Consider the following 242,397-nt stretch of genomic DNA (forward strand, 5'->3'; position numbering starts at 1 on the left):
GCTGTGCGTCCTGGAGCAAGAGATGACTTAAGTGGGAAATAGTCTGAGTCCCCTTTACTCCTTTTGTTGGAGGAGGGGGGTTCTCCGACGACCTTTTCATATGTCACAGGAGGAAAAGCACAAGTGCAAATAACGAAATGAATGCAGACAAATTCCATTCAGCTGCTGCAGTTTGTGGCACGAAATTGAACCGGATTTTCAAAAATAACAAATGTAATTTCCATTTAGTGGTAGAATATTGCAAGAGCCACAAGGTGACAGGATTAAAAAGAGTGGCAGTTAAACCTTGAAGTAATGAAAATAGCGTATTTTACATAATGTTGAAATGAGATTTGTTTTTGAAGGTTATAGTCTCCTCACGGCTCCACATACATCTGTGTTTGTTGTGTAGCGAGATGTGACGTTATTCATTTGATGTTAAAGTCGCATGCTTTAATGAATTTTGATTAATTTGCAGGGTCTGTTTGAAATAAATCTTTTAAAATAACAGTTTTGTAAATACACCAACTCCTCCACATTGAAATGTAAAAACTTCTCTGTTTACTCCATATTGTGGGTATTTTCAATTTGATCTTTTGAGCGAAAATCGAAAATATACCATGTAAATGTTGGATATAAATTAATCTAATTAATTTATGTCTTATGACATGTTAATATGTCTGCGCATATAATGTGGAAACAACCCTTTTTTTCATGAGCTTTCAGTTCTATTGCGTGACCTTGATCAAAACATTTCCAATAAATGAACATTATGCAAAGATTTTTTTGTCAATCTTCCAAGGTCATTGCATCCATAATGAACCTTCAAGCTAAAACGGAGTCGATCCTCTCTAACCTAGAAAAATGTGCATGTAAAGTGAAAATAATGTGAGTGCACTTTGAGCATGATTACTATTTTTCTCAAAAGTCTTGACTCAATTAGGTCTCTGATAGACACCAACCTACCCAGGATTACTGCTGAATGTTACTGTATGTATAAATAGGTTTCTCTTGCCTTATTCACGAATGACGCATAAGGACAGATTGCCACATGAAACAGTTCATGGTTAATTTAACTTAAAAATCACTTGCAATGAAATTGTGGAGCAACGATATAGCCAAAGACGGTTTTATTTCTGCATCAAAGTAGTACACTGTAATTTAGGTACACGGACAGCCATCAACAATTAACAGTTAACAATTTGCTTGAACTGCATGAGTTTTTTGTTTTTTGTCTTTGTTTCTTACGCTGCCTTAAAGGGTTTGGGCTATGTTGGAAACGTTTGATGTTTTAGGCCCTTATTAGGAAGAACCAAATAGTATTATACCATCAGCCATGAGTAACTTAAAGTTAATGTGACGTATTTTGACAGTACACTGCGTCTCTGTCTCAGTGGACTGTGCCCACGCCACCTCTCATTAGGCTGCAAACAGAAGCTGGCGTGGGATGTTTTTCGTTCAATAGACTGACACACGGCTGCCGTCCTAAGCTTCAGAAGAAGTCGATTAGTCTGGACTTTGAAGACTTAGAGGAGCAGTAAAGTGCTCACCTGAGTAGAGCGGGGCACTGCTCACTCGACCGGACGGAGTCAACAAAGATGCTGACAGCACGAGGGGGTTCAAGGAGGTCAGCCGTGAGGAATACGACGCAACATGCTGAAAACAAACTGGGGCAACTGTGGCGCCCCAGACTATTTCTAATATACAGCTAAATAGGAACTTAAAAACATTAAAAATTTAAATCTGCTTAAATTTAGGTATTTTATGAAGCGGGAAAGACGAATGTAATGTGCAGAAAATGAACATCGGGGCTTTTCTGTTATTTAAAACAGCTCTTTTGTGGTTGCCAGTTAGTTACTTCTGGCTGACTGGAAGCAGAAAAAACCTTCAGGACATTAAGGGAACCTAAATTCATCTCATGCTCATGTGTCCAAAAAAGGCTGCTATTTTTTGACTCAGTGTTGCATCCAAATTGAATAATGAAATTCATGCGATGGCAAAAGTGGCAAGATGTGGCTGCCATTAGCTTCCACTAAGTTGCCACATTTTCGTTTCACGATCATTAGTGGATGCACGATAGGCACATGGCGGCGTTCGGATGAAGTGCAGCAGACCTCGAGACAATCGCCGTTCACAGCATCCCAAACCAGCCAGACCAACGCTCCAAGATCGAAACTAAGGTAACCCCAGCCAGGGTCTAAGACTTCTCCACGACCTAGCCTTGACCTGTCCAAGGTCCGGTCAGGGCAAAAAAAGTAGGACTTCCGGATCTTTACTGGGACCTGGCTGAATAGAGAGATCCCGGATCCAGCTGCTCTTGATGGTTGCCCTGCAGGACAGAGCGCAGGTCGGGACGGAATCATGTCAAGTGTGATTTTTAATGTCAAGATGTCGGCCATATTGTCTGTGTTATCTGTACAACATGTCTTTGCACATTGACAATAATACATAGTGCATATACCGCAGTATTTTTAAAATGTTCTGACCTTAAAATTCACATTGAAAGTCATAGTTAGATTTGGATCCCAGTAAGACTCTTTGGGAAGCCTTTAAACTTAATTTGATGGGACAGCAAAGAATAATCCATAAGATTTTAGTAGCCTTTTTGTATCCAATCATCAGAACATCAACAAAACCACCAGCAGCGCAGTCTGTCACCTCCGTTTGACGGGGACGCCATTCAGATGACTCTCCCGATTAATCAGACGAAGTACGAAAGACACAGCTTTCATTAACGGAAGGAGAAACTGTTAAGACACACACACACACGCTCACACCGATGCATGTACACCAGCCTCCCCTCTCTCTTCCATAGACACACACACATACACACACACGGTGAAAGGGAGCGAGTATGGGAACCAGTAGCGGTGTGTCAGGGGGGGAAACGTTGAGACAGCAGTGGGTCAGTGGACGTGCTGCAGTCTGAAGCCCGCTGCATGCAGCACTTTGATTTCACATTGCCCCCCACCCCCCCCACAGTGCATCTGGGTGGTAATGGCTAGGAGCAGCCTGCCCCATCATTACCCTTCTCACATGAGAACCCACTGCTGACATCTCTCATTGTACGCCGCACACAACCGCAGGAGAGATCCATTATTGGCACACGTGTGCGCTAACAACACACCAAGGCACTTTTTTTCCTTCTCTCCAGGCAACTAAATAGGACGGACAGGGCTGCCCTGGTTACTTGTGTCCTCCGACTCTCTTCTTGTCTTTATTCTGTACAGCAAAATCAAAGCTGGTTTGTAGGACCCAGATGCTGCTCCCTCAGGAGGCAAACCTGGACGGACGCCCTAACAACCGCTGCCGTGATTTATTACTTTTGCAAACCAAACGGAGAGGAGAAGTTCACAGAGAAAGTCCTCTTCACACGAATGCACTGCACCAAGAAGAACAAGAGTAATGAAAGACACGCACTCACGCGCACACACAGTCGCACCTCAGTGCTGTCGCAGTGCTTTCTCTCAACGTGCTGCGAGGTGAGTCATCAGCACAGAGAAGCACAACCTCACAGCTTCAGCTAATCTCTCCTCTCCTCCTCCTCCTCCTCCTCGACCTGCCAGCATCTCATTTTCTCCACTTATGGATGTAGGCACGGTGACTTACATCATCTCTGCAGCCTCACGTATACATATAAGGCCTCAGATCCAAACACATGGCCAGCATATCCTGGTGAATCATACTCAAAACCTCTGTAGGGATGTCGCTTGCAGCTATGAAACAAGAAAATAGAGCCAGCTACCCAAATCAATAATTCTGCGCAATCAAACGTTTAATGCACTTATATCAGCTCTTTGTATTTTATGTGCTAGTTTGAAGAACACCACAACGGAGAAGAGCTTCAGCCGGCTTCGCCTCGGTTCCCGAGCTGCTCTCACAGTGGCACACGGCTCCTTTGTGCCCTTTAAGACAGGAGCCCAGAGATGTGATTAAAGGCTGCATGTTCGCTCTCAGTGAGCAGGAGTCTGACCAGAGGGGGGACACGAAAAAGCCAAAGCAATAAACACAATGTCTCTTTAAACCCACACAGCTGACAATCAATCTGCGCTCCTGCTGTGGATGAGGGGAGTGTGGAAAGCAAGTAACCTGCATGTAGCTCTGTGTGGGGAAGCAGTTCGCCACCAGTAACATGTTGCCAGGATGTTTCCACATTGGTAACAAGCACGGCAGCGGACTCTGTCTCACGGGGACACATTGCTGAAGCCGAGCATTAATTACTTGAGGCAGTTTATGTCCTGCTTCTCCTGAGAGTGAATAAACAAAAGATGATGCTGTTTTTCGTTTTTTATCACATACATGTAGTCAACCGTGACCCTTACCAGAGGACCAGCTCCTATTAACAGCTAGCACGTAAAAGACAAAACAAGCTGCAAAAATCATCCCCCCTTTGCACCAACAGATGTTGCATCATCGCTCACAGCTGTACTCAAAAGTCTTTGGCAAATGTACAAAAAAAGAATCAAACTCTGAGATTTTAATTTTAGGAGGACTTACATTGCTTTGTTAGCGTACTGCATCTCCTGTCCAGGCTCGGTGGATATTCAGACTGTGTGTTCAGCTATGCTGTGTTGTGTGTGTTGTTCTGTTTCTGTCAGCCTGTCTGTGTGTGTGTGTGTGTGTCTGCGTGTGTGCATGTGTGTGTGTTTGTCTGTCAGTGCTCAGGGCCACACCACTGGGATAGCTGTCTCCACGCTGACTTAGCTGTCATATATTAAAGGAGACTTCTTAACGGTCTGGGGAGCATATCAGCGCGTCTGCTCCGTCACTTCGGGCCTCACGTCCAAGCAGGCGCTCACACACACGCGTATACACATAAATATATATATATACATATATATATATATATATATACATAAATATATATATATATATACACCCTCCCTCCCTCCCTGCTGCTCGCCTCCCCCTGCTTGTGTTGGTCGGGCCAAGGGTACGCTCGGAGGGTCCTCGCACACCCAGAAAGACACCAACACTTAGTCATGATGCATTCACAGGGTTTGACCCACGGGGGTAAAATCCGCCTCACAGGACTCTGCACAGAGCGCTGCACTGCTGCTGCCATCATACACAGAAGGATTGCCCAGCAGATGTCATTTTAGTCTCTTCTTTATGGTGAATCACCATTTTAAAATTTTGCATATGATGGTGCAAAGGTTTTCACTTGTAAAAGACCATTTCTGCCAAATTAGTCCAACGACAAATGGAGTGAAATTGAAGGAGAAAACGACACATTGTGGATCTGCACGCTGCGTTTACTTTTTATTCCTCCTAAATATCAAAGATATCTTTTCATCACCCAATTTATTCCTTTTTTTGATGTATGTATAAGGGCAACACACAGTAATCCACATTACTATAAATTCAGCCTATGAGAATCAGGTAGCTAATAATTTGACCTGCAGTCCTGCAGGCAAAATGTTGTTTAACCAAAAAGTGACGGAGAAAGGGATATAAGGCAATAAGCAGCGTAGTGACAGAAGCAACAACATCAGCATGCAGAGGACAGAGCAGAAATCATGCAGCAAAGCATTGTTGCAACGCTTCAACAACATCCATCATTCTGGACAGAGCAGCATAACGCAACACAGAAACCACATTTTGCACACAAGCCATGTAAAGCGATAAGACAGGATGGACTCTACATTTAGAAAATAAGAGAGACAGAGAAAATGCAGGACAGAGCTTGTTGCCTAAATAAATCCAATAATAAAAAAATAAAATTGAGTTGATGACAATAAAAACAAACAATTTTCTGATGGCTGTTTTTTTTTTTTTTAGGCAAAAACTCTCCTTGATTTAACGTCATCGATAAGATTTACTTTTCTATTTGAGACACAGGGATATCACAGCATTCTATTTGTAACCAGGGGAAAGCTTCCCTCACCTGGAGTCAAACACGGGGTCGGTGTACTTGGGAGGGGAGCACAGGGGTTGCTCTCCTGGACCGTAGGTGGACACTGGGAGTCCCCCGTTCCTTCCCTCTCCTGGGCCACCATCTGTAGGAACGGAGGAGTATATTAGACCCTTTTAGTGGCTCTGCTCATTCACACAAACTCCCCTCTGACTGCGTGAACACGTAAGAAGATTCGCAAGATTATAATTGGGGGATATTATCCACAAATAACACCGAGCTGTGAATGCGGGTCGTTTTCTCAAATGCATTTGAAGCCTGTTGCCGTTGGAGTAGTGCGGCACAGACAGGGCCACGTTGAGGCCATATGTTGTCAGAGGCTCGTTGGCGGCTCCATAATCCCCTCAGCCATCCAGATTTAAGAAGCTATTTTTCGCTGACTCTTAAGTCTGTGGCGGCTCTTACTGCAAAGTAGTATTCTTCCCTTTGTTTTGCTTCTGGCTTGTTTCATTTCCCCACAGTGAATGTCCCACAGTGTAACTAGTGGTCAATCAACGGTCGTACCTTTCTCATCCAGCAGAAAGGAAGTTAGCAGGTGAGGACACACTTCCTCCAAAATGGAGCAGAATGAACAGAACGCAGCAGGCCCCTTGGAGGACAGACGGTCCAAGAATATCTCCGTTTGTTTCTTGCTGGACTCCTGTCCCAGTATTTCCTTGTACTCCACCAGTGAGAAAACCTTGTCGTACACCAGGTAGGGAAGCACCGCGCTGACGTCCAGCTCGCGCAGGATCTTCTGGCGGTGCTGCTTGAGGATCCTCGAGGCCCACCTCTTCTTGTTCCTGGCGCATGGCCCGCGGCCAGGCGTCTGCTTCTGCCTCTTCTGCTTCTTCACGAACCACTTCTTTGTGCCGCTGCCGAACATCTTGAGGTTGAAGAGTCCCGCCAGAGCGTCCTCAGCGGCTCTGTCAACGCGGTTCCCAAAGTAGAGGAGGTGCATACTTTGCGCCAGTGAAGCGACAATGCCACATATTTCCTCGAGCCTCGCTTTGTTATTGTCTGAGTCGTTTATCTGGGACAGGAAGAGACAATCTGGGCCGTGGCTGATTTCTAGCTAGGTACTTACGGGAACTAAGAAGATTAGCAGACTCTTAATCTACCCATGCAAACTGCTCACCACTGCGCAGACAACACACTACATTATTTTGGCCTGTCCTGTTGGAAGATTTAAGCTACTTAAGTTGTGATTTAATCACCATATGTTCTATTCAATTAAAAATGTGTCAAACTAGTTTCTCTTTTCTTTTAGTTTTTTTTAGAGATGATTTAGAACAACCATGTCACATGCTGCGTGGTTATTTCGGGTACCGCTGAGCCTAAAGTCAACAGGGAAGTCCTAAAGGAGGCTTGTGAGGTTCAAAGCTGCCTTTGAGCAAGGCACTGAACCGCTGCACAAACCAGCCCACCGACAAGAACTTGTCATGGTCACTGCTGTGAACAGGACACTCAATAAAAGCAAGATTAAAGCCTTCTGTCATGGTCACTGATCCAGTACATCGAGATGTCGGCTTTGCTTTAAGGAAAAGCATCAACACGTCATAGAATGGAACAGGGGCATCTAAAAGGGAGTTTAGGGCATTGAGTAGAAAATCTAAAAGAAAATGCGGCACAAATCAGGCTGACATTGAATCACATTTCAACCAGCTGCTGTGTAAAAGCACAAAGGATAGTCTTTACCAGAAGAGGGTGCCATTTGATCAGTGAGGATTACCTGTACAGTAAATCATGCAGTGACAGTTTTACACGTTTAACGATTAACTGACCAGTACAAGTTGGCCTCAGAGCCACAGACCAGTGTCATCCCAGTGTACTTTAAAAAGTCCTCCAATAAAAGAGTATTGTGAATAATGGAGGAGACTAAATAAAATGCTTGCAAACTTTACCGCATAAAACATAAACATAAAACAAGTCTTTTTAAAATTACATTTTTATTATCATTCGTGGTTCCCCAGATTTCATTCCCCTACTGAGCTGCAGTGGAGGGAGTAATGTAATGAGGATATTTTAACTCAAATTCTTTGGAAATTTTCGGGAAATACCTGCTTGATTTGACTAACAGATAAATATAATTATTGTTATCATTAATAATTAAATCAAACTCGAAACAAGGTAGTGTTTGTCTTTTGTCAATGATTAACCACTGCTTTTTATGTTATTGCCAAACCATTCCCTGAAAATACATATGATAACGGTTGAATGCCGGGTTGCATATCAGTGGCTGCATGTCATCCTCGCTGCCCGATAGAGGGGCAACACCAAATTACTTCCGCGTCACGCACAAGCAGGTTGAGTCTTGATTTCAACATTCATCCGTGACCTTGAGTGACTTTGAAACCTGGCAGTGTCCCCTTTTCATCTTTTTTTTGCAGGCTAACTACTATGCTGGCATTGAGGAACATTTTCTATGTGTAAGCATGTATAAGTATATTGGTATTGTGTATATTTACTTCTTTAACTCAACCTGAGGGCGTTCCAATAACAACCGCTACACTGTGATGGCGAAGAGACTCCAGGTGCCTCCTTCCTGCTCTTCCCAGGTTCCGGGATCTTGGGCCGTCCTCCCTCTGAAGATTGTCTCGAGGAGTTGCACACGTGCACAATCTTGTTATCTTTTTACTCTTTTCTTTCTTATCAGCAGTTTTTATGTTGTGTTTTATGAGTTGTACGATTATGTCAGTAGCTCACTGTTCTGGGAATTATCCTACTGTTTGTTCAGTTATAATCACTACACAAGACCAATTGTGTGGAAGCTGTACAAGGGTTGCCAATAGAAAATAAAACTAGGTCACGAAAGAAACTTGTCAGGGTATGAATATCTGCTTTTTATATGCATCCAAGGCCATTTCTTTTTTTTACTTTTTTTTTTATCTCAATCCTATTCACTAAACTGCAAAAACGTATCTTCTAGAGAACTAGAAATCTGATTAGACTTGATTTATTGAAATCATAATAAGGGCAGTTGGAAAATGACAGCATGAGCAAATGCAAATAGATAAAAATGAAAGATAATATTAGTTTGAATTAAAGTAAGATAAAGATTTTGTGATTAAGAAAAGTAGTGTTTGGGAGATTCAGCAACTAAATATGTGGATGCCATTTACTGTCAGTACTGTTTTAGAGGAAGTCAAGCTGTATATTGGACTGTATCAAAATCACACCTTTTATCAAGAAAGACCTCATACCTCATAAAATCTTATGATGTGACCTTTACGATGTTATATGGATGCTATGCTGAATTTGTGCAGCACTCTTTTCGGATTCCTTTAAATCATCTGGCTTGTGATAAGAGGGCCACCACATTAGACTAAGGTTGAACTGGACTGCCAGGTGTGACTGTACGTGACTGGAGCAGGGCGTTCCTCAAAAAGCTCACATTGCTCCAACTCAAACTACTTTGAGTAAATAGAATTAAAAAAAACTTCCTGGTGCCTCTGGGACAATCACCGCTTCAATGCCCCAGTGGATGTCTGATAAAACAGACAGGGAAGTACAGGTCTTCTTCCTCATGTGTCTGAGATTGAGTGATTAAGTCATTAAACTTGGGAGTTATGGGCTTCCATTGAAATCATCTCGGTTTATTAGATGTCTGCATTTACCCTTCTTGCATTTATGTGGAGTTGTCAGCATCACTCTGTCCTCCTCTCTCGACTCTCTCTGTCCTTTTATGACACAAAGGGCCAGGAAAATACCCTCCAGCTCCGTGGCTGTCGGGAATCACTGCGTGCCGTGAGAGCCACTATGCGAGCATCGGAAAGGAAATGGCGTAAATACAAACTTCCTGATGATCTGCATGCGGTTCAGTCTCTTCTCTCCTCTTTTTCTGCATCTCTGCTGACCAAAGCTCTTTCTACCAATCCAGAATTGAGTCTTCTAACCCCCCAACAATTTTTTCTATCTTTTCAAAGCTCCTCTCCTGCCATTCGACCTCTGCAGCTCATCCAGTATGCAGCAGCTCGACTGGTCTTTAACCTTCCGAAATTCTCCCACATTACTCTACTACTCCGCTCTCTTCACTGGCTACCAGTTTCTGGCATCCAGTTCAAAGTTGTTCTTCTGAGTTTGTATCCCTATTGTAGGAATGCACTTATGGTAAGTTGCCTTGGATAAAAGCGTCAGCTAAATGACATGTAATATAATGTTGGGTGTGTTTGATAAGCAAACAAATGTCGGACTGGGAAGTAGTAGCACATTAGTTATGTGTCCAATGTCCAAAAGATAAATTCCTAAATTCTCTACATCTTTAACTGGTGAATAACTACTGAATTTATGTGGCACCCAGGAAAAATTTGCCCCCCTGATTTTGTGTTAATAAAGCATAATTCTGTCAAAAAGCTGCTCTGTAAGAAGCCAACAGAAGAACAAAGAGAAACGCAACTGCACAAAATCCCACAGGTCCTTACATAATCTGATATACTACAAAGACAGGACATTTACAGCTGCTGCTGTGCACACAGATGGTTTCTGAGTCCTTCAGACATGACAGTGTTGCAACTGTGATTTTATTTGTTCCACATATTTCAAACAAGAAACACAAGAAAGAAATGAATGACATAGAACTGAACATGACATAACAGGTATGAAGCAGTTACATATCTGTGTCAAACAACAAATAAAACTGGCATGAAGATCAAAATGTATTTCACTTATCTTATGAATCTTTTCTTTTTATTGTATGAAATAAAAAATAACATCTGTCATCTGTAATTGAAATAAATGTCTAACAATAATATTCATGAATACAGAAAATAGAAGGAAAGAAGACACATCTAATAGATAGACATACATAATCAAAACTTCCTACATTGCGCTCTGTGATAGTAACAATGTTTTCCATTGCACAAGTGTCTCGTCTTTTTTTCTGCGATCATGTCATCCAAAACAAAGAGGAAAGTCAGAAGTTCTCATAGTGATGGAGGAATTGGGCTTGATCCATCTTGTTCATCTGCTGGCAAGCTTTCTCCACGTTTTTGGTGAGTCCAGGTGGCCCACAGCTGAATACACCAAATTTACCCACCTACAGACAATAACACAAGTAGGATGTTGTATTGGGCGACATTTCAGACAAACATGAGGTGGGTGACGGTAGAGGAAGGACTGACCTCGGGGTGAACCTCCTGCAGTGAGTTGAGGAAGGACGCCAGCGGCGGCCGGCCGAAATGAGTGACGGAGCGCAGGCCGGTGAAGAGGCTTCGGCTCCACACCTTCTGAAAGTGGCGCTCACACACATACTGTGGAAAGACGAGGGAACGTTGGGAAAAAATGTTATTTGCCCTCTTTAATATGGCGTTACAGCCAACAGCAGGTAGGCTCATTTTGTTATCTTTGGAAGGAGCCAGTAAAGCTGTTTTCCACTGTTTCCAGTCTATACGCTATGCTAAGCTAACCACCCGCCGCACCTTAATATTCAGACAATAATTGTGGGATATTATCAAACAGTATTAAAAAAAAATTGGTATACATTATCTCACTAACTCTCAACTAAAAAGTGAGATTATTGATACTGAAATAATACACTTATTCGGAAGTATGTGTAATTGTTAAATATTTAGTGTTTCAGTCAACCTTTTCTTCCCTGACCAGTAACTCACCAGCATGGTGGTGCGGAGGTCAAACTTTTCGGCCACCTGCGTGATGTAGGTGTGGACTGATACCAGCTCCTTGGTGTCCATCTCCTCCACCTCCCTGATGATGTCTGACACCCACTCAAACTGACGCTGCGTTCGTGTCACCCAGATGAAGTAAACCTTCAAACCACAGGTGAATGTTTGAGTGAGACGGGAGATGAAGAGTGAGCTTTTTGCCCAAATCAATAATGCCTCATGGACGGGAATCATGACTAAATGCATTGCAGGTTTTTAAGTGGTACCTTTTTACACAGAATCTTGGACTTGAGGGAGGACTTGTACACCAGGTCTTTAAGGATGGAAGTGAATGGGGTGACTCCTATTCCTCCTCCCACCAGAACAGACACCTCAAAGTCAATCCATTCCTGATGGCCCTCCCCGAACGGGCCATCCAAGTACAGCTGAGGATGATGCAAAGTAGGGAGGAAATTAAAAGCGAAAAAGAACGCAACACGAGAAAAAATGATTCACACGCACAAAATAATGCTTTAACCTGCCTTTGGATAGTCTCCAAGTTCGAGCAGACTTTCGTCGGTGTAGAGGTCCCGGAGCTGGCTGGTCCAGGGCCCCACGGCTCTGATGTGCAGGCTCAGTGTCTCTTCGTGCGGGGCTGACGTCAGTGTGAATGGGTGGTACTCGTCTGTGCCCAACATCAGGCATGCAATGCGAACCCACTGGCCTGAGCGATACACAAAGCCCTGTGGTCGCTTAAACTCCAGATGTGTCACACCTGCAGGAAGAAAGCCGGGGGACGTGTGAGCTCGAATGCTGGGTGCACGCAATCATTACGTCATTTTAGTGAAGACAATGGGAAATAGAAACCTAGTTAAGCAGGAAGATGAAGTAAAATCAAGAGACACAAAAGAGTCACCTGAAGGCAGCAGCTCAACTCTGAGCACGGGGATCTCCACCTTCTTCCTGCTCAAGCTGATAAGTTTGTCCAGCAGGAAGAGCAGTGCAGGTGGAATTAAGAATATGTGGAAACGGGGCTTTTGGAGTAAGGCAAAACTGCCGTGAATAACCGTCTGTTGACAAAGCCGACATCAGCATCATTTGTAGAAAGGACTTCTCATCATTCAAGCCATCTGACGGCAGAGTGCATTTTCAATACATTGAAGTCCAATGAGTACTTACTAGAATGTACACAATACTGTAGAGGTAGTGTGTGAGCCAAAATCCACGAAAGCTGATGCGACGGAAAAAGTGTGAGGCAAAAACATACATAATTGCCAAAGTGAGAAGAAGCAATACACCAGTCATTCCTAGGAAAAGGACAAAGAAGACCAAAAGAAATGTGATTAAATCAGAATATAACAATCAATCTATGTAGTTAAAACAGTATCCTACAATACCTGGAACAGTTTCAAAGAACCACCACGACCACTTCATAGGAAGTTCAGACCTAACATGAAAAACACCAAGAATCAGCGACATAATTCTCCATAAAGTGCAAATATAGCTGATAAAATCAGGCTGAGTTTGGTAAAAAAAAATTACCCGTTGTCAAAAAAGACTTTTGGGAACAGACAAGACAGGATGCTGAGGTCGCTGACCGAGAAGACGTAGACGTTTACCACGTGGCCCAAACTATGAACAACTACAGTTGGAACAGAAATGAGAGTGAGCACAAGTGAACGGGTGATCTTCCCTCCACCTGCCTTCATCTCCTCCGGGGGGGGGGCCACAGACCTGCAAGAAGCACGGCGGTCATTGCCATGAAGCGATGGAAATCAATGGCCGCGTCGAAGGGGATGTAGCGATTCAGGAATGTCTCTCGGCAAAGGGTGATGAGGTTGCGGCACACAGTGAGAAGCATGTAGGGAAACAGGAAGGAGACGGCGGCGGCCGAGCCGCGGGACACGATGATGCCCACTATGGAAGTCCCAGGAAATCCTGTCGAGTCGGCCTGCAAACCGTAGTCTGAAAAGCGATGTGTGGAGGTCAAGAGGCGAGATGGCGAGAGGACCCAGGACTGCGACGTAGCGACAAGAGGGAGGATTTCTACTCACAGTAACATCTTTCAAGCGCACAGCCAACCGTGATGCCGTACACGACGGCGAAGACCACGATGTGACGCCGATAATTCTCAATGAAGCGTTTGAATTGCTGGATCTTTTGTTGGACTGGGTTTCTGATGTACGCCTCACGCTTGGGCTTCACATAGACGTTTGGGGTGTTGACACCCAACCTGAAAGCATTTCACGATTATCATCCATTTTTACTCAGAGGATACTCTTGTTTTTACTTTTTACTGTAGCAAGAGAGGACTCATATGCAAAACTTGTGATTGAATTCTTAACATTTTGGTAAAACACAAGTTGGTTGTCCACATGGTTGTCCACAAAACCGCAAATTGTGGTTGTCCACAAAACCGCAATTTCCACAATTAAAAATCCAAACTAAAGTAATTTCGTTATTTTTTATATATACTTGGGTGGGGGTAGTTTTCAGTAAATTCTTTGAGACAACAATCTCGACTTCTTCATTTCATCTTTCCCTTTAGTCATCAAAATAATCAAATATAGGACCAACTTTTTCCGTCTGCGTATCTCCTGTCCATCCGCCTTGCTGCAAACAAAAACAAAAAAGGGGGATATATAAATGAAATGAGTAAGGGACAAAACTACAGCGGGCTCATTGTTTTCTAACGGCAGTGACCAGAAGCTCTGGATGAGTGATCACCGCAGTGTCCTGTCCTCTGACCTGTTTCCTGGACAGATGAAGGACACTCTCTGGTCTCGGCTCATCCGCTTCTCCCTCCGATTCTCCATCCCTGGAGACACAGCAGACACATTCTTTGCATTAGGTAAGGTCAGAGAATTGAGGACTCTTCTGACATAAGAATTTCTCCAACCTTTGACGTTGAGTTGGGCAAACTGCAGCTCTTTTTCGTGGTCCCGCAGGAGGAAATGGAAGTCCTCCCATGTGATATACTCCTTTTCATCAAAGCCCGCTGCAACCATCATGGCCTTGATGCCGTCCTCCGCCTGGCTCTTAGACAGAGCACCATTGGAGATTTCAATGAAAGACCTGCGGCACATCAAAAGGGCAGAGTTGTCAGACTGAAAAAAAAATACTTGTGGCAGGAATGAAAAGAAAGGTAAGATTGATGAAACCTGAGCATCCGGGCAAATTCCTCCTTTGATAAGAAACCAGTTCCATCAATGTCGTTCATGGAGAACATGAGCTTAGATTTCTCCTCAGGAGACCCTAATTAAATACAAACATCACCAATGACATAACGCAGGATTAGTGTACAAATATCCTGTATAGATCTACGGTCTGTACAAGCTGTATTGACTGTTTAGTTGAATGACTTGTTCTTAAAACATGTCTGCACAAATTCTCCCCTGATAGTTACAATATATAGTCTTTGCAAATATATTGGGATCGGTTTTCTTTGTGCTTAAAAATAATTCCCTCCACGCACCTGCAATCGAGGTCCAATATAGACAACATCATGTACTATTTACATTGCATCACACCTGGATACACTGAACATCCATTTTACCTTTCATAAAGATAACCATCACATCGAGAAACTCTTGGAAGGAGAGGTAACCGTTTCCATCTTTATCGGCGAGTGTGAACATGGAGTCAACGAATAGGCAGTCGCGCTTGAGGCCTAAAGCGTCAGCGAACTCGGACGCCGTCAGCTCGCAGTCCAGAACCTTCCTGGCTTTCTTGTGGGAAACGCCACTCATGTCACCAGCGTCACTCTTCTCTATCTCCAAGACCTGTGCAGCAGAGGGCACGTCATTAGTAAGATCTCCAACGTTGACTGAGGTTAGCGACCTGTCCATCACACATGAGGTCACCATCAAAACCGACAATTAGTTCTTCTGGTTAGAGGTCAGACCTAATTCGACCTCAGACAAGGATTGACGACATTTTGTGGCCGAGCTTAAATCCGCCGTCGCCGTAAACCCGAGCCGGAGGATGAGGTAAACGCCCGGAGGCCGGCGGTACCTGAGAGAAAGCGTGTCGAATGAAAGTTTCCACAATCTGAGCCCTCTGCTCTTTGGTTAGAGCCTCCTTCAGCAGTTCCCTCTCTCTCATCTCCACCGCTCTGATCTCCTGCGCGGGATCCGTCACCCCCGGGCGCAGGTGCTCGACAAACGCAGCGCGTTTGCTCTCGTCGTCAAAAAACAGCACCTGGATTTGACGTAGCGTGAGAGATCAAATTGATTTAGAGCAGGGATATCTGCAGAATCATGCTTGCATCGGCGATTGAAAGAGGTGCCAAATGACTTTAAAAAAAAAAAGCATTTGATGTTTAAACTCGACATAAAATGCAACAGCAGCAGCATAAACGATTTTACTCCTGTGGGTGTAAATCTCTCTCCCCTCGCTCCCACCCTGCTCACCAGGTCGTACTCCTTTGACACTTTGAGCAGCAGAGCTCTCTGCTGCCGGTCGTTGGAGAGAAGGACGTCGAGGTGGCCCTGGTGGCGCAGCTTGAGGGAGCGGTGGGCCGACCCGGATCGGTCAAAGACCTGCAGCCTCCTCTTCTCGTCCAGCGCCACGCTGACGGGGAGCAGAGGCTTTCTGTGGCCCTGCCATTCGTGGGCTGGAGAGCAAAAGCGAAATGGAGCAAGACAGGATGCTGGGTGGTGACAGGGACTACTGGTGGGAAATTACATGACTACCTATTGGGTTTCACTGTCGCTTTTGATAGTTGTATAGTTGATTTGTTCATAAGTTATGTTCTGTACAGGATATAAGTATAGTTTATCATAAAAGCTCATGCTTATAGTCAGCTCAGTTTTGCAATTGCTCTAATATCAGGTGATAGAAGTACTGGCCGCTGTCCCGAAGAATATGTCACCTGTAATTTCCACAGCCGGCTCCTCTGTTCTGTCCCCAGCTTTTCCTTTTCTCTGGAACTTCCTGTACCTGTATTTGCGGAAATACGCGACCATGCAGGCAACCAGAAAACTAACTGTGGAAGTGGAATAATCAAATTGAATTGCGTAAATCATAGGCATCGCAGTGCAAAAGGAGATGGATTTGAAATTCGTGGGCGTGAGACTGACCAACGGGGAAGAGGAACAAAACCACGATGACTATCCCAAAGCCAGCTTGGCTCCCGTCAAAGTAGTTCAGCTTGGTGGCGTTAGTGCAGGGAGGGAGCATCGACGCGTTCAGTTGTGCAGGCTGAGGACAAGGGTCACCTATGGCAACAGATGGTTTGTTTATTCATCCTTTAAATATGACATCGCCGATTCAAAATCCATCCTGGTTTTCGTCTTTTTATCAAACACGCATGTTTACCGTCCTTCCAGAAGAACACATTGCTCTGTATGTCAGTTTCTTCTGCACTCGTGACTGCGATAAGAACGTCGTGGTAGGTCACATTGCGGATCATCTGGATCTCCGCATCTGTGAACAAACTGGAAAACGCCCCGAAGATCACAGCTGTGATAAGATGATCGGGCATGCGAGGTTTCTATTTCAGGTCAGAGGGTGAGAGGAGCTTACCCATTCTGCTTGTTCTCGAACCAGAAGCGGTCTCCGTTTCTGATGCGTTCAAACTGGTCCAAGATGATCGCAGAGAAAACTGGACCAGGACCATCAACAGACTCCAGCAGTCCTCCGGGGAACAGCTCCAGCTTGGAGATGTCTCTGCTGTACAGTTCTGCAATATCGTCGAGTAACTGTTGGACAACGAGAAGACAATTTAATACACTATTTGTACGCAGGTGGATCGACCTTTGTTTTCGGATTTTTTACCTGTGGGTTGGTGCTGTTGAGCTTGTGGTTGATATCTTGGAATGTCTCGACAGGAGGCAGATCCAGAGCTTTTCTGACCTCAGTGTAACTACGTAGGCCGAAGTCTCTCCCTCTTTGGATGGTGATGGCCACCAGATCCGTCCGGCTGAACCTCATGGGTCCGTACATAAAGTCTGTCACGGTGCAAACAGATCACAGCTGTGAATGTTTTCTTATAGATTCCCGTTTTTTATTAAGGACCGCTTGACTGCTTTGTACTTATGTTGAAAGTTTGAACGCCTGGCGTTTGAAGGACGTTTTTTTCTGATTTCGGGAGAACGATTAAGATGATTTATCACCTCTTAGGTCCTCCACAACAACATGGTCTTCCTTCTCTGCAATCTGCGAAGCCATGCCCATGAGAAGGCCATCTATGTCCTGGCTTGTTGTCTTAACATCGTCTTTCTGGAAACAGAATGATAAAGCACATGCATGTGTGTATATGTGTGCGTGTGTGTGTTTGTGGCATCAAGGGACTTCAAAATACACAAGCATACAAGTCTTATATGTATGTCTATGTACTTATTGTTTTCAATATTGATTTAAAAGATCAGAGATATTGCCAATATTCTTATGGCAAAAACTGACTATCGAATGAAAAACATAATTGAGAATTTAGAGACGCGTACACACAGCCTCATTTGAGTTCAGAGACCTTAACTAATTCCCTCAAATAATTCTACTAATGTTGCTTCCAGTTCTCTTTCTCAAAAAAATGACCAGATGCCTTTCAAGAACCACTTAATTTCCAAAGTAATAGTATCAGAGAGTAGTTTGCATTTGATGTTTATATGGGCACAGAAGTCAATTTGCTGTATACATATGCTTTACACTAATATGAAAGTGCAGAAGTCTGATCACAGTTTACCTGGCGTTTCCAAAAGCTGTTACAAAGACGCATTGCTGGTGACGAGCTGCCATCAGTGTTGACAACCTTTCTAAAATGGCATGTTCTGTTTCTGTAGAAGAAAGAAGAGCCAACACAGTGGGTTTAATTTAAAATAGTTGGCTAATAATGTTTTTTAGATTTAGATCATTCTCTGACAGTGATCACAGAAGTCTGTTTGTTAACCTCATGTAGTACCTCATGTAAACACCAGGTGGGGCCATAGTGATGCCAAACCGTATGGCAGCGGCCAGAAACTCAGGAGAGATCCCTGGATCAACAAACTTCTGGTAACCTTTATACAGAGAGGTGAAAAAAAATACAGACAAATACAAAGAGAACAAAATAAGAGTGAATGGTCAGTGACCATTGCTCCTTTAACTTTCTGCAGCTGCGGGTGCTTGTTCAGCAGAAGAAGGAGACTCGGGGTGATGCTCTGCTGACGGCGCACATATTTGTCAAACACCCACGAAAGCTCACCTGACCACGGCTTGTGGTCAGCAGTGCATTACCTGTTCCCCTCCACTTGTACGTACACGCACTCGGGCTGAGTCTTACCTGGGTAATGAGGGAGCTTTTTGTCTCCAAGATATCCAGGCAGCCACTCGTACACAGCAATATTCTTTGTGGAAAAGAAGGAGAAGAAAAAAGGCAGAATTTATTGCAGTTTTTCTGAATCAACAACAGCTGAACATGAATGTATTGAGTTTGATGGTAATAGATTTATTTGCCTTAATTGTCTATAATTTGTTTATATATGACAAAACTGTAGGTTGTACACGTTGTTTTCAATAGGAGAAGAAAAGGTAACTATGGGTGCAAAAATGTGTTTTTTTTTATGTGAGTGCAATGCTAAAAAACGAGTGAATGTTAATGAAACCTTGCTCTCTCTCCAGAGTGCAAAGAAAATCATTACAATGGAGACTTTTCACCATACCTGGAATGTGGCAACAACGGTCTTTCTGGCGTTTTGAAACAGCTTTTCGTCTGACCACTCAGGGTTTTTCTTATGCAGTCTGGAAGCTAAATAATTGTGGTAGCGAAACCAGATAATCCCCTCTGCTGCTGTGAACATGTTCTCATTGGCCCAGGCATTTCCCAACTCTGGACACAGAAGATGGCACAAATTATAGGGAATTCTGCTCCTCCGTCATGCGAATCGACGAGCGACAGCACAATCGGAGAAAAAGAATCAAACAAAAGTCCGTCACAACCACTTCAGTGTCATCGCACGCTCCTGTCACATTTATTGATTAGGATCTTTGACCACAAAAGGAAGGGTCATTTGGCTGTTTGCTTTTAAGGACGCAGCGGCCGAGTGGTGACAACATCAGAAGATCCTCCGCCCCCACACCACATAATAACTACACACCTCTTAAAAACACAAGCAACAAAACACTGCTTTCATGACTCCTGTACAGCATCTTCTGTTGCTATAGAGAGGCGGATTTACTGCGGTGAGTGTGACAAGCCATTAACGCAATAATTAAAGAGTCATAACTGGCAGGGCCTCTTTCGACTAAAGCCTCACATGCTACAACCCTGATTGGTGAAAGAATGTCGGCAAGAAATTGTTTATAGTTCAGCCAAACACGCTCTAAAACATTTCATCTTATCTTGAGTGACGTGCCCGCAGATTGCTTTTTGGACTCAATTTGAACTAGTGCGTGTGTGCAGTAATGACCTTATCGCACCGAAAGATTTACCATTTTGTAGAGAGCCGTTTGACCTTTTGGGCTTTAAAGGCCAGGTATTAAAAGATCACCGAGCTCCATTGTTTGGGATTGAGCTCCCACCAGAAAATATCAATAAAACCGCTTTAACCTAAGGTTTGGGTATACTGCGCCAGGGAGATACGTACGATACGTACGAACGGCGTAGAGACGCGAGTGTACTCGAAATACCAGCTGAAGTGAAAAGACAAATGTCTCACCGTAGAGCCCGTCGGGTCCGTGTTTCCCTGTAGTGGGGTCGGCAGCGCTCCACATGAGGCCGCTTCCGGTTGCCTGATTTGGCATGTTCCACTCGGGGCCCGAAGTCAAGTGCCCTCCAGAGAAGCTTCTCAGGTAGTCAGACCAGGACGTAGAGGGGCCATAGATGGAGCTGCCGTCTATCCACGCTGTCACGTGGTTGACCTGCATGTGATACATTTTTTTGTTTTTCCTAGTTGAGTAAACGTGGACATGTTGGGATAATGCAAAGTGGCGTTCGGTGATGCTACAGATCTAAATTTACTGTTCACATGCAGTTTTTATTTCAGTAAGACTGATACCGGTGTGCGAGGGTTACTGGGGCTCTGGCCGGAGTTTTTGTCCCACGGTCCTCTCTGGAAGGGCAGAAGGACTTTTCCAGTGGAGCTGGGGTCAAAGACAGGGTCGCCTTTCGGTACTGGGATGTTCATGAACTCAGGTGGACACCCAGGAGTTCTTGAGTCGAACATTTCAAAAGAAACATGATAACCTGGGAAGTATAAAATACATTTTTTTTTAAACTTTCTACAAAACATCAATTAAAGAGGTTTTGTTTGTTTGATTTTTTGCTCCGATCCTACGGACAGATCACATTCATATTAACATATAGTTGGTAAAATATGTAAAACAAGTTTTCATTTTGTAATAATTTTTTGTAAAAAATGTTGTTTTCACTTATCGCAAACTCATTGCTGCAGCCTCACAAACAAACAAAAACCTTCAGTTTGGGTCATTTCTGCGTTGTGATTTAATTTTTTCACAGTGCACTTCCTGGTATATTTACCAAAGACCACCGAGAGCACGGTCTGGTTGCGCGTCGAGGGCAGACCGGAGGGGCCCCCGGCCAGCAGGCTGCTCAGTCTGCGGGGGTTCGGCGGCTCGTGGTCGGGTTGGTAGACTCCGTCCCAGTAATGCGCGGGCACGAGGCGCACAAGGCGAGAACCTGCATGCGCGAGCACAGAGCACGGAGAGCGAGTGAGTGGGTGAGTGGGTGGGTGAGTGGGCCGAGGGGTGCTTCAAACTGGAGGGAAACCTACCCACGGCCCCGCGTCTCGGGTATCCCAGGCTGTTGTACCAGCCGTCGAAGCGAGGAACCTCCCAGGCTTTTTCACATCGCGACTCTGTTGAAGACAAGCCGAGTTTTTTTTTTTTTTTTACAGGTTGTCCGGCTCGCTGGCGGTGATGTGACTCCAATCGCTGCGCACTTACCTTCACTGACTATGAGCACCAAGCCGAGCGCCGCGCAGATACTCCAAACCCGGTTACGCAAATCCATCGAAGCGCGAGATGCTCCTCTGCAGCCGAGGGGAGCGAAGGGCTTTGGAGGAAAGTGAAGACAGGCCGAAGGTAACAGACGTTTATTATAATAATTGTATAAGATCTCTGCATAATACACCTTGTTGGTTTAACAAGACATGTTTGCTGGATCAGCTTGTGTTAGGAAGGAGGAGATGCAGTAGTTGAGTCTTACCTGGCGGAGAGGCTGGCGGGTAGTAGTACAGTAGTAGGTGCGGTGCAGAGAGATAAGAGCAGGCGAAGGCTGGTGTGATACCTAAAGCTGACCAGTGTCGCACATCTAATCACAAACTGCAAGAGACATGCCTCGCCAAAGGTGGGAATGGGCATGACTTCTTGATCACACCTCTTTGAATTCCGGTCAACGCATCCTCCTCCTCGGGGAAACAAAAGGGGCAGTCGGTATAAAAGAAGTGTGAGTTCCCCTAGATGTTCACTCTCCTCCTGCTGTACTCGCCTTGCATCCTTCAGGTAAGAAAGAACATTTGGATTTTCTTCAAGTGGGTTTTGCTTGAAACTTTAGTTTTCATTTAGGATTTAAATCCAGACCAGTATTTACGCTGTGAATTTGGAAAAACCCCAATAATGGCCACCCTTTGATTATTTTAGAGACGGGTTCATTTATTTGCAGCAATCAGCGAACCCTTCGTTGACAGGGCATGAGTCAGACGTGGCTGTGCCTCACCGTGTGCCGCGTTACACGCCGCGGGGAACAAGTGCCACGATGTCTGCATAAAGAAGAAACTGAGAGCCGTGCCACTAACACTGTCTTCTCTGTTACACTGTCTAGTCTCAGTCGGGAGCTAAGATGACTTTCTACGATGACATTTACCCATTCTACCCGCTACAAAGGACCTCCTTTATCTTCAGTGGCTGCTTGCTCACCGTTATCCTGGTTTTTCTCGTGCTGGCAGCGAGTCTTCTTCTTATCCTGCCAGGGATACGAGGGAAGTCGGTGAGTGCAAACAACGTCACAAAAACCATTGCTCGCCGCTTCCAATGTTTTTTTTTTCTTCTCCTTTTTGTTTCAATCCACCCTAAACAACGTGGCTCTTTTATGTTCCCACCAGAGGCTGTTCTGGATGTGTCGAATAATTATTAGCTTGTTCATCGGAGGGGTGATAGTCGGTGAGTTTTATATTCTGTTGAATTGATCCCAGACTTTTCCCCCTTTTCCTGCAAACGTCACTCATCACTCTGTGTCCCCTCTCTGCAGCGCTCAACTTCACCAGCGACTGGGCCGAGGCCAGGATGACCACTAATGCCACCTACAAGTCATTCAGCAACGCTGTGGTTAATGCTGACATCGGCCTGCATGTCGGACTCTACGGCATTAATGTGACACTCAAGGGTGAGTCACTGCTGCCGCTGCTACGTGCAGATACGCTCACAATACCGCTCCATTTACATCCGTGAGATGATTGCTCGAGCACGTCCGGGTCAGAAACTCTACCGTTATCCTTATCTGTCATGAATCTGTGAGCGTTTTCTCTCCCAGGGAACCCCGTGGTTCAGTTCAACGAGACCATTGACTACAACGAGATGTTCAGCTGGCACGACACGATGGAGGAAGAGTACGGGGAAGCCCTGGAGAGAGGCTTGCCCAACCCCATCCTGTACATCGCGGAGAAATTCACCCTGAGCAGCCCGTGTGGACTCATCTTTCAGTACAGATACTCTGGACGATACGCCTCTGCGACCCTCTGGTAATGACTGCGGCCAACCGCTTCGACTTATAGCATCGATACAGCCTCAGCTCGAGGAGATGAATGATGAATCGGCCTGCACACTTTCACAGGACGGCGTTTTGCTGCTGGTTGCTAGCGAATATCCTCTTCACCATGCCGGTCATTCTGTACGCCGGGTACATGATGATGGCCACCGCGGCCTTCATCTTCTTCTCCATGGCGTCCTTCTCCACCATCATGAATGCACCGCAGTGTGTTTTCTGCATAGGAACGGACTCGTTTGAAATCAATTACAGCCATTCGTTCTGGCTGGCTCTGGCTACAGGTAAAGATGGGTGTGGTGGAAATGAGTAGATAATGTCCTTGTGTGTCCTTAAGTATTTGTTACTAATTACAAACTAACATAAGGGAAAATCACGAAGAATACACAAATCAGTAAACACCATACACGAGCACAAACAGGAGTTCCATGACTCACTTCTGCTAAAAAGGGAAAGTTTCCTGCTCCTGTGAAGAGCAATAAAGTCTAACCAAGCCGCTAGTGTAAAGAGAATCTTTAATATACACCAGAAAGGTGTGTGTTGTCCAATCAGAAGGACACTTACCGCCAAAAGGAACTTCAGCTGGGAAACGGGTGTGGAGGAAACCGTTGTATGACATCAAAGATAATGATAGGACAATAAAACGTCGTGCCTTTGTAATTCAGCACGGCACTCAGGTTGCTGAGTTGATAAGACACCCGCAGCGTGCGTGAGATCACCTCAAACCGAGCGACGAGAAGCTGCACATTTCATGCGTTTTCGCACTGTAGAAGATTTCGACTAACTGAAATGTTTCCCAGGTTTGCTGTGCGCCGTCATCGGGATTCTGGTGTCGACGTTGGACTTTCTAATGCCAGAGAGAATGAAAGAGGCCTTCAGTGTTGGCGTCGACACTTATGAGGACGAGGATGTGTGTTATGGGGAGGGCTACTTGAATACGCTCTTTCTTGACGGAGTGACAGTTTTACCACTCACATCGAATGTCACAGCGGTAAGTGGCGACACGGAGAGCGTACTTCCAATCCGTTATCTTTATAATAACATGCATAGGAGTAATAGACCCATTCCAATCCAAAGTAATTACTGTAGAAGTAGATCTTTAAACTCTATACACACTATCAAAATGACTGAATAAATTTACAGATTTATCTCTTCATAAGAAAATAATCATGACCGTAAAGCTACTTTTTGACGCGTCTAGCAAAGGGTTTGTGATTTATTCACAAGCAGCATCAGCATTTTATTAATTGTACTTGTTTGTGAATCTGTTGAACATTTTCCTTTCATATGCATTCATTGTTTTAAAATGTGTATTCAGTTCTGTGACCAATGCTGTAATAAGAAGGGATTTAAATGAGATGGATTACAGTTATTATGGCAATCCCACCCTATTTGTCATGAATCCTGCACAATAATATCCACCTTTTTTGCTTGTTGACTGACATGTCTTGTTTCTGTTTCTGTTGTAGGAGCACACATGAAGCCGTCGTGGTTTCCCTCTCGGAATTAAGTTAATACTTGAAGATATTTCTGCTGAATGTGTTTGAATGCTCTATGAGTTACAAGATTCTACTGTAAATAGTTGTGTAGGTCAAGTTCATTATCATGGTGCAGTGACTGTGAAGGATGTAATTTTGTATGGGATCCATGCACTGTGTATGTACGAATCAATTCAGATTATACGTCTAATTCTTTTTCCATTGTGAGGTTGAAAACATGGTCTAATTTGTACATAGTTTGTGGTTGAAGCATCTGATATCCGCATATGGGAAAAAAAGAGTATATAACAAGAGTATGAATGAAAACTGTTTGGATTGGTATCACTGATTCATTTCAAATGTATGGCCACCATAATAAAATGAAAACAACAACAATTATTGTGTAAGATTGTATTCTTAGTGTGTTATAACATTACATTCATTCAGTAATGTATATCGTGATACATTCTTGTACTGTACGCTCTGCTAAAGGTAATGATGACCAATACTGCATGTGAAAAGTAGGTGTGTCTTTGGCCTTCAGCATCACCATATTACACATAGTTTAGTGCCTTTGTACAGCATAATATTACAATCTTTGAATACTTACTGTAATAGATTATCATATCAGATCGAGAATCAATCCGGTGTCAGTAAATCTTTATAACATGCATATACTGTACGCGTAATATGGCCCTTCCAACCAAATCCTTGAGTAATCCAAAGTATTTACAGTAGAGGTACATTTTTAAACTCCATACACATTATAAAAATGACTAAATAAAAATAAATGTACTAATTTATCTCTTCATAAGAAAATAATCATGACCTTAAAGCTACTTCTCTTCAACACCAGAAACTCACGCACAGTACCACAGACAAAGTATTCACATCGTAAGGCCAGTGTGACAATGTCATTCAAGGTAAAACCTGAAAATGAGAACCGGATGTTCTTTACAGCATTGCAACAAGAGGCAGAGAAAATCAAATGATAGAAAAATAAATTTCCCTCGTCCCAGTGTGTCACCTCTCCATCATCTGCCCATCGGCTCCACCCGGCCAGCCATACAGTGTCCCTATATGTAGATAGGCGTCTCCTGACCTGTCAGCAGTCTGAACATCACAGCAGGCATCGTCTTCATGTTGATCTGGGCCGAGACGAGAAGAAGAACAAGCACACTGTCAATCTCAGAGGCGCGGTCCAAACATGTCCCTTGAATCCAGGTGGAATTCACTCCTTTCTGTGCCACCAGAGAGTCAGAGGAGACCTTGAAATCCGTTAGTGAAAAAGAAAATGCTTCTCTGGCCTTATAGGAGGCAGACGGGGGGGAAATCAGGGTAAAACACACACAAAAACAATGGCACTGTGTGTTAACAGCTGTTAAAGATGTAAATAATAGTGTAGGAGAGACACCTTGAAATAACACGTATTGCCACGTGTCTTACTTATTTAATCCTTGTTAAAAAAAACGTTATAATGGTACTGGTTGTGACCTGGTTCTGGGTTGTTTGGGCCCCAATTGGGGTCCTCTTATCTGAGATTTAAAGGTGCTAGATTTTATTCTCTGTTTTAAGTTTGTATGCTAAGCCAAGCAGCTGCTAGTGGTAGTTTGACATTCAACATACAGGCAGCATTTACACCCAACAAAATGAAGCTTTTCTCTCTTATTGTTTTTATTTACTCATTAAATGCATGCAAGATTGCAATGATGCAGGTAACCAAAAGTCTGTGCCTAAAACCTTAAAAGGCCTGTACGGTACAGTGATTTTTGTGGTGCAGTAATCAGTGAAAATTGCCGTCTTGTGGCATGATGTTTTCTTACCTCACCCACTGAGACAGACAGGGTTTGAACAATCTTCTCGTGTGCCATAGCCACAACACTCTGACCATTTATCTCAATGATTCTGTGTCCAACACGAACGCCTCCTCGCTCAGCTATGCCACCTCGCATCAGACTGCAGATCTGAGGATGTGAAAAAAAAGCATGTTTGCGTGTAACTGCGTAGTATAAAACACAGCCGGGTCTTTCCCCATTTCGCCACAAGCTAAAGTTCACTATAATGATACACACTAACAAGGGGCTTACTCACGATGCCATTCTGCACACTGAAACCAAGCTGGAACTTGAGATCGGGTCTCTTGATGAGGACGGTGGTGACGGGAGGGCAGCTCACAATACTCAGCTTCACTTTCAACTGATTCTTCAGACCCTGTATCAAAAATCATATGACAGTTCATCTTCAATCAGTCATTTTCATGGACAAGCCTGATGGTTACCGGAGGCAAAACGCTACTCTACAATTTATTCATCCAGGTGTGTGGAGCAAATACTTAAAACATGGAAGCGGCATCTGCCACCAATATTTTAGAAGAAGACCGAACGAACACTGCATATGTGAAATCCCGAGTTGCCTGATGCTGCGTACTTTGATGATGCCCTGACAGGTGGAAAGTGGCAGCCCCACCAGGCTGGTGTCATTGATGGACATAATCTGGTCCCCGACACTGAGTTTCCCAGAGCGAGCTGCGGGGCCGCTGTTCAGCACGCTGGCCAGGATGACAGTGGGCAGAATGGAGCCCCAACCGGACTCCACGATGACCACGCCGAGGATCTCGCCTTTCTGCTTCTCCACGCTCAGCTTGAACACAGAGGAAGACCTTTCTCAATCGTTTTCAAGCACATTTTGATTGTGAAGATTCTAGTGGATTTGTGAGGTTCTGGTGCAGTGATTCACGTTTGGGGAAATCCTACAGTTCACCTGCAGCCAAATATAAAATGTCACACCTCTTTGCAGTTGTCGGAGTTTGAGAAATGGACAAGGTCATCGTGGTACATTTCCTGGGAGTTGATGATGTCACTGTACTGTTTCTGGCTCAGGTCGGTGGGGTTGATGCCGTTGGCTCGCAGGAACTCTCTGTAGGCCACGCTGAAAGCCTGACCGATGGACTGTGCGATGAGCTGTGCCTGTGGGGAAGGAGAGGAGAGTTTGGGAGAAACTACTCAGGAGAGAGGCTATCCCAAATGACAACGGCATCGCAACGTGTTAGTGGCAAATATCTAAAAAACAAAACAAAAGGGAACAAAAAGTGTTTCAGCAGTTAAGCACTCACATCCTCCGACTCAAAAACATAGCAGATCATCCGGTACTGATTCTTCGCCTCGCTGGCAGAGTCCGGAGAGTCTGAGAAGTCCTCTGACGAGGCCGGAGACAAGCGCCTCCGTGCCATCAGAACAACAATACTGCCAATGTCGGCTATATAGGAGATGGTCCTCAAAGCGCTGTCCATCATTGTCTCCTACAGGACAAAAGCGTAACAATACTTAATCATCAATTCTGAAAATGACTGCAACACAGATGGGAATCTGAATCAGCACACAGCGAGCTACTGACCTGTGTGTCAGCATTCAACACCTTCACAGCTTTAGTGGAGATGAACAGATCCACTTCCGTCATCATATGAGATTCTTCGTCTTGGCTCTTTGAAAGAAATTACGTATCGTTTTGATCACACATTTTATATTGCGTTTCTTTGATCTCACTGTGCACTTTTAGCTGATTACCACAGCGATAACTTGTGCAGGTGAGAACAAAAGGAGGGCAGCGGCTCCACCGTGTGGTCGAGAAACGAGTCTGCTGCGTCTTAAAGAAATCGGCGGGCAATACACGTATACGGGTATGTATACACTTAGAATTCCAATTAAATCCATAGTAAACACCAATTTAGGATCACAAGCATCTGCAGGTGCACATTAGAAAACCACTTGGCAAGTGTAAAAACCTGCAAACACACACTCACAGGATAGGGATGGAGTCTCAAAGTAACTTTTCTAATGGCTCAAAATCCCAGATTACCACCAACTTTGAATCCGTTCTTCACGACACAAAGCCATCTGCTCAGTGGTTCCTTACATTCTTGAGACACACACACACACACACACACACAGGAAGACAGGATGTAGCAGCGTCTTTGGCAGACTTGTGTATGGTTTAAGATTACCTTGATGCGACTCACAGCTTCGTGCGCCTGGGACATACGGACGGACTTGGATGGGTTTTTATCAGACAGCACCTGAGTGCAGCCAAGGTAGTTAGCGGCAAAGATGATCCCATCAATGAGATCCTCTGGCTCACAGGGACCTGGGACTACGCAGCAAAACAAAAGGCTCCCGTTGTGATGCACAGTAATGTGCTGCAATACATTTGTAGATTAGTCAGAATATTGTGAGATAATTACCATCCTCGAAGCTTGGGAAAGAAGCAGCTTCCTGTGTGTTCTTTAAAACAACAACATTTTCATGTCAAAAAATTAGACTTTAGTGGCTAACTCTGTTATGGCAATAATACTTGAAAAGACATTTCAGCCCTATCAATTGCCAAAGGAAATATTGAAAAAACAAAAACAAGCAAAAGATAGAAAAGAAACAGGCTAGTTAGCAAAACCTACAATAATAATAATAATAGTGGTCCCATCTATGACATCTCCTTTTGTGCAATAAGTCTTAACCTTGGGTGTGTTGCTGTCCTTCTCAGGGACCAGCTCTGCACACGGAGGCCTCCTCGGCTGCTCTGGCATCACCTCGGGTGTCACGGCTGTGCTTGGCTTCTCACCCTGTTGTATACAAACATCTGCTTTAACTTCAGCCATGATTTCATTCAAACGTTTGTATAGTCCTGTGTCGATGACAACCCAAAGGGGTGAAATGGAAAAGGATCATATGTCAAAAATAATGCAATTAAAATTGTACTTAAGATGGTCGATGTTACAGAACACAAGACACAGGGAATGCTAAAAAGATTATTTGCTTTGACTACCTGCGGGGCCTTCTCTGGCCATCTCTCCCTCTCCTCAAGATGCCCCCTCTGTTGTTCCGGTGAGTGATGAGCAGCCGGCGATGGTTTAATAACCCTGGGATCCCTCTCCCTGCTGGCAGCAGAGGGGGGACTGGGTCTGGGAACAGGGGGGGTCTCTTTGATAGGGGGGGCCTTCTGGGTGTGAGCAGGGGGCTGAGCGTGGGAGTGACGAGGTGGTGGAGGAGGGTGTGGCTTACTGGAAGCAGACCTAGCTTTGGTCCGCACGGCAGACTTTTTGGAGTCCTTTGACAAGGTCTTTGGACGCTGCTCAACGCTGCTGGTCGCGCCTCCTTTGACCCCGGAAACCACATGCTCCACGTCGTCTACGGTTGCCTTCCTCCCTTGTCCTTTGCCCTGCCTCTCCTTCTCTTTTGCACCCATGCGGGAGGACTCACTCTTCTTTCTGGCTCCTGGGATGTTATGGTTTCTCGTGCCCCGAGTGTCATCTTCTCTTTCCCTTTCATCACCTGCCTTCCGAATTATTTCATTTCCATTGTCCTGGTATAGGCTATTACTCCTTGGAGCACTGTTATCCGTTTCCTCTAAATCCTCTATAAATTTGGCCCCGTCCAGCACCTCTTCTATTTCATCTCCATCAGCAAAGAAAAATCTGTTCTCTTGGCCTTTTCCCACCTCCCTATCAGCTTCATCCACTACAATCGGAGCACAATGGGATCTAAAGCGATGGCCTGTTTTGTGAGGCTTAGAGTCAGATATTTCTTTGCCGTGACAAGGCCGGGGAGCAAACTGGTCACCAGCACTGCTGTTCTCATTAATATTATCCCCTGCCGCAGGCTTTATAAAGCCACCGTCCTCAGGAGAGTACTGCTTGAAGTACCTTTTGTCCACAACGCCCTCCTTGTTTAAATGCAGCATCTCATCACAGTCCTGCTCAACATCAGAGCCCACGTTGTCGTACTCAGAGCAGGTGTCCTCCATGTCCCCAGGACCAGGGTCACAACTCATGTAATAGTGGCTTGCAGGGACAGGATGAATCAGCTGATCCTTGTCATCATCCTTCAACGTCTTCCGTAGTATCTCAGACGCCTCCCTCACCAAACCTTGGTGCTCTGCTCGGATAGTTTAGTGAGTCCTGAACTGGGGCACAGGGGGTCAAGAGTCAATATTTTCGTTAATATTCCTGGCTTTGATTTTGAATCACCTCTTTCATGCTATTACACTGAAACCCAATTGCACATTTCCAAAGGATCTCTCAAGTACTCCACAAAGAACAGAGACATTTAAACAAACATTTGCCTTCACGCTTACACAACCATATAGAAGAGATTTATGTCACAGTAAATCACTCTTTTAAACACTTTAAAGCGACCTAATACCTAGAAAGAGTGAGCTTATTGAAGTCATAACAATGTGTATCATTTTATTACTTCATTAATTTAACAACCAGCCACCGCCTCTGCTGTTTTTTCTGTGACTTCTGTTGTTATTTGTTATCTTGGTTTGATGGATCTGCTCCATTTTTCGTCTTAATGCACATGCAGCTAAATTATTTTACGAGCCAGGCCAGCAGGATGGGACGATTATTCCTTGTGTGAAATAATTATTACTCTACAAAAACATATCCACAAACTCATCCCTGGAGCATTAACATCTTGTGGTTAGTGCGAGTGTCTGATTTATGATCCATGAGGTTTCTTTGAGGAAACGCTTGTGAGATAGTACATCAATATTTCGACATCCCAGCAGCATTTCTGAGTTCATTAAAAAATAATGAGGGGCATCAGGGTTTTTTAGTTGATTGACTGACGGTAAATCTGCAACAATTTGAATGACCATTTGAAAAAAACACTGTTTGGATTTCTCTTCATTGTGTTTCGGGACTGTTGGTCAGACAGAAAAAGCCTTTTAAAGCCATAATTTTGTTCTGGACAAACTGCAATGGGTGTTTCTCACTGGCTTTCAGACAATAGGGCTGGGCCCTATGCATGTCAACACCCTCATTTAAACCTGAATCATCTAAAGCTGGACCGGACACAAAAAACAAAACGCGCGATTGCTCTGTTACACAATCACCTGGATACGAATTAGGTTTAACAAACGAAACAAAAAAGCTCATCCAGAGCTAATCAGCTAATACTGTAAATGAGATTATGATATTATGAATAGGGTAAAAATCCTAATTCGGACCCCCTCCGATACAGTAGCTGCAACACGCGGACCTAAGCATGACCTCTCCATGGTGCTGAAGTGCTCATTAAAACCAGGGCTCGGTCCTGATGATTTCACGCACTTCGCCCTGCCCTTAACGTATTTTTGGTGGTATTTTATTAAACCATTACGCAGAACTTTTGCCGTACATGCAAAAGTGGTTGTTGTGGTTTCTCCGGTTACACAAGTGGACACCGCATTCCCATCTGCCAAAATATCGATAACACAATTGGATATATGGTTTTCCTGCGTAGGCTAAATAGCACGCAGGGATGGACCCGACTCCCCGCACACACACACTCAGAGAGAGAGAGAGAGACACACACACACACACACACACACACACACACACACTATCGGCTGGTTTGGAAGCAAATATTATCCTCCTTCTCCGATTCACATCGACCTTGATTTGAAGCCTTGAGACTGCACCATGTGGGCTGATGTTGAACCACAGGAGAACATCCAGCATTGTCTTCAGCTCTGTTAATGCAACACGACCGGGCCCACATGCATTACTATTACATTCCCACCCCTCCATCCACGCGCAGACAATCCCACGAGCCACTTACCGACATCAGTCCCGTCGGCGGCTTTCTAAATGCCCGTGTGCTGATCAAATGAGATTGCTCTCCGGAATGGTGATTTTTGAATAAAAGCCGCACAGCAGCCCAGGAACCTGTGTAGAAAATACACCCCCCATCATGTGCTCCCTGCTCTGTCCCCCAACAAATCACACAGTTGCAGGCGTAATAAGCACATATAGTCAAATAAACAGGGTGAAAATTTACCTACATGATTTGAGTATTTATGTTGTGGTAATAATAATTTCTTAAACATTTAACACTGTACTAAAGGTGCCATTTATATAAAAGGGGTGAGTTGTAATTCACTTTCATATTAACTTTCATTAAAAAAAATGTTGTATACAAATAAACATCCTACATGAAGAACAGTGTTTTTCTTACCTGTATAGTACCTTGATTTTTTGCGTTACGGTAGAGAAGAAAATATCGATGTCGTTGGGATCGATTAGTTCACCCTGAGAATCATTCTACGCTCCGCTGATCGAGCCTGAAAAAGCGGGATTGTTGTCATCGAGCACTGCAGCTCTTCTTCTGGTATGTTATCTTTTTTTTCTTCTTAAAACAGTACTTAAATGAATCATTGGAGCTTTTTCCCCACCAAAGCATGTGTTAGGGACCAAAACCAGCAGCGGTGTGACAGTAAGTTAGCTCAATAGAGCCGAAGCATTAACCCTCCGCATTGTCCACACCACAGGTCGTCCTCCTCGAAGCATGCGGCAAAGAAAAGCTCCCCCAAAACACCTAAAGGTCGTCATCGAACAGCGCCGCCACCGCCTGCATCATGACCGAGAGAACCAACAAGGACAAACTCACACGCAGTGGGCCGTTGTCCAGGAGCAAGAAGAAAGACCGCGTCCAAGCCACCTCGTCTCCGATCACCTCGTTCTTCAACAGCCGGCCTCCGCCTAAGGTGGCTTGCCCCCTCTGTGGCCACTTTGTACCGAGGTTCAAGATCAATGAGCACATTGATTTGCAATGTCAGAACTTTGAGAGGGGAGACAGTAGTGCCGCCTCAGCGGGTAATAGTGTTGCACCAAGCAGCCAGCTGTCACCCAGCAGGAATCCCCCAAAACCCACAAAGAATCAAGAGGCGCTCAAAGAGACGAAGACCAGCCCGTATTTCAAAAAGAATAACTCTGAGCAGGCACCACGGGAGGCTGAGAGTACAAGTGGGGTCAGGAAGAACTTGGGAAGTCTTTCCTCCAAGTTATCTTCAAAATGTCCTACGGTACCTGAGAGGACACCTACAGAAGACAAACATTCCCTGTCGAGTCCTGAAATGAAGACATATTCTTCTGAGGCGCTCGGGAGCTCACAGAAGGAAAATCTTCAGAGTTTAGAAGACAACAAAGATTGTGTGACAGTTATTGACCTTACAGAAACTGCCGTGGAAGATTCGTCATGTTCAGTTGAAGGACCTGACCTCAAAAGGAAAGCATCTAAATTAGAGACCGTCACGAAATTGCCCTCGTCTTCTTCCAAACTCTCAAAGAGAAAGAAGGAAACTTCCGCTGGCAAGAAGGAAAAGAAAGCAAAGTATGAGCACAGCAGCGGGGAGTCGCATGAGGTGTTATCGGGTGAAAGCGTAGCAGAGACGCCTGATGCGGACCGGCTAAAGGCGGAGGCGCCTTCTCGCACCGCCTGGGACGGACATTTGAGTTCAGAGGACACGTGCAAGAGAGGTGCAGCAGCAGCAGCAGCAGCAGCAGCAGCAGCTATTAATCGTGATTCGCAGGCCGAGTCCGGTCACGAGAACGCCGCTGGTGGCGAAACGGAGAGCTCTCGGCCGCCCCAGCTTCCCTACTACCTCCGTAACTTCAAGAGCGTACTGCAAGCGGTGCTGGAGAATGACGACGACAGGTCACTGTTCAACCAGGAGGATCTGTCACTCGTGCAGGCATTTGAGAAGCTCTCAGGTCTGTGTTCATGCGTTATTACATATAAGTAAGGTCTTATAATAATATTTAGGGAACGCTTTCCTCAAAAGTTCTCAAAGACGCTCTGCAGACATTTGTCATTATCACTCACGTGCATTTTTCCTCTCAAAGTCATGGGGCAGAAGCTGTATGTGAGACTATTTCAGCGGAAACTGAAGTGGCTCCAAGTAAATAAACTGGATTATGAACAGATATCCAGTGATCTGGCGCCTGTTGCTGAGGAGCTGGTCCAAGGCGGTTTCCTGCAGGCAGGTAATAGTTTTTCATCTTGGAGCTTTGAAACATTTTGCATTTGTATAATTATTCTTTTATTGCGTCGCTATCCACCAGAATATCTCAATGTTTGTTTTCGTTTTTATCAAAGAGAGTGACCTTCAGGATTTGGGGGAGGCTCTGGATCTCCTGCCGGCTCCTGAGCTCAAAACTCTGGCTAAGACTTTCCATTTGGGCAATTCTGGGACTCAGAAGCAGCAGCTGGTGGACGGACTCCTCCGTCTGAGCAGGCAAAAGTGCCTCTTCTCTCTGACCCCCAACATCGGGCCTGTCATCCTCAAACGGTGAGCCGATCGCTTACGTCGCGCCCGTTTTGCGCCACTCCGGTCGCAGTAATGATCTCACCCCTGTTTTCTGTAACCTCACAGAGCAAAGCAGCTCGCCAGTTCCTGTGTGCGCCTGTGTCGCGGCCCTCGAGCCGTCTTTTCTCGAATCCTGCTCCTCTTCTCCCTGACGGACACCATGGATGAAGAGGAGATGGCGGCCGGTGGGCAGAGCCAGCTCTTCACCATCCTGCTGGTCAACTCGGGACGCCTGGCCTTCCCGGACTACACGGTGCAGCGTGAAGCCAAGGTGTTCCAGGACAGAGACGATCTCATCAGGTCTGCCAAAATAGCTCGGGGGGGTTAAATCTACGCAGGACAGAATAAATACTCACATCTCCATCCGCCACAGGTACGAAGCATCGATGCGAGCTCTGCAAGAAGTAGTCTCAGCTATGCAGGGAGGTCAGTGGGAAGAAGCCATGGAGCTTTACGCCGCTGCGAAAAAGATCTGGCAGGAGTTGAGGAGAAACCACGACCTCAGGTGACATAAATATGTATTTGTTTCCGTCTAAAACAGCGATACGGATTCCTTGTATTTGGTTTTGACGGTACCACTGCGTTGGACAGTCCCCAGGAGGAGCTGCCTGTGTTCCTGCGCAGCTTCACGACCGGCTGGGCTTACACCCGGATCTTATCTAGAGTGGTGGAGATCTTGCAAAGGCTACGTCATTACGAGGTTTTCTGACCCTCTCCACTCACACGCTGACAGATATTCGAGTATTTATGAAGGTCACGTCATAGAAATAATGACATATATGATGGGTTACTTCTGTGTCACAGGAAGCAGTGGAGGAGCTGCGGGGTTTACTGTCGCAGTCTGTTTACTGTCCTGACAGCCGAGGGCGATGGTGGGACAGACTGGCACTAAACCTTCACCAGCACCTAAAAAAACCTGAGCAAGTGAGCACCAGCATCTGTGGTTACTTTCGCCTCGAACGTTTCGTCATGTTTTACTCTTTGTGTTTTCATTCATGTAATAAGGTCTGTTTTCCTGTTGCTCATAGGCTATTTGTGCTATCAGAGAAGGGCTGTCGGACCCTCTCGTGCGAACTGGACATAAACTTTCTCTACACCAGAGAGCTGTTAGGATGAACGAGTCCGCGAGCATGAAGAAGTATCGCCTTCAACTTAAAGACCTGCCCGCTATCCAAGTCCAAGATGTCACGCATGTGAGTTCAGCGTAATATTTCAGTATTTTGGAGTACCAGGAAAAAGTGGTACATGAATTAATGTTGGTACTGTTGTCTACAGGTGACCATCCGGGGACAGCTGTTCCCCCATGAGGGGGGCACGGGGAAATCCAAGTTTCTTTTACCAGCAAATGAAGGGGACGAGAGTGCCGAGGCCACCGTAATATGCTCCGTGGAGGAGCTGTCTTTAGCACATTACCACCAACAAGGCTTTGACCAAGGTAAGCACTTCTGATTCAACATGTGTTTTGCTATCCCTTTGACATACTTACATTGCTAACATCAATGTCCTAGGGATCCATGGAGAGGGCTCAACGTTCTCAACATTGTTTGGTCTTCTGCTTTGGGACATCATTTTTATGGAGGGCATTCCAGATGTTTTCAGGAATTCTTACCAGGTGAGGTTAACTCGTCCTTTCTAATATTCGCACGATATCTACTTAACACAATTCAAACTCACTTTCCGTCCTTCCCACAGACATGTCCTCTGGATCTTTACACTGACCGTTTCTATGAGAACAGAAAAGAAGCAATTGACACTCGTGTGCGGCTGCTTAGTGAGTCCTCAGTGGAGACTCTGCATGACATGTTGGAAGATGTTTGGACCTCCCAGGAGGGCAAAGTGTGTTCCCTGGTCAGCTGGGAGCGTTTCGCATCACTTCAACAGGCAAAGGTACTTACTGTCACTCATGTAAATGAACACTTTATTTGTTATACCTGTATTCTCAGTAATGAACATGACTTTATTTGCAGTCTCTCGTGTCCTGCCTGGGTGGAGCTTTCTTAGGAGGGATAATAAGACGAATGTCCAAAGACTACAGACACTGCCGCGGGGGTTTGCCTGATCTGGTGGTGTGGAACGCCTCAAACAACAGCTACAAGGTGAGGTCACATCTCACTCGGGCTATTTGATTTAGACATTTTCCTGTGTCCATGGATTCATAAACTCTGTGGTGAAGGATTCTCTTAAGTCTGGACACATGGGGCGTACTGCATTGTGCGATGTGACAGGGGGTGTCTTGTTGTTTTAGCTGGTAGAGGTGAAGGGGCCCACTGACCGGCTTTCACAGAAACAGCAAATATGGCTGGATGAGCTGAAGAAGCTGGGGGCGGACGTGGAGGTGTGTCACGTGACGGCAACTGGAGCCAGAGGAGCTCGTCTGGAATGAACGGACACGGACAGATCTGGGAACCTTGGGATTCAGTGTTATTTTGAACATTTGTTGATTTTTACATCAACAACTCTATTTATATTCCATCTATCATACATTTAATCCTACTTAAATATAGGCAGTCTCGTGGCAGGGATTCTGCCTTGCGATGCGTGGGATTAACATCAGGAAAAACATTGCCTTCAACAGGGAGAAATGCATTCTTAGATGAAGATCAAAAATAACTTGCCTACAGGTAATTCAGAGCTGATGCATGACAGGATGTACTACTAACATCAACACCAAAGGCATGGTGTTTCTCTTTTCTTTAGCAACGCTATAATCTCAGGATCTCAGGTTGCCAAGCAACCAATATTCACATTTTGCTTATACATTTTGCTTATAAATTTTATGACAGCTCTACAAGTGTGGTAATTACTGTGATATTATGGCGATAAAAAAAATCCTTCTTTGCCTCTGCTCTACCAGAAAGTTAAAAATAACTGGGTTGTAATCAATGAAAACTGTCATAATGCACACACTTGCTGGTTGTTCTTGCCTCTAGCGTTAATTGATTAATTGCTGGGTACATAAATGTCAGAAAATGTTGAGGATTGCAGTGTTCCATAGCTAAAGTTGTTATTATCCCATTTGTGCTTCTTTTGGTGCAAAAAAACGGTGCAAAATAACGGTCCAAAACCCAAATTATTCAGCTTAACACAACAGCCACCACATTGGACAAAGAGAGGGAGCACATCCTCACCGAAAGGGAGCCAAAACCTTGGACTGTTTTGGCTTTTTAAGACCCAAAAAATAAAATGAGAAACAACCGGTTTACCAACTGTTATCTTAAAAAATGTAAAATGCAATGTTTTAACTGTCTTTAAATGTAAAATAATAAAATAAAACGGATGTCCTTTTATCTCTTTTGTTATGATCCTCTGTTGTTGTGGTGCACGATGTGGACATTGCAGACATTTACACTTACACCCAAGCACAGGCGACGCTGCCGCTGGGCGTGTTGGGATGAATGCAGTCCTGGATCATGGATACATTTGGGGGGGAAGGGATGCCGAAGCTGCCGTGCGTCTGACGTCATGACGCTGGAGAGCGAGCGAGAGAGAGGGAGAGGGGAGGCGATGAGAGGAAGGTGCAATAAACACACAGGGCGTCTGCGCCTATCTAAGTAGGACAATAAAGTGATAACGGTATCAATGTGCTAACAATGGATTTGTCAGACATGCTTCTTTTGAAAGTTTTCGTTTTTGTGTTTTTACTGAACGACGCCCAAGGTGAGTGAGAGGTTTTACAGAGAAAGCGTTACGTTAAGTTGCGCTGATCCATGAAAGCTAAGGAGCAGAAAGGCTGTTAGCCGCTTAGCTAACGGAAGGATCAGCAGGGCCTGCTTGTTATGAAGAGGACTGCACCCTTTTTGCCCTATTACTTCGCGCAAAAAATGCCCTATAGTGTAAAGCTGACCTGGATTCGTGCTGTTGATAGAAATACACCGACACAGACGAGTTGCGTCCGCGTGTTGTCACCTGTTTTAATCGTCAGGTTTGGCTCGGTTTTGTTGTTATCGTGCAAATAGCGCCGACAGCCATTGTTGTGAGAATATGGAGATATGCCGACCGGGCTAACCAACCGCTAGCCCGGTGCTAGCAAACACTTTAGCCGCTAACGTCACGATTTGCTGCCATGAAAATAATACACGTAACCTCAGTAACCGGTTGTGTCGCCTGCCCCGCGCCCGGGTTTACAAGCGATATGTCGGACCAGGGTCCATGTTGGCTGCCGTCGATGGGGCTTCTGCGCCTTGTGTCACTGTCGCCTTCTCTTAATTTAACGCAACGGTATCGTCTTGATTCAGTCGCTCAAATGTACTTCTGTAAAAAAAAAAAAAAGTCTAACAGCTGTGAGGTCCGTGTAAATGTTCCGTCTAATTTAAAATATCTTCCTTGCGTTCCCTTGTCAAACTGTCAAATGTGGCAGACACAACTTTGTTCACTTGACAGATTTTAAGTGATTTAACTTCACCGCGTAATGTTACCACCTTCTGGCTACTTGTTTTGTATAGTAATATATTTTTAATAATCGGGTTGTTTTTGCATGTTCACGGGAATCTCATTACCTTTTCTTTTGAGGGTCTTGAGAAATTAGAACATCTCCTAATGATCATGTCCTTTACTTTTCATCGTGCCCCCAATGAAACATTTAATGTCGACACGTAAATATTTCATACTTCACATGAGCAGAGAAGTAGCTGAGGCCTGGACTACTTACTGATGTCCCTTACATAGTTACTCTGATTCCTCATCATCTATGGCTCACTTGTCAAGCATAATTACCTGTAAGAGCCTATTAATTTAATTTAATCATTTTGTATTAACAGAAATACCGTCTAGGTTTTAAAGTGGAGGAAATCTGATGTGAAAGACTTGCCAAACGGCTCAGATTACTGTCTCAACGGAGCATCTGAGGGAAATTAAATGGACCATGTTTTCCTCAAATGGCCTTTTTTTCAGGCTACTAATAATTGTGAAGCTGCTGGGGAGATGGGTGGGAATCGTTTTCCTTTGAGCCCACCACCCACTCTTCTGGTGGTGAAATCCTTACGCTGTGACGCTGGGGGCTGTTGTTGTTCACAGCTCCAAAACTGGCATCCATTCAACTTAAAACATATTCAGCTATATTTTAAAACCGACCACAGAGTGCTGCAGTCAGGTTCCCTTATTTTATTCCTGCCTGTCAAATATCTGATAGATCATGCAGTGGTTTGGGTTCTTGTATAATCCTAATTATGGACCATGCCTCAGTTACTTACTCTTAAATGTAGCTATTATTGCTTTGATGTCACCTTAAAAACTCAAATACCATCTTCACTAAAATAAAACCATCATTCTAGTTTTCTATTGTAATCTGAGAATACTCGATATGGCGGCTTCACTAAGGTAGCAAGGCTGTTAAAAACATTTATTTTTACAATCAATGCTTGAAATTACCAAGGCAAGTGGGAAAGACATAGGTAGTTCAAATGGAAGATTCGATTTATGTATATATATTTTTTTATATTATAGAATTTCTATTTTTATGTTACCTTTTTAAGCTTTCATTTTATTTCTGTCTATTGAGCTCTCAGGTGCATTTATATTCAACTTTTTAAAAATCTTTTTTTAATCTTGTTTATATATCTGCAATCCAAAATGAATGACAAATGGTCTCTACCCCGAGGATGGCTGAGTTAACATGCAAGGATGTGCTTTTCATAATATGCATTTTCCATGCTTTTCGCTGAGTCCTCATGTCGTCTTCACACAGGACACTACAGAAATTCCCTGAACAAGTACATCCGTCACTATGAAGGCCTTTCCTACGACACAGAGCTCGTGCACAGCAACCATCAGCGGGCCAAGAGAGCGGTCTCCCATGAAGACAAGTTCCTACATTTAGATTTTCACGCCCATGGAAGGTTTGTCAATTTCATTGTCAATTGTCAACATTAACTTCATGGGAAATTCTATTTGGATCCCTTTCGTACTGACTCTGTGTATTTTTCTTTGTCTCCTCATATGCATTTTTATTTACCTGTTTGTCTAGTTATATGTATGACTCATCCCATATTCACACATTGGTTATATTTACAGCTATAGTGAAGAGCTGCAGTGTGAATTGTTGACATTAGATTTGTAGACCTGAACTATTTTTGGTCAGCAATGTATTCGTTCAAGCGATTTTTAAGCAACAATGCCACATTCTTCCGCTAGCAGCCTTTCCGGTGTGAGGATTACCTGCTTTTTCTTTCTCATATGAAATAAAATAAACAAATGATTGTTTTTGGGCTTGGGAAAATCTGAAAAAATCTGAATTGCTAATAGAAAATATTGTTAGTCACACCCCTGCTCTGTGTTTGTTCTGATACCAGAGTGTCTCTGTACACCTGATACCTGGGTGGGAACCCCTTGTAGCTAAAGACAATGGCTGGATGGACACCCAGTCTTTGTCATGGGAGTCCATCCAGTATTTTGAAAAGGTGATGTTATCAATAGAAAGTGTCCAGCTCCTCCATGACAAAGTCCAGACCATCTGGCTGGAAGCTTTGCAAAGGCTGTTTATCATCCTCCCTGCTGTTCCCAAACTCTCACGCTGCTTAATAGAGAAGAGAAACATAAGCGGTGTACAAACAAACACACAAAAGGACGATGTCTTCTTTTTTTCCTTTGTGAATTTATGCCAAAGTTCAAGATGCAACTCAAATTCTTACTTATTTGATTTGCAGCACCCAATCCACAGCACGCCTGCTTGTTTTGTGATCAAACAGAATGAAACATATACATTGTTCCGCTGAGACGGCGCCAAAGGTTCTCTACATGTACCCGATTTATGGAACATTCCTGTCTGATCTCAATATCATTAAGACTCCTATCTTCCTGCGGCCAATTCCTGCTGTGTCGGTCCTACAGAACAGTAGCTTACAGACTATAAGAGCACTGTGTAGGTGTTGCATGAAACCCAAGATTTACTCTTGCATCTTTTTTTCCAATGCCATATGTTTCATCTACAAAAAGGCAGATTTTTCTGTTCTCGTTCTTACAAGATAAGACTCCAGTTTCCCCTTTGCAACCGAAACCCTTTCTCCCTGCCAAACTACACCCCTCCTTCCACCTCTTTATCCTATCTCCATTTGCCCGTATTACTCGTCCACAAAGTAAACTCCGAGGTTTCTGCTGTGTGAAATGAATAATGTGGGCAAATAAAAATAAAAATAACTCTATATGGATTACACTTCTTCCCCCCATATTCTAGCCTTGGTCGTCACATTCAAGTGCCTATGAATTCATTTCTTTGATTTCAGGCATTTTAATTTACGAATGAAGAGAGATACAACCATGTTTGCCCCTGATTTGAAGGTAGAAGTTTCAGGAGGCGAGATTCCATTCGATACCTCTCATATCTACACTGGAGAAATCTATGGTAAGGCCGCCCTTCTCATTTTCACATATCCGTCTAAATGACATTACATGTCATTTAGCTGACGCTTTTATCCAAAGCGACTTACAATAAAGTTGTAAATGTATCGCTGGTGTGAAACATCTCACACCTGTGCCCCTGGTATTTGGATTCCCAGGTGAGAAAGGGACCCTGACTCATGGCTCCATTGTGGAGGGTAAGTTTGAGGGCTTCATCCAGAGCTACCAGGGCGCTTACTACGTGGAGCCCGCTGAGAGATACCTGCAGGGCAAAGACGTGCCCTTCCACTCAGTCATCTACCACGAAGACGACATACGTGAGTGCACAGCGACACAAATGCTCCGACGAGGTGTAATCATCGCGTACGTGTAATTGGATGCGAGCGTTTGTAAACGTGTGATCGGGGGAAGTGCACGTTCAGAGCAGCCGAGCCGACCGAGGCTAGACGGGTGTGATGGGCCCCGAGGGAGCAGAGATACCCGGGGTGCTTGATGGCTGAGTAACAAGATCTTTGCCCCGATGTGGGTACTGAGAATGAGCACCAAGGATACTTCGCTACACTCGCACCCCATCATTTGAATTGCCCTGTGTGCATATAGTATGTGTCTGAGGGGGGCAAATTAAACAGAAATGTGAGCGGAATCGCTAATGAGCCACGCGAAAGTAACAGCTCACATTGCAAAGCTTGGCTCAAGTGGCGTGTAAGTACATCCATTAGCTGATCACAAATAGCGCCAGAAATAGAGAGACTCAGGGGGTTAAGTAGCTAACATTGTCTCGCATAATCCTAACTGTGTTGTGTGTCTCTCTCTCACTCAGACTACCCGCACAAGTACGGCCCAGAGGGAGGCTGCGCTGATAGCTCAGTGTTTGAGAGGATGAAGAAGTACCAGACCTCAGCAGAGCCACCCAAGGTGAACCCTTGCACTGTCTAATCAAGGGATGGTTTGGTTTTGGGGGGAGAAATGTACACTTTTCTTTCTTCGTAAGGATTAAAGATGAACTCGGATGCCTTTTTAAGTATCTTACCTTTTGAGGTTATATTCACTCGTCAGAAGAGCCTGTCTCCGCTCATTTAATGGATGTCTTTGTGAATAATTAGTAGCTCATCATAATCACATTACCTATATATATATATATATATATATATATATTTATTTCATGTTTTGTTTGAATGTCTTATTTATTAATTACAATTTTGTATAGCAGCATCACTAATTAATTCATCCTTGCTGCTGTGGGTGTAGTTGCACCAACTGGCAACCTCCTGCTGAGAAATCCATCTCACGTTGAGGTGACACATGCTGCGATCTTTCAAATGGCCACTAGAGGCAGACTCTGGGGGACGACCCAAATACCTCTGGTTGGAGAGATGGAGAAAGCGTCCATATTTTATACAATCTGTAGTTTTACACAAAGGAATGGAGTCTGAGGTCGGCCTTAATGTAATTTATTGATGAATTATAAATGTTCATCCTTCAAATGTCTGTATTATATTTTATATGTGTGTTGTCCAAACCAGAGCATTCCTTTTTATTGGATAGTTGGCGTGGTCTTTTTTTTTTTTTTTTTTTCATTCTTGCCCTCAGCCTATTCCTGAATGCAGCATAGATACATAATTCCACAGCAACAGTTCATGAACATACTGCAGCTACAAAGCCACAGCCTAAGAATACCGGGTATAATTTATTTAGCCTCTGTTTGGTTCAAAATGTTGTAACTGTCCATTTCCTGCTCTCATCTCCTCGCACCAGGAGCTTCACACCGAGGCGGGCTCTAATGACCCCGTGCTGCTGAGGAAAAAGAGGATGGCCCAGGTGGAGAAGAACACCTGCCAGCTTTTCATTCAGACTGACCACCTCTTCTACAAGTACTACAAGTCCAGGGAGGCTGTCATCGCTCAGGTGATACACAGCCCCCGGCACTCAGTATATCTTCTTGTTTTGGCTGATATTGGTAAAACAGAACATTTATAAAAGAGTTTAATGGCTAATTATTTATGGAGTAACTAATGTTCAAATCTTATCTCCACTGTGAGGGGACAACACCACGTGGAGTACAGCAAAGTACACTGAAGCTTTTGTGGGGTTTTTTACGACCGTTTCAGATCTCAAGTCATGTCAAGGCCATCGATGCGATCTATCAGGGGACTGACTTCATGGGCATTCGCAACATCAGCTTCATGGTGAAAAGGATCAGGGTGAGTCTTTTACAGATTGGGAGGCCCGTGTGGATTTAAGATTTCCTCCCTCTGAACTGGTCGTCGCCGTCATCCTCTAGATAAACACCACCAGCGATGAGAAGGACCGGTCCAACCCCTTCCGCTTTGCCAATATCGGCGTGGAGAAGTTCCTCGAGCTGAACTCCGAGCAGAACCATGACGACTACTGCCTAGCTTACGTTTTCACCGACAGAGACTTCGATGATGGGGTGTTGGGTTTGGCCTGGGTGGGAGCCCCTTCAGGTACTGACTCATTCTATGCATGTAACCTAAGGTAGAATATTCTTGTTGTTGTCCATGTTTTGGATTAGGCACATTATGGTAAGGGACACCGAGTCTGGGTGAATAGGAGATGATTCTAGCAAAGCAGCCGCAATACACAGCTTCAGTTCATAATGATTTATAAAGACTGCTGACAAATGCTGATTAATTCACACTGCAGTGCAAACCAAAAGCAGCTTGAAATATCATCTCAGACAATGTGCAGATATTGAGGATTCCCAAGGGATTTCATTATGACAATATATTGTACTGTATTATCATACTACATTCTCAAGAATTTAACAGAAGATATAGTACTGTTGCAATCTGTAATTTTGTGTCCAAGGTCCTGTGTCCCCCACAATTAGAATTCAGCAGATGCTCTTTTGAAGTCAGACATTATGTCATCTCGTAATCAATCGTCGAACTCATGAGCAAGATTCTTCCCCTTTGATTTAAAAAAAAAAATGGTTTGAAATCCATTTCCAACTTGAGCTTTTATTTCGCAGGGAGCTCTGGAGGCATCTGTGAAAAAAGCAAGCTGTACTCGGACGGAAAGAAGAAGTCTCTGAACACCGGTATAATCACCGTACAGAACTATGCCTCCCACGTACCTCCCAAAGTCTCCCACATCACCTTTGCTCACGAAGTAGGGCACAACTTTGGCTCCCCGGTAAGTAACTTAGACGTGCCCCTTTCATGTATGTTAACAATGAATTAGGCTCGCGCACTTTGTAACTTCTCCTTTTAACTTTTTTTTCCAACCTTTTTTTTCCCTTTTTCTTTTCTTTCTCATTCTCAGCACGACTCTGGATCCGAGTGCACTCCGGGAGAATCCAAGAGCCAAGACAAGAAGGAGAAGGGAAATTACATCATGTATGCGAGAGCCACATCGGGCGACAAGCTCAACAACAATAAGTTCTCCATCTGTAGCGTGCGCAACATCAGCCAGGTGCTGGAGAAGAAGAGAAGCAACTGTTTCGTCGGTGCGTTTCACTGTTTTCGTCTCAACTGTGTCCAACTTTGGGATTTTTACTCTCAGTATTTGGCATTCTTTGGAATTTTTATTGTTGTTTCACCCTGAAACAAAAAAAGGTTTAATCTATTTTGAACGAGCAGTCTCATGTCTACATATTCATCTTGGCAGATAAGATAGAGAAATATAAGACTACAGTATTTTTGGGGTTCAGTGTTGCATTGGCCTCTCTCGAGGGAGAAGGCTGAGTTTATGAGATGCTCCTTTTTTTTAGACCTTTTTAATAATAGCTGTCTAATTTCTCACCCACGTTTAGACTCAACTTCAAGAAACATATTCCAGTTTTTGGGGACCAGACTCAATGTTTTTTCTCCCCCCAAACAGAGTCTGGGCAGCCCATCTGTGGTAACGGCCTGGTGGAGCCGGGAGAGGAGTGTGACTGTGGCTACAGCGATCAGTGCAGGGACCTGTGCTGCTATGACGCCAACCAGCCCGACAACAGGAAATGCAAATTAAAGCCCAACAAAGTCTGCAGGTAGATGTGGATTTCATTCCTTGTGTCTTTTTCACAGTTTAAGTTGCGGTAGCTCAATTTGTGCTAGTTCCTGACCAAACGTCTTCTCTCTCTCTCCCACCAGTCCCAGCCAGGGTCCTTGCTGTACTCACGACTGCTCTCACAAGGGCCGTAACGAGAAGTGCCGAGAGGAGTCCGAGTGCGCTCACCAGGGCATGTGCAACGGAGTCGGTGCCCAGTGCCCCACGTCCGAGCCCAAGGCCAACTTCACCGCCTGCCACGGCGAGACTCAAGTCTGCCTCAACGGGGTAAGACTCCACCGCCGGGAACAACCGGCCATCGCAGCAACTTTTCCGTTCCTACCAGTCAGCATCTGACCTGGCGCTCCTCCCCTGCAGGGCTGCTCCGGCTCCATCTGCGAGAAGTACGGCCTCGAGGCCTGCACCTGTGCCAGCCAAGATGGCAAGGACGAGACGGAGCTTTGCCACGTGTGTTGCATGGAGAAGAGTGAGTCATTCACCTTTTATCTATCTCCATATATATATATATACAGCGTGCCAGAGATTTCATCTCTTTCAATTGTGTTTGCCGCCTGTGATCCGTCTCCGCAGTGAATCCCAACACGTGCAGCAGCACCGGATCAGAGCGGCTGGCTCGCTTCTTCAACAAGAAAGTCACCACGCTGCCAGCCGGCTCGCCCTGCAACGACTTCAAGGGCTACTGTGACGTGTTCATGAAGTGCCGCCTGGTGGATGCGGACGGACCGCTCGCCAGGCTGAAGAAGGCCATCTTCAACCCGGAGCTCTATGAAAACATAGCCGAGTGGATTGTGGTACGCATCGGCTTACTGATTCGGGTCGGCTGGTCGGTCTGGATTGTCATCGTGAGGCGTTGGTGTTTTGATTGTGTTTTTGATTTGTGCTTCTTTTCTCTTCTGCAGGCCCATTGGTGGGCAGTGCTGCTGATGGGTATTGCTCTCATCATGCTGATGGCTGGCTTCATTAAGATCTGCAGTGTGCACACACCGAGCAGCAACCCCAAACTTCCTCCTCCCAAACCACTTCCAGGTGAGTCCGGAGATCACGTTGACGTGTGTGTGCTTCAACTCGTTTTTACTATTTTCTTTTATCAGGTGTAATTCTACGATTCACCTTGCCTCCAAAATGCCTCCCACTTGATATCAGTCTCTCTCACACACGCACTGCGCACAGTTTTAGACACTTTGATGTGCAACATGTCTGTTATTGCGGCGTAGGAATCTGCAGCAGTGTGTCAGCGGGCACAATTTTGCAACTTTGTTCCGTTGTCTGACCATTGGAATGACTGCTTCCCCCCCGACAGGCACCCTGAAGAGGCGGCGAGCGCAGCAGCACGCCAACGCCCAGGTGCAGAACCAGTCTGCGCACCCGCACGCCGGCCAGCGCCAGCCCCAGAGGCAGCCTCAGCGGCAGGCGCAGCCCCAGAGGCACCACCGTCAGCCCAGGGAGAACTATCAGATGGGCCAGATGAGACGCTGAGAGAACCCCTCCCCCCTCACTCCCGCCTCCCCCCCCACCACCTCGCCCGCCTCCCCCAATGCCTTGGCTCCTCCTCGTGCCTACAGTGGGAAACGAATGCGTCACTCCATCCAAAGAAAAGCCTGACATGGTTGTTTAGTCGTCATCACATCCTCCATCTACAGACCAAACGGATGCGTGAGGGAGAGAGAGAACACTATCTAGCATCTGGGTTGGCTCTTTGTGGAGTGGACTCAACCATCAGCCATTTCCAATGCAGTGCGATCTAGCATCTTTTCCACCCTTTATTGTTTATTTTTTTTGTTAAGGAGTGCCAAGGAGTTAAGGATCATGTGTAGCTTTAGTACCTTCTGTGATGTCTTTTTTTTTTTTGTTCTATTGCAAACGTCTTCTTGAGTGACACGCCCGTGGCTGCTGGTGAATTGTTCCGTGATTTTCTTTCGTCAGAATGAGAGACACTCGGTGGGGATTTGCGGCACTTTTGTGATTCACACATGTCAAACGGCAAAAGACACAGGCTGCGATCTCCCGTGCAGACCGTCTTCTGCATGTGACTGTACATATTTAGTGTATCATAAGTGAAAACAAACTATTTCTTCTACTGTAAATGTGTAATTCTTCACTTTTTTTTTTTCTTTTTCGGTTAGTGCTCTCAGGACTCTTAACACTAAATTGAAGGACTGATGGTTGCGATGAGTTCCTTGAGCGCTGCAGTTGAGAATTTGGCGCCATCAAGTTCTCCTCGCAGTCGTCCTATCAGGTGGATCTTTTTCACTTTTGTTTTTTGAACAACAAATTCACCGTATCTCACTTTTCCGGCCTTCTTCGTTCAAGGTCCCCTTTTCCATCTTTTTTTTTTAAACTGTCTTGCTAACATCCTGTTTTTTCGTACGTTGTGTAACAAGCTAGAGGTCACAGGAACAGAAAAGGAAGACCAGCTAGTTTGGTACACCTTTTTACTGTCTTACCGAATTTGTTTTGGATAATGAAGAATGGGAAACCACTAACTGAAGATGAGGACCATTCTACCTGTTGAGAAATGAAGACGAGGGAACGTGAAGGCTGCAGTGGCTTAGCTTAGAAGTGAGAGTGTGTCATGTTACAGAGTTAGTTTACATGAGTGTGGAAATAAATTTAAAAATGACTCCGGTGTGGATGTACAAAAATAAATGTAAGATTAAATCATTCTATTATTCTTCAGATAGCGAGTCTAAGAACTTTTCAATGTGGGCATGCGGACACATTTATTAAATGTGACTTTTAATTGACCGAGGTCTGTAATATTTGTATGTCACACAACACTTATTTACTTTGACAGCTATAAATGTTAGTCTTAGAACAGGTGGAAGGAGCAGCGGAACGTTCATACATTTCCTCAGTGTGTTCACCAGTATCACAGAGACGAGCTGCTGTTTTTACTTCACATTTTAAACTCACCTGCAGATGTCACCTCGGACTAAATCCCCTTAAGAGCACACGAGTGCAGGAGTCAACATCAGAGTGCCATAAAGATGTGGGCACATTCCTTTTACTGCACAGTTTTTCTTTAGAAATATCCAGGAGTCACTTGTGATGTTTCCGAAGCCACTTTTAATGTCAGAAATAAAGGAAATTTGTGATTTCTTTTTGCTGTTGGAAGTTTGACCTCTGGTATTTTCTTCTTCAGCTCGCTTCGGATTTGGGTGAAATCGTGTTCATTTGGGATTGTACACAAGCTACATTTTGTGACTTCACTTTATTCTGGCATTATTATTGACCGCATGCGATACTACCCACAGCTGAGATCGCCTGATGGCTGCGATCGTCACTTCTCATGATGACCTGTGCTCTGGAGGGGGAATAATGAACGTGTTTGTTTCACATGGAAGGTGAATAGGTCAGCGGCCCCTATAACTCTCATTTCTGTATAAAATGGAACTGTTTTTAAATTCCATCTCCCAGGCGTGATCACGCCTGTTGAGCAAAGAGTTTAAATGTAAACTTGTACAGTACTTCAAAAAAAGTTGCATTTCATTTGAAAAATTGAAAAATTACATTTTGATACATCCGTTTGATTTTTTTTTTTTCTATTCTAATTCCAGAGTAAGTTGTTCAAAGATGTTCATATGTGAGTTATTTAAGTTCTTTCATGTGCTTGTTGAACTAGAGTTTGCTTATGATACTTTTTCCACCGTCATCAATGGTAAAAACAATTCAGGGTGATGGAGTCAATGTTACATTCTCATTTTTGTCTGTGTTCCCCTGTGGCATGGTTTGGGTAGAAGAGCAGAAGAATAATGCTTGTAAATTTACTTTGTTTATAATTTCGTAGTCTTGGTAAAGTTTTTAGATAAACGTGCACTGAAACTGTCCAGATTGAGTTGCAATGTTGTAGGTGATGTAGGCCGAAAGAACACAGGATTAAAAAGTAATACTACTGTCTGATTTTAATGTTCACTGTGTTTTATACAGTATCGAAATTTTTTGTTCACTTTGAACATTTTTACTAAAGAAAAAAAAAAAAATTCAAATTGTATTGTGCAAAGAGATGTAATTTTTGGAGTACTTGAAATGCATTAATTAAAAGACTCGTTCAAAATAAAATAGACCCCGGTTTACTGTCTGTAATGTGTGCTCTCTTTTTCTAATCCTCTCGTTTAATGTTGGACCACAACGTGTGGGCCCATGGAGCTGCGTGTCCTGAGTGGGACGTCCTACACTCACTCCGTCCACGCAGCAGGGGGAGCAGCTGTTTGAGCAGTTGCTGAGGAGTCGGGAGCCTTTGCATCCCGTGAGTCACCATCATTAGCACCTCTGTTTCCCCTCATCATTCTCCACTACAGTTAATCTGCATGTTCGGTGAAGCCGAAAGGGGCCACATTCGTTTTGTGCAGCTCCTTGCCGTCCCACTCTTCACTCAGGCCTTTGTGTGGACGCGTTGACGAGTCCTTCGTCGCCAGTGCGTTTCACGATGGAACAACCAGAGGAAGCACGCGTACGCACATGCAGGGGAATGTGGCCCGCCATTGATTTTCAATGTGGATTCTCAGCTGCTGTCGCTGGTTGTGACGAACAGTCGCCCACAACCAGTTCAGGTTCAATATTTTTTTATTAAGCAACGCGGCCGTTGAGTTGCGTTGCAATAGATTTAGATTCTGGTTGTAATTACCCGTGACGTCGTTCACTTTCCCGCCGCCCTCTTCGAGCAGATGTCGCACTCGGCCTTTCAACTGTGCAGAGCGCAACGTCACCGGTCAATATTCTACATTTAGAGATTCAGCCGTGTGCAAAGAGCTGTGTGCGAGCAGCACACGTCTGTCTCTCCTTTCAGGGACAGAGCAGGATTGTGATAGTGGCCCCCCGTGAGTCGAGTGGCATCTGGCCCTCAGCATTGCGAAATTACGAAATGGAAATACATGACTCTCGATTCATTGGCCAGTGTCAGATAATGCCCAGTGATTGGATTAGGTTTTCAGAGCAGCGATGGAGTTTGTTTGGCCTTACTTCAGCACAGCAATCTAAGGGAAGTTTAAATATATGAAGTGGTATAAATGCTGAGGTGAACATGAACAAACGGTCAGTTTAACGGCAGTTTTCAGTAATAAATGTGACGGGTGATGGGTTCTTTTCACCTGACGTGGAACATCTCCTATCAACTCGATATTTGTAGAAACTTTAATGTAGACAATACATCACAGAGTAAAATACAAATGCTAATAAAGAACATGGGGGGAGGATTCGTCGTGGTTTGCAAAAGAAGAAAACAACTATAAGTTGGAACAAAAAAAAGTCAATAAATTAAATATACAGAGATTATCATCACAACCACTATTAAAGGTAAAAGGAGACGGTCTGTAACGTAAAAGTATTAGTACACTACCATTTGTTGAATAAAACCAAATAAAGGTTCTAATATCTATAATACAGTATTTACAGCATATAAATGAAAATAACAATGTGAAGCACAAAGGACTGAGATTTCCATGTGTTTATGAATCATAAAACATTAAATTGCAAAGGAGACACAGGAGGCCTGTCTTTACAGATGGAACAAAGTTAATGTCTCTTTTCTCTCTTTAGCTCATCGTGATCATCTCATATTTGTCCTTCAGGCTGCTGTCCTCGTCCTCGTCCTCCTCTTCCTCCTCCTCCTCTTCCTCGCGGGGCTTCTCGGGCGCTTCGCGGTGGTGGTGCACCTCGATGAGCAGGTAGTAGACGACGGCCGCCAGCACCCCCCCCACCATGGGCCCCGCCACAGGGATCCACCACCAGTTGTTTGCAGTGCTGCACGCAGCAGAGGGAAATGGATCCAGGGTTATAATGATCTCGCACAGAGGCCGCTGCAGATCACCGCCGCGCCTCTTTCAAAAGGCCACGGCTGCATCAGTGGAGCGCGCGTCACGTCACGTCAGCAGCTCAGGTCTTCAATCAGCCAACGGGAATCCACGAACTATAACGACCTCTTGATTTATTATCAATTTGGCGATAAAGATTTATATCTTCGAATCGCTTCTCACAACCCCGTACAATTACGTTTAGATTACACAAGTTAAACATGGAGACAAATATTCTAGGATTAAGCAAAAATATATCTTTAAAAAAATAATAAACTACATGACATTATGATTTCCGTTATAATGCAGGATTACATTTCAATAATCCGCATCCAGCATTATATGCTTCCCACAGCTGACTGAGAAAGAAGGATTGCTGGTTATACAGGTCGACAAATTAAAAGAATATTGACAGATATGTGTGCACCTGTATCTTCTCATACTGCCTTTAAGAAATAAATTCCTTTGTCCTGTTTCTCTTCAATACCATTGTATATGGCAGTGCTCAAATAAGTAAATAAATACAAAATAAATATTTGATGGAGTATTTGGTACTTGCTGTTTTTGAGTCAACTCTAAAACAAAGAGAAATCCCACACAAGAGGCAGAATAACATTGTGATCGTTCATCCTCCGCTGCAGTTACCTGAAGACCTCCATCCCCCACCCGGCTGCAGCGGTGAACAGCCGTGGTCCCAGGTCTCTGGCGGGGTTCAGGGGGTAACCGCAGTTCAGCCCCATGGACACACCAATGGCCATGATGATCAGACCGATGGCCAGCGGCTGCACGCCTTTGGGAGCGCCGATGTTCTCCCCATCGATGATGGCCAAGATGCACAGGACCAGCATCCCGGTGCCCACCACCTGCAGGACAAACAACATCGGTGTTACTTTAAGTACCACACCACTAGCCAACGAGTAATTGGTTTACTGAAGAGCTATCTGCGCTTTTAGAATGTCCAGAGCATTCGCACTCAATTTTATGTTCATGTATATCTGTCTGCACATCTGTAAATGTATTCTTTTATAATAATGGTATTCTTTTTATGAATCACATGGGTGAAGTTAAGCTGCACTGTGTTGGGCACATTCAAATCAAACCCTCCCTCCCTATATATGACTCCTTCTCACTGTTTTAGTTTGTAATCTGTGTCTCTGAAACAAATTCTAATGGTTTTCAAATCTAGCTTTTATGTATTTCATTATTATGAATATAGTATTATTGATTATTTGGTATCTACAGGCAGAACTGTGTACAGCATCACTGTTACACAGACATTCAAGTTAAATGTTTTTTTGATTCATTATTAGACTTCTCAGTGGTGTTGTGGTTTTAAGATGGTGGACGTGTTCATTTTGGATCGCTGCACCGAATAAAAAGGCGGGGAAATGGTGTTAAAGTATAGATTTGACCTTCCAGTGAATGCCAGGAAATGCCAGAAAATGGGTCATTAGACCCAAAGCTGAAGCAATAAAGAGGATTTTCTCAGACTAAATGGGCCAATCAATTTTGCATTAGCTAGATTCTCCAGAAGTTAAACGCTCAATGGGAGCTGCAATGCACTTTTATATGCAATTTTTTTGTGAGCTCACCTGATCAATTAAGCCGCCGAGGACTGACAGGTGTCTCGCAGGGTAGGAAGCAAAAATGTGACCCGTTGCATTGATTCCCGTCACTGACAGAATCCCACTGGTGAAGTCCATGAAAGCATCTGGGAGAAGGAAGAATGAATAGCTGTAAACATTAGTATCTCTTTACCAACGACGCGTAGCTCAAACACTTTTACTGTGACAGGTATATTCACCGTAGTATAACCCAAAGACTGCAGCGGCTCCCGCAAAAGCACCGAGAAACTGAGCCATGACGTAGAAGGGAAACTTCCAAATCTTCAGTTTGCCCAGAACCACCATGGCCAGGGACACGGCAGGGTTCACGTGGCCCCCTGGGACCAAAAACAAAGCAGACACTTAAAGGGTGACATCCTCTCCATCACTAGCGAGGCTGCCACATGGGACCCCCCCCCCCCTCGGGTTCTGTTGTATGTTGATGTTTTGTGTGTTTACGGGCAGCATGACGGCCACATGTTAGAAATAGAACCAGCGAGTAAGAAGAAAACAAACGAAGGGGAGCATTAATGCGTTCCCGTTTTTAAATCAAGCTGCACTCAAATCCTGCTAATTCTTTTTCATTTAAAAAAAAAAACATCTGTCATCTGTCCTGCTGAATTCTGTTTGGTTTTTTCCTCGTGAAATAGCAGCCCCGGCTCAGATGAGTCGGTCGGTGTCATTTGGTCTGATGAACGTAGCCTGTGATCAATGGAATTTGCAGGACATTTAGTGCCCAGGGTTATGTGTGACCCTGCAGAGGCTCACTCACAAATCAATGGCCAGTGCACTTTCATTGGCTGTGGACAGAGAGCTGGCGCGTCCCTGCTGACACGGGCCCTTGGCTGGACAGGAAGTCATAAAGTATTATAAAGTATTATAACAAGCCGCAAGCCTCGGGTTTGCATCACGGCTCAAACTGTTTCAGGTTGTTTATATCCATTTTAAATTATTGTAATGGTGTGTGCAGCCCTAAATAGTAGATTAAATGCAGCAAATAACCTCAATATGTACACAAAGAAAAAATTCAGTTTATTTGACAGGAGGCCACGATAGAAAGCTGATCACAGTGACACCCGATAACAATGACTCATTTATTGCATTGCACACGCGTTAAATTCTAAGGGCCACGTCAAACGTGTGGTTGTTGTAGTGGTGGCTGGTGTGAAATAAGTTTGAGTGGAAACCACATTTACCGGACACTCCGCCGGCCACGTACGCCGCCATCATCAGCCCCACGGAGAAGCCGATGTGGACGGTGAGGGGTTCGCCCAGGCTGTTTCGGCTGAGGACGGTCTGAGCGACTGAGCCGCAGCCGAACAACTGACACACGAGAGGTGGAGGAGAAAAGCAGACGTCACAAACACACGAGATGATTTCATCAGTATGAGCTGGAGCAGCTCTCAGACGCCTAGAAACAAACACACTGTTAAATGCAGTTAAGACGCATTTGTAATACAAAATGTTACTTACAACCAAGACAAATGTCCCCAGGAATTCTGCCAGGAACTCCTTGAGTATTCCATGCTTGATCGCACAGTGTCGCCTCATGCTTCTCTTGTGTTGTACTTCCATGTATCCCTGTGCCAAGTGCTGGCTAAAACTACCAAATGTCCACCAGTGTGAACCTCCGGAGTTCTCAAATCTCCACCTCTACCAGAGCGCAGCCACTCACAGCAGACCATTGATCCACCGGCGAAACCATCACAATCCTCTAATCAGCCCACACACAGACTCCGGAGGGTTGATTCACGTTACATCTCCCTCCGACAAAACAAACAACTTCTTTTAGTTTCTTGAGATGTATCGACATCGTCGTTTTATTGATTCATTAGTTCAAGATTTACAGTTGAGGGTAAACGCATGCTGCAAATGAATAGCTCATTAACAAATGAATGAATGTGAGTGGAGGTAAATAAGCCAGCCCTTCGGCTGCATTGTAAGACATCAGTTTGTCGGGTTTTGCAGTTATACATGTTGCCACAAGAGGTCAGACATGGCAACCCGGGAACATCGTGAAGTCACACCTGAGTTTGTTAAAGGGGTTATGTTGAATAATAACATCAAGTCCATCATTAACAAAAGTCCAAAGACGACACGCGCTGTTTCCATCGGACGCCTGTCAGTCGGACCCGAGGTCATCCACGTCGTTCCCGTCGTCCTTACTGAGAGGAGGGGAGGATTTCCTCTTACGCCTGTTGATGCACAGTAAAGTAAAAACGACCAGAGTTAAAGAACCACTCGAACTACTGAAATAGCAGAACCTCGGGGCCAGAAGGTGAGCGGTCACCTCATCTCGCTCCGCAGTGAGCTCAGCTGCCCGTGGAGCTGTTCGTTGGACTCGATCTGCTCGTCCAGTTCTCTCTGCAGCTTCTTTTTGCCGTGTTCCAGTCGCTCAATCTCCTCCTCCGCCTCGTCCATCTGCCTCTTGGCCGTCTTCAGCCTCTGGGTCAGCTGAAGGGTTCACAAAAGCGATGCCCTGATGAGTCACGGGTTTCAAGTCTGCCGCCGCTGAACCGCTGGGTTAAAGCGCTCGTCTACCTGGTCTCTCTGGCTCTGCAGGTTGACGTGTTCCTCGTCCGTCTGCATCTTCATCTCCTTCACCTTGCGCTCCAGCTTGCGGTTGGCTTGTTGCAGGCTGTTGTTGTCTCTGCGAGAAAAAAAAAAAAGAAAAAAAAAACATCAACAGGTCACGTCGCAGTTCCGCAGCTTCCTGTAACTCAACACCTTCCTGGCGAGAATCACCTCTCTTCTCCTTGCAGCCTTTCCTCGAGCTCCTGAATGCGGCTGTTAAGTTTGGAGACAAGCGAATCCTGGTTGGTCCTCTGGGATCCTTCTAGATGAGTCACTCTGCTCCTCAGGTCTTTATTCTCAGAGAGGAAATGAAACAGAAGAATGTCATTTGTTAGGCGAAACGTAAGCTCCTGCCGTGGAGCTGTGTCAAAGAAGCTCAGCCAACGGGTTCACATCATTCCGCTCATCTCCAAGAAACCCAGCGTTGTGCCAAACAACTTGTAAACCTGCAATAATAGAATAGATTATCTGTGCTGTCGAATGTCTTCCAGATGTGAGGCCAGGTGTCACGTCGCTCCGCACACAAGGTCACGTTTCTGTCTCTAGAATCAAAGACGTCCTGTCCACGCTTGAGTAAATGCTCTGCTGTGTCATGAGGTCAAAGGTCGCTTACCTGTCTCTCCAGGCTCATCTTGTCACACTCCAGGTCCTGCCTGGCTGCCCTCTCCTGCATCAGCTCACTCCTCATCTGATCCATCTGTCGAGAGGAGGGGAAAAGTTGACCTTTTATCAGCGGTGGAATATAACTAAGTGCATCCAATAATCGTTTTAATCCATTTAAATATTAGATGTGTGTATCCAAGCCTTTTTTGTCTTATGTCATTATCATTGATTGTTTGTTGTTTGTTGCTGATTTCCTGTTTTATTTTGATAGTCAGTCTCATGTGTCATTACAAGAGTGATTTATTCTCCTTCCTGCCTTTGTCTTTTTTCCCGCCTGTTTCCTATCTCACCTGTGTTTCCTTAGTTGATTTGCCCCTTGTGTATTTAGTCTGTCAGGTTTCCCTCTTTTCGTTTTTTCTTCTTCTACATTCCAGCCTTTTGTATTGAGTTTTCTTCAGTGTTTGGGGTTATAGTTTGTGTTGGATGAAATTCTCTTTATATTGTTTTTGCCATGATTTATTTCAATGAAAGTCTCCCTGCTGCCTCTTCATCTCTTCATTTGAGTTTGGTCTCATACTTGGTAGGTTATTTCATGCAGGACTTAAACTTGAAAGTATTATGGGCAAAGGATCGGATTCTTCTTCCACAACTGGCATTCAGTCATAATATATATACTATACAACCCAAGCAAGTTTTGATTTATCATGCCAATTTCTAACCATGGAACTAAATATAGGCGTTAACTTTGTGCAGACTGTTTTCCACATAAACCTCAAAACACAAACAAATTAAAAATGACAGCACCTGTTGACAATAACTTTTAGGTTAAATTAAGTTTTCAGCTTAACTCCTAAAGTCCGAGGAAACGCTGTCTGGTCTGAGTGGGCCGATCAAATCTAAAGGCTTCTTTCTTCTCTATTGACATCCAGAGGCCCAGTGAAGGGGCTTTGAATAGCTGCTCACAATAGTTGGCTGTTTTCTTGTGTTTTGTGTGTCAATTAGTCGGCACCACATTGCTCCCATGAATAGTGGCCCACTTCACAGGCAAACCGAGGACGTGAGACTGTTATGACGACGTCAGAGAGAAAGCGACGTAGCCCGCATGAAGTCAGTGCAGCTCAGCCACGTTTCAGGGCTGTTACAAGGAGTGAGCGTTCTCAAGTCTGAGTGCAAATCCTTTTGTGACAAGAACAGATGCGGCTGCAGGGTCTTAAAAATGAACAGTTATAAGCAGCATTAAGAATGGCAGCGAATGCAAAGCGAGAGGGAGGGAACGCGCCTGCTCTTTGGTTTTGTCTAATCGTTCCATCAGGCTGTCAGCGCTGACGCGCTCATCGTTGAGATCCTCTTCCAGTTGGCCGATGCGTCCCTGAGAGAAGAAGGAACATGTGTGATAATCAAATGATTATCAAGTTAATAATCACACTGTACAGCACAGAGGACACGATGGAGCCATGTCTTAAGGATGTGGTTAAAATAAGGGTGTTGGGTAAATAAAACGGGGGGTGGGGGGGGTGGTGAAAGACGATTCCTGAGATCACCCAGACAGGTCTGATAACTTTGTACAGTAAACACCCTCGGCCGACACACAGTGTCAACATTGGTGGCGCTGGTGTCGACTTGCAGTGTTGTGTCATCAGCGGGGCCAGCAGTGCTGAGCTGGGAGATGTTTGTTGCTGTGGCTCCTTTCTGCGCCCTTTTAGTTTCACTGGAACAAGTGAGTGCAAATACTGGCACCTGGACCAAGGGAAGACGTAATGATAGACTGAAGAATGTTGGGCTGAAGGCTCTAATGGAGTTAGTTACTGTCCTTAGTGGAAAGCTCCAGGTGACACTTAGGTTCCAGTGTTTTGATCCACGCTAGGAACAAAGTCAAGATAAATCCGTCACGTTCCCGGGTTGCGGAGACATTTTACCTCCATGACTTTGACCTGGCGCTCTCGCTCTCCCGCCGCCGCTGCGTTTCTCTCCTCCAGCTCCTCCACCTTCTGCTCCAGCTGCCGGACCCTCAGCTGGGCCTCCTGCTGCTCCCTGCGACAGCGCCGCAGGTCCTCCTCCAGAGGAAGCAGCTGAACTCATAACGGAGCACAGAACAAACACACCCTGTGAGATAAGGTGACGGCCCCTCACTCAGATGTGTGAGGGATATGTGCTGAATGGTTGCAACACATCTGTGACTACTTTTCTATCTCTGTCCAGACAAAAAAAACGTTTAAACTGTCTCAACAACATCTTATCCTGAGAAAAACATTTGCACTCCTTTCCATCCTAATCTTGTTTTTTTTTTGCTGAACCCACATGCTGGTGAATCACAGAGACAATGAGTACCACACCTCTTCCTGAAGCTTTTTGGCCGCCTGACGGCATTTCTCCAGCTCGCCTCCCTTTTCCTGCAGCTGTCTGCGCAGCTCGTCCAACTCCCTCTGACTCCTCTCTCTGGCCTCCTCGACCTGGTCCTGAAGCACATCTGTAGACGCCTCGCACTCCTCCATGATGCTATTCATCTGAGATAAAGACAGTGTTTCTACGGTGAGATACGTGGAGCTTCTTGTTAACATGGATAAGTCACAATAAATATCAGCTAATTCTGCTCATCTCATGTGACTTGATAACTAAACGCCTAACAGATAGTCCAGGTACACCTCTCACCTTCCTCTGCAGTTGCTCCACAGTTCTGTCCTGCAGCCTCCTCTCATCCTCCAGCTCAGTTTTTGCCCTCCATAGTTCCTCTATTTGTTTCCTCTCCTCCTTGAGTTTCTCCTTCAGGTCCCTGTGCTCATGGTTTAGCTTGGTCAGCTTACTCTGGGAAAGAATAGAAAGCGATTAAAAACGGGACAACTGTGATGCAATAGAGTCAAAAGCTATTTGTGAGGCATCTTAGACCACGGAGACGCCCTCTAAAGGTTCCTCCAGAGCTAACAGCAAAGTGCCGCTACCTGCACGTCCTCCAGGCGAGTGAGCAGCAACTGGTTGGACTGACACATCTCCTCCTCGTTCCTCCTCACATCCGCCAGCGCTTCCTCCACCTGCTGCTTTTCCCTCTGGAGAGCGAGGAACACACAGGAACACCTGACTCAGAATAAAAGCAGAGAACGTCCACAGGCAGACTGAAAGTGAATCCGTCGTCTCACCTCCAGCTGCTTCGCGCTCTGCTCCAGGAGCCTCTCTGCGGCTTTGGACTCCTGAAGTGTCAGATTCAGCTGATCCACCTTGTTGTTCAGCTCCTGCACCTTTCCTCTCAGCTGATCCCTGTCCTGGCTCAGATCCTTCAGCAGCACCTTAGTCGTGCCTTTCTCCTCTGCTGCTTCGGCCATCTCTCGACCCAGCAGCGCGCTGCTCTGTGAGACAGGACGGAGGAGCAGAGGGTGGAACCGTGGTTTAGCTTTTGGACAAACAAAGAGGAATGGTAGAGAGGCTGGTCTTCACTGTTCACCTCTTTAGCCAGGTCTAAATCCCTGAGCATCTTCTCCAGCTCACTTTCATATTCCTCCTTCAAGGCGCCAATGTAAGAATCGTGAGTCTCCACCTCCTCTTTGAGCGCCCCCTTCAGGGCGCTGAGCTCCCTCTCCCTGTGGTGCAGCACCTCCTCCTGCTCCTCTTTCACCCGCAGCATCTCCTGAAACTCCACACGCAGCTGCGCCATATCCTGACAGACATCCATTCAGAAACTACGTCACCACGAGTCCAGCGAAGGAGCTGCACAGCTGCTGTTGATTTGTGTGTCGTGTGGTTTTAATTTACCTCCAGTAGGACTTCTTTGTCCGTATTAATCACCTCGGCCTTCGTGGCGAGGTCCAGCTCATCGTGCATCTCAGAGAGCTGCATCTGAAGGTCTTTCATCTCCGTCCTAGATCTCTCTTTCTCTGCCTTCATCTGTGTCAGCCTTACAACGTGCACGAATGTGCACGACAGACAGAAACATGACGGATACATTTGAGATTGATAAAAGAAGCCTGCGCCCCATGCTTCAAAGTTCTAACAAAGGCGCTTGATGGCACTAGATAAGAAGACGCTATATCTGCACACTTAATCCAAATGGTATTTGACCCTTCTTTTTCAGTCAAATGACCTTTTTTCCCCTTAACTCTATTTGACTCACTTTGTTTTGCAACTTTAGAATTATTCAAAGGAATAGTTCAACACTACCAGGTAAACTTGAAGTGGCTTTGTTGCTGGGAGTTAGATTGCAAGATTGAAACCACTCCTACATGCCAAATGCTAAATATAAAGCGAATTCGCATAGCTTAGAATAAATGCTCAACACGGGGAAGCGGCGAACTAACACCAACTATCAGCACATCTAAAGCTCAATTCTCAACTTTATCCGTCCTTTGTTTAATCCTCACTAAAAACATGTGCTGGACTATTTCTTGTCCGGGAGCAGTTCCTTCTTCAAGCCAAACAATCGCTGGCCAATAGCAGGCTAGTCCTTACAGAATCAAATTTGCAGGATTTGAATTGGACACCTTTCTTAATGGAAGCCCTAATCAAGCTGAGAGGACTTGCATATTTACACATGGCAGCTTTCATTGTAACGACACAAAGGTCAGGTCCTTACTCCTTTTTGGTAGACTGGAGCTCAGCCTCGATCTCCGCCAGTCTGTCGCTGAGTTTGTAAAGCTCTTCCTGGCTTTTGGCCAGCTCTTCCTGGAGTTTCTTCTTCTCTGTCCTGGCCTTTTCACAAGCCTTGGCTAGAGTCTTTTCATTCTGATCAACGAAAAAAAAGCATCAGTCAGTCACTGGAATGGGCGGCGTGCGTTTTAGATGCGCATCAGCGGGATGGGACTGCAGTGACCTTAATCTCCGTTTCCAGTTTTTGCTTTAGTTCAACCACTTCCTTCTCCAGCGCTGCCTGTTTCTGCTGCAGAAGCTTCCCCTCCTCTGCATAGTCCTACAGGAAGGAAAGAGCAGACGCCCCGACATCAGCATGTTTGAGACAGAGACATTGAATCAGGCGGATTGGTCAAACATCTCATCCCAACAAACACGGCCCCATTTGCAGCAGCTTTCCACTTGACCTTTTTGACCTTTTCAAGCAGCACGGTGACTTTCTTCTGAGTGGTGGAGTCATCGTCCGCCGTCCTGAGAAGCAAGAAAATACTTCACAAACACTCTTAACAGCACTAACATGGCGCAGTGATGAACGTTGGATTCAGTTGGAGTCGCGACCCGCCATAGATGCGCAGTTGCAGTTGCTTCAGCACATGTTCATCAAAAAGCCAGCGATGGATCATAAAAACCTTCCACGTGAAGAAGTTATTTTATCAGTGGAAAGAAATACGTGCTCTGCATTCCTGAGTGATGCATGAGCACACACAGCTGGAGCGGAGCGCTCTTATCTCACCGCACTGCACGATCACGACGAGCAGCTAATCACCAAAAGGTGGCTGCAGGTTCAAAAAATAGAGAAACTGCTAAAGTGCATCTGTTTTTAGACAGTTATTTTTCTAATATGGTTTCATGTCAAGAGTCTTGAATTCTTCAACGGGGTTGAATTGATTAGATATAGTGTGTGCTCCCACCCACTGGCTGTGGATCAGTGTCTTTGTGTCTGCGTGGAGCTCAGGGAGGAAAGAGGATCAACACGTCCCCGTCTCCGGTCTCACATGTGTCCAATAAATATGAAGCGTCAGCCATCTGCAGAGCTCAGCTTTGCACAAAGACTGTAGGAGGTGACAACTAGCTTTGCTCTGTCCAAAGGTAACTAAACATATGTAAGTTCACCGTTTTTTGCATATATAAATACAAATATAATGATCTGGCTTCTAATTGCTTTGCCTCAAATGAACTACTTTGAATTGACTTCATTCTACTAATCAAGCTGATTAAGTGGAGGGGCACTTACCCATCCTTGAGGTAAGTGAACAGCATTTGTTTATCTGCGTCTTCAGGTGGGTCAACTGAGAGTTCTTGCTGTCCTTTCAGAAGATCAGGAGTCACCTGGTTAAGAGATGTACAGCAAATAAATACACACATTTAAATGACAACTGTGCCTCGGCGCAAATCTCTTGTACCTGTGCATCTCTTTCATCAGATTTATCCGCCTGGTCACTAAAGGACCTGGATTTCTCAGGCCTCTGAAGTGATTTTGCAGCTCGCGGAGACACCGTCCCGTTTCCCCGATGTCCTTGAAGCGCTGCGCCGGGCTTGTTCTCCTCCCGCGGCAAAGGGGCTTCTCCGCCGAGGAGTCGCGCCCTGGCCGACCCCGGGGGATACATCCCACCCGAGGTCGTCTCGCCCCTGATGCCCCTCAGGGACGAGGCCCTGCTGGAGGAGGAGGACGAGGGCGAGGAGTCGTGGTTCCGGCTGCTGTCCACGCTGCGCGACCTCCGACACTGCTCCGGTTCCAACCGGTTCCTCGGGCCCCCCCGCCCCCTCCGCTGGCTGCTGTTGAAGCGGCTTATGAGCTTCCCCACGGACAGGAAGGACTCCGTGTCCACGGAGTCCGGGGTACTCGCGGGGACTCGTCTACATGGAGAAGGTGTCCTGTTCACGGCCACCTCGCCGTGGTCTCCCACGGGGCCCTCGGCGGGCAGAGGGATCCTGGGTTTGCCCGCGGTGTCAGGGTGTCCGACACCTGAAGCTGCTGAGGGAACGACTAAGTGCATGTTGTTGCTCTCGGGGTCGTACGGCCTCAGGATCTCGGGGTGTTTCTGGTAGTGAAACGCGGAGGAGTTTTCGGTCCCCTGTGACTCGGCGGGACGGGGCCTCTCGTCCGCGGACCGCCTCACCATGCCGGGGCTGTACCCTGCCTGGTGGGTGATAACCGAGACGTCCCGGTGGATCTCCTGGCCAGAACTGTTCAGAACCACGTAGGGTTGACCTTTAATCCCTTGGACCTGCACCCTGACACCAAACAGGTTGTCCTGGCCGCCTCTGGCGCCGTGTTGCTGCGTGTAGCTCCTCTGCATCCTGACATCCGGAGAGACGCTCAGCCTGTGGGACTCCATCTTGACTCGGCGGGATGAACAGATGAACTGGTAGGAAAAAAAACAAGGAGAAACGTCACGTCAAAAAGGACACTGGAGGAACCTGAGCCTGCATGGGAAGCGGAGGACGCCGCGTGAGGTTGGTCGAGCAGAGGCTGGTGTTTACACAACATTAGAGCAGAGAGTCAGAGCCACACTGGGACACAATGACAGACAGCGAGGGAGCTCCTCACACAGCTGCACTGGGCCGATATGAAGACAATAAACGCACACTGACAAGTGCCTGATATTGCTGTGCAATGAAAACAGCTCGCTCAGTGTGCTCACGACAGGGTGCTATTGTACCGCTGCATGACGACTCCAACTGGCCGGGGTCTCCGGGGCGTCGTCACCCACTTCACGGTGTGACACTTGAGGGAGATGTTTGTCAACAAATGTGTTAGCGTGTGGCCGTCACACAAAGAACACAGGAGACGTTGTGCACAGCGCACAAAACGACTCCTCTCAAGAGGACCCTCAAGAGTTTGGTGGCTTCGATTAATAACGCGAGAGCTCGTTTATAATAATGCGTTTTGAATTTGTGACCTTTCACAATCGTTTCTGGGATTGAAAACATCATCAACAAGCCGGGTTTCTAAAGAAAGATTAAATATTCCGATTAAAACAGAGAGAGAGAGACTCCCCAAAGCTTTACTTCTATTGTTTGAAGCTTGAATAATGCTCTGAATACCCAATATAACACCCCTAAAACATAAAAGGAGAAAGTATGTGGATTTTGTTATAAAAAACTTAAAGCTTCTCCATGAAACGTTTGAAAAGTATTTATTACTATTTACTATTAATAGCATCATTAACTGCCATTAATTACAGCTTAGAACAACTTTTATAAAGTTTCCTTTGTTAAAAAGAAGTGAAATATTTATCTAGTTCTAATTCTTTTCTCCACTATCTTACAGGGATTTTCTCTGGAATCACACATTTTTTTAACCTATCCATCCATCAAACGTAGAGAATTCAATTTCCCTGTTCACGAGGGAATCCCCTTCAGTTAGAATGTGAGCAAGTAACTGTTCCTGCGGATATGAGTTGATCCGGTTGTACTTGATCAACGTAAATTCACATTTTTAACATGAACGTTGAGCCAAGCCCTACGTTACAGTTTGTGAAAAAACACACAACGTCAACCGATCATTACGTTACGTTATTTATAGGAAACGTCAATCAAAAAGTTGAAAGTCACAACTTGAACTTTAAACACATCAGATGAAGAAAGAAGAAGCAAAAAAAAACGCTCAGCAGCAACATAAAGATGACCCTGAACTCACCACCGAGCAATATCTCCTTATTTTGAGACAACGCGCGTTAAAAAGACATCGATCTGTGCTAAAACTTACCCGCTGGGTGTCGGACGGTGTCCTCCTCCTCCCTTGTCCGCTCACGCTGTCCTGCCTCCGCCCGTGTCCCGCTGGGAGAGGCGTTCACGGCCTGCTCCGCCTCAGATATCCTGTCCACATGGACGCTGACGCGAACGCTTAATGCGAGGAAATGCATTCAATTACAAGAAACTAATGTCGATTAAATGTGAAGGATAGTTTATGACATTGTTGTGTGGGGATAATTTCCCACTGAATTGCTTGATGTGGAACATTGGTTTAAAAAAGACTGTTGAAGCTGGAAAGTTCCGATTCAAATTTAAGGACACCTGAAGAGACGATTGCAGATGTTTGTCATTAAGAGGAGTAGCCAGTTGTGGAAGAAGTATTAAGATACTTTACTGATGTAAAAGTCACATCACAATGTATGAATAATGGGATACAGCTAAATAAAGAAGATAGTTCACTTAAAGGTAATCATTATGTGGATTAGCCCATGTTGGAATAATGTTTGATTATATCATTGATTCCAATAATTTATATATTATTTGAATTTTGTAGCAAGCTCATTCTTTAACTATACTGTCAGCTTATGAAAGAGATTATTAAAAAAGTATCTCTAGTTATCTGTGATGGTATATAATAATTCATTTGTTGATTATGTTTTGTATTATTAATTGGAATATGTAAAGTACTTTTATTATAATTGAATAGTCGTGTAAATGTAGAGGAGGTCATTTTTCCCTCAAAGACGTAGTTGTGGCTGGTTGTTTCTCAGAGTTGACCAACACTATTTAGGCATTTTCCGTTTTTTTTAAAACGACGAGCATCCATTTAGTTTCTTTCTGAACTTTATTTGTTTAAATTCATTTCTTTAATTACTTTAAAACAACTATTTTATTGTTTATAACCCCATATTTATATTGTGTCCCTTGGGTGTGGCCCGACCTTCAGTTTGGGAACCACCGAATTAAACAGTATACACGCTATCTTAAAGTAGCTGAACCTGGACAATAATTGATTAAGAATAACAATTCAATAAGAACGACCATCAAATGATATCATTATGTGTTATTGGGTACTTTCGAGGCCTGCACAAAACTCTACTATATATACAGTGGGTGTGTGATCTACGCCTTTGTATCACATTATAGAACAGAAAACTCGACTCTTTCGAAAAAAAGACATTTATTGCTACATTATCATTTCAACACATGCCTGACGGCTACTTCAAACTGTACACATACTGTACATGTTATGAGAGGAGTATTACAGATTGTTTTTGAATAATATGTATTATTTGTTCAGCAGAGAGATAAGCAAACAGACATACATTATTCTGTAATACTGTATTGCTCAGAGCATGACATGTAGCTACGTCTAGCGAAACTGCACAAAAGGTCTTTTCTGTGTAAAAGTAAATAGACGTTATGAAATTCACAATATTTGTATAAAAGATAAGTTACATAACTTAGAAAAAAATGTAATGTTCTATTCAAAACTTAAACATGCAAAGAGCTTCGACTACGTCTGAAGAGGAATAATTAGACTGAGAAGAGGAGGGATTCTGTCCACCGGTGTGCCGTTAAGTGTAATCCTGTTAACAGTCCTAACACACATTTGTAACAAATATACAGATAACAGATTATGCCCACGAGTTAAAAGAACATTCTCGGAGATCTGTTCCATTCACAGAATGCTCAGCCTCCTGCAATACTTGGACAAACACTCACACACTCACACACACCACAGGACAAGTGGAAGCTGTGGTCTGAACACACAGATGTGGGAATGTCGGTCCTCTGAGCTCGGTGGAAATCACGAGTGTACATGTGGTAAATAGTGACATACTGTAAAAGTCAGTACCAAAGTTATGTATCTGGCTCTGCAAAAAAAAAAAAATCCCAAACTGCAGATGGTCCCTTGTCACTACTGGGTTTCATCCTTTCAGATATAATCAAAACAGACAGATAATCAGAAAATATACAAAATATGTACAAAACATCTGCAGTGTACAATGCATTTGTCTGTTACAAGTACAGTTTAGGCACAAAGTTAGACGATGATGATTGTTCAACGGAGGGGGCCGAATTCAGAAGAAATGCTGGACCTCCAAAACAGCTGGTTTCTGGGATTCTCTTCACCCAACATCTGAGACACGGAGACAATAACCAAATTAGACAAATATTAATGTGGACTTCTTTCCAACAAGGTAGAAACAACCTCTTCCCTCAGGCCGCCTCTCTGGAGAACAACAAATCAATCAGACGTTTTACTTGAGTGAATAGCGTTGATGTTATCCACCTCATGCTGGATTTGATGCACTTATCAGATGATCAGAGGTGGCCCATGGGGTTTGTAGCGACTGTCCCGCTGGGATTGAAAGCGAGATGCATGGACTGTGGATCGCTCATGACTGCGGACGCCTTCTCCTCCTCTCTCCTCCGCAGACATGCTGCCTTTGGGTTCAGATTCCTCTCTGTGGGATTCAAGAAACAATAAGTCAGTTCGACCATTTCCTGAAAAAGAAGCTGAAGATGCGCGGTAGTATGTGCTTCTCTTTTTCATCCTCTGTAAAGTGCAAATTGTTCCAGAGTTCCACTTCTGGTGAACCTTTTGGGAAATATCTTGTTAAGCATTGGCTGTTGACATAATAGTCATTATAGCTCCCAGTGAACCACTGATTATTGTTGTGACAAACTGAACACTTGGGTGGCGCTCGGGAGATTAATCAGAAAAAAAAGCCAACTAAACTGCCGCCCAAGTGGTTCAACTAAACACATGTTCAGAGTCTGTAACCGGCCGGTTAATCTGCTGCACCGGCGTTGTAGGTTGTAGGAAACACTGACCTCTGACTTGCTGCTCCAGGCTGAGGATCACTGACACGGCCTGGTGCAGCACCAGCAGCTTGGTCTGGGGCTTCTCGCTCTTCAGGTGCAGCTCACACATGTGACCCAGCTCCTTGAACGCCTCGTTGATGTCCCGCACGCGCAGACGTTCACGGGCGTTGTTGGCCATCCTCCTGTCGCGCTCGCGCTCGGCCTTCTGCTCCGGACTCAGGTCCTCGTCCCCATCCTCGTGGATACTACAACATCAAAGAGACAAATATGAGAAGATGTTGCTAAGGATGCTTAGGAATCGATTTGCGATTCCAAAACCAATGTTTGGTGTAAAGTGGATCTAAGAGCTTTAGTGGGGCATAAGATTCGAGTGATACTGTGGATTTTTCTGCCCTCTGCTGGTCAATGAGCTGACATCATGGAATTGAATCTCCTAACTACTGATGATATACTGGATAGTTGTATGTTCTGTGATGAGGCGAATCATTTTTTAAACAGGTCAGAGGTCTATTAGTAAAAAAATGTTAGTCAAGTGATGCACTCGCACTTTTCATTTTCAATCATTGTCTATTATAAGAAGACAAAACAAAGACAAAGGACCAGTAAATCAATTGTTGCTGGAGGATTGTCCCCATATGTCAAAATGATTTTCCCTCAACTAGATAATTGATAAAAAATAAAAAGAAAGATGTGCTCGGGGATCAGCGCTGAGCATCTGAAGTGAAACTAGAGAAACCAGAACCAACACTCAGATGAATCTGTGATGTTCTCCAGATAGACAGAAAGATGGTTTAAAACCTCAAGCTCATTTAAAATCTAATAAAAGGCTATTCTCCCACATCAATGATCCGGTCACAAAAATAGAGCAAAAAATATTATATAATAATATCATTAGCTTGTAAGCATGCATTTTCTCCATTAACTGGTGTAAACAATTAATTGAAAAAAAAATCAAAGTTGCTGCCCTTGTTACAAATAATAGTTCCTACTAGGTGGACCATACCGACGTTTGTACCTTAGCCTATTTTGTATTTGAGTCTTAATGGCTACCGTGGGAGGATAAAAAAAAGACCCCCCACTATCAGAAAAACACCATCCTACATTGATGTCTGGTAGCTCCTCTGTTTTCGGCTCATTTAATTAACTGTAACATGAAGAAGAAAGATGAGGCAGCGCTAAATAGGCTCGCCTGGACACAGCTGCCCTTCACATCGGGGGGTCTGAATGTGTTTTAAATTGGTGAATTTGTTTTAATCTGCCGTGCTACTTCCCCTTCACAGTTTTTTCTGACCCGCTAAATTCCTGTTTTTCTTTCACCTGTTACTTCCACTGTTTTCTTCTTGTGTTTTGAGTTCGCTTTCATCATCTGATCTCTGGCTGTCAGAGCTGTGACTGGTGTGCATCATCTCTTCCCTTTCCCTGCTTTCCATCTTCAGCTCCAGATTACTCTGAACTCCCAGACCTCCTGTGGGACATCGCACAATTTTTTTTTTTAAAGTATATGATAAAGCTGCAAGAGCTTTTAAGTCTTTATGGCTCAAAGGTTCAAAAGTTCAGATGTGGAAGGTGAAACACGCAGCAGCGTCTACCTGCACCCTGCATGGGCTGAAGAGGCGTCCTCTGCCTGGCTGGGTACGGGTGGCCGTTGGGTGTGCGGCTCTGGAAGGCTGAGTGGTTGTTGTTCATATTAACAGCTTCACCCTTCATGACAGACGAGGAAAGGGGTGGGATAAGATATGGTGTTGTATAATGTGTTGGTGGGACAGCGAGCATGGCTCCGTCCCGTAAAGAAGATCTATACCATTTTATACCATTTTTAGAACCAACGGCAAACGAGTCACAAAAACCCAGATCCGCCCCCTGGTTTCCAACGTAACACCAACGTCGATCTCCGGCTCCACAGAATGAATTTAATCTCAGACAATCTTAATCCTTGTCTTAAAACTGCTGCGCACTCCCTACGTACGCCGTTAATTCTCTAGACAATGACTCACTTCTAACAGACACATCATTTGGAGAAATAAAAGTAAGTGAATTTAATTCCCCCCTCCCCCAAAGGATTAGATTTTTTTTTTTTAAACCTATTCCCTTGCATATACTTCCACTCCAGCTGGGTCAAAATCCCCTGGTCTGCTGAGAACATGCTGGAATGGGATTTTTTTTTACGACGCGAGCGTCCCCTCGTCACCCCGCTGTGGAATTAGAGTGCGCGCGTACTGTGCTCTCTCCACACAAGGGCAGCGCGTCACAGCTCTCTCCCATTGTGCTCAGTTTCCTATTTCAAGGACAACAACCTTTACATGAGGAAAAACATGCCGACGTAGCGGGTGGAAAATTCCTGTAACTGAACACCATCACGCGCACACACACACACACACACACACACCAACACACGCGCACACACGCAACAACACACAGATTCCATAGACGACCGGCCTGCCCTTTCTTAAAGACTTCAAAGGAGTGGTTGTTAACCATGGCCGAGGCGTGGCAGGTGAGCGGCAGGCTGCTGGCGGGTCCCAGGTGGCCGTGGAGGTTGTGGTTGAGCAGGCCGTGGATGTCAGAGGGCGGGCCGGCCGTGGGGCCCACGGCGTGGTTCCTCAGGACGTGGATCACATCGTCCAGTCTGTCGAGCCGGTCCTCAACCTGAGACTGTAAACGCAGGACACTAGATGTCAAAAGTGGCTTTTTTGTTTTCCCAAATTTCAGCTCTTTTGTTTTTTAAGCCAGCAGCCAGTTAGATGCTAAATATATAAATTATGCTCATTATCCATATAAGACAGAATAATATTAAACCCTAGACATGTGATATGAAATCAGATCTTTACCAATGATATAAGTGAAGACTCATAGTGTGGTGACACTGGGGCCCGGGGCCACATGTTGGTACCTGAGAGACAGAAACCACCATATTAGACCACAAAGGGGTTGAATAACACAGAATGTACAGCGGGAGGCGTTGCTCCAGATTACCTGCATGTTCAGCTGCGTTCTGCAGCGGGGACGGAGACCTCACCGGTGTGGACGAGCTGGAGGGGAAGCTGCTGCTGGTGTGATCGGGGGAATAAATCTGGCAGCATACAGCAGAGAGACAGAAGGAGGGGGGGGAGGGGAGGAAGGGGAGGTGGGGGGGGGGGGAGAGGGAAGGAAGGGCTCCTTGTCATTTCCGCGTGAGGTTTTACAGCTGCTGCCAACAACGTTCGGTGCAGGCCCATAACGTGAACTAAACTCATCAATTCTGGTCATTTTACTAGTCAGCAGCCAATAAAAAGTCCACCAGCGAGAGCTCAGCCCTTTGTCAATACGCGCTGGTTTGAGACAAGCAGGGACAAACCCCTATATTCCTTTGTAGCGTTACACCACCGACGCTCCGCTCTGGCTGTTTGAACATAACACGGCATAGATGAGCCGCTCTAATGGGATTGAGGCGTTGCATACTTACAGAGGCCAGAGCTTTGCCCAAGGTATCGCCTGTCTGTGACCCTCCCGACACATGTCCCTTGTTCCCTGAGACTGGAAGAAAAACACACCGGTTGTGAATGAGCACAACAGAGAGTAGACACGAAAGACATTTTGTCCACCTGCTCACCTGTTGAATTCTCGGAGGCGTTGACTGACGGAGTGTGTGGCGCTGTGCTGTTGCGGTGAAAAGTGGACATTGGCGGGAGAGCCCTGTTCATGTCAGCAGCCATCACTGACTGTGGGGAGTAGTCCTGAACAGTAAGCAGACACACATCATCATTATTATTATTATTGTTTTTATTATTATTATCAGAGGGGGGGTGAAACGATGTGCCGCAAACATCCGAAGGTCCGGCAGGTGAATCTCACCAAGTGGCTGTGCTGCGGTGGCTGCAGCATGCTGTAGCTGCCCGGCTGTGTTTGGTGCGTTGTGGCTCCTGCCGAAGCACCTTCATAGCCCTGCTGGTTCAGCCCATTTACAGCGTTCCAGATGTCAGGCGAGTTGCTCATCCCTTCTAAAACAGGTAACGTTATGTTAGAGCCTGCACAGGAATAGCATCTCAAGCAGCCATTTGTGAAGCTATATGGCGAATATGAAGCCCTATGTTTCAGTCAATTTATATTTCTGACGTGATCATCTTTGTGGCTGAAAGGAATTGAATCTTAATTCTAATTTTTCTATGCCATTGTTTGACTGTTTTATCCTTAATACTAGAATATGTAGATGGACTGCAAGGAGGATGGTTTCAAGGGCTGTTTACATTAAATTCAGGAAATTATGAACATATCACAAAACAAAACACTTCTATCGGTTCCATTATTTGTCATTATAAGCCTAAATATATGTAAATGTATTGGAATATTCATGATTTTCTCAGCTCACCAAAGAAAGTGCTTGCAAACACATTGCTGTGCGCCTTGGAGGAGGCATGTGAAGATGAGTTCTGGTTGATGTCGTCATTAGAGGGAGACTGCCCATAAACCTAAAGAGAAGAGATGATTTAAAGCTTTGCTGATTGTGAACTATAACATAATGCATACAAACAATTATTTTCTACCTGTCTGGAACACTCAAACTAAACCCTTCTGGCACAACGGTGTGAATACTGTGAGCGTGAGCTGAAGCAACGGTATTATAAAAACAAAGCAGAGAGCTGATGCACACTTAGAGCTATTGCGATAATCCATAAGCTGCAGATCCATGCACCTCCTCATCCGGATTTAGGAACCATTCACCATGAGAAATCCCAGCCTTAATCATGATCAGGTTTGGCTGGATTCGGAAGACTTGGATACAATTCCCTCCCCAATATAAATTAAATTACAGGCCTCCCCCTACTGAACGAAACCAGACTGAGAACGCGGTGTCTCCCTAATGATCCCCTTCTGGAGAAAATAAAATATTGTAAATAGATTTTTTTTAAATGTACTTAAAGATACCGTTGGTTTTAATGGTAATAGCAAAAGGCTGAAAAACCGCACATATGCACACAAACAACCCGACACATGCTCACTCGCTCAAACACACCAAGAGGTCTGGGCTGCACCTGCACCTCCCTCGACTGCTTTGATGTGCCCCAGGAAATGAAAATAAACCTCCCTGCACAGCATCAATGGGGTGTCAGTTACCCGGACGACAAGTTCTGTAAAGCAGGCTATTAAAGACTCTCTCGAGTATGCTTTTGCGAGCACATTCACAGGCGCACACACACACAAATAAACACATGCTCTTAAGCCCACACACACACACACACACACACACACACACACACACACACACAGCCGTGACCCTGGCTGGCATGAGTCCCATGGTGATTGTGGGCCAGGCCAAACAGAGGAGCCCCTGCCGACACTGGCCCCGTCTGAGCCGCCATGGGCAGCATATGGCGGAGGATAAAGCCAATTGTCCTCCTTACCATCAGCATAGCAGGCGACCCGTTAATAATGGTCACACCCCCGCCCCAGCACGCCCTCTGTGGCCCCCCGCTGGAGAGGGGCCGTCACCATGTCATTCTCTTTTAACACAGCATTGATTTAGGAGCCATCAATCACTGCATCACAAATGATGAAGGGACTTTTTTCAACAAACAAAAAACACATTTAATAGAGGATTGAAATACTATGAAACCCTCACATTGGCTTGAAGTAATCATTTTAAACACAAGTCCTTTTTGACAATCAGTTAGACGCATTTACAAACTTCCTATAATCCAGAAATGTGACATCTATGTAACAGACAGCTGCACTGTTTTCCCCAATTGTAAATGCACAGAGCATTAACCATGCTAGATGAGTGAAATATCAACTTGCTATTCAGGGCCTCGGCTGTGCTCCACCACGGCCAACTCCAGCCACATGCAACCAATTTTCTGCCTCTGTGATCCACGATGTCTGGATATGGTTAGTCTCACAGAGATCAAAGCTGCCTTTGATAATGGCAGCAGCGGTGGAGGGACCGCGCTGCTCTGACATAGCGGGGTTAAATCAAATAGAAAAAAGCAGCAATCTGCTTCATGTCAAGATGTTTTCTGCTGCTAGGCTCGACTGCACGGTGCTTAGAGAACAGGAAGCACGGGTCTCACCGGTGCATTTTAACACCAGTTTGTTAAAACAAGTGAGAGAGGTGTTACTCGGGGATGAGATTCATGGCAGTGCTGTGGGTGCTGGAAGTATTGTGAATTAAGTAAGTAATCAGGATTAATTGTGGTTTTTATTGTCTTAAAATGGCATAACTGCTGTTAGTTCCAACCAAACAAACGAGTGACCAATGGGCATCTTGGAGATTTCTTAATCTTACACAAACTCTTGTCCTGGATTAACTCAGGCAAGTCGTAAACAACTGAACTTTACACAAGAATAAACCTCATACCCTGTGCACAACTCCCCCAAGTAAGTGACAATGACAGATTCATCACAAATCATAAATGAGCTAACCCTTTTCCTCTCTCTCTCTCTCTCTCTCCCTCTCTCTCTCTCTCTCTCTCTCTCCCTCTCTCTCTCTCTCTCTCTCTCTCTCTCTCTCTCTCTCTCTCTCTCTCTCTCTCTCTCTCTCTCTCTCTCTGAGCCACACACAAAGAGAAAGACTCACAAACACGCAGATGAAACCAGCTTAGTTTCCAAACAAATATTCTGTGGAGAGCACAAAACAGCCCCGCCAGTTCTAAAAAAAACCCGCCTCGATAAAAGGTGTGTGAGCAAGAGGAGAAACACGTTAAGTTATTACACGTTGGTTCTCACTTAAAGAACGTGCTGTTCAACCGTTATTAACAAGTAAAGACGAAAGAAGAAAAAAAGGAGTGTCACTCTTACTAAATCAACAGAAAAGCGCAACACCGGAGAAGAGGACCAAAGAGTGCAACAGCATCATCCCGTTGACATGTGTCATGTCTCCTCTGAAGACAAATAGCACCGTAACACAGATAATAACGCTACTCACCGGCTTCACGTTGTAGCAGTACATGAGTGAGTTGTTGCCTGTGCCGGACACAGGGTGAGCGCAGTACATAACTCCGTCTGGTTCAGCCCGCGGTTCTTTTGCTCATGTGTATGTGGTCCACATGCACTCCTTCCCCCCGACCTACCCCTGCTGGTCATGCGGCTACCCGCAGACGACTTATGCAAATGAGGGCCGGACCATTGCGGGCTCCGCGCGGGGGGGATGTGGCCAACGGACGATGCCATCCTCGCTCGCGCAGGCCCGTTCCGCTGTTGTGTTATAAGCACTTCTTTAAAATATTTAATAGAATAAACATGGTCAAGTTGTAGTTTTTAGCGTTTGTTGTTTGTTAAATATTAATTCATCTGTGCGAAATGGCATTATGAAAATAACTTGATCAGGTCAGGGAATTCCCCCACCCAGGCATGATCAAACACCTTGACCCCACCGGGGAAAAAAAGAGGATAAAAAGCCATAACGTGTGTTGTTCAGCTGTCATCCTCTCCCTATGTCAATCCTGTGTTTGTGTGAAATCGTAAGCAAGCAAGCTCGGAGGCCCTGATGACGACATGAAGATTACCTCCTGTTAGACAGGTAGAGGGTTCCAGAAAACAGAGGCTGTCTGACCTACATGCACAAATAGATCTGAATCTTTAGTTTGTAGGCACGTGTGGTGTACTTAGCTCCTCCAGCGGCTAGGTTTAAAGTTATTTATAAGGTGGTCTCTCTGTGCGATGCTGATGCGGCTCATTTAAAACAGTTCTACTTCCTGTGCGAGATTTATTCCACTGTCAGCTGCCCTGAAACTGCTGAAACGGCCAGTGGCCCACTGCATGTGCAAACAAACAAACAGACGTTTAGAAAACTCTCATTCGGAGGTGAACTGCTCATGTTTAAATACTTGGAACAGCCAGAATAGAGAGTGTGTAAACAGTACACAATGCTGGCCTGCTGTATTTCCTGCAGTATTCACTTTGTTACATAAATACGGTTTGCCACGAAGGAAAAAGACACACTGCTGTTGTTCAGACCTGCAATGTGCCACGCTGTCCTGGCAATGCTTTTTGTGCTCGAAAGACCTCACAAGAACCCAAACAAATAATTTCCACTGAGCCGTGTGGTCTTTATTGTGACACTCCAGTGTTTACTTTGAAGCCACATGTTACAGTGTCTGGAATACTGCCATAATACCTGTTTCTGTGGAAGTTTTTAACCAAAAGTATGCTGTGGTTTGCCAGGATCTGACTTTTAAGTGGGTGTTTTTTAAAACTAGTCAACCTGCGTTAGTGAAAGAAAAGGATTCCCATGTAAAGCACCGATGGTGTGAAGCATGTGGACTATGAGGAGGAGACCCGTCTGTACTTGGGGAAGAGCCGGAAAGCAGAACAAAGCAGAAAAAAACACACTATTTTTCTGCTGGTCTCAATCAGTCGGAAGGTGAGCTCTGCACTGCACTCAGCTTTCTTTAAGTCTAATCCCTCCATCCACGCTAGCGTTAACTGGGTTAGCGGGTCATCTTCATCAGACCAATCATTTGTGAGAACTTCCTTCCTTATTGAGCAACAGTTTCTGTCCAAAGATTACAATTCCATTGACTCAGGATGGATGTTAAATGAGGAAATGTCTCTAAAAGTCTTTAATGAACAACAACATTGAGAACTGCCACAAATAATAGTGATTCAGGACCACCAGAGGCTACTGAATGACCTTTGCCTCTGACAGAGATCAGTTCCCCTAGCTGACACACTAAGAATGCAAGACACTCAAAATGACACACACACGCACACACAAACACACACTTTAAGTAAATGATCCCAGAGCAAATATATACAGTCCCCTAACCCTGAACTTTGCATCAATCTTAGTTAATTGCAATCTTGTCAGGAGTGTGATTATTCAAACAGGTAAGGCAAATGTTAATGAGTTTAAATTTGCATATCTTTATTTTCCCATGGTTGAAATGTCATCGGTTATGACGCTCTACAATGAAGAATGTCACTCCTGATGGCCCCCCGATACGTTGTTGGCCATTAAGAAGCCGGAAAAAAAAGCAACTGAAGGGGGCCGAAGGGACACAAATAAGGAGCCGGGCTCAAAATGAGAGAAAGGAAATGGAGACTTTTCCATGCCAACAAATAAAAACGCATGCAGGCAGTCAGGCCATCGTAGCAGCCCACGATAATAAAATGTAATTCTGTTAGTAGACTATATCAGTCAGGGGCATGAAATCTGTTTCCATTCTATTTCGATGTCGCCAAACAATGAGAACGACAATAAAACATTTGATAAAACCCTTTGAGTTTGAAGTCCTGGTTGTTCCTTTGACTCTAAATGATGCTGTTGCGCATACTACGCCCGCGACACACACTTTTAGTGTCGCTGGCATATTGCTCATCGTCATGCGCCTGATTTGACATGGCTTAAATTACTATCTTCCTGCCAGTGATTGGCATTCACACAAGAAGGGGCGAGTGGGACTGGGGAGCAGATGGTGACATTCCACATGACCAAACTGATCAATCAGCATGCTGGGACGCAGGTGCAGCACAGGCGGGCAGCACCACACCATCTATTTTGCCATCTACAGGGCACAAACACATGGGCACCAATCGCGGCACCCTGAGGGGCTGCATGCTCCCGAGTCCCGCTGCGCCAAGGTTGATGACATCAGAATTTCCCATCCGCTCTTCCAAAGGACGCCAAGAAAATAGAGAAGAAGAAGAGAAAAAAAAAAGAAGAAGAAGAAAAAAAGATGCTGTTTAAATTCTGCAACAACGCTGCGGCCCGTGAGAGTAAGTGACGTCAAAGGCAGGGACTCCCACGTTTCAGCCTGGCACTGAACCGATGAACCAAGTGTTAAAAAAGTACCTTCGCAATTTGGAAATAGGAGTACTATCTTTGGAATATAATAACAGTATTTGAAGAGGACATTTTCAATCATTTCTGCTTTTTTTGCAGGCGCAAAATAACATCACCTTATTTTCTGATGCAATTAATCTGCCGGTTGTTTTTCCAGTTAGTCAATAAACAAAATGAGGTCTACCTAGAAAATACAATAAAAATACTGTTTATAATGTGAAAAACTAAATTCTAGAAAATTCTCCAAAAACCATGAATCAAATAATGAATCTGTTGTCAAAATAGTAAGTAATTAATGTTCTTTTAAAGGACTATTTATCGACTAATCCTTTCAGCTCTAATTTTGTTCCAATCCATTTCTTTTTTTTATACTTGTATTTTCATATCCAATCCATTTCAACAAATTTTCTTAGTGAGCTCTCAAATACTGGAACAACAAATAGGTTACAGGCAGAATTTCTGATTGTACTCGACAAATATAATTTGCTTGGTTTAAACTGTACACCTTCACATCAATGATATCATCTTACACTAGTATGGTTCTTCTAAAGCAGTTTAACATATCTGTAAATATTCTCCTTTCAAGGATATGTATGTGAATGTACTACTATGCACATGCGTGCGTGTTGCCTGTGGAGTTTGATACCTGCTGGCGTGACTCTGGACTGAGGATCTCCTGCATCTACGGGATAAGACCGCAGCACGGCAAGCTGATCTTATAGTCTGGCCTGAGTGCTGGAAGAAGTGGGGGTTTGTAAGAGGATTGGAGCAGCCGTGGCTGCCTGGTGCACGTGAGAGCTCACCGACCTGTGCACCACGGTGCCCTCGCTGTCCCACATTCATCAGAGTCAAAGGAGAAGACGGGTGGCTTTAAGGACACTGCCGGTTTAATGCGGAACCGGCATGAATTCCAGGGAGCGGCTAATTAAGTCTACAAAAAAACAAATAAGTTGTGTTTGAGGGAATGGGATTAAGTGTGCAACAAAACCCAAAATGTATACATTATGTAATTTCACTTCTCTTAGACCACAATAAACAGTAAAAAAGAAATATAACATTGAGTATTTGTTGGTCCATGTAAGCTTTGTCTTCATGTATTTATTTTTATACGATGTGTGGTTATATATTAAGTAGGAATTTCCCCTGTATGTGTTACAACATAATGTGAAATATATCATCTAAAAGGTAATATTTTGCGTCAAAATGTGGATGAACAATCAAAGTAAACTTACACATCTATGGAGAAAGAAAGCTCAATTGAGATAGTGTAAATTGTGTCCACATGGTCACAAAAATGGCAGCAACCTTGTAAGAACGTTGTGTACAGCATCTTAGGATTCTGAAGAATGAGCAAGGGCAAAGACTGCTGAGATGAGACCTTCCAGTCCAAATCAGTTGTGACAGGAGATTGACAGTGAAATAAATCAGTTCAGAATAGCCAGCAACCGAAGGTCAAAAATAGAGTGAGAAAACAATGACTAACAAGGAAACAACATTTTCTTGAGATTTAGATGAAGTGTCACTGTTGCACACCTCCGGTGTTGTTAACAAGCGCACATGTTTGTGTGTATATGTGTGAGACAGAAGTATGTTATGGAGAGATGAAGGGGTTTATAAGAATATCTAGATGTTTAATGTAATTAAAGCCCATTATTATATGAGAAAATGTTTAAAGATTCAGAGACTCACTTCACTATCTCATCTCACTCATTCACACACCTTAACTAAATTGACAATATAATGCAACACCTCGCTGATCTTCTATTTCATCTTAATTATTGTTTCAAAAAGATCAATTTCTGTTGACACGGTGTAGAAGGTTAAATGAAAGCTGTATTTGAATGTCTTTCACCAGAAGTTGGAATGCTCACCTAATTTCAGCATAAAGCAGTATAATCTCATATGAAATACGTGTAATATCTGTGGATGCCGTATGAAAACCTTATGTCTTACCTCACAGGCCTTCCTCCTCATATGTTCCTTCATTTGTGACCATTTGTTCTCCATCCATCTCCTATTTGTTGACATCCCCCCTTAAACACAGCTTAGTTTAAGATGCAACACAAGATGTATGTTTGTGTCAGTATTAAACAAAAATATAAATCTTTTCTTTGGTCATCCACTTTCTCCTAAATATAAAACTTTTAAGAGTAAGTGTATGATCACAACAGTATTAAACCCTAGTTAACATGTTTTATGTCTCTAAAAAACAATATCATCAGCTTATTAGCAAATAAATTACAGCCCGAACATTGGGGGCTCAAATTCTATGAGCAACCATCAGTAATTCATTTTCCTACATTTTATTGGAAAACATCATTCATATTAAGCACATCGCCCTTCATCGCCTTAGAGGGTGGTGGAAACAAACCCATTATGTGCTCATTATCCTGTACACGTCTCTCTATTCTGAGAATAATGTCCTTGAAGAATTGGTTTTAAATAGCAAGTGTTTGTGACGCCATCTCGGTTATCTTCTACCAGGCCAGATGTTTCAGAATAATATATGAAGTAGATTCTTTACACACCAGCTAAAATACTCACTACTCTCCCATATGAATGGAACCAGTCTCATTTTTTGATAGAATCGGCTTTAAAAACTGATTTGTGCCAAATAATGATACCCATTAAAAATATAATGAAGATTATGAACAATTAAAAAAACTAAACATGGTGTAGTAAGAAGCTCCACCAGTAAAGGGTTTCTTAATCTACCGCCATCACCTTCAACCTAATACTGGCTTTTAAATACTGATTGTAGAAATACATAATATATCCACATCATTTTTAAATATAAAATATTCATTGACTAAAAGTAGAAGTACTTATAGTGCAGAGTAAATGTTTATTAAATTATAAATTGTGATGGATATGTGTAAGCATCATTAATGTTGAACCTGTCGAAAGCAGGTCTGATTTCAACAGATTACTGAGAATTTTAATAATCATTATATCAAAATATCTTAACTTATAGAAAAATAGTGTAGTAAAAAGTGCAATGGAATAAAAGTATTATGGAAATTAAAAGTATAAAGTAAAATACTACACCATAGAATTAGAAGTTTGTGTATTTGGATGTGTGACCTAGACCTCTGAACACATGTCAAAGATACTTCACCAGGTTCTATGCATTGGAATAAAAACGCAAAAGATTGAAAAAAGCCTTCTCATAATCAAGATCAACAACCCGCCCTGCAAAACCAAAGGAAACCAAAAAGAAAATATTCGATTTCCTCTTGTTCCTGTTTTTCTTATCTTATTACGTCATCCAACTTGTCCAGACATGCCTTTCCAACGTGTATATACGTGTATTTATGTGTGTTTGCGTGTATGTGCGTGTTTCTATGCGCGTGAGTCTATTGCTGTCTTTCATGCCCATGGTGTCAGTGGAGTAACATTACATGTTTCCATCAACAGATGGCGGTATAAAATAAGTCATGATGAAATACATTATTTCAGTCTTGTTTTTCTTGACCCGGTGGCCTCATTTCTCTCACTTTACATTTTCACGAAGGTTTAATAAAAACAGCCCTGGCATGTATATTACCGACTAAAAAACAATCTGAATCCAAAATAAACTCTCAGGTTATTTTTTCCGTCAGCCGTGTCTCAGATTTCAGCCGAAGTAAAAAATAGTATAGTGTGTAGTGTGATGTGCGAATAGAAATATTAAAGCAATCGGTTCAATGTTTCGGTATATCCTTCTTCACCGAAGTCTGAATAGCGAATCATTCGATTGAAGCACATTGGTGATCTTTGGATCGATACACTCGCTGATAAATGACCGGTCTACATGGGGAGGTGATATCATCCTGGCTGTTTACCCGTCATTGTCACTGTCTGATCAGCCAGCCTTCTGCAGCAGCGCCCCTGTCGGCTGAAAGCGGAACTGCATCACGCAGAACAGCGTCAAGCTGGAGGAAACACAATAAAACACTCACATCCGCATCGGGATCCAAAAACAAAGACTCTGTTTACGCACACGCCCACAGCGGCTGGAAAATAACCGTACCGTATTCAGGTTTGTTAATATTTCAAATCATTGCTGATAATTTAAAAAATAAATTGCAGATTATATTTTAATTTGACTGTTGATTTATTTAACCAGTGCGAGTCTAAAAGATATTGTGGTGATATTCGTTATATTATTCAAGCATACACTTATACACATATGAGAAGTGAAGTATTTGGCATTGTTGCTTTAGTAACTAATATAAGGGGCTCCACCCACTGGCTCAGGAGGACCATTGTGTACTAGTGTAGAAAGACATGTAGCTGATTTCCTTTCTGCTTTAGGGAGATGAACAATGGTCAGGCAAGGACACTGATTGGCTGGGAGCAGCTCTCCCTAATCCTCAGGCCCTGGAGATGGTGTGGTTTGGTTTATTACTGAAGAATAAATATTCATATTGAGAAGTTGTATTCTAATATAGGAAAACTCCCAAATAGTGAGAGGAACCAAGGCTCTGTAAAGGCCCATGGCTCATTTTTTCCGCTCTATATGTTTGACTTAAAAACAATGTATAGCTACATTAAGAGTTGTTGCTGGCTACAATTATAACTCGAGTTTACACCACCCATAAAAACATCCGGGCCTGATGATGATGACAAATCTTTGTCCAAGTCCTTGTGCTTTTATTTCTAAACAAACCTCCTGTCTGTGGAAATAGAAAAAAAGCCTCTTAAGATATTTTTTGCTTTTTTGTATGTTGATCGTTGCAAACAGCAGAACTGATCACAGCTTTAAAAAACCTATTTGAACGAACATCTTAACATGTGTTTAAAGACACACACGTTCATAAGGTGAAACTGTCTTGAGCTTAAATCACACGCTTTTATTTTGAAGGTGAGATTCCAGCGTACTTCCGGGCCCGCTCGTGCTTCTCGTCGCTAACTGGACGCAGCCGAGCTCGTCTGTAGCTGCTGTCTGCTGCAGGCGTGCTATCTGCGGCAGCGGAGAGGGAGCGAGAGATCCCTGCGAAATGCCTTTTTGTACGCGCGGGCGTCGTTTTTGCTTTAGTTCGATGTGTTTTCGCGAGGGTCCGATCGCAGCGTTTTGTAGCCATGATCTGCGGTGGATTCAGCGGGCTGCCCTAGCTGACTGAGCCGCTGAGCAGCAGCGGTGGGTCCGGTGCAGTGCACACAGCCGGGGATGAGGCCTACTTGTTAAAGCCCCCCCCCCTCCCTACCACCACCACCAACACCACCACCACCACCACCCCTCCGTCGCGATGGCTGATGATCAACAACAACCGGGTCCGAAGCCTGCCTCGGGACTAGGCTCTCTTCCAGCCCTGGTGCCGGGGCTCCAGGGGCCCGAGGCCAACGCGCTGCAGTTCAAAATAAAGAACTCGATCTGGTAAGGATGGAGACGTTTGCTCCAACGAACCTCACTGCCCCCCCCCCCTGTTTTTTTTTTCCTCCTTCTTTTTTTCGCTAGCGGTAGCCTCGTAATTAGCGTATTTGGCCGGGGTGGGGGGGCGGCGGGCCGCCGCTGTGTGCTGCACAAAAAGCGGCCGAAAACAACACGAGAGCCTCTTCCGTTCTTAACCGGAGACGCTTGACGGAAACGCCGCTCGAGCGAGCGAGCGAGCCGCCGCGCAGACGTACGGACGCCGCGTCGCTTTAATTGACACGTCGGTGGCCGCAGTCATTAGCGTCCAGAGCCGAGGGAGGCCATGTGAGAGGCGGCAGTGTGGTGCTGATGCTCCGGATGACAGGTGTCAAACCCACGGCGGCTCCCGCTAATGCGGCGCGATGATGCCGCCTCCTTGCTGGTGATGCCGTAAGGGTCCGTTTCTGTGTGTGTGTGTGTGTGTGTGTGTGTGTGTGTGTGTGTGAGAGTGTGTGCGCCGAGGCCTTTTCGAAATGATTAAAACGCGTTTCTCTACCGTTTAGTTTTTTTTTTTTTTGCCATCCCCGTGCAGTAAAAATGAATATGTATCCGCTCAGATGTTACGAACTACTGTGCAATGGGTTTGGAAGGAATTCAAAGCACCATCCACGTTGTGCACGCTTGGTGTATGCCATTTAAAACAGGCTATATGTATTTACTCCAAAGAAATTATGTAAATGGTTTATTTGCAAATGAGGTATTAAGTGTTTCTGCTATGCATTCATCACTGCACTCGTGTTGACATCAGCTGCATGGTTCAGTGTTTGCACAATGCCCATGTTGTTTACATCCAAATTCTCAATGGGAAATCTATTCAATGGTCTGAAAAACATGCCATGCTTGTTTTGCTGAAGACGTTTCACCATGTCGCTGCAGTAGAAACACAGCTTTAACAAAATACAAATGTTTTAGCATATTGGCATTGTTGAGCGCTACTTTCTCATGGCGTACTAGGACCGCCACAAAGAACAGAGCCATTGTTAATGTTAGTAACTCCTGGACTTTGACACACTGTATAACTAGTTATAAAGTGTTTAGGAGCAGTCAAGCAGGCTCCACGGGATGGATCCCAGAAGCAGTGGTCGACCAAGGTACCGAGGTTGAGAAACATTGATGATAACTAATGGATCTAAAACCATTTCCTTTTAGTTTCTCTGTAGTAAACTTTTGAAGGCCCATCAGGAGTAGCATATATATATATATATCCCATATATATATATATATATATGGAGGGTCATGGTCAGGGAGATGGGACATGGGGAACATGTCGGGTGAACTGCTAGGAAGCGAGAGAATGATTGCAGCCAAATTCAAAAAGACGTTCATGTGGCTGAGACTAGGGGTGAAGGTGAAGACTATTCTGCACTACATCAACCCAGAGCCCAGTCGACAGTAGAGGGGCTTTGGCACAAGTCTCTTCATGTCCTTGGATGACCCAGCTCAAGCCCCAAAACATATTTTGAGACCTGAACGTAGCAGGTCGCACGCTGTTGTTTTAACCTCGCTGAATTTAATGAGCTTCTGTGTGGGAAGAAGACTCAAAGCTGCCAAAGGTTGATTCTTATGCAAACAATAAAAAAAAAAATGGTTAAACAATTCTGAAAGAAATTTTCACTGTTGTCAATCTTGTTGTTGAAAATGTACCGTCTAAATAGTTTAACTGTGTATGTTGTCTTGTTTTTAACCCCTTCACAATGATGCTTCAACATATCACATTCTGTATCTTAATTTCGTATATATATATATATATATATATATATATATATATATATGTGTATCAATGCACTTTAAATTTCTTCACCGTTCTGAATTATGCTACTCTTTTTTATTTCAGCAAATCTGTACAATCAAAAGTGGACGGCATATTGGTGAGTATCCACACCGGAGCGTTCCACCTGCACAAGCCAAGTTTTTGTTGTTTGTTACCTTACACTCCACCAACCCCTCAATCATGAGTCACAGCAGTTCATCTGGAGCATCAGAACAGATGTGCAGCTTTGCTATGAATGAGAGATTATTTATACATGCATGTTTAATGCAGAGTCCTTGTCTTTTATATAAATTACTCTTTGTGTTTTACAGGTTTTTTAAATCGCGGTTAGTGTACATTACATTGTCCTGTAAATACGCAGATCTTTTTGCAATATACAGGAACCCTTTTCTTTTTTTGCTTTGCCACATGTGTATATTTAAAAAAAATCTATTAATGTGCATTCTTTTTGGGGATTAATCTGATCTAAAGTGGCCCACATCTGGAATTCAGCATCAAAGCCATGTCAGTGTCATTTGTTGTTACTAATAGAATATACACTTCATTAACAGCTTCCTTTTTAATTTCAACATGTCTGTCTGTCATGTTTAGTCCCTTTCACTGTGCAAACACATGGAAGGCTTACAAATGACCCCATTTGACACGGCATGTCAGACTATATAAAATAAATAAATGACCTGCTTTTACAACTGGCAGTAGAACGTGTCTCACACAATGTTTTTTTCTTAATGTGATTGTGTTCTAAATATGAGAAGCATCTTGTTGTTCAATAATATGTACATTGAATGTATGGGTAAGGTGACACAATAGTATGAGATCTTAAGCAGTACTTAGGGGTGGGTGAATTTGATGAGTCTTCTATCACCAATATGTGTCTCATATCCAGATGTCTATAAGGATATTGTACATTTTGCTCTGAAAAGCTCTTGTTTTTGTCTCATCCAGTGAATTAAGTAACAGACCTATCAAAATACTTTGTCACATTGACCCACAATATCATTTTATGAAAAATATAAAAGTTATTTTAATTCCATCCCTTTTCGTGAAGACTATGCATTTTCCCTGCATGTATTGTATGTTTAAAAAAAAAGAATGAATGTATGGATCAAATGCATCAGAACATTTCAGACACATATTATGTGTATATTGTATTAGTAACATTTTAGGGCCTTGATACTGGGATTAAAATGTCAGGTTGGTTTATATTGCTGTTTGAGAATGAAAACATATACTTATACGTACATATACTATACACGTTATCCTATATTCTTATATGGACTGTGCATTATACAACTGGTAGCGCAAATAAAGCAATGTTATTGACGTCTTAACATGCCTCTGTAGCACCACAATTCAGAAACAACCCAATGCGTGTTTAGACATGCAATGTACAAAATAGATTTACATGAAAAGCAAAATCACAAAATCAATTTAGCGCTATCCTGTGGTGTACAAAGTAATTATGCTTGCTGCTAGTGTAGGCTGCGCTCCATAGCAACCGCATTCCTAGCAACCACCTGGGAACGTGCAGGCAAGCAGCCAAGCCTGTTTTATTGTGAACTTTATTCACAAAAAAAAGGAAAACAACTGAAATAAACACATAACACAAAAAACAAAGAAATGATAAAAACAATGATCTGTTTGTCTTATTCCAAAATATGTAGGATGAAATGTAGCTTATTACCCTTTTTTGTGTGCGTGACACATATTTATATATTTTTTTATGACTTTAAAAACTATAATCAATAACTGTTAAATAAGTGTTTTTACTGATGCACATTTGTCCTTTGCATAGTGACACAATGTAAATGTAAAATAATCTATTTTTTTACTTAATACATTAAGTATTTACAAAGTCCACAAATCGCTAAATTTGAGAGCATCAGAGTTTACAAATTGTTTTTCTAGGTTATCTGTATAGGTTATTTTGTCAGGTGTGAAGATCTATATTGGGGGATAAGCAGGGAAGGAATAATTAATTGTGTTACTATGCTCGTACCAACGCAGTGTAGTTACTAGTGTTTTCATTCACTGCTCATTGGCTGACAGCTCTCGCCTCATTCATTCAAGTATCGGTTTCCCTAGCAACAAAGAGGCTAATAGAAAAGAAAATGGGTAAGATGAGTCCATTCTTAGAAACCTATTGAAAAGCAAATCAATAGTAAAGAGGTTGTGTGCAACTCTCTTACCTGTGTAGCATTTAAAAAAATATTTGCAAAGATTCGTTGGTGGTTGCGGTGACCTTTTTAAATATAACCTGAAATAAGGTTTAGCATCTTTCGATTGACGGCATTTTCTATTCCATATTCCTCTCATGAGGCATACGTTCATAGGTTTTGTTCTCAAAAACTAATTCAGGGTTATATAAATTATGTTTTTACCCTGTTTTTTGTGTTCATTTCATTCTTACAGCAAGATGTTGAGAAGTTTACAGACATCGAAAAACTCTACCTCTACCTGAAGTTGCCTTCTGGTCCCAGCAATGGCAATGATAAAAGGTATGTCACACACACACACACACACACACACACACACACACACACACACACACACACACACACACACACACACACTCAGATCAACTGTTTCCACTTTGCTCTTTTGCTTCTTTTTTTGTCTCACACACACATGGCTGCTTCTTTTTGTGATGCTCATTAGATTATTTGTCACTGTTGTTTCATTGCTTGTCAAAAAGTCACTATCTACTTTGCAGAGGGTTTAAGCTGCTTGCTCGTGACAATTCAATTCAAAGCGTTTTACATTGTTGGTCACTTGCAAGTTTTATTTTAATGCTAAATTATCATGCATTTTCCAGCTGTATTGATTGATTATCATTGTGAAACCACTGATCTATGTAGGCTTTTACTATACCTAGCTGTGTGTGTTTCATTTGTTTCCCCATATCTATTCATCACCCCAAACCCCCAATTCAACCCATTTGGACTGAGAATGAGCGGGGGTCCTCCACTCCTGGATTATGGTATTAAAGTTTCTGTATTAACAAGAAATGATGCGTACAAATGGAGGACTCAGCCTCACCACATTTATTTTCATTTCCTCCCCACTAATTTCAGTGACCAGAGTTCCATGTCGTCAAGCCGCACGCAACAGATGTATGCATTCAACTGGATACGGAATCACCTAGAAGAGCACCCAGAGACCTCCCTCCCAAAGCAAGAGGTGTATGATGAATACAAGTGAGTGTAACGGACACAGAGAGGGGCGGAGGGGCGGGCGTGTGACCCCAGCATGTGTTGCACTGTGGATTCTCATGGAGGACTATCTTCTCCTGCAGGAGCTATTGTGACAATCTCGGCTACAATCCACTGAGTGCAGCAGACTTTGGAAAGATCATGAAGAATGTTTTTCCTAACATGAAAGCACGTCGACTGGGCATGAGGGGAAAATCCAAATATCCTTTCAGTCTGATCACCCTTTTTTTCCCTTTTTTTTAAAGATCCCTTTGTTCTGCTTGTGTACTCTTCAAATTGTGAGTTGATGACATTCGTTGACTGCAGACATAGTGGTGCCATTTGAGGCGGCAGATCATTAATTTCCTCTCAGAGTTTTACGTTCAACATTGCATAATTACTTAAATTGATGGTTTGTGTTAGGATTCCATCTGATAGGATTCCTATAATTCACGAAAATAAATCATATTATTGGTAAATCACATTGAATACAAATTAGTTGATGGACAATATGAAGAATGCAAAGGAAGAAGAACACGGTAATCAATGTACAACTAAGAAATCAAACCACCCCCAACAATCCAATCAGTTGTGTCAATACATCAAACACGTTGTCCCGTGGTGGAATTACAATCTCTGTCTGATTTTTTTGATTTGTCTTAAAAAAGGATGAGAAGAAAAGATGAGACAGAAAGTAAGAGAGTAAGAGACCCCCTGAAAAACCATATCTCTCAAGAGACTCAACAGAAGTCATGATGTTTCAGAATCCTTAACTCCTTCCCACATACTGTTATAGTGGGTTAAGGAAGAAAGCTTTTGTTCACATGCCGTCCTTACCTAACCTGGATCTGCAGAAATCTGGTGATGGGGTAAGTTACTCTGAAAATGAATAAAAAATACAAGGTACTGTGAATATCTGGTGGGGAACCTGTCTGACACTTCCCCCCCCCACCTGCTGTAGTGTGAGCTGATGGAGCCGACGGGCCAGTCCCCGAGTGCTGAAGATGAAATGAGATCTGCCGCTTGCGGACTGGTGTGTGAGTGGGCCCAAAAGGTCCTGAGTCGTCAGTTTGACCACGTGGAGGACCTGGCCCGCTTCCTGCTCAATAGCCACTACATTGGTACTAAGTCCATGGCTGCGCTCACTGTTATGACCGGAACCCCCACAGGTAAAGGAAGAGGTCCTTTCATCTGCTGGTGTTGTGATTTTATTGTTGATCCGGGCCAGTCATGATCAACACAACAGAGCATTGGCCACTGTAATTAAAGACGATGCATTAACGATGAAATCCGTCAAATCACATATTTGATATTCTGTTAAATTATGAAATCAATAGTTTATTGGGTCATGAGTCTACTGGTTTATTAAAATGAAAAGGTACACGACACAAGTAAAGCGTCTTAACAACTCTAAATATTGTCGTGAGAAGAAACGTTTTACTTCTCTCAAAAACATTTTTTTATGTTTAGTCACAAAAATGAAAAGGTGTTTTCATCATGTGATGCTTTGTGTGTCTCCTTAATCAGTCCATGGAAGTTAAAATATAGCTAGGCTAATTTAGCTGCCTGAAAAAAGAAGTGGTAACAATGACCCGGATAAAATGGCTTACTTGCACTATACAAAGTTATTGAAAGATATATAAAGATTAAAGCCATTTTGTGTAACATATTTAAATGTTTCCTGAAAAATGAGACCTAATGCTCTGAGATCCCTTTCCTCCTCTCTGCAGGAATGAAGACGCCAACCCCAGCGTCTGCGTTCGTGCCCACCGCTGAGGCGAACTCTTTCCAGCCCCAGGTGAAGACCCTGCCTTCTCCCTCGGTTGATGCAAAGCAGCAGCTGCAGCGCAAGATCCAGAAGAAGCAGCAGGAGCAGAAGCTCCACTCGCCGCTGCCCAGCGAGGCCCAGGTCAAGAGAACGGAGGCCAGCACTCCCGGCCCCACCATCCCCTGTGGCAGCCCCGCTCTGCTCTCCCCTCAGCCCACCATAGGCATCGTGGTAGCAGCTGTCCCCAGCCCGGTCACGGTATGTGGCGACTCCTTCCCCTACCTCTTTCCCTCCGATTGTGCTCCGTATTTCAATCGGGGCCTAAACGCAGTCAACGTTTCTCCTCCCAGGTGCAGCGAGGCCGGCAGCTGATGACCTCACCCAGCCCCGTGGGGACTTCCGAAGGGAAAGTGTTGCCCGTGAACTTCCAAGTGGTCACTCAGTCCCTGAAACAGTCCCCCAAACATCCTCAGAATATCTCAGCCAGTCCCGTGAGTGACCGGCTGGCGCGGCACGGCACGCGCTACGCACAAATTCTGCCCAAGCCCTCTGCCACCAGTGCCATCACGCTGCGCTCGCCCCCCACCCTGCTCATCACCAACAGCCCCATAAAAACTGTGATGCCGACTCCCCACGTCAGCTCGGTTAACGTGGTGAAGATGACGGCCATCGCTCTGGCTCCCAGCAGCAGCAGCGGCGCCAGCGTGCGCCCCGCCTCGGCGGGCGTGAATACCATCGCTTCTCTGGACGACTCTCAGCACCCGCACGGCGGCAGCTCCTTTGCCCCCCAGTCTCCTGCAATCAGACCGGGTCCCCTGGTCTCCACCCACATCCTGTCCTCCGACATCAAAGTGGTGTCCGAAGCCGGAAATGACAGTACCTTCGCTGCCGGGGCCAAAGAGGGAGGAATGGCTAAGTTCCGGGCGGCCAGCGAGCCGAGCTTCCTGATTAAGTGCTCTCCCGGACCCGACCGAGGGTCACGGACGAAAAGTGACCCTACACCCCCTCCCACCTCGGTAGCTGTAGCTGGGACCCTAGACAGCAATAGCATAAACTGCCATGGCAGCACTTTGTACTTGACTGTTGATAATCAGAACGCCATTGGCAACACGTCATCCAACGGCTCCTCCGCTCTTACCCCGACATCGAAGGACCCCTGCCTCGATGCCAAGAGCCCGAGAAAGCGCACGGGCCCCGGTGGGGAGGCCCACGTCATTCCTGTGAAGAGGGTGTTCATTTCCCAGCAGCCACTGGCTTTTATCGATAATCCTAAACCTGGAGTCAGTGCTGCTCTGAAGCGGATCCCTAGACCGGGAACCCCAGCCAGGCCAGAGAGCGCCCCCTGCAAAGCCACTGTGAAACACAACTCCACGGGGCCCTCGCAGATCCTCGCCCTCTCTGACTCACCGCTCACACACAACGAGGGCTCGCAGACTGTTGTCAAACCCCAGGCCCTGCTGATGAAACGCGAGGATCACTCTCTCGGCGCTGACGCAAGAGCCGCTGGAAACAGCACGCCAGATCAGGGGTTGCTAAGGCAGATCACCAGGGACTCTCTCACCATACCAGCCAACTCAGGAGCACACGACGCCTCTGTGATGAGGGACTTAAAGAGCACAATATGGGAGGAGGGACAGCTCGACGAGCTTCGGAAGCAGGCGTTTGCGCAGCAGATGCCAGCAGAACCCAAGCAAGCCCCTTCTGACCAACTTTCCATCATAGCTCAACCCGCCGAGGCCTCGGGCCAGCTGAGCCTCGCGCAGGAGATGGTTGACTTTGCAGGTTCTCAGCCCAACATGGACTACTTCCCATTCAACGACGATGACATGACCCAGGACAGCATCGTGGAGGAGCTGGTGCAAATGGAGGAGCAGATGAAGCTGAAGGGTCTGTTCGGGAGCTGCGTGGATGTGTCCATACAAGGCCAGTCGGCCACCAGTCAAGGCTCCATCCTGAATTCCCACCAGGCCGGCTCTACTTTCTTCCACTCGGCCCACAGCAGCACCACTCCGGTGCAAACTCCCACTCCGACGCCGACTCCGACGCCGACGCCCACCCCCACCTCGGAGATGACGCTTGGTCACAGCATGGCGAGAGAGAGCCCCTGTTCCCGCATGGCTCCCATCACCCCGGTGGACGGAGCCATGGGTCGCCACACGCCCATCAGCACGCCGCTGTCCAACTGCGGCAGCAGCGTTCCCCCGAGCCCGGTGGAGTGCAGGAACCCCTTCGCGTTCACGCCGATCAACTCGAGCATCACAGGGTATCACGATGCCAGCATTGTCTCCAGCAGCCCCGTTAAGCCCATGCAGAGGCCCATGGCAACGCACCCCGACAAGGCCAAGCTGGAGTGGATCAACAACCGCTACAACAGCAACTCGGCAGGTCCTTTGCCAAACCACAGCATTGGCCTCCTGCCCAGCTACCAAGACCTGGTAGATGACCAGTTTCGTAAGCCACATGCCTTTGCGATCCCAGGCCAGTCATTCCAGGCTCAGTCGAGGCAGGATGCCGCTCACTTTGGCCGTTTGACCCCCATATCGCCGGTGCAGCAGCAGCAGCTGGTAACTGGTGTTAGTACACCCACTAAACAGGAGAGTTTTGCTGTGCCTGCACCGTTAGACAACAAGGCATCAACCTCATCTGCGTCCGGCACTTTCCGTTGCCGCAGCGTGAGTCCCGCAGTGCGCCAGAGGAACCCCAGTGGCAACAACAACCCTCTAACCACCACCAACACCACCAACGACAATACCACCACCACCACCACCACCACCACCCCCCGGGCTGTGGTTTCCCCCTTTAACTCCCCCATCACCTCCGAGGTGCTCAGCATCCTGTCCAACAGTCAGACGGTGAGCTCCATGCACAGCATGGTCCAGCGGAGCCAATCTGTGCCCCTGAGCATCATGATGCAGAGTGAGATGCTGCCCCTGCAGGGCCAGAGCAACGCCAAAATCACCAACGTCCTTCTCAGCAAGATGGAGTCCGACGGCGACGACTCTGTCCGCGGCCTGGGCATAAACAACCTCGCCTCCAACTACACGGCCCGCATGAACCTCACGCAGATCCTGGAGACCACGCCTGGCTACGCTGGAGGAGCCGCTCACCAGACCCAGCTGCCGGTTTGCTCCAGCCCGGCTGCCTTTGAGCTCCAGCAGCACGGCTACCTGACCACAGGCAGTGGAGAACAGGTGGGTTTCTCCGCTGGGGACAGCCAAGCACAAGCGGGTACTGGTGACCAAGACCAACATCATCATCAGCAGCAGCAGCAGCAGCAGCAGCAGCAGCTCTGTGAGAATCCCGTGCAAACGCAACCGCAGCTCCTCCTCCAGAGCACACAGCAGCCAGAGGCAGAGGACGAGCAACAACAGCTGGATTTCAACAACACTGTCAAGGACCTGCTGGGGGACGACGGCCTCAATCCCAGTTCCCAGTTGGTGGGTCAGGTAGCTTCGGAGCTCAACGCCGTGGCGTCTGACTTTTCCAACGACATCAGACTGACCTCCGATCTGTCCAGTAGCATCACTGACCTTAACACGTTGGACACCAACCTGCTGTTTGATCCCAATCAGCAGCAGGAACAATACGAAGACTCAACACTGGAAGAGCTGAAGAACGACCCGCTGTTTCAGCAAATATGCAGTGATACTGTGAACTCCTTTGACTGGCTAGAAAGCAAAGACCAGCCTACTACAGTAGAGATGCTGGGCTGAAGTCATCTTTTACTCTATGATTTCTGTTCCCTGTTGTTTGTTTGGTGCGTATGTAGTTTTATCTGTTTTTAAACTATAGTTGGGATTTGTCTGGACTTTGCCATTCGTTCTGTTAAAAGTGCCAAGCTTACCAGAAAATCGCTCCTACTGACTTTTTTTTGTTCCTTTTTTCATTTGTCACCCAGAGATTCAGTACTTGACCACTTTTCTCCCTCATCTGAAATTAGAAATGTAAGCATTTCAAGTAAATAAGTGAGAGTACTTGGTGGCAGCATGCAATTACAAACCAAGTTCAGGTTTGTACGGTATGACCAGTAAGAAGAAACATAAGCTTCCTTGTTATAACCAATCAATAATGCAATATTTGTATTCAACGGACACTTAATGAAAGATAGAGATGGACAGGGAATTTGGCACAAACGACCAAACAGAACGTATGTTGTCGTATACTATTTTAAGTGTGTGCGGCTCAAGTTCTACCAAATGAGACAATATTGGGATTGAGGTATATGCACATAATAGTTGTAGTACATTTGCCTGCCATATCTGAATATTAGAAAAAGGGCAGCATCACATGCTCCCAGGTGCTGAATTTAACACATAATCTTTATACTTTATCATTTACCAAATCAGTGGGAAAACTGATTCACATCTGAGCATTGACCAAGAGTGAAATCTTCTCAAAGCCTGTACTTCTTGTACTGTTTAATATCTTATAAAAGGAGTAGTTGAAGCGGCAGGGAGAAGATGGGAATTCAGGCCCCTCTGGGGACGATACATCGAAAGGAATCAACAACTGGTTGCCTTATTCCCAAAGTACAAGGCCTTATGCCATCTGTAGAGAGACTGTATATAGTACAACGTTAAGACTCTTCAGAACCATCTAGAGCTTCATCATATCAAGGCAGCTGTTACTCTGATGTTTTTAGTACTTTTTCTTATTTTGGTTTTGCAGTGTTACAATATAGATGCGTATTGTATAGGCTAAAAAGACTACACTGTGTGTGCCCTTATCAGTAATGGATTAAAAGGGTATTTGATATGCTGTCCATAAAACATGGCAGGCACACTTTTAAGTCATGAGATTTCTTTTGGGTTTTTTTTGGCATGCTATACTCCCAGCTTGGATAAGAATATCGATGGTATGGAGAAGGCTTAGTTACATAGAAAACTAGAGGCTGACATTTATGCTTTGATGTCATCTCGGGATTAAAAGGAAATGAAATTATGTTTGCGGAAAATCCAGCCTTATTTCCATACCAAAGATGATCAGTTTAAATAACATAAGAGATTATTACACCTAGACAGTCCTGGTAGACATTAACAGCAACAACAACAACAAAAAAGGGCAACCTCGGAGATATAAAAGAGTTTTATTGCATTTGATGAAAAGGGTTGAGCTGCGTAAATCTTATGTACAGTATGTAAATTTGTGAAAAGGGTCCCCGTCCTATGTTTTATAGGTAACCATGGACCTGAGAGCATGTTGAAACCATCACTGCTATGTGGTAAAGTAGGATGCTTGCTTGAGTTTTTGGCTATTGTCAATGTTGTATAAGTCATGTTTAAGCTCCTGTAAATAGGATAGATACATAGAGATTTGATGTATCAAGACACTATATTATGGCCATTATTCTAGCTAAGTATGTGCCATTTCAAAAGAAAAAAAAAGCTTAGATCTATAGTCGGCAAGATACTGTATGTTGTGTGTTACATTTCTGGCTCAGTGTGTCGTAAAAGTAATGCTGTCTGGTCTCGCTTACTGATTTTCTTTTGCTTTTTTTAATATTCAAAGGTAATAGGTCTCTGCTGTTGCAGAAGTGATGTGTGCTTTGAGCAGGATCAATAGCATGGTATATTGAGAAAAAACAAAGTTGTGATACTGTTAGCTGGTTGCAAACACCTCTGTGACAGACGTTGTGCTCAAAGCCTTTCAGCAGACACTGGAGAAAAAGAAAAAAAATTATTCATGTTTCAACATACTTTGGAGGTTTACATTATTGCACTAAATTTCTATGACACATTGCTTTGCCACACCTTTATGGACAAACGTAATGATGGATGCCCACAAAAAAAGAAGAAAAAAAACCCCTTTTTCTATGACAAGATGAGTATGGAAATTAACCGTCAGAAAATGACTAATTGTCTTGTAGCAAAATGTGCATTAATCTCAGTGAGATACACATTTCTTACTCATTCTCATACATGAGAATATAAAGCATTGAGGAGGAGGGTGGAGTTAAAACAACCTTTTGAAACCTACATGCTCATTATGTTGATAAACGATTGTACGCACGCCTGTGTGATGACTTCTGTTGTACTTTGTATTCCCGGTAACCACTGTCTTCTGTGATTTGGGCAGGTTCTGTTAACCAGACTGGCAGTGCTAGTTTCATGAGTTCGCTTACTTTTGTTGTGTCCTGTTTACTAAGTTAATGTTGTTCTACATGTTATGTTCATGATGACTTTTTTCTGTTGGTTTTACATTCTCCTATTTTGCAAAAAAAAAAAAAAGGATTTGTGAAGAAATTTGAACATTTTCTCGTAATTTTTTATTAAATAATAAGGCACTGATATTTGGATTTGAATGAAGGTAATGCACCTCTTCATGAGTACAGGAGCTCCACCGAGCAGTGATTCTGATTCTTTACCTTTGACTGACCCAGAACCAACTCTGTTTGACTCTCTTGTCCATTTCTACTAGTAGAAGAAAAGAAAAAAAAACCTCCTCTGTGGTGTTGTCTGGTGTACTGCTTAATGTACAGTAGCTTGTTAATATTGCAATCGCATTGTTTCTTTTTTCAATGGAAAGTACTCACTGGTGAGATTTTTAAAGTGGTTTTAAAAGCCAATAAACTTTTTTAAAGAATGTTCTTGTGTGTCTGTGTGCTAATGATTATTACTGCTATTCATTGGAGTGAATACAAATTATTAGAAAAAGTGACTTTACTAGACATTGCAGCTTAATAATTATAATTGAACTTGCAGAATTCTTAGAGAAAAACAATTGTGTCATGGCCAGTACTGGTAGAACGCCCCCTGGTGGAGACAAGATATTAGGAAACAAAACTAGGATCCATCACAATATAAACTTTGCAAGACAGTTTCGATTGGACTGATGCTGCTTCTGAAAGGAGGCTGTCAATATTATTTTTAGATGCAGTAATACATTTTTTTTGGGCGGGGGCGGGGGGGTAAAGACTTAATATTTTAGCAATCAAATATATGCAAGCCTTTCCGTCACCCTCTTGGCTTAAGGTTAGAGGTCATCAGTTCTTCTGATGGCCTCTTGAGTCAGAGGGGGCGGGTGGGGGGTCGGCACCTCCCAGCACCTCCCTCCAGCCAATCAGTGCTCACTTCGTTGGCCCTCCGCTCTGCTTTCCCAGGGCCTCGTGGTATTCATAACATGTTAATGACCTTAACCCTATTGATTATGGCCAAAAAGCCGAACCTTTAGCCATGTGGAGCCCGGTGGTAACGTCCACCTCCGCAGCACAACATTTGGCCACGTGACTCGTCAGATTTCACAAGCAATATAGAAATGTTTCTTGCTTGTATAGAACATTTGAATAACGGGGAGATGGAAAGCTACAGATTTTCAGTTTGGAATTTTGGCTGATTTAATCAATATTTGGTGGTAATAAATTCACAATTACACTACGGTCTTCTCATTTGATTGGATATTGGAGTGAGGGGGTGCATGTTTATGCCAGTAATTCCTTAAAATCATTACATGACAAGTTACAGGCATTTGAGAATACAAGTTATTTAATATCTATTGGAAAGCACAACACATGTGATGGCTGCATTTACCTGTATCAATGGATGTGCGTTTTGCTGATACAGCACGGCTGATCTCACAGCTGCAGCCCATTGTGTTGCTTTTGAATGAGGACTGCGAGATGGGGGGTGGGGGGTCATTGTCAAAAGGCACGGTCTCTGGATCAATATCTGAATTCATTAGAAGGCTGACTTGCAGCCATCAATATCTCCTCACAATTACCAGGTTTTCTAGTAGAAGCAGATGCTGTTCAGGGTGACCTTATTACCAGTGGCCTTTTGTAACTGATAATTCACACTGTTCCCCTTGTGTTGTTGTTTTGAACATATGATGTGCACAATAGAAAATCTAACACGGCTAAGTTGCAAAATGGGACATAGGTGTTCATTTGTAATGTGACATTTACCTCATAGTGATGCATGGAGCTAATTAGAGCTTTAAATGTAAATGCTTCACAACTTTATTGTCAACTTGACAGCTTGACTGAATACAAAGTATACACAAAAAGTGGAGGGGATGTAAACTACAACATGGAGCAAGAGGATGACAATAATAAAGTTAAAGCGTGTGAAAAATGGGGACAAATTGCACAAACTCAAAAAACCAAAGGAACAAATAATCAGATATCAATAAATATGTTATCTACGTGTTATTTTTTTTAAATATTTGCTGATAGTGTGAGAATTTAGAAAGGGCCAAATCCTCATCTCCGACCCTCACGTCATCTTATGGACGAAATGAGTGACATTTTTCCAGTGGTGTCATGTCAGTTCCACCTGAAGGCCCCTGGGTTCCCCGGACCTCAGTCGTTTAAGACGCACTTAGCTTCTTGCCTGTCTGCGCATGCGCCTCTCTCCCCCTCTCTCCCCCCGGACGTCCCCCGTGGAGCCCTCGTTGCTCTGTGGCTCTCAGAAGCGCTTCGGGGGACCCGCGGACAGCACGCAGCGCAGCAGCCGGTCGCGGTGGAAGGAAAATGACACAAAAATCCGGATAAATGGCGAAGTTTAAAATGAAGGTCTTCCAGCGCTGGCTTTTTGTAGTTTTCTTTCTGCCTTCGTCAGGTAAGTTTGCGGTTTCGTTCTTGCTGATGTTATTGTGGTTAATTAATGCCCGCGATGCGCTGACCAGATGAGGACTGTGCGCTAAGCGTCGAATGCGTGCACGTTGTCGGCTTAATGTTGTTGTTTGGTGTAAAGACAGCGTTGTTTTCTGAACATTGTCTCGGGTGAGATTACAGGTCATTTCTGATATTTTCCAATATCTCGGTGTTTCTCCACACCAAAGCGAACCGTTCAACCGAAGTGCGTCGGTTCGGATGCTGATGCTGACCTAAAGACTTAAAGAAAGGGAATATTAAAACACCATGAATATTTTAACGCTACATCACGGTTTCTGAGAGATAAATCATGTGTTAATTTATTCTGTTACCACGTCAAGCATCGATGGTAACCACCACAACTTTATGGTCATACTAAGAAATTCGACAACTCCATTGAGCTTTCTTTTTTTCATAACGTTTTTTATTACAAATCAATGTCATTTCGATGTAATATTGCATGTATTATCCGTGATATTACACTCCAGCTCTTTACTGATGGGCCCCTCCTTTTCCTCCAGGTGTTTTGTGTTTCAGCGAGTTGTCCTTCATCACAGAGCCCAGTGATGCTACCTTTCTACCACGGCGCCCTGCGGTCTTGGACTGTCAGGCCCACGGGCTGCCTCCAGTCACCATCAAATGGCTGAAGAACGGAGCTAAGTTGGCACAAAGCGAGCACATACAGTTCCTGCCCAACGGCTCCTTGTACATACCAAAGATAAAGCATAGCGAGGGGGATTCGGATGAAGGATTCTACCAGTGCCTCTCGCAGAACAAATATGGAGCGATCCTGAGCCAAAGATCACGTCTGACTATCGCAAGTAAGTATGGAGCTGCTATCGTGGACCTTATCCCCGTTTTCAAGTTTTTTTTAAAGACGGGTTAAACTTGATGGTTGTACTGTGGTGTCAGGACACAGGCATCATGATGGCAAGTTCATGGGTTGTTAACTTGAAGATGGGAAGCAGATGTTCGCCACTCTCTTTTTCTTCAGTGAGGACAAACCTCTAAAGTCTGAGTTTTAATGTTTTTGGAAGTAGTTCAGGCTTGGTCATGCTCGAGTTTAAAGCTGTTGCTCCAGTTATTGGGTGGTTTTAAGAGACAGTAAAAGGTAGATGGAGAGTCAATCTGAAAGCTCGTAAATACTCTATAAACAGACCGCTCTAAGTCTGAGTACACTCTCCGTCCCCTGTTTTAAGGAAACACAACACTTACTTACTTATAAAAGTAGGCAGAACTAGGCAGAAATTAGCCTCCTCTCTTCTTGTGTTAGTGGGATTGCATTGTGGGTGCAGACTGTGGCTCTGTGTACTTGCTGAATGGTCTGCTACACAGAGGAATCTCTCAAAGGCCACTTGGCTTTTAGCCTTTGTTTGGAGTCACCCTGACCGCACCAGAAGAAAGGGGTAGGTTTTCGGGGCATTTGTTTGTCCACATATCAGTGGACAGGACAGCTGTGTCTATTCAACGGGCCTGATCTACCATGGAGGCTTTTCACAGGTCTTAGGGGTCATCCCTTGACTAGTGTCATGGAAACCACTGTGGCCTTCTGAAATCTACTGATTTTTATACCGAGGTTAGAAAGTTTGGGGCAAGTTTGTCCCAGTACTTGACAGTAGAAAACTATAAAACCCCTCAATGCAATTATCACACAGATACTTTAATACATAATAAAAATATAAAAGGCTTATAAACACACCACCGTCTGCTCTCACAACTTTGTTACGATTGTTTTAAATTGAGTGTATTCTTATTATTAGAGCAACAACAAAAAAAAGGATGACTACATCACTCTTTTTTAAGAAGTAAAGTTTGGCCCGGCATCCAGCCTTTTGTCAGGGAAAGGGTTAAAGGTTTTGTGATCAGCTGTAGGCAGTGTGGAGTGGAGGATGGGCCTCCTGTGTGCTCCCCTTCTGTCCACAGGTCCTGGGGGTCATGGGTCAGCAGGGAAAGCCTTTGTGATGTCACAGGCCTCCTCTGGCTGCGCTGCCCTGTTGTTCCCTCTCCCAGCCCACAACCCCTTTCACTGGATCAGCCCCTCTGTTGCCCTGTCATGCAGAGCCTTTTTGTTGAAGAAAGCCCAGTTTGTCATGTGATTAAACGGTCCTCATATCCCAGTAAAAAGAGATGATCCTTCCAAAAAAATGTTTGCATCCAGGAGGTGTTTTCATTTTTCAGTTTCAGCACCTCTTGGATTGACAGAAGTGGGAGCTTTCTGTCATATATTTCTTACAATATCCTCAAAATAAATACATACGTGCTTAGCATGTAGTTATTTCAACAACATTCGGACAACTAGATCCTCTTTGCCGACTAATAGTAAAAATACTTCGATCTAGGTTTGAGTTGAAAATAAATGGATGGGGGGGGGGGGGGGGGGGTTGAAGCAAACTTTGACCTTTTTAGGGAAACCTTTGTGCTTCTTGACCTAGACATTGATTTGTTCTTTACAACAGAGGTGGCCATATTAGCATCAGTACTTGCAGGCCGCACCCACCATCTCCATCACAGAACCCAGCTCGAGGGAAGATCTCCCAGTGAAGGGAAGGCATCGTAGTGTTTTTAACTTCCTACCTGCGTTTTGACAGCTTCTAATGATCGGTAGTCAGCTCTGTCTAAAGGGATCATTCCGAACCGCATCCAAATACTGGCCGTTGGAACATAATTACATGGATTACATGGGATGTGGTTGTGATGTATGAATGCTTAGCAAACCATCTGACTTTTCAAAAGAATTGTTCACAAACAAACCCCAAAGGAGTAATTGCCCTGGTTTAGGCTTATTCCCTAATGCACTTCCCATATGCATGGTTTCCAGTTTATTTGTGTTTTATTGATGAGATAAGGTCTCAAATGAATGTATTGCTCTTTAATTTTGATGCTGAGGATTTAAATGTGGAGCTTCAGTGGGGGATCAAGCTATTGATTTTCTTTAACATGATATTGACTTCCTTCCTGTGAGGGAGGGGGAAGGGACAGAGTTACCACCTAATGAATAGAGGCCATTGGTCATATCTGACAGTGTTCCTGAGACAAATGCAGATCGGGGGTTGTTACTTGTGGTGATTATTGAAAGGCTCTTTGAATACACATCCACAGAATGTGACTCAGCAACTTGATCTTGGACCTAATCTAGTTGCCTGTAGGACCTAGTTCCTACAGGCAGCAGGTTCTATGCCTAACATTTACATGTGCATGGACAACTTTAAAATATGTGGAAGAGGAATATGACAACGTGGCATTTTTCCCGCTGTGTGGAATCAGAACATCCCTCACTTCTGCAAAAATAAAAAAATACATTTCGACATCTGTTCCTAGTGAAAGCAGCCAATCATTCTTATGCAAAGGGTATTGCTTTTAAAAAAACACTCTAGCAATCCATCCTTCACTGCCATTCTTCAATTGATCCATTGATTGGATCAGCTGGTCAGTTTGGGACCTGATAGCTCATCTGCAGACAACCAAGCTCATGGTGTCAATTTCTTTCATACAATCAGTTAACATCCGTCAAAGCCAGGGCTTGGCATGCCTAATCTATGATGCCATACCAGATATTGATAGAAATATTTTGTGACAAACACAAATAATCGGAAAACAAATTACTGTGAGGACACGTATTCGAATATTTAAATCATCAGCCAACAACTAAAACAACTGCTAATTGGTTTCATGATAGGCTAATGAATTAAGTTTCTACCGCTGATACCTTGGTTGATCCTTTTTTTCTCCCACAGGCATCTCAGAGTTTGTCTTGCATCCTGTTCCAATGGAGGTGGCTGAGGGCTCATTGGCCCGATTCTCCTGTGCTGTCACCTCTAGCCCTCCTGCAACAATCACCTGGGAGCTCAACCAAAGCACATTACCTCTACAGACAGACAGGTAGCCATTGACACGCCTCGAGTCCTTTAAGGCACCATCGCATAATCAGCTTGTTTTGTTTATCCAGAAGCTGCTCCAGAACTCTGTTTGCATTCAACGTGTACGCTCCAGTCCAGACTCTAACGTTACCGTTGTTGGTTCCCAGAATAACAGTTTTGCCCAATGGAGTCCTTCAGATCTACAATGTACAAGTGGAGGACGCTGGAAAGTATCGATGCGTGGCGACTAACATCGGCAGCCGTTTGAAGAGTAGAGAGGCCGAGCTGACAGTCAACCAAGGTACAGAAATCGTATGACTGGATTTTTAGAAATGAGCACTAAGCCATCATATTGTATGGGGAATTGATTTCAATTTTTTCCCCCCTTTTTCGGAAAGACGTAGGCCCTAAACCACGTCAGAGGCCCAGAATCATTGCAGGACCTCAGAATGTCACGGTTTCTCTGCACGAAACGGTGGTCATGGAGTGTGTGGCCACAGGCAATCCCTGGCCCATCATCTCCTGGAGCCGTGCAGACAGCAAACCCATCGATGTGTACAACGCCAAGGTGCTGGGCAATGGAAACCTCGTTATTACGGATGTTAATTCCAAACACAGTGGAGTCTACCTCTGCAGGGCCACCACACCTCGAACCCGAAACTACACCATTGCTGCAGCCAACCTCACAGTTCAAGGTAGCGTCAACTTAGAAGTAGTTACACAGCGACTGGTTCTCATTGTTTCTCACATTTTGTGTGCTTTAACACAACAGAAGATAACACACAATTAGTGTTTTCGGGGTTAATGAATGGAAAGCGTTATCCTGTGTTTTCATCACTTTTCTCGTACGTCTCTGCTTTAGTTCCACCATCCATTGTGGAGAGGCCCGAGAGCCAGACCCGTCCAAGAGCAGGCACTGCCCGGTTCATGTGCCGGGCCGAGGGAGTGCCCCCGCCACGCATCATGTGGCTAAAGAATGGAGAAGAGGTTCACTTAAATGGGAGGATTAAGATGTACAACAGGTATTACATTTAAAACAAACAAAGGACTGTGGAACTCATCAGTTACTATTGAATGTATAGATATTGGTACTGCTTGTTAATATTGTGTTCATTTCTTCACAGTAAATTGGTGATTACCCAGATCATCCCCGAAGACGATGCCATCTATCAGTGCATGGCAGAGAGTGAACAGGGTTCTGTGCTGTCCTTGGCTCGCCTTATCGTAGTCATGTCCGAGGACAGACCCAGTGCACCAAGAGATATCCATGCAGAAACCATCTCAAGCTCCGCTATCTTACTGGCCTGGGAGAGACCTCTCTACAATGCAGACAAAGTCATTGCCTACTCCATCCACTACATGAAGGCAGAAGGTAAGACTACAGAAATAAACCCAAGTTTTATTGAAGTTCTTGTGAACAAGGAGTTGTGAAATGCAATCAGGGAAAACCCCAATAAGCTATCTCACGCTCACGTTTGATAATCCTTCCATGGTGAAGGCCATCTGTTGTAGCTGCACAGAGCAGAGGTCAAGGAGAACTCAGAATGGCAACTTCGCTAACACAATAACGGGTTCAGCCTGTCCATTGTCCCCTGCCCTCGCTCATTCTGATGGCAGTTAAAGGGACAGGGTATCTTTTAAAAAAGTTTTTTTTTTAAAGCCTCATACTATTGCAAACAAGAAACATTTCACCTGGAGCATAAACATAACAGTTAAGTAACCCCGTTAACATACATCCGCCTTTTGTAGTCGGCACATTTGTTTGCTGTTTGCAGACGGAGTCCAGGAGGAAGTTCAGTGGCTGCGCTTTATGTTACAAATGTTTATACGAAAGATGGGCGGCAATCAGAAACTGCCGCCATCCACCTTTTAAGACCCTGACCCGTTTGCATCTTTGAATAATCCACACCTTTTTCCTAAACACACTTTATAATCTGTTCCATGTCAGGTCTAAACAACGAAGAATACCAAGTTGTTATCGGCAACGACACGACCAGTTATATCATCGATGACCTGGAGCCGGCTCGAAACTACACCTTCTACATCGTGGCTTACATGCCAATGGGAGCCAGTCGTATGTCGGATCAAGTTAGCCAGCATACCCTGGAGGATGGTGAGCATTAAGTCTCCCAACATTCCTTGCAATAAATCACCCCGGTAGTTAAGCCAACTTGCATGCTAGGGATGTTTGTACAGAGCACATTTTGAGTGGAAACAAGGGGGGGGGTATTCTGTTGTAGTCTACACACAGCTAATTGATCGATATAAGGAGATATGACACTATGGCTGTTGCCATTCACGTTTGTATTCTAAAGACATCCATCACCACTTCACAGTCAAGTATTTTTTTTAATTGTTTTCCCATGTCCATCCACAGTGCCTTTGCGTACCCCGGAGCTGAGTCTCATCAGCCAGAGCGCCACGGACATTAAGTTGAATTGGCAGCCGCTGCCGGCCAAGGTGAGCCGCGGCCGGCTGTCGGCGTACCGGCTGTCCTACCGCACAGCGGCGTACAGCGCCGTCACGTCGGTGGAGCTGCCTCAGAACAGCACCGAGTATCTGCTGGAGGGCCTGCAGCCCGACACCATCTACCTGCTGCGCATGGCCGCAGCCACGCGCGCGGGCTGGTGTGAGCCCCCCGCGTGGACCTCGCACCGCACGCCTAAGACGTCGAGCGGCAAAGGTAAACCTGCAAGAGGGCAGAGGGGGAAATGTTTCTGCGGCTTGTGTTTACTTCATTTCCTGCAGTTTCGTGGACAACTGAATTGATTCTCACCCTTGGTTGAACTTGGGCATCTTAGATGGCCACCAAACCGGTTGCTATAGTGATAGAAACCAATAACGTGGGGGCCAAAATTGTAACAGGTTGTGCTTTGCTTTTGTTAAGTCGCTGTTTCGCTGCTCTTAGAATACCAGGAGGTTCACTGGAGCTCACGCAGAGGAGCCGGCTTATGAGTAGAGTTTGCTCTTGTAGCTTTGTCCCACACTCTTTGTGTTGGTTACCCAGGAACCTTTGCCCTTCGCTGTCAGTGATGTTAGAGTGGCCTCAGTCACGGGTCATAAAGAGAGGGCCTCAGGCATCCATGTGGGGGAAAGAAAAGCCTCTTTTCATGGCCTGGTGTGTTGGGGGAGGCTGTTTGTCCACCCTAGCTGGACAGTTTGTTATCAGAAGTTTGGTTATATGTTTAGGTGATGAAAAGGCTATTTTCATTATACTTTTTTATTTGAGAGCCAGATCTCAAACTTGAGTGATCCGAGATTTTCTCCTAAAATCTAATGGGTATCTTCCAATTAAAAAAATTAATAACTAGGTCACACCCAAACCATTGTGTTAATGAGATGATCCTCCATCCATCCATCCATCCTTTTCTCAATACTTCATTTTTTAAATAGTATGTATTGATAACATTTCTTCTGTCTCTGCCCCGTAGTGCCTTCAGCCCCTACTCTTCAACTTGAGCCGCTTAACTGCACCTCCATAGTGGCCCGCTGGCAAACCTCCCCACAATCTGTGGTTGTCCAGGGTTACCGGCTGTGTTACCATGAGGAAGGCCAACCGGAGCAGCCCACCATCCAGCTGCAGGCTCAAACCTACACCTACACCATCAGTGGCCTTGGTGAGTGATGGTCTCAAGTGATGGTGGAATATTGGAGTGGATGAGGAATATTTAGGTTGTATGTTTGACCGTGTTTTTGGACAATTTAGACCTGTACATTTGGTTTGGAGACCACAGCGAGTGACCGATGCGTTCTTACTCAATTTGGTCCCAATTTGATTAAACGGGCAGTTGGAAGCCCGTATTTGCATTTTACCCTCTGTCCTGATCAATATGGGCTGACCCCTCTCGCCTAACCGGTAGCCCCCTCCAGTCTGGCTGCAGTATTGTGTGAGAGCAGGCTCCCAGGGTTAGAGGTCAGGAGCCAGATGTCCCTCCCACCACCGTTTCCCATCCAGCGGGTTGCATAATTACCGCTGGCCATTGTGTTGCATCCAGGGCCAGAGCCGCCCTGTAGGACCCAGGGCCACTGCCCCCTTTAGCAGGACACTGAAACAAACCAACAAAGAACCCTGGGACTGGCCAAAGCTGGACAGAGCCACTGACCTTTAGCCATGAGACAGCAGTCCTCCATTAGGACCCTGCCCCCATCTGTGCTGTCCATATCAATAGCCCTTGGCGGTCCATATGCAACATGAACCGGGGCCATTAAGACGGTTACGTTTTGTGTGATCCAAGTCTTTTAGCACGGTGAAGATTCTAAGTCGTTCATATCCACAAAAAGTTGGTAGATTATAATGTTTTTGTAGTAACAGCTAGCTCTGTGAAACAACTTCACCTGGTAGCTTTTTAAAAAAAAAACACTTAATAAACGATAACCACTCAAGCTGGTTTCTGTATCACTAATCTTAGTATATGTTGAGTTTCGGAGCCACGTTTCTTTGAAGTTGAAGGCTATGACACGAGGCCAGTAGGAAGGATGTGAAAGGGGGAACAAAAGGGGCCCAGCTCCCTCTCCCACAGTCCTGCGCCCAGATTCCTTCTGTTCTATCTTGGCCTGACCTGGTGACCCCTCCCCCCCCCCACCCCCCGGTCCCATGGGCCTAGGATCCCAGCAGCTGAAGGCTGACCCTGTCCCAGCCCCCCCCCCCAGCAGGCCTGGACACATCGCCTTCACTGGTCAATACCCATCGGCTGACCTTTCACACCAGAGGCATAAAACAATTCTTAACACTCACGTTTCAAACTAAGACCCCCCCCCCAAACACACACACACACACACACACACACGCACGCACGCAGGCCCCAACAATCCTGATGTGTTACAGACAGTGCTTGGTGCAGCCTTGTATTTCCAATAATTACTTTGTTTTTTCAAGTTTCAGCTAATTACTGTTTTGTTATTATCTGTATCTTTTTGTATTTGTTTGAAATAACAACTTAGTACTACGAACAGGGTTTAATAGTTGTACATTTTGTAAAGGCTTTCAAAGGGGGAAAGAAAATGTATATTTCTTTGTGATCATTTAGATTTTCTTATTGATTACGTACCATATTAACTGGGCCTTGTGGCTGGTTGATCTTTTTCATGCTTCTTACACCTGGCCAAACATGAGAGGTTGTTGCTCAGGAGACCGTGCATGGTCCATGCAAAGGGAATGCACATTTATCACCTGCAAACGTCGTCTCCTGCAGCTAATTGTCAAAGGGTGCTCTATACAACTCTGGTATTTCAATGGAAATATCTAAACTTTGTACATTATTGGCCCCTCTTAATTAGAAAAAAAACTCCACTAAGCCTTTATTATAATGTCAGTTTGACCCATCAGTTTTTGGATAAATTATGTTTAAGAAACATGGGTAGAAATGGCTAAAAATGTGTTATTTGTGTTTTAGACCCGAGAAGAAAGTATCATGTAAAGATTCTGGCTGTCAGTCAAGCTGGAGATGGCTATCAGACAGACCAAACAACAAGTACCCCGGGATGTGTGTGTAAGTACATTTCTCTGGTGTTTGTCTCAAAAGCCATACAACGTAAAAAGGTCTTCAAACATTTTCTCAAAATTGACAAATGTGATGAAAACATGCATTTTATCGGGCCCCGTTCAGCGGCTAGAGACCAACTGGCGGCAGCTCCTCCGCCTCCGCATCGCGTGGCCGTCTTGGCCAACAACTCATCTGCAGTGTCCCTGAGCTGGAGCCGTCCCGCTTTGCCCTCTGCAAAGGCCGTCAGCTACACGGTCCGCTGTACCCCCGTGGGCACCCACAACGCCTCGGCCGTCCGCTACCTGCAGACGTAAGAACCCCAATGATCTTTGTTTCCTTGGAATTCATATTCGTTTGCTGTTTGTGACGATTCGGACCCTCTGGGTTAATGGTGCATCATGTTGTCGGCCCACAGCACCCGACAGAGTGTGACGGTTCAGAAGCTGGATCCAAACACTCGCTATGAGTTTGTCGTGCGGCTTCACGCGGACCAGATGTCGAGTCCCTGGAGTTCTGTTGTTTATTATCAGACTCTGCCTGCAGGTAATAATGTAAACTACTGTAACGTCCTTTTGTCGGGACAATGCTTATGTGTGTGTGTCCCGCCCCTCCCACGTTTGGACTCAAATCAGATAATCGCATATTTCCTCACCGAGCTTTTTAGCACGTGTTGTTTATTGTGAATGGGGGTTTTCTCTGTGCAGCACCTCGCCAACCACCCGCAGCAGTGCGCGTAAGTCTGATCGAGGACGACACTGCGCTGGTGTCCTGGAGGGAGCCCCTGGAACCCAACGTGGTGGTCACGCGCTATACCATCCTTTACGCTTCCCAGAAAGCCTGGATGGCGGGACGCTGGCAAATACTGCAGAGGGAGGGTGAGTAGTGAGTTCAGATATATACGCGTCGGGGGGTACACGGAGCCGTAAAATGAGTTATTCATGGAGCGTGAGGAGCGCCTGTATCGGTTTTCTGTGCTTCTAATCCTGCTTTTTGTTTACAGGGACCCACACAATGGCCCTGCTGGAGAAGCTGGAGGCCGGGAACGTTTACCTGGTGAAGATCTCTGCCTCCAACCAGGTCGGGGACGGGCCTTTCTCCAACATCGTGGAGCTGGCGCTCAAGTGGGGAAACAACAAACGCAGCAAGAACCCCAGGCACTCTGACAGCTTCCCAGATACAGCAGGTCAGCGTCATCGAGGTGTCTCATATTGACGAGTTGATTTATTGGTTGAATGAAGCTGGCAAGGAGTTTCATCATTTTATAAAAGCAAAGATATACTCTGATGTTTGAATTCTCAGCTCGAAATGTAATGGTTTGATTTTCACAAAAGGAGAACAATATAACAATAGTGTTTTCAAACTTCTCATTATGCTTAATTTTATCAAGTTGCTTTAATAAAACCAATGGTAGCTTCAGGAAGTATATGTATCCTGTGCTGGTGAAATGCCCTTTTAGTGTCAGCTGATGCATTTTGCACTTTTTGCGTATTGATTCATGATTATAAGTAAAACTGGTCTGTGGAGATTTAATGATAGTTCCTCTCTGGGGGAAACAATCCTGCAGGAGGCCTTGGTCATCAGCTCCTGGCAACCCCTATAAATCATTAACCCAAAACATCTCTCCTGATTATTCGTTTTCCCGAAATAATTGTGGGTAATGTGTGTATGTGATCGTTTCTCATCTGAAACATTGCTGTTTATCTTCCAGTCCTATCGGACGGTGTCTACCACATAGACCAGAGGTCTATGACAGGGATCATTGTTGGTGTGAGCATCGCCTTGGCCTGTATTGTTATGTGTGCCTTAATCCTCATCAGTAAGGGAAGACCAAGGTAGGGATCTTGATCAAAAACTGTTATTTTTGTCAATTATTAAACACCAACATTGTTTTTTTTCTTATGTTTGTTTACATTATTGCCTTTGTATGATTTGTAGAAAATCCTCCAGTCACAAGGTCACGGCCGGGGGAGCTGCTGAAGGTCCCCATGCTGGCTTGTCCATGGCCAATGAAGTCCATAGAGAGAATGTTGAGGCCCTCATACCCATGATAAGTCACCACTTTCTAGATACCAAGGTGAGCCAAACAGACAGAGACAGTGATTGTGCGACGGTGATTCCTAATTGAACGCATGTCCAATGTTCAAAAGAGCCCAGGACCATTAGAGAGTGTCTCATATGTTTTCTCATTTGTCACAGGGTGGAGCTAACATGGTCATAAATACCGCCGGTCCAATCAGCAGTAAGAACCAAAGCAAGCGGTGGCTGCTCCTGAAGAGGGAAATCAGGAATCCAGATGAAAGTGATGTAAGTGATGCATCATCATTCCGGTCAATCGGCTTTCTTGTGAGTCGGATCTTTTAAAAAAAAAAAATCTTTCCATCTGCTCATCTCTATCCCACCAGGCCGAGAGGAGAGCGAGCTTATACGAAGCTGGAAAAACAGTCTTGAGGTACGACGAGCAGTTGGGTTCGGCGCCCTTGCCGCCGTCGTCCCGGGAGATCATCTACGGGCCGTTTCACTCGGAGAGCTCCCAAGCCAGCGAGGGCAGCCGAGGGACGGGAGACTCGGGGAACTACTCCAACGAAGAGGCGAGCGACCCTTCGACCGGCCGCGGCTCCAGGCCCGCGTCTTACGGGTCGGACGATCGCCCCGCCGCCGAGCTGAAACAGTCCTTCGAGGCGGAGAACGAGGAGGCGGCGTCGAGGCGCCCGGCGCCGCACACGTCGCACGCCGTCGGCTCCTGACGTCCACCAGCCCAAATCGGCTCTGCAGCAGCTCACGCCGCCGCTTCTACCTCGCTCGCCCGCTGAGACGAGCCGCGCCGCCATCAGGGAGCCGGCTGCTGCCGGATGGACGAAATGTGCTTTCGCTTTCGGATCTACCTCAGGATTTTGCGTGAATGTTTGTTACGACATTTCATTTCCATTTTCTGTTAACGTCCTACCTGTTTGTCTTTTTTGGCGTTGTCTGTGTTGGACCAAAGCTCACCCATGATGAATGTTAAAAAGTGCTGTGATACATTTTCATTATATTTAATAACTTTCCACTGGAGCAGAGGGTGAAGTTGGGCCCTTTTCACTGATTATCTACCTCCATGTTGTTCATATGTATACATTACTACCTCCTTTTCGCCATATATTGTGCAGTATTATCTCAGACTCAGGGGACAAGGTGAAGACATTTTATTGCCATGTCTTGAAACCTCTGTTGAGAAGTTATTATATAAAGGCTGAGAGAGGTTATATTGAATTTTTGAAACTTGAAACTAATTGTCATGGTTTTAAGAGCTTTTGTTTCACATTTATTTGTCTTTGAATGTTGTATGTTGTGAAAAATAACAAGTGCATTAGATATTGTCAAGCTCATTGAGCTTTATCATACAATATCGTTTGGCATTTCCAGTGCGCTGAACTCAAAGCTTTAACATGGCCTTAATATCGAAAGGGCTTTGCATACTATAGAAGAGATGAGATCCAAAGAAGGGGAAAAATTGCACCCAAAGAGTTTTGATAATACAATAGATATTCTAACGCAACCAAAAATATAGAGAATATACATTGAGGATGCGTTTCGCCAAAAATATTGTTCTCGCCAATGATGTAAATTTCCCTTCGAATGGTGGTTTGAATGCTTTACTCAGTAGACGTGTTCTCGATGCTTTATTCAGGTAAAAGCTTTAGCACATCTTGTGCTCCGTATGCCTTCTCGAACCATTGCTAAATGCAGCGGTGATGCCGATGCTATTATCCAAAGAGTTGTCTCCTTCCTCACATGGGTGTGGCTTTTCATTCAGTGGATCTTTGGTGCTGAGAGGTGGAAATATTTGACACGAGACCAAAGATCTAGTTTGTCCAGCCAGTGATAGATGATGATATTTATTCTTTGTTTGGAGAATCATCTGTTACCTGTCAACAATATGGCTGTATGGGGAGAATTCTTTTTCTCTCTCCATAATACTTCCTGTCCAGGTGTGACGATGAAGGATTCAGGACTATCAAAATAGAAACCCTGTGTGTGAAGAGCAACATAATCAAGTTTTATATCTTTGTAATACAAATAGTTCTAACCAAAGAAATTTGAGGTCTCTGTTATTTAGTGATTTTCTTTGGTTTCCACTTACATTATTTGCATTTAAATGTGATATAATTTCCAATGGTTTTAATTGCTAGAAAGGCATTTTGAAAAAGGTTTTTTGAAGCTTGAGATATCAAATTGTTCTGCTGTATTTTATATCAATGGGATTTTATCTGAATGATACCCAGGTAGATTAAAATGGACATTTTAGTTTTTCTTTTCTTTGCAAACAAAAACATTTTGCAATTTAAATGTGACATTTTTTCTAAATTAATGCAGCTGGTTTTAAGTTCAAAGCTTGTCTGTGTAACACATTATGATAAGAGGTTAATTTGATATTCACAGATACTTTTGCTGACTTAAATCAGATGCCAATTGTAGATTTATAGAGTAGACTTAAATGTTAATGTTTAAGTTATGTTTTACATTTTATTTCTGATTTTGAATAGCAAAATAGATCTTCTAATCCAAAGTTTGCAACAAAGCAAGTATTTTAAGTGGTGCAACAGACTTTATTGATATCCTCAAGATGATTGCAAATACTAGATAATAAAATTGTTCTTGGAAAATTGTAGTGTGTCACTCTTTGTCTTCTTAGGTTTGAGTATGTGTGTGCTTCTGTGTGTGTGTAGGCTTGTGTGTGTGTGTGTGTGTGTGTGTGTGTGTGTGTGTGTGTGTGTGTCTGCCTTTTTATGAACCTTTAATGTTTATTGAAAAGTTTAGATGATATGGAATAGTTTCAATACCACAGTAAATACAGTTTAAAAAAAACGGCTTGTTAGGAACAATAATGCAGGCCTTGAGAATCATTGTCAAACAATAAAACACAGGGATTTATCAATATGAAGAAGGAAATGTTGTTTTTCATATTAAATTGTCAAAAATAAAAGATTATGAAGTACTTCTAAACATTTTTATTATGTGTTCACTAACTATCTGCATATGATTGCCAAAAAGGTACAGTGGCAATATGTGGAATGCATTGTAGAAAGATACAACCAAATGTATACATACAATAAAACATCCTTTAATAAAAATAAAATACATATTTAGAAAAAATAATTTACATTTCACTATTTGCCCAGTTAATATGTTTCGTTCATATATATTCATAATAGTGAGTTTTTAAAACAAAAATACGTTATTCATGTATAGTATGGTAGTATTCATGTATAATAGGTTATACTATTCTGCATTGTTGTAGTTCCGGAGAGAGTTCGAGCACGTTTAACAATATTGCTGCATCAACTTGTTAATTACTTCCAATCGTCTCTGCAATATGTAACGTTACTTGACTGCAATGTAAAATTAAAGATGGGAACTTGTTATGTCCAGATGGGGGCAGCCAATTCCTACTCAGTGCTGCGGAAGCAAATCCAAAAAGAGAAGAAGAAAAAAAAGAGGAGGAAAACGACGAAGAAGAAACCGGGCGGTCCTGTTGATACCGTTGGTGGCACGCAGCATCTGTGCTGTGACAATGCGTATCGAAAAATGTTACTTCTGCTCGGGACCAGTGTACCCGGGGCATGGGGTGATGTTCGTAAGGAACGACTGCAAGGTATGATCATGATTTTCCACCTGAATGATCGTGTAACTAACGGAAGCTTTGGTTTGACTGTCAGCGGTGGCCATGTAGCTAGCTGGCTAGCATTAGCTTGCTAATATAACGTGCCGTTCTCGCTCACGTGGGGTCGACGTGTTTTTATTTTAGATCTTCGCTCAGTGTTAACAATTCAAAGTGATGGATATTTAATACGTGTTATTTACAACGTGGAGTTGAGCCTTCATATCTGGCATAATTGACACGTACTGCCTTCGATTATAAAGAAAGCTCGTGAACATGCGGACATTTAACTAACGTTAGCAGGGCCTTCTGCACGGCCTGTGGCGTAATGACGCCCCCTATAGGGCGCCCATTGTTACGCTGGGAAAATCGTCTTATCAGCCATGTATGAGACTTAAACTTGCTGTAGAGATTTTGTCAATTATATGATTTAAACTTGTCAGTTCGGCTGTACATATCCATCATAACGTTACCGGTCCATGTGTGTGGTACACCAAACTTATTTCACATGATCATTTGTTTTCTGTTATATTACAGTCATAACAAATATCTGTTTTCTAACCTACCTAAAACATGTCGTCAATGTTTCCCCATAAAGGTAGCCTCGAGCATGTCAACATTTTGACTGATTACTATCAAATCTCTCTTGCTTCATTTGTCTAACTCTATTTATATCCAAGCAACATTAACTGGCTTTTCAAATCCATTCAAAGCACTAATGACCCTTTTACTTCTTTCTAAACGTATGTAGTCGTTCAGATTCTGCAAATCAAAATGCCATCGGAATTTCAAGAAGAAGCGTAACCCAAGAAAAACAAGATGGACCAAAGCATTCAGAAAGGCAGCAGGAAAGGAGTTGACAGTGGTGAGTTGAATATCAAAGGAAAATGTCATGTCATGTTTCATTTTTAAAATGTTTATATATATATATATATATATATATACTTATCCAACACAATTTCTCTTTTTCAGGATAACTCCCTTGAGTTTGAGAAACGTAGAAATTTACCTGTTAAATATAACAGGGGACTGTGGGACAAAACAGGTATTGTAAAAAAAAAATCTCATATTTACTTGTGTATTTGTTTGTTTTTTCATTTGTTTTTTGAACTGATGGGATTGTGTCTTTTATATCTACAGTGGAAGCCATGAAGAGAGTGGAGGAAATTAAACGGAAACGACAGGCAAGATTTATCATGAACAGGTGAGCAAGTCATTCATAGTTCAAGATCATCTCTCTGTGACTGGCTGGATTTGAATTGTCAAATTTACTTAGGAAGGTTCTTAATTGAGGGAAATGAGCCAGAAGTAGTAGAGGTGGCCGCCGTGATAAGAGCCGTTCAAATTCTCTAATGCTAAGGAAAGGTGCTTTAATCGTTCCCTAGTTGAATCCTTTAGCACAGAAACCACTGGACCTCCTTTAGGAAAGGAGATGATTCCGTCCTTGGGTTGGCAATATTTAAATAGTGACGAATCATTCGCCCGTTAAGGATAAATAACTCGTGACTGAGAAACGCAGATCATATAAGTAAAACTCATTTATATGGCAGCCGTGTTAATAATACTTTGAACCTGGTTCTTTATGTTGTCTGCATGACTTTGCACTGTAACAACACATGAATGAAGGTGTCCATGTCCTGAGAAATTGCAGTTTCTTCACTGCAGACTGACGTCTCTGACATTCATCTCCCGTCTCATAACTGTGTAGCTTAGTGAAAGTGAAGTCAGAGTCCCTAAACTCTGGTTTTCTTTTCCTAAAGCCTCATGAGTTCTAACCATCTTTCCTTGACTGCAAAACAATTTTCCTTGACTGAGGTCAAGGAATAGACGTTATTTATTAATTATTTTGACAATTAATATCCATCCACTGCTTTGTTATTTGACAAATATGGTATTTATAAGATTTGGAAAAACAACGTGTCTCACCTTTTCTGTTTGTTTCCGCCTAATAGATTAAAGAAGGGCAAACAGTTGGACAAGGAAGCGGCCATCACCGAAGTGAAGAAAAATATTCACCTTATCAAAGCACCACATGCAGGTAAGAATATTGCCATTTGTCTGAGGACAATATGTGACAATGAATTTCTGTCAGTTTATGTAGTATTAAAAACATTTTGTCAAACAAAATACAGCTCAAGGCTATTTTGGGATTTCAGCATTGTTAAATTTTTGTGTCTTGTTTTTACAGGAAAGGCCAAACAAATGGAAGACAAAATGGTGCAGAAGTTACAAGAGGACGTGGACATGGCGGATGAAGAGAACTAATCTTAAACCCAAGGAGTCTTGTTTGTGTGATAACTTATGAGCAAGTTGACCTGGTATTATTTTGTACTTCTGTTTTTTGAATTACAATATCCAAATTACTCACAATAGAAAGTAATGCAATTAGTTTTAAATATCTGTACATTGATTTAACCACAGACCTTCCAAATTCTTTCCTGTGATACCTGAGAGTGAAAAAATGTTGTGCTATCGTTCTGTGTAATAAAATGTATTTTGGTCATGCAGAAAAGGTTGAGGTAACAAAGATGTAATAAACTTCTTATGGCTAATTGTTTGTTTATTATTTCCTTTTAAATGGACTGTACTATAACTATAGATACATTCAATATGTTAGTATCACAAGTATATGAAATTTGTTTTTCATATGTGAGGATCAAATGATTTGTCAGTTTTGTTTTACATGGGAATTGTGGCTGAATGCTTTGAAAAGTGTGAGAATAAACACTTATGTAGGTGAAAAGTTTGCACCAATTTCCTACACTGCACACCTGTGCATGTATATAATGTGAGCACCTCATAGAATGAGGTATGGTTCACCTAAACAAAATCTAATGCTATCAGCAACGAAATAACATTGACCCATGATCATTTGCAAATTCACTCATTTAAATAGTTAACTGAAAGTTAATTCAACAGAATAATTTAGCCTATTATATGGAAGACGTATAAAAAGTGAATTTGTAAATATCTATCACCTCGGATAGCAGATAGATCTCATTGTTTTTGACAAAATCCCAACAAATTATAAAGATTACATTGTGGTTTAAGGCAATGAGTCAAGGGGAAATCTGCATTGTTAATTTCTCTTCATCTTCGTATTGTGGAAATTGGCGTGCATCTAAATATAAACCTAATTAAAGAGGTTTTACAGAAAATGAGTGTTCCTACCATACTAAAAGTACAAATGCATGAATAAACAACGTAACATCTCCATATGGTATGCAGTTCATGTCTTAAAGCACGCCTCCTCCCGCTCAGATATTAAAATGACTACACGGCACGATAGACAATAAGGGTCAACTTAAAACCACCGTCGGGCGCTTGACACGCTGGGATCTGATGGTCCTGGTCTGTTTCCCATCGGCATCTCTGGCATCGACTCACCGGCCTGTTGCTGGACAGGCTGTGCATGACAGGCAGCTGCCCTCGCCCGCCTATTCGTTTCCATCGTTCGCAGCCAGTAGCACCTTTCATCCTCCAGAAGAGCTGGTTTAACGGCTGTCGTTTCGCCCGCGGTTTTGCGATTAAAGCAGGTAATCACTACCGCCATGTCCGAGGAGGTTGAAGGAACTAGGACTTCGGAGGAACAGCAGGTAAATTGTAGCTATAAACACAACTGCCAATTTAGCAAATGTTAGCTAGTGCTGTTAGCATGTCGTGTCTGCTAAATTAGCAGACGATTAGCATCATGCTAGTTAGCCTGTAGCCAATGTCACCAAAGATGCTACCGCCAAGTCACTAGCTAGTGAGCTCGTTGCGTTTCATTGGTGATGCAAAACTGAAATACTGTTTCGAGGCCAGGAAGTTGCGCAGATGTTCTTTATAAATATGTTGATTGCTTAGCTAGAATGGGTTACGGTAGCTCGATATGCTAAGATAATTGTGAAGATTTCATGTACGCCAGTGCAAACACTGGTTTCTCCTCATGGCGGCGTCTCCGTATTTTGAAATAGAAAAATCAATTTTAACCGCACACGATGTAACTGTTGATGCTATCATAATGTTTATTGCCGTCTTATTCATCGCTAATTACTTGTGCGCAGACTGACTTATTTTCTCAGCTCAGTGGAGCATTTACCGTCCGTGCACTGCTCTTCTTTCTGCAGGAAATGGAGGACAAAGTAGTCAGTCCAGAAAAAGCAGAGGAGGCCAAGCTGAAGGCCAGGTATCCTAACCTGGGAGCCAAGCCTGGAGGCTCAGACTTGCTCAGGAAAAGACTTCAGAAGGGGGTGCGTTCCATACCCAAACATGGCTAACTCTTTATTTCTTGAATACCAGTCTCACAATATTCTAACTTAAACTCTTGTTCTTTGTCCAGCCAAAGTATTTTGACTCTGGTGACTACAACATGGCCAAGGCGAAAATGAAGAATAAACAGTTGCCATCAGCCCCAACAGAGAAGGCTGAGATCACAGGGGGGCACATCCCAACGCCTCAGGATCTGCCTCAGAGAAAGACTTCAATTGTGGCCAGCAAACTGGCCGGTTGATGGTTTCATGTTTACTCTCTGGTTACCATTCCAACACCCACTTTATATCTACCTGCTGTTAGTGTTTTTTGTTTTTTTTCCCCCTACCTTTCTGTGTATTCTCCAAGAACAAGTTATGTACCAAGCCAAATTTTTGAGAAAATGTGGCAACTTTCAGGCACTGAATTGTTATTGGGTTAAATCAAACATTTGGAAGTAGCTGAAAATGTTTCTCAAGATCTTAAAAGACTGAATGATGATTGATTATAAACAATATAGAAAAGAATGAAGTTATTGGTAATTCGCATGGCCTATTCACTTTTAAATATATATGTCTCCATACAAATTGCTTGTCTAACAGAAGTTAAGCGCCCGTGCAGAGGAATCTTGTTCTGCCATATTACTGATAATTACAGGGGTAAAAATACTTGAGTTACAGCCATGAGCAGTTTGCATTGAGTTATGTATGTAGAAGTGTGAATTACAGATATGACTCACACTTAGCAATGCAGTCTTCAGCTGCTCATATGGAGGCATATCTGTTTTAAATAGTGAAAAGTGATGTAAATTTGCTTTTTCTGGTTTCCTAATCCTTTATTTGTGCCCGCTCCTGTCACTGAAGATTCTGTGCTTTCAAAGTACTGACAATTAGATCTCACACACACACACACACACACACACATCTTATAGCCAGCTGTATTTTAATTAATTTTAGTGACATTGGTTTGCAAGGACTTGCTGCTAGTGTCCATCTCATCCTAACCTCTAAAATGGCCTTAAAAGTAATGCACCGTTGTTCCTCTTGAGCAATATTTGCTCCCTCAGTGAGAATCTTAGTTATGAATTTTGCCTGAAATGTCTGTCACTGTCTGACTGGAATCACTTAGGATTTTATGGGAAGAAACTCCAATGTCATGTCTGGAGTGTGCATGTGCATTTACTGTGCAGTCATACTGTGCCATTTGTTTTGTAAATAAAATAGTTTTGCATAATGTATCATGTTATTTAAACTACCCACACCAAGAAGAGCCCAGTTTATGTTGTACGCATGTAAGATGGAAACCTTAAAGTATACAAAGTATGTCTTCATTTGTTTGTCGGTGTTGCACAAGGACAAAAAAGGAATTTGATTTAGCAAGTATTAAGGAATTCTCTAATTATGCAGCACTATGTGAGCACATAACATACATAATTGTAAATGGCAAAGTGATACAAAAACTTCATGAAAATATGGTGGTAAGCAGTGAGGTATACATAGGATGCAACCATTTACAACCATTTGGTAGATTGCTTGAGCAATATCCTTTGTTAAGTCAAACTTCTCTATATACTGGCGTGGACTCACTCAATGTTTGTCTTGTGTGAGTATTTTTATGTCGAAGTCACCAAATGGTGTACAATTAAGCTCAACAAATACTTTAGTTCCCAAGTCACAAATAAAGTACACATTGAAATATTAAAACAAGTGAAACCCAAACGAATTGATATTCACTCCCAACAACGGATTTGTATAAAACCTCCGTATATTTCACCCTCTTAAATGTGTGAGCCGTTAGTGACGCGCGTGTCCACTGGGTGGCGGGCGAGGCGCGCGCTGACGCACTTCACCTGTCCTCGCGGCGCAGAGCGCCTCCCCGGAGAGAGCAGCTCACACAAAGTCCGTGTCCTCCACCCCGGCAAGTCAGCGCAATGTTTCCCTCCGGATAAAGTGTGTGAGAGTTCCTCGGACATGGCAGCGTCGGAACTTTACGCCCAGGTAGGCGCGTTGGCTTCACGTGTCGTTGTGACGCCTCTTCGGTGCATTTCAACGGTTTTCTTGAGCGAAAACTGCCGGGTTTTTTTCTTCTTTTTTTTGACGTAAAACATAATTCAGGAATAATGGACGGCTCGTGTAACTCTAATTGTTAAGGTACGTTTTAGAAAAGTTTTAGACTTTTAAAATTGTATGTATCTGCCTAAAATGGCTCTTCTCTATCCACATTATACGCATGACCGCTGTCTGCTGACTTTTAGTTAACGTTAGCTAGCCTGTCCCTTTTTTGAGGTACACGGCACTGTCGTTTTGCTGTAAAGTTGTAACAAAAAGTTATTTTTGTAAAAAAAGACAGGGTTACTGTGAAGTGTCCCGCCCCCCTTCTCTGTCCATCAGTATGCCCGTGTATGGCTGCCAGATGCACGAGAAGTGTGGAAGTCAGCAGAGCTCACCAAAGATTACAGACCTGGCGACCTGAAGCTGAGTGTGCAGCTGGAGGATGGCACGGTGAGACAGGCCGACGCCACGAACACACACACACACACACACACACACACACTCACACACACACACCCTTTCTCTGTGAGAAACCTGTCCATGGAGCGTGTGCTGTGGTGTTTGGGGAATGCAAGCCCCTGTATGAGTATGCGACGTGTGGAATACAGGGAGCCACATTTAGATTTTTGGGCTCAAAGGAGTTGATCCGATGGATGAAAAACGTTTACGCGGCACATTATTCGCTCCATGCTGTTCCTACCTGCAGCTGAGAGGTCGAGTTTGGGCTTGCACTTCAGGTATGGAAATAAGGCCCAAGGGTTATCTTGCGTGAACACAAATAAGATGAGCACAGTGGTTGCTATTTAACACGAAGAAACACTGATGGGTTTTCAGTTTTCCTTTAATTTCTTTATTTTTTTAGTTGGCTTTAATTCACACTTAACTTTTTCTAAATTCATCTACTGTATGTTCTGTGCTCACGACTTGTCTTTTATAGGAGGTGGAACACAAAATAGATCCTCGGACCAACAGCCTGCCACCACTAAGAAACCCCAACATCCTGGTGGGCGAAAATGACCTCACAGCCCTCAGCTACCTCCACGAGCCTGCAGTGCTGCACAACCTCAAAGTGCGCTTCATCGACTCCAAGTTGATTTACACGTACTGTGGTAATGAGCTTCATCTTCTTTCACTCGCACTATCACTGTAGACTTTGGAGCCCTGCTCACTGAACTCTCTGAGATAATCTACAGTACATCCTGCTGATTGTTGTGGTGCAGGCGGCTCTTAAAGGAACACACATTGAATGACTATGAATGTGGGATAAATACACAAGACCCCCGCCCTGATATGGTTCATTAGTTTCAACTAATGTTAGACAAACTATGCTTTACACTGAGACTAAACTTTTTTTTTTTTCTTCCCTTGTGGTGTTTAGGGATTGTCCTGGTTGCCATCAACCCGTATGAGAGCCTCCCCATTTATGAAGCTGACATCATCAATGCCTACAGTGGACAGAACATGGGAGACATGGACCCTCATATCTTTGCAGTAGCAGAAGAGGCATACAAACAAATGGCCAGGTTTAAGAACCTTCAAACACATTTCCTTACGTTTCAAAGCAAACTATATCTAAAAGTCTGATTATGATGATGCTTGAACCTGTTTTTATCTGATATCTGGTCTGTATTTCCTCACATCCGTTGAGACAGAGATGAAAGAAACCAGTCCATCATTGTGAGCGGGGAGTCGGGAGCCGGCAAAACCGTCTCTGCTAAGTATGCTATGCGTTACTTCGCCACGGTCAGCTGCTCCTCCAGTGAGGCCAGTGTCGAGGAGAGAGTCCTGGCCTCCAACCCCATCATGGAGGTAACCGTAACACCGGAGCACAGTGAAACCCAAATGACAAAAGGGTACTGAGAGCCTTTTGTGTGTTTCCCGCCTAGGCTCTTGGGAATGCCAAGACAACGAGGAATGACAACAGCAGTCGCTTTGGGAAGTACATCGAGATTGGATTCGACCAGAAGCATTGCATAATCGGGGCTAACATGCGGACGTACTTACTCGAGAAGTCTAGAGTTGTGTTTCAGGTAGAATTCCTTGATTTATTCATGGGAATACTGTCCGATGTGTCTAAATGGGGCCCATTTCTGTTTTTTTATGCACATCTTCTTGCAGTTAATTGATTTAAAACACTATCATGTGCCTGTAACGTGAGTATATCTTAGCGTCATAACAAACAACACTAACTTTACTCAGTCTAGCGAGCCTGGCCCTTGACTCGGGAAGATTGTGTTTTTAGCAACTGAACTATTTTCAAGACAGAATTTACAGCCGGAAAGAGCATCAATTTCACAGAATGTGCTTGTGTTTTTTATTTGGCTCCCATTTTAAATCTCTTTGCACTAACTTTAGGCCGCCGAAGAAAGGAACTACCATATATTCTACCAGCTCTGTGCCTCTTCACATTTACCAGAGTTCAAAGCCTTCAAATTAGGTATTCACCAAAATATCAGTTGTTATTTTAGCAAGCTTTGGAAAAATGTACTCGTCTATGTAGCTGCTTATTGTCTATGATTAATGTTTGAAGGTTGCGCAGATGACTTCCACTATACTAACCAGGGTCAGAGCCCCGTCATCGCTGGAGTGGATGATGCCAAAGACATGTGCAATACAAGGAGGGCTTTCTCAATGTTGGGTCAGTGCGGATTGCATTTCAATAGGGTTTAAGTTATGTTGAGTGGACAGCACTGTAAGTATAAATGTTGTGCTTTCTGCATTTCTTTACATGATTGTGTATCGTTTACTTTTTTTCTGTTTTTGTTTTCACTGTAGGAATCGGTGAAAGTGATCAAATGGTGATTTACCAAATCATTGCAGCTATTCTTCATCTTAGCAATGTGGAGGTGAAAGATCAGTCGGCAGAGAGAAGCAGCATCTCGGTAAACACACATTTGTGCTGAACACTGCATAGCAACGGACTGTGAGGCACACTCGGTTATTTTTATTGTTACCTGGTCTAAAAACAGCATGTTGGTTTATTTACAGCCTGACAACGTCCAACTGGTGGTGTTTTGTGAGTTGATGGGTGTGCCCCGCGAAGAAATGGCCCACTGGTTATGTCATAGGAAACTCACGACGACCACAGAAACCTTTGTCAAGCCTGTTTCCAAAATAAATGCGGTGAATGGCCGAGACGCACTAGCCAAACACATCTATGCAAGGGTCTTTGGCTGGATTGTGTGCAGCATCAACAATGCCTTGAAGTCTGCAGCAAAGCAAAGCTCATTCATTGGTGTGCTCGACATTTACGGGTGTGTGTTCATCTCCAGGGTTAACGATTCTTTTCTTTCTTTAGAAGACTCAGACATGTTTTAATTTTAAACCTTTATTTTTGTTCCTTAGGTTTGAAACATTTGATGTCAACAGCTTTGAGCAGTTTTGCATCAATTACGCCAACGAGAAGCTTCAACAACAGTTCAACTTGGTGTGGGTCTTTTCTCGCTCAAATGAATTGAAAATGAATTGTTTCAGTGAATATGTTCACATTAATCATTTGCATCGCTGTCTCTAGCACGTCTTTAAACTGGAGCAAGAGGAGTACATGAGAGAGGAGATCCCTTGGACGTTGATCGACTTTGACGACAACCAGCCGTGCATCGATCTGATTGAGGCCAAGCTGGGGGTTCTGGACCTTCTGGATGAAGAGTGCAAAGTAAAATGCCAGTTATGTTTTTTTTTTTTTTTTCCTTGTTTTTTTTCTCTCTTTAGCTAGTTTCCCCCAGAGGAATTTCTACCATGCTACGTTTGGAGGGAATGAGTCAAGCCTGGACTAAATGATGCGTCAGCTCTTCCTGTTTCCATAGATGCCCAAAGGCTCTGATGACACATGGGCCCAAAAGCTTTACAACACCCTCCTGAAGCAGAACGCTCACTTTGCTAAACCCAGGATGTCAAATAGAGCTTTCATCGTTCACCACTTTGCTGACAAGGTAAAACATGGTCGTGTGCTGATGTGGCGTTGCATCTTAGTCGTCTGTCGACTACTCCGTGTTCATCTAATCAAAGAGCAACAGCCGAGTCAATTGTGAAATACTAAGAACTTTGTCTGCAAAGTCAGAATGATGTCTTCCTAACGTTTGCCCACTCTAATAAATAGAGCAGTGCTTACGCCACGTTGAGTGATGATTGTGACCTTTACTCTGGTGCGTTGTATCTAGGTGGAGTACCAATGTGACGGTTTCCTGGAGAAAAACAAGGACACGGTCAACGAGGAGCAGATAAATGTGCTGAAAAAGAGCAAGGTGAAAATGGTTCATGAATAGTTTGTCACTGCCCGGTTTCTCTCAGTTAGTTAGTTTTTTGGAGCTCACAGGGATTTAATGCCAACACCAAATTTATTTTTGTGTGTTGCAAGCTCCTTGGCACACACCCTAGGATTGTTCAACCACTACTATTGGAGGAAATGCAGCAACATTTGACTGAAAACACTGCCACCTGCTGTTTCACATGGATACTGTGTTTTGTCTCTCTGAAAATTATCTTTTAAGGTTGATTGGCTACTGAAGCTGTTTGAGGATGATGAGAAGGCAACAAGTTCCAGGAGCAAACGGCCGAGTGTGACTGGAAGGGCTGGTCAGTCACAGCGGGATAACAAGAAGACCGTTGGGCTTCAGGTACGACCGCAAAGAGCAGGCGACCGTACATTTGGTGGTGTGTGAAAATGAATTATTGAAATGTTGAAATGTATCTAGTGGGAAAGCTATGGAAAGTTGGTTTCATAATCTAGTGAGTGAATTGCCTTTTAAGGAAATACTGATCAAAAACTATTTTAGATCCTTTCCAAATGAATCCACCTATGTATAAAAGTATCTTTGAATGATTTATTCATTTTCATACTTGCTTATTGTTTTTTTGCTCAGTTTCGGCAGTCCCTACATTTGCTGATGGATACACTAAACGCTACAACTCCTCACTACGTACGCTGCATCAAGCCAAATGACCACAAATCTCCTTTCATGTGAGGAACATTTCACTCTTCCTTTTTTATGAATATCTGAAACCAGTACAGACGGAAGCTTGGCACACTCACTAGTGATTTTCTTTACCTTTTATTAAAGCATGGATCCTGTGAGGGCAGTGCAGCAGCTTCGGGCATGTGGCATCCTGGAAACAATCCGGATCTCTGCAGCAGGCTTCCCATCTAGGTAGCACATCAACACCAGTATCTGGTACAGCACGGAGCCGTGGGCAGTTTGTGCGTTTACAATAATCCCTGCGTCTTATTAAAATGAACATGCAGATGGACCTACCAGGAATTCTTTAGTCGCTATCGAGTTCTCATGAAGCAAAAGGATGTGCTTCAAGACGGAAAACAAACCTGCAAAAATCTCCTAGAAAAACTTGTAACGGTATGTCTAGATTATATGAAACATTACTGTAAAATTCTTCCTTTCACTGAAACATTACATTTATTTTCCTTTTGTTTTATAGGATAAGGATAAGTATCAGTTTGGCAAAAACAAGATCTTCTTCAGGGCTGGTCTGGTAGCTTACCTGGAGAAGCTGCGCTCTGACAAGCTGCGAATGGCTTGTGTCCGCATCCAGAAGACCATCCGCTGCTGGCTGGCCCGCAAAAAGTACCTGAGGATGAGGGAGTCCGCCATCACAATACAGAGACACGTACGGGGTCACCAGGCGCGCTGGTGAGTGTGGGCGATTAAAAAAAAACAGACAGAGAATCCATTGCATTTAACTGTTTTTAAATTTTGTTTTCTTCAGCTACGTTAAATTTCTGCAAAGAACCAGAGCAGCTGTCATCATTCAGCGGAATCTGCGTATGTGTGTGATGAGGACACGCTACCAGCAGCAGCGCTCTGCAGCCATCACCATCCAGTGCTTCCTGAGGGCCTGCATGGCTAGAAAGCTGTACTACAAGGTGACGTGATGCTTGGAGAATTAGATTTGTTGTATTTGAACATTTAAGGTCACCTTTATTGGAAGGTTTGATGATCCCAATCCGAAGTATTTTTGAGTGTTTCTGCAGATTGAAAGGGTATTCTGTCAACCCATAGAGGAACTTAATAGTTGAATATGATACTGGATTTAATAGGTGGCTCGTGAATATAATATGGCAAAGTTCCCAGCTGAAAGGAAGCCCTGATGTGACCGGTTCCGTTACTAACATTGTTGAGGCAGTGAAGCCTTTGTAGCAGTAGAGTACACAAGATTGTTCTGCACTTCCTAAATCTTGATTGCTGTGCAGAATTTAAAAAGATTGATTCGTATCAATAGAGACAGACAACATTCATACTGACCTTGTTGACCTCAATTTCACTTTAAAATAAATACATTATTGAATTGCAGTGCTCCTACAAGGAATATCAACCTATTGAGCTCTATATCTCTCAAGCAACATTTTTTTTTTGCAGTTGGTATTTGAGCGAAAAGCGGTCGTCATCCAGAAATGGATTAAAGGCTGGCAGGCTAGAGCGCACTACAAACGCACTAGGTCAGCCATCGTCCTGCTGCAGAGCTGTGTGCGCCGCATGAAGGCAAAGAAGGAATTAAAGAACCTGAAAGTGGAGGCTCGTTCTGTGGAGCGTATCAAGAAGCTCAACGTTGGAATGGAGAACAAGATAATGCAGTTGCAGCACAAGATCAATGAGCAGGTGAGTGTTGCGCTAGTTTGGGGGATCTGGTTTGTTTGTATTTGCCGTTGGTTTCCTCCTTAATTGATCATGAGGCGGAGAAAAAAGATGAAGGCGCTCGATTGAAACCATGGGGTCATTGAGAGTTGTCATATGACATGCACTGCGCGTGTGTTTCTCCCCCTGCAGAATAAAGACAACAAAGAGCTCAGTGAAAGGCTAAATTCTACGGAGAAGAGCCAGACTGCGGAGAGGGAGAAACAGAACCGAGAGATCGAAAACCTACGTAGGTCGGAGCAGGAGGCCAATACCAAGGCGGCGGCGCTTCCCTCACTGCTGGAGCAGCTCTCGTTCCTTCAGCACGAGCTGGAAAATATCCGCAAGGAGAAAGAAGACCTGGAAGAGCACACCAAGACCTACAAGGAGCAGACACAGCAGGTAGGCCTTCTTCATCGAAGATTCATCCAACTTTGGGCAACTTTGCTATAATTCTAGTGCTCTTCTTTTAATTCTCTGATAATGGGTAAATACCTTCAATGATATTTATCCATTGTAGAAACCACTCCTTAACCCATATTTCTACTATAAGGCTTCACGGTTTGTTCATCTTTCAACTCTCAAGTTGTATTTTCATGAACTTCTGGAACATTTTTTTTCCTGCGTTTTTTTTGTTCAGGCTTCAACTGCTGGTTGTGTGATCCAACCATTTTTTTCTGTTTAGCATGCAATTTCTTAAAGATTCAAGGATTAAAGTGTCCAAATTTATTTTCAAAATTTCTGGAAAGAATAGAAACGTAGAAGTTTCAAGGACCTCCTGAAATGCAAAAGAGGAACATGTAATGTTTGTCTCTCTTCACTTTTGCAGCTTTCAAGTTTAACCAAAATAATCGCAGAGCAGAAAAGCCTTGAATATCATTTGCGTTTTATGTCACTGTAGTGACTTATTAGATTCCCTGAGCTATGTGACCTCACCGTCTCCAGTTATCAGAAGACTGAACAGCTGACCGGGAGTCAAATAAGTTCAGTGCTTTTGATTCAGGGAGCTTGTTTTCACTCTTGTTAACTATTAGAGTATAGTTCATGGTCTGTGTTGAGCGAAAACCAGCAGTCATCCCTTGAATATAAAACACACAGCAAACGAACAAAAAAAACACATGATTTTGCCTCCTCTCCCGGTCAGGTGGTAGACGACCTTAACATGAAGAACAGCTTGCTGAACAGTGAAAAAGATGAATTGAACAAACAAATCCTGGAACAAGCAGCTCAGTTACAAGGTACTGAGCTGTTCATTTCAAACCTCCACAGTCCTTAAGTGATGGCTGCATTTAGACTAAGTGAATGAAAAGAACTGTTTTTGTTTCAGATATCAGAACCAACGTTGAGGATGCAAAACGGCTGGAGAAGGACCTAACTGAAGAGCGCTATCGCTACCAATCACTGCTGAGTGAACACCTGCATCTGGAGGAGCGGCACAGAGACGCAGAGGAAGAGATGAATCTCTGCAATGTAAGGAATACTTTGTTTGGTTTGAATGCACTTATGGTAAGTCGCTTTGGTTTATCCAGCCTCAACTAAATGTCATGTAATGTTCAACCACATGGTCATTTTTATTTCAAGTGCAGTCATTGAAAAAGTGACGGCATGTAGTGGGTCAAGAGTGTTTGTGTACAATTTATGTGGGACTTCCCAAAAAGGTTTGTGATTGATTGAGACTCCGTGCTTACCGCTTAACCCTTTTTTGCACCAGAGTTCAAACAAATCTACTCACAAGAGGACAGACTCAAATTACAGCAGCAACTCATCTGAGTTCAGTCACAGCTTAGGCTCCACTGAGGGGGAAGACAGCGCCATACAAATAGAGGTATGACAAAAACTACACAATAGGGCGGCATCGGAAATGCCAAGGAATGTTTATATAACTGCCCAAAAGGGGTCTTGAATAGGAAATGGTCACCACTATTTGTTGTATTTTCTATATAGTACTAGAAGCCGTGGTGGCAATATATTAAGTTAACATATTTTGATTTGCTCTGGAATAAAACTTGTATCTCCGAAAGGCTGTTTTGCTGACGTGTCTGTTACCCATCCTGGTGATGAATAATCGCTGTGACTGATTGGATTAGAAGTGGCTACAAACACTGGACAGCAGCTGTGTAATAATCCCATTAGTGCAGCATTCTAGTTTGTGAAGAGATTCTCTCGGCCGATGCGCGCTGTGTTTTCTTAGGATGAGATGCAAGCGACCGTGGACCTGCCCGTCCTACTGAAGCTCCAGAGAAAAGTGAAGGAGCTGGAGCAAGACAAACAGTCACTATGGCAACAGCTGGAAAACAGGGAAGAAGCCCAACAAGAGCAGGAAAAAGTATGCACTGAAACCTACTAAAACAAACAGAAAAGTGTGAATATGGTTGATATTTGCTGTTGAACGGTTGGTATTTAAATCTTTCAATAAAGGAGGTGGAAGAGCAGAGAACTGTTGGCAGGGCAGAACTGGACTTGGAAACACTGAAGGTATGACTTAACCAGGCACACAAAGGGTCACTAAATGAATAAACAGTTTCAAGAACTGTATGGCAAAAAGAAACGAATGATTTGTAGATGTTTGACTTTTTGCTCTTCTGTTTCTCTAAATCTGTTAGTGGCAAGAACTGGACTCTGAGAACAAGAAGTTGAAACAGAATCTGAATGAGCTGAGAAAGTCTCTGACCAATGAGGGCAGTGAGTTGGCGCCTCCGCCCGCGGGCTCTCTACCCTACAACATCCTGCTGGAACAACTCAGTTCTTCCAATGACGAGCTGGAGATGCGAAAAGAGGAAGTGCTGCTCCTCCGGTCACACATGGTCCGCCAGGAGGCTCTTAAACATAAAGTGAATTGCGTTCTCGCATTTATTTAGTTATTTGTTGCATTTAATGCGACAGACATCTAACCATTCCTGTATTTCATTAATCACATATGAACTGACTTCTAGGACTCTGTACTGGGAGAAGGTCTGAAATTAGATCTAGGTGACATTCCTTCGTTTCCAGATGTTGACAGGTAGGACCATGGGACTCTGTTAAGATCCATCATCTGGTACAGTGTAAAATGTTCATTACAATCTCTGATGCTGCTTCTCAGGTCCACTAACATCCATACACTCAATGAAGATGGGGAGCTGTGGCTGGCTTACGAGGGCTTGAAAGAGACCAACAGGTAATGAAATGATCTTATCGAATTGGTTTGTGCGCTCATGCATGAGAACACACAGACTTGAATACCATCCGTCCATCTTCCAGAATTTTGGAGTGCCAGATGCAGGAGCAGAAACGCGCCAGTGATGAGGAGAACAGAAAGCTGCTTGACGAGCTGAACAAGTTCAAGGCTGAAAAGGAGCAACAGCAGAAGCTGCTCACCCAGAGCCTCCTCCTGCCTGAAGATGCCCGTATCGAGGCGAGCCTGAAGCACGAGATGACCAGGCTCACCAGCGAGAACCTGGTGAGTCTGCTCTGGTCCAGATCCATCACTCTGTCAATCAGTCGGTGTGTAATTCCATCCGCGATGCAGAGCGCCTTCATAATAAACTGCTGGATGTCGAGCTTTTGAAAGGAGAGCCCCTTTATTGTTGGATTTTTCTAATTTGAGATTAAATGTATTGTTCTTCGCCAAAACATTGCATCAGAAAATGTTTTATGTAAAATATGAACGCCTTTAACTATATATGTACCTTTGTATTTTAGGAGCTCATGGTGCAGCAAGAGCAACAAGAGGCAACTATACGCAAGTTGAAAAAACAACTGAAAGTACACATCAAAAGAGTGGAAGATCTGGAAAGTGAGCACACAGCGTTGACCGTGTTCACTCACTTCATTCTCCAGATGACATGAGGACCGCATTGACCATGTGATGTTGTGTCCCTGTTTTTATTCAGCGAGTGCTCACCAAAAGAATAAAGCCCCGGTGGCGACTAGTCCTGGCAGAGCGGTGAATATCACCCGCAAAGAGAAGGAGTACCGCGGCATGTTGGAGTACAGGGAAGGGGACGAGACCCGCCTGGTCAAGAAGCTGGTCACAGGCAAGTTGGATCCAATGTGCTCGAGTGAATCCTTTACTGAAAGGTTTTCAGATTGGCATCCAAATATTTTCCATCGATCAAGGGCACGTTTATCTGTGGATTTTATTTTTTTATTTTTTTTTAAATGCTTTGATCCTGTCAGATCTGAAGCCTCGAGGTGTAGCAGTCGGCTTGATTCCCGGGCTTCCGGCGTACGTCATCTTCATGTGCGTACGATACGCAGACAATGTGAATGATGATCATAGAGTCAGCACCCTGCTCAATTCCACCATCAGCGGCATCAAGGGGGTCATTAAGGTGTGGTATCTAACTAAACTTTGACACATGTTAAATAATTAATAAAATAACTCAACTTTTATTTTTTATTTATTTATTTTCTATAGAAGAGAGGAATTGATTTTGAAGTGGTGTCATTCTGGCTGGCCAACACATGCAGATTAATGCACTGTTTGAAGCAGTACAGCGGAGATGAGGTAAGCCTGAGGAGGCATTGATGATTATGTTTACATCCGTCCATTAACTAACCCTGGATGTCTTTGTAACCTCCATTTACTGCAGGCCTTCACAACGCACAACACTGCCAAGCAGAATGAGCACTGCCTAGCCAACTTTGAACTGTCAGAGTACCAGCAGGTATTTGGTGATCTTGCCATCCAAATTTACCGCCAGCTCATCAAATGCATGGAGGACCTCCTGCAGCCCTTGATTGGTGAGACCTAATCTAACCATGCATAATTACTAACTCATTCAGAAACGCATGCAATGTGCATTTACCTCCTTTTTTTGTGCAGTTGCAAGCATGCTGGAGCACGAGACCATCCAGGGTGTTTTAGGGTCCAGACCTACAGGCCTGAGGAAGAGAAGCACCAGTTCACCAGAGCAGGCTGTCACGGTGGAAGTCCTGCTGCAGCGTCTCGGTGCCTTCCACACCACCATGAGTCAGCACGGGATGGACTTGGACCTCATCAAACAGCTCTTCAAGCAGTTGTTCTACGTCATTAGTGCGGTCACACTCAACCACCTGCTGCTGCGGAAGGACATGTGCTCCTGGAGCAAAGGCCTGCAAATCAGGTACCCCAGAGACTGGTCATCAGCAGGTTGTTGTTATACTTCATGCAAGGCAATAAGGGGGACAGTAAAGTATGGATCGAGGTGTGTTAGTCCTTGTGTACGTCAGACATGGAGCATTTATTTTAACGTGTGTCACATAGGAGATTGGACCTTGTTGGGTGGTACATTGGTTTGGTTTTAACTACTCTTCCAATGGCTTCAGGTACAATGTATGGCATTTGGAGGAGTGGCTGGTGGAGAAGGACCTGTCGGACTGCGGCGCCAAGGAGACGTTGGAGCCTCTCATACAGGCTGCACAGCTTCTACAGATCAACAAGAAGACCGAGGCGGACGCCCAAATTATTTGCTCCATGTGCACTGCCCTCACCACAGCACAGGTATCCGTAAATGTTCAGTATGTCATCGACAGACGTGATGTGCTGCCATCGCTCTGATCGCTGTGTGTTTCCCTTTTGCAGATCGTCAAAGTGTTGACCTTGTACACCCCGGTGATTGAGTTCGAAGAACGAGTGTCAACCACTTTCATCGCAACTATTAAAGTGAGTCGAGATGTGAGCGTTCACGTGTTTACTAAGGCTGTTGTAACATACTTTTTCTTAATATGTTTTTATTTACATTTTAGAACCTTTTGAAAGACAGAGTTGAGTCAACTACATTGATGATGGACGCTAAGAAGATCTTTTCCATCACCCTCCCCTTCTCCCCCTCCTGTGTGGCCCTGGAGACCATCCAGATCCCTGCCAGCCTCAACTTGGGCTTCCTCTCCCGCATCTAGACCAGACACCTTGTTTTTACGATCTCTGGTTATTGCAGCACTACAGCAGAATAATGACACATTGTTTACATGCATTAACTTTACAGCACCGCACAACCAAAGGCCGACAACTTGACAAATGGGGAATCTGCAGAAAAAGTATTTTTATAGGTCATCTGTTGTCACCCCCACCCGAAAGTATTGCTGATAAAAGTTTTGATACAATTTTGTGAATTACTCTGCATATATTTCTTCTTAATACAATTAAAGTAGCAAAATCTGACTGATCTGCAAGTGACAAGTTTCTGATTATTGGGATGTGTGAATGAATGTTTCCTGTTTTTATTTCTGTAACTACAAAAAGCAAGTTATAGTTACGTCGGTACAGCAGGAAGAACAAAAACATTCTAAAAGTTTTTGGTCTAAAAACCAGCTTTTCTTCAAGATGGTTTGAAGTGCTACACAAAGTTTCACTTGCAAGGTGTTTCAGATCTGTTTCAAAAAGGACTTTGAAACGTGGTATTTATTTTTGTGACTTAACACACTGGTTACGGGTAAAGGATGCACTCTGTGCCTACTTTGGTGAGGAGCTGTGTAGAGTCATCGCCATGGAAACGTGGGGAGGTATCTGGGGTTTAGAAATAGAAATCAACTATTTATTGCCATGTTTCACAAACAAGGACTTTTTATTGTATGCTTGCAGAGCATGTTCGTATTGTCCAGTATTAAACTATCTCCAATGCTAAACATGCCAAAATACCTAAACGTTTGAAACTATTCATCTTGTGCGCTTTCCAGTGATGGTGGGGATCCTTCTAAGTATTTCTGTGAACTCGGGCATTCCCACTTTTTTTCCCCCTCAATTTTTCCAAGTGTGGTGAATAGTTACATATTTCATTGAAAGTATTTCGACTTCACGATTTGTGGTGAATCACTGGCTGAAATTCCTTCACGGGTGGTGAGCTGCCGGAGGTCTGTATCCGGTTCCTTTTGTCGTATCCTTGATTCAAACGAACACACCCACTCTGTCGAGCCACTGTCACAAGACTGGAGGGCGGAGTCAACCGGGCAAAGTCCGCAGCAGGTGAGCGTCAAATAAACCAGGAAGCACACCTGGGACATGAGCAACAAGGCTTTCAAAATAAGAGCATACGGTTTGTCACCGTTCATAGAATGATTCGCAACTGTTTGGGTGTTGACTCTTTGAATGTAGCAAGGTCTACCTGTGACTCAATCTTGGCATTTAGTTATAACATCGTCATCAGATTGTTTTGAATTAAAGAGTTTTAAACTTCGCCCTTGCGTTTTATTTCGTTAGACCTCGTAGACGTAAATACACAGAATATAGTTAGAAATTGATGTACACAAATCTGTTGCAAACATAAACCTGTAAGACTGATTTATGGGTGAATATTTCAATGACTAATTCATATTGTTTTTTTATATTTAAATAATTATGAATTAATTCAGTGAATATTATTTTGAAAGTTAAAAACAGGAAAACGAGGTGATTAAGTCTTTCTTGACTGATGCCGTCATATGGGGAAGGAAAAAAAAGTCGTTGGTAACCTAGAAATTACAAGGATACGAAATCTAAAGATACTGAGAAGAGAAGTTACAACAAGAATGCATAAACATGGCTTTGTTGGAACTGTACACCAAGGTAAGAGAAAGGCACCATGTTTTAATATTTCAATGGAGATGGCAAAACCTTGTTTTAGAGAAACATATGGCAACTTTGTCAAGGCTCAGTCTAGTTGCAGAGATGACGAGTATGCTGTACTTAAATGCTCCAAGGGTTTCCTTGGAAACCTTTTGTAAATCTTTATGACTTGTTAATATAAATATACACTTTTATGGCTTGCTGGTGAACACTAAAGGAATTAGGGTCCTTGTAGTTCAATATTTAGATGTTCACACAGAGAATTGTGTTACATTAAAAGTGCTATGTGTTTGAACGACTTCATAAATGAATGGTCAAACTAATTTTGACACCACTGAAATCTTGTCCCTAAGTACAACAGAGTGTGGATACCAGATGCAGAACATGTGTGGAAATCAGCCGAAATTACGAAAGACTTTAATTTTGGGGACAATATTCTTGAATTGCTTCTTGAAGATGGCAGTGTAAGTAAAACATGACCAATAAAACCTGCACTCACAGCCGCAACGGATTTATGACGTTGAGAAGTAACAGCTGACCTGTCATCTTTTGCATAACCTGTCACTGTACAGGAGCACCACCTCCCTGTTGACCCGTCAAAACCTCAACTCCCTCCGCTCCGCAACCCGGACATCTTGGTGGGGGAGAACGACCTCACTGCCCTCAGCTACCTGCACGAACCTGCAGTCCTGCATAACCTCAAAGTGCGATTTGTGGAGTCCAGAATCATCTACACCTACTGTGGTACTATTAAAACGAACGATCTCTTGTCAAACTGTCAAATCTTTACACTGTGTTTTAGTTTGTTGGTGCTGTTGTCTCAGCCTGTGCCGTGTTCTACAATGCAGGTATCATACTGGTGGCTGTAAATCCATACAAACAGCTTCACGTCTACGGAGATGCAATCATTCATGCCTACTCAGGCCAGAACATGGGGGACATGGACCCTCATATATTTGCAGTAGCAGAAGAGGCTTACAAACAGATGCCCAGGTATAAAGAAAGCGAAAATGATCACAAAGTAGAATATAGAGTCAATGTTTAACTTTACGTTTTTCTCAGAAACCAGAAGAACCAGTCTATCATTGTCAGTGGTGAATCCGGAGCGGGCAAAACGGTGTCTGCTCGGTACGCCATGAGGTACTTTGCTGTTGTGAGCAAATCTGGAAGTAAAACTAACGTTGAAGACAAAGTCCTGGCGTCCAATCCGATAACAGAGGTATGATCTTACTGGACCGGGAGCTCTGCCCTCAGTAGTGCTGTGACAATTGAACCGATGCAAGGCAACCTGGGGAATTAATGAAGGCAACTTTGTGATAACATAAAAAGAGACCAGGTGAACTGAGGTGATTTTCTCTCAGGCAATTGGAAACGCAAAGACCACCAGGAACGACAACAGCAGCCGTTTTGGGAAATACACAGAGATCGGCTTTGACAGGAGGTACCGGATCATCGGAGCGAACATGAGGACATATCTCTTGGAGAAATCCAGAGTTGTCTTTCAGGTGGCGTATGACGCTGAAGCTCTTGTTGTGTTATTTTCTTTTCGTATCTGATGCATAACATTCATACTCTTGTTTTTTTCAGGCAGACAACGAGCGAAACTATCACATATTCTACCAGATGTGTTCTTGTGCTCACCTGCCAGAATTCAAGCATCTGAGGCTGTGTGAGTGTTTCCGATGAGGGTTTCTTTGACAGGGAGGAGCGCCTGTCCTTTTGTTGATGTATTTGACCTACTGTGCTTTGGACACATTCTCACGATTCATTGTATTGTAATACTGCTGCGTTATATTCCTGTATATTCCTGTCATCTGTAGTGAGTGCGGATGAGTTTGAGTACACCTCAATGGGCGGAGAGATCCGTATCGAAGGTGTGGATGACAGGAAAGACATGGAGGAGACCCGGCAGACCTTCTCACTGCTGGGTAAAAAAAAGAGGCCGCTTTATCCGTCAGAATTAAACTTGCTTTTAGTGTGACGTTTATGCTGCCTTCCTCCCTCTTCCTTTCCAGGGTTGAAGGAGGACTTTCAGTCGGATGTGTTCAAAGTTTTGGCTGCCATTTTGCACTTGGGAAACATTCAAATCCGAAACTCTGGAGATGGACATTCCTCAGTTCCCGTGAGTCTCACCTCTCCAACGCCGAAAACGGCCCTTTGTCTGCGCGGTCGGGTCGTAAAACATTAACCCTGATTCAACGCGCCGCTTGGTTTGCACACATCACTCCAGCCCGGTGATCCACACCTGGAGGCCTTCTGTGAGCTGCTGAGCGTGAGTGCGGACGGGCTGGTCCGGTGGCTGAGCCATCGCAGGATCGTCCTGGTGGCCGAGACGGTGGTGAAGCCGGTGCCCAAAGAGCGGGCCGTAAGCGCCAGAGATGCCCTCGCCAAGCAGGTCTATGCCCATCTGTTTGACTGCATCATCAACAGGATAAACACTGCGCTGCGGGTTCCAGGACAGCAACACGCCTTCGTTGGTGTGCTGGACATTTATGGGTAATGCAGATAACTGTAACGCTCTGGGAAAGGTTTTCTGGCCGCTCGCAGGGCCATTTGTGATGTGATCCTTGTCTTGTTTGTCCTCAGCTTTGAAACGTTTGACGTCAACAGCTTTGAACAGTTTTGTATCAACTACGCGAATGAGAAGCTTCAACAGCAGTTTAACTTGGTATGCGTCACCGTGTTCCCCCCAAATCATTGTAAAACACTGTGTAGCAAACCTTCATCAGCCTGAGTGGTGGGGGGGTGTAATTCTGCTGTCTTTCATATTTTCAATCAGCATGTGTTCAAGCTGGAGCAGGAGGAGTACATGAGAGAGGACATTCCATGGACGTTGATAGATTTCTACGACAATCAGCCGGTCATTGATCTGATTGAAGCCAAGATGGGGATCCTGGACTTGCTTGATGAAGAGTGTTTGGTGATGGAATGGATGCGATGCAAATTCGTAGAATGAAAGATGTAACATTTTGGCCCTCTCTTCCGACACGTGTGGCTTTCTACTTTACAGTTTCCTCAGGGGACCGATCAGAGCTGGCTGCAAAAGCTGTTCAACTACCTGGATGCCAATCCTCTGTTTGAGAAGCCCAGGTTATCAAACGAGGCATTTGTCATTCAACACTTTGCAGACAAGGTGCAGTCTGGTGACCTTTTAAAAAGCATAATGTACAGAAAAGTTGTTATTCACTATTGATTATTTTTGATTCCGGATAGATATTCTGTGAGTTTTTTCCATTAACAGGTGGAATATCAATGTACAGGTTTTCTTGAAAAGAACAGAGACGCTCTATATGAAGAATTGGTTGACATTTTGAGAGCCAGTAAGGTAATCAAAGCCCCAGTTTTATTTGCTCAATGTATCATAGTGGTGAATATAGTGCCTGTATCAACGATGCCAATTATGCATCTTTGCTTTTACTCATTTTAACACCTTTCTCCTTCATGCAACTTGAATCAGTTTCCTTTTATAGCCAACTTCTTCCAAGAGGAGAAGCAAATCTCTGTGAACAGTAAAGGTATCAAAGTGAGACCTGCCAGACCCGGAGTGAAGGCAGCTAACAAACAGTTGAGAACCTCAGTGGGAGATAAGGTGAACATGTTTACTGCTTAAACTGAAGTTGCCATAGTATGCTGTATTAAAGAATGAATATAGAATAAAATCGAGGTGTATTTCTGTAGCATTTTCTCGTCTCTCATTACCTGTGTGGTTGACTGTAGTTCTGCAGCTCCCTCTCTTTACTGATGGAAACACTGAATGCCACCACCCCTCACTATGTTCGCTGCATTAAGCCCAATGACGTAAAGCTCCCGTTTGAGTGAGTGTTGGTTAAACAATCTGTGTAAGCCTCAATCATTTGTGCACGTATGTGTCCGTGTTTTAAGTGAGTGTTTCCCCGTTTGCTTCCCTTATTCAGATATGACTCCAGGAGGGTGGTGCAGCAGTTGCGAGCATGTGGAGTCCTTGAAACTATTCGCATCAGTGCTCAGAGCTATCCATCCAGGTGATTCTCTATTGCACCCTTTTATATCCGCTCAAAGAAAGCTCCATACGCTCATGTTGTTTTGGCTCACATGTTTTCTGTTGACAGGTGGACATACATTGAGTTTTATAGCCGTTACAGTATCCTGATGTCAAACCAGGAGGCGGTCCTCAATGATAAGAAACAGACCTGCAAGAACGTCTTGCAGAGGTTAATTCAGGTCGGCTGCCTCTTTAACGGCCTTTTATTCAACATTGTTGATTATTGTGCACATCACCTCTGACTTCGGCCTCATGCCTCGATCTCTAGGACCCCAACCAGTACAAGTTTGGTCGGACAAAGATCTTTTTCCGAGCCGGTCAAGTAGCTTATCTGGAGAAGCTGCGTCTGGACCGGCTGAGAGGAGCCTGCTCTACAATCCAGAAACATGTCCGTGGGTGGTGCCAGAAGAGGAAGTACCAGCGCATGAGAGAGGCTGCCATCGTCATCCAACAGTACATCCGGGGAAAGAAGTCCATCCGGTTCGAAGGCGTTCCCTTGCAGTTTTTGTTTTCGTGCATCCTCTGCGTTAAGGGTTGGGGGCTCTGACGTGTGCACCCTCTCTTTCTGCAGTAAAACAGTGAGTGCTGCAGCACTGAAGCAGGGCTGGGCCACGCTGGTGATCCAGAGATACTGGAGAGGTTACCGCATGAAACAGATCTTCCTGGTGGTCCGTCTGGCTTCCATCACCATCCAGGCCTTCACGCGAGGTTGGATGGCCCGTAAACGGTACAAGAAGGTCCGTGAAGTTGATTAGCCACTCGCATCATTGAGTATGATCGATTTAAGAAATGTAACCACGCGTTATTCACGCTGCGCTGTTTCTTAATCTATTTATTCTCAGATGATCGAGGTGCAGAAAGCCCTCATTCTGCAGAAGTATGCCAGAGCATGGCTGGCACGCCGGCGTTTTCAAACCATGCGTCGGCTGGTGATCAACGTTCAGCTCTCCTTCAGAGTTCAGCAGCTCAGAAAGAAGGTTGAAGAGCAGGTAAATATGCTGCTAGGGTTACTTCACTTCAGGCTTTTTTTAATGTAGAGGACGTCACTAAATCCCTCTATCCAAACAGAACAAAGAGAACCGTGGATTGATGGAAAGACTGACACACTTGGCCAGCTCACACTCTCATACCGTGGAACGGCTTCAGGGTTTGGAGGCACAGTTGGAAAAATCAAACAGCCAGAAAGCCTCTGCGGAGGCGAGAGAGAAGAAAGTCAAAGAAGAAGCAAGTCTGGTCAGTCTTGAAGTTGATGCTAAAAAGCCATTGTCACAGACGTTTGTCTCTTCTGTTTGCTTTTGAAAGGCACCTTTTCATTCTTGTTACAGACAAATGCACAACTTCAGAAGGAAATAGATGCAGTAAAGCTCGAAAAGCAGAACTTGGAGAAAAGGTTTGAAGTTTCCACCAAAGAGGCCAAAGGTAATAAGGGTCAAGATTTCTGTGTCTGCCACTCGTACTTCAATTTGCACCGAATCTGTGACTGGTTTTACACTTACAGAGAGCTTTGATCAGATAAAGAGGAACCTCCTGGAAGAGAAAGAGTATGAAGCAAGGTTTAGAAAGTGAGTAATGGAAATGTACAATCTACCTCCTATAGGGCATCGAGCAAATATTTGTTTAGCAAAAGCAAACACTGACTCATTTACTCAAGTATTTGATGAGATGATTTTTGGCAGAATTGCAGAGAACAACATTGACATCCAGGCACAGGACCATGAAAGGGAGGTGGAAACTCTGAAAGAGGAGATTAAGAGACTGAAAGAAGAGAGAGTCACCCTGCAGAGACAGATCGAGGAGGGAGGCCTGGTGAACTCTGACCTGCAGGAGCAGATCGTCCAGCTCACCAAACACGTCAAGGTCATTCCGGAGCTCCGCAGAGATCTCAATAAACTGCAAAACCAGAGGAACAGCATGGACCGAAAGATGAAGCAACAGTCAGAACAAGCAAGAGGTACCTACCTTTAGATACACCTTCAGCTAAGAAGAGAATACGTCATTACACATAGAAATCAAGACAGTATCGCACTGACGATACCTGAATATCTTTCTGCAGCTAAAATGAACGATATTACGAGACAACTTCTTGGCGGTGTGGTTGAGGAGGACGTTGTTTTGGGGTAACTCAAGTATTTGAAACGTTTCTCCCACACTGTTGTTGCATATCTCGTTTAGTCAATTAATCTCACACATTGTTTCGCTGAAGGCTGACTCTAGACCACTCTGAGGAGATGAATGAAGGTGAAGATTTTCTGGCTTCCTTTGATGGTCTACAGAAAGCGATCAGGTCTATTTCTGCTGACGGCATAACAATCCCTTCACTTGCTATTACGTGTTTTTTTAACTGCGCAATAATCTTGTTTCGCACGGCTTCACCTTGGACGGCAGAATACAAGAAAACCGGCAGAAGGAGCAGAAGGAAAGCCACGAGACGCAAGTGGAGGGCTTAAACTTGAAGATGGACCACCTTCAAAATGAGAACAGCAAGTTGCAGAACCTGTTCCAGGAGAAAAGTGACCTCAACGAGAACATTCGCCAGGAAGTGTCCAGACTCAGCAGCGAGAACTCAGTGGGTTATTACATTCTTTATCCCATATTTCATTATTTTTAATAGATGAGGTGCAGAAAATCCCGCCAATTGTCCTATTGTCATGTGATCGACAGGTTTTACCGGAGCTGAAGCTGCAGGCTTCAGAGCTGCAGAGACAAAAGCAAGAATTGGAGGCCTCCCTAGAGGCGCAGAGCAGAGAGCTAGCAGGTAGTCCGCCCCAACCATTTCACCACGATTTTAGATCAGAATTTCAACCCATTAATTCGTTTTTTTTGCCTTTGTTGATGTCATCTGGAAGAAAAAACTGAGGAGATCACAAACATTTTTCAAAAGAAGATTCAAGAAGAAAGCTCCCAACGCAGGTGAAACACACAGATTGGAGTCTGATTCTTGATTAAAGAAGTGACGGTCTTTTCTGAGTCGGCCTGATTTTCGTTGCTTTTCAGACACTTTGAGGAAAAAGCTGAAGATCTGGAGGAGCTGAAGAGGGAGCTTCAAGGCAAAGTGGAGGAGCTGGAAGACGAGAGTAATCATTTGAAGAGACAGCTGCTGATGGAGAGCGAGGCCAAGAACAAACTGAGACAGGAGATTTCACAGATAACCGCTGAGAATATGGTGTGTGTGTGTGTGTGTGTGTGTGTGTGTGTGTGTGGATGGGGCACATATGAAGGTTTGCTGTACGAGTGTGTGATGTCTGTATGAAAGATGGAATCAAATTGTGCTTTTCTTTCAGGACTTTGAAGAGCAGCTTGACCAGAAAGACAGACTAATAAAGAAACTTCAGAATCAGATAAAGAGCCTTGAAACATCACAGAAAGGTAGTGCTCCGGTTTGTACGCAAACACCATTAAGATATGAATCCACCTCCTTTGTGTTCATCACTTAAACGTCTCTCACACAGCCAAGCAAACGCCCACACCTGCTATTCCTAAAGATTACCTCGGAATGTTGGAGTACAAGAGAGAGGATGAATCCAGGCTCATTCAAAATATCATTCTGGGTATCATTCATTTGTTTTGTGGCCTCCTTTGCATCTTTGATTTTTAACCAGGAATAAATTAAAATGGAACTTGCCTTGTTTGCCCTCACAGACCTGAAGCCCAAAGGTGTGGTGGTCAACATGATTCCCGGGCTGCCAGCGTACATCCTCTTCATGTGCGTCCGCCATGCCGACTACCTGAACGATGAAGTCAAACTGAAGTCTCTCATGAGCGGCATCATCGGGGCGGTCAAAAAGGTCATCATGGTGAGGTTAATTCTCTTTTTAGTATGCTTTATCTCAATTTAAGATTTGATAAATAAACAGTAGTATTATAATATAAGTAATCACATTGCTTATAAACCTATTATTGATAATAATATTTCAGATTATATAGCCTGAATGTTGGCAGCAGTTAGATTTTCTTTTATTATTTTACTTCCTGATATGTTTCTGAGGTCAAAAGCTGCAGGATTAACAGCTTGGAATAGAAATGTATGGTGTAAAAGGGCTTGCAAAAAATGTAATGTCTGAATTACAAACATTTGGTTGCTGAAAAACAACCTAAACATATTTTTTTATTTCAGAGTCATCGCAAAGACTTTGAGTTGCTGTCATTTTGGCTCTCAAACACGTATCAGCTGCTCAACTGTCTGAAACAGTACAGCGGGGAGGAGGTCTGCATTTACCGCATTTACCCTTTTTTACCAAAAATATGGCGTTCGCATGGCATATTTTTGACATTCTCTTGTGTCTTTTTGTTACAAAAGGAGTTCCTGAAACAAAATACTCCTCGACAGAAAAAGAACTGCTTGCAGAATTTTGATTTGTCTGAACACAGACAGATTTTCAGTGACCTGGCCATCCAAATCTACCACCAGTTCATCTCCGTCATGGAAAAGACTCTAACTCCTGCCATTGGTATTTCATAATCACCACTATCACACGCAGATTCTGACAGCGGCCGTCCTTCATAAAGCAACCTCACATCTGCTGCTTGGCTTTCTCCGCCCCGACAGTGCCCGGATTGTTGGAGCACGAGAGCTTACAGGGGTTTTCCAGCACGAAGCCGACGGGCCTCAGGAAGCGCTCCAACAGCACCTGCGAGGACTCCGGGACGCACACCATCTCCTCAGTGGTTCAGCAGCTCAGCGCCTTCCACTCCACCATGAGCCAGCACGGCATGGAGCCGGGGCTCATCCACCAGGCCGTCAAGCAAATGTTCTTCCTGGTCGGCGCCACCACCCTCAACAACATCATGCTCCGCAAAGACATGTGCTCCTGCAGGAAGGGAATGCAAATCAGGTCCGTGGTTGGGTTTTATGGGAATAAATACAATTACTCACGCAGACTAAGTTGAGTTCACAGCTGTTGTTTGTTTTTAAGGTGTAACATCAGTTACCTGGAGGAATGGCTGAAGGAGAAGGAGCTGCAAAGCTCTCATGCTATAGATACTCTGCAGCCGTTGTCTCAGGCCGCCTGGCTACTGCAAGTCAACAAGTCCACTGACCAAGACGCCAAAGAGATCACTGACAAATGCACCGAGCTCAACCCCGTTCAGGTACTTTGTTCATGCAACACATGCCGTATATTTTATTTTTGAAAAAAAATCCAGATTAACACAAAAAGAAAACATTTAAATTTGCAGATTGTGAAGATTTTAAACTCCTACACTCCCATTGATGATTTTGAGAAAAGGGTGACATCGTCATTTGTTCGCAAAGTTCAGGTGAGCTTGATTGTTTTTTTTCCTCATTTGAATTTAATCCACTTTTTGTATTTTGTACTGTCATAAAATACTTGCTGTGGCTTCACTTGACTTTAACGTGACGAGTTTCTCCCTGTCGCAGTCTTTACTGCAAGATCGGGACGGGTCCACCTCACAGCTGATGCTCGACTCGGACTATCGGTTCCAGGTCACGTTTCCTTACCGCCCGTCCTCGCAGGCTCTGGAGCTGCTGCAGGTCCCGAGCAGCCTTCACCTGGGCTTTCTAACCAGGATCTGACACAGCCGGCCTTCAACCTTTTCCTTCTCATGACTAATAAGCTGGTGGACTATTACTATAATTTACTGTATATATAAATATGTGAACACTTTAAATAAACAATGAAAAAGAAAATATTTTAAATAGGGGCCTAATGGTGCAAAAATCCTTTGTAATTGATAAATGGTTTCATTTTTTATTCAAACACTTTATCTGTTCTCAGGTGGAAGTTCCTGTGTGAAGAATAAATCATTTCTCCATGTTGAACTATATTGAGGCAGTGGGGATGCAAAATTTAGTATTTCTTTTTTTTTTAAGCTCATTCCAATGGAGCTTTTTCCTGGCACTCAATTAAGTTTTGAGACATGTGTGAGCAAGGCTGCGCGCAGGAGGAGAAGCGTGCCAAACTAAAGGAGAATAATAGAGAAGTATAAACACGTGAGGTACGCTTCGCAGGCCACACTCAATAACAATTTCTTTGTCTGATCCTTTTGTTGTCTTAGTAGTAGCCAAACGTAAATATGGTGAGGGTCATGATTCACGGCTGGTGAGGACTCAAACGCAAAGGCTGACACTGGAGACCAAATTTAACTTTAAACAAAAGGTGGTTATTTTTATGATGAACAAATAATAAACTCAAAACAACTCCGCCTGGGAATGAGCAAAAATCCACAAAGGGGCAGTCACAGTCATTAATGGCGATACAGCGAATAGTCACACGAGGTAACGAATAATGACGATCTGATACCTGAGTGGGGAACACAGGGGAGAGTATAAGGGTGGGGTGATGAGACAAATGGAGGCAGCTGGGTGGACGAAATATGAGCCAATAAAATACACTTCAACATAAATGATGGCATGAACTAAGAACATTACTTCAGCTTTGTCAGTGTGATTAAAAGTGGAATCAAGCAAAATACTTTTTTTTTAATCGTGAACTCAAAACAGGCAATCATATATCGTTTTATTGCAACTAGTTGTGAATTTTAAAAACATTGACTGAATAATAATTGACTGAAATATCTGCTTTAATATATGTTCAAGCACCATATGTTAAATATGGTCCAATATGTCTGCATCGAGAAGTGACCCAATGCTCATCAAATCATCCTCTCGTCTGAGTGACAGCGGGACCACGCCCCCAAGTGGTGGGAGATTTAACGGAACAAAACAATAACAAAAAATGGCTTTGTTTTTGTGTTTTCCACGTCGGCAGTATTTAAATGTGTAATTTAGCAGTGGAGTGGAGGTGCTGCTGAGGATGCAGCCCGTGCCGAGCAGCAGCATCACCGGGATGCAGGTTCCTCCTCCTCCTCCTCCTCCTCCATTTGAAAACCAGAGGAGCATCTTCTCCCTGTGACGTCATGACAGCAGCATCAGCTGTTAGCTCTGCTTCGAACCTTTTCGCTGCCGATCGCCGCCTGAACGAAGGAAATATATGAGATCCCCTCGCGTCCCTGAAATGGCGACACAGGAGGTACAGTTGAACGAGACCCTGACTCATCTCAAGACGGAGTCGGACACCCTGAAGACCAAGCTGGAGGAGGAAAGAGCGAAGCTGCACGACGTCGAGCGTGAGTGCTGCTGAAAATGGAGAGGCCTCGATCCGCCGCCGCCTTCACGCTGTGACGAGACAAATAACAGCAAATGTCTAACAAACGTGTTTTCAGCGGGGAGGGCCGACGATGACAGTCTTACGTCAGCGTGTCCGAGCTGATTATTGACCCGATCGCATGACGTTACATCACGTATTTGACAGGCAACTTAAGTAGTGTGTTTGTTCGCTTCCCCATTTTAAAGCCCACTGTTTCCTTCTGGATGTCTTCTATGAGGTGGTTTAGTCCAATGACATCTCAGCTATATGGCGGATGTTTACAACGAGGTTGGAAAAGAACAAGTAATCAGCCTTTGCAGTCCATGTTTGTTTATGAGAAGACATGGCAGATTACATTTTTTTTTAATTATTCCTGTACTGTAGGTCCACTTTAATCCTTATTGCTCAGTGGCAATATTCAACCAGGAGAAGATTCCATGTACACTGTGTGTGTGTGTGTGTGTGTGTGTGTGTGTGTGTGTGTGTCTATCCACAGTACATCAAGTGGCAGAGAAGGTGGATGGGCTGGGTCAGTTTGTCATGAAGACCCGAAGAACTCTGAAGGGACATGGCAACAAAGTTCTGTGCATGGACTGGTGTAAGGACAAGAGGAGGATCGTCAGCTCCTCACAGGTCACTCACATTCTACGCCCCTCAATGCGGATTTATATGCTTGTAACCCATGGCATGATTTACAGTGCATGTGTTCTGTGCTGTACTCGTTTTAATCTCTTTGCAGGATGGAAAGGTGATCGTTTGGGACGCCTTCACCACCAACAAGGTAACATATTTTCTAACATAAATGTATTCTACTAAACTAAGTTGTTCCAAAACTTTTTGGCGTGTAACCCCTCAGAGAGGCTACAAATGCTTTTTTCCATCAGAGATCATGGAGATACTTGTAGTCAAACCAAAGAGTTGTTTTCCACCAAAGATAATTACATTTCGTCAAGTTTGAAATAATAATAATGTAAATGACTGTGATTAAGTAATAATTCACATTGTGCAAAAATAAAGACAAAAATATTTTATTTTTTTAACACAATCATTTTGTGACCTCTCATATTTATAGTATTACTCTAAAAATGTTATTAGTAATTACAGCTTAAATATTAAATACAAGAATACAGATTTGAATAGCATCTACAATGGGGTTAGTTAATTTAATAGGTGCATAAATTGTACTTTGGTGTTTGTAACTTATTGTGAATGTTGCAGGGGGACCCTTTCTATAAAAACACCATCTATTGAACCTAATTGAAAATTTCCCTGTGTGCAAAATGGTGTACAAAATCAAATCTATGAGGCATGATGGACAGGAGGAGATGTGGAACATTGCCACACTAACAGCAAAACTACAGGCTGCTATGCTGCAAAAGATGCTGTGTTTTATTTAACCGAATGAAGACAGAGAGAAGGAAAATATTTTAAAAGGGAAAATGGACCACACAAATGTATTCATAATACCACCTTGGCTTCATATTGTTTCTGCTCTTGGACAAATGATTGCGCCGCTGATGCGTAACATCCTAAAGCTTCCTGTTCTACTGTAAATAATTGATTATAATTCATCTGATTCATCTTTGCTGTCCTGATGCGGCTCATGCAGCTTTGAGTTTTGATGTTTATTAGGAGCACGCTGTGACAATGCCTTGCACCTGGGTGATGGCCTGCGCCTACGCCCCCTCCGGCTGTGCCGTGGCTTGTGGGTGAGTGTGTTGCTGTTCGTGCGGATCCAAATTTGGTGTGTCACCTGTTTGCTTTTCCGTTCTGTCTTTTTTTTTTTTAACGCTTCGGTTATTTTCCTGTCACAGGGGCCTGGATAATAAATGTTCAGTGTATCCTCTCTCTCTGGACAAGAATGAGAACTTGGCTGCCAAGAAGAAGTCGGTGGCCATGCACACCAACTATCTGTCAGCCTGCAGCTTCACCAACTCAGATATGCAGGTCAGATCATCGATCTCACGCAGAGAGCTTCACCCCCTTTTTAATAATTTACAGCAGCCAATTGCTCCTGGTTTGATGTCCCGGTCACGTGATGTTTCACACAACAAAGAAAAATCCATTTATAGCCCAAATAGATGTTTACTGATGTTCGGAAGAGCCACCGTTCTTCCTCCTCATTGTCTGCCTGTGTTAAAGATCCTGACGTCCAGTGGGGATGGAACGTGTGCATTATGGGATGTTGAGAGTGGCCAGCTGTTGCAGAGTTTCCATGGACACGCTGCAGATGTGCTCTGTCTGGACCTGGCCCCCTCTGAGACTGGAAACACATTTGTTTCAGGGGTGAGGACACTTTTCACTACAGTTTGTTGCTGTTTAAATTTGACTGAATTGCTTCACACATTTGGTCGTATTGTTCATTATTCTGTATTCTATTCTGCAGGGCTGTGATAAGAAGGCCAATGTGTGGGACATGCGTTCAGGACAGTGTATTCAGTCTTTTGAAACTCATGAATCAGACATAAATAGTGTGCGGTAAGTGAAAATGATCATTCTTTTGATTAATACATTAGTGCAAAAAAACGCTGATATTATAATAATGTCTATTTGTAAAATGTTATGTGTTGTGTATCTTTTAAGTTAACCTGAATTTCAAGTTAATCAGTTTACTGCACGTATCTTCTTCATGCCACCACCAGTAGTCGCTAACAGTCAGAAATAATCAAATCCTACATGTAAGAGATGTATTTTTTTTCTAATAGAGGCTGTCTGTTTCTTTTTTGAACAGATACTATCCAAGTGGAGATGCATTTGCTTCTGGCTCAGATGATGCTACGGTAAGTAATTAGACATTTACCAAATGCCCTGGAAAGGGAAACGTGCGGAAAATGACTTTATAACATTCAAACACTGACCCCTGTTACAGTGCCGGCTGTATGACTTAAGGGCAGACCGAGAAGTGGCTATTTATTCCAAAGAGAGCATCATATTTGGCGTCTCCAGTGTTGATTTCTCTCTCAGTGGTAAGAAATGTGCACCTCGGTATTAGTCAGCTTACTCAACCAAACAGCAGTTAATGACCAATCAAAACGTTTGTGTGCAGAGTTAAAAGCATTTATGTTTGTTTTTCTTTTCTTTTAGGACGGTTATTGTTTGGAGGCTACAACGACTACACCATCAATGTTTGGGATGTTCTCAAAGGGACACGGGTCTCTATTCTGTTTGGACATGAGAACCGTGTCAGTACACTGCGCGTTTCTCCAGATGGGACGGCCTTCTGCACAGGCTCCTGGGACCACACCCTTCGGGTATGAAACGTCTGTTGATCTTGTCTGATCTGAAGACTTATCAAATGTGCAGTGAAAAGGTGGTGAATTCTTGTGATGCCTGCTGTTTTGATTTTTCCAGGTCTGGGCTTGAGGATGAAGACACAGAGGATTGAATGGTAGACAGACCTTCTGAGGACACCAACGTTTCTGTTTGCTAGAGTACAATCAGAGACATAGAGACTCAGTTTTGGTTGTACATAGTGCATATCATTAGCGTTGTATATACTCCAGTCTCATGGCCATCGTAAATTTACATATTTCAGAGACTAATCAAATTAAAAGGCACGCTTATATTACAGGATGATTGAAAGAAAATTGCACAAACTTACTTATTGCAGAAAATAACTTTGGTAGCGACTAGCATCAGTCTAAGATAGGAGTGACACATTAAAGTGATGTGTTGTAAAAGCCGACATAAAGGATATTATTTTTTAATATATTTGTTGTTGTTTCTTTGCACAAAAGATTATGGAGGAATGCCATCTGAAGAAGAACTTTTTTGTGAAGGCCTCAGCTTCACTTGCTTCAGTTTCTTATGCCACAGAAAATTTTAAATGCTAAGTTTGGAATGTTAGGGATAGTAAAGAAAATTTGATTGTCTTGTAAAAATGAATCAACAGTAGATAGTTCGAAAAAGTACAACTAGTTTATGAGGATGATATAAGACAGAAATTGATTTAATTCCACACCCTGTGCACCCAACAAGCCTTGACAGCATCTCACCTGCCAATACTAGCCTGATGTAAAAAGAAGCACATATTTAAAGGTAAATCTAAAATATATGCTTTGGAATTTCCCTCCCAAATGATTTTTAAAGATGGTTTACCTTCTATGTCTCTCTTTCCAGCTGTTGTTGCCACTCTATGTGGACACTGTAATCTGACTCCGTGGTCCCTTACTAGATATATAAATACTAATGCATATGAATAAAATAACATGTTTTAGAATGTACTCTTATCAAGCAGTTGTCCAATGGCTGTAATTTAATATTTACTGTAATTATTTTACTGTAGTTTAGTGTACAGTTATTAAAGGGACTGTTATCAAAGTATTACAAACATAATAAACTGAGTTTTGAATATTATTGCACTCTCCCTTTTGTTCTTTACATGATCTTACTGTTTTGTTTTCAACCGCCACTGTTATTAAAGGTTTCTAATAAAGTTTTCCCAATTCAAGCGGAAGTGACATCACTACTCAGTCGGCGAAATCAAAACAATGGCCGACTGTCAAGCTAGCGTGTGTCCTTTTATGATCTTTATAAACGCTTAACAATAGGGTTTCACGTGCTCTGTTTAATTTCCTATTTTGGGGATGGATAGATTATTTAATACATATATCTTTAAAGAGTAAGACTGCTGGAAAGCCCAGCTTTTCGTTACTAAAATGAGCGATGTGGTGGAAAAGACCCTGACAGCTCTGCCGAGTCTGCTGTCTTTAGACTCTCACTCTGGATCTACAAAACTGTCCTCCTCCTCAAAACTGGGAAACCTCATCAGAGGGATCACCGAGTTGACGTCCAAACATGTGAGTGTCACCTTAGAAATGCAGCTCAGGTGAAATAGGAAGAGTCCTCTTTGGACGAATTGCTCTAACGTTAGCGTGCTAAACTGTCTATGCTAACTCCAAAAAGGTGTGTTTACTTACGTTACGTGTTTTAACCCATTTACTCTGTAAAGTTACCTTGTATTCCCTGTATTACCGTCTATGTTTTACACTTATTTACTGGGATCTTCGTGTTCCTTCTATGTCACCATCACGTGATTCTATAGAAGAAAACCGAGCTGGGACTATTTTTAAAACGTGTTTGTGTGGTTTCGTTCACTGTCACTCGTGATAAACTGAGCAGCCACAGTGTTGGAGAGAAGTGAAACTTGGGACCAATTTAGCTCGTATCCTTCAGCCAATTCTCAATTACCACCCCATAGTTTTGTAATATCCCCTAAATACTAGAATACACCAATCTAGCTGTATCAGCCAGGTATATGTGGCGTTCACAGTTCACTAACCTATGAAGGCTTGAATGTGCTTCACACATGACCATTGTCAGCAAATAATAGCATAAGAGTGTATTATTATGTTAGCAGACATGTGTACAGCATTTAATCTTAATATCCTTATATGTCCTTCCCCTTTTTCAGGAAGAGGAAAAACTTATTCAACGTGAACTAGCCTCTATCAAAGAGCAGGTGTCCTCTCCAAACACCTCCATGGTACGATTCTCCGGATTTTTTATATTAGGTTCCATAAATGAGATGAGTCACAGAGGTCCAGTGATGAGTTAAAGCATTGATTTGTTTCCCTCTTCCTTGTGACCTAATCCTTTCCAGAGGCAGATGAAGGAGCTCATGGTGAGAGCAATCTACTGTGAAATGCTGGGTTATGAGGCTTCGTTCAGCTATATTCATGCCATCAAACTCGCTCAACAAGGCACTGCTCTGGAGAAAAGAGTCGGTACGTTTGTTTGTGAGGAGCTGGAAAGCTTTTTCATCAGAGTCCTTACTCCATGACCCTTCAGTACTCTCATTATCAACACAAGAACATGGTTGGTAGATTAGAGCTTTTAAAGCTTCAAATCAACTTTAACTCACTGCATCTCGCTGAATATCTTTGAACAAAAGATAAGTTGGTGTTTATGCATTGCAGGCTACCTCGCCGTCTCTTTGTTTCTCAACGAAAGTCACGAGCTGCTTCTTCTCCTTGTGAACACTGTATTAAAGGTGGGTGTTGTGCTTTTACAGCATCTGTCTTCCGGCTGCTTATCTTGGCAGAAGAGATGTTGATGTATTTTCTGTTTTTAGGATCTTCAGAGCACAAATCTTATTGAGGTGTGCATGGCTCTAACCGTTGTCAGCCAAATGTTCCCCAAAGATATGATTCCTGCAATCCTTCCTCTGGTTGAGGAGAAACTTAATCACCCAAAGTAAGAAACACTCTTTACATTTTCAATCTAACTAGCGACCAATATCCATTAAAGTAAATTTATTCAAAATCTGCTTTATATTATGTTTTATTAGCATTTCTCTATGTATTTGCAGAGAAATCATTCGCAGAAAAGCAGTCCTGGCACTTTATAAGTTCTACCTAATAGCACCAAATCAAGTTCAACACATCCACAACAAGTTTCGTAAAGCTCTCTGTGACAAGGATCCTGGCGTCATGACAGCGTCACTACACATCTACTTACAGATGATCCAGGTAAAAATTTTTTTTGTGGTTTCATCTTCTTTTGATTAATCCAGTCTCATCACATATTTTTCTTTAATTACAGGAGAATCCAGAAGGTTATAAAGACCTGACAGCAAGTTTTGTCACCATACTGAAGCAAGTAGTCGGAGGAAAACTGCCCATGGACTTTAACTATCATAGTGTTCCTGCTCCCTGGCTCCAAATTCAGCTTCTCAGAATTCTGGCTTTTCTTGGGAAAAATGATCAAAGGTAAATATTTTTTGTTCAACAGTTAATATGTTTTTACAGATGCCATAACACCATTATGTTGTTGTGCTTTGTACTCAAATCTTCTGTACATTAGTCTGTTTTTTGTTCGACAGTACAAGTGAGATCATGTATGACATCCTCGATGAGTCTTTACGAAGAGCAGAAATAAATCATAACATCACCTATGGTATGTCCAATTTAAAGTGTCATCTTTTGCAAATTTATTTGTTACATGCATGTATAAAAATGTATTTTATTCAGCCGCTGTCTTTATTTACAGCAATATTATACGAGTGTGTAAAATGCATTTACACAATTCATCCCAAATCTGAACTGTTGGAGAAAGCTGCTAAGTGCATTGGAAACTTTGTTCTGTCAACAAAGATTAATCTCAAATATCTAGGTAAGATTCAAAGAAAACATTTTGTTGTTGTTGTTATTTTGTTTGTTTTGTTAATATTTTTTCATTTACACTCGAAAATGTAAAATAGTGACCTCAGTAAATTCTTTAATTTTGATTTTACTGCAGGGTTAAAGGCCCTCACCTATGTGGTCCAGCAGGATCCTAAGCTGGCCCTGCAGCATCAGGTGACCATCATTGAGTGTCTTGATCACCCAGACCTCATCATCAAGCGTGAGGTGAGGCAGTTACTCTCGATTGCTGCTGTAGAAATGTAGTGTTATAGCATTCATTTACTTTTTATGTTTTTTTTGTAGACACTGGAGTTGCTCTTTCGGATCACTAACGCCCAGAACGTTACAGTCATTGTCGAGAAGATGCTGGAGTTTCTGCGCGTCAATAAAGATGACTACACTACCATTGACCTGGTGGGCAAGGTGGCAGAGTTGGCAGAAAAATATCCTTTAATCGTATAATTAATGTGCAATGAATATCGAATCAAGAGCCTGCAATGACTGCTTAAGTTGCCTCTAATCCAAAAATCAAATTGTGCATATAGCATAGTACTTGTGTAAAAGCAGCTTTTCACCCAAATAAAAAGCATTGTTAGCGACACATTTTAACTGCATAACAGCCCAACAGCATTCAGTCTCTATGCTAGACCTAATGGTTCAAATAAATTATCAGTAGAAAATCAGAGATCCTTTTTAAAAATTCCAATCCTGTATTATTTTTACCTTGTTTGTTCCTATGTATTGTGTTGTTCCTATAAACCATTCCACATATGCACCAAACAATGAATGGTTCATTGAGACCATGAGCACAGTGTTTTCAGTTGGTGGAGACACGCTGCAGCCCGACATCCCAAACAGTTTCCTTAAACTGCTTTCTGAGGGTGAGAAAGACACAAACTCAACTTATACCATTGGTGTTATTCTGCTGTGTTGTAATAGTTCAGTTATTTTATGCTGATTCCTAATTTTGTAATGGAATGTCTTTTTATTGACCCAGGATTTGACAGCGTGGAGGACGACAGGAAGTTGAGGCTGTTTGCTGTGGATTCATATGTTTCTATGCTGCAAGGAGAGCCTGGAAAACTGCCACAGCGCTTTCTCCAAGTCATCAGCTGGGTGAGTGCTGCAGCACAATAAGCAGTTATTATTTTGTAACGCTAATGATGACAAGAAGCAGGGAAGGGGGAAAATAAAAAATCAAGGTTTGGATTAAACTTTAAAGCATACTTTGCTGATTACTTTACAATTTGCATGCAAAAACAAATAACATCAACTGTTTGGAAGAGATCATATAGTTGGTGCATTTCAGTGATGATTGGTAAGAATAGCTATAGAAAATAGAGCCAACAACATTAAGAAACAAGACTAATAGGAAAGTGTTTAAACAAATAATAAAGAATTAGTTGGCCTGAGTTCCTTCCAGTGGTTTATTTAAATCTTCGCTTGAAATTACAACAAAACAAGTACAGTCATGCTAGCGTGTGTCCTGTTGGAGGATCAGATGTGAGAAGATCTTAAGCAGCTGGCGAGTAAGATCCTAATGTCAATTTGATATTGACAAACATTACATTATATTTTTAGTAACGTAGTGGCCTTGAACGGACACATTCAAATATATTACTCTCCTTTAATTGTGGTTCAAAATGTAATGCCCAACCCACCATATACGGAAGGACATTCATAGAATTACGAGAATTACACACAACATTTTTGCCCATTCTCCTACACAGGTCCTCGGGGAATACTCCTATCTGAGGGGGGAACTTGAAGCGGCAACAGTGCTGAAGCTGCTGGCCAAACTACTGGACATGAAGAGCACGAGCAGTGAAACCAAGAACTGGGTCCTCATGGCAATGACCAAGGTCTGTGAGGGCAGGGTGGGTGTTTCTGTGGCCCAGGAGGTTTGTGAAACATACAGCAGCTGCCTGGATACAGCGCTGAGACAGAGGGCTCAAGAGCTGCAGCACCTCAGCCAAGACCCCGACCTGCGAGCAAAGGTGCTCCCTCGGGATGCCGGCCCGGAGCCCTTGGAGGTAACGCACCCACGCTGCAGAATTACTATAACTGTTTGAGTGTGCGTTGTATGGTCTGCAATATTGTGTTCACGTAACTCTTGGAAACGTGTTATATTGGAAACATTTAATTTGACCTCAGTGACCCTCAGCAGTTGTTGATTCGTAGTGCCTCCTCTCTGGCAGAGTAAGTGCTTATTATCCCATGACTGGGAAACAAAAACCTGCCTGCACTTGCCCTCTTTAAAATATTATACTAATTACCGTATTTATCGAAATAAAGTGGCTGATCATATAAGCAGCGGGTAAAGCCTGTCTAGAGTTGTCTAATGGGTTGGGCTCACACCCAAAGGAAACTGTATCCATAAAACACAGGCAGTTTACAACCTTTTTGACAATGACCCCCAGCTGTACCAATGATCATGTGAGAAAATAATCTCTGTAAACAACAATAATACTTTTATTTTGTGACAAAAAACGCGTAGACATGATAAATATTACAGGAGAAATATTTGAAAGCTCACACAAATAAGTTTGAACGTTGTTGTTATTGGCGTTGTTGTGCAGGTGGATTCCTCTCTGTCGTTCCTGGATGGATTCGTGTCGGAGGCGTTGGCAGCGGGCGCGGCTCCATACAAGCCCCAACATCAACGGCAGGAGGAGCTGGCTCAGGCAAAAGGTAAAATATTGAAACTCACGTGCACATGCACGGCCTCGTGTTGATTTCTCCTGACTCTGTCTTTTCTTCCCTCAGCGTTGAGCATGGAGCCATACGGCCTGCCCATCAGCATGTCCTCCTGCAGCATCGCAGACAGACAGTCTCCTACTCTGTTGTCTGTAAGCTCTGGTCTGTCAGGTGATAGCCCCGACCTCTGTCAAAAAGGAGGGTACGTGGGCAAACAAATAAACAAACAAACTCCCAAACACACAAAAGCAGCTATGCTGTGTGAGAAAAAGGTTACACACAAACGCATGGCCGACTTTGAGCTATCTTTTGTCTCTCAGCTCTACGACTCTGAAGCTGGACGGTGTGAAGAGGGTGTGGGGGAGGCAGGGCTACCTGGTGCAGAGGGAACCTGTGGAGGAGCCTGACCTTGTTGAGGTTACCGGTCCCCTCCAGTCACCCAACCAGCACGGAGGGGCTGAGGGGCCCCCCAGCCAGACTCCCACTCCGAACCCGACCCCGCAGCCCGAACAAGAGAAACAGCAGCTGGCCTCTTCGCTGTTTGTCGGCTTGGGCTCCCAAAGCTCTCTGTGTCTGGTGAGCTTTTGAATTCTTCTTTTTGAGTTAATTGAATTGATTGCATTATTTCTAATGACCATCAGGGGGCGTCTCATGTGATTGTAAATCAAAGTTAGAATTTAAAGAAGAGAATATTAACCTACTTGACGTATTACTTGGGTAAACATTGTTTTAATTGGTAGTACTCATTCAATACAACATGATGATAATTTATTAAACAAACAAAGAGGTTTTGCATTTTCTTACAACTTTATTCCTTTCACATTATGTTTTTATTCCAGGAAAGTTAACTGTAACCATTGTGGTCACCATAACAATGCGTTTTTAAATATACCATTCATGTGACAGCAGCAAATCCTCCCGTGTGACAGGCTGTGACGACGAAATGTTTAGCATTTTGTTTTCCAAACTTTCCAACAAAAACGTGTTTCTCTGTAACAGATGGGGAAATCTGAGCTGACGACACAGCGATTCAGAAGAAAAGCAAAAGGTCCGGTCCTGTCCTCCGGTACCAGCGAGCAAATATCCAACTCCTTCGTCTCCGGTTCGAGCGTGGCCAATAACTTGCTGTGCAACAACCTCCTGGACTCAAACATCACCTCAGAAACGGCTGTTCCTTCACTCGAACAGACGTCCCAAACCTCCCACGGCGCCACTGCTGCAAACGGCGCCTGTGACGTAGAGTCAACGGACAGTGACATGAAGGAAAATTGCCCCTCTGTCATTAGGGATAACGGGCTGGTAGCTGCTGCTCCAGCTCCACGTGAAGGCCGAGACAAACTGAAAGACCTGAGCACTCATCTTCCTGCAGAGTTCTCTGGACTCTGTCACTCAGAAATCTCTCCTCTGGCCTCAAACCAAAGCCTGGATGTCTCTGCCTGTCATGTGCAGAAGGAGGACTCTTTAGCGCTGGTGGTTTTCATGTACAACTCTTCTGACTCTGACATTCCTCACATACTACTAGAGCTCCACTCAGAGGAACTTGAGGTACAGTAACTATAGGGCAGGGAGTAATTAGTGTAAGTATTATACTCTCCATGTAGGACTTTCATAGGAAACAGAATTTTGTTGTTCTGCACGTTTCAGGTGTCCTGTGACTGTGACAGTCCGGGTCAGGAGGCGAGGAGCCACAGCGTAGCGGTGCGTCAGTACTCCCTGACGGTGAAGAAGCCTTCCGTCCACGTCGAAGTGGTCGGGGTGGTGTCTTATCAACTTCCTGTTGGGACGTCTCAGTCGGTGCAGTTTTCATACAAACTGCCTCTTGCCAGCTTCATCAGGTGAAATATTTCCTTCTTTTTCAAGTGCGATCTTGCAATCGATCAAATCTTACTAATTGTTGCTTACTGTAATTTCCCGTTCCCTTCAGACCTTTGACCGTGTCCACGGAGGAGTACGGGACAATGTGGCTGGACTTCTCTCATGATACAAAGCAGAAGCTGACACCGATAACTGTCGGCCAAGAACCTCTCATGGACACTCTGAATGTGCTAAAGAAGAAACTTAAGCTTCATGTCGTGGAAATCATTGGTGAACAGAGTTTGAAATGCTAACATTTGACATTTATTTTTTGAGGAGAAAAGTTAGAGAATGAAATGTCCCAACTCACAATTTACAGCATCAAGCCAAATAGAGCTGAAACATGTGCGAAAGGTGCAGCGGCACAGTATTTGAACAACTTCTTTTACTCTTCCCCCACAGGAATGGAAGGTATCGTGGCTTGCCAAGTCCTCCGAGATCAGCCGTGTCTGATGCACTGCCGCCTGCACGCGGGGACGCTGTCCGTGTGGCTGCGCTCTCCGGTGCCCGACCTGCCCGACTGCCTGATGTACCACTGTCAAAGAGCTCTACAGGAGCACTGAGCCTCTGAGTGTGCAGCGTGGACACCTGTCCTTCAAACACTAAGAAGAAGGTACACAGAGCTGAGCATCTTTATGTCACGGTGTATTTCTTTATTCTTCTCTCCCACTACAAGTTAAAATTTAAAATTTTTGTTCTTGGAACATTTATTTTTTTGGGGGGGAATTGCTGGAATAGTTCACAGGCTCACAGCTGTTTTGAATGTCATGGCTGGAATAACCTCAGGGCCAAACAGCTGCGTTTTGAACCTGTGAGTGTTTTGCATTTCAAAATAACAATAATGTCTTAAAAATGATGACAGGGCTTCACTTGAAAACTTGAATGGGTTTAAACATGGTCGGTGGCTGAAATGAATTAAGCCGATCAGACAAAAAGGTAATTTAATCAATAGTGATGAAATAAGAATAATTTCTTTTTGCATCTGATGTTAGTTCTGAAATGTTTTTAGAGAAGCACAGTGAAAATATTAAACCAGATTAATTTCATCATTACTTCTGGTGTGACGGACATTCCCCCTTTGCGTCCCTCTCTGTAATATGGATGGTATTATTGTAATTATTCTCTAACAACTAATTGACTGCAGCAGTTACACGTATTTCTGTCATCTATGAGGAGTGCTTTGACTTAAATAAGCACCATGTTCGTGCTGTTCATCTGTCATTGTGATGAGGAGCATTTCAGGTTCTCTCCTGTTTTGCAGAAGTTGTTTGATATGATTGTCTATGCATTCATTTTTTGGGGAGGGGTGGTTTTAGTGTGTATGATTATTATATTTTTCTATCAATGCAGTATTAGAAATATATTTATTGGATTTATATTCTTACAGAAAATATTTTACATGTTTTTTTTGTGGAAGAAAGACACTCCATCTACTGTTTGATCGTTCTGCGTCAGATTTGACTTGTACAGCCTGTATTATTTAATTCATCCTGAAGAGAGAGTGTCCTTAGCAATGTGTCTAAAACTCAATTTTAACGCCTTATGTTCTAATGCCAAGGTGGCGTGTTTGATTTGTGCCTGTGGTACAGAGAAGATGCTTGTTTCCTACAGTGCCTGCAACTACATTCTGCTAACTTATAAATAAATCCAACTCATTCAAAACAACTTGAACTCGTTATTATTTAAATGAACACAGATGTGGGGGATTTGAAGTAAAGAGAGACATTATTACAATAATGACCAACAATTTTTGTGATCTTTCCTCAAATGATATTTGCTTCATGGAAGGAATAGAATTTCAAATATTTATTGAATAACTAACTACAAACACCAAAAACATAATTTGATTCGCAGCCTTTGTAATCTATCTATTTTAAACATTTTGATATAGATTTAAGCATGAAATGACATTAGGATAGTGAGGGTTAAGTTTTATCTGTATTCATCCACCACTGTAATGCTAAAGCAAAGGATATTTGTGACACGATAACACAGGGCAAAACTAACAAAAAACTAGCTGTTTGACTCAGTCCAGGTCCACACAAAACCAAGTTGACTCCATATTTGGAAATGCATATCATAAAAAAAAAAAATTGATATCTCAAGACAACCAAACCAAAGTGTCTTTCACGTTTTTCCAAACTGCATTGTTGTATTTGTTATTGGTCGTTTATGTCAAAATGAAAACATTTAGTAAGAAAGGGATGTCTGCAGTGATTCCCCTGACAAAAAGCCAATGATGTTTTCCAACAGATTTGAGATTATTGCAGAAAATATGTAATGTAATATGTAAAGATATGTAATATCTATGTCAACAACATGTTATGATGTTACGATGTTATGATGTACACTTTTAGTTCAGATAGATTATCTACGCAAATGAACACCACTTTTTTTTAAGCATCGGTAGAATCAGCAGAAGTAAAATGCAAATATTAGGCTACAAACAAACAGTCAAATGACTTTGCGTCATCATTACAGCGTAATGGTGTTCTGTTATCTCTTTTTCATACTTAGCAACCACCTTTTTTCTAGTTCATGTTAAATCCTTATAAATCCAAGAGAGAGAGAGTGATTAACTGAAGTATTTTATCTTGTAGTTCAACTATGAAAATCCCTTTATTTTATGTGGGACCATATTTCATATTTCAACGATCCATTTAAAACGCCCACTAACGTCACGGCGAGGGGACCATGTTCGGTTTTTCCGACTCATTTCTTCACGAAAACCCAGATTACCGCCGTGACCCCCTGCACGTGCCTCAGTGCGGACCGTGTGGTCCTGATGGGATTCGAGGGATGAAGCGCATGGCCAGGCTGTGCTCGTCCTCCACGGGCTGCTGTGACAAGTTGTTGGTCTGCCGGATGCTGCTGAGGGTGCAGCCACGGCGAGGACACACGGTGTAACGAGACAAGAGGGTGACCAGGATGGCCTTCATCATCACCATGGCGATGTGTTTGCCCACGCAGGAGCGAGGCCCACACCCGAACGGCTGGAAGAAACGACTGGGCACCTGCCGACCACAGGAGGTAAAAACTGAGATGTTTGTTCCTAGAGCCACGTGATGTGGCGCAGCATTCTCCCCCGACTTACAGTTTTGTCGAAGTTCATCAGGTTGAACTCTCTGGGTTTTTGGAAGAATTCGGTCTTGTGCATAAGACCAATGTTGAGGATGATGTTGGTTCCTTTTTTGATTTCCGTGCCGTCGATGGTGTCATCTTTCAGAGCCTTTCGCATTGTGAAATCAACCACGGGATGAAACCTTAAAGACTCATTAATGAAACTCTCCAGCACCTTTAAGCTCTGATAATCAATGCTTTCACCTGTTTCCCCTGTAGATGAAAACGCAGCATTGACAGTTTGTTAAAAAAGCTTTGTCTTTAGTTACAGAATAACACAGTACAAATATACTCACCCAAAACGCTGTTCATCTCCTCCACTATCTTCAGCTCTACGTCCGGGTTCTGTTTCAGCAGCATTAGCATGAAGAAGAGGCTGATGGAAAGCGTGTCAGGCGCCGCGATCACCATCTCCAGCACGCACTGCCTGACGTTATCCGCTGACAGCTCGCCGACACTCTGTCCAAAGGCGAAGCACGTGACATGGCGGCGCCGGTACCTCTGTGGGTCAGGCGGAATGGATTCTCCAAGAGCGACCTACCTGAGCGAAGATGAGCTCCGTGGCGAAGTCGAGATCGTCATCTAACTTCTCAGACTCGTTTATGATCTTTCTCTTCGTTTCAAGGAGGCTCTCCATCACGTCCTGCAGCTCCTGGCTGTTGACACAAAGAGCAACTCTGAAGAAACCAACCCGGGACCCAACCAGGAGTCGCTGTGGCGAGCGAGGATCTTACGCCGCTCTCTTGTGCTTGTTGTACAGCCATCCGATCTTGAAGAAGATGTCTGGCTTTATCAGAACTGTTTGCCAGGTCTCAAAGTAGTTGTGGATTTTCACCAGCAAGTCCTTCTCTGAGTTATGAGGAACAACAACAAAAACAGGAGACAAGGGGGGGGATTATAAAAATGATTTAAGGCCAGAAAATACAGAGTTTGGGTGTAAAACGTGCGGACAAAGACCACGCTGCTGACCATTGAGCGGCACCCGGAGGAAAAGCCTGTTGGAGATGTCCACCACTACGACTCTCAGCAGATTGAGAGCGTCCACGTGTTTTGAGGGGTCGGTCATGTTCTGCAAGTCGTCCAGATGTTTGGATGTGGAGCTCACACAGATTTGCACCGTGCTCTGGAGGCCCGGACCGGTCAGCGCTGCAGGAAAACAACCATGAAGCCAGACGGAAGTTTGAATACAAGGAATCAGCGTCTAGTTGTAGTTGGAAGAAGAAGACACCACACTACTCTGCACTCCATACTCTGTTGTGTATGTTTATCGCTCACCTTTAGAAAAATACGTCCTCACTTTTCTCCAGAGCAGGACATCGCTGTTGAAGATGATCCCCCTCCCTTCCATCCCAATGCACTCCAGGCCTTTTTTGCTCCCGAATCTGGCTGTGTAGTGGGTGCTCCTCAGGACGTGATATACCGCTGAAGATCTGCAAGAGTAGTCAGGCTTTCATTCATTTTCAGATCCACGGGATACGACTTTTCATCCCAAAAGACTTGCCTGCTCAGGATGAGTGTCTCCTCGCCGTTAATCCAAACCCGCACAATGCTGCCATATTTGTTGTTATAATAGTTGCTGGCTGTTCCGATCCCTGTCCAGATGAATCTGCCGTAGGAGAGGAGGGGGCCGAGTCCCGCCAAGAAGAACGGACCTGGCAGAAAGAAACGGCTGTTGACTGAAGCCATAAAAGACCCCGAAGCTGCTAATGTGGAAACGAAGGTCAGTGTTTCCGTCATTAACATGATGGAGAAACATTTACCTCCCTCTCACACCTGCGGCCCCTTGTACATGTCGATAAATCTATGAAAGTTTAATAAACGGACCGAACATGAAGTCTCTTACCGGGTATATGTGACGGGTTTATTCGGCTCCAGGCCGTGAACAGCAGCAGCAGCAGCAGGAGAAGCAGAGCGGAGGTGACTTCGGACATCGAGCCGACAACCTCGGCGACGACGGTGAGCGGCTGCTGCATAACCTTCATGGACACACACACACACACACAAACAGACAGACACACACAAACAAACTCTGTCTTCTTTGACCAAACCAGCAGACACAAGCGTTTATTTGATTAAAGAGCAAAATAGAGGAACCAGGATTCCTTGTGTATGCCACAGCAATGGAACACATTAAAATAACACACGAGCCGTTATGACGACTGTTTGCTGCTCTTCAAATACTTCCGATTATGTGTGGGGGACAGATTATTCCTTCATTGTCTTTTAATGTTATTACAGGTTAATCATGCTCATAATATTGGGGCATCTCTTGAGATGTCTTGTACATTTAGTTGCAAATATTGCTGACAGTAATTTTCCAAAAGAAAACACAAGCGAGTTATTTTCAACTGAATTTCATAACTTAAATTATATAACACAAATAATAACAATAAGAAACTCCCTCAATTCAGGAACAAAATGAAAATAATTATTAAATTAAGTAAAAGTTGGATTAATATTTCTAATAACGTTTCTACATCTTTTATCCTTAAAGGTGTTGCATTTTTTACTTTTTCTTGATTGTTTATTAGCAAATTGTCAAAAAATAACACTTACTTATCTTGTTCTTTTCGATCGCTCAGAGTGCGGTTTAAAGTGATGCAGTCTGTCCTCCACTGGTAAATAAATCACAGTCTTTCAAACTGTTTATATATCCTTGGTTAAGCCCTCATTTTACTGGTTGCTTAGAAACAGTGCCACTTTGGGGTTACAAGTACCATTAGATGGCCAAACAGTGCACAGTCCGGATTACGGTAAACGTCTAAACCACGGAAAAAACCCCCACAAAAAAGGGAGTTTTTTTTCATAAGAATGCAAAGGCTGTAGGTCTTTCATGCCTTTTACTTTACAACAGTCTTTTTTTATGGATTCGCTTCACATTTAGCTTTGTTGTTCCAAATAAAGAAACCCCACTGTCGTTCCCCTGAGGAGGCTTTTCAAGGAGAAATTAATTAGCTGGGTCACACTGACCTGTGTCAAAGGGAGTAGGGATTTGCTCCGCGGTTCAGAATGGGAAACACGAGGATGCGAGAAAATGTCAACTTTGTTACTTAAGAATGTCAAGTCTTAAAAATGTCATGAACTGGTGTCAGGCCTCCACAACTGAAGTAAAATCCCAAATGGAAAGCAGTGTTAATGCAGAGGTTGAGTGCTTCTGACAAGCTGTCCTTCAAGCTCAGTACATGAATAGCTGGTATTTTGTTGATGAAGATGTTGGCCTCAGATTTAGGGAATTGGGTGGGGGCTTTTATCCCAAGTTGGCTGAGAAACATGCTGCCCTCTTTGTAGTAGAGACTAAACTGGATAATAAGAACTTTTTGCAACTGGAGAAAATGTACTATTACTTCTCCACGGACAGAAGTGGACAAAACAAATTGTAACTGTTCTATATTTGTAAATGCTTAACGCAATAAATGAAAAACAAGGAATTCCATTTATTAAAAGGAGATTTTGGTGCACACACACACACATGCACACAGTGGCTGTCTTTTATTGAGAGAGCTCTGAGAGCTCTTTTGTGAATCCAAAGAATGCTCCACTTGTTCACAACTTATTTATTCCACTTCCCAAGTAATTTTGTGTAGGACGGACTGGTGGCATTATTGAGATGAAGAGCATCCGAATGATGAGACGCGTGAAGGCGGGTCATGCTGGAAATATTATCTGAGTCAAGTATAATGACTGACTTGAACTGTTTCCCAGATGCTTGTTGTTGCGCAATGCATCTTGCCCATAGTTGCAGACAGATCTCAACCTGTTTATTTCTCTCCAACAGCTCCAGTGTAGTGACGCCTCATCTGTTGGCAAGTGGTCGCATATGTGCCGCATGTGCTTGTGAATTTCAGAGCTCGGGTTACTCTGCTGTGAAAGAAGAGCGAGCGGGACGCAAACATGGAGGAGAGGAGGGCGACTTTTCTGGCCTGGAAAGTGCTACTGGTGGGCATGTGTGCGTTGCTGCTCATGAGCTCGGGGGGGTTGGTGTTCCTGCTGGTACGACAGAAGGAGCTGACGGAGGAGCTGGTGAGGTTGGACGTCCAGGTGCAGGTGCTGTCACGGAGCTGCGGGCTGCAGGCCACAGACCCCGCGGAGGCCCCGGGGCTGGAGAAGCCAAGGCGCAGCAGAAGGAACCAGGAAGGAGAACCAAGACAAAGCGAGGACGAGAAGGATATGATGATGCTGATGACGTACTCCATGGTTCCTGTAAGACACCTGAGTGTTTTTATGTGGGCTCTTTGTGAATATTGCAAACGGTTTGCTTTACTTCTGTGTAAAACATGTGAAGAGTATTTCTCATGGAATTGTTATAAGACAGAAGAGAGGAGCATTTAACATCTCTTTGCCTTCCTCTTTGATCCTTTGTGTCACAAAATGAAAAGAATCCAAGAGTGTTAATTCATTGTTTGCAGGATGAATTGTATGCAGCAGTGAAGCTTGTCTGCTCCTCCCTCACGAGGGGAACTAGCATTTCTCCACAGGGTGCTGCTGAATTCGTTGACAGGACACTTTTTAAAAACCTAAATAAAGTCTATGACAGAACGATCCATAATCAGAAATAGTAGTTAAGCTAACCATACTTCATCTTAAATTAGTGCATCTTTTGCTTTCTGGATCTAATAACACAAATGATAATATAATTTATACATTATTTATTAGTGCAAATGGGAGTTTGATGAGTGTCATTGATAAGTGCTGTCAAAATGTGAGCAATCAACATTGAGATTACGTTTGTATTCTTTTTTCAGGTCAAAGCCTTCATGGATCTGTGTAATAGCTCCAGAGGACTTTGTTTCACAGGTGCACGTCTCATATACTGTACATTCGAGTGCTGTGGTTTTTATTGTTCGTGGCGCCTTTTCACTTTTGCATTTGTGTAAAATGTTTATTTGTTTTTCCTGCAGGTCCAGCTGGACCACCAGGTAAGAAAACCCCTTAACTTAATTCATTAATCTAAACTGACATTGGTACTTCAGTCACGGTTCTTGTACCTGCCAGGTTTGCCAGGTAGAGCCGGTTCTTCAGGACCTCAAGGTGCCCCGGGGCTGGAGGGGAGACGAGGAAGAAGAGGTAAGAGATCTGTTCCTTTTTTCCACTCATTAGAAATGCTAAATACTAAATACCTGTCAATGACTAGGACCCCCAGGTGAAAAAGGAGAGGCGGGACTCAAAGGAGACCCCGGGCTGAAAGGCGAGACCTACAATAACATTTTCATTGAGGGTGGGTAATACACAATTTGATAATCAAGATAAAACAAGATAAACCTGGAAAAAGATGTTGATTTAAGGTTTCCCTCCATCAGTTATAATTGTTGATGTAAAGTGCCAGCCAATGATAAGCGGTGTTGTTTGTTAGAAAAGGTTTACAGCCACTGCATTCTAATATTTGAAGGTCCACCCGGTCCAAGGGGTCCACCAGGTCCATCGGGGCCACCTGGCCCACCTGGTCCAGCCTGTCCTGATAGGAATTGTAATAAAGTTAAAAAGAAGACCATTGGAGAACCTGTCCGTGACAACGTGTCGATGGGTGAGAAGAACAGAACAGATAATACAGCATGTTTCATTTTCCCACCAAAAATTTTTTCATTAACAAATCCTATCCAACTCATGTTGTTAAATAGAAAGCGTATTTTGGGGGTGGCGGTGTGGGGGGTTTATTTGAGAAAAAACTTAACGTTCAGATAAACATTATGATCACGAGCCTGTGCAGCATTTAGGGACATTTATAAGCACGGATGGATTATAGTTATGTTTTCATGAGTGTGCATTCACCTGAAATAATTGTTTAGTTTTTTTGTAACCTCATGAGCCTTCACATAACAGAGGGCTCTGGCTGCGGCTCTGGAGAAAGTCCTGCACGCTTCTCTCATTCCCTGAAGGCCATGCTGTTACTCTGACACCCTTGTGAAAGGAGGGGGAGGGTTGAGTGATATTCAGCTATTCAGCAACCTCACCGCTAGATGCCTCTAAAGCCTGAAGATTTACACAAAAGTTAACGGACTGATTACATTGTCTGTAAAGTGTATTCTCCAACGTCTAAATACTTTTTATAGTGGCATCTCCACACCGCCAGGAATAAAATTCAGGTTGGGAAATATTGTAATCCTTTTACATTTTAATTTATTGGCCAAAAAAGGTCTTATTTAATTATTTGGACCTTAAAATACGGAAATCAGCATGAACTGTCACGACCGGACGGTGGACGGGAACCCAAATGCACGACTCTCACAACGTGGTGCGAAAAAAGAATCAAAGTTTATTAACAAAAGGGCAGGGCATGGCCGCTGAAATAAAAATCACTCGTGGGCGAGGAAAAACCGATCTAGAGACAAAAACTGAAAGCAGGCTCAATTAAGGTGTCGACAAAAAACGAGGCAAGACTGTGGACATACGTAACGCTGGCACGGTGGCTTGGGACAAGACGAACTGGCACAGGACAGAGGGGGACTCAGACAATATATACACACACATAGGGGAAGTGCACAGGTGGAGACAATCAGGGGAGGGGCGGCAATCACACCGACACAAGAGGAAGGGGAAAGTTGCCTGAAACAAGGGGAAGGTTCATTTTCCAAAATAAAACAGGAACTCACGAGACGGACACGAGACAACCTAACTAACATCTTTTTCTGGACATGACAGTACCCCCCCCTTTAGGGACGGCTCCTGACGGACTTTTGCGGTTGTTGAAGTCCCTGATGAGTGCCGGATCCATGATAAAGCTGGACCGGACCCAGGAACGGTGCTCCGGACCATAGCCCTTCCAGTCCACCAAGTATTGGTGTCCCCTTCCGCGTTTGCGTACGCCCAAGAGTCGCTTCACTGGGTAGACCGGTCCCCCATCAACCATCCGGGGAAGTGGCGGAGTTGCGGCTCCGGGCACCATAGGGCTCTCTCTAACCGGTTTCAGCTTCCCCACGTGAAAAGTAGGGTGCACCCTCAGGGATCTGGGAAGGCGCAGACGAACAGAGACAGGGTTAATCACTTTTGACACGGGAAACGGACCCACAAACCTAGGAGCTAGCTTCCGGGAGGCAACATGGAGTGGCAGGTCCCGTGTGGAGAGCCAGACTTTCTGGCCCGGCTGGTATGTCGGAGCTGGCTGGCGCCTCCGATCAGCGACCTTCTTCATGCGCGCCGCGCTGCGAAGGAGGATGCTGCGGGCAGCTGCCCAGATTCGGCGGCAACGCCGGACCATGGCATGGGCGGAAGGGACGACGACCTCCTTCTCAGTATCTAGAAACAGAGGCGGTTGGTAGCCGAAGGCGCACTGGAAGGGGGTCAGCCCCGTGGCTGCTGTGGGGAGCGTGTTATGGGCGTATTCAACCCAGGTTAGGTGTTTGCTCCAGGATGACGGCTTCTGGGATACCAGGCAACGAAGACTCGTTTCCAATGCTTGGTTCAGGCGCTCAGCCTGTCCATTGGCCTCTGGGTGGTATCCGGACGTGAGACTGACCGTGGCCCCGATCAGTTTGCAGAATTCAGTCCAAAAACGGGATACGAATTGGGGCCCCCGGTCTGACACCACGTCCCTCGGAAACCCATGAATGCGAAAAACGTGGTTGAGCATGGTTTCGGCAGTCTCCTTGGCTGACGGAAGTTTAGGTAGGGCTATGAAATGAACCATCTTTGAGAATCGATCCACCACTGTGAGGACAGTGGTGTTACCTTGAGAGAGCGGGAGACCAGTGACGAAGTCCAGCGAAATCTCAGCCCAGGGTCGACTGGGCACCGGGAGTGGTTGCAGCAGCCCTGTGCGTGCCTGGGAGGAGGTCTTGTTCCTAGCACAGACGGGGCACGCACCAACATACTCCCGGACCTCGCGTTCCATGGCGGACCACCAGAACCTTTGTCTGATGGCATATATGGTTCTCCTGATCCCTGGATGGCAGGTGAGCTTTGAGGTGTGAGCCCAATGAATCACCTGTGGGCGCATAGTTGCCGGAACAAACAGGCGATTAACTGGACAACCACTAGGTGTAGGGTTCTCACCATTAGCCCGCTTCACCTCTGATTCTATCTGCCATGTTACCGCTCCTACCACACGGTGCGGTGGCAGCATTGGTTCTGGTTTCTTGGCAGTGGGCTCGGGGTTGAACAGACGAGACAGGGCGTCCGGCTTGGTGTTCTGGGACCCCGGCCTGTAGGATAAAACAAAGTTAAAGCGGTTAAAGAACAGAGTCCATCTGGCTTGGCGAGAGTTCAAACGCTTAGCCTTGCGGATGTACTCAAGATTTTTATGGTCAGTCCAGACAATAAACGGGTGTTGGGCCCCCTCCAGCCAATGTCTCCACTCCTCTAATGCCAGCTTTACCGCGAGCAACTCACGATTACCAACATCGTAATTCCGCTCCGCCGGTGAAAGTTTTCTGGACAGGAAGGCGCATGGATGTAGTTTGTGGTCTCCTGTCGATCGTTGAGATAGGACCGCCCCCACACCGTCGTTGGAGGCATCCACCTCCACCACAAACTGTCGGCTGGGATCTGGAACCGTGAGGATGGGGGCCGTGGTGAACATCTCCTTGAGTCGGGTGAAAGCCACCTCTGCTTGGGGAGACCATAGAAACGGGGCTTGGGGAGAGGTGAGAACATGGAGGGGAGATGCTATGGCGCTGAAGTTTCTGATAAACCGTCTGTAAAAGTTCGCAAAACCCAGGAATTGCTGAACCTTCTTACGGTTATCAGGTGTAGGCCACTGGGCCACAGCGCTGACTTTAGCCGGATCCATTTGTATCTTTCCAGGGGCTATGACAAAGCCCAGGAAGGACACAACGTTGGCATGGAATTCACTCTTTTCTGCTTTGACATAAAGATGGTTCTCCAGCAGACGCTGGAGAACCTGCCGAACATGGCGAACATGAGTGTCTCGGTCAGGGGAGAAAATCAAAATGTCATCTAAGTAGACGAATACAAACTGATTAAGGAACTCCCTAAGAACATCGTTTATCAACGCCTGAAATACGGCCGGGGCATTGGTCAGGCCAAATGGCATCACGAGGTATTCGTAATGGCCCGAGGGGGTGTTAAAGCCGGTCTTCCACTCATCGCCCTCTCTAATACGGACGAGATGATAAGCATTGCGCAAGTCTAGTTTGGTGAAGATTCTGGCTTGTTGCAGCTGTTCAAAGGCCGATGACATGAGGGGCAGGGGGTATCGATTCTTGATAGTAATGTCATTTAATGGTCCATAGTCATCGCAGGGTCTCAGGGAACCATCCTTCTTCCCCACAAAAAAGAATCCTGCTCCTGCTGGAGACGAAGAGGGACGTATGAGTCCTGCTTTTAATGAAGCCTCGATGTATTCGGTCATGGCTACTTTCTCAGGGCCGGAGATGGAATAAAGTCTCCCCTTCGGAATGGGCGCACCCGGGATAAGGTCAATGGGACAGTCATAAGGACGATGGGGTGGTAGGGAAGTGGCCTTACTCTTGCTGAACACCTCCTCAAGATCGTGATAACAACTGGGAACGGAGGTCACCTCACGCAAGTTGTGTGTGTGGGTCGGAGCTGAAGCCGATACAAGGTCCCCAATGACTCCAATCTCCACTTCTTGGCCAGGAACCCTGTCTAGCCCCCCCCGCTTCCCTCCCCAGCTTATGATCCTCCCAGAGCACCAGTCAATGTGGGGGTTGTGTTTTTTGAGCCAGGGGAACCCCAAAATCAGGGGGTGTTGGGCCGAGTGGAACAGATGAAACGTCACTAGTTCGTGGTGGTCCCCGATGCGTATAGCCACAGGTTCAGTCACATGTGTTACATTAAAAATAAAGCTGCCATCTAAGGCGCTGGCTTTCAACGGCTGGTTCAAGGGAGCTGACCTAACTCCCATTTGGTTGGCAAAACCCCAGTCCATGAGGCTTTCATCAGCCCCAGAGTCAACCAGTACTCCCATTGAAACTGTGGTGTCATGGTGGCTTACCTGGATCTTCATCAGGGAGCGGGAGGAACTGCCCGATGAGGCGAAGCGGTTCGACAGGGGACTCTTCTTCCCCTGGTGGGTTGTCCTCCTCGCCGGACACCCTACCACTAGATGTCCTTGTTCCCCGCAGTAGAAACACCTGCCTTCCTGCAGGCGGCGTCGTCGTTCCTCAGCGGACAAACGAGCCTGTCCCAGCTGCATGGGCTCCTCTGGATCACGCGAAGAGACAGCTCTCCACTGGACCGGCGACGGTAGGGGGGAAACGACCCTTGAGTTTGTTGAAGGGAGACCTCGGTCTCCCGGGCTGTCTCTCTGCCGGATGTCGTGGGGTCAAACACCCTCCTCAATGTCTCGGTGAACCGAGCGAGTGATTGGCAGCTTGGTGAAGCTCTGGACCATTCCGTGGTTGCCCATACTTTCGCTCTCCCCGTGAGATGGGAAATCATAAATGCCACCTTGGACCTTTCTGTGGGGAAGGCTGAGGGCAATTGTTCATAGTGCATTTCACAGTTAACTATGAAGGACTTGCATTCCCCAGGCTCACCGGAGAACTTCTCGGGTGGGGCAAGGCGAATTGCCTGACTGTGGGGAGCTGGAGCTGGTGGTGCGTCGGCAGCCGCCAGCACGGGCGAGGCTGATGGTGCTTGGTTCAGATGGGTGAGCATCTGATGAATCTGGTTAGATAGGAGATTCACCTGGGTCGTCATGGCGGCCTTGAAGTCCTCCTGCCCGCTTGCCAGCCCTTCCACTCCATGTTGCAGGGCGGACAATTGGTCCTCCTGCTGCTTAAGGCGGTTACCTTGAGCGCCAATGGCTGCCTTTAGGTTATCCGAGTCTGCTGGGTTCATGCTGGCCAGTTCGTTCTGTCACGACCGGACGGTGGACGGGAACCCAAATGCACGACTCTCACAACGTGGTGCGAAAAAAGAATCAAAGTTTATTAACAAAAGGGCAGGGCATGGCCGCTGAAATAAAAATCACTCGTGGGCGAGGAAAAACCGATCTAGAGACAAAAACTGAAAGCAGGCTCAATTAAGGTGTCGACAAAAACGAGGCAAGACTGTGGACATACGTAACGCTGGCACGGTGGCTTGGGACAAGACGAACTGGCACAGGACAGAGGGGGACTCAGACAATATATACACACACATAGGGGAAGTGCACAGGTGGAGACAATCAGGGGAGGGGCGGCAATCACACCGACACAAGAGGAAGGGGAAAGTTGCCTGAAACAAGGGGAAGGTTCATTTTCCAAAATAAAACAGGAACTCACGAGACGGACACGAGACAACCTAACTAACATCTTTTTCTGGACATGACATGAACAATTTAGAACAAATGTTGTTTCTGAAGGTAATTCCCGCAGTAACAAGGCAGCAATGGCCACTGATGGCAAATATGCTCCATTAGGCTTTTCAAGTCTAGAAGTGGGATGATTTTTCAGCATAACATGTTTTGATGGTTTTATTTTGTTTGCAAAAAGGTAACCTTATAACAAGTTGTAAATCGGCTTATTTGATGAAATTGCACTTTCTTGTTTCCAGTTTTTTTCTGAGTTTGTATCTCTAGGGTTGAAATGCACTTATTGTAAGTCACTTTGGATAAAAGCGTCAGCTAAACGACAAGTAATGTAACCTTGCATTTATTGTTTTGTCTTTCTTTTTAGATTTATCTTCTTCTGTGACAAAAAACCGCAACTCAACAATGAACAAGAATGGTAGTAAGAAATTCAGAATATGTATTGAGTTATGAGTTAAGTATTTAGATTATAGGCCGTTTGTGATTGAGAGTTATAATAACAATGTATGATTTCTTTATTTACACAGAATCACAAGCTCCAGTAAATGAGAGTAAAGATGTTTTCAATGTTACCGCCTCCGAAGATCCAGTCACAACTACGGACTTTAGTAAGCAACCGTTGTAGGAAAACTTGAAAGGTTTATTTCCCCGAGTCAGTACCAGTTTATCTAGAGTACAGCTACCCAACGTGTTGTACTCTTCCAGTAACAATTGTCATGTTAACATTTTACAGCCCCACTTACTACGGAAAAAAACAGAAACACCTTCAATCGCAGCGAAGACATGAAGGAAAGTCCAACAAAAAGTGGTAAAGAAACTGGCCAAGTTGATACACTTTTGTTCCATTGTATTTTATAGATTAACCTCTTGTAATAATTAAGTTCAGTGTGAAAATGTTTGGTAATCCAAATTCTGTTTCATTTACCACAGAGTTAGTGTCACCTCGTCCAGACTACAGACAGGACATGTTGACTGAAACCAGTACAGAGAACGTCACAGAGGCATCAATCAACTTATCAACAGGTAGGAGATACTGAAACATCATTCTTCATATTCTTTGAATCGTTTTCATGCTGTGCTCATCTCATTTAATCTCCACAGTGTTACCAACATCACATCCAACGTATGAGGCCCGTGATGGTTTTCATTTGACTGACTCTGAGAAACTGCAAGAGGAACCTGGTCTGCAATCCTGGCTTTTAAAAAATTTCAGCAGCCTTTTAATATCATAGCTAATTTTATTTAACAAAAATAATCAAAATGCATGAAAGAGGAAACATTCTTATTATTTTTTAAATTATGTTACATTATCCCAATAGTGTTTTTTTTTTCTTTTTAAATTGATACATATATGTGCAGCAACATGATGTACACACACATAAGTCTACACATGTCCCTACATACAAAGGTGGACAAGTTAAAACATGTAAAAAGAATAATTCTAAAAGAATCAAGTATTTGCGCAAAAGTTCTCCCTGTTACCGATGAAACTTAAAGCCTTTTATTTTCCAGAGTCATTTCATAAAGACTACAGCCATGACAACCTGAACAACACAGTGAATGTTACATATGGACCAATACAATTATTAACCGGTAGGAAACACTCTGTTGTGAATTGTGAGCCAAGAAGGTAAACTAGGTAAACTAACTTAAAACATTACATATATGTTTCCTTTCATTCAACAGATCAATTTCCTGTTGACGAAAACAGTGATTCCTTCAATACCAGTGGAACTATTATTGATGCACTCAGGAAAAATGGTAAGAAACTGTCTTTGAGATTTTACTGACTCCGAGAAACTTTGACACCCAAAAACGGAAGCTGGTGAACAATCGTTTTAAGCACCAGGGAGACTTAAGAACAAACCTGCACAGAAAAAAGAAAATAATAACAAAACGGTTTTATTTTCTAGAGTCAGAATCGTTTCATCAAGAAGACTACAGCGATATCTTGAAAGACACCGAGAGAGAAAATGTTACAAAGGGACCAATTCAGCAAATAACAGGTAGAAACACTGTTTTGGAACTATAAGTAATGTGGGGGACCATACTTTTAAAACGTTCTATTAAATGATTAATTTCATCCACTAGTTCCTTTCTCTGTGGACCAAATCATTGATTCATTCAATAACAGTGGAACCACTGCTGCACCCATGAAGCGTGGTAAGAACTGTGTGGTATCGTATTTGATCAATTCACATTCAAGTGGGAGCACTTTTTTTGTCCTCCCTCAAATGAGGGATACGTAATGTCTGTGACCTCTCATCCAGTTAAATCTCATCTCCACTTCTGCAGATTCACCAACTACTCGTCCAACTGACAACAGCAGAGACGTTACTGACTCTGAGCGACTTGTAAACACAAGCACAGCTGCTGGTAAACAACTCATTTCAGCAGGGGGACCTATAAACAACCTCATGAAAAAAGAAGTTACACCCAACACTTTTCTATTCTTTTCTAGAGTGGTTGTTTCCTCAAGGCGACGACAATGACATCTTGAGTGATACCGAGAGAGAAAATGTTACACAGGCACAAACAACGACATTGACAGGTATGAACACTGTCTTATTAAAGTTAATGACAATAACTTTACAACATTATTTACAATGATATTTTACATACATCCTACAGCTCTACTTTCCGCTGACCAAAACAATGCTACAGAGGCACCACTTCAATTATTAACAGGTGGAAAATGTGGTTTCAAATAATATAATAAAGTAACAATGGCCAGATAATATTTGCATCAGTCTTTTATATGATTTGTGTGTATTTATGTTTCATTTTCTGTTTCAGCGCCACTCGCTGTGGATATGGAGAGGGACCCCTTCAACATAAGTGGAAATTTGATCAAAACAACCAAGAAACGTGGTAAGAAACAGTTTTGTGTCGTGTATTTGGTTTTAATGAAAACCAACAATCTTAATTTATAAGACGTTTTATCTTAAAACCCATCAATCATCTTTCAAAGTTGATTTAAAGAAAATTACCCACAGATCCCATTGTATTGGCTACATCTCTATCTATCCATCTGTTGTCTTATTAAAATACTGAAGTACGTTTGCTTTTTTGTTTAGAATGCAACCTCAGAACTATTAAATGTCCGAAGGACGCCATCCAAATGCAAAGCACTTTTGGAGCCTGGATGTCCGAAGCGTCCCAACTGGATGAAGGTCGATTCTGGCTCGCCGATCATTTTTCAGGTGATTCAAAAGTCTACAAAATCATTCATCAAAGCAATTTGTGACTTATGGTTGATTTACAGTAAAAACATTTCTTTACCAGGTCGGGTTTTGGTGGAGCACAGAAACAATTCAACATTTCATAATGCAAGCGACAAAATGATTGACCTCAGAAGGTTCTTCCAGGGCTGTGGTCATGTTGTTTACAAGCAGTCGTTTTACTTTCACAACGCAGGGACGAACCGACTCTTGAAGTAAGTGATTGTATTTATATCTTGTACAACTCTTGGTCCCTGAACTCTTGGTTAACTTACTCATACTGACTTTTTCGAACATGCGTAATATTTTACAGATTTGACCTGAAAACCGAGGAAACAAAGACTCTGATGATGGCAAACAGCAGATACCACAAACTGATTTATCTTTTCCGCAACTCCAAGACGTATTTCAAGTTTGCTGTGGATGAAAATGGATTGTGGGTCATTTTTGCATCCGATACAAATGATGATACGATGGTTGCAAAGATTAACACTGACAGGTTCTCTGTTGAGTCCGTCATTAACACTCGCTACCCTACAAATAAAGCAGGAAATGCTTTCATTGTGTGTGGGGTCCTATATTTTACAGATGACAAAGATAGAGAAGTTACATATGCTTTTGATTTAAAGAAGGAGAGTCCTATAAATGCAAGTTTTGACTTAAGGCCAGCCAATGGCATCTTGGCTATGCTGTCCTATTATCCCAAAGGAAAGCTTCTGTATATGTGGGACAACAGCAGCGTGACAATATGCAAAGTTAGGCTGAAACTAATCTAGAAATAATCATGAATCTTGTCAAATTAGCAATAAAGTTATTTTTAAATGCTCTGTTGGTCTGCTTGAATTTCTTGAAACGCGTTATTTTTACACAGAAGGTTCAGGTCACACTGGATCTTGTTCCCAGTAAATATGGATTTACACAGCTTCTGTCTGAGACTCTGAAGAAAATTATGCCACATGTTTTTCCGTTGCCTTTGATGCACACAATAGACAAATAAGCACAACAAAAAAGAAGAACAGATATAAGCATACACATGTCCTATACTTGCTGAGGTCCTGTAGTCCTCTCCCCATTTATGCAGTTGGTTAAAAACACCCATTTTCCAACTTTCCATTGTCCTGCCCTGATCTTTATCGGGGGGATCCTATTGTACAGGATCCTGTCCTCACCTCGGTAGTAATCTGCCATAGGCGACAATGCTTCCTGAGTTTATTGTTGGGTCAGGTATCATATACATGAATCAGGAATCAGGAATCAGGAAACGTGTATTGCCATAATATGCCAGACATACATGGAATTTGACTTGGCGGTTGGTTCATGACAGCAGTACAACAATGGACAACAGACAACATAGTGCAGGAATAAGATTCAAAAATAATTAAATATATTCTATGGGTTAGTAGACTACAACAGAAAGTTGTAGTTAACAGGCACACAAATGTCCACACAAAAACCAATGTATGATGTCACAGTGTGAGTTCTGTAACAACAGTTCCAAAACGGTGCAGACAGTGCAGATTTGTAGCTTCATCTTGTTGGTAAAACTCCTCACAGTTGTGACTCAGCTTTACACATTTACGAGGACCACCCAAACGCAACTTACACATAACGAGGACCGTTGAACGCACCAGCAGCCACTTCTGTTAACTCCTCCTGTGGGCGGGTTCCTAGATCTCTAAAGATCGGGATGGGTGTGAGCTGTGTTGACCAAAACCAAGCCTCCACATTGCTTACACCGGTTAAACCATGTATGTTAGCGACTGTACACAGATAGAAGGTTAGCTAGCAGTTAACGCTGAAATCGACCTAGTAGCTACATAACAGCGTTACATCACTGGGTCGTATCCCACCTGGGAAATATCGGCCTAGAGAAGCGTATTTCTGAATTCACTGTGACATTCGTACTGTACGCTGACCTGTTCAAACAAGAAAGTTAAAGCACCGTGACTTTGCAAATTATATATTTTTTCCAAGGTGGCTGTAAGGACGCCACTGAGTTTCATCGTGCCCCGTGAGTAAAACGAACGCGTATTTATATCGACATATCGTAACGTTTCTGTTAGAATTAAGCTAGGCATGTGGCTCCTGACTGCTAAAGGCAGCTAGCGCTACTTGTTTGTTTCAGAGCAACACCACTCATAATAATCACTGCGCAACATTGGCTGTATGTCTGCCAAGAGTGTTTGCCATTTCCACGGGACGAACCGCAATGTAGTTCTGGCTCGGGCCTAGCTCAAGAAGTTAGCAGTTACTTATTGACTAAGCCAATACGTTGTTTATTTTGCCGTGTGTGGCTGCCGTTGGATGGCAGGTAGCAATTAGCCTCGGCAGCAAAACAGATTCGTACATTTATTGACTCATTTAGACAAAATTCCCACAGTCGCAAGCAGCACTGGCGTTGCCCCCTCTTGTCAGCAAACGACCTGCAAATGCTAACGGCGACGTTGAAGCTGTGACATTTTAATGGCTAAATGGCCTCTCCTGTTTGCAACTGCTGTTTTTTCAATCCGCCGGCTAGTTGAGCGGCATCCATCTTTGCCCCCCAGCACACGGTGTTAACTTTATTTTTTGTTTTCAGGGTATTGATCCAAGGACATAGTTATGTCCTGTCCGTGCACGTCGGCTGCCAGGTTGTTCCTAAACACTGCACACAGAGGTAAGGAAGTGATAGTAACGTTACATATTCTACAAGCTAGCTAAAAGCTGCATGACATTGGGCCAACGTCGCTTGCTACTGTTTGTGAAGCTAACACCTAAGCTAACACACAAGCTACAGCTGTTAGTCCGTCACGTAACGCTAACTACAGATGGACAACTATTTTAGTAGCGGTTAGAAGGCTGTAACGTTAGTCGTCGCCTTACATCACCCAGCTTGTCATAGTTGTAAGTTACAGCTGTGCCTTACTTACAAGACCGCTAATTCATACAGAAAGCACGCATATATGAAAGCACAAAATAATGTTAACTTCGTTAGCAATAGCATACTTGCTACATCAGCCCTTCACACTTGCATAATGCAAATTGTACAACGACGACACACATAACTAGTGTGGACTCATTGCCCCAGACCATGAACTGTTGCCCTAGATAATATGCCGTGTGCTTATCTGATATCAATGACAGTCCGGCCACTGAAGATGTTTACTTACCTGATGTGTTGTGAACTGATCATGGGGAACTCGATTGGGGGGGAAAAGCCATTACGTTTATCACAAATATATTTGGTTTACTATCACATTTTCATGCTAAGGGAAATAGGTTTAGGATTATTGAAATGCATGTACATGTATTTTCTATTGTACTTGAAAGTGGATTTGAATCAACAATTCGATTTACATGACTCATATAGCGGCAGTTAGGGTAATATGTTTTGTATAGATAAACATAGTTTTAAATACCATGATCATTGTCATTCAATAAACATGTATATGTAAATAAAATGTAATCCTTTTTTTTAATTAAGAACATTTTTGTTGTGTTTTTTATAGGATTGTCCTGCTCCCGGATTCAGTTGTTTTCTCTGAGTCGTCAGGGTTCTCGGGAAACTCATTTACATCCCAAGGTACGAGTGAGGTCTTTTTCAGAGACCGCTGTCTGCTATGCCGCTAAAGATGGAACAACAAAGGACAGTGGGAGTGATGGTGGAAAGGTAATCTCTTGGAGAAATCTCATTTGTGCCTTTCTCACAATAATGTTTCATGATCTTTTTCATGATTATGTCTTACGCCAATTGGAAGAGATAGTTGTAGTAGTGGTCTAATTTAGAAAAGTGCTGATGCTAGTTGTCTGTTTTGTCTTTCTTACACAGAAGAGTATCAGTGAGGGGAAGAGACAGTCTGGGTCCGGAGGATCAGGCAAGGGGGGAAGCCAGCTACGCTGCCCTAAATGTGGAGATCCCTGCACACATGTAGAGACCTTTGTATGTAAGTAAATTTAATCAGATTTACCAACAGAAATCTTATGCGGAGTTTGCGGAGAAACTCGTAATCGAGATTAAAAAAAGATGTATGTAAGGGTTTTGTTGACACAAACACTACGAAATGTAGAGGACAGTTTATGTGAGCGGTTCCGTTTTAAGATCAGGTAAACAAAACCTCATCCAGAGAATATTCCAAACTATTTGTGCAAAAATACATTTGTTTTATATTTTTTTAATACCATTCGACATGGACAGGAGGTGGATCAAGAAAATGTGCAGATTAAAAGTAAAAGAAACCTATAGAGATATTTCTATCTATGGCACAGTATACAAATGGTACAATACAATTAACCATTATATTATTATTAGATATATATATAATTAATATATTATATCACATTTCGTTATTGTCAAATGGCTATTCTCGGCTTTGTGTTGCAAAGGTTAACTATGTAAGTTTATACTTCAGAGTGATGTTTGGATTGTTACAATTCAATTGTCACGGTAATCCAGTAACCAAGTATCACATAAATGTATTATTTACTGCTGGGGGTCAAATTAAAGTTCATTGTAAGAGGCAACATTTGTATCTGCAATTTGTTCTCAACATTTATACTCTTGCATCAAGTTTCCCTGTAGTTGAAGACCAGCAACCAATTTATTTCTACCATTTATTTACCTCATCCACCCATCTTGACAGAGTTAAATCATTTGGGTGTGACTCAGTTTAATGATTTGCTAGCTTGACGGGTTTATTTTAAACTGAATGTGTCAGCTATTTCTTCTAACCAGCTTGTGAAATCTTTCCATGTGTTTTTTTCTTTTCTTTTGTAGCATCAACACGATTTGTCAAATGCGAGAAATGTCATCACTTTTTCGTGGTTCTGTCTGAGACGGACTCTAAAAAGGGACTAAACAAAGAGCCAGAATCTGCTGCAGAGGCAGTGAAACTGGCATTTGCACAAAAACCTCCCCCTCCTCCTAAGAAGGTGAGAAATTGACTCATGAAGTCAAAATATGCTTGATATGTTACTAATCCTGGTTTAATATTCAGTCCTTTCTGATATAGAAATTGTTGTTTTTATTCTCCAGATATATGCTTACCTTGACAAGTACGTTGTTGGCCAGTCCTATGCAAAGAAGGTGTTAGCAGTTGCAGTGTACAATCACTACAAACGCATCTACAACAACATTCCTGCTGGGAGTCGACAGCAGGTGGAGGTGGAAAAACAGCCTTCTCTAACACCTCGTGGTCAGTATTATTGTTGTCCGTAGCTTGTATATATCTTCTTCTGCAGACTATTGGTGGCCTCCCCTTATAGTTTCTAATAAAAAAAAGGCCCTTTCGAAACATCATCTTTTTAAACAATTGCTAGGTGCATGATGTAAATGCTGATTTGGTTTTTTCTGTCCACTTTTCATCGATCGTTTCGCTGTTGATTTCCCACCTGTACACGAGACCATTATCTAGATGGCTAGTAAATACCATAGTGTTTGTAACCGCAAATGGGAGTTTTTTTCAAGAAATGTGGTTCCTTGGTCAATCGAAGGACTTTGACAAAAGTTTTCTGTTCTGTATCCTTTGGTCTACATTTTTGTTTTCATTGAGAGCAGAGACGGAACACAAAAATGACAGACATGCGCCGCTTTTTGCAGTTTAAAATGGAAGACATACTGCGTGTGTCACTTTTGGTGTTTAACATGATTTAAGGGTAAAGTTGAAACCCTTTTTTTATCAAACCTAATTATTTAATTGAGGTATTTCTAAAAAGAAAACCGTTCTCATTAAGTTCCTCATTAAGAAAACAAAAAACGGCCGCTGCAACTTTTTTTTCAAAAATACATCAATTGGTCCAAGTTTGTCACAGTAAAATTTGGGCCACTAATTTATTTTCTACAAATTCTTCATTAAGATGTCACAACAAGTAATTTACTCAAAGTCCACACAAGTAATCAAGAGGTTTCAGTGGTGGCTGTCATTTAGAACTTGTCTCATCATAATCTGTATTATTTGGCATTTGTTCAATAACTAGCTCACATCTTTATAGCCGTTTTTTCAGGACTGTAGTAATGTCATAATGGTAATGATCAATTATAATATTGATTTGGGTACTTTCCTCCTCTTCCTGTAGAACTAGAGATGAGAAGACGAGAGGATGAGTACAGGTTCACAAGTAAGTGATTAAACGTCCTTACTGCTTTTAATCAGAGGCCACAAAAAAACAATCGCAACACTTTAACTGCAACTTTTGTCTTGATTGTCTTGAGTTGCACAAATGCCAAAAGGTACAGACAGCCGTGGCTCCTCAGAGATTAGTTTTTGCCTTTTTCAAAGCAGCGCAGTCTCATTTATAGTCCTATATAGCTCAACCAACGCATATTTCTAACCCAAACATGTAAACGTTCCTCTGCAGCTAGACACGTTACACCATCAACAAATGGCTGGTCTAACGCGAGCAGCCGTTGAAATCTAAAGATTGCTGTTTTTTAGAGGGATTTTAAAAATGTTGTTTTTCGAGAAGCCCCACTCTATCATTCACGACGCATTGTGACTTTTCCTGTTGTTCCAGAGCTGCTGCAAATTGCAGGGATCAGTCCTCATGGAAATGCTCTGGGAGCGTCCATGCAGCAGCAGGCAAGCCAGCAGCCACCGCAGGAGAAGAGGGGCGGGGAGGTCCTGGACTCCACACACACCGACATTAAACTGGAGAAGAGCAACATCATACTTCTGGGCCCCACTGGCTCAGGTCGGTGTTGCACGGTGGCATCGCTACATAGGCAGTTCATCTGTACATAAGGTCTTGACGAATGCTATCGTGATTTTTCTAATTGTTCACAGGAAAGACGTTGTTGGCGCAGACACTGGCCCGTTGTCTGGATGTTCCTTTTGCAATATGCGATTGCACCACACTAACTCAAGCTGGATACGTGGGGGAAGACATTGAGTCTGTTATTGCCAAACTGCTGCAAGATGCTAACTACTCTGTGGAAAAAGCACAACAAGGTGGGCCGAGGGACTAACTTATTTTTTATTGGGGGATTGTGTGATATGAATTAATCATCCTGATGACAGACAGCACGACCACAGGAGAAAAGCAATGCACTGCTGTGGACGGGAGTTGTCCGCTAAAACCAGCTAAAAGAGAGAAAAATCTACACGTTTTAGTGTATTATCAGACAGCCCATTCCGACAGGGAACTGACGTTTTATGTCCTTCAACGCTTTGGTACGAGCCACCAGATAAAACCACGGATTTTTAGTTTGTGTTTTCTTGTGTGACGCTTTTTAAGTGGATTCGGTTACACTAGACCACAACAAACAACAAGGTAGACCAGGGACTTCCTGTGCTGCAAGGTAACATTTTCATGGGCATTCTGAAATGCACACACACACACTACTAATGATTAAAATTCATTAGTAGTCGATAGTTTGTTTTGCTGATGTTAATGAGATCAAAATACACAAACAAGTCAGAAATAAAGGCCCAAATCTGTAGTTAAAGATCCGTCACAAACTGATCCAGTCCGTGTGAACGTAGTGACACGGAAAGAAAAAGGCTTCTGTCCTCAATCAGCCAACTTCCAGCACGAGACTGCAGAAAAACACATTGTCTTCTAGGGTTGGTCTGGTTTGGTTATCAGGAAGAAATAAAAAATCTAGAAAAACCAAAGTAAACATCTATTTCACTGCAATGACGTTCTGCTGTTCTGCAGCTGGTGAGACTTGTTTTCTTCAGTTGAACCTTTTTTTTAATTGATTTAAGTGAATTGTGTTTAGTTTAGTAATACTGACGTAAACCGTGTATTAATTCATGCAGGAACAGTGTGGTTGTGGGAAGTGAAACAGTCATAGCTCTGTCCTTTTACATGTGCAGGTATTGTGTTTCTGGATGAGGTTGATAAGATTGGCAGTGTTCCTGGAATCCATCAGCTGAGAGACGTAGGAGGAGAGGGAGTCCAGCAGGTCAGGATTCATCCTCAGTGGCACCATACAACTTGGATGTTTGTTTATAGATATCTCAGAATAACATTGAGTTTGAATTGAGACGTATAGCAGCAGATTTGACTCATTTACAACAACTTGAGTTACTAACATAATTTCTGTTTCCTCTCTCTCAGGGGTTGCTTAAACTCTTGGAGGGCACAATAGTCAATGTTCCTGAGAAAAACTCCAGGAAGCTGAGAGGCGAAACAGTGCAGGTGGACACAACAAATATTTTGTTTGTTGCTTCTGGTGCTTTCAACGGACTCGACAGAATCATCAGCAGAAGAAAGAATGAAAAGGTAAATCTAACTTTGCTCATATGTGCCGACTACCGGCAGTCGTTCTTGTCTTCTTCCCTGCCTCTAATGTGATCCTTTCGTTTCATGCCTCCTCAGTATTTGGGTTTTGGAACTCCCTCCAACATGGGGAAAGGGCGGCGCGCGGCCGCCGCCGCCGACTTGGCCAACAGCAGCGGCGAGACGGACACGGTGGCCGAGATTGAGGAGAAGGACCGCCTGCTGAAGATCGTGGAGGCCAGGGACCTGATCGAGTTCGGAATGATCCCGGAGTTCGTGGGTCGCCTCCCTGTGGTCGTGCCTCTGCACAGCCTGGACGAGGAGACGCTCGTCAGAATCCTGACCGAGCCGCGCAATGCCGTGGTGCCCCAGTACCAGGCTCTGTTCAGCATGGACAAAGTGAGGATGCGACGCCCCTCCCCCAACCCCTCATTCTTTACAATGAGACCCCTGCTCAGGGGGGGCTCAGGCTCAGCTGTTGCAATAACGCAGCGTCATCAAATGCCTGCAAGGGCACATTCTTTGTAGATTTACTGTGTAATGTCAAAACAACTTGCATACACACGTACGTGGTTTCTGTCACTGGGACCTGAAAGGCAACACACTATTCTTCCACAGGAACAGAACTGACAGAACCTGCCAGTTAAATTGTTTACTACCATGAACCACTGTATAGTTAGAGTTTAAATGAATGTGCTCTGTTTTTGTCTCAGTGTGAACTCAACGTGACTCCAGATGCCCTGAGGGCCATAGCCAAGATGGCTCTGGAGAGAAAAACTGGAGCTCGTGGGCTCAGATCCATCATGGTATGTAGTCTTTGTCCCAGTTATCATACTTGCTATTCATGCTATTCTGATAAGTTATTAAACATGTCCCTGATTTTTTTTTATATATTTTTATAGGAAAAGCTCCTTCTCGAGCCCATGTTTGAGGTGCCGCACTCTGACATCATGGCTGTTGAGCTGAACAAAGAAATTGTCCTAGGAAAATCCCAACCAACCTACGTCAGGTCAGTGTGTCTCCGCTCACTGGGCGGGGCCACAACCGGTTAACGTTAGGGATCAGATTCCTTAAGCCAAGCTCAGCAGACTCTCCAATGTTGTGTTTGGCTGAACTGGAGTTTTCATTTGAATTCCAGAGCGCCAGCCAAGGAGCCCGCAGAGGAGGAGTACGACTCTGGCATCGAGGAGGAGAACTGGCCCCGGCAGGCGGACGCAGCCAACAACTGAGCCACATGTCACTCATTTCTCCTGAAGACAGTCTGTGAAATCATTAGATCTTTATGAACCTTTCTATACCCACTCTGGATTTTACTGTAGCCTCTGACAAACACGCTGTGGACACTGTTAGTGGTGATAATGGAGTCCTGTGGTTTGCACTACAGAGTGTTTTCCCGATGAACAAGTTAAAGCGAGCGCAACAAACTTTGTCCCGTGCATAAGATGTTAATTCTCTAGCACTCACGGTGGACCTTCATAAACTATTTCAATCTCTGCGGATTGTTAACATTTTTATCTATATGAAGATAATGCAATTTTATTCACAAAAAGGATTTGTAGCCAGTTTATTTGTGTTCTCTATTTTTGGTGGTGACTGGCTGTATTGGGAAGGGAAGAAAAATGACATAATGGGATCCTAGTGTACACCTCAAAAAGAAGTGGAACTGAGTGAGTGTAGATGGAAACATGTCAAGTAAAGCCTTGTATCATAAGGGCCTAATATTACTTAAGCACATTAATATTCTGAAGTGTTCTCCTTTGCCACCATTTTTAAAAAATGGTGCTCACAGCAAAATACATTTGTAAGCAGTTTGTAAGACACAGCCTCTGATTAGGAGAACACATGGTGACCTTTTTAAACCGATGTTTTGCTTCACGTACAGCCCACCATTCAGGGAACGTGTCTGTTCCCGATTACCACAGGACTGGATCACAAGAAGATTAGCAGGTTGCCCGCTAACTTGCAAGTGTTATTTAATTATGATGCAATATTTAGTTTTGTAGTCGATACCCTCCAACATACAGTTAAAGACCGAATCACAGCTTTAAATTTTAAAGCTTCATCATTGTGAAACGAAATCCTAATCGGAGAGAGATTCTTTCCCGGTTGTCTGCTCTAAACCTGCTTTGTCAGACGCCCCCAAAGACAATGCAGATGTTTTTATTTTCACTGTGCGTCCCTCAGCGCTGGCAACCCACACCTCAGTGTTAGTGATGTAATATCCTGTTACTAAATAGTATCTAAATCCACGCGTCTGTAATCAAGCCTGAATGCTCTCCGACGGAACTGAACCACGCTGCTGTACTCTTTGAAACGCTGTTTGTGCTTTAACATGAGATTAAACTAGATCGATCGTCCTTTGCTTTTAAGTTTCCTTTTTTCCTTCAGTTCAGTCTAAAATCTGATTTTGTTTTCAGAGGTCTGTTACAGAACCTGTAAAATCCCCCAGTTTGTGGATCTAAAATGATGTGATTGTTGAAAATATATAAATAAAAATGTAAATCTCTGTACAGAATTTTGATTGTTGTTCTTTTTAGGGTTACGGTGACAAGATGTTTGTTTCTCAACGCGTAACAAATCAATGAAACACCAGCTGTCTCATGTTCTGGGTCGGGGGAACAGGGCTGGAGTCTATTCCGGAGGGACACTCTGGACAGGTTTAAACAAAGGAGCTTTTCTCTGTGGGGCGATAGCACTTCCTACTACAACACTGTGCAACCCCCCCCACACACCCCCTGACCCTTCCCGGTATGCTGTCACCTTTATGTAATCGGCTAATCCTCTGGAAAGTGTTGTTGTGTTCTTTGTCACCTCTGCTGTCTGTAATCCGTCCTCCAAGTTCAGATGGAATTTACAAAGTCACACCGGCTGAAACGTGGCTTAAACACGGAGAATAGGAAAAGGTCATAACATGAATTTAATATCATTTTTATTTAATTTGGTATTTATAGTAGGTCATAGTTTCAATACTTCATTATTTGTACTGTGCAGGTAGGATTATTACAGGTTTCTGATGGGGGCCGTATTTGTAAACAACTGGTCAGATGATGTCCGAAGCTTAGTGATGAAGAGGCTTATAGAGTACGTCATCTTCATTTTAGTCACTCACTCCAAACAGCCGTCAATGCTTCAGAGGGCTTTGGACCTGAGGGGAACGCTGACAACGGTACGTAGCCTCGCAACTATGATTAAGATCTGCTTTGACAACTTAAACATCTGGAGTTCTTTGTGTTTCTTCCCTTGCAGGTCATTTGTTTGTGAAAATGAATGGTGTCCCATTTCATAACCTGCTCGGTCCGCTGGAGGAGGAAGAGCTTGTGACGGCTGCAGACATCACTCTGCCCGACTGCCATCGCATACTAGGAAACACCAGGGTACAAAATGTTTCACACGCACACTTTCAATGTCTTTCAATTCATAAGCATTTACCGTTTTTAAAGCTGTTAAATTGGAGGGAATATAACATTAAAAACAATTCCTGAAACTTAATTGTTGGAGTGCTACTGTTTTTCACGTCTACATTCGATTGTTTACAGCCCCAAAAAGTAAAATCCATATTAACTCACATACTAATTTGCAATCTATACTGTTGTGGATGGAACATTATAGGAAGAGACATTGCTGCTGAGCTTTTCAAATGTATTTTTTTGTCTCTTTGAGCACCAAAAGCCGAGTGCCGTATAGTTCCATCATATTTAAGACGTTTTTACAGCGGATGTCTTTAAAACCAGGCAACTCACAGCAGAATAATCTAAATTCATAGAAAATCTTTTCATTGTTGTCTGAACTGTTTCTTTAGATTCCAACTTGATCCGATTTTCTCTTGCACCGTGGTACATAATCACTTTCATCACGGCTAAATCAATTTGTCTGGGTATTGTGCATATCTGTTTTTGTTCGTTTGTACTGCAGTATGGCTTCAACCTGGAGAAATGGATCTTAGCCTGGCAGCAGCCGGTCTGCCGGGCCCCGTCCTGCCCCCCCTACTGGCTGATGTTCAGCAGCGATCGGACGGCCGTTGACTCGCGGCGCCGGAGCGGCCGCCCCCGCAGTCACAGCCTGAACTCTGGCGACACTCGCCGGCCGCACCAGCGCGCCGTCAGGTTCCACACATCCGACTCCGAGGACGAGGGGGGTTACTGCGAGGACAACGAGGCGTCCTCCACCGAAGAATGCCCTCGCCCCGTCAGGAGCAGGGAGCGGCCTCGCAGCGCTGCACCCAGGGACCAGCTGACCAGGGTCAAAGACATGCACTTCGGTCACAGTGTCAGGGACCACAGAGGCTCCTTACCTTCTCTACAAGACTCCCGAGCCCCGGAGCAGCAGCGATCCCCGCAGGCCACCAGCCCCCTTCCACACGGACAGCACAGCAGCAAAAAGAAGCAGCGCTGCCGGGGGGCCGCAGGCAGAAAGTTCTCCCAGAACACGCCGGGCGCCCCTTCTCCATGCCGCCCGCAGCAGCAGCAGCAACGACCCTCCTCTGCAGGGCCCGCCTTCAAAAAGTGCACAGAGAAGGTGTTGTTTTTATTTATGTAACGGTTTCATAATGTACATCCTTCTTACCGCTATTCCATTACCCACTACGCATTTTTAAACCCGTTCTTCTCACCAGACGCCGAGGACCGGCGGCTCTCGGGGGATTTTCTTTGACTCGGCAGCAGAGTTGTGGTCAGCACTCAGCCAGGAAGAGAGGGAGCTGCTCGAAACCGTCACAGAGAGGGGCTACCCTCTACGGACTGCTATTCTGGCTCTGCAGAAGACGGGCTATCACTGCCCAGAGAAGGTGAGGTTGTTGTGAATTAACATTTGTTCATTCTGGTTTTAAAGATTTTTAAATTTTTTTAGAAGTTCCACCATTGAGTTTTGCAGTTCTTAATACTGTAAGTGGGTCCTAAACTCACTATATAAACCATCAAAGCTTTTAGATTTTACACTTCAAATCTGTTCTCAAATAGTCTCAACCAGGGTTATAATAATTCAATCCTAAAAGCTTACTAAAGACCTATCCGGCATACTTCATCTTTTATTATTCGGCCCTTTATCAACAGATCGTAAAATACCTGGTGGCCAGTGAGCGTCTGTGCCAGCTGGGTTACCACGAGGCTCAGGTGGAAGAGGCCTTGGAGATGTTTCAGAACTGCGAAAGCAAGGTGATTACTGCCCAAAGGTTACTAAAAAAAGAGGCTACAGCGCTTCCATAATGTGTGTAATCATTTACTTTACATTCTATTTCAGGCTGCCGAGTTCCTGTGTCTTCTGACCCAGTTTAATGAGATGGGCTTCCAGCAAAATGCAATCAAAGAAGTGCTGCTGGTGCATGAAAATCACCGGGAGAGAGCTCTTGAAGAGCTCATGACACGCATGGCTTAAACAACCTCGTCCCCTTTCTAGTCCGCAAGGAGAATAGATTATTTTCTACAATACGCTGTGAAATGTACATGTAAAAAAAATTAAATCCCTTAAACAAATTTGGGCAAGTGAGCAATAAATAAACTCTTTAAATCTGAGGAAATGAGTGCAATGATAATTATACGGTTAATTTGGTCTTGTAACATGTAATACTATGGTGTGTATACATTTTGGAAGAAAAGTCATCAGATTACCACATTATGCTGGAAACTGTTGCAGAGGGAACGATTACATGTCAAGAGTTGTTTTTCATCATTTTCGGATTAACAGTATATGTCTAGTTCACCAATAAAAGGCCAGAGTACTAAGTCACGTATGGCATGCAATAAAAGGTCTTAAAAGAATCATTGTATTGTCATGATAAAAGCATAATCCATATAAATTCAGAAATCACAATTCGAAAAAGTCAGACATGGTATAAAATGTTTGTATCGCATATAGTGCGCAATAAATGAAGTTGGTAAAAGGAGTCGTAAGGGCAGACGGTGAAGGTACATTGCTGACAGACAGGTTCCCCTGAGAGCTGAACTAAGGAAGCCATTAGGAGTAGAGATGTGTTCTTTAAATCAAAGTAAAAAACACATTCCACAACTTGATTGAGAAAGAGGCATTTCTCACAATACAGAGTTGGAAATAGAACAGCAGTATGTACTAGAAGGTCGATATTTTGCCTATATATAATAAAGAATTTTTATTTCGATTATTTGGGTTGAACTGTCCCTTTAACGTTAAACTTGTGCAAACAACTCACCCATCAGGTGTAAAAATGACAAAAAGCATGAATAGGCATCTTAAACGTTTATTTACAGCTTGATTTAAAAAACAAATAATTACTCTGAAGAGCAAATATTGCTGTCACCCCAGCTGGAGGAATAAAAAAAAAAACCCTGGATATTCAGCTAGCTGCTACAACACTAAAACGTCCCTAGATATGCTAAAAGATTTCATTTAAAAACATGTAACACCTAAAAAAGGAAACTGACCAACTTGGTATGAATATCAATAACTTGCCACAAACAGCAGGACTCCCCCCAGAATACATTTAGAAGAAATCATAATTTATAGGAGGCACAAAAGTGTTTACATGTACTGGAACATTTATACGTTTTGTGAGAAGTTTACACTAACGTTCCCACTATCTGAATGCCACAGCGAACTACAGCCCAGCTGGATGGTGTGACCCCGTCAATGGTGACTGACAGTGGAGTTCAGCACGGCAGACTTCACATTGGAAGCCTTCGAGAGGTCCCTCTGTGGAGGAAAGCGAACATTACCCGTCAGTGTTCATATGAAAAGGAACAAAGACGTTTGGGATGGTATCACGAAGTGCTCATGTAACTATGAAACCTCTTTGTCATGACAACATTTCTTGTTAGTTGTTGGGGAGAAACTGTTGAACAAGTGAGTCTTTGTTACTTCAAGAGTTTATTTTATGCATTTACAGCTAAGGATTAACTACACAAAAACAGTCTGATGAGTTTATTTATAATACCCATGGTCTACCACTAGGGCTTTTGATGCAGATCATCTTTTAACTTTTAACAGTATGCTGCCTCAGCAAGAGTATACATTGCTGCTTTATGAATATCCAAAATATCGCAGAACAGAGGATTAATCTCGCTTCAGACTCAAACAGGTGTTTAACAGAAAGTCCAAAAGGCTGAGGTGAACTATGATGCTTCTGACTTAAAGCTACAATGTTGCCGTTTATGATTCCATTGTTTTCCAATCAAATGCAGTATTAGATTGAATATTTCTGGACTTCTAATGGCGAGGGACAAACCAAAAATATGTAAAACTGCATTTACCGTAAATTCCGAATAGGCAACCATGGTGAAGGTGTTATCTTGAGTATCCTGAGACCTTGGAGTGCTTCTTAGATGAGAGATGTTTTCCTTGTTTCTGTCGAGTGCACGGGGAGTTTTACCAAGTCCAGGTGTTCGAAGGCCAGAACCCTAAAACAAGACCATGATCATGTTGAGTATGGGAGATGACAAGGGAAGAAATTTGGAAGTGGCATTGTGCAATGGAAACAAGAAAGATCTAGAGTAGTTCTATATATCAAACAATCACAATATGCTTCTGCAAAGCGGTCACATCTACATATTGCAAGTGGAGCTTTTCTTAGAATTCCAGAGTCAGTTATGCAGATAAATATCATGTACAATCATGAAGCTAAATCCACAGGCGACGCCTTTGTTGTACTATAATCTTTCAAAGAATCATTTCAAAGAAAATCCTTCCCTCAAAAGAAGTATATATATATATATTAAAAAATGTTTTTAAAAAGGTATTCGGACCCGATCATGAAAGTCATTGTATAATGTGAGGGCTACACACTAACTTGGCTGAAACTGAATTATTTTAAAGAGCATTTCCACTGAAGGTTGGAGAATTTTATAACTTTGCAAGGGATGGGTGTATGGTCTTCATTCATCTTGTTGACCTGGTTGGGATTTAACAGATTAACTAAGCAAGGGATTCATTTAAGAAAAGGGTTACGTGAGGTGAGTCCAAAGGACTGCTGGTACCTTGCTGGCAGACAAAGGGGGTTTCTGGAGGGAGGACTGGCACAGAGTTCCACTGAGGCCTGAACCAAGGAGGCTATTTGGGGTGGAGAGCGTGGAAGTAATATTGAGCTATGCCGACAAAGGAGAAAAAAAAGAAACATGTTAAGATTTGAATCTCTACATTTGTTGGTTGCGCTCTGCACATGCAAGAAGTCAAAGTGCAGCTTCATCTTACCTTGCGTACTTTCCCAGGTGTGACGGCCCCTGCTATCCGCCTTTTGGATGGTGTTCGCATTGAAGTTCCATACAACATGTCCTCCTGGATCTGTTTGGTCTTCTTCATTTGCTAATTGAGACAAAAAGAAGAATGTAGTCATATTCTACTACTATACTTTGAGACAGGGACATTGGAGAGAAACTAATGTATTTGTAAATTCTACTAATAACACACTCTCTCCTGTTTCTCCTTCTCCTTTTCAGCATGGTGGTGATCCCACTGCTGCTGCACGTAGTCTAGAAATTTCTGCCCATTGACAAGGAATTCTTTGCCTTGCTCTTCCACCCAAGCATCAATTTGGGCTTTAAGACTCTTTTCCAGCTGGAAGAAAAAGAGAAACATAGATTTTACCCCATTGACGTATAAACATTTCCCTTTGACAACTGGTCTACACGCCCTACTTTGCCCCCAATCGGGTGAATGCAATTGTGCAAAGGACCTACAGACTGAACTCTTGTGTTGCAACATCCTCACCCGATGGCCAAAGACAGTAATGCACCAACAACCCTTTTCTTCACTAGTTTACAAGCATAACATTCCAATACGGTTTTGAATAAAGTCAACGCAAAGAGCATGTCATTGAACACCATGTTTAAACTTGCCTTAGGCAAACTTTTCTGCAGCTCGGCTCTCTGCTTCTCTTCTTTCAGAAGGTTCCCACCTCTGTTGGTGAACCTCGAAGGGTCATTTGCCCTTTTCTGAAAGGGTTACATACAAGCACACGTTACCGCACAAAGATACGTTTACTTTAAGTGATTCTCCACAAAGTTCATGAGGAAAATACTTACGTCAAGTTCCATGTACAAGGTCCAGTTCTCCTGCCATTTTGTGACTCCATCAAGGAGTTCTCTGTAGTCCTCGTAACACATCTTCAGGGTCCTGATCTCTGCCTCGTGCAGGTTGAGTAGCTCTTCAGTGAAATCATCTTGGGGGAAAAACACAAATTGAGAACACGCCCTTTGTGATTATCAAAAGCATATATTTTGGGTAAAGGTTATTGTCATTATACAACAAATGTTTACCATCATAGTATGGAACAAACAATTGCCGCTGCTCTTCACTGTAAAAGCACTTGTCCCAGAACAGAGCAATCTCAGCTCTGATAGTCTCAATGACCGTCTTCATGCTCTGCATTTTCAGCAACTCTAGACGCTGGACCTCAGCCTGGAGCTAGAGACACAACACTCATGATTGGATTGCGTTAAACAAGCTTTCGGTGCAACAACACACCAATGCATTGTCTGAAATTATTTATTTTTAACAAACACATAAGGCCGATTTCTTACTGCCTCCATGTTTCTCTTCTTTGTCTTGACCATATGCTCAGAGAAGGCTTCCCTCTCCTCTTGGGGAATCTGAAGTCTTTCCCACAGCTCTTGGATCTTAGAACGTAAAGCTGAACAACATTGTTCATTCTCAGCTTTTTGTCTTTGTAACTAGAAAGAGGCATAAGAAATTACACCCATTATAATATGATACGGATATCGTACACCAACATCAGCCAAAAGAACACACATCTAATGGCAAATATCACAAAGAACTACCTGGCTGAGAAGTAGTTTAAGAGCAGCAATGTTGTCATTTGACAGGCAAAATTCCTCCTCATCCTCACAGATCACATCCATCTCAAAGCTAGTCTCTGGGTGCCGCTCCAGATCCTCCATGAATGCGATGATCTCCTTTTTGACGCTCACAAATTCATCATGACGATGTTCCTGATAAGACATGGCAGGTTAACTCACAACCTTAATAAGAAAAGACGAGAAGATATTTTTAAAGCCATCAAGTGAGTTACACCTTCTCTTTGGTAAGATCATCCATGTAGGCGTGATATGCCTCAAGTTGCTTCAGGGATGGGATGGAGTCGGTGTCGATGCAAAATGGGGTTGTGCACATAATGGCACAGAGCTCACGGTCTTTGCTAACAAGGCCCTTAAGCTCTTCCATTCTTTGCTTCTTGTGCCCCTTCATCATCTCTAGTCGTGTGCGGTTGTTCTTCTCCAGCTGCAACATGGTGCAGCCTTCTTCCTCCTGCGGGGAAAAAACAGAAAGTTAGGCCAAGCATATCAGTGAGCTCCCCAGATAGGTTTATGACAATCACAAACTACTGTACCTCAAAGGAGGGCAGCTGAAGTTCACTGCACAAATGATGTAGTTCCTTAACACATGACTGAATGTTTTTCAGTAATCTCTTCTTGAGCTCCTCTTCTTCCTTAATCATTAGATCCAGCAGACCCTGCGGGACAAGAGAAAACGAATCAATTTGCCTGATCTGTAAGGTCACAAAACAGACTTAACTACATTCAATTGATTAGATATTATACTTACTTTGATGTGCTTGTGAACATCATTGGTTCTCTGAACACGCTGTTCTTCCGGAATCCCGATTTCATCCCAAATTTCCTGCAACCTGACCTGGGCTCGGTTGAGGTAGGCTCCACACTCCGCTGCGTGCACTTCACTGGAAAAAACAAACAAAACAGTGGTGCGATTGAGCAAGTGTTCCACAAGTTCCAGTAAAAAAAACCTTCTAATTTCAATTCAAATTAGTACTAGCAAATGATGTAAAATCTAAGTTGGTGTCAGACTCCCTCAGTAAGCGTAGCAGAGAGCAAACTGCTCATCCACAACCGTATCAAACACCGAGAAGGCTAACGTTAGCTTCCCAGCGCTTTAGCGTCACGCTAAAAGAAAACCAAAAACAGTAGTTACTATTTAAACTTCGTCATTGCAGGGCACAAACGGAAAATCCGTCCGAACACGACACGAGCCGTGTGCGTGTGCCAAGGGAAGCTGAAACTAGCTAGCTAACGTTAGCTCTATTTAAGATCGACAGGCTAATCGGGAGATACGTTAAGTTTGTTCACTGGTTATCGTGTTGACGTATCTGAAATGAAGATCACGTTAAACCATTGTATGTGCACAGTTGAAATGTTTAGTTACTAACCTCACTCTCATGTTTCCACCTCAAACTTTAAAAAATATCTAAAACAATCTTCGCCAAAGCGGTATTTTATCAAAAATAATCCGGCTTCGGTTGACGGTTCCCCAGCTCGGTTGACGACTGGACGGGTTTGAAATCTGCACCGGAACAATATCTGTGGTCTGATTGGCTGCTGGCAGTGACGTCGGCGGAAGCCGTTTTGGGGGCGGTACTGTAGTTCAAAATTAATTCGTAATGTAAAGGATTTCCGTTATTTTGATATTGAAACCACGGAGTATATTTTCGTTTCCTCCTACTTTGTTGGTGTAACCAGATGGATAGTTTGAGTACCTAATATATTGTTTTATAATTGTGGTAACACGATTGATAATCTAAATGTTTGTTGTCATTCTGATCTACTGTAGTCTACAGTAGCAGCAGTTTTACATGGTTATGGTTTTCATTGGCTATATTGGGAAATGCAGACTCTCGATTGGGTAAAGGAAAATAAGTCCCACCCCTTCTAGAAAAAATATCATCGTGAAGGAGTGCAAACTGAGAAGCAAACAGCTTCTCCTTCAGCTCTTATCACCTGAGTGCACCAATGTGGAAGGACAGAGAGCAACAGAGCTCACGACTGATTGCTTTGAACTGAATTGACTGACTTTTGAACAGACCATGAAAGAAAACAAGGAAGAACACTGAGACAATTCAAGAGCACAGTTACCATTTCAACGGAGCGGTGTGGATCAATAAGAGAATAGTCAATGTTGTGCTGGATTTTAATTGAAAGTATGTTTTCCTGTGTTTATACAATTCAATATAACCATTGAAATCAAACCCTTCAGTGCCTTGTCCTCTAACCTCTCCCAATGAACCTAGACTGTGGCCTAATAACAATTTGAACAAATATATTGTTACCTTAGGAAAAATACCAAAAGATAAAAAATAATCTGTCGAACTCCAACCATTTGTTGATTTAATGTGTGGATGGCAAATATTCCAAAGCTCCACATCATTTTAATACTTTTTTGTAATGGATTCACCTATCATGTAAATCACTAAACTATTGGCCTACGTGGATAGAATTTGCAAAATATCTGCTAAGAGGTGTAATAATTTACAACCTTTAATGGAAGACCACAGTGTTATATTGTTTCTTTTCATTATTTTTAATAATAACATTTATGCTACATATATCATCAATTAAAAAAAGTGAAAAAATAATTTCATCCCGTCAGATACACACACTGCACACAATGCTCTGGAATAAACACAACTCACATAGTATGTGTTCAAAGATTAATTAAGTCCATTTGAGTAACGGGATAAAAAACCCAGACATTCATGACAAAAGTTTACGTAAGAACAGTATTTTAGTTTAATTTGTTGTCCCTGATGTTTAACAATCCTTTAATTATTGTACTAAAACACTTACATTTACAAGAACAAACTCAATTTGAGTCTAAAATGAAGATGTTTATAGAGGCAAGTGACTGGGTAGAGGATTTACACTGTCATCAAAAATAAATAAGTAAGAAGACTTGGTAGAAAAACGAAGTGAAGTTGCAGAGGAAATACCCAATCTTGGCTAGTTCAGTGATTACAGTGAATGAGAGACAGCCTGAGTTCCCTCATCAGTGAGGATACTGGCGTAAATAGAGGTTCCCCAGCACCTCCTCACTGAACTGGTAGGTAAGCTTTTTCTTTACTTTTATAATCTCACCAGATTTACCATAGTTCCTCAGCGCTCGAGCCATTTTTTGGTAGGTCATCTTTTTGCGGTTTCCTTTCTGAGTACCCCAGTGGCTGGCCAGGGCTTCTTTGTGTTTAGTGGAGAACTGAAAGACGCCCTTTTCCTGATCCACCCACCAGATACTATCAGTCATGTCACCGTTTTTCAGCAAGTCCAAGAGGAACTGGTACAAGCGGATTTTCTTCTTGTTGCCTGGATTCGAAAATATGGAACTCAGTCAAGCAATTTAGTTTGGAAGTTCTTTACATACGACTTAAAGATTCATGCATTAAAAAATACTCACTAATGTCTTTTCTAAAGGAGGAGTTGTGGTCGTCGAGTTCCTCCCCATCCGATACCTCAAGTGGATGACTGATTCCTCTTTGTTCCTCTTCTGAGTAGTAATGTCCAGGCGAGGCAGGGGGATGGTACGGGTAGCACAGGGATGGGGGGTAATATGGGATCTTTGGGAGAAACGTAGGGCGTGTCACGGTTCAAGTTTGCACAGTAGTGAAACAGAGGGGACATTTTCTTTTGTTTTGCACTGTCTGACATTTTGCTGTAACATTCAGCCTTTGTGCTAAAAGAGGAAGTAACTCCGCAAAAAAAAAGAGTTCAATTCTCTGCAAGAACATGTGATGTAGATAACATTTCAGAGAAAATTGACCGTCCATAAAACCCATGTATTTAAAGATTTAGAGATAAAATTATTATTATTTTTTAGATTTATCTAAATCCATTCGGTTTTCCATAAAGTCTTTAACAAAATAGGTATTTTATTGTCATTATGTTGGCAGCAATACAGTTACTAAAAGACAATAACTTAAACTTAATTTTGACTTTGTATTCAACATATACAAGCATCAATGTTGTTAATGTCAATGCTATGAATTCAAGCAGAAATGCGGCTAATTGTAAAAGTACAACAATCAACAAAACCCGAGTTTTTCTTTGTGCTTTAGCTTCTGTCTTTTCATTTTGGAAAAATACTTTGAGTAAGATAAAGTATTTGGATCACACAATGGATTAATACCTGACAAAACAATATATATATATATGTATATGTATAGATTATGTCCGTTAGAGCCATCCTCCATTTCTACACATTGCTTACTTGTGGTGAAACAGAGAGGGGTAACAGGGGGGGGTCCAGGTGAAGGGGCATAGACTCGCTGCTGTAGCGGTAAGTTGGTTGCACCAGTTGTTGAGGGGACACAGACTGAAGCTCAATGAGGTGATTCAATTGAGAATTCTCAAAATCCGTCGGATGGACACGCTCCGAGTGCAGGGTCCATCTGTGGTCTGAAAAGCAACAGAACGTACTCTTTGGCACTCAGACGGGCAGCGGTTGTGTTCACATCAACAGTGAAAGACAGTCTTCTCACCTTCGTAAATCTCCGCCACGGTAGTGAGATAAGGGTACAGCTCTCCAGGGGGACGATAATTATCTGGTACACTTGGAACAATTTCCTCTGACGCCTTTGGAGGGGAAAAATTACATTTGGTCAAAGCTGACAAAACTAAATAAATCTATTGTGTGTTTCCTGAAGTACTTTTAATTGTATAATTTTATATGTATTGTCTTAATAGAAGATAAAGAAGGTAAATTAATAGAAGAAGGTAGCAGCTAATCACCAGAGGACATATACAAGCTCAATAATGAATGTGGGTTTAGTGAATATAAAGAGTTACTCTCCCAATTCTCAAAGCAGAAAAACAAATTCACTTGTTCTTGTTAAACACGAGCGGAGCGCTTAGATATTAGTCAACGAGCATTTCTTAATTTCACCCCAGTCACCACAATTGTTTTGTTTCTAGAAAATGCATGAGCAACAGGAACATATAATCTCAACGGTACAAACTTTGAAGAAAGATCAGACCTGGATGAATAAAGCAGCAGAACTTACGGATGATATGCCATATCCGTCCATCATCAACAGGGCAGCATGAGAACCTTTGTTCTTAAAGCTCGTGATGGATGTTAACTTTTTCTTATTGCTTCACTAAAAAACGCAACGCCACTGAGCTGACTTCACAAGACAAATGGGAACTGAAAGTGACACACAAACTGGACGCTGTAGAGTCTGCAGTCACATCATCCAATTGTCAAATGCATACGATCAGCTAGTTCCTGATGGCTGGGTGTCAAGTATGAGCCAATCGCACTCACATGCATAGCCTGCACAAGAGGTTTTATGGTACAAAGATTCACAATGATGCCTGTTTTATCATCTTACTTAATAAGATATCTTATAAGATATTAGTCCTGCAGTTGTAAAGAGTTATATATCCACTATATATTTTAAATATTATTGTATAGTACACACAGTAAAACGAATAGTAGTACGGTGGTGTCTACACTTATTTTATCCCTAAAGAATAACAATAGTAAATATAGAGGCGCATACTTATCCTAAAGATGTCTGTAGAAAGTCATACTGTTAATTCATTGTTATCACACAGGCTTAATGGCGTGCCCTTGTAAGCCTCAACTTCCCCCTTTATCAGTCCAAGTGCTGCAATCATGTGCCCTGAAAAAAAAGCTAAAATAGAACGAAATGTGGATCCATTTAACAAATACAAAACTTTAACACACCTGCTGTGCAAGAAAATGTGATTGACTTATGAATTACAATGAATCCCCAAGTGCATTTACTTGCTGGAATTTCTATAAAAGTTACTTGCAGACAGCAGCCGAAACCAAAAATAAGTTTGGAATCAAGCTTGTTCCTCTTTAGTTGGGCATTATGGTTTCAATTGAGGAAGTATTGACCATGAGAATGAAACCAAGCATGACTGTAATATTTGGAACCACTGTGTCCCTGAAAGTTGTTTGTGCCTCAACGTCCTTTAGGCGTAGACATTGTGAGCTCAATACACAACACATACTTGAAACCTCTGCTCCGTACAAACAACTCTTTTCTCTTTTGAAGGAATGTGTGATGTTTTAAGAGGAAACGATGCGCCGTTGTTTTGTCTTAGAATGGTTTGATGTGTGATGTGTTGTGGCCCCGTTGAGGGGGAAATCTGTTGGATGTGATGAAACTGTTTCCTGTGCACCAGACGGAACAAACGAGGCCCTCTGAGGTGTTCACTTTGTCTCTTATGATGTTTTTGTAAATGAACGCTTTACACTTCGGCAGCTGAGGTGAGACGAAATATTGAAACCTGAGGGCACTTCCTTCAATGTGACGGTGTCAAACTGTGGCAGATTCTTTCAGATCATAGTTTACTGTGACTGCAGGTCAACTGGCGGCTTGTTGCTGCTCTCCATCTCCATCTACTGGAGGGAAACGCTGGACTGACCAGTATCGAGGCTCGACCGACAGGCAGCCAAAATAGCTCACCGAGGCCCACATTTATTTATTCTGCGACTTGGAATTTGGACCATTTGGCCGGCGCATTGACACACCGAAGGCATGCGCGCTTCGGGGACTTTACGTGCCTTCCAGATTTCTACGTATTGCTGATTTTTTTTCGCTTCCCTCCAATATCGGCCCGAGAGCGGCGCGCGGAGTCCTGCGGTCCCGTGGAATTATCACGGCGCCGAGGCGAGACACGCATGGAACATGGCTGCTATGAGGACTTTAACCGTGGCAGGTCTGTTTTTGGCATTTTGCGCTTTGGGACTGATCGCGGTGGCCATCAGCACCGACAACTGGTACGAGACCGACGCGAGGAGGCACCGGGAACGCTGCAAGAATTACTCAAACAAAAGGAACGACCCCGGCTACATTTACATCTCCAACAACAACCTTCCGCTCCGCATGTTGCCGAAGGAAATACATGCGGAGAAGAGGAGCGGCGAGGTGCTGCTGCGGGCCAAGCGGCACTTCTCGCCTCCTGCCGCGGCCATGGAGTCCCTCTGCAGTCGGCAATTCAACTCCACCATAACCGGACTGTGGAAAAAGTGCCACCGAGGGGGATTCGACCTGGAGATAGAGGATCTGATCTTTAAAGGTTTGGCTTTCCTACGATCGCATGTCATGCTGTGCTACGTTTGTTTTTGGGGCATATTCTGTGTTGTGTGCGATGCGCCATCACACATAACATAGCGTTACATTGTGCACGACTGCGCTATCCGAGGTGCTGATGCTGCGCACTGATCCCCCCCCCCTCATCGCCCCCCCCCCCCCCTCTCCCCGAGGCCTCTACGCAGCACAACGCGGAGTACAGTTACAATCCCGCACAAAAGGGCAAGCTGTAGTAACAGAAGCCTCGAGATGCGTTCATTAAGCTGCTCTACAATGCTGTGGGTGGGTGGGGGGAGGGGGGATTTTTCCTGTTTTTTTGGGGGGGGGGGGGGGGGGGGGAGCAGAGAGCCTTGCGATATGTTCTTCATCTGATCTCAGTGCTTGTGTGACATCCTCTTTGTGTTGTTTACATCCACAGGATTGGTTCCGCGCTGCACACCAATAAAATACTACTACTCGTCATCAGCGTTGCCCAGGAACCTGCCAATCAATCTGACGAAGACAATAAGGCAGGATGAGTGGCACGCGCTACGTGAGTACTTCCCCCCCCCCCCCCTCCCACACACACACACAGGCACACAAAAAAATCTTTCATCATCTGATGAATCAATGTAGAGAAACGTCATTCGGTGCTTTTCCAAACACCGCCACTTCCCTTTGGCGCTTTGCAGACCTCCAGAGGATGACGGCGAGTTTTGTGGGCATGGCCATATCCATCATCCTGTTTGGCTGGATCATAGGCGTGCTGGGCTGCTGCAAGGAGCATGATCTGATGCAGTATGTGGCCGGACTTCTTTTCCTCATGGGAGGTAAGATGCTGTGCATAAAGGGCACCACCCCGAATCCCCACAGAGGGGCAGCAATGTCTTTGTTAAAAGGAGAGAGTGACGAGAGACGCAAATTGGCCGCTGTTGGGTGACTTGTTTTTCTTCCTCTCTGCCAGGGACCTGCTGCATTATCTCTCTGTGCACATGTGTGGCCGGGATCAACTTCGAACTGTCCCGCTATCCTCGCTACATGTTTGGAATACCAGAGGACATCAGCCACGGTTACGGCTGGTCCATGTTTTGCGCTTGGGGTGGACTAGGCCTGACGTTGCTGGCCGGCTTCCTGTGCACACTCGCTCCTTCCCTCTACCCTCCACACACCCCCGTGGTGCACAAGCCCAGGCAAGAGAACGGCTGTGTGTGACACGCCGGCCGCACATTCAACAGACACCTGTCTCCCCCTGAAACAGTGGACGAGCCCTGACGCACAGACATTTATACGCAGGGACTCCGAGCAGAGAGAGAGACAGAGAGAGAGAGAGAGAGAGAGAGACAGAGAGAAACAGAGAGAGAAACAGAGAGAGAGAGACAGAGAAAGAGAGAGAGAGAGCCTTCACAAAAACAAAGCACAGGACGCTGGCTCCGGCTCACATGAAAACAAAAAAAGGAGGTGACATTTGACTGACGAAGATTTCAGTCCCTCTGGTGCTTTTTTTCCTATCCCTCCTTATGAATGAACTGTTCAGTGTTAATTGCTTGCTCTTCAAGAGGAGAATGGTTATTCAAATTTTCCTCCTGTACAATCTGCTAAAAAAAAGAGACAAAGAAAGTCTGGCAGGCAATCAATTGCACAACTTTGAAAAATGTATTGGAGATCAAACTATGGATGTTTCTCATTTCAAAGGGCAACTGTGTATCATTCTGTACCCATTCAAATCAAGACATGTACATGTACTTTTGGAATTGTATGTATGCAGATGCATTTGTGTTTATTCAAGGGAAAAATATGAAGATCAAGACCAAACTGTGTTTGAGGGAAATGTTTTGTTGTTCTTGAGGTCTTACTCCCATCAAAATATTTTTGAAAAATAAAGCAGTCTTGCATAATTATTTTTTCTTCCTATTGGACACACAGAGCAGGCGCCATATAAACTCCTTAGTGGTCATCTTCTATATTTAGAAGTTTGTTTCATTCAGCCACTTCTGAGAACTTAATGAGGAAATGTCTGCAACTTAAATTTGAGTCAGTGACCTAAGCTCAGTGACAAAAAAAATCCAACTACAAGAAACAAGACAAAGTTAAGTAATTGTCTACAAGTAAAAATGAGAATTTAAATTATTTAAAAAAAGAAACATCTTTTCAGAAAAGACAATAACTTTGTGATTACTTACTTTATTCTGACAGCTGCACTATTGTCCACCATTGACACACATTGTGAGCTGTAACTGGCCCACAACTTTTATGAGAAATTAAATATTTATGACATACAATTCCTGCATGGCTTCACTTATTTCCTGAAGCTTCTCTGCTCCTTAGCAACCCGTCTTCACTATTGTGTTTCTCTATTGAGTCGTCGTGCTGCTGCGGCCTTGAAAGCAACCCTTCTTGTTGGTTTATACCATATGGGCCACATGGTGAAGGAAATGATCCGAGACAAGAGGAAAGATGAACAGAGTTGAAATATAACCACGTTAATGGTTTATATGTTTTCACTCTGTGTCCATAATAACTGCAGATGCTCAGATTAATTAGATGATATAATCAACTAATTAATTATGTTTTTAAGCCAGTTTAGCCACCTGGCACTATTTAAAGCCTTCATTAGCTAATAACATAAACATATACAAACACGTTGTAGAATGGGAATACAGAACCTTTTACTGTTTATACATAGTATTTTACTAATATATATACCAACTAGTATATTCTGATATGAATAATTATGTAGTTTTACATGAGCCAAATTTGAGTTTAACTAATGGTGAAGCCTTCTGAAAAAGTAACTCAGACTTAAAAAATTAATCACACCAAATTAAAATAATTCTCATTTTAAGTGTGAGTATCGGCAAACTCGTCTTTGTTTTAAACAAAGGCTACATATGAAGAATGTGTTTTCAATAACACATCCACTGCAGTAATAGTAAGGGTAGGAATAGTATTCAAATAGCTCTCATCTTTCTAATAATAACACTAAGAGCCATGTGGTTTTGGGGCTTTGTGCTCTGCACAGAGAGGGATCAGTGTGTTCTCAGGTCAGCTCCGCTCTACATTCCTGACCTCTTTGTTTTTTCTTTAAATATGTCAGAGAGGAGAATGAATCAATCTAAAAAGCTGCCTGACACTTAAGCCTTCGTCCTGCTAATCATCAGGGACCTGAAATCCATCTAGAAGAAAAGCTATTTTCTATAGATGAGATTAATCGTCGGAGCCATAGGAGGCACATTTTGTGAGATAGTCTTACTTCATTTCCATGTGCCACAGCTCTGTGCCCTATGGAAACTAAGCAGTCATATAAGGTTTCCATGCACTGAGCTCCTGCAGCGCCGGGTAATTTGACAGGGTTTGCCGGCTCTGCGTAGAGATACAGAGAACCGTTTTTTGGAAAAAGGGGTCCCTCGGGGGAAGCTGGACTGTGAGGAAAGCCAGACAGAGGAAATCACACCCAGTTGGGCCCACGGCAGCCCATCTGGCTCCCCCACATCTGCACAGACGTGATCTCTGTAAAAGGTTGGCACATTTATGGCAGTCATTTTGCGGTTAATACTGACTTTGACCGAATCAAGAGAGTTAAAAAAAAACAGTAGTTATGAACGCCCCCTGCGTGAGTGACCCTGCTGGGTAGATTAATGCCTTTCAGGGAGTCCAAATAACAAGTCTAACTTTGTAAAATGACGTTATCCGAGACCACACATTTAATATACGCCCCCCAATTTTATAGATCATGAAAGACAAAGAGTAGTTAGTGACAGTGGTCACACTTGGACAAACACACTTCGTACTCGGGTGGATGACTTCCAGATGGGACGGGCAGGCAATGACAGCCTTCAGACGCCTATTAACCCGGGCCACTTGACGGGATGTTTGAGTCTACAAGACATGCTGACGTGAAGAAGTGGTTTGCACAATATCCCACCCCAGGAGTGTGTGTTCCTCAGGAAGGATTAGTCACGCAGTGGAGAACACGTATTATGTGATGAATGATACGTATTTATTTGATCAATAATGACCCACAATTGAATGAACAACTTAATTTAAACAATACAGAGAAAACATATATAGCCATAAAATTGATTTAAAGGCTGAGAGCTTGTATTTAAAACTCGTCTTCTGAGGTGGCACAGACGGCTCCATCCCCCCCAGTCTCAGAGGAATGTCTGGATTTAATGACACATGTCCAAAGAATGGGGAGAGCCGAAGGTCAGATATACTCAAGGAAGGATATTCATAAGCCCGCAATGACCCTTCCAGTTGCTCACACACACACACACACACACACTTTGAATAGGCCACTATGAGCCGACGTTGAGGTACTCCGTCTTCAGGCGGCTCAGTCTGCTGCCGTGACTGCGGACGATGAGAGAAAGCAGCTCCTGCTTGTCCTTCAGTCCCAAAGAGACGCCTGCAGCCTCCCTCAGAGTCCCCTGCATGTCGCTCACTTGCTTGGTCACGTGGCCGCTCAACTGTTGCTCCTCTCTCAGCTCAGTCTCTTGGCTTTGTTTAAACTTCCCCTCCAGCTCCAGCAGAGACTTGTCCACGCTGGAGAAAGCCTCGCCGATCTGCGAGATCTCCCTCCGGAGGAGGTTGCCGTAGCTGTCCTCTCCGTCCAGGTCCTGCGCCACGGAGCGGCCGACGCCTTCCAGCAGCCGCGCCGCGTCCTCGGCCTGCATCTTGGCGAGGACGAAGTCGTCCCTCACCACGGAGTCCCTCTCTTCGGAGGCGCCGCAGGGATGCACGTCCGAGAACCTGAACAGCATCTGGCAGTCCTCCGGGTCTTCGGTCTCGTCGTAGTCCCCGTCCGGGACGAAGAAGTGGTGGAAGGAGCCGTTGGAGATCTCCGGTTGGAGGGGCCCCGTGTAGACGGCCGCGCACAGCGGCACAGATGTGACTACGAGGAGCAGCAGCGGGACGGGATCCATCGTGCACCTCCTCCCCTCTCTCTCTCTCTATATCTGAGGAACGGCATCTGCACTGGCAGCTAAATACGGCGCAGAGTTTTCACCCCGACTCAAGTTACACAGTCCCCCCCCCCCCCCCCCCCCCCCCCCCCGTCACCTAAAAGGGGCAGACTGCTTGTTTTTGGTCCGGAGGGGGCCCCTGGTTGGGGCCCCGCTCACCACAGCTACACTTAGCAGCAACAATACAAACTTTGGCTGGTTCTTACTATCAATAAGTCATCATATTAAAGTATTAAAAGAATTTTAAATAAAAAGTTTCAAATATAAACCAGATCAGTAATTTTAGTTGACACATTTTGACAGAGTCAAATGTAAAGGAAACCTTTAACAGCATTTCAATCAGGAGAGACTCGTTTAATAGTAATACAATAATTTATTCCACAAGCATAAAATATGAATTGTGCAAGGTCTTTGGCGATTGGACTCCATCACGAAGTACTATCCCCGAAGGCAGGGATAGTGAGGTCCAATAAGCCCAATCCCCCTGGAGTCCAGACACTGGTGGAGGTGGTGTAAACAATAGCAGCAACCTGATGACGAACCAGGAACAACGCTGATGCCAACTGGAGGTGACAGGGGTGGAGGAGGGTCGCTTCAGCTACACGCTGAAATGACAGCTGACAGCCAACAGAGAGGAGAACACTTTTAAAGATTGACAACGACAACGTGATTGGCTTAAGGAAACCGTGTGTAGAATCTGATTGGTTACTAAAATGTGCCCGCCTCCAATCAGCTGATAGAGTAATTGCAAAGGAGGCGAACAGAGTCAGACTGGTTGTCTTCGTGACTGAACTTGCGCTTAAGCTACATTTCAATCAGGAGAGACTCGTTTAATAGTAATACAATAATTTATTCCACAAGCATAAAATATGAATTGTGCAAGGTCTTTGGCGATTGGACTCCATCACGAAGTACTATCCCCGAAGGCAGGGATAGTGAGGTCCAATAAGCCCAATCCCCAAAAGACATTTATTTTCTACGAATAAGTAAATAAATAAATACCTTACCCACTGCCGTAGTGAAATTCCTAAGCAAACGCCAAAAGTTAGTCATGACTGAAGTTAAACTTGCATGGGTTGATGTCAAAACAGAGGTAAGAGATCTGGTGAGTCAAAGCCCAGAATAGGACGTCGCAATGGACTGCCGATCGCCCACCGGGTTTACCAGACTGAGACTTAGAAAGAAGGTTACCTGGATGGGTCTTACGAAATCGGCCCCAGACCTTGAAACTTGTGTTGCCTTGCTGGGACTTACGCACTCGGCCCACAAACTTAGGATGATGTCATCTTGCTGGGACTTACACCTTCGGCCCTCAACATGGCAACGATGACATCTTGCTGGGACTTACACATACGGCCCTCATTAGAATGATGTCACCTGATGGGTCTTACACATTCGGCCCCCGCCATAGTAAGATGACATCTTGCTGGGACTTACACATACGGCCCTCACTTGACTGATGTCATCTGCTGGGTCTTACACAGCCGGCCCCCTCCATAGTAAAGATGACATCTTGCTGGGACTTACACATACGGCCCTCACTTGAATCATGGCATATGGTGGGTCTTACACACATGGCCCACAAACTTTGCATGATGACCTCCTGATGGGACCCTACGGCCTCTCTTCCACGGGACACTAAGGAACCACGGCGGTCCACTGTAAGGGGACGCTGAAGTGACCTCCCCACATTGCCAAGGGAATACACCACCACCACCAGTTATATGCATGATTGCCTGTTCTTTTACCGCTTCAGGGATCTTGCAAGTACCGTGTTATGGTCAGGCTGGAGGAACGTCGCAGCAGCCGCCGCCGCCGACCACCGCCCTGTCAGCGGTGAGCTTGTCACTCACTTGGGTAGCTGCTGCAGCTCTAGCCCTTATCTGTATTGAGCGTGTGTAGGACAGCCTCTAGTGGAGCTTTGAGCATGGGCCAGGTCCGGAGCCGCATGGGCGGCGATAGGAAGTCTGGAGACGGGAAATTGCAGCGACATTTCGCAACCTGCCAGTGACTCGTTCCCGGGGTGAGCGCTCAGAAAACGCAGGTTAGATCTACCTCCAGTGCCGGTGCGCAACCTGCGAAGATAGGGGGGGTTTAAAATGCTTAATAGTAGCTAAAGCAGATAGCAGCTGCCATTCGACGTGCTAGTGCAGTTGCTACTTCCTAGAACTGCAAACTTGTCAAGTTGAGCCAGATTACAGAGTCTAACCCTCGGGCGTGCAAGGACTTCTAGGGACACGAGAGAAGATCCCCTGCCTATATTGTGGGAACCATTTAGTGCTGCAGCACCCTGCATGAGGAATACTGCTACATCGGCAACCACCCAACGAAAAGAGCTTTCCTGAACCCAACTTACCATCCTCGATGTTTGTGACTGTAGGGGTTGCCGCAGTTCAACGTCCCATTAGTGGCAGGGATGAAGAGGAGATACCTTTGTTTATAGTTTAACGTAGCTGCCCCTAAACGAATGCCTTGCGTACTGTAGATACTAACTTCCTTAAGTGGACCATCTAATATTTCAGCCAGCTAAGAAAAGAATTTTAACCTTAGTTGATATTAATGCTGCACTCTATTGTCACACTAAATGCAATCATCTGAAGAAAGGAGGCCATGGTCTAGCCAGCTGTGGCTCTGACTGAACCTCCCCAAAAAACGATGGCCTGCATTGTCTCAAGTTGCTGATCAGAACCGCTGTTGTGGCGGTTACCCTAATCATATGAAACCCCTGCCATCCACGCTCTGTCCGTGCCGATCCTGTTGCCAGATTCAGTTTGCAAAGACGCCATGTCCTGCTAGCAGAACGGAAACGCAGGTCCGCCTGAGATGAAGCATATGGCAAAAGAGCCTCTCACTCTAACGCAAACTCTCGTCAACATGCTGCGAGTGTAGTTTAGCTTGCATGGTGCTGCAATGCAGCTCCATCTTACGCGCACTTGTGTCGATGACTCGTCCCAATTAGTGTTCCTAAAGGAGCCTGCACGTGCTTCAAAGAACTTCACTGCCAGCACAGTGGAGCAACGTCCCTTGTTGAAGACGACCCAGAGAACGACGTCTGGTGTGTGAAAGCCGTTTGTTTGTTCATTTGTTTCCGCTGTTCGCGGACATATTTGTCCCGTGTTCTCCTGCAGAACTATCGGACCCCTTAGCCAGCCACCCGACGTTTGCAGAGATCTCCCGCCATGAATTAGAGTCCCTATGGGTGTCCTTGTAGTTTGCCAATGACTGGTTGAATAAGTGGTCCTATTTCCACATTACTTCCGACAGAAGCTATTCAATCTGATTAATCGCTTAGCATCCTTTAAAATGCCGGTATTATGCGAAAAGGATGGATGGAAAGGATGTTAGCCAACCAATCGCATCCCGCAAGAACATCGTTCGCAAGAGGGTGGAACCAAGCACGCCCCTGCGTTTCTCTGAAAAGCAGGACCATAAACTAGGCTTTAGGACCTCCTACCCGAAGATTTCTTGCTGCCGCAATGACTGTTCCATGTCCAAAGCAGGTGGTTGACGCGTCGCTGACAGGCCATCGGCGCTGGGTAACCCAATGCCGCACGGCTAGAGAGCGCAGTTGACTGTCGAGAAAGTAGAATTCCTACTCCGGGTCCGTGCACGTATGACTGCAGGACTGAATACTCCTGTCACAAATAAACATTGTCATATTGCTTTGATTAAAGCCTCAAGTCTGGTCCTTGTTTTGCGTTCACGACATATACATTATCTACATCATAGCCTATAGAATAGTCCAGGTGAAGCCGTTATTCTGCTATGGTCGTGTAGAGGATCCCTTCCTTGTAGTCAATGCGGTGGAGTGGGCCTGAGGACTTTGAAAGTTTTACGGTACTGGTGGCAGAACGATTACTCCCGTAGTTCGCGCTGAGATCGCTACCCAGCTCCGTACGAGTCTAGCTCATGCTCCCCCTCGGGGTATACATTACATTACACCGCAACAAACAACGCCAGAGCTACGTGCTCCCCCGTGGAGCGGTACTTTAAACAGTGCTTTACTTAACCAGACGCTGCGCTAGCATCACACAGAGGACGGCCGGATAAATGCTAACCGGGGTATAGCTTTGCATCGCGGAGCTTCAGCTGAGCGTGTCGTTACGTTAGCAGTTTAACGTGGATGGGGAGCGTCGACTTGCCTTACCGCGTGTTAGCCTTTTGAGAGGCTGCTATGCTGCTTGCTGGACGGAATGCTGCGTGTTTCCCAGGCGTTGGAGATGAAGGAGATTCCCGTCCTCGATGTCCCGCAGTAGCTGGAGAGCCCGTCCGGGGCGTAGCGCTCTCCCGGTTAGCCCGCGTAGCGGGTGCTTGTCGCTCCCTCAGAGAGATCTAACGTAACCCCTTAACAACAACCCGACTGTTTACGCCCTGGCTCTTAATAAAGCACTTGTAGTTTGGCTTCTTACTTATTTGTACTCTCTTGCTTCTTGTTCTGTACCCTCTGCTGAATGCATTTATTGTGCCATTGGAACATAATGGTCTGTTTCCGATTCACTCCGCCCGTCTGCCAGCTGTGAGCCTCACCCACTCACACCTGGGCAGAGGAGGCTTGGTACCGCGCTCTTACGTTTAGCATGACTGCTTCCTGCTCCGCCTCGTAGGCGAGTGCTACTACGCCGGTACCTCGGCGGGCTGCACGACGGCTCAGATTATTGATTTAGTTTCTCCACAATCGATCATCGTCCAATCGGAGTTTGGAGTTTACCGCAAGACTTTGGTGCCGGACCCGCTAATTGAACGCTTTGCTTTGCTTCGCTTCGCCTCGCTTCAGCTACACGCTGAAATGACAGCTGACAGCCAACAGAGAGGAGAACACTTTTAAAGATTGACAACGACAACGTGATTGGCTTAAGGAAACCGTGTGTAGAATCTGATTGGTTACTAAAATGTGCCCGCCTCCAATCAGCTGATAGAGTAATTGCAAAGGAGGCGAACAGAGTCAGACGGGTTGTCTTCCTGACTGAACTTGCGCTTAAGCTACATGAAGCGACGTATTTCAGCAGCGTGGTGTGCTTCTATTCTGTGGGAGTGTAGTTAGAGCTCACTCCGGATACCTAACTCAGGTAATTGCATTTCTGCATGGAGGGAGAGTCCCCTGCGGTACATCCTGTCTTGGGCAATAACATCATCACAGGGTAGTCTCAGATACGGCCCTCAGCATGTCAGCAAAACTGGAAACACGTGGCAAGCTCCGAACACACCACAGGATACAACTGGTTCTGTTTTCTGTTTGCGGGCATCCGTTCATCCAGTGTTTGGTGCAGCGCATGTTACACAACATAATAGACACAATATAAGGAAACATTTTGGCAATAGTCTATGAAACATGTTTGATCGTGTGCAGGAGTTGATTTTTCATCCGACCGAACCAACAGAAGCAGGCTCGGGTCGCCGGTTGTGTTTCTTTCATCCTCCTAACCGTTGTGGATCTGGAGCCAGACAGCAGCGGAAGGATAAGAGCAGGATTTACCTTGTCAACAGGCAGGATGAATGTTTCTTGGTTTTTGCAGCGAACAAAACCAAGAAATGGTGCAAGCAGAAGTTCAAAACACTCGCCGGGATCAAAGATTCACAGAACAGGAAGGGGGATACAAGACATGAAAGATCACGAGGTGTCAGTCTGTCAGGGAACAAGTGCTGCAGGGCGGACAAACATGAAAACGTGGCTGCTGATGAGGGAATTGGAGGCATGTGTTCAGCAGGGTGTGGAGATCAATGCACCTGTTATAATAAACTCCTGTGACAGCACAGTTTAGTGGCAACGGGGTGAACGACGGGGATCATTGTGGAGAGTAATTATCTTTCTCTTTGGCCGCTAAATCAGTCACCAACTGTGGGCTCCTTCCACTCAGAAGCAAAGTCCTGCTGTGGCGGGTGAGATATGATCAGCACATCACACAAACAAAACAATGAGCTGAGAGACATTTCAAGTGAAAGCTTCTGTGGGTTTGTCCCAATAAACCACCGATCCATTCAGATCAATGCAGCTGGCAATATTTTTTCACCTGTGATGCAGACATTTTTTAAATTGTATTTATCTTTGAAGTTTCAGCCATGAGAGATTTTCGACAATTTCGAAAGGCAACACACCTGAATAAACACGGTGGTCTCTCGGAACATGGACACGGACGGAGCAAACTGACCGACACACCAAAGCACGGCGGAGAGCGGCATCTGCCTCCAGCAGACGTATAGCAACAGCTGTCACAACAAATATAATGTAGCGCCGTCAGGAGGGATGTTCTTGTTGATCCTGTACTGTATACACAAGCCGTGTGTTTGTTTCCACACGCGTGTGTGTGTGTGTGTCTGTGTGTGTGTGTGTGTGTACGGAGGCCTGAAGGATGTAGCTTGGACGGATGTCTTTCAGATGTCGGCAACACGTGTTTCCTCACAACGCTGATGTGAGGGAGCAGGAGGGTCGAAGGCCTGCGAGGATGCGTAGGAGGCTGCGGAGACGACAAGCTGACTCACCGTCTCACAGTGGACGTGATGACAACTACATCACAGCTTTTAGTCGGTTACTAGCAGAGGAACAACGTTGATTTCTGTTTTTCTTTGGCCCGAATCACGAATCAAATTGAAAATCCCCCAGATATTAGAGAACATTTGCTCTCAGATTTAAATGATGTCAGGAAATATTAGATTTGTATTGTGTAGTGCCTTTTTGAGGATTGTATGGTACGTGCAGTTTGCTGTAACGGCATGATAGATATACAAGAGAAGTTGTCAGTTTAGTCCGAGGAGCAGCTGGGCAGCCATTTCCACCCAAGAACAGCATGGAATGTTAACCCCCCCCCCCCCTCCACACACACACACACACTCACCCACCCCCCCAAAGTAAATACAGATACTATTTCTAGGACACACATTTAGAAAAAGGGCTATTTCAAATGAAGGAATAACTACGGTGCCCCTTAATCTTAACTAACATCCAAAATTGTAATTTTTACAAGCAAATTAGTTCATATACAACATATTGTTTAGGAAAACTTTTTTTTTTACACCAATGTTTTGCACCAATGTTTAAAAACCACAGAAAAAAGTATTTCATAAAGAAGGCCACACACTCTTTGCAAATGAGAGGATGTTTTTCATCAGGTCCTGTGGAGACACGTCCTCAGTTAACGTTTTCAATCAGCACATTTTCCAGAGATGCATGATGTTTGGCCTGTGAGTCATTTCACTGACTATGGAAATATGCAAAATTATTTCAAAATCCCTGTTTGTTATTATGTCAAGAGGATATTTCTCTGTTTGCTCTTCACTTCTCAGGATTAGGTCCTTCCGCCTCCTCACTCTGCTCATCGTGTTTTGTTGTTTGCTCTTATGATAAATACTTCCTTTGCAAAATGTGCAACCGTCTCGAGCACATTAATTGTTTTGTTGTTGTTCCGCTCTTGATTCCAACTTCCCCGCCTCACCAGCTTATTTCTCATAAAGGGGTCGTCTCCAGGTTGTCAGGACTGCTCACGGTTTTAAGTGTTTTTCTTTCTACACAATTCTACATTTGAATGGGGGATGTTGACGACCAAACAAACCAGTCAAATGAGGTGCCAGTCGTCAGGTGGCCAAGGCGTTGCACGTTTCTACCTGTGAGGACAAGATGAGAGATGATCTTGCAGGTGTGTACTCTGAGTCAGCCAGCACTTTACCGGCACTGATTGCATCCGTGGGAGGAGGCACAGATCTACATAAATTAGGCAGATGTTACATGCATGAGTTTCTACAATACTTATTTCAAGATACATTAGCAAAAATAATATATATTACACTATTGCTGTACAGCTAACAATAGTAGCAGTGCTGGTGTTGATAACCCGGTTCATTAGTAGACCTTTGCTAGTTTGTGTCCAATGATTAAGGTGACTCTGCCAAACCTTTGCTTTCTACATGTGCTGTCAGGTGCATTATTAAAACTCCTCTCGGACGGAACTTATGGGAGCCAGTACAGACTCAAATCCAATGAATTGGTGAGGTGTACAGTACACTGACACTGTGATAAAAGGATGTAAAGTGCATTCAATGGCAAGGCTAACATGCTGATGTTCCAAGGGAACATCATCTAAAATCTAGAATCTGTCTTAAAATATCACGTCAAATTTATTTTACTGGTCAGAAATATCTACAAAGTGTTTGCAAGAAAAAACTGTGAATGTTTGCAAAAAAAGACAGTTCTTCTTACTGTTGCTTAGACCTCCAGCACCGCTCTGCTATTTTCTTAAACATGTATTGTCATGAATGTTTTGCTCCTGTAATGTTGAAAAATGTTGGTAACCATTTCTTGCACCAAGCCGGATGGTTTAATATACCTCGGACTGTTGGATTTACGGTCTCAGCCGACCCGGTGATTTCCTTCCCAAGCTGCATTGTAAATCTCAGCTGCACTGTGAGAATAGCATCACTCAGGTGGAGTTCCTCCTACAGACCAAGAAGTAATGTCTGCACTATGAACGAGAGGGAGAGTGGTTAACATAAGTGATATATGAAGCTCTATGAAGCGGGTTAACTGCTCTGAAAAACGTCTCTTTTCAAAATGGGAACAACACGGTTTCTGATTTATACTGACAGCTTGAACTTTAGTGCCTTGCAGAAAGCCCCCCGACTGCTGCACATATGTGCAACTGAGAGGGAAAATAAATTCAGTTTTGAACTGGAACATCTTACTTACACTATGTGGCTTTTACTCCATTTTTACTAACACATTTTTATGATGAATCATTAGAAGGCGGGAGGTATTTTGACCACTCTCGGCACTATGTAGTAATGTTTTTAGGTGTGGGTTTGTTCCTGCTCTCATGTCACCAAAGAAAGGTTGTAAAATGCAGTAAATCAGTTCACATTGTTGTATTCCTGCATTTATTACAAAAAAGGGAGTACTTTTTCCACCAGGATGTGGCACCTTGTTGCTGGCTTTTTGTGCATTATTTGGCCTTCAATTATTTATTTTTGTATACAAGTTCCCTCTCTTGTACATGGAAGTCTTCTTTATCAGCATCCACATCCCAGTTTTCCAGTTTCATGCATGGACAGAACAGCAGCTAGAAATGAAAGCTGAGCAGCAAAGGCAGTTAATAACATAGAGGAAAAATCCTGCATTACTCAAATGATGGGTTTTGTGATGGAAACAGAATCTAAAAATATGTTATTTAAATGCTTTGGCCAGATTTGTGGTCTGTGATAATAGCAAGGAAAAAAAAAAACCTTCTCTGCACTCTGGTTTGTTTATTCCGCATATTTAGTTCAACTTGAATAGTCATGAAGATGATATCAGCCAGGGGCTGTCTCTCTGTTGTTTGCATCATAACCATAAGACAAATGAAGAAATCATTTAAAAGATACAATCCATGATTTATTACAGAAAAGAGTGATATCCAAATTCTTTTGCATTATTTTGATACATGTAAACAGGAACGAAGTAAACAATGTTGTTGATACACTTCATGTCACGACTGATACCATCCTATTGTACAGTTAAATATACGGTATAACGTCACTGTGCTTTAACGCCAAGTACATCACTTGCTCAAGCACAATCCTATTAGGAGGCATAGCATAGCACGGAAAGCTTAATCCCCCCTAACTGCTATATTTTCAGAAATGTGCAAGGTCATGCCATGATTACCTTTTTTACAGTACCCTTCTCCTGCTATCGCCAACAGCAGAAGGCCGCCTTTCAAACTGTGCAGCATTTGTGCAAGTGAGGAGATGAACCGTTGCTTGCAGAAGGAAGAAGATAACAGGAAAAAAGATTGGTAGCTGGTTAAGTCAAACATCCAAGGCCATATTCATTCATACAATTACCCCTATCCCAATAAACAGAACTCTGATTCTCAGTTAAGTGCTCAAACGGGGCAGACATACTCCTTGAAATGATGTCCAGGCAAGATTGTATAAATCAGTCTGGAGTCCAAGTTGTTAAATAGAAAAAACAGCACATTAGAGTTTAAAATTCTGCACATCAATAAATATGTCTTCTCTAGACCTTCAAATAGGGTAAACACTGAAAAAGGGAGGTGATATGTTCAAGACGGTGTTAACAACTGGACAAAAGTTAGCTCTGCTCAAAGCAGGCGCTAGGTCATGCACAATCTACAGTACAAATGTACTAGTACATTAACATCTGCATCCGTTGAGAACTCAAGGATAACCACATGCATAGATTTTGAATGTTCACATAGCAGGGAAGATATCCTGAAAACTGGAATAGTTTTCTAAGCAGTAAAATGAGATGTAAAAAAACCCGATATCTCTCTATGTGAATGAAATGATAATGAACAAAGGATTGAACAATATGACTTTAAAGCATCATTACTTATTAACCAACGACCTGCATCATATGTCCTCATAATAAAGTGTGGGATTTCTAAAATGCTATAATACACTTACAGTGATTATGCAAGAAAAATCAATATGCTTTGAACTTGGATTCTGCATCATAATCATGGAAATGCACAGCAGTGCGAAAATATATATCTTAAAAAGCAGGACACCTTTGATTACATCTTATAAAATATAAAACATTCAGAGGACACCTGAGAAATGTGGACGTTACATTTTTATCTGAGGGTGAAAACAGGTGAACTCATATCGGTAGCACAAAATGTATAAAACCATTACATACATCATAAAATGTATGAACACAGAACAGCAAAATAAATAAATAAACACATAAATAATGTACACTTTTTGTAAAACGATTCAGTGTTCTGCAATGCATTCAGGTTTATGTCCTTAATGTTCTAATCTTTCAATTGCTGTATCTCTCATGTACATAAAATCCTTTTATATTTTAGCGTCGTATGATCAGCGTGACCTGTACCGAAGCTCTCATCTCCTACAAAATGCAACCCTCCCCCATTAGTGCGGTTCATTCTTCAACTCTCCATCTCAACATCAACAAAACAGGAGATTATTGGATTCTGACTCAGCCTCACGGATAAATACGACGCTCATGCTGCCTGTTTTTCGGAGCTTTTCAAAAGCCGTGACAACATAACCGGCCGCAACGAAAGGTCGCGTTCGACAAAACCTAATTTCTCGTGTAGTGTGCTGGCGTTCTTTGCCACTGAGGAACAGTGGGTGGATTTATTTTTAATTTTTTTGCAAGCTGAAAGTCCAAGCCACAGGTATGTCTAAGTCATCCAAGTTCCAACCACGTTTCAGGGCTTTCAACAACAAATGAAAACCAGGCCGCAGGCGCGGAGCGGAAGAGCAGAATTGCGGGCTCCTGCATGCGAGCGTTCCCGTTGTTCAGGAAGAGAGTCACATTTCGACGAATAACGGGTTTCCGAGCAATTAGCCGAGACCCGAGTAGGTACTGTGGTGGGACTCACATCCAAAACGAATCCTTACCGGAGAGTTCAGAGAGTTTACAGATCACACAAAAAAAATATTTCTTGCACTGGGAAACGGCACGTGCAGCACAGACAGGCACACGTGATGTCGGTGACACAATTGTGATGTGCACAACTGTAGGCACAATCAAAACTCACTAAGTTCAATTATCCTTCAACCTAAAGAAAGCCAAGCTCAGCAGTAGCACAGACAGAGGTTGAGACACGGCTCACAGCGAGTACAGACACACACGAACCAGGCATCAAGACGGGGGCTTTGTCTATCAAAAAGTACAAAACAATATTACCATGCACTTGGTACAACGTCAAAGAGATTCCTTTGTCAAATGTACTGAGTGGATGTTTACATCCTCCACAATGATGCTGTTGTTTTTTATTCTACTTTATTTCTCGCTGCAAATACTAATCAGCATGCTTCAGGGGCAATATACAGTCGCTTTTTGCTAGAACAGTGTCCATTGTATTTGGTAGCCACATCACCAGAATCTCTTTTACAACAAGAAACGCTCAGTGCGCCGTCACATACAACCCGCAGAGAAAATGGCGGCCATGCTCCGAGCTGCACTAATCAAGAGTCAAAGCGGAGTGCTAGCTGCCACACAGAAGGAGTGCAGGATGGGTGCCGAAAGTGAACAGTGGTGAGCTGCAGCCCTTCATCTGCATAGTAAACATTACAATTGCACAGGTCCCCCCCCCCCCACACACACACAGTGAAGCCATGACATAGCACAGAGCCGAGGGCATCCTGCTGGATGAAGTCAGGTGGGGCGTAGGGGCGGGGCGTAGGGGCGGGGGCGTAGGGGCAGGAGTCAGAACCCGAAACCAGGAGCATCTGCCATGCTGGACGTAAAGCAGGTGGCGAGGGGACGGTGTGGTGCAGAGCCGGACGCCAGGTTTGGGGGGAGAATCTGGTTACCGAAGAGGGTGTCTTTGGTGTACAGAATCAGCCGAGCGAAGCTAGAGCTAGAATACATGAATAAGCAGGCGGGGCTGTGCGCCATGAGGTGGAGACACACAGAAGAGACGAAGGGGTAGAAGCTAAGGCCACTCATGGTGATAACGCCGTCCGTTCTTCTTTCTCTCCTTCTGCAGGTGCTCCAGTTCGGCTTCGTACATCATCTCCTGCATCAGGTACTTCTCCCTCCTCATACGATCGCAGAGATCCTTAGGCATGTCGGGAATGAGGTACGCGATGAACGACTTGATTCCATACACCAGGTGCTGAGGAAAGCGTTCAATCATTTGTGAGTTAACTTCAATAAGAATGCAGTGCGTGCACCCCGACAAGGAACATTATGTGCCCTGTCATGTCTTAAAAGTGCAGGTTGTACACGTACAAATGACACATTTATTAATAATAATTAATTATACATAATACAAATAAAGGGGGGAAATATCTTGTCAACATTTCTAAGGAGAGAAGAAGAAAAATAGTGCCAATAGTTCTTTGGTTGGACAGATACACATAAATCATTAAAAGCAAAAACAAACATGAATCTTAAAGTTTTAGCGCAAAACACACGCAAAGGGAATTACCTCAAAGACAATGATGAAGGCCAGTCGTGCAGCCAGGACGTGCCAGAACTGCAGGGTGAACTCGTACGGCCCTGAGCTCCAGGGCGGCGCCCTGTAGTCTCTGTACCTGCAGTACCTGAACTGGCTGTCGTTTTTCATCTCCCGAATGTCAAACACAGACAGGCTGCTGTTCATGTAGCCTTGCAAACACCTGAGGAGGGGAAAGGCCACTTTCACTTACTTAACATTGTAATAGCCACTCCACCGGAAAGCTCTACGGCGTACACATTGTGTTACGTGCTTACTCATCGTCATGGTGATATCCCTTGTCCCTGCAGGGGCCATATTTAAAAGCGTAGACAAAGCGGGGGATGTAGTCTGAGGTGATGGCGATGACGAAGGCGTTGGTGATGACTGCCAGCACGCCGATGCCCTCAAGAATCCCGTGCCAGATACCTGAAGGACAAATCACAGGAGAATTAACAGCTTTCTCTACTTTCTTGACATGGTAACTTACCTTCATTTACTTCTTGTCAGTTCATTATTTACCAAAATACTTGCCTCTGAGAGAGTGCTATACACACAAATAAAGGCTTCTGTATCTTAAAAGATTGGACATTCTCCCCCTGCATTTTATGCATACGATTAATCTCTGTGTGATGCACAAATATTAGCTTAAACCAAAAAGCTAATATTATAATAAAAAATATAAAATATAATATATATAATATAATATAAATATAAAAACAAAAAAAAGAATGTGTTCATTACAGCTGAAAATGTTTCAGGCCGGATTGTTCCTTTAATTACAAGGCAACAAAAGAAGAAGCATTTGGTCATACATCATATGTTGGCTGGTGGGGGGTATCTGTGATCATATGGGGAGAGGTGCAGCATATGGTGGTACAGAGGCAGAGGACATGGGAACAGATCCATCTCCATAGGATGGATAATGGAAAATCTTTGCTTCCCATAATGTGTTACTGTTGAGAAATACTAGCTGTGATCTATAAAGATACAGCAGTCCCAGGGTGAAGGACACAGATGGGCCGTGGGGGCAGCCGAAGATCCCACTGACCTATGTCAGTGGCCCGGGCCGGCATGGGCCTCCTCCACTGAGTGACAAACTTGTAGGCGTCGAGACGAATCTCGATAATGTTGTTGAGGAGAGCGAGGAGAGGAGCCAGCGGGAACGCCGCTACAAAGATGGTGGTGAAGCCAAACTGGAGAACTGCAGAGGGAAGATCTTATCAACGTTGGCTCAAACAACGCACATACTTCAATGGATTCATCTTCCCCCCTTTTTCAACAAACATAACACTCAGATAGAACAAAATGCTTCACCCATTTCAAGGTATTCGTCCACCAGTCCATGTGCGTTCATGGGCTGCAGATTCCAGTCTTTGTCCCACTGCGGAAGCTGAGCTTTATTCTCCACATTCTGCCCACCACCACCTCTTTTTTTCATCTTCCTGCGAGACCACCAGTTCTGCAGCAAACTGAAAACGTGGCTAACTGTCAACTCAAAGCAATTATTTCTGACAATTAACCGAGCACCGCGGGGAACATTTTACTAAGCCCCATACAAGAGGATTCAAGGCAGTCCTGGAGGGTAAATACTTTTGTCATATGCTAATCAGCTAAAAGGACAAACGATACAAACAATTCATGCTTTGATAAAATCACATCAACTTACAGCATAAAGTCATATATTTGGCATTTCAAAGTATTTCATAGAGAAAAAATCATAAAAAATGCTACTCACGGATAACCAAGCTCCATAAAGTTGTTCCAGATTTGTTTGAAGAACATGATGACTCCCATTTGCAGGCAGAGGTCAATCAAACAGCCACTCGGGTGACACTGAGAAAGCACAAAACATCCACAATTCAAAGCAAATCAACTAGCGTACTGTGCGAGACGTTTCTTGATCATTCAATTCATAATCCCACTTAGTATTTTGGGAGATGAATCAGGGGACGATTTTAAACACATCCTACAACGGAAGGCAAGAAAGAGCCCACTTTTGATGATGTCTAATTGCACTCACCTCCTCCAATCTCCATCGATTAAAGAGTTTATTGTATTTTCCGGGCCTGCCAGCAAACCTGAACAGATGGACATTGGCAGCATTAGCTGTGAAAGTTAATCATAGAAAAACTAATACATTCTGAGCTGAAAAAGAGAAAATGGACACTTAAGGTGCTAATTGTGTCCGATAAACCACAGGTTGGATATGTTTCTAGTAAAGGCTGCTAAAACATGTGGTCCAAAAAATACTATAGAGTGAGAAGGGGAAGGAAAGGAGTCTTGGCAGATGTCATGACATGGGAGTTTGATACAAAACATTGTTCACGGTTCACGGCAGGCGGCCTACCTTCCAAGAAAGAAAGCGATGTAAAATGTGGAGCTGTTCAAATTTACAAACTGGAACAGGAACATCTTCAGAGAAAAGCTGTTCTCCCACTCAGAGTCTGTCCGTGGATGCTCTGAGATTGGGGGGTTGGGGGGGCAGTTCGGGGTGGACAAGGAAGAAATTCAATGCTGGGAAGTCAACAAATGATGATGGTGGAGGTTCACGCAGCATGTGGACAGCGCTCACCTAAATTTGTCAGCAGGTAGGCCACCTTTTCATACACCTGGTAAGACGATAGTACTCAAAGGCATCAACAGGGAAAAGGTTGACGAGGATAATGATCATGAAAAGAGAGACAAAGAGGCATCTCAGCAAAGAGACCCTCTCAAAACTCTTGCAGAATGTGGACGTGAAACTTCTAGCTCTAAGTAAATGATTCATGCAACATTTGTTATATATACATCTATACATATATATAAATATATATATGTGAACGTGCCAGATGATGCTGGTCCAGACACCCACCACGTTGAGAGACATGATGATCATAAAGTTGATGCAGACGCCGGTGCCAGAGGTGGCGAACTGCCAGTTCTTCTTCACAAAATACCAGTTTAAGGAAGCAAACTTCTCCATCGCGATGAGACGGAAAACCACCACGGCAAACACTGCTGTCAGAACGAGGGAAATCTGAGCAGATGACGGACAGAAGGAAGCAAAAAGAACAGGATGTTACAGATGTTAAATGCCTGTGTGTGAGTTGTTTTTTGTTCTAATGTCATCTTATAATGAAGGAAAGTGTTACCTATTAACCTTTCAGGTAAACAAAATACTCAGCATTTCTATGTAGCCAGTTAACAGCATTCATTTTAAAAGAAAAGACTGTTTCCTCTCAATACTGTTTTCATCCAGCAGGGGGAGATGCTATGCCGCTGCTGGGCACATTACAGACCTCCAAAGGTGGCACACACCAAAAAAAATAAAAAGGGGGATCTTGCCCTGAGGCAGAATCCCAAAAGGGGAGATGATTCAAAGATCAAAGGGTTTACCATGAAGAATATTCCGGACACAGACACCATGAGCCGGCTGAGTTTGTCTGAAAAGGGCTGGAACGGCTCGGGCTTGCCAGAGATGGGGTTAACTCTCTCCACCCTGGAGTACTTGGCTTCGAACTGAGGCCTGAGCTCCTCCTGATTCACAACACAAAATCCAGCATGGGCCACAGGGATTGTTACAGCAGGTGATCCGAGTTTAAAGATGCGAGAACTTAAAACTGTGTGAAATTCATTTTGAGGATGTTTGCTTACGTACCTCCTCCTCCTCCCAATCAATGAGATCCCAGTCATAGGTCAGTTCTGCTCTCCTCCTTTTCCAGAACTCCAGGAATACTGTGGCTGCAGAGGGGAGCAGGAATAAATCACACTGTTGATCAACTTTGATGTGTAACACACGGTATGACCAAACAATCATGTGACTGCGTTGTGGCCTGATGGTCTGCATGAAACACAGGCTGCAGTGACGTGCGTGGCTCATCATTCGAACCGGTTGCAGCCATCAGTTCAGAGACTGCCTGGTTTCAGCGGAGACATTGAGGAAGCAGCAACAGCAACCAGGCTTTTACTTGTACAATGCTCTTCACCCCAAAGGCGTGTCTTTGTCAGGCGGACTCCATTTTGTATTAAAAGAATTCACTCCGGAGGCACTGCTTCCATTGTGCCCGACTCTATTGTGACTTGAGCTGCACACTGAACAGTCTTTTTTTTTTCCAATGCATATGCATAACACGTAATGTGGGCATACAAGTAAGAAGGCTTTTATAAAGGCTGAAAGGCTACAGAGGTCCAATGTGTGTAAAAATGTGTCCTAGTAACATCAGCGCATTAAACACCTATTTTAATAACGGAGTCATTTTTAAAGAAACGTAAGTTTCCAATGTATGGTTATAATAACAGAAATTCAGTTTCATATGTAACAGTAAACTGAATATTTTAAGTTTTTAGACTGTCAGACAAAACAAGCAATTCCAGAAAATCATATGAATAAGTGCCATTACATATTATATTGATTATTTGTTAATATATTTAAAGCAGAACTAAATGAAAAGTTAAAAAAAAGACACTTTCAGAACAACTCCACTGAAGTCTAATATAGCTCGACCCACTTTTGTTTTAAGAGAGAGAAAAGCAGCCTTCTCAGATGCCTACATTCGGTCCCCTAAGCAAAACAATTTTTCATCTTTGTCCTGCATACACACACACACACACACACACACACACACACACACACACACACTCTGAGGCGCAGCAGACCTGCAGAGCACTCGCTCAGCGGCGCAGTACAGTTACTTTAGTCCACATTGCCGAAAGCCAGAGCTGCAGACCCCCCCCCTCACCAGCTCCATCATTTAGCCCACACTCGGAAAACAATGGGCCACGTATTCCCTCTGGGCTCAGGTGCTTATTTACCATGCCGGCAGATGGGTGAATCTTTGCCAGGCGCTGCTCACACATTACACAGATAATGTAGCCGCGCCAGCCTCAGCCTCATTACACTGCTACCACGGTGCAATCCTGACAGCTGAGCGATACCGTCTCCCCACCCCCGAGACATGTTAAATTATCTGACTAATTACATCAAGACGGCACTGGGAGAGTATGGGAAGCCGCTCAAGAAGTCAATCCGACCGAGGATTTATTCGATGACTAATGCATTAGAGAACGAAGAGCTTCTGTATTTGCACTGCTGTGTTTACTCTGTTGCACTAGCGGCTGAAAAGTTAGATGTGTTCAGAGTGGAAGTGTGAGCACTAACACGCTGTTGTATGAATAGATTTGAATTCCACAAGGGTTTGTATCCATTGAAGCACAAAGCTGAAGTACCGCAACAAGTGTTCTCAAAAAGGGACAAAAAATACAGAAAAAAAAGAAAACAGCTCGACTCTACTTACCCCAAATAGCCATGAAGATGGCAAAGAACACAGTGCCGCCGTTATCAAAGAGATGGGTCACCTAGAAGCACAAGTACACGAAGGACTGCTCTGAAAAATTGATTTTGATTTAGTCAAATGCAGGGCGGGACGTTGCAACGTCTTTCAGACTCTCAGCGTGGTGCTCGGGGCCTCAAATGAAACATTCCTTACAGGAATAGATTGACAGTTTGGCCAATTAGCTTATTTGCTTTCTCTCAAAGAGTTTAATGAGAATATCGATTCCAATCTTTGTGTCTGCATGATAGATGTAGTACAGGAGACGGCACAACTGGAAGAGGTATTGAAGTGTTTGGTGGTATCTCGTTAGTGCCACATCAACAGCTCCTGCAATTACTAAAACCTAAACAGCCAATGTGGCAGAAGCACTGCAAAGTACAGCTTAAACCAGTGTGTTGCTGCAGTAAAATGTTGCCCTTAAATTCTATTTCCTGTAATGTAAAATACATAAATGTACACTAATGACTGCAGTCACTTAAACACAGTGAGGCACATCGCTTAGTAATTAAACACTGGTTTAAGCATTGGGACTGAAAAGGTGGGAATAGTGCACCCCTAAAAATCATACTATACTATAGAAATGTTTATAACACAGAGAGTGACAGAACTGCACTGACCTTTGCATAGACGCAACTGTCACTGAGCTTCCACGGCTCACAGGTGTCCTCACACATAGGACACATGATGGTGGTGTTGGCTTCACAAATCTCTTTACTGGGACAGCGAGGCAACAATCAGGAACATACACGTTTTAAACTGCACGTTGTGTAAATGGAGGGAGTCGCTTGCGTCTCGTGTGTTACGCAGCAGACTGCGAGCACTGACCTGACTTGGCTTGAGTCCATAGTGAAGAGGCCGTAGAGGAAGACAAAGACGCCGACCAGGGCGGCAGGGATCAACATGCCGGTGTACCAGCCCAACCACGCAAAGTAGAGACCGATCTTCTCGCCAAAGTACCGCCTGGGAGTCAGAGGGAGCTAGAGTTAGAGAGGGGCTGCTGGGCTGACATACACTAACATATCTGCCTCCCAAATCACAGTTGTCGGGTTGCCCCGTGAGCAAGACAATTAGTCCGCAACTGCTCCAGCGGTTTGCCAAAAGCAGCTCAGTGGCAATCAGCTCCGTCTGGCAGCTCCCAAGTGTTTATTCACTCAAGGACACGGCCGCTAAGAGCTAAGTTCTCTTCTCCATAGATTGTTGTTATAAAAGTATTGGATATCTTTAAAAGCGTCCGTGTTCCATGTAAAACAAGATGGAAAAAGGCTCATCACCAGGACACTGGAGCTCATGTCAGGGTCCAACAGCAGGTCACGGTGCTGATTACCTGATCAGGTCCAGAGGCTGGTATTTATACCAGATGCCCCAGCGGGCCCAGCGCTCATAGAGAAGGTGCCTGTGGTTCTGGGCGCCGTGCGTCTTGATTGGGTGTCTGCTCTTGTAACCCCCCTGAGGAGATAACGAGATGGGAAACTCTTGATTGCAGAAAGAATTTCAGAGTCGGCCTATTTGTAAATCCTTACAGCTATTTAAACGCAACGGAACATCTTCTCACCTCGTGAGGAGGAAATGCAGCCTCATATGTGCTGTTGCCCAATAAGCGGTTGATACCTACAGTGGAATAAACAGCGTTAAAGGATGCAGCAAGAAAAGCAAAAGAACGCCACATTAAAAATTCAGTACCAGTCATGACTGGAGACCAGTGAGATGTTCATTCATTCATTTTTACACAGTCATAACAATCTTGTGCATTACGTAACTGACAAGCTGCATCAGACAAGCCCATTTGAGGCCGATTTTGAAATAACTGGAAACATTTCTGCTGGACCATAATTACTTGGTGTCAGATTAATCAACCCCATAAACTGACGGCACATGTTTGACCGTATGAGGCGGTAGTGGATGAAACGTTAATGTTTCAAATAACAATAGTGCATTCATTTGCATTGTCATCCCCTGACTACACAAAGCAGGGAGCGGAGACAAGGATTTTCCACTCTTGTGGGAGAGCTGATCTTATGTAATATTAATGTGAAATCCGCCCTGGCCCTTGAAAGGCCAAACGTTAATCAGCAAAACAAGTCTGTGGCAGTCAGACAACATAGTACATGTGTGCCAAAATCCCAAAACAACAGCTAGAACGATAGGAAGGGGACGACAGCTCAGCGGGAGCTCAAACTGTAATCATCCCACCAGAAACCTGCCAAAACAAAAGCATAAGCCTCCTGACCCTGTGTGACAAATATTGTTCAGTAGGTGAGGAGCAGGAGGAGCAGCAGGAGACAGCAGCTGGCCGCGGCGCCTTACCCATCTTTGATTTGCCCTCCTCGTACTTGGTGCGCTGCAGCACATGATGAACGATTCTGCTTCTGGTGGAATTGGAGAAGAAGGTCCCTCTGTTGCTGATAGTGAAGCTGGAAATGAACGGCACACTCCTCCAGTTATACATCATGTGACACTCGAAGCGTCACAGCTTTTGGTGCCAGCTGAGCCCATAACGATGTGGGGCTCATTACACCTCTATCTGTGGCGTTCTTTTGAAACAGAAACGTCCAGGGTGACGAATATTAATGCTTCCCCGACAAATGAGATTAGATGATGCCTTTCGTCAAAGATTCATTAAACTGAAAAACAACCCTACTTATAAAATATTGCTGTGTTTTGATATTTTATTTATGATTAGCTCGTCTTTATCGTTCTGGCTCAAAGCTATAAAATATACAAGACGGCTGGTTTCTAAATTCCACATGAAGAGCCCAGGACATAAATGGATGTGATGGATAAGAGGGGCACAGCGGACACAGAGCAGGTTAAATATCATCTAACACTCAGATGCTGCCATTATGTGATCATGAGCGTGAGTTCCTGTGATGGCCTGAATGACCGAGTGCACGTCGTCCTTACTGATGCATGCGAGCTCTGCTGAAGGGGGCCGTGTAGCAGTCGGTTTCCTCCAGGTCAGGCAAGGCCTCTTTGTCCAATTTCATGGGATTTCTGGGAAGCCAGCTTTTTATCTGACGGCATCTCAGATGAAATCTGCTGCGCCGACGTAAAGAGCAAACAGGATTAACAGCACAGATTAACATGCAGACTGTTTCCTTTGATGTGAAATCTCTAACCTTTTCCCTTCTGACACCCCAGCAAAATCCATATTAAAAGGACAACGCACTTTTTTTTGATACTCCAGTCATTATTAAAGACCATTTAAAGATTGAAGGCATGATTTCCTAAGCCTTTTTGCCCTTTAATGTTATTGTCACAGTCCGTCTCTCCGTCATTACTTTCAAAATGCCTCTCTAATTCCCCAAATAAGTAGAGAAAAGAATAAGAGCCAGCATTTGATCTCTAATCTCATCTCTAAGCGCTTATCCGGGGTCGGGTCGTCCGAGGGGCAACGGCTCCATCAGGGGACCCACAACTCTCCTCTCCCGCCTACGTCTACTTGCTCCGAGCGTTAAAGTACACCGTGAAATCGAACAGGCTCACAATATACCCCACGTATTGGTGGCAATGTGGAACTGGGTAAAGCAAATCTACAAACATCTCTGAAATCCCTTCCTTTTATACAACAACATTTTACATGAGCCATCTGGCAGAAGATCTTAAATCTTGTAAGTGCAAACTTGAAAGATCTTGTAAAAGTTTGGGACTGTTCCTGTACCACAGTTTGTTGGGCCAAGACCTAGGACAAAATGGCTGGTGGGAAGGGGAACAAAGATAAAGTGGAAAAAGACAGTGATCAAAGTGTATCAATGGCACAAGTGCAAGAACTCCTTGAACAACAAAAAGCTTTTTGCAAAGAACTTTTACAGCAGCAAGAAAGCAATTTCAAAGCATTTGTCTGCACTATTATGGATACATCCAGTAAAAGAATTGGTGAACTGCTTAAAGATCTGCAAGACCTAAGAACAAGTCTGCAATTCACGCAAAAGGAGGTGGATGAATTGAAATCTACATGTAAAGGAACTCAATCAATCTGCAAATCACAAGAATCAGATATTGAGCGACTGGCAGAATCCATGTTGATACTGGATGCTAAATCTGACTCCCTGGACAGTCAGGCAAGGAGAGCCAACTTAATTATGGATGGCATTCCTGAGGCAGAAAAGGAAAACAACTTGGTCTCAGAGGAAAAAGTTCTGAAAATTATCGAAGAGAAACTCAACCTGGACCCTAAGATAATTGGAGTGGAACAGGCAATGCGTGTCGGAAAGGTGAACATCTCCAGCGATGGCACTCAAGGCAGACCACGACCAGTCATTGTGAGATTCCATAGAATAAAGGACAGAGACACGGTGCTAAGGAATGCAAGAAAATTGAAGGGGACGAGTATCTTCATAAATGAGGACTATCCAGAGACTGTGAGACAGAAAAGGAAGGAACTTCTGCCGAAAATGAAAGAAGCCAGAGAGCGGGGGGACTATGCCTTTCTGAGGTATGACAAACTCATCATTCGGCAGGGCGAGAAAAAAAATTCTTTTACAGTTCAATAATGGGACATGAAATGGTAAAACATCAAACAGTGACATTATCTTTTCTAATAATAATGGATGTTGTGTTCTCGTGGAGATGTTTTCCCCTGCAGTGGATTTCTATCTGGTGTTGCATTTTCCTAAGGTCTCCGTATCATTGTTGCATTTTTCGCACAAACCTTTTTGTGGTTATGGGGACAAAACCAGACTGTGAGGCTCGTAGGCGTGAGTTGTGGTTTTGGTGTAAGAGTGACCGTGTGAAAGGATGGATGACAGGGTGTGTGACTGAGGGTGAGTGTCCATATGACATATTAGTGATACTATATGTGGCAAGAAAAGGGTGTGTAAGAAGACAACTGAGAATACTGGGGGAGTGTTCATATGACATTTGGGAGGTTACAGTAAACGATGGTGCAAGACTTCAACTGACACCATGCTTGACTTAGATTCAGACACAGATCCAGAGAGTAAGTACTTTAAGAATGGGAGAAATTGTGACTACTACACGGAAAATCAGTTCAACGAAAAGTTTGGGTCAGAACACAATATAAAGATAATACACTTCAATAGTAGAAGCCTTTACGCTAATTTTTACAAGATTAAAGACTACCTAGACCAGTTCACCTCACCGTTCAGTGTAATCGCAATCTCGGAGACCTGGATTAGTCTGGAGAAAGGGGTGGAATTTGAGTTGGATGGTTATAATCTGAATTATGTAAACAGAGGCAACAAAAGGGGAGGGGGAGTTGCACTTTATGTTGATAGAAGACTTAAGTACAAGATTGTTGAAAGTATGACGGCTGCAATTGATGATATATGTGAATGTATTACTATTGAAATTGATATGGGGAAAAGGAAGAACATCATTGTCAGCTGTGCATACCGGGCTCCCAACAATAGCATAGAGAAGTTCAAGGAGTTGATGGAGAGTATGGCTACAAACACCGAGCAAAAGGTAACTTTTCTCTGTGGCGATTACAACATCGATCTTCTGAATCCTAACAAACTAACACCGATAGAGGAATTCATGGATGCAATGTACAGCAGAAGCTTGTATCCTACTATTACTAAACCTAGTCGAATTACATTTCACTCTGCAACACTTATAGATAATATTTTTACTAATAACCTAATAGATAATATAGAAAGTGGACTATTATTAAATGATATTAGTGACCATCTGCCGGTGTTTGCAATCTACAGCGGTGCACCTGGGTTGGCTGAAAGGAATGAAATGATAGAAAGGAGATTAAGAACGGTTGACAATCTAAACAAGTTCAGAAATGAATTGGGTGCACAAAACTGGAGAAAGGTTTATGAGGCAGAGGAGGTTGATTATGCTTATGATTCCTTCCTGCAAACTTTTCTGATGTTATATGACAGATGCTGTCCAATTCAGCAAAGCAGAAAACGAGCAAATCGCTCAGATAAACCTTGGCTTACAAAGGGTTTGTTGAACGCCTGTAAAAAGAAGAACTTCTTATATAAAGAGTTTATCAAGAATAGAAATAAGGAGAAAGAAATGAAGTATAAAAGATATAAAAATAAATTAACTGATATTATGCGAAATTGTAAAAAGGATTATTATTGTAAACTACTAGATAAAAATAAAAATAATATAAAGGAGACATGGAAGATCTTAAATTCAATTATAAGAAATCAATCGACCAGCTCTGGATTGCCAGAAGAAATTCTAGATAATGATAAGATTATTAATGACAAAAAGGAGATGGTAGAAGGCTTCAATAAATTCTTTGTAAATGTGGGCCCTAAACTAGAAGAGCAGATAAACCTTCCGCAAGGGGGGTGTGTAGCGCATTATTTGGGCAAGAGGAACCCAGATACTATCTTTCTGAAGGACACCGATAAAAATGAAATTATTGCCATAGTTAATAAATTCAAAAAAAACACATCAAGAGACTGGAATGGTATTGATATGACAATAGTAAAAGAGGTTATTATTAATATAGCAGATCCCCTAGCACATATTTGTAATGTTTCACTTCAAACGGGCTTCTTTCCAACCAAAATGAAAACTGCCAAGGTAATTCCGATTTTCAAAGAAGGTGAAAAAAACCTTTACAATAACTACAGACCAGTCTCCCTGCTTTCCCAGTTTTCCAAAATTTTGGAAAAAATATTTGCTACAAGGATGGACAGTTTCATAGATAAACATGGATTACTCATAGATAGTCAATATGGTTTTAGGCCAAACCGATCAACATCGTTGGCACTCAACAAGCACAATAGATAACAAAAAGATGGCAATAGGGGTCTTTATAGACCTGAAGAAGGCATTTGACACAATAAACCATGATATATTGATACACAAACTGGAAAGCTATGGGATCAGAGGGGTTGGACTAAATTGGGTACAAAGTTACATAGGACAAAGAAAACAGTTTGTACAGATAGGGGATAAGAAGTCCACCTTAAGAAATATTACCTGTGGTGTGCCGCAAGGATCAATACTGGGTCCAAAACTATTTATTATTTATATAAATGACATAAGTAATGCATCCAGGATCCTGAAAAATGTTATTTTTGCAGATGACACAAATGTATTCTGTGAAGGAGGGAACCTCGAACAGTTGTTGGAGGCGGTCTCGACTGAGTTAACCAAGTTGAAATTGTGGTTTGATATAAATAGATTATCACTTAATGTAAAGAAAACCAAATTTATGGTCTTTGGTAAAAGTAACACACAAGCAAACACACAGATCGATAATATAAAAATCGAAAGGGTGTTTGAATACTCCTTTCTAGGTGTAAGGATAGACCACAAGCTCAGCTGGAGGCCACAGGTCACTCGTGTACACTCAAAATTGGCACGATGTGTAGGGATACTAGTCAGAGTCAGACATATATTGAATATACAATCACTGCATACACTGTACTGTACACTGTTTGCCCCCTATTTGAGTTACTGTGTGGAAGTGTGGGGTAATACCTACAAAAGCACCCTACAGGCAATATGCACAATTCAAAAAAAAGCAATACGGATAGTTAATAAGGTGGGGTACTATGAACACACAAACACATTATTTCTGAAATTAAATATATTAAAATTTATGGACTTAAAAGATTTTAAAACGTTACAGATTGTATTTAAAGCAACAAACAGCCTACTCTCAGGAAACCTTCAAAGTTTGTTTAGGGACAGACTAGGAGACTATAATTTAAGAGGGAGACTGAAACTGAGGCAACCAAAGGTGCACTCTACACTCAAAAGCAGGTGCATATCGGTCTGTGGGGTGAAGTTGTGGAACAACTTACCAGATAAGATCAGAGATTGTAAACATATTGCACAGTTCAAAAAACATCTTAAATTATACACATTAGCCAAATATGAGATCTGTGAAAATATTCAGTGACGGAAATTTAAATTGTTTTTAATTGTGAGTGTGAGTATGCGTGCGTGTGTGAGGGTGAGAGAGTGTGTGTGAGAGAGTGTGTGTATGTATGTATGTATGATATTAATCTCCAAATATATACAAATTGAGAATATGGATAAGATAGGGGTGGGTATCTATAAGCTTTTGCTTCTCTCTACTCCTTTTCTTGAACAAAAGGTGACTTTTCTAATTTTATGGTCTATGTCTATGTTGATTTTTAAATAAATTTAAATATTTTTTTTTTTTTTAAATGTCTGCATGTTCAAGAAATAAAATGCTTCAAATCAAATCAAATCAAATCAAATGTCATTAGTTTGGTCATGAACCAACGAGTTGTACAGATTTACACTTAATGATGAAAAGAGAAAAAAGAGACCACCAAAGTTATTACAATTAATCCCGCAGGGGACATGAATGTTTTTTATCATATTTCAAAGAAGTCCTTCCACTCCTTTAGAAAGTCAGGTGATCACAAAAGTCAGTAAGATCCATCCTCTGTGTTCTATTATTATGTCTGAAAAATGTTCAGCAATCCATCCAATAGTTGGGATGCATGTTTCTGTCTGAAATAAACCCGCAGAACAACATTAACATCCTTGGAGCTGAGCATCAGTTGGCTGCTTAATATTTTCCCACCGTTTCTCCAAATTTGCTGGACAGGTGTAATTTGTCAGGCTCTTCCTCCGTATTAAATAAATACAAATGGGAATAGGAAAGAGTGAGCATTTTACGAATAATGTTGTAAAAACAGGTCATGTTGTGTAATAAATGATATGAACCCAGGAAGCTGTGCCTACCCGCACAACCGCCCATTTGTTCAGCTTTGCCGGGACGTGTTAGTGACGGACCATTAGTAGACACATAAAGCCCATTTCTCTTTTCAGGGCAACAAATGAGTGACTGCAGGAGCTCAGAGGAAATATGACGAGCTCCTCATTGTTCACAATGACTAAGACCACTCTCACGAAAGCGCTTAGTTCTCAGTTGGACAGCTGGGCGAGGGATCCTTGTCTGCCTGACCTGTCATCCAAGCACGACTATGAAAATAAACATGTTATATTATATAAATGAGGGGAAATGATCTCACCGATATCCTCCATGTTGTCAACTGCTTTAACCTTTTTTAACCACAGTCTGTTTGTGATAAATTGTTTATTGATAGAGAATATTAATCTGCATGCTTAAGTATTAGTCAATGAGCTCTGTTCAAAAGAGAAAAACATGACTGACGCCATGTTTTCAGTTGAATGGGTAAAAACCAGGAGTCCTTTTAGAACAGTAAGAGCATGACTCATTGACTGTTGCCTAAGCACAGCTTTATAAAGGCTTACGTTTACAGAGAAAAATGATGTTTGTGGACCAAACATAATTTACATAACTTCTCATAAGGAGTAAAGCTGACAAATTCATCAACTACGAGTTAAAAGCCACGCAAAACGTGGTTTCAGATCGAAGATATATCTCTATTAGAGTAAAAATTGATGACTGAATAAGCAACTTTGCCTTTAGTCAAAAACTGTTAGTTATCAGGACCGTGTTGACCGTGGGTGTTTTTTGACCAGATCTGATTCACCAAAGCCTAACGAAATAACTTTCATCATCTGATCAAAACTTAAATTTGAATGAATCCTCATTGGTGCTTGGAAGTATGACATCACCTTTTCCCAACTGAGTCCTGCCCATCTCAAACCAGTGAGAAGAGCCAAAAGCAAAGAAAAAATGTAAATGATTTGTAGAACCTGCTCTAAATGAAGCAAAATGCTGTGTTCATGTAGGATCAGTAACATCTTAATTGAGTTAATGAAAATGTTTTTTCAAGCCTTAAAAGCCAAATGCGAGTTTTAATTTTAAAAAAGGAAATAAATGCGCATGTATATGTTAATGAAGGTTCTTTCAAACAAAAGATGTTGATACAAACTTCTTTCTTTGATTTGTTGTTCGACTGTTTCCATCTGGATCCCAGTGGGATTGAGAGATGGAGATTCAGAGTCCTGTGCAGAGCTTGCTAAACTCTTGAACATCACATCAAAGCGCGTCCCTCTAAAAATAGCATGCTAATCAGCCCGTGCAGCTCCATATATTTAGTTTCATAGAAAAAGCACCGTGTTACAGTGTTGTATTCTTAACAATGAGCCCGACTTGCTGGATGCTGTGCTTTTGTGGAAGGTTGGAAAGTTTAATAAATCAAGAAAATTTAAGCAAACAGTGCGACATTCCACTGCACTTAATTACAGATTTATTTTTAGACCTTCCAACCATTTCGATTATTTTTGCTTAACAGTGTTTCACTGGGGTTCAAATTTAAAATATAATCCCGGACTCTATACTTACTGTTTATTTACTGATACTTGTAATTACTGCGTAAAAGGTTGATATTTAATGCCCATGCATTTAAACAATCACTGTTTGAGTTGCATATCTTCTACTGAGGAGAATTGAAACGCCATCCCCAGCTCTCGTCACGACTCCGGCCGCGCTGCCACTAACGTCATTCATTAGAGGCACTGAAGCATCCGGCTTCCTGCCCCCGCAGAGCAACAGAGAAAAGGAATCCTTTACTCTAGATGTACTCACCTGCCCAAGGTTTTGCTCTTCCAGTCCGTGAAGTAACATTTTTTCCTTGAAAGGCACAAAAAAGCACACGTTAACACGACTGGATGAAGTGGCCAGCGACGAGTTGAAAGCTTATTTTCCTCCTTTTACAGTCACCTGAAAGGCATTCGGATGTTCATCTGCTCCGCATACTTGCAGAGCGTATCCCAAGGAGCGTGGACCTTGACAAACATGATGTCGTTGTTCGTCAACGACGGCTTTTGAGAACGAATAGAAACAGGGGTTTGAGATCTAAGTTAAATGAGAGAATCAAGGAAATGAAAGTGTTTTTCTTCACCTCCTTCTCCAGCATTAGACCCTCAGCACGTAGATTCTTCTCAAAGGTGCACCTCTTTTCCACCTGCGGACTGGACTTCTTGTAAACGAGAATGTAGTCAATGCGCTTCCTCCCTTCTCGGAAGAACAGCCCAGAGGACCGAGCTGGATTCTTTCTCTGCAGAAGCAACGGTTCTTTGTTTAATTGTGCCGAACCCAACCTGCTGATGTCTGAAGCTTCTCGTTGATTAAGTAAATACAGTCAAACAGTGTCAACAGTAATAATAGTAAACTGCGTGTTACCTGAATCGAATTCGGGCGGGCCTCTAATTTAACGCGGGTAACAGGCTTTTGGAGCGGGAAGGTCTCCTCTGCCCTGGTTTCACACGGAGTCACCTCCGACTCCTCGACGTACTGATCCTTCCCATCCTCTGCTGCAGGAGAAGCAGCGGGACAGAAAGACGGTTATTCGACTGCTACTTGATTTCCTTCCAACTGATGTGCCTGAGTAAAATAAAAGTTAATAACCCATAATACACCCAGAAATCCTTTCCTAGCCGCTGAGTGTTAACGAGGTAACGAAGTGTTAACGAGTAACACAACACATCCGTGTAGGGTGTCAGAAGCCATCTCACTGTGTCTAAATCTCATAATGCATGCAGCAATGGCACGACATTGCACCCTATGGCTGAATGGCCATGTACCATTTCACGCCGCAGCACATGTCATTTGGGAAGGTTGGCTCACTTCTCCAGTCGAATTGTTGAATGATCTGTACAGTGCTGTGCTGACATCCGGTGAAAAATAATAAAAAAATCAAAATCATTCAAATAATATCAACAACTAACATGTGGGGAAATAAAGAGTTTCTTCTTAGCATTTCTTTTAAATCACAGAAGCACCCAGAGCGATTTAACAAAGATTAACATCTTATTTTAGTAACTGAAGTTCATTTCGAGTACTCTACTCACGTTGGCACATTATTGGGTCTCGGACAGAGACAATTTAGTTTAAATGCTAAATCAATAGCGGGGCCGTCTGTTTTTTTGCCGTTTTATTTGAACTAGAATATATTACCTGGTCCAGGCTGGGAGGAAGGATTTAGGAGATCACAACTCATACTCTCTACAACAGCTAAACTGTCATCAAAGCAAGAATATTTCTGTTACTCACCACAAATAATACAGAAAATCAACATAACAACATGAGGCAATTTCATCCAGTACAACATGGTACATAATCCGAAGTGCACAGCTTTGGTCCGGAATGTCCTGAAGGTTTTGGGAAACTGTTTGCGGTGATGTGTCTCGTTTTCAGACGTCACACTGAACGCCAAAACCATCCATTTCCTTTCCAGTTTAAGGTGCAGAGTAACATAATTAGAGGCTGCAGTAAAACTCAGCATGCGCCACATTTTGGTTTTACTCTGTAGCAGGAATGCATCCAGCTTATTTAAACCAATAAAGCACATCTATCGCTGCACACAGGCCGGGAAGCATGGTTGGCCCGCCTTCATTCTCTCCTTCTGTCTGCACCTGCTTTGGGCCAAGAGAAAACCTCTTCCTCAGATGTCCATTTTTAGCACAAAAAAAAGAGCCACCATTCACCAAAATAGCAACACCTCACCTTGTGCAGCCTCATTTGCATGAAACTAGATCTCCCTTCTCACTTTTGCACGCTCCATTCACCAGGAGAACACCAAAGGGCTGGGCCAAGAGCGCCTCAAGGTCGGGAAAATACCAACATACCCCCATTCTTTCTCCCCTGCCTCTGAAAGTGCACCAGACACATGTGACTGAGTTTTCTAAGTCCTCTGCAGCATCATCACACACTGCTACATCAGTACTGCATCCGTGCAGAGGACTGAGGGAATAAAGATACACACACAAACAAACAAACAGTTTGCAGCACAGGCGTGATGTTTATTTCTCGAAGGCTCTTCGGGAAACATAGTAGAAAATGTTTGTTTTGAAACCACATCATGAAAATCCACTTTGGAATTTACCCTGCCACGCGGCAAATTAGCACTTAGCCGCATGTTCCTTTTCATGGGACTGACCTGCCTGCGGGGGGAGGAGGCTGCAGGAGTTGCTGACGCTCTGACTCAGACCCTCGACTTCTGCCTTGGGCTCCGGCGTCAGAGGCACAGACAGGAAGTGGTTGAGGTTGATCGGATGAGTCTGACTCTGGGCCAGACATGGCAGGCTGCGGCGAGACGGCTTCAGGCTCTTCTCCTTCAGGATCTCGCTGATGCTGGTGTGCATGCCTGAGGACGACAGGCAGAGGGGAGGGAGACATCGTGTTCATTTCTTCAGATCAATGTCTTCAGTTATGTTTGGCTTGTTGAAGCTGCCAAAGTAAGAGCATATTTACATTACATTATCACTCGCATTGGTTATTGTCATTTTCAGCACATGAAACCGCTTCCTAACTTATATCGCAAAACATAACAAACTAGAATCAACAAAAGGAAAGGACTGAATTGTAAGCAGAAGGGGGGGAAATAAATTGTAACAAGATCTAATCAAGAACCGAGAGAGAGAAATCCCTTCAGTCATTAACTGGTCCATCCTTTTATGGAGATAATGTGGGTGATAATGTGCATTAAAACCAGCAACACTCCTCCGCCATCAGCACACGGCTCAATATCTCAAGAAAAGGCTGCATTATGCTGCAACCAGTTTCACAAAAGGTACATGTAGTAACAGCATCACGCCTTAACTTTATATATATATCTATATCTATATATATAGATATATATATTTGTTAATCAATGCCAGGCAGAGGTTGAAGTTCATGGTTACTTCAGCAGTAAAAGCCATATGGTAACAGTGAGAATGAGCGATGCTTTAACGGTATGCTGTAACAATTGAACCCTGAGGTGAACAACGATGATGAATGTCCAGTGTTTGAAGCAGGTCGTTGTAGCCGACCTTCACAGCAGGCAGCGTGAAATGAAGGCACTCCATTCAAATGGGAAAGTGACTTAGTTTCATCGCCACTGAGGAATTCTGCCTGTGACCTTCGCTGATAATTCACCCTCCCGCCTCCTGGGGGCCTGCGCGGCAGGCCGTGCAATAACTCACTGTCATGACAATGATACCAACGGGGGCCCAGGGGAGCCACTGATACTGATGTTTATTTTATTTCCCGTGCAGACCCACCGATGTGAAATGAACGAGAGAGCCACACAACACGTTACGAAGGAGGGAGGAAAAACCGCAGAAAAATTAATGTGTAATATAAATTCAGCTCGCGGACAGATTTCCCTCTACTCAGGCGACAGATTTATTAAAAATGACTTGAAATAAAAGTGTTAAAAGTACAATAACGCAGAACAAAATTTAGAGAGGAGCAAACATTAAATGAATCAACCTCTCTGCATAAGAAAGTTAATTTGATCTCGGGTCAACAATAAAGCTTTATTCCCCAGTACTTTAATCATTTCTACTGAGTGTACAAGCCTTCATTCCCCCTTCGTCGGATTTCAGAAATCAATCACTTCTATTGAATTTAGTACTTCAAATACGGAGCTGTGGGCTGCACATTGGTCCAGTGAGCCAGGTTTGTTTCTCCCAGCAACAAGATGCTTTATGCAAACATGAGTTCATGACTGGCTGGAAAAAGCCTCGCTAGCTTTCACTCAGGAGGCAAGAAGCCTAAAGTGCAATAATTTCACGGACTCTGCATCGCAAGTTCACATCCTTATTTAATACACCGTCGCACTTTCACTCCATTACGCCGATCGATAGGAAGAGAGCGGCTGCTGTGTAGATCAAAAAAAAGGGGTACATTTAGTGGACGCTGGCCGGTCTAGATCCCCGCGAATCCCCACGGAAACGGACTCAATGTGCCTCAGATGGTACAGAGGAGCAGAGCTAATGGGCCTGCATGGCTGAGGCTCGGTGGTCCGAAAGAACTGCCGGATTTTAAAAATAGACCCGCGAATCGGACCGATTGTGTGAATTTGCTTCCATAAAAAAATGTCAGACAGTTTAGTCGTTTAGCCTCAATGGCGATAATAATGGTTATCTGAAAATAATTGCCTTGTTTTCTGGTGCTTGCAGAGCCCGACCACGGCCCTACAGCCGGAGCAGCTGTGCAGCACATTCTGACTTTGTGTGGGTCTACATAAATATATAAAGGGTTCATCTAATGTGAAATCCTGTGTTTAATCTCGCTGCGCACGGGCTAAAACTGGTTTATCAGGAGAGAGTTAATCCTGTGTGTGTTTGTGCGTGTGCGTGTTTGTGTGAGTCCGTGGGCCGATACCGAGTCCTGCACTGAGGGCACAGGACACAGCGGAGGAATGAACGAATACAAAATAAGCAGCTCAAGAAAAAAATAAAAAAACACCTCTGTTTTTCTTTTTTGTGAACTAGTGTGAGACGGGGACATGACGACGATCACAAATACCCACTGGACGAAGTTCAACAAAGGTGGTGCTCTGGGCTCTGGATCTCTCCTGTGCGAATGTGAAATTAAGAGGAGTTTTTGGTTGTGCATGTGTATTATATACCATTGTGACAGAATACTTGTCTACATATCAGAGGAAACAAAAAATCATGTAGTGAAATGAAAACACGGTCCATTAAGTCCACAAGTAAATAAGAAAGTTACTTCTGCTTTTAGTCGTTTGTCCGCGATGAGACTCGAGCAGAGAGTTCAGAATCAACACATCATCCGCAAGGAAGCAGCGAGCTGAGAATTCAGGTCAGTGGGTTGTTTCCCATCATGCATCTGTCTTTCCTTGTTCTATACCCTCAATAATTCATCCATGTTCAGCCCATAACACTTTTTCGCTCAGGATCTCGTTGCATCGGGACCTCTTCAAGCACAGCAAACATGATTGTTACTGCTTTCCTTTTCCTCTAAAAGCAGGAACAAAATGTGTCACAAACACGCGAGGAGCAGGTCCAAAGCGCTGCTGCAGTGCGTTTGTAACAACGATCACACGCCGGCATGACGGAGACAAGGCCAGCAGCTTCTCCTTCAGAAACCTAAGCCAAGCAATAAGAGAGTGGTGTGTCCCCCCACCCCCCCCCCTCCGCCTGGCACCATGTCAGAGAACGCAGGCGAGGACGAGATCACGGGGAGAATTGAGAGCGGCGTCGTTACCAGCCACTGAAATTCAGCTCTTATGACACACGGCGAGTACTCGGGGCCCACCGATAATTCTCCATCAACAAAAAAAAAGGATGAGTGGTCCCTGGTAGGAAGCATACGAGAGGACAAAGACGGGAAAACAAACCACCAGACACTTTTGTCACTACATCATCCTAGATTAGATGGGATGTAAAAACATGGGGTGAGTTAAATATTTGTTCAACATAACAATCCTCATTTTGAAGCACTTTAGAAAGAAAGTTATCTTCCACGCTAGAGCTCATGCCATCAATATTAAGAATCATTTTAATTCTCTTGAAATGATTTGACATAACCGCACAGGTATTTTTGAATGCAGTCTTCATATCACGAAACAGCGTATTGATTTGAAACGTATTGATTCAATAAGATATTGATTTGAACACGAAGCCTCAAGAGGTGATCGTCTTAACACAGTGAAGACAAACATTTCATCAGATCCATAAAACCGTTTAGTATTTTGTTGTTTTGTTTTTTACACTGAACACTGAATCCCAGTGGACGTAATCATGACTTTTGATCAGCAGGACAACAAAGCTCACAACTTGCCCCACAGTCTCTGTTGCAAGTCGTCATTGACCGTGAACACACCTCTGAGCAGCAGGCACCTTTTGGCCTCGGTTTAAACCGTTCAGGGCCTTATTATACAATCTTGGCATCCCTCCGGATTGCATCATTGGAGCGGATTAAACATCTTCCTTCACTCACACGATCCCTTTATTAGCCCCGCCCCTTCGACGTCACACCATCTTCTTATGTCCCCTGATTGCTTGTTATTTCTACTACACCACAGGATTTTCCGCAAAGCCTCCACTGTGTCCCGGCGGACACCCCTCATCGGGGACGGCACATAATCTACGCTGTGTTCATTAGATAGTAGCCAGCTTTAAAAAAAACAAAAAAAGGTCACAGCGGAACACCTCAGTTCCACCGATGATCGCCAAAGTCAACGGGTTTCGCAAAACGTGATTGAACTGAATAACTTTGGGCTCCAGCAGAAAGTGTTGTTCCTATAACCTAGCAACAAAACAACTATTTAAAGCCTGCGAAAGTGTTGAAGCTGGTGGCTGTAAGACAAACAAATGCAGAACAAGATGGCCACTTTGTTTTGTCTACCTGGCACTCTTCAATTTACACTCACACACACACACACACACACACACACACACATCTCCATCAACTTCCATAAAATGTATGTCAGCCTAATATCTACAGCAGACTGAATAACAGATGATACTGTATGTAATCTGTCCAAATCTGTACGGAAATGAATGTCTGTATCTATGAAACCATCTGCCTGCTTGCATAAGAGGACAGGTGGCCTGCTTAGGACGGTGCAACCAAAGGTTTAAACGTGAACACACACACACACACACACACACACAAAGTTAAAAAGTGTGCTCACTAACAAAGGACCGGACTCTCAGTCCTGCAGCAACTAGCGGACGAAGCCACCGACAAACAAACATGCTTTCATTAAAAATAAATAGTTTTCATGAGCAACATGGGCTGGATATTGTTTTATAGTGAGTATTCTCTAAAAACTATCAAATAAGTTGGCTTTTGACTGTATTATATTAACATATCAACCATTGGTTTCATTATCAATCAGTCTGCAATATTAACATTGTGAAAAGTTAATGTTTTTTTGGCCTATGAAACCCAAGAAAACAGAAGAATGTCCTGCAGCACAGTATGAACCAACAGTTTAAAGATCACACTTATTATTATTAATAATATACTGTGTGACTTCAAGAAAAGAAGAAATGCTGTCACTGATGATTGTGTTTGAAGAAGGGCTTTATCATTTCAAAATTTGGGTTTTGTGAGCTAACTCCCTCTTTGCCTTCGATGTAACAGTGCACTTCAAGGCGGGAGGAGGTCCACGCTGGGAAATCAGTGGATAACGTTAAAGTTATAGGGAAAGAAAGAATAAATATCAAGTCATGCGATTAAACTAAATCCAAAACATCAAAACAACCACAGTCTGTTGCGATGATCATGCAGATTCTCCATAAAATCTAATTATGGATTACAGTGGCTCAGTCCATTTTGAGAATGTCATGAGGTCTATTGTCAGTCTAAATATTCTCCATTGGTTCTCAAAACCAGCAAAGAGACACAACTTAACCCACGTAAGCCAACTCCTTATTCAGCAGGGCATCCCCTCACTGGAGGGATCTCAAGGCGCTCCTCTCATCCGAACCCAGGGGACGGAGCCTTTCATCCTCCTCAGGCATGTGGCCTCAACTGAAATAGGTCATCTCTCCACATTTATGAGCCTGTGGCGTGAAAACAAGAAGGTTGTCCACCATTTCTCTGCATTTAGACAGGCAGCGCATGAATAATTAACAAAGTATTAAAAGAAAGCCCTATTTTAAGCCCTAGTTTAAAATAAATATTGCCGCTGCAGTGTATAAAGCATGAAGGAAGGACGCAGATGGATGGCATGATAATTATTTCATCATGTCTCTGAAGAAATGTGTGGACATCACTGATGTTTCTCTCACCGTCCACTTTGATACAAAATGCAATCCTGCAGATTGGATCAAAAACACGAATGAGTTGAATGGACACCAATAAGGTCAGCGGTTCGAACCCTGGCTGCTCCATGCCCCGTGTCAAAGTGTCCCTGAGCAAGACACCCAACCCCTAACTGCTCCCCGGGCAAAATGTAAAAACCATGAGTAAAAAAAAAAGAAAAAGCAATTTAAGTTACTTTGGATAAAAGTGTCAGCCAGAGCGACGGCGACGTCTGACAGTCATTTCTCTCCATTACAGTCACAGCCTGAGTGTGGCTATTCCTGTCAGGCTACTTCTCCTGCAGCGCAAACCATTCTGCAGGCTCCTGTGCAGCTTTGTGTGGAAAAGATTGTGTCTTTCCTCATGGCTCATGCACAACAAAATGCAACCATTGCTTACCCATCTACCCCACTTGTACCCCCTGCTGAGCTGGTGCACGTGACTGTGAGAGCAGTTCAGACCACGGCGAGTTCAAACAAAACGAAACATCTTCCACATATCTGCATGGTTTGCTTGAGAAGAAAGGTCGTGCAGCATCGACAGCAACCCCCCCACTGTGCTGTAATAAACATGGTTTAAACACCATGAACTATTCCTGAACAAAGGCGCCACGTTGAAAAGCTAATTGCATTTACTTCAAATTTCTCTACGGAGCCTCCTGCATAAAAACAAATGACGGAGCTGGTGCGACGTTACATAAAGCGGTGGCCCCGCTGTGAGGGAGGCACACGGTCCGTAACCAGGCTTCACCCCCGGGGGGGGGGGGGGGCGGGGACCCCCAACTCTGTGCCTTTAGCGACACCCGGCTGGACACTCGTCTCCAACTAAACCAAAAGAAAAGTCAACAGCTCCTTTCGGCAGAGCTGTGCGTCTCGACGCGATGCGCCACCGACCTTTCTGCTGCTTGAAGGACTGGATGGAGCCCGAGTGGTGCACCATCGCGACGCTCCGCCGCTCTCCAGCGGGACGAGAACTCCGTCTCACGAACAGCGCACTGCCGGAACACGCGGGACGCGGTGGTGGTGGCGGTGGTGCTGCTGCTGCTGCTGCTGCTGGTGTTGGTGGTGGTGGTTGTGGTGGTGGTGCTGGAGGGGACGCGTAGGTGTTCCCGCGGCGGCTCCCATCCTGCCAAACGATCTAGCGGACGATGCGCAAACCCCCAGCAACACCTGTCTAAGCTCCGCACCCCCCCCCCCCCCCCCCGGCTCCCCCGCCTCCCCCCGCACCCACTCCCTCACCCCCACCCCCCTCACACACACACAGACACACTCCTCCGCTCCCCGACGGACACCATCCGCGGCTGTTGTCATGGTGACGGGCAGTGAGGGAAGGTCCTGAGATGGACACGTCCCGTCCTGATATACAGACTGATCGATCATCCGTTTGTACTGCATGTAGCCTTTGGCATCACGTAAACACCATCGGGTGTATGTATACAAATTATACATAAATTCTGTGTTCACGTTTAACAACACTACAATGTTTATGAGGCCATTTGGCTCTGGAAATATCATATTTAAGGATTGTTGAAAAGTAAATCTATAAATATTCATTAAAGAAAGGACTATAGATTTCTTGAAAATATTCAACATTGTGTAAATACAATACAAATACAAAAAAAGAGATGGCAGTGTATCTTTTGCTTTGGCATTAAATACTATTTGGCTGTGAGAATAACTCTGAACAATCAATAGAGCCGTGGAGCTGACACCCTGCTGTCTGCTGGGGGGGTTTCCCACAGAAGTTACAGCATGTTGTGAAACCTGAGC

The 242,397-nt window shown here is 43.7% G+C and overlaps 25 protein-coding genes across 36 annotated transcripts; 15 read left to right on the forward strand and 10 right to left on the reverse strand.

Moving 5' to 3' along the window:
* Positions 1 to 10,373: 10,373 nt before the first annotated feature.
* duox (dual oxidase) lies at positions 10,374 to 21,459 on the reverse strand. Its single transcript, XM_062562839.1, is given in 32 exon segments — positions 10,374 to 10,907; positions 10,993 to 11,121; positions 11,482 to 11,637; positions 11,760 to 12,247; positions 12,389 to 12,542; positions 12,652 to 12,779; positions 12,870 to 12,919; positions 13,015 to 13,114; positions 13,207 to 13,437; positions 13,527 to 13,705; positions 14,050 to 14,085; positions 14,221 to 14,290; positions 14,372 to 14,547; positions 14,634 to 14,727; positions 15,029 to 15,254; positions 15,487 to 15,672; positions 15,885 to 16,087; positions 16,346 to 16,459; positions 16,554 to 16,691; positions 16,792 to 16,910; positions 16,999 to 17,174; positions 17,251 to 17,423; positions 17,589 to 17,694; positions 18,158 to 18,248; positions 18,374 to 18,470; positions 18,734 to 18,797; positions 19,113 to 19,279; positions 20,109 to 20,310; positions 20,448 to 20,635; positions 20,930 to 21,088; positions 21,183 to 21,266; positions 21,355 to 21,459. Coding segments are annotated over 32 exon segments (4,674 nt in total). The 5' UTR covers positions 21,422 to 21,459; the 3' UTR covers positions 10,374 to 10,784.
* On the forward strand, positions 21,127 to 24,969 carry duox2 (dual oxidase 2). 2 transcript variants are annotated; one of them, XM_037451045.2, is made up of 8 exons: positions 21,127 to 21,912; positions 22,232 to 22,396; positions 22,512 to 22,569; positions 22,658 to 22,792; positions 22,940 to 23,147; positions 23,240 to 23,454; positions 23,971 to 24,161; positions 24,640 to 24,969. In XM_037451045.2, exons 1-8 carry the CDS (start codon positions 21,871 to 21,873, stop codon positions 24,649 to 24,651), a joined length of 1,026 nt encoding a protein of 341 aa, XP_037306942.1. In that variant the 5' UTR covers positions 21,127 to 21,870; the 3' UTR covers positions 24,652 to 24,969. The 2 variants fall into 2 exon arrangements, with proteins under 2 accessions (XP_037306942.1, XP_037306941.2); XM_037451044.2 differs by having other exon boundaries at positions 21,127 to 21,492.
* Positions 24,970 to 25,044: 75 nt separating this feature from the next.
* apba2a (amyloid beta (A4) precursor protein-binding, family A, member 2a) lies at positions 25,045 to 32,249 on the reverse strand. Its single transcript, XM_037451041.2, is given in 13 exon segments — positions 25,045 to 25,796; positions 26,472 to 26,612; positions 26,740 to 26,859; positions 27,076 to 27,288; positions 27,435 to 27,614; positions 27,761 to 27,946; positions 28,042 to 28,128; positions 28,649 to 28,794; positions 28,886 to 28,925; positions 29,156 to 29,260; positions 29,464 to 30,575; positions 30,578 to 30,647; positions 32,244 to 32,249. Coding segments are annotated over 13 exon segments (2,478 nt in total). The 3' UTR covers positions 25,045 to 25,724.
* A 428-nt stretch (positions 32,250 to 32,677) lies between these two features.
* Positions 32,678 to 38,049, forward strand: fan1 (FANCD2 and FANCI associated nuclease 1). Its single transcript, XM_037451038.2, has 14 exons — positions 32,678 to 32,792; positions 32,953 to 34,174; positions 34,307 to 34,447; positions 34,560 to 34,752; positions 34,837 to 35,070; positions 35,144 to 35,275; positions 35,362 to 35,470; positions 35,575 to 35,694; positions 35,799 to 35,963; positions 36,046 to 36,205; positions 36,279 to 36,382; positions 36,463 to 36,657; positions 36,738 to 36,866; positions 37,016 to 38,049. The coding sequence occupies exons 2-14, from the start codon at positions 33,040 to 33,042 to the stop codon at positions 37,151 to 37,153; spliced, it is 2,955 nt and encodes a 984-aa protein (XP_037306935.2). The 5' UTR covers positions 32,678 to 32,792; positions 32,953 to 33,039; the 3' UTR covers positions 37,154 to 38,049.
* Positions 38,050 to 38,236: 187 nt separating this feature from the next.
* On the forward strand, positions 38,237 to 50,194 carry LOC119195954 (disintegrin and metalloproteinase domain-containing protein 10-like). The gene is made up of 16 exons (XM_037451299.2): positions 38,237 to 38,427; positions 40,454 to 40,604; positions 41,988 to 42,106; positions 42,261 to 42,419; positions 42,923 to 43,017; positions 43,858 to 44,007; positions 44,211 to 44,303; positions 44,384 to 44,567; positions 45,095 to 45,258; positions 45,388 to 45,571; positions 45,946 to 46,096; positions 46,200 to 46,383; positions 46,474 to 46,582; positions 46,687 to 46,907; positions 47,016 to 47,142; positions 47,417 to 50,194. The coding sequence occupies exons 1-16, from the start codon at positions 38,361 to 38,363 to the stop codon at positions 47,590 to 47,592; spliced, it is 2,334 nt and encodes a 777-aa protein (XP_037307196.1). The 5' UTR covers positions 38,237 to 38,360; the 3' UTR covers positions 47,593 to 50,194.
* Positions 50,195 to 51,276: 1,082 nt separating this feature from the next.
* Positions 51,277 to 55,144, reverse strand: LOC119196339 (aquaporin-9-like). 2 transcript variants are annotated; one of them, XM_037451923.2, is made up of 6 exons: positions 54,983 to 55,144; positions 54,706 to 54,832; positions 53,710 to 53,847; positions 53,498 to 53,616; positions 52,551 to 52,768; positions 51,277 to 51,855 (listed from the first exon to the last, which is right to left on the reverse strand). In XM_037451923.2, exons 1-6 carry the CDS (start codon positions 55,082 to 55,084, stop codon positions 51,648 to 51,650), a joined length of 912 nt encoding a protein of 303 aa, XP_037307820.1. In that variant the 5' UTR covers positions 55,085 to 55,144; the 3' UTR covers positions 51,277 to 51,647. The 2 variants fall into 2 exon arrangements, with proteins under 2 accessions (XP_037307820.1, XP_037307819.1); XM_037451922.2 differs by having other exon boundaries at positions 54,706 to 55,144.
* Positions 55,145 to 55,329: 185 nt separating this feature from the next.
* LOC119196338 (cingulin-like protein 1) lies at positions 55,330 to 65,098 on the reverse strand. 3 transcript variants are annotated; one of them, XM_037451921.2, is made up of 19 exons: positions 65,010 to 65,098; positions 62,701 to 63,663; positions 62,532 to 62,626; positions 61,714 to 61,768; positions 61,482 to 61,577; positions 61,245 to 61,393; positions 60,428 to 60,569; positions 60,120 to 60,332; positions 59,818 to 60,024; positions 59,623 to 59,727; positions 59,336 to 59,488; positions 59,020 to 59,190; positions 58,603 to 58,755; positions 57,966 to 58,055; positions 56,697 to 56,780; positions 56,255 to 56,379; positions 56,051 to 56,159; positions 55,800 to 55,963; positions 55,330 to 55,704 (listed from the first exon to the last, which is right to left on the reverse strand). In XM_037451921.2, exons 2-19 carry the CDS (start codon positions 63,634 to 63,636, stop codon positions 55,632 to 55,634), a joined length of 3,120 nt encoding a protein of 1,039 aa, XP_037307818.2. In that variant the 5' UTR covers positions 63,637 to 63,663; positions 65,010 to 65,098; the 3' UTR covers positions 55,330 to 55,631. The 3 variants fall into 3 exon arrangements, with proteins under 3 accessions (XP_037307818.2, XP_037307817.2, XP_037307816.2); XM_037451920.2 differs by lacking the exon at positions 65,010 to 65,098 and adding an exon at positions 64,941 to 64,998 and having other exon boundaries at positions 61,705 to 61,768; XM_037451919.2 differs by having other exon boundaries at positions 55,331 to 55,704; positions 61,705 to 61,768.
* A 1,061-nt stretch (positions 65,099 to 66,159) lies between these two features.
* On the reverse strand, positions 66,160 to 74,884 carry LOC119196547 (transcription factor 12-like). 2 transcript variants are annotated; one of them, XM_037452324.1, is made up of 13 exons: positions 74,727 to 74,884; positions 72,174 to 72,273; positions 71,660 to 71,802; positions 71,418 to 71,541; positions 71,271 to 71,341; positions 70,802 to 70,898; positions 70,657 to 70,718; positions 70,304 to 70,480; positions 69,418 to 69,529; positions 69,146 to 69,293; positions 67,838 to 68,073; positions 67,293 to 67,467; positions 66,160 to 67,139 (listed from the first exon to the last, which is right to left on the reverse strand). In XM_037452324.1, exons 1-12 carry the CDS (start codon positions 74,793 to 74,795, stop codon positions 67,325 to 67,327), a joined length of 1,482 nt encoding a protein of 493 aa, XP_037308221.1. In that variant the 5' UTR covers positions 74,796 to 74,884; the 3' UTR covers positions 66,160 to 67,139; positions 67,293 to 67,324. The 2 variants fall into 2 exon arrangements, with proteins under 2 accessions (XP_037308221.1, XP_037308220.1); XM_037452323.1 differs by having other exon boundaries at positions 71,660 to 71,805.
* A 7,608-nt stretch (positions 74,885 to 82,492) lies between these two features.
* On the forward strand, positions 82,493 to 96,296 carry LOC119195808 (DNA-binding protein RFX7). The gene is made up of 10 exons (XM_062562848.1): positions 82,493 to 82,944; positions 84,815 to 84,848; positions 87,164 to 87,248; positions 87,692 to 87,731; positions 87,826 to 87,948; positions 88,047 to 88,163; positions 88,727 to 88,811; positions 88,904 to 89,111; positions 89,673 to 89,968; positions 90,061 to 96,296. The coding sequence occupies exons 1-10, from the start codon at positions 82,817 to 82,819 to the stop codon at positions 93,421 to 93,423; spliced, it is 4,479 nt and encodes a 1,492-aa protein (XP_062418832.1). The 5' UTR covers positions 82,493 to 82,816; the 3' UTR covers positions 93,424 to 96,296.
* Positions 96,297 to 98,139: 1,843 nt separating this feature from the next.
* On the forward strand, positions 98,140 to 112,207 carry LOC119196260 (protogenin B). Its single transcript, XM_037451798.2, has 19 exons — positions 98,140 to 98,265; positions 98,822 to 99,121; positions 102,035 to 102,179; positions 102,325 to 102,458; positions 102,556 to 102,852; positions 103,020 to 103,179; positions 103,282 to 103,529; positions 104,106 to 104,270; positions 104,535 to 104,840; positions 105,589 to 105,774; positions 107,551 to 107,646; positions 107,764 to 107,950; positions 108,056 to 108,183; positions 108,345 to 108,515; positions 108,641 to 108,823; positions 109,349 to 109,472; positions 109,576 to 109,714; positions 109,837 to 109,944; positions 110,043 to 112,207. Exons 1-19 carry the CDS (start codon positions 98,199 to 98,201, stop codon positions 110,382 to 110,384), a joined length of 3,486 nt encoding a protein of 1,161 aa, XP_037307695.2. The 5' UTR covers positions 98,140 to 98,198; the 3' UTR covers positions 110,385 to 112,207.
* Positions 112,208 to 113,113: 906 nt separating this feature from the next.
* On the forward strand, positions 113,114 to 115,830 carry rsl24d1 (ribosomal L24 domain containing 1). Its single transcript, XM_037451854.2, has 6 exons — positions 113,114 to 113,272; positions 114,030 to 114,143; positions 114,251 to 114,323; positions 114,419 to 114,482; positions 115,231 to 115,316; positions 115,467 to 115,830. The coding sequence occupies exons 1-6, from the start codon at positions 113,192 to 113,194 to the stop codon at positions 115,541 to 115,543; spliced, it is 495 nt and encodes a 164-aa protein (XP_037307751.1). The 5' UTR covers positions 113,114 to 113,191; the 3' UTR covers positions 115,544 to 115,830.
* A 741-nt stretch (positions 115,831 to 116,571) lies between these two features.
* Positions 116,572 to 118,743, forward strand: arpp19b (cAMP-regulated phosphoprotein 19b). The gene is made up of 3 exons (XM_037451855.2): positions 116,572 to 116,874; positions 117,388 to 117,510; positions 117,600 to 118,743. The coding sequence occupies exons 1-3, from the start codon at positions 116,830 to 116,832 to the stop codon at positions 117,768 to 117,770; spliced, it is 339 nt and encodes a 112-aa protein (XP_037307752.1). The 5' UTR covers positions 116,572 to 116,829; the 3' UTR covers positions 117,771 to 118,743.
* A 572-nt stretch (positions 118,744 to 119,315) lies between these two features.
* Positions 119,316 to 132,315, forward strand: LOC119196258 (unconventional myosin-Va-like). The gene is made up of 40 exons (XM_037451796.2): positions 119,316 to 119,505; positions 119,899 to 120,009; positions 120,497 to 120,668; positions 120,938 to 121,082; positions 121,212 to 121,368; positions 121,446 to 121,589; positions 121,915 to 121,996; positions 122,090 to 122,197; positions 122,335 to 122,441; positions 122,548 to 122,813; positions 122,905 to 122,986; positions 123,074 to 123,214; positions 123,366 to 123,491; positions 123,720 to 123,803; positions 124,050 to 124,175; positions 124,422 to 124,519; positions 124,620 to 124,706; positions 124,802 to 124,910; positions 124,993 to 125,204; positions 125,281 to 125,437; positions 125,931 to 126,170; positions 126,339 to 126,587; positions 127,330 to 127,423; positions 127,513 to 127,655; positions 127,897 to 128,010; positions 128,377 to 128,511; positions 128,604 to 128,660; positions 128,789 to 129,016; positions 129,119 to 129,186; positions 129,268 to 129,342; positions 129,426 to 129,624; positions 129,867 to 129,960; positions 130,058 to 130,201; positions 130,344 to 130,498; positions 130,585 to 130,674; positions 130,760 to 130,910; positions 130,993 to 131,272; positions 131,475 to 131,649; positions 131,731 to 131,811; positions 131,895 to 132,315. Exons 1-40 carry the CDS (start codon positions 119,479 to 119,481, stop codon positions 132,045 to 132,047), a joined length of 5,466 nt encoding a protein of 1,821 aa, XP_037307693.2. The 5' UTR covers positions 119,316 to 119,478; the 3' UTR covers positions 132,048 to 132,315.
* A 1,247-nt stretch (positions 132,316 to 133,562) lies between these two features.
* myo5c (myosin VC) lies at positions 133,563 to 143,460 on the forward strand. Its single transcript, XM_037451797.2, has 40 exons — positions 133,563 to 133,689; positions 134,043 to 134,153; positions 134,262 to 134,433; positions 134,538 to 134,682; positions 134,752 to 134,908; positions 135,051 to 135,194; positions 135,277 to 135,358; positions 135,510 to 135,617; positions 135,705 to 135,811; positions 135,920 to 136,185; positions 136,276 to 136,357; positions 136,469 to 136,609; positions 136,700 to 136,822; positions 136,931 to 137,014; positions 137,147 to 137,278; positions 137,407 to 137,504; positions 137,604 to 137,690; positions 137,778 to 137,889; positions 137,979 to 138,190; positions 138,282 to 138,447; positions 138,553 to 138,699; positions 138,779 to 138,943; positions 139,036 to 139,129; positions 139,209 to 139,272; positions 139,387 to 139,661; positions 139,764 to 139,827; positions 139,914 to 139,994; positions 140,096 to 140,276; positions 140,372 to 140,465; positions 140,557 to 140,620; positions 140,705 to 140,873; positions 140,992 to 141,076; positions 141,160 to 141,258; positions 141,350 to 141,504; positions 141,825 to 141,914; positions 142,008 to 142,158; positions 142,257 to 142,542; positions 142,624 to 142,798; positions 142,886 to 142,966; positions 143,088 to 143,460. The coding sequence occupies exons 1-40, from the start codon at positions 133,663 to 133,665 to the stop codon at positions 143,241 to 143,243; spliced, it is 5,232 nt and encodes a 1,743-aa protein (XP_037307694.2). The 5' UTR covers positions 133,563 to 133,662; the 3' UTR covers positions 143,244 to 143,460.
* A 947-nt stretch (positions 143,461 to 144,407) lies between these two features.
* On the forward strand, positions 144,408 to 149,172 carry gnb5a (guanine nucleotide binding protein (G protein), beta 5a). The gene is made up of 11 exons (XM_037451842.2): positions 144,408 to 144,796; positions 145,313 to 145,449; positions 145,556 to 145,597; positions 146,449 to 146,525; positions 146,631 to 146,763; positions 146,959 to 147,102; positions 147,203 to 147,294; positions 147,548 to 147,596; positions 147,686 to 147,782; positions 147,901 to 148,067; positions 148,168 to 149,172. Exons 1-11 carry the CDS (start codon positions 144,661 to 144,663, stop codon positions 148,177 to 148,179), a joined length of 1,086 nt encoding a protein of 361 aa, XP_037307739.1. The 5' UTR covers positions 144,408 to 144,660; the 3' UTR covers positions 148,180 to 149,172.
* A 127-nt stretch (positions 149,173 to 149,299) lies between these two features.
* On the forward strand, positions 149,300 to 157,999 carry ap4e1 (adaptor related protein complex 4 subunit epsilon 1). Its single transcript, XM_037451799.2, has 21 exons — positions 149,300 to 149,615; positions 150,230 to 150,301; positions 150,419 to 150,542; positions 150,735 to 150,808; positions 150,890 to 151,011; positions 151,127 to 151,286; positions 151,360 to 151,526; positions 151,640 to 151,713; positions 151,807 to 151,929; positions 152,056 to 152,165; positions 152,244 to 152,383; positions 152,709 to 152,821; positions 152,938 to 153,056; positions 153,671 to 153,973; positions 154,520 to 154,631; positions 154,707 to 154,839; positions 154,958 to 155,213; positions 155,637 to 156,182; positions 156,282 to 156,472; positions 156,562 to 156,722; positions 156,894 to 157,999. The coding sequence occupies exons 1-21, from the start codon at positions 149,475 to 149,477 to the stop codon at positions 157,052 to 157,054; spliced, it is 3,402 nt and encodes a 1,133-aa protein (XP_037307696.2). The 5' UTR covers positions 149,300 to 149,474; the 3' UTR covers positions 157,055 to 157,999.
* A 283-nt stretch (positions 158,000 to 158,282) lies between these two features.
* Positions 158,283 to 161,593, reverse strand: LOC119196278 (brain aromatase). The gene is made up of 9 exons (XM_037451832.2): positions 161,455 to 161,593; positions 161,113 to 161,263; positions 160,887 to 161,041; positions 160,581 to 160,757; positions 160,346 to 160,460; positions 160,153 to 160,267; positions 159,908 to 160,070; positions 159,586 to 159,824; positions 158,283 to 159,505 (listed from the first exon to the last, which is right to left on the reverse strand). Exons 1-9 carry the CDS (start codon positions 161,591 to 161,593, stop codon positions 159,254 to 159,256), a joined length of 1,506 nt encoding a protein of 501 aa, XP_037307729.1. The 3' UTR covers positions 158,283 to 159,253.
* A 1,701-nt stretch (positions 161,594 to 163,294) lies between these two features.
* LOC119196267 (gliomedin-like) lies at positions 163,295 to 174,868 on the forward strand. 3 transcript variants are annotated; one of them, XM_062562902.1, is made up of 22 exons: positions 163,295 to 163,811; positions 164,354 to 164,405; positions 164,510 to 164,527; positions 164,604 to 164,675; positions 164,743 to 164,826; positions 164,998 to 165,132; positions 171,188 to 171,241; positions 171,348 to 171,428; positions 171,554 to 171,628; positions 171,751 to 171,843; positions 171,922 to 172,002; positions 172,333 to 172,413; positions 172,507 to 172,581; positions 172,734 to 172,826; positions 172,912 to 172,983; positions 173,116 to 173,196; positions 173,282 to 173,361; positions 173,448 to 173,508; positions 173,617 to 173,691; positions 173,898 to 174,023; positions 174,106 to 174,256; positions 174,355 to 174,868. In XM_062562902.1, the coding sequence occupies exons 1-22, from the start codon at positions 163,503 to 163,505 to the stop codon at positions 174,815 to 174,817; spliced, it is 2,412 nt and encodes an 803-aa protein (XP_062418886.1). In that variant the 5' UTR covers positions 163,295 to 163,502; the 3' UTR covers positions 174,818 to 174,868. The 3 variants fall into 3 exon arrangements, with proteins under 3 accessions (XP_062418886.1, XP_037307710.2, XP_037307711.2); XM_037451813.2 differs by having other exon boundaries at positions 163,303 to 163,811; positions 173,282 to 173,371; positions 173,452 to 173,508; XM_037451814.2 differs by having other exon boundaries at positions 163,310 to 163,811; positions 171,188 to 171,238; positions 173,282 to 173,371; positions 173,452 to 173,508.
* A 922-nt stretch (positions 174,869 to 175,790) lies between these two features.
* On the forward strand, positions 175,791 to 184,755 carry clpxb (caseinolytic mitochondrial matrix peptidase chaperone subunit Xb). 2 transcript variants are annotated; one of them, XM_037451820.2, is made up of 15 exons: positions 175,791 to 176,052; positions 176,620 to 176,697; positions 177,530 to 177,690; positions 177,850 to 177,964; positions 178,795 to 178,949; positions 179,053 to 179,212; positions 180,093 to 180,134; positions 180,531 to 180,707; positions 180,800 to 180,964; positions 181,835 to 181,923; positions 182,079 to 182,243; positions 182,340 to 182,639; positions 182,954 to 183,046; positions 183,143 to 183,249; positions 183,379 to 184,755. In XM_037451820.2, the coding sequence occupies exons 2-15, from the start codon at positions 176,643 to 176,645 to the stop codon at positions 183,467 to 183,469; spliced, it is 1,875 nt and encodes a 624-aa protein (XP_037307717.1). In that variant the 5' UTR covers positions 175,791 to 176,052; positions 176,620 to 176,642; the 3' UTR covers positions 183,470 to 184,755. The 2 variants fall into 2 exon arrangements, with proteins under 2 accessions (XP_037307717.1, XP_037307718.1); XM_037451821.2 differs by lacking the exon at positions 180,093 to 180,134.
* A 385-nt stretch (positions 184,756 to 185,140) lies between these two features.
* LOC119196283 (ubiquitin-associated protein 1-like) lies at positions 185,141 to 188,415 on the forward strand. The gene is made up of 6 exons (XM_037451841.2): positions 185,141 to 185,406; positions 185,487 to 185,614; positions 186,153 to 186,755; positions 186,853 to 187,023; positions 187,289 to 187,390; positions 187,476 to 188,415. The coding sequence occupies exons 2-6, from the start codon at positions 185,504 to 185,506 to the stop codon at positions 187,608 to 187,610; spliced, it is 1,122 nt and encodes a 373-aa protein (XP_037307738.2). The 5' UTR covers positions 185,141 to 185,406; positions 185,487 to 185,503; the 3' UTR covers positions 187,611 to 188,415.
* Positions 188,416 to 188,520: 105 nt separating this feature from the next.
* LOC119196273 (protein regulator of cytokinesis 1-like) lies at positions 188,521 to 193,533 on the reverse strand. Of its 2 annotated transcripts, none has more exons than XM_037451828.2 (14): positions 193,384 to 193,533; positions 192,765 to 192,897; positions 192,550 to 192,672; positions 192,234 to 192,467; positions 191,981 to 192,151; positions 191,723 to 191,872; positions 191,459 to 191,606; positions 191,225 to 191,361; positions 191,039 to 191,134; positions 190,611 to 190,757; positions 190,395 to 190,505; positions 190,181 to 190,288; positions 189,458 to 189,604; positions 188,521 to 188,900 (listed from the first exon to the last, which is right to left on the reverse strand). In XM_037451828.2, exons 1-14 carry the CDS (start codon positions 193,392 to 193,394, stop codon positions 188,835 to 188,837), a joined length of 1,782 nt encoding a protein of 593 aa, XP_037307725.2. In that variant the 5' UTR covers positions 193,395 to 193,533; the 3' UTR covers positions 188,521 to 188,834. The 2 variants fall into 2 exon arrangements, with proteins under 2 accessions (XP_037307725.2, XP_037307724.2); XM_037451827.2 differs by lacking the exon at positions 193,384 to 193,533 and adding an exon at positions 193,149 to 193,198.
* Positions 193,534 to 194,134: 601 nt separating this feature from the next.
* spi1a (Spi-1 proto-oncogene a) lies at positions 194,135 to 197,477 on the reverse strand. 2 transcript variants are annotated; one of them, XM_037451850.2, is made up of 5 exons: positions 196,975 to 197,477; positions 196,480 to 196,573; positions 196,209 to 196,396; positions 195,399 to 195,558; positions 194,135 to 195,307 (listed from the first exon to the last, which is right to left on the reverse strand). In XM_037451850.2, the coding sequence occupies exons 1-5, from the start codon at positions 197,026 to 197,028 to the stop codon at positions 194,997 to 194,999; spliced, it is 807 nt and encodes a 268-aa protein (XP_037307747.1). In that variant the 5' UTR covers positions 197,029 to 197,477; the 3' UTR covers positions 194,135 to 194,996. The 2 variants fall into 2 exon arrangements, with proteins under 2 accessions (XP_037307747.1, XP_037307748.1); XM_037451851.2 differs by having other exon boundaries at positions 197,002 to 197,468.
* Positions 197,478 to 197,980: 503 nt separating this feature from the next.
* tmem276a (transmembrane protein 276a) lies at positions 197,981 to 201,317 on the forward strand. Its single transcript, XM_037451849.2, has 4 exons — positions 197,981 to 199,054; positions 199,487 to 199,600; positions 199,740 to 199,877; positions 200,012 to 201,317. Exons 1-4 carry the CDS (start codon positions 198,664 to 198,666, stop codon positions 200,257 to 200,259), a joined length of 891 nt encoding a protein of 296 aa, XP_037307746.1. The 5' UTR covers positions 197,981 to 198,663; the 3' UTR covers positions 200,260 to 201,317.
* A 1,735-nt stretch (positions 201,318 to 203,052) lies between these two features.
* Positions 203,053 to 204,058, reverse strand: fibina (fin bud initiation factor a). Its single transcript, XM_037451853.2, has one exon. It carries the CDS (start codon positions 203,970 to 203,972, stop codon positions 203,346 to 203,348), a length of 627 nt encoding a protein of 208 aa, XP_037307750.2. The 5' UTR covers positions 203,973 to 204,058; the 3' UTR covers positions 203,053 to 203,345.
* Positions 204,059 to 213,341: 9,283 nt separating this feature from the next.
* ano3 (anoctamin 3) lies at positions 213,342 to 241,807 on the reverse strand. 2 transcript variants are annotated; one of them, XM_037451808.2, is made up of 25 exons: positions 241,522 to 241,807; positions 235,020 to 235,226; positions 233,264 to 233,394; positions 232,983 to 233,138; positions 232,802 to 232,902; positions 232,667 to 232,711; positions 225,130 to 225,261; positions 224,533 to 224,639; positions 223,781 to 223,836; positions 223,553 to 223,674; positions 223,054 to 223,188; positions 222,846 to 222,942; positions 222,190 to 222,250; positions 220,554 to 220,636; positions 220,292 to 220,432; positions 219,768 to 219,932; positions 219,489 to 219,525; positions 219,264 to 219,375; positions 218,937 to 218,994; positions 218,652 to 218,749; positions 218,231 to 218,385; positions 217,965 to 218,117; positions 217,192 to 217,342; positions 216,908 to 217,097; positions 213,342 to 216,592 (listed from the first exon to the last, which is right to left on the reverse strand). In XM_037451808.2, exons 1-25 carry the CDS (start codon positions 241,565 to 241,567, stop codon positions 216,410 to 216,412), a joined length of 2,922 nt encoding a protein of 973 aa, XP_037307705.1. In that variant the 5' UTR covers positions 241,568 to 241,807; the 3' UTR covers positions 213,342 to 216,409. The 2 variants fall into 2 exon arrangements, with proteins under 2 accessions (XP_037307705.1, XP_037307704.1); XM_037451807.2 differs by having other exon boundaries at positions 225,130 to 225,264.
* Between the last annotated feature and the right edge of the window lie 590 nt (positions 241,808 to 242,397).

This window comes from Pungitius pungitius, chromosome 6 (assembly GCF_949316345.1).
Source record: "Pungitius pungitius chromosome 6, fPunPun2.1, whole genome shotgun sequence".
In the NCBI taxonomy this organism is placed as follows: Eukaryota; Metazoa; Chordata; class Actinopteri; order Perciformes; family Gasterosteidae; genus Pungitius; species Pungitius pungitius.

Bases quoted from the DNA above. Each gene is read 5' to 3' on its own strand.
- LOC119196283 (XM_037451841.2), top strand. From the start codon at position 185,504: ATGAATGGTGTCCCATTTCATAACCTGCTCGGTCCGCTGGAGGAGGAA. The intron at 185,615-186,152 runs GTACAAAATGTT...TTTGTACTGCAG, and splicing joins GCATACTAGGAAACACCAGG to TATGGCTTCAACCTGGAGAA. The intron at 187,391-187,475 runs GTGATTACTGCC...ATTCTATTTCAG, and splicing joins TTCAGAACTGCGAAAGCAAG to GCTGCCGAGTTCCTGTGTCT.
- LOC119196338 (XM_037451920.2), bottom strand. From the start codon at position 63,636: ATGGAGTCCCACAGGCTGAGCGTCTCTCCGGATGTCAGGATGCAGAGG. The intron at 59,489-59,622 runs GTAGCGGCACTT...ATTCTTTCCCAG, and splicing joins CTCGCCTGGAGGACGTGCAG to AGTAAGCTGACCAAGCTAAA. The intron at 58,756-59,019 runs GTGTGGTACTCA...TTATGAGTTCAG, and splicing joins CCAAAAAGCTTCAGGAAGAG to CTGCTTCCTCTGGAGGAGGA.
- fibina (XM_037451853.2), bottom strand. From the start codon at position 203,972: ATGGATCCCGTCCCGCTGCTGCTCCTCGTAGTCACATCTGTGCCGCTG.
- LOC119196278 (XM_037451832.2), bottom strand. From the start codon at position 161,593: ATGAAGGTTATGCAGCAGCCGCTCACCGTCGTCGCCGAGGTTGTCGGC. The intron at 160,758-160,886 runs GTGAGCGATAAA...GTTTTCCTGCAG, and splicing joins GAGGACGTATTTTTCTAAAG to CGCTGACCGGTCCGGGCCTC. The intron at 159,506-159,585 runs GTAAGTCGGGGG...TGTGGTCGGCAG, and splicing joins TGATGAACTTCGACAAAACT to GTGCCCAGTCGTTTCTTCCA.
- LOC119196339 (XM_037451922.2), bottom strand. From the start codon at position 55,084: ATGGAAGTACAACACAAGAGAAGCATGAGGCGACACTGTGCGATCAAG. The intron at 53,848-54,705 runs GTAAATGTGGTT...TTTTGGTCCCAG, and splicing joins CGTGGCCGGCGGAGTGTCCG to GGGGCCACGTGAACCCTGCC. The intron at 52,769-53,497 runs GTGAGCTCACAA...TTTGTCCTGCAG, and splicing joins TCGGCGGCTTAATTGATCAG to GTGGTGGGCACCGGGATGCT.
- ano3 (XM_037451807.2), bottom strand. From the start codon at position 241,567: ATGGTGCACCACTCGGGCTCCATCCAGTCCTTCAAGCAGCAGAAAG. The intron at 218,118-218,230 runs GTGAAGCATTTT...TTCCCTCTGCAG, and splicing joins GGACGAATACCTTGAAATGG to TTCTCCAGTTTGGCTTCACC. The intron at 217,098-217,191 runs GTAAGCACGTAA...TCCCCTCCTCAG, and splicing joins GGATATCACCATGACGATGA to GTGTTTGCAAGGCTACATGA.
- LOC119196260 (XM_037451798.2), top strand. From the start codon at position 98,199: ATGGCGAAGTTTAAAATGAAGGTCTTCCAGCGCTGGCTTTTTGTAGTT. The intron at 102,180-102,324 runs GTAGCCATTGAC...GTTGGTTCCCAG, and splicing joins TTACCTCTACAGACAGACAG to AATAACAGTTTTGCCCAATG. The intron at 102,459-102,555 runs GTACAGAAATCG...TTTTTCGGAAAG, and splicing joins CGAGCTGACAGTCAACCAAG to ACGTAGGCCCTAAACCACGT.
- duox2 (XM_037451044.2), top strand. From the start codon at position 21,433: ATGCTCCTCTGCAGCCGAGGGGAGCGAAGGGCTTTGGAGGAAAGTGAA. The intron at 22,570-22,657 runs GTGAGTTTTATA...CCCTCTCTGCAG, and splicing joins CATCGGAGGGGTGATAGTCG to CGCTCAACTTCACCAGCGAC. The intron at 23,148-23,239 runs GTAATGACTGCG...ACACTTTCACAG, and splicing joins TACGCCTCTGCGACCCTCTG to GACGGCGTTTTGCTGCTGGT.
- LOC119196258 (XM_037451796.2), top strand. From the start codon at position 119,479: ATGGCAGCGTCGGAACTTTACGCCCAG. The intron at 122,814-122,904 runs GTGTGTGTTCAT...TTTGTTCCTTAG, and splicing joins GGTGTGCTCGACATTTACGG to GTTTGAAACATTTGATGTCA. The intron at 125,205-125,280 runs GTGAGTGTGGGC...TGTTTTCTTCAG, and splicing joins CGGGGTCACCAGGCGCGCTG to CTACGTTAAATTTCTGCAAA.
- LOC119195808 (XM_062562848.1), top strand. From the start codon at position 82,817: ATGGCTGATGATCAACAACAACCGGGTCCGAAGCCTGCCTCGGGACTA. The intron at 88,812-88,903 runs GTAAGTTACTCT...CACCTGCTGTAG, and splicing joins TGCAGAAATCTGGTGATGGG to TGTGAGCTGATGGAGCCGAC. The intron at 89,969-90,060 runs GTATGTGGCGAC...TTCTCCTCCCAG, and splicing joins CTGTCCCCAGCCCGGTCACG to GTGCAGCGAGGCCGGCAGCT.
- rsl24d1 (XM_037451854.2), top strand. From the start codon at position 113,192: ATGCGTATCGAAAAATGTTACTTCTGCTCGGGACCAGTGTACCCGGGG. The intron at 114,144-114,250 runs GTGAGTTGAATA...TCTCTTTTTCAG, and splicing joins CAGGAAAGGAGTTGACAGTG to GATAACTCCCTTGAGTTTGA. The intron at 114,483-115,230 runs GTGAGCAAGTCA...TCCGCCTAATAG, and splicing joins GCAAGATTTATCATGAACAG to ATTAAAGAAGGGCAAACAGT.
- LOC119195954 (XM_037451299.2), top strand. From the start codon at position 38,361: ATGGATTTGTCAGACATGCTTCTTTTGAAAGTTTTCGTTTTTGTGTTT. The intron at 45,572-45,945 runs GTGCGTTTCACT...CCCCCCAAACAG, and splicing joins GAGAAGCAACTGTTTCGTCG to AGTCTGGGCAGCCCATCTGT. The intron at 47,143-47,416 runs GTGAGTCCGGAG...CCCCCCCGACAG, and splicing joins TCCTCCCAAACCACTTCCAG to GCACCCTGAAGAGGCGGCGA.
- fan1 (XM_037451038.2), top strand. From the start codon at position 33,040: ATGACCGAGAGAACCAACAAGGACAAACTCACACGCAGTGGGCCGTTG. The intron at 34,753-34,836 runs GTGAGCCGATCG...GTAACCTCACAG, and splicing joins GGGCCTGTCATCCTCAAACG to AGCAAAGCAGCTCGCCAGTT. The intron at 35,276-35,361 runs GTGACATAAATA...TGCGTTGGACAG, and splicing joins AGGAGAAACCACGACCTCAG to TCCCCAGGAGGAGCTGCCTG.
- ap4e1 (XM_037451799.2), top strand. From the start codon at position 149,475: ATGAGCGATGTGGTGGAAAAGACCCTGACAGCTCTGCCGAGTCTGCTG. The intron at 151,714-151,806 runs GTATGTCCAATT...CTTTATTTACAG, and splicing joins AAATCATAACATCACCTATG to CAATATTATACGAGTGTGTA. The intron at 151,930-152,055 runs GTAAGATTCAAA...ATTTTACTGCAG, and splicing joins GATTAATCTCAAATATCTAG to GGTTAAAGGCCCTCACCTAT.
- tmem276a (XM_037451849.2), top strand. From the start codon at position 198,664: ATGGCTGCTATGAGGACTTTAACCGTGGCAGGTCTGTTTTTGGCATTT. The intron at 199,055-199,486 runs GTTTGGCTTTCC...TTACATCCACAG, and splicing joins AGAGGATCTGATCTTTAAAG to GATTGGTTCCGCGCTGCACA. The intron at 199,878-200,011 runs GTAAGATGCTGT...CCTCTCTGCCAG, and splicing joins ACTTCTTTTCCTCATGGGAG to GGACCTGCTGCATTATCTCT.
- LOC119196267 (XM_037451813.2), top strand. From the start codon at position 163,503: ATGGAGGAGAGGAGGGCGACTTTTCTGGCCTGGAAAGTGCTACTGGTG. The intron at 164,827-164,997 runs GTGGGTAATACA...TAATATTTGAAG, and splicing joins CAATAACATTTTCATTGAGG to GTCCACCCGGTCCAAGGGGT. The intron at 171,429-171,553 runs GTAAGCAACCGT...AACATTTTACAG, and splicing joins AGTCACAACTACGGACTTTA to CCCCACTTACTACGGAAAAA.
- arpp19b (XM_037451855.2), top strand. From the start codon at position 116,830: ATGTCCGAGGAGGTTGAAGGAACTAGGACTTCGGAGGAACAGCAG. The intron at 116,875-117,387 runs GTAAATTGTAGC...TTCTTTCTGCAG, and splicing joins GGACTTCGGAGGAACAGCAG to GAAATGGAGGACAAAGTAGT. The intron at 117,511-117,599 runs GTGCGTTCCATA...TTCTTTGTCCAG, and splicing joins GGAAAAGACTTCAGAAGGGG to CCAAAGTATTTTGACTCTGG.
- LOC119196547 (XM_037452323.1), bottom strand. From the start codon at position 74,795: ATGTACTGCGCTCACCCTGTGTCCGGCACAGGCAACAACTCACTCATG. The intron at 70,481-70,656 runs GTAAAGATCTGA...CTGCGTTTACAG, and splicing joins AGTCTTCACTTATATCATTG to TCTCAGGTTGAGGACCGGCT. The intron at 68,074-69,145 runs GTGAAAGAAAAA...TTGATGTTGTAG, and splicing joins GAAAACAGTGGAAGTAACAG to TATCCACGAGGATGGGGACG.
- clpxb (XM_037451820.2), top strand. From the start codon at position 176,643: ATGTCCTGTCCGTGCACGTCGGCTGCCAGGTTGTTCCTAAACACTGCA. The intron at 178,950-179,052 runs GTGAGAAATTGA...TTTATTCTCCAG, and splicing joins CTCCCCCTCCTCCTAAGAAG to ATATATGCTTACCTTGACAA. The intron at 180,708-180,799 runs GTCGGTGTTGCA...AATTGTTCACAG, and splicing joins TCTGGGCCCCACTGGCTCAG to GAAAGACGTTGTTGGCGCAG.
- myo5c (XM_037451797.2), top strand. From the start codon at position 133,663: ATGGCTTTGTTGGAACTGTACACCAAG. The intron at 137,279-137,406 runs GTGAACATGTTT...GGTTGACTGTAG, and splicing joins GAACCTCAGTGGGAGATAAG to TTCTGCAGCTCCCTCTCTTT. The intron at 138,944-139,035 runs GTCAGTCTTGAA...TTCTTGTTACAG, and splicing joins TCAAAGAAGAAGCAAGTCTG to ACAAATGCACAACTTCAGAA.
- spi1a (XM_037451850.2), bottom strand. From the start codon at position 197,028: ATGATGGACGGATATGGCATATCATCCGTAAGTTCTGCTGCTTTATTC. The intron at 196,574-196,974 runs GTCTGATCTTTC...TCCCCTCCAAAG, and splicing joins CTGCTGCTTTATTCATCCAG to GCGTCAGAGGAAATTGTTCC. The intron at 196,397-196,479 runs GTGAGAAGACTG...GTTGCTTTTCAG, and splicing joins CGTGGCGGAGATTTACGAAG to ACCACAGATGGACCCTGCAC.
- LOC119196273 (XM_037451827.2), bottom strand. The intron at 192,673-192,764 runs GTAAGTATAATA...CTTGTCCCGCAG, and splicing joins ATGTTCACAAGCACATCAAA to GGTCTGCTGGATCTAATGAT. The intron at 189,605-190,180 runs GTACCAGCAGTC...GTCTTGTTTTAG, and splicing joins CCCCTTTGTCTGCCAGCAAG to GGTTCTGGCCTTCGAACACC.
- gnb5a (XM_037451842.2), top strand. From the start codon at position 144,661: ATGAGATCCCCTCGCGTCCCTGAAATGGCGACACAGGAGGTACAGTTG. The intron at 145,598-146,448 runs GTAACATATTTT...GATGTTTATTAG, and splicing joins ACGCCTTCACCACCAACAAG to GAGCACGCTGTGACAATGCC. The intron at 147,783-147,900 runs GTAAGAAATGTG...CTTTTCTTTTAG, and splicing joins TGTTGATTTCTCTCTCAGTG to GACGGTTATTGTTTGGAGGC.